This window comes from Hippopotamus amphibius, chromosome 2 (assembly GCF_030028045.1).
Source record: "Hippopotamus amphibius kiboko isolate mHipAmp2 chromosome 2, mHipAmp2.hap2, whole genome shotgun sequence".
Classification (NCBI taxonomy): domain Eukaryota; kingdom Metazoa; phylum Chordata; class Mammalia; order Artiodactyla; family Hippopotamidae; genus Hippopotamus; species Hippopotamus amphibius.
The window spans coordinates 195,796,001-196,039,793 of NC_080187.1; the positions used below are offsets into that span (position 1 = coordinate 195,796,001).

At 35.8% G+C, this 243,793-nt stretch overlaps 1 protein-coding gene across 1 annotated transcript; it reads right to left on the bottom strand.

Annotated features, from left to right (window-relative positions):
• Positions 1-39,534: 39,534 nt before the first annotated feature.
• On the bottom strand, positions 39,535-242,587 carry WDR72 (WD repeat domain 72). Its single transcript, XM_057719816.1, has 19 exons — positions 242,435-242,587; positions 236,799-236,905; positions 229,418-229,496; positions 228,156-228,330; positions 227,416-227,492; positions 226,245-226,364; positions 225,091-225,236; positions 224,614-224,710; positions 219,980-220,121; positions 219,051-219,296; positions 216,590-216,810; positions 213,838-214,033; positions 171,610-171,812; positions 132,746-133,563; positions 130,112-130,203; positions 126,076-126,155; positions 120,197-120,392; positions 45,061-45,165; positions 39,535-39,590 (listed from the first exon to the last, which is right to left on the bottom strand). Exons 1-19 carry the CDS (start codon positions 242,585-242,587, stop codon positions 39,535-39,537), a joined length of 3,309 nt encoding a protein of 1,102 aa, XP_057575799.1.
• Positions 242,588-243,793: the final 1,206 nt, after the last annotated feature.

Consider the following 243,793-nt stretch of genomic DNA (forward strand, 5'->3'; position numbering starts at 1 on the left):
AACTCACACAGTCCTGTGGTGTAAATAACTAAATAAGTTTTGCAATTGAGGACGCGAAGTTATAATGTGTATGCATAACATTATAAATATATATTTGGTGGAAGAAAACATAATAGGATCATTTATTCGTTCTTCTGGGAGGAGGAAGAGTATATTTGGTTAGAAAAAAGCTTAACTTGAGCTGGATTAGTAGGAGTAGATCTATCTCTCTCAACTTCCTAGATGCAGGGAAGCCTCAGACTTAAAGGCACTGGTTCCTGAGATAGACTGTCTGTATTTAAATAAATTACTTTATGGCCTGTGTAACCTCTGAAAATTATTTAACAACTCTGCATCTCAGCTTACTCAACTGTTAAATGGGATACTATAGTACATACCCCATAGTATTGCCATGAGGATCAAATGAGTTTGTGCATATGAACATGAAAATGTCCTTCCAGGCAGAGAAAGCAGGGTGTGTTTGGAGAGGGATATTGGAAGGAAGATTGGAAACACATTTTGTGACTCAGATTCTGAAGAACTTTGTGAGTCATGCTAAGAAATTTGGATCCCATACTATAGGTAATGAGGAACTACCAATGGTTTCAAACAGCAGAGGGGTGTGATCAGGTCTGTGTTTTAGAAAGATTCTCTGGCAAGAGTAGAAAGGTTGGACTAGAAGGGGAAGGAAAGTGGGAGGCAGAGAGTCCAAGTAGGTGGTTATAGCAGTAACCCCCCAGAGATGATTCAAACCTGGAATAGATGGCAGCAATAGGAAATGCTAATGTGCTAAATGTAGGCTTTCCCAAATATTTTGACCATAGAACCCTCTTTCCTTACATAATATTTCAATAATTCATCAGGACTCAGTTTGGGGAATGCTGGCTCAACATCTGCTCATTTTTTGGATGTTTTTATTTTGTCTCTTTATATCCATCTGCATCTCAGGTTTTCCTTTCCTATAACCCAGCAGGGAATCATGACCACAGACAGAGGTACTTGTAAATTATCTGACGTGGATAGTTTAGCAAATCAATAAATAAGCAAGTGTTCATGGAAACCAAGTTTATGCTGAACTCTCTGGATCTTCACAGTAGCCAGCCCTCCACCTCAACATTCTCTTCCCTTTGCTGCTGGAGAAGCTTTGTGAGGAGAGCAGTGTGATACAAGCTGTATTTGAGGAATATTAATCTATTGCTCACATACTTTTTAGTTTAAAAGGAGGGGAAATGATGCTCTGGAGACTTAGAATTTCCTTTCCAATGCATTTGGTGCAGTTCTCTCTGAAGATAAAAATAAAAAATCCTTAGACTATTGGGACTTCCCTGGTGGCTCAGTGGTTAAGAATCCACCTGCCAATGCAGGGGACACAGGTTCGGGAAGATCCCACATGCCGCAAAGCAACTAAGATGGTGCACCACAACTACTGAGCCTGCGCTGTAGAGCCCACGAGCCACAACTGCTGAGCCCACATGCTGCAACTACTGAAGCCTGCGCACCTAGAGCCTGTGCTCTGAAACAAGAGAAGCTACTGCAATGAGAAGCCCGTGCACTGCAACGAAGAGTAGCCCCCACTTGCCACAACTAGAAGACACAGCAATGAAGACCCAATGCAGCCAAATAAATTAACTTAAAAAAAAGTTTAAAAAATAACTGTTGGACTATGGAGGTATTACTGTAAGTGTTATACACATACACAAACAACACACACACACACAGGTATTTAATCTACACAATAAGCCTATAATGCAGGCATTGTTATTATCGCTATTTTATGGATAAACAAACTGGGTCACAGAGAAGGCCAAAGTCACACAGTTAGTAACAAATAAAACTGTGGGAGTCAGTGGCAACAGTTGGTGTTTAATGAATGTGTGAGCGAATGAGTGAGGGAGTGAACAGAATGAATGAACAAGAAATTGGTGGTAAGCACTGGAAAAGTAAAAAGAAATGATGCATTTAGGTTAAGGACAACACTAGGAACTAAAACAAGAGTCTGGGCAATATTCCAAAGAAATTACATTCTAAATGAGAGAGTTTGAAGTAGAGAGAGTGAAGAAAAAAAAAAAGAGTGAAATTTACTTACAATTACAGTAAATACAGCACATTGGGAAAGTTCACACATTTCTCTGCTGTCAAGATCAAGCTCTTGTATTATTATTGGTTCTGATAAGTGGCATTTGAAACAAATTCCATTTCAACTGCCGGGAGTTTACTGATTGAGGCCCAAGAAATGTTTTCAATTTGCTGCATTCTGTGATCTCGAGAATAGAAATGGCATCTGTGTATCTAGAAAGTGGTGCAGAATGTGTCCTGTGGAAGGCTTGCTAAGACAGTTCTAAACAAGACATCAATCCCTACCTGCACCTGTCCATAAGCTCTTACATAGCTTCTAGGTACCTAGCCCTGTGCTAGGTGTTTTCAGAGAACTTTTGCCCTCTGAGCATAAATATCTTCAATCAATAAATATTCCCAGAGCATACACTAGTGCTAATTACTAGGGTATCTCAAATATGCCTAATCTCAAAGGACTCCTTATCAATTGGGAGGAGAATGATACAAATAGAACTCTTCATTCAGATGACAGATTTATGAAAACTGCTGTTCTAATAAAACATACCCAGTAAGGTACAGTATGAAAATATAGTGCATGAACGATACAATATAGAACAAAGGTACAAAATAAATTTGAGTAAGAATGGCTTGATAAGGATTTAGGACTGGAGAAGAAATTTTAGGTGGGTCTTGATTATTAAGAAATGGTTGATGATAAGAAAATTTCAAGAAGGAGGGTATCTAATGCTGATAAAAGTAGTATCTAATGCTGATAAAAGATCAGGGACACAAATTGTTTTTTTAAAAAAGGGCTTTGGGCTTCCCCATTGGAAAAAGATTTTACTTTCTCCAATGAATAATGAAATTAATTACCCAGAGTGAAATTAATTACCCAGTGCTAACTATAAACTATTATTTCCTCTGAAAGCAGAGTCCTCTAAAATTATCATGATTTTACTCTCCCAGTCTTTCTGCTTTGGGGTTCTTTGGTCTTCAGAGCCCTAGAAATCTTCTTTTACATTTCCAATTCTTTCGTTTCCAAGTTGGCATCAATCAGTGTCTGAGTCATTTGTTAAGACAACATAGAAACTCTGCCTTCTTACTAGTTTACAATTCTGTGCTTCTCTGACCCGTCCTTGACCCAGAAGAGGCACAGCTGAGCACCTATCCAATTAGACTCATTCTTATGCTAAAGAGGTAGGACTGGGCCGTCTTGTTCTTTGGCTATACTTTATAGGAGTGAGCATGCAGCTCATGTGTCACAGCAGGCAACCTGGCGCTGACATACAGTAAACCCTGATTTCCATCAATCTGCTCCCAGAACCATCTACCCAACCATCACAAGATATCACTTTGGGGCTGACATCTTTGGGGTCTGGTCCCAGCTAGGAGATGTGAGTCACCCAGGGATGACAGTCTGATCAAAATGCATGATGGATAGGGCCTAACCATCATCCCATCACTCATGAGCAAGGAGGCAAAAATTGTCAAGGTAGGAGTGTCAGGTGTGCAGAAGGTAATTTCTGACAGGTGATTAATGCCAAGGAGCCAGCAATCATCCAAGTACTGCCAAGAGAAATGGGCAGTTATATATATTTTTTCTATGACATGCCTCCCTTCCCCCACTCTTGACCTCTGGCTTTACAGTATGCTGCAGAAAAGTCTCACAGATGATTTTTTCCCCAAATTCTAAATATTTATGCCCCTAAAAATCTAGAGCTTATATACACCTCATACATCCATACACTAAACATAATCCTAGCCCCATCATCTTTTGAAAAACTACTGAAATGTTCCCCAGTTAATGTTACTCTAATGGTCATTAAGGAAGCAATAAGTAGGTCAGCCTGGGGTCAAATCTTGGTTTTATTCATGACCTGGAGCAAATCATTGTACCTGTCTGTGTCTCAGCTTCCTCATCTATAAAATAAGATTGTTTTGAGGATTAAAAGAGGATCTCTCACTTTTGAGGTTTATGATAAATGCTTAATAAATGCTAGGTAATATCATTAGTGTCCCTCTGCAATGCTTATTACATGAGAGAAAATTCTCAGAAACTGCAAAGATTTTGTGAAACATAGGGCACCTGAAAAAAGCAAGTTAAATTGGGCAAGGGCAGAGGGTACTTTGGGTACTTGAATTAAAACAAAATGGGCATGGGTCCTTTGAGATGGGAAGTGGAGCAAAATAGCAAAAGTCAGGGAATAAAAGCCACACTTAGAACTGATGAAAGCTGGTTCTTCCTTTCCTCTGAGGCCCATGTAGAGACACCATCAGCTTATTTAATACATGGAGGATTTGGGTACAGAACCTGAGAGACGATCCCGGGACTCATCTCTGCAGCCAACAGTGAGGAGAAATCTAGTTCAAGGTCACACCTGGTACAGGTGTGGATATGCTGAGGGTGGGCACACTGCAGTTTCACTCGGGCTCCAGGCAAGAGGCAGAAACCACACTAGCTATTTTAACAGAGAGAATTTGATATAACGACTTGTTAATTAAGTTTTGAAGAACTGAAAAGGCAAAAGGGAACCCTGAGGTATTAGGAGGTAGCAACTTCAGCTTCAAGCCTTGGGTTGAGGGAACCAAGGGGAGAGGTTACAACTGTTCTAATTTGGAAGCCTGGTGGAAGGGGCCCTTGGAGCTGAAAGTCAGGCCTCTGAGGACAGGACACTGCTGGGCTGGTGCTGGAGTTTTTGAAGGGTGTTGTGTATCCGATACTTCAAGTTTGGGATAAACTGACTGCCGACAGGATTCAACTGCTGCTAACAGAACATGCAGACATCTCCTGGGGTGAAGAAACGAGGCTGGGGTGCCACTAAAGAGAACCGGAAATGCACAGGAAGGAAGGAGCAAGTCCCTTCTCCCCACAGGAGACTTGCAGTTTCCCTGTGGTGCCCCCTATTGTATACGCCTAACAAGGAGCCTCTGGCGGAGCAGAAATAGGTAGTTTGCATCCTTTTGCTCCAGGTGGAGGCAAAGCAGAGTAGAGGAGGGTGGGTGTGGAGCCGAGAGACAGTAGCTTAATCGGTAGCATATTGTCTATTCCACCCATCCACCCACCCAATAAACAATGAGTACCTACCATGTGCCAAACATTGGCAGCTAAGTTGCACTATTTGCCCTCCAAGATGGCAGGCAGGGGGAAGCAGAGAAAACAAACAAAACAAAACAAACAAAACAGAATGGGATATAGTAGGTGACTGAGCAATATAGTCCAGTATAGAGAAGAGGAGGGATGGGAGAGAAACTGTCCAGAGCCAAATGCTAAAAATGAGTAGGGATGTGCTAAACAAAGAAAAAGAAAGTAGGTAGGCACTGATCCATGGAAGAACAAATCAGGAAGAGTCTTATATGCCATTTGTGCAATCGGGATTTTTCTTTTAAAGGCAATGAGAAAAATACAAATAGTTTTAATCTGACATAAACAGGTTTATGTTCTGATTTTAAAAAAAATTGAAAGTGGTTAGAATGGCAGCAGAGTGGCCAGATTTTTAAAAATCAAAATTGTCTAGAAATGAATTTTTAAAGTTTTTGAATAATTAATACATTTAAAATATTAAAAAATGATATAAAAAGGTAAACACTAAGAAACCTCATTCTTTCCTACCTCCTATAGATAACCATTTTTATTTTGTTCAAGGTTTTAGTATTCCTTAATTTAAACACAAGTAAATATGAACGTTTATTTTTTATTTTCTACCTTTTCTTATTCAATATTTTCTTATTTCAAACACTGCTGGAATAAAAGTCTCCAAAGTCAGATTTCTGGGCCTAGGGGTAAATGCTTCTGTAAATTTGGTAGAGGTTGCCACATTTGGTGAATATTTTTCTTTCCTAGATGTTGTACCATTTTGTCCTCCCACTAGCATTACAAGAGAACACATCTTTACTTATAGTCTGGCTAAGAAATTGTGTTGTGAAAGTTTTTGGACTTTTTGCCATATGATGGTTGAGAGATAGAATGTCAATATAGCCTCTCTGTGTGAAGTCTTGCTTTTTTTTCATGTTTAAAGGCCATTTGTATTACTTTTTCTATGGTCTCTATTCATATCTTTTAATCATTGTTCTGTTGGGTTTTTATTCACTTTTTTCCCAATTTCTATTAGTTGCAAATATTTTTTGAAGTTTGTCACTTCTTTTTGAATTTTGCCTTTGGCTTTTGTTTTGTTTGTCATACAAGTTATAGTTTCCTACTCTCAGTTTATGAAAAAAATTCACACATGCTTTCTATAAATACATTTATGGTTTCATTTTTACATTTAAAACTTTGGTACATTTGGAGTTTATACTGGTAAGCAATATGAGGAATAGATAGAACATTATCCTTTCCAAGTGGCTACCAGTGGTCCTAAAACACTTTAATAAAATGTCCATCTTCACCTCACTGATTTGAGGCATCATCATTACCATGTTTTAAATGTCCCTAAATACCTGGGTTTCCTTTTGGAAATTTATTCTATTCCATTGATCTCTTCACCTATTCCTGAGCCAACACCACACTATTTTAATTATTGGTGCTTTATAATATATTTTATTTTCAGATATCAGGTATACTTATTGTTCTTTTTTAAAATTTCACATACGACTTGTTCTTAATGAGCCAACTTCTTATCTAGGCTTTAGACTGGAAAAGTAAAAATGTCTCCCCACTTAAATACTTTTTTTTAACATTTTTAAGAGGAATTTTAAGTTTACAGCAAAATTGAGAAGGTATAGAGATTTTCCATATATGTCCTGCCATCACGCATCCATAGCCCCCTCATAATCAATAACTCTGCCAGAGTGGTACATTCATTACAATTGATAACCCTACATTGACACGTCATTATCACCCAAAGTCCATAGTCTATATTAGGGTTCACTCTTGCTGTACATTCTGTGGGTTTAGATAAGTGTATAATGACATCTATCCATGATTGTAATATCATGCAAGGTATTTTCACTGCCCTAAAATTTTTCTGTACTCTACCTATTCATCTCTGCTCCACCCCCACTCCATCCCCACTGGCAACCCCTAATCTTTTTATTATGTCTGTATTTTTGCTTTTTCAAGAATGTTATATAGTTGAACTCATATCATATATAGTCTTTTCTGATTGGCTTCTTTCACTTAGCAATATGCACTTAAGATTCCTCCAGGTCTTTTTATTGCTTTAAAGGTTATTTCTTTTTAACTCTAAATAATATTCCATTGTCTGGATGTACTACAGTTTACTTATCTATTCACCTAATCAAGGACTTCCTGATTGCTTCCAAGTCTTGGCAATTATGAAGAAATCTGCTATAAATTTCTCTGTGTAGGTTTTTGTGTGGACATAAGATTTCAACTCCTTTGGATAAATACCAAGGAGCATGACTGCTAGATAGTAAGGTAAGAATATGTTTAGTTTTGTAAAAAGCCACCAAACTTTCTTCCAAAGTGTCTGTACTATTTTTACATTACCTCCAGTAATGAAGAGAGTTCCTGTTACTCTGTATCCTAATTGGCATTTGGTGTTATTGATGCTCCAGATTTGGGCCATTCTAATAAGTGTGAAGTAATATCTCATTGTTACTTTAATTTGCATTTCCCTGATGACATATGATGTGGGGCATCTTTTCACATGCTTATTTGCCTCCTTTATATCTTCTTTAATGAGGTGTCTGTTAAAGTCTTTGACCCATTTTTAATCTGGTTGTTTGTTTTCTTATTGCTGCTTTTTAAGAGTTCTTTGTATATTCTGGAAAATTATCCTTTATCAAATGTGTAATTTTAAGATATTTTCTCCTAGTCTATGGCTTGTCTTTCTCATTCTCTTGACATTGTCTTCCATAGAGCAGATGTTTTTAATTTTAATGAGCCCATATTTTTATTTTTTTCACAAATCATGTCTTTGATATTGTATCTCAAATGACATCTGAATATCCAAGGTCATTTAGGTTTTTTCCTATGTTACCTTCTAGGAGTTTTATAAGTTTGCATTTTACATTTAGGTCTATAATCCATTTTGAGCTAGTCTTTGTGACAGGTATAATGTCTGTGTCTAGATTTATTTCTTTTTGCTTGTGGATGTTCAGTTATTCTGGTACCATTTGTTGAAAAGACTGTCTACTCAATTGTATTGCCTTTGCTCCTTTGTCAAAAATCAGTTGACTATATTTTAGGAGGTCTATTTCTGGACTCTTTGTTCTGTCCATTGACCTATTTGTCTGTTCTTTTGCCAATACCACACTGTCATGATTATTGTAGCTTTATAGTAAGTCCTGTAGTTATATAGTGTCAGTCCTTCAACTTTGTTCTTCTCCTTCAATATTGTGTTGGCTATTTTGGGTCTTTTGCTTATCCATATAAGCTTTAGAATGAGTTTGGTGATATCCATAAAATAACTTGCTGGGATTTTTATTGAGATTGCATTTAATCTATAGATCAGATCAGGAAGAATTGACATCTTAACAATATTGACTCTTCTTATCCTTGAATATAGAATATTTCTCCATTTATTTAGTTCTTTTTTGACTTTGTCCATCAGAGTTCTGTAATTTTCCTTTTATAGATTTTATACATATTTTGTTAGGTATGTACATAAATTTTCATATTTTGGGCTGCTAATGTAAATAATATTGTGTTTCTAATTTCAAATTCCACTTATTCAAAAAAAAAAAAAAATTCCACTTATTCGTTGTTGGTATATAAGAGAGCAATTCACTTGTATATGAACCTTGTATCCTGCAGCCTTGCTATAATTGCTTACCAGTTCCAGGAAGTGGTTTTTTGGTTTGTTTGTTTGCTTGTTTGTTGTTTTTTTTAAATTCTTTCAGATTTTCTATCTAGACAATCATGTCATCTCCAAACAAAAACAGTTTTATGTCCCTCTTTTCAATCTGTACACCTTTTATTTCCTTTCCTTGCCTTATTGCATTAGCAAGAACTTCCAGAATGATGTTGAAAAGGAGTGGTGAGAGGGGATCCTTACTTTGTTCCTGATCATAGTGGAAAGGCTTCAAGTTTTTCACATGATGCTAACTGAATTTTTTGGTAGATGTTATTTATCAACTTGAAAAAATTTTTCCTACATTCCTAGTTTACTGAGAGTTTTTATCATGAATGCAAAAGTATTTTGCAAATGTTTTTTTCTGCATCTATTGATATGATCATATGATTTTTCTTTTTTAGTCTATTGATGTGATGAATAATGTTACTTGATTTTAAAATGTTGAACCAGCCTTACGTACTTGGAATAAATACAATTTAGCTGAGGTGTATAATTACTTTTATACTTCCTTGGATTTGATTTGCTAATATTTTGTTCAAGACTTTTGCATCTTTTTTTAATCTTTGTTCCTCTATAAGTAACGTGTTTTTTGTTGTTGTCGTTGTTGTTGTTGTTTTTTTATCGTTTCTTTCAAAATTTTTTCTTTATCTTTGATTTTCTGTAATTTGAAAATAATATGCCTATATATAGTTAGTTTTTTGTTTCTGTTTTGTTTTGTTTTGCCATTCTTCCTTCTTGATGTTCTCTGAGCTTCCTGGATCTGTTGTTTGGTATCTGACAATTCTCAGATGTTATTGTTTGGAGAAGTTCTCAATTGTTATTGTTTCATACATTTCTTCTGCATCTTTCAATCTTTCTTCTCCTTCTGGTATTTTCATTATGCATGTGTTTTACCTTTTGCAACTATCCCATAGTCCTTGGATATTCTGTTTGTTTGTTTTTGTTTTTTTCAGTATTTGTTTCCTTTCCTTTTTTGTTTTCAAGGATTCTATTGATATATTCCATAGCTCAGATATTCTTTTTTGGTCATGTCCAGTCTACTAATAAGCATATCAAAGGCATTCTTCAGTCTGTTACAGTGGTTTTAATTTTTTAGCTCTAACATTTGTTCCTTTGGTTCTTTCTTAGAATTTTCATCTCTCTGCTTACATTGCCCATCTGTTCTTGCATGCTATCTACTTTACCCTTTGGAGTCCTTAGCATATTAATCACAGTTGTTTTAAATTCCTAGTCTGATAATTCCAATATCTCTATCATGTCTGGTTCTGATGCTTGCTCTGTCTCTTCAATTGTGCTTTTTGCCTTTTGGTACGACTGGTAATTTTTTTTTCTTGATAGCTGAACATGATGTACCAAGTCAATGGAACCCCTGTAACTAGGTCTTTATTAATGTGATGGTGAGTTGTGGGGGTAGGAGAATCATTCTCTAGTCTTATGATTAGGTTTGAGTCTCTTGAGCCTGTGTCTGTGGACTGTGAAGTTAACAAGTGGTACTCAGTTCGGTTTTTTTTTTCCCACCTTAAATGGAATAGGATGGCTAGAGTGGGCTGGAGTTGTGTATTTCTTTTCCCCAGGTCAGTTAGGCTCTTATAATATCCCAGCAGTTAGGCTCTGGTGAACTTTTTCCTAGAGGCAGGCCTTGTTAAAGAGAACAGAGTACTCTGGTGTATTTAAATATGGTTCCTTTTTCCCTCCCCCTGCCAGAGCCATGAGGGAATTTTTCTCTGATATTTTATTGTGGGAATCTGGTCAAATTCCTAGAGGTAAATCGGACAATATTGTGGGGGATGCCCTATGACTAAGTCCCCTGGAGATTTTAACTCTCATAGTTGTCCATACTGAGCCTCCAGCAATTTGTCAATTACAATTCAGGTTTTTGTACCTGGTACAGGTTCACCCGGAAATTTCCACTCCTGAGTTTCTGTTCTGGTCAGCTGTGACTCTCTGTATTTGCCTGTCTGTCTCTATAGTCTCAGAGGTTTTCCCTGTTTTCTTCCCTCTCTTACGGATCCAAAAAGAGTTGTTGATTTTTCAGTCTGTTCAGCTTTTTACTTGTTGTTAGGATGGACTGGCAACTTCCAAGCTCCTACAAGTGGAACTGGAAAACACAAGTCTCTTTTACGTAAATATCTAAAATATATTACACATTACCTTAGCTTTTAAATAGAAATTATTGCCTAATATTTAAGCCTTTCACTATGACTCAAAGTCTTTACTTACAAGCATTAGCTAATTGACAATTTATAAAATAGAATAACATTTTTAAGCATAAAAGTTTTATTTGTCTCTATATTAAGTGGCCTCAGATTGCAAATGTTGCAGATGCTTTGTATTGATTATCTATCTCTTCCCCTGTTCCTGGTTGCTACTAACTGGCCTGCCAATAGCTTCTCTGCCTTCTTCTAACTAAGAACTAAGTGGAGAGCTACAGGTCTCTCTGATGAAGAAAGTTCATGAGTGCCCATTCATACGCATTTCTGTAGTAACTCCTTGGCCTGAAATTTTCTTCTCTTAATGTAGATTCAGTCAGGATAATTTCTAGATTTGTCCAGACTTGGATACTTTTATCTTATACTAACAATGTTTCTCTTTTCTGAATTCTTTTCTCTAGGTCCCAGATTGTGAATTCAGGCTCCATTCATGTTGTACTTACTAACTTGTTTAAAGTGCTAAGACTAAGCTGTAATCAAAAATAGGTTTGCTTTAGAATGTCTTCATCATATAGGAGGATACAAGTTTAGTTCAAATGTCACCTCCTTTATAATACTTTTCACAGTTCCTCCAGTGGAATTTAATTTTTCTTTCTTTTCTAGATTCAGAACATCATATATGTATCTAAAATATTTATTTTATTTACTTGAAGTTTAATAGGTTACTTATGCCTGTTTCCCTATGTCCTACTCTATGCTACCACCAACATTGTACCCCATTCTACTAGACCCTGACTCTAATCTTAAATACTGTGACCTGTATTTGAGGTCATAGCAGAGGCTCATAGCAGAGGCTCATATTGGCTGTATTTGAAATTCTTATGAAATGTGAATATGAAAGCTAATTATAATCAAACATACCAAGTTTTATTAATAACTCTTACAAAAGCACAGTGAGTGGGTAAAAAAGTCTCTGAGCTAGAATATTTCAAAGTGTCTCTGTCCTGCTGTCTCAGACAGTTGGCATGATCCTTCCTTTTCTCCTTATTCTAACTGCACTTAGGAATTTTCTCTATATTTACTCAATATCCATATATGATATTACTAGAGCTCTGGGCCCTGGCTACAAATCCTTCTAAGATAGATTACTTCCCCTTTGCCCAACGCTCCTTACCCTAGTCCAGATTCCTTTTCTCTTCTGCAACTTTCTTCACTGAAGTTACATAAAACACAATCCAGGGATCCTGCCCTTCCCTGCCATTCACTCCTTTCCAAGTTAGACTCTGCTGCATTCCTTTTGGTTGCTGGCTACTTCCCTGGGGCTTCCTGCCCTCCCAAGACCAGACATTTGGCTACCAGTTGTCTCAATCTCTCTACCTACCATCTGCCCCATGGGAGACTGTTTGTATTGTTACATCCTTCTCTTTCTCACTCTCTATATCATAAAAGAGTTATTTACTTGAATAGAAGGCCCATTCCCCCAGGAGACAGACCAGAAATTCTTTCTAAGGTACTTCAGATTTTCTCATTTTTCCCTTTAGTAAAGCAGCAGGCTCCTGAGGCTGGGCTTAAAACATGTCACTCTGCATAAGAGTTTCATTGGCCTTAGTAGCCTCTGTTTTGACTGCTTTTTCTTTTCCTTTTCCCTCTGTTCTCCCTTCATTGACAGAGTAGCAAGCATCACTAATATTGTTATACTTTCCAACAGCAATACCATTGTATTGTTTACTGTTTTAATAATAATGGACTTCAGTATTTGATCACCAGCAGTACCAATATTTTTTTGGATTGTATGTTCTGTTCTTATCCTCTAGGATTCACACCTACTCTGAACTTCACTGTAGAAATGTAGTTTTTTGTTTGTTTGCTTGTTTTTAAATTCTCACTCAACCTAACAGCAACTAAATTAGTTTATTTGATCAAAACCAATTTTGGTTGGTAGATGGATGAACGGATACACAGATAGATAGTAGATAGGTAGATAGATAGATAGATAGATAACTTTTCTCTAAATCAGGGTTTCTGAACCTTGGGGCTATTGACATTTGGGGCTGGATAATTCTTTGTTGTGGGGGGCTGTCCTGTTTAGAGCAGGATGTTTATCAGCATCCCTTACCTCTCTCTACCCACTGGGTAGTGGTCCTTCCCCACTCCATCCCCCTCAAGTTTGACAACCAAAGTATCTTCAGATATCACTAAATGTTCCTGGAGGGCAAAATCACTCCCAACTGAGAGTCACTGCTCTAAATTCATCATACCCCCAATTGTTAGTAAATAATAATGACAAAATTTTTTAACATTTTGAAAGTTAATACATATTGAATACCACAGGCCAGGCCCTTTGGAAAGTACTTTCTCACATAAACTTATTGCATGCTTAAAATATCTCTATGAATTAAATTTGAGGAAACAGAGAATTTAGAGAAAATCATATAGCTAGTAAATAGTGCAGTTGTTTTTTAGACAGCCAATTCCAAAGCTCATGCTTTTTACAATTATGTCATACCTTTTACATCTTGTCTTTTATGACAGCTATGGGTACCTTTCTTGGAGGATGAAGTTTTTTTCATCTTTCTAGCTCATTAATACTGAAACTAAGTATGGCACTTTGCCCATTGTGGGTATCAAGGAATTGTAGTTGATCTGAATATCTTTTTGTTTGCTCTGAGGATGAAATGTTGCCATGCTTTGAAGAATGGGTTCTTAATAAATATTTGCTGAATGAATATCTTATATAGTCTAGAAAAACCAGACGGCTTACCCTCTATTAGTTTTCTATATTCCTCTGATCTTTTATAATGAAGGGTTGGAGAGTGGTAGGGGTATTGTAAGATAGCATTTGTACTCCTTTTCATCTGCTTAGTATAAATTCTATGAATATTTTTCTTACATTCATTAATTTCTTTCTACTTTGCTTTTGGTCAACAATCATAACCAGAGTAATACTGCATTACCTTTACACAGCACCATTTTCTGAGGAAGCAGAGCTGTATTACAAACATTATTCAATTTATCCTAAGTCTACTTAGGGAGAGTAGGGACTACTATTTTTTCTTTTTAGAAGATAGGGTTAATTGGAGACATCAAGTAACTGACACACCCAAAGATTATTAAATCAAATTCATGACTCCATTACTAAAGTTAACTTCTCTATTAAGAAATAATAGAACCCTCGCTCTCTAACCTTCCCACCTTGATTTAATCAACCAACATGGACTGTTTCCTAAAGACATATATTGTGGAAATGAATAGAAACACATTCATTTTGTGCCTACACTATCTTAACTACTCTAATAGTCACTGTAAATATATAAGAACATTTTGGACTATGTATAAAATTAGCATCTCCATTTTAAAAAATGAAGCTGAGAAAAATTAAGAAACCTGCCCCAAATCTACAGATAGAAGGTAGCAGAAGTACATATCAAAAATGGTTCAGCATAGGCAAAACATTCTTTGATATAAATCATAGCAATGTTTTCTTAGGCCAGTCTCCCAAGGCAAAAGAAATAAAAGCAAAAATGAACAAATGGAACCTAATCAAACTTATAAGCTTTTGCACAGCAAAGGAAACCATAAACAAAATGAAAAGACAACCTATGGAGTGGGAGAAAATATTTGCAAATGAGGCGACTAACAGGGGATTAATTTCCAAAATGTTCAAACAACTCATACAGCACAATATGAAAAACAAACAATCCAATCAAAATATAGGCAGAATACCTAAATAGACATTTCTCCAAAGAAGACATACAGGTGGCCAACAGGCACATGAAAAGATGCTCAATATTGCTAATTAATAGAGAAATGCAACTCAAAACCACAATGAGGTATCACCTCACAGCAGTCTGAATGGCCATCATCAAAAAGTCTACAAACAAGAAATGCTGGAGAGGATGTGGAGAAAAGGGAACCCTCCTATGCTGTTGGTAGGAATGTAAATTGGTACAGCCGCTATGGAGAACAGCATGGAGAGTCTTTAAAAAACTAAAACTAGTGCTACCATATGATCCAGCAATCCTACTCCTGGGCACATATCTGGAAAAGCAGAAAAATCTAATTTGGAAAGATACATGCAACCTGATGTTGATAGCAGAGCTATTAACAATAGCCAAGACATGGAAGCAACCCAAGTGTCCATCAATAGATGAGTGGATAAAAAAGATGTGGTACATATATACAGTGGAATATTACTCAGCCATAAAAAAGAATGAAATAATGCCATTTTCAGCAACATAGACAGACCTAGAAATGATCATACTAAGTAAAGTAAGTCAGACAGAGAAAGACAAGTATATCACATATGTGGAATCTAAAAAAAGTAATACAAATGAACTTACTTACAAAATAGAAACTGACTCACAGACATAGAAAACAAATTTATGGTTACCAAAGTGGATAGCAGGGGGAGGGATAAATTAGGAATTTGGGATTAACAAATACACATTACTATATATAAAATAAACAACAAGGACCTCCTATATAGCACAAGGAACTATATTCAGTATCTTATAATAGCCAAAATGGAAAAGAATCTGAAAAAGAATGTATATAGATGTATGATGAATCACTTTGCTGTAAATCAGAGACTAACACAATATTGTAAATCAACTGTACTTCAATTTTAAAAAGTGGTTCAAGTTTCAAAGGCATTTCTACTAATGTTGGGTTTTAATTAATTTCCAGATACTCTTTTAGAAATAAGTGCAGTCAGAACAGATCAGTGCTTAGATAAGATTTGAACAACCCATAGTTTTTCAAGAATCAGCCTTCCAGCGGAAGCAGAAAAGCATGAAATAGAAGAGTTTACCTTCTGGGGCCACGGGTTGTACATATGAAATTAGAGGGATAGGTTCTGGGGGGCTAGAAGAGTGAAATGTATTTACTTTTGCCCTCTCCCCAAGAATAGCAGTACCATGGAATATTACATGTATGGAAGAGTTGCCACTTTGTACTCCAGAGATTGTTGTATTTCCTTAGTAGATGAAGTGATCCCAGGGTACTCCACATGGCACTTTGGGATTCTTACAGATGAAAAGTGCTATCTACATGTCAGATATTATTATATAGCATTTATAAAAACTGTTTCCACTTATTGGTGTGGACTTATTGTTGAAAAGCTTAGAAATAATAGTAATTGCTGATAATAGCAGTCAGAATAGCAGTGTAAATGGCCTTTTTTGGCTATACTTTGCTCCATATTTTACTGTTTTTGCTTTGTAATCCAGAGTGGCCTAGAAGAAGAGAGGAAGATATTTTGCTGACAGAACTTAAAAATAGAAAGATGACTGTTTTTCTTATTATGGTCAAGGTCAACAACAAGGAAAGAGTTTCCGTGAGGGAATCATAAACAAAGTTAGACCACAAGAAGTTAAAAAAATTTCTAGAGTGTAATGTTTTGCTTTTAAACCACATAACATAAATGCTATTATCTTCTGACAGTGCAACCATTATCATTGGAAATGTACACATTTTACTGGTAGAAAATGCGATATAAAGCAATGACTTTATGTTTTCATTTTAATTTTGAAATCTCCTCTCAGGACAATCATCTAGACCCTGAATTACTTGGCTTGGCCAATTGTGCTACCCACCTGTGTTCATTAGCTTCCTATCCTTCAAGCTTCTGTAAGAAGTCACTAGAGAGATGTGCCCATCACTTTACCCTGGTATCACTGAGCTTTTCTCCATCAGCTATTGTTCAGCCAAGCAAATAGTGGTACCCTATGGAATTTTCACTGTTAGCATAAGGACAAAACTAGCCCCTTCACCCTCAGTGTCTCAGGGCCTCACTCTTGGCAGGGGGATAAGTGATGATTTTTGGATTGATAGCCCCATTCTCAAGCCAAATAATTGAGAAACTGAACTAAACTTGGCAGTTCTTTCTATTGTTCTTCTCTTCTGTCCTTTTTGCTCTGAGTGCTCAAGTCTTAGAATTAGTGGTATCTCTTCTCATTTTGCCTATTTTTAACATTTAATTTTCAATCAGTCCTAGTCAGTCTGGTTATGATGACTCTCCACAGAAGCTTTATTGGCATAATTTTTTCTCCTTTATCTTTTTATAGATTTTGACACTATGGATCACCTCTTACTCCTTAAGTCCTGCCAAGACTAAGATTTCTAAACATTCACTCACTTTCTCTATCACTATCAAAAAGTTGGCTGACTTTGTGCATATCATGTGCTATGAATAACAATTCAGGTCTACTGATGTATAGAATTCAATAAAACTCCATCTTTACACCTGTGCTAGTTAGGGTTCTTTAGAGCAACAGAACCAATAGGATAGATAGAGAAGGAGATAGAGAGATTTAAGAAATTGGCTCATGAAATTGTGGGGACTGGTTCCGGCAAGTCTGAAGTCTGCATGGCAGGGAAGCAGGCTGGAAACTCAGGCAGGGTTTCTGTGTTGCAGTCTTGAAGAGAATTTCTTATACTTTGGGAAACCTGAGACTTTGCTCATAAAGCCTTCAACTGATTAGATGGCACTCACCCACGTTCATCAGCTTTACTCAAAGCCTACCAGAATTAATCATATCTAAAAAATACCTTTACAGTAAGCCCCAGACTGGTATTTGAGCAAGTAACTGGTCACCGTTGCCTCGCCAAGTTGACGTATAAAATTAACCATGGCAGTTCCTATAGTCTTTTCTTCTACTCTAGAATTCATTTGCCTTTAGTATATGAAAAAAATTGAATATGCTTTTATACCTATCAAGGATTTGGGTTATATTGCTTTTTGGAGTTTCCAACACCGTTTGCTTTTCACTCTTATTTTCAGCAGCATATATTGTCTTAGGAGAAAGATGACAAGACATATGAGCAAAGAAAACACCTTTAAGTTTCAATAGGATTTTGCATTTCAAATTCTTTAGCCCTGTAATACTAGGGTGAAATGTTTATGTCACAAACAACAAATCTAAGAAAATAGATAACAAGTCAGGCTATCTCACTGTGAAAGAGGTAAAGCTAACACAAAGTGTGCAAAAGAAGACGACAAATAACTTAGCTGCAGGTAGATTCCAAAAAGCAATCCTATGTCTCATGCATAGTCTGTTTCCTAGTTAGGGGTGGGGTGGGGAATAGAAACCTGAGAGAATTTAGCGTTCAAGAATGGTGAAGGGTGGAGAGCTGTTTTCTGGGTGGAGCTCAGGAGGATTGCATGTTCATAAAATGTTGCAGCATGTGGCATGACACAGACATGGTTGCATAGAAATGCCTGAGATACTCACAATCATGTTCCAGTGAAGAGTGATAGATTTAAATCTTTTCTGTCCACCTCAGCAGGGCTTAGAGGGGACCTGAAAGTGAGCCAGACCAGAGATGCCTATTTCTAGAGAGCAAAAGCAACTGAGATATGAATGGACAGATGACTAAAGGCCAGATAGGACGAGGCAGAACATTTTTTCCCCCTCTAGACACTGTGTATCTGTATACAATTTTATCTATACATCTAGTGTGGACAGTGGTGACTGAATACTCTCCGGACATCCACACGCCTTTACTGATAGACTAACAATACATAAGTCAAAGGTGACCATATATCTCCATTTACCTGGAATATTCCTAATTTATACTGGTTGCCTCATGCATAATTATTAAATAGCAGTTCCTCTCACTCTGGAAAATGTCTTACTTTGCACTAAAAACTATGTGACCTGCTTCAACTCTCAAAACTTAGATACAACATATGAGAAAAGTTGGGAAAATAAAGGGGAAAATCTAAAACAGAAATTAGATTCATTTATAGAGAAAATATGTTGAGTTTTGGGCATACGTGAGAATGTGTACTGAAATTCACATCTTTCATAATATAAAAGGCACATAAACCTCAGGCGCTTACGTCTTCAAACCCATTACACTACACACAAACCGTTACTTGAATACAACAGGATATGTGTTTTATGTACTTAATTTCTGTCTCACTTCTTTTGCTGCCTTTATTCTAGCAGCAAATGTAATCCTCACTAATGTATTGTTATAAGACAGAAGAAAGCAAGGGCTACTTTATGAAGATCTTCAAAAGCCCAGCTAAGGGGGTTTGGAATAATTTCAAAGGAGTGAAAGAATGAAACTTGTGTTTTAGAGAGTTAGCGGGAGCAACAGTGTGGACAATGGCCTGGAGGCAGAAGGACTAATCAGGAGGCTCCTGTGGCAATTGGAATGGGAAATGCATGTGAACAGAAGAAGTCACCATGGGGATGCCAAAGGTCAGATTTGAGAGCCATTCAGGAAATCAAATAGAAAATATTTGGAGAACAATTTTATCCTGGGAGTGAAGAACAAAGAAGAGATTCGTAGAGGCAGAGAATGAGTTCAGTGTGGGACACTTTGTCTTGAGGCTTCTGTAGGATGTTTAGGAGGAGATGATGATTTTGCAGGTGAATTGGGGTGTTTGGTGCTTGATGTGTATGAGGGACGTGATTTGGAGGCATGGGCATATAAAATTTAGAGAAGTTAGTAAGCACTGAGTAAAAAGAAGAAAAATATAGTGATTACTTTCTCTTAGTCTCTCAGTAGATGTAAATTTAACCTGAGTAAACTTTATGTTGAAGTCAGGCTAGAAGGTATTATTCTGAAATGAATAAAACAACATAACACCTTATGAACTTTTGCTTGGAAATTTATGTAGGAATAATTTTACTTTAGGCCAGTGTTTCTTGACTGAGGGCAATTTTTCTCCTCCCTCCTATCCCCCCAACTCTGGAAACATTTAGCAATGTCTGGAGACATTTTTGGATATCCTAACTTTACCAGCATCTGGTGGTAGGGTCCAGAGATGCTATTATTGATAAATATCCGACAATTCACAGGACAGCCCCCACCAAGCAAAGAATTATCCAGCCCAAAATATCAATAGTGCTGAGGTTTAGAAACCTCTGCCTTAGACAATTGAGCTAACAATTTTGTTGAAAGAGCTGAAATCATCCTCAAATTGTTTTTTTGATCAAGAAACATCACTGAAGGACTTTGATGTAATTCATGAAAAAACCTTGATATTCTGGCCAGGAAGTCCATTCCAGTTAGCTTTTCTGACTTAAAAGGCCACTTATCTGGTCAAAAGCTCTTGTGTGCACAAAAGCTCTCTGGGCCTCTACCACACTGAAGACTCCAAGAAACTACAGCACTTTTACCCCCTGAACCCTATAACATGAGGTTAGCAGTTGATGCAAAGATAACAAGTTCTATAGCATGGGAGTAGGTGGAAATCCATACACTGCTAAAGACATCTAAAAATGGAAGGTTGAAAATGACCATTCAATTTGGCTCTCGCACTGTTAAATATGAGATCAAAAAATGGTGAAGGGGGTCAGCAATGTAAAATAATTGTTAAAAGCACGAGTTGCTAAGTCTAACTGTCTGAGCTTGCAAGACTCCTGGTCCTATGATTCATTAGTTGGGTAATCTTAAGCAAATTACTTATCCTCCCAAGTGCTGTACTTTTTTAATCTGTAAAATGGGGATAAAAATAATACCTGCTTCAAAGAGCTATGTATGGGAGTAAAATATCACACACAGAGCTGGCCAAGTGATTGGCACATGGTAGACTCTCAATAAATCCCACCTACATGAGCTTTGGGAGCCTAGCTAGTAAAATGTGTTATCAATAGAGCAAAAGAAGACCTAGCTCTAGCCCACTGCTTCCAAAGTGATTCTCTACTAAGGGCACAAAGATACAGTATTTATAGTATCAATGCTGGGACTTTGATAATACCTGTTGCTTCTTTTTTAATCAAATCACTTATTTGCTGATCAATATTTTTTAAATGTGGTGACATTCTTACTATTGATTTCTTTAGTTTCTGCCATAATGAATGGAAGTAGATAAAACAGATTCATGTTTTTTGAATTGTAGTTCTCATACCCCTAGTGAAAAACTGAGGACCACAGATAAGACATGAAGTTATAAAAGACTAAATCAGGGGTTTCCAACTCCCAGGCTGCGGACTGGTATTTGTCCACAGCCTGTGGGGAACAGGGCCACACAGCAGGAGGTGAGCAGCAGGCAAGCGAGCGGAGCTTCCTCTGCTGCTCCCCGTTGCTCGTATTACCCACCATCCGTGGAAAAACTGTTTCCACAAAACTGATCCCTGGTGCCAAAAGTGTTGGGGACCACTGCTCTAAATGATTACAGAGAATCTAAATACAGGGTCTGCATGCATACAAACTGCACCATAATGTTTAAACTCTTTTTTCACTTCTTACTAGCTGTGTGACCTTTGGAAAATTACTTAGCCTTTCTGTTTCTGTTTACTTATCTATAAAATAATGATAGAAACTCTCTCTTAAAGTGGCTGTTAAAAGTAAGAAACAGTTAATGGGTAAACTGGTTTATGTTTTGTTTTTAGTTTAAATAAATTGAATAAAATAAAAAAAATAAATTTCACAGAGAAGAATATAAACTCCAGCAATTAGTTTCAATCAATGGATTCAATTATCTTAGAGGTTCTGTCCAACTATAAAATTTCTTGTCTACAAAGTAATTAATGCTTTCTTTTTATTTCCTTTCCTATTGTATAGAATTGAAATATGCATTTACCTTTGATATCTACTGTGCAAAGAAAAGAAATTGTAAAGTACTAGGCACAGCACACCCCCAAAATGTTCAGTAAATGTTAGCTATTAAAATTTTATGAGGAGTCCAAAATGACAGCATAGGGACTCATTCTGAATTCATCTCCTCCCAGGAACACATCAAATCTATATCTATATATATAGATATTTTCCTCTGGAAAAAATCTGAAAACTAGATGAACTGCTCTCTACAACAAGGGGTAAAAGGACCACATCAAGACCCACCCCTGGTGCATCGACATACTATAGAGAGGGATCTCATCAGGCTGGTGCTTCTCCTGGAGAAGAGAGGGGTTGGTGGCCCATAACAGGCACCCCACCCCTACTGAAGAGACAAGCCCCCAAAATGTCTGGCTTAGAAAAGCAACAAGGCTGACATCAAGAGACCTAAGTGCTATAGGAAACTGAGATTCCCTTCTTCAAGGGCTTACATGAGGTCTAACCTGGCCTGAGACCCAGTGCAAAAACAGCTGTTTGAAAGAAGCCTAAAGCCTAAATCTCCTATATGGAAGGAGATTCATTTGCTAATCTAAAAGCATTGGCTGGAGAGGTGGGGCGGTAGTGAAAGTGCCCCCTGGTGACAGAGGAACTGGCAAATGCTATCACTGCATGCTAACCTGGGGGCATAGGCTGCAAACTTGGATGTGAAACCCTCCCCAGCCCCCCCTCCCCCTGCCTTTTTAAACTGGATGGAGGAAAGTCATCAGTTAGGGCACTGTCTGGATGCCATGCTGGAGCCAGATGGGGCAGGCAGTTGCAGCACTTCCCGGCTCTCTGGCAGGGGTGGGCAAACGGGAACAGTGGCAGAACTACATTGCTCCCTAGCTAAAGTCTGTGCATGAGGGCAGTTGTGACACTCCACGACACTCCCCCATGAAAAGACAACTTACTTAATGGGAGAAGATATTTGCAAATCACATATCTGATATGAGGTTAATATCCTGTATATAAGGAACTTATACAACTCAATAACAAAAAACAATCCAACTTTTTTCAGAGGATATTTTCGCTAAGGATATAAATACGCATTTTTCCAAAGAAGGTGTACTCATGGCCAACAGCTACAGGAAAAGATGCTCAACATCACTAACCATCAGGGAAATGCACATCAAAATCACAGTGAAGTATCACTTTACATCTGCCGGAATGGCTATTGTCAAAAAGATGAGAAATAAGTGTTGCTAAGAATGTGGAGCAAAGGAAATCCCTCAGCACTGTTGGTGGGAATGTAAATTGGTGCAGCCACTATGAAAAACAGTATGAAGTTTCCTCAAAACATTAAAAATAGAGCTACCGTATGATCCAGCAATTCCACTACTATCTATCTGAAGAAAAGGAAAACACTCATTTGAAAAGATATATGCACCCCATGTTCACTGCACATTATTTACATAGCCAAGACATAGAAACAACCCAAGTATCCATAAATAAACGATTGGATAAAGAAAATGTGATATATATATATATAATGGAATTATATATATAATGGAATACTACTCAGCCATAAAAAAGAATGAAAAATTTGCCATTTGTGACAACATGAATAGACCTTAAAGGTATTACACTAACTAAAAAAAAAATCAGGGAGAGAAAGGCAAATACCTCATCATTTCACTTATATGTGGAATCTAAAGAAAAGAAGACAACCAAACCAAACCCAACCCCAAACTCACAGATACAGAGAAGAGATTGGTGGTTGCCATAAGGAAGGGAGTTTGGCGGGAGGTGAAATGGATAAAGGGAATTAAGAAAGACAAATTTCTAGTTATAAAATAAACAAGTCATGGGAATATAATGTACAGCATGGAAAATATAGTCAATAATATTGTATTAAATTTGTAAGGTGACAGATGGTAGCTAGACTTAGTATGGTGATCATGTTACAATGTATACAAATGTTGAATCACCATTTGTACACCTGAAACTAATGTAATACTTTATGTCAATTGTACTTCAATAGAAATTAATTTAAATAAAAAATAAAATTTTACATATTAAGCAAACATAAATGTACATGCATGCAAAATTTAAATGAATTTTTAAAGATAAACTTCAAGATGCCAGAGAAATCTCACATTCATAGTATGCTACTTTGAGGCTATTTTGCGTAATATTTTTCTTTTCTTCTGAGAATACTTTGGTAAACTTTTGAGAAGCGTAGATATAGGTGGCCTTCTAGTCCATTATAAAGCTATGCAGGCATAGAATATTTTTGACCAATACTATTAGATGTTTTTCAGAGAACCTTATGAGTAACTACATTCTCAATATCATTTTCAGCTGTTTAGTTTCACTATCTCACACTCATTAATCACGCATTGCACTCATTAATCATGTTGCAAAGGAGGATCATTAACAACTGTGACCAGATGTGCAGGAAAATCCCCTGCCTGGAAGTCACGCCTGCTGGATTACTTGGCACTCTGGTTATGCCCGACTGTGGTAGGACAGCGTCAGATGAGTGACATCACTGTGGAGTTCAGAGGAGCTATACAACCTGGGTAATTTCTTGAGCTATGATGCTAAACAACCGGAGAGATACAAAGTTTTAGAACCACATACAGGGCAAGCAGAGATGAGACACTCAAAGATTCCAGATAACATTTTTTGTACGTAAATTCAATATACCAATACGTGCTTTAACAATATTTGTAAACTGGCAATTTACCCACTATTTCAGATTGTTTGTAGTTCTCACTTTTAGTGATTCCTTAGCAGTTAGCTTCCCTTTCCCCCATTCCGCACTCCCTTCACACAATCCCCTCATCCTCCTAATATTATCTTTTTTTGTTAGTGTAATGATTAATTTGTAATAATTATTACTTGTATTATTCAGTTGGACCACATAGTACAGTATGCTTACATTTCTTCTTTCTCTTTTCATTTGCTTAGTTTTTTTTGTCATATGTGATAACTGTCACTAATCCATTACCAAGCCCATTGATAGACTTGCAATCATTCTCAGTACAGTCAGTCCTATCAGCAATCTACCAGTTGTTGTTCTGGACATCTCTCTACTGGAATCCTCTACTTTCTGCTATAACTGGCTCAGTTGCTTTCTAGGCCTGCAGACAGCAGTAGGCATGCAATCTACCTTCATGGTCCCCTGGGGAATTTCCTTCTTTCCTATGCTGCATGTGCTGCTCTTTCTTTTTACTCCATCTTGAAGGTGGATCATATACCCTCTAGCAGTTTTATGAGGAAAGGTGCATGGAAGAGATAGATTGGCTAAATAAAGAATTCTAGGATGGAAATTGTTTTCATTGGGATATATAAGTCATTGCTTCATTTTTTATTTTCTAGCATCCAGAATTGTAATTGAGAAGTCTAATGCCATTCAGATTTCATAGTGTTCATAATAGGGCAAAAGTTCTCTTTTCTAAAGTTTTTAAGATCACCTCTATCTTTAGTGTTGTGAACTTTCACTAGAATGTGCCTTTGTGTGGGTCTTTTTCATAAATTTTGCAGAGCACACCGTGGATTCTTTTCATGTGGAAGTTGTTTTCTTCATTTCTGGAAAATTTGCTTGATTTTATTTTACACAATTTTCTTCTCTCTGATTTCCCTGTTTACTCTTCCTGGAACTCTCATCAATATTATTTTTAATATTGGACCTCCTTTAATTGAATTGATCTTTACATTTTCCTATTATCTCTCCTATTTTCTATTTGCTGGGAGGTTTCATCAGTTATGTCTTCCAAACCTTTTTGGGGGAAAAAACATCGATAACCTTTGAATGTATGTATGTGTGTTTTACTTACTGCTATATTCTCAATGGCTGTAACAGTGCCTTGCACATAGTAGAAATTTTTAAAAAAAAATGTTGAATAAGTTAATATTATCACTTATTGTTAATGTCCCAAATGGTTTTTTCTAGCCTCCTATTTTTGCTTCTTGAAGATAATTTCCTCTCATCTTTCTGATTATATTAATTATAGATGTTTGGGGATTCTTCTGAATACCCTACAGTGGCTGCCTTTTGCTGTCTTTATATATATATATTTGGTCTCTATCTTTCATATTCAAAGCTTTCTCCATATGTCTGGCAATCCTTAGCTTTCCAACTAGTGAGTCACACAATATTTTGTGTTCCTGGGCAGGCTAGAGTGCTGGGCTTCACCCTGGGGTTATCTGGCTCTTGATGTTTCATTGGAGCAGCCTGAATGGTCCACAACTGTAAATCTTTTTTCCTCAGGTTGTTTTTTTTTTTTTTTTTTTTTTTTTTTTTTTTTATTATTATTTTATTTTATTTTTTTGGGGGGTACACCAGGTTCAATCAACTGTTTTTATACACATATCCCCATATTCCCTCCCTTCCTTGACGCCCCCCCCTCGAGTCCCCCCCACCCTCCCTGCCCCAGTCCTCTAAGGCATCTTCCATCCTCGAGTTGGACTCCCTTTGTTATACAACAACTTCCCACTGACTCTTTTACAGTTGGTAGTATATATATGTCTGTACTACTCTCCCGCTTCTTCTCAGTTTCCCCTTCACCCCCCGCCCCCTCCCATACCTCGAGTTCTCCAGTCCATTCCCTGTATCTGCTTCCCTGTTCTTGTCACTGAGTTCATCAGTACCATTTTTAGATTCCGTATATGTGAGTTAGCATACAATATTTGTCTTTCTCTTTCTGACTTACTTCACTCTGTATGACAGATTGTAGTTCTATCCACCTCATTACATATAGCTCCATCTCATCCCTTTTTATAGCTGAGTAATATTCCATTGTATATATATGCCACATCTTCTGTATCCATTCATTTGTTGATGGGCATTTAGGTTGCTTCCATGTCCTGGCTATTGTAAAGAGTGTTGCAATAAACATTATGGTACAAGTTTCTTTTGGGATTATGGTTTTCTTTGGGTATATGCCCAGGAGTGGGATTACTGGATCATATGGTAGTTCTATTTGTAGTTTTTTAAGGAACCTCCAAATTGTTTTCCATAGTGGCTGTACCAACTTACAGTCCCACCAACAGTGCAGGAGAGTTCCCTTTTCTCCACACCCTCTCCAACATTTGTTGTTTCCAGACTTTGTGATGATGGCCATTCTGATTGGTGTGAGGTGATACCTCATTGTGGCTTTCACTTGCATTTCTCTGATGATGAGTGATGTTGAGCATCTTTTCATGTGTTTGTTGGCCATCTGTATGTCTTCTTTGGAGAAATGTCTATTTAGGTCTTCTGCCCATTTGTGGATTGGGTTATTTGCTTTTTTGGTATGAAGCTGCATGAGCTGCTTGTATATTTTGGAGGTTAATCCTTTGTCCGTTGTTTCATAGGCAATTATTTTTTCCCATTCTGAGGGTTGCCTTTTAGTCTTGTTTATGGTTTCTTTTGCTGTGCAAAAGCTTTTAAGTTTCATGAGGTCCCATTCGTTTATTCTTGATTTTATTTCCATGATTCTAGGAGGTGGGTCAAAAAGGATGTTGCTTTGATGTATGTCAAAGAGTGTTCTGCCTATGTTTTCCTCTAGGAGTTTGATAGTGTCTGGCCTTATATGTAGGTCTTTAATCCATTTGGAGTTTATTTTTGTGTATGGTGTTAGGAAGTGTTCTAATTTCATTCTTTTACATGTTGCTGTCCAATTTTCCCAGCACCACTTATTGAAGAGGCTGTCTTTTTTCCATTGTATACTCGTGCCTCCTTTGTCAAAGATAAGGTGCCCATATGTGTTTGGGCTTACTTCTGAGTTCTCTATTCTGTTCCATTGATCTTCCTTTCTATTTTTGTGCCAGTACCATACTGTCTTGATCACTATGGCCTTGTAGTATAGTTTGAAGTCAGGAAGCCTGATTCCACCAACTCCATTTTTCCTTCTCAAGATTGCTTTGGCTATTCGGGGTCTTTTGCGTTTCCATACAAATCGTAAGATTTCTTGCTCTAGTTCTGTGAAAAATGCCATTGGTAATCTGATCGGGATTGCATTAAATCTGTAAACTGCTTTGGGTAGTACAGTCATTTTCACGATGTTGATTCTTCCAATCCAGGAACATGGTATATCCCTCCATCTGTTTATGTCATCTTTGATTTCTTTCATCAATGTCTTAAAGTTTTCTGCATACAGATCTTTTGCCTCCTTAGGCAGGTTTATTCCTAGGTATTTGATTCTTTTGGTTGCAATGGTAAATGGGAGAGTTTCCTTAATTTCTCTTTCTGCTCTTCCGTTGTTAGTGTATAGGAATGCAAGAGATTTCTGTGCATTAATTTTGTATCCTGCTACTTGACTAAACTCATCAATGAGTGCTAGCAGTTTTCTGGTAGAGTCTTTAGGGTTTTCTATATATAGTATCATGTCATCTGCAAAGAGTGATAATTTTACTTCTTCTTTTCCAATTTGGATTCCTTTAATTTCTTTTTCTTCTCTGATTGCTGTGGCTAACACTTCCAAAACTATGTTGAATAACAGTGGTGAGAGTGGACACCCTTGTCTTGTTCCTGTTCTTAGAAGGAATTCTTCCAGTTTTTCTCCATTGAGAACAATGTTGGCTTTTGGTTTGTCATATATGGCTTTTATGATGTTGAGGTAATTTCCTTCTATGCCCATTTTCTGGAGAGCTTTTATCATAAATGGATGTTGAACTTTGTCAAAAGCTTTTTCTGCATCTATTGAAATGATCATATGGTTTTTATCCTTCAATTTGTTGATATGATGTATCACGTTGATTGATTTGCGTATATTGAAGAATCCTTGCATCCCAGGGATAAACCCCACTTGATCGTGGTGTATGATTTTTTTAATGTGCTGTTGCAGTCTGTTAGCTAGTATTTTGTTGAGGATTTTTGCATCTATATTCATCAGTGATATTGGTCTGTAGTTTTCTTTTTTTGTGACATCTTTGCCTGGTTTTGGTATCAGGGTGATGGTAGCCTCATAGAATGAGTTTGGGAGTGCTCCGCCTTCTGCAATATTTTGGAAGAGTTTGAGAAGGATAGGTGTTAACTCTTCTCGAAATGTTTGATAGAATTCGCCTGTGAATCCATCTGGTCCTGGGCTTTTGTGTGTTGGGAGATTTTTAATCACTGCCTCAATTTCTGTACTTGTGATTGGTCTGTTCATGGTTTCTATTTCTTCCTGGTTCAGTCTTGGAAGATTGTATTTTTCTAAGAGTGTATCCATTTCTTCCAGGTTATCCAATTGATTGGCATATAGTTGCTTGTAGTAGTCTCTCATGATGTTTTGTATTTCTGAGGTGTCCGTTGTGACTTCTCCTTTTTCATTTCTAATTCTGTTGATTTGCATCTTCTCCCTTTTTTTCTTGATGAGTCTGGCTAATGGTTTATCAATTTTGTTAATCTTCTCAAAGAACCAGCTTTTAGTTTTATTTATTTTTCTTATGGTTTCTTTCCTTTCTTTTTCATTTATTTCTGCTCTGATCTTTACGATTTCTTTCCTTCTGCTCACTTTGGGGTTTCTTTGTTCTTCTTTCTCTAGTTGTTTGAGGTGTAAGTTTAGGTTGTTTATTCGATCATTTTCTTGTTTCTTAAGGTAGGACTGTATTGCTATAAACTTCCCTCTTAGAACTGCTTTTGCTGGGTCCCATAGGTTTTGGGTTGTTGTGTTTTCGTTGTCATTTGTTTCTAGATACTTTTTGATTTCCTCTTTGATTTCTGTAGTGATTCCTTGGTTGTTTAATAGTGAATTGTTTAGCCTCCATGTGTTTGTATTTTTTGCAGTTTTTTTCCTGTAATTGATATCTAGTCTCATGGCGTTGTGGTCTGAGAAGATGCTTGATATGATTTCAATTTTCTTGAATTTGCTGAGGTTTGATTTGTGACCCAAGATGTGATCTATCCTGGAAAATGTTCCATGTGCACTTGAGAAGAAAGTGTAGTCTGTCGTTTTTGGATGGAATGTCCTATAAATATCAATGAAGTCGAGATGGTCTAATGTGTCATTTAAAGCTTGTGTGTCTTTATTTATTTTCTGTTTGGATGATCTGTCCATTGATGTAAGTGGGGTGTTCAAGTCTCCCACTATAATTGTGTTACTGTCGATGTCCCCTTTTATAGCTGTTAGCATTTGCCTTATGTATTGAGGTGCTCCTATATTGGGGGCATAGATATTTACCATTGTGATATGTTCTTCTTGGATGGATCCCTTGATCATTATGTAGTGCCCTTCCTTGTCTCTTTTAATAGTCTTTACTTTCAAGTCTAATTTGTCTGATATGAGTATTGCTACTCCAGCTTTCTTTTGACTTCCATTTGCATGGAATATCTTTTTCCATCCCTTCACTTTCAGTCTATATGTATCCCTTGGTCTGAAGTGGGTTTCTTGTAGGCAGCATATAGAAGGGTCTTGTTTTTGTATCCATTCAGCCAGTCTGTGTCTTTTGGTTGGAGCATTTAATCCATTGACATTTAAAGTGATTATTGACATGTGTGTTCCAATTACCATTTTCTTAATTGTTTTGGGTTTGTATTTGTAGGTGTTTTCCTTTTCTTGTGTTTCCTACTTAGAGAAGTTCCTTTAGCACTTGTTGTAAGGCTGGTTTGGTGGTGCTGAATTCTCTTAACTTTTGCTTGTCTGGAAAGCTTTTGATTTCTCCCTCAAATCTGAATGAGATTCTTGCTGGGTAAAGTATTCTTGGCTGTAGGTTTCTCTCTTTCAGGACTTTCAGTATATCCTGCCATTCCCTTCTGGCCTGCAGAGTTTCTGTAGAAAGGTCAGCTGTTATCCTGATGGGTTTTCCCTTATATGTTGTTTGTTGCTTTTCTCTTGCTGCTTTTAATATTTTTTCTTTGTGTTGAATTGTCGTTAGTTTGATTAATATGTGTCTTGGTGTATTTCTCCTTGGGTTTATTCTGTATGGGACTCTCTGTGCTTCTTGGACTTGGTTCATTATTTCCTTTCCCATGTTGGGGAAGTTTTCCACTAGAACCTCTTCAAATATTTTCACAGACCCTTTCTTGTTTTCTTCTTCTTCTGGGATGCCTATAATTCGAATGTTGGTACGTTTAAGGTTATCACTGAGGTCTCTGAGGCTGTCTTCTAGTCTTTTTATTTTTTTATCTTTTTCCTGCTCTGTGGCGTTTATTTCTTCCATTCTATCTTCCAACTCACTTATTCGTTCTTCTGCCTCAGTCATTCTGCTGGTTAGAGCATCTAGAGTATTTTTAATTTCAGTTATTTTGTTATCCATTGCTGTTTGTTTTTCTGAGTTCTTATGAACTGTTTCTTGTACTTTCTCTAATTTGTTATCGAGATTTTGTATCATTTTTACTATCATTACTCTAAATTCTTTTTCAGGCATTTTTCCTATTTCCTCCTCATTTATTTGGTCTTGTGGGTTTTTTCCTGCTCCTTTGCCTGCATGGTGTTTCTTTGTTTCCTCATGGTTGTCCAAGCTTTTGGGGTTGCTTGTCCTGGTGATAGAGGTGTTTATAGAAGACTGTCCAAGCCTCAGACTAATGTCCAAGTATTGGATTAGACGAATATTCAGTCGACTATGTCAGGTTCTCCGCAGCCCTTTCCGGTGTCCGAGGCCGTCTGCTGGTGTTCAGCTGGTTCTCTGTGGGAATGACTGTGTCCTTCCGTGCATTCCCATTGCATCTGTGGAGAGGGATGCACTCCACGTCTCTCTACTTCGCCGCCATCTTTTTTCCGTCCCTCAGGTTGTTTTAAATTTTTTAAATTGTGGTAAAACATACTTAACCTAAAATTTATAATGTTAATAATTTTTAATTATACAGCACAGTACAGATCAGTAGTGTTAGGTATATGCACATTGTTGTGCAACCAATTTCCAGAGCTTTTTCATCTTGCAAAACTGAAACTCTGTTCCAATTAAAAAACAGCTTCTCATTTTTCCCCTCCCTCCCCTCGTCCCCCTCCAGGTAACCATCATTCTACTTTCTGTCTGTATGAATTTGACTACTCGAGGTTCCTCATACAAGTGAAATCATATAGTATTTGTTATTTTGTGCCTGGCTTATTTCACTTAAAACGATGTCTTCAAGGTTCATCTATGTTGTAGCATGTGTCAGAAGTTTTAAAGCTGAATTATGCATCACTCAGATTTTGTTCATCCATTCTTCTGCTGATAGATGAAGGAACTTGGGTTCCTTCCACCCTTTGCTGTTGTGAATAATACTGCTATGAATATGGGGGTACAAAAAGCATCACTTTGAGATCCTGCTTTCAGATATTCTTTTGGATATATACCCAGAAGTGGAATTGTTGGATTATATGATAATTCTATTTTGCATTTTGTGACGCACCACTGACAGCAGCTGTACCATTTTACATTCCTACCAACAATGCACAGGAGTTCAATTTCTTGACATCCTCACCAACACTTGTCATTGCCTATTTTTTTTGATAGTAGCAATCCTAATGTGTGTGAGGTAGTATCTCATTGTGGTTTTGATTTGCATTTCCCTAATGATTACTGATGTTGAGTATTTTTTATGTGCTCATTAGCCTTAGGTTGGTTATTTTATCAGAAAAAAAAACACATCTGTTTCTTGTTCAGGGTTATCAGCATTTCGGTAACAGAGCAGAAAGGAGTTGGAGTTGGGGTGTAGCCACAAGTGTGCAGATTTTTATCCATCCCTCCTTTTCAAGAAGCTGTCCCTGCTCTCAGTTAGGGGTGGTGTCCTGAGTCTAGAATCCCTTTTGATCAAACTGTTCAGGGAGGGAACCTCCAGACATCAGCTGGGGAGAGAAGGAGGGGCTGGAAATCAAGGATACTAACTATTTTCTTCCGTTTTCCTGTTTCAGCCATATCCATACCTCCACTTTTAGAGGTGACAGTTAACTCTAATTTCTGAGCCTTTAAGAAACTCTGTAACATCAGCTAGCTCCCTTTTTGGCATCATCCCTGTGACATTTATTTACTTTTCAGTTTTTAAAGTTTTGCTTTCGTTACTCCTTTTCCCAGTCTCTTTTTCTTCTGGAGTTATGTCTTTTATCACATTATTTCAGTGGGGTTTCAGGAGAGGGTAGAGATAAATGTGTGTCTTTAATTTGCCATTTTAACTGAAACTCTGTCTAGTCATTTTGTTATTGTTGTTATTTTTATTGCTATTGTTAACTATTATTGTTATTAATCAATACTTTTTTTTTTTTCCACTTAGGGGAAAGAAAGAGACAGAAGCAGAGATCTGTCATGAGACATTCTGCTAAGCTTTATTAAAGGAAAAACAAGAATGAGCATCTCTCTCCAGGTACATTCTGTTGGTGTTTGATACCCCTGATGCCATGATCAGTTTTCCACTTTAACTCTTCCTTGACTCAGATTTTCTACTCAATTCATCTGTTTTCAGATTTTTGCCTAAAAAGGAAAACATTTCTACTACATACCATCCTCAGTAGGAAGTTAGAATTCGATATACACTGTTTTGCTTTACAAAGTCTTTCAGAAATTAACTGACTTTCTGAATTTTGGGATACTGCTTTAAAAGTACATAGGCGTTTTTGTTTGGTCCTATTCATCTCACTCATGTAAAGCTATAGAATCTTGCTTGTTAGTGTCATCTGATAACATGAAGACTGATAGAATTCAGGAGGGAAGCTACCTGTCATTTTGTATGGGCTTAGATAGATGGACCATGGCCTGTCCTATTCTGACATAAAACACTCCTAGAGGATAGTCTTTCAGGACCCAGAAGAAAAACTATTTACTATTTATTATTACGCACCAAACTGGGAAAAGCCTTGACCTTTAAATAAACTATTGAAAACTTCGAAACTAGTTCTTGGTCTTGGGAGTAATCAGTTAGCATGAAACATTTTAAAAGAAAAGACTTTTATTAAAACAAACTATTTAGCTTGTTTATGCCAAAGTGCCCCTCCTAATCTGAGCTAAAGCACTTATTCAAGTTCTGGAGTGCCATGATGTTTGGCTATAATTAAGATTCTAAAACCAGACATTTTTGGTATGTGTAGTAATTTCAGTTATTTGTATAATTATATTCAATAATACTGTACATGCCTACGGTAATTGAGAGATTGGAATTATTAGTCCCAATGTATAGATGAGAAAATTGAGATTCAAGGTATTATATGAAACTACTTTTGTAATGTCAAACAGCTATAAGAAAGTGAAGGAGTGAGAGGCAGTGTCACTACTGAAGAATCCATGTGCAGTGCCTGCTGCAAGGCAAAATACCTGCATTAAACTATATAGATATCTGAGGACAGAGATCAAAGATGTAAAGAACAAAAGAAGTGAAGAACAGTGAAAATCAGATTAAAAGATATCTATATCTAGAACCCTCTCCTCACCTTTTGCTTCACCTGTGCCTAGAATGGTGTATATCTGCTTGCTGTTTGGGACATGTTGACCAACCTGTACAAAAAGAACACTCTGAAAATTCCTTCACAAAAGCTGCCTATGCTTGCTATCACATGTCCTAGTTCTAGCAAAATGCCAGGAATTAAAGAAAATCTCACTGCTCATCAGTTTCCAATACTAAGGAAGGGCACACTCACTTACATAAAGGTGGGCATCCTCATTTCACTTCTGCCTGGGTGTAGGAGCCACCAGCTTTCTCAAGGCAGTGACCCCATCAGTGCAGTGGCTTAACACCTTCTGCTTGTTTTCTGGCCTCACTTTCAGGTGCCCTCGGCCTCTCTGCTCAGAAAGAGACTTCATTTGATTTGCACACAGAACTAACTTGAATGCAGTCACCTCTAGTTAGGACAATCAGAGAAAACAGCTTCATTTGGATGATTAAAGGAAAATCTCTCCACATTTACTAAATACCCTGGCTTCTTAGATGCTTACAAAGAATAAAGGGACAGACTTTCACCATTTCCCAGAAAAGCTTAGGTGGTAGTGGAGTAAAGCAGAGTTTTCTTCCTTTTACTTCAGAGAAAGGCTTTAGCGTGAGAGAAGGTAAAGAAGAAAGATCCTAGTAAATAAACAGAAACCTAATCTTACCAACATGTACCAGGGTAGAATATGACTTCTTTATTAAGAGAAACGATGAATATTTTCACATTATGGGAACAGCTTTAGCACAACCTTAAAATTGTACATTAGAGATACATGAGGACTTAGAGAAATTCGTCTCTACACTTTAAACCTTTTCTTTTCCACAAGGATTTTTAGTAAGTATATGCTTTGGACTAGAGCTCAGGGAACATGAAAGAAAATTTCTAGCCTTGAGTGTTGCTGCCACCTACATGGCAGGAAGACTACAAACAAAACCCAACCCCTCTCCAGAGAGGCGTCAGCTGCAGTATACTTTCTATGAAAACATATTTTGGAAATCCCCAAATTTGTTTATTTGCCTATCCTAATCAAACTGAAGTGATAGTATTTACTATTTTCACCTCACTTCTTATCTCAAATTCTTGCAGAAACTGGAGCAAACAGTTTTGTTTCGATTGGTGGGAATACACTGATTGTATGAAATAGGGGCTGATCCAAGGAAATCTTCCTTATTATCAAAACAATCCTTAGTGCAACTTGATCCCCGTGACTATGACTGTCTCAGGGAGAGGATGCAGTCTCTCAATCTTTGTGTCCTATAGTTTCCTCTCCCCAACCCTGCAGGCTCTAAAGTACAAGAGGAAGAAATAAATAAAATGTTTCCTCAGTTGATCATAACCATAAGTTGATGCAAATGGAGATAACATAAATGTAAGAATTCCTTTGATATAGATGAGAGGTTATTTCTGATAGGAAATGCAGCTGCCACTACAGAACTAACAGGAAATCTCTCTAAAAGTCTAGAGGAAACTTGTGATACGTCAAGAACATGTCATAGATCTTACTTTTATCTTGGATGGCATCATCTGAGGCCATGATGCTCAGTGACTGAGGCTATGTGAAAACATCTTCTCCCTTGAAAATACACATGCAAGATCGAAAAGCCAATTGATGACTCCACAGATAATTGCAATTAAAATAATTGCTAAGTGAATAAATGTTAGGTTCTGTAAACAAGTACCAAGCAATTATTGTTATTGCATCATGTTAGGAATATTGGAGTTTTGCTGGCATTTGGCACTTTCCAGATTTAGGCACAGCGTTGTGCTAAACATGTACTAATTATATTTGGTGTTAAAAACCTTGCATGCTTGAATTAAAAAATCTTTGCTACCCTTTCAATTAGTAACATATTGAAGACAGAAAGGATCCCTAAAAGTGATGGGAGAACATGGTCTGTGCAATGAGAAAAAAGGCATTTAGAGAAACAATGTCAAAAGGAAGCACCATACGTGCTCAACATTTCCCCTGTATAACGCTAGAAATAAGCCATTTAAAACATTTTCAATGGGCTATGGCTTCAGTTTTCACATGGTATTAAAACAACTGTTTCTTACCATTTGTACCATTATAATCATGCTCATAATGACGCAATTGTCACAGTCTGTTTAGCTGCAGCATGCTTTCTGGAATAAAAGTGAACTTATCCTAGACTTAATGAATAGAGCCTAAGACTAGATGGTGGCAAAAAATTCAGTAATCCAGATAAATATATTTTAACACAATATAAAAATCAAATTAATGCCAAAAAATCCGTTACATTGAAATTTTAAATAAAGATGGGATCTGATAAGGTCCCATGAGGGTGAGAGGAGTGAGGGGGTAGTGGTACCAGGGCAGACCTCACTCACCCCAGTCCCTGCCCTGCCAATGACATGAAGTGACACATGCTGTCTTCAGGGGTCACAGTTGGGTGGGAGTTTCCAGTGGCATGCTCTACTGGAAGATCTGTTAATTTCCGGTTTACATTTTTCTCGTACATGCTATGTGTAGGGTCCTTGATGAAATCACAATGCAAAGTGGTCTGGGGACAAGTGTACAGGGAACCATGTGACTTCATTAGAAAGATATCTACTCAAAGTTTTAACTTTGTGACGTTTTTGGTCACAGTTAATTTCGAAAATATTTTACATTGCTAACTATGTACATGTTTACAAAGCAATGACTTCCATATGAGATTAGACACAACCTTGGGCATTTTATATGTTTTGTGGAGAAACAAAGTATAGCACTACTTTTAAATAACTGTGTAATCAAAATGTATGCAATATAAAAATTTAAAAATTACATGAATGAGTCCATTCTGTGAAAATAAGACTTTGAAATCAATTGGAATTAATACATTCTGAGACTTCATTTTAAACACCTGGCAAGAAACTTAATTTTTAAAAATTCAGTTATTATAATGTGCCCTCTGAAAATAAACAGAAACAATATCTTTTCAAAAATGTTCATATGAATAATTATAAAAGGCTTTTAAATAAAGAACATTGGAGGGAAATGTATAAGGAAGGAAATAAAAAATACCCCAAATACTACCATCTTGAGATAGAATGTTAATACTTAGTAAAATATTTCCTATCATGTTTCTAATAATGACATGTTTAAAGTAGCCTTAACTTAGTTTCTAAAATAGCAACAGAATATTTCTGGCCTGAGGCCACCGTTCTGTGTTTATAATGCTATAAATTTTACCTTATATTTGAAGTGTTTTACAGTGTTCAGATTGCTTTCCATAAAACATCTCGTAGAGGGCCTCTGGACGAGCCCTGTGAGGGAGCTCTCTACATGGATGGGGAAGCAAGGCTCTTAGACGCACAGCAAGGACATGCTGCCTGGACACATGGCAGTGAAGTCTTGACTCTCACACCTAGATTCTTCCCTTATGCAACACTGCCAGTGTGTAACAATGAATAACAGAACCCGGGCTTGCAAATTTGAAAATATGATATTCCTTGGAGGAAAATATATAATCATAAACATCACCAAGATTATTACCAAAAAAGAAACCCAATGCAATTTTAAAATGATTTATTTATTACAATGACAAGGAAGACTCTGGATACAAACTCGTTTGTTTGTTAATACAATTCACTGTTACCTAAGGCTGGGCATACAAAAGGACAAATACCTAATTAAGAGGCAGTCAGTTTGAGTTTCTGTGTACCATATGAGTGATCCATTTAACTGTGTGGCAATTTACTATTTCAGCTTGTCCTCACAGCAGAAATTTCTGAAACATGTTGAACATAAGTCAGAATCACTGTTTTTAAACAAACTAGTGGATCTGTGTCATAAATACACTTGCACATGGATATTAGGGAACATTATTTAATGTCTACCTCTAAAACTCTTATTTTTAGGAATTAAAAGTTTTGATAATTAATGGTGTTGGTCTCCAGAATTCATATTGATAAAAGAAGATTTTAATTAGTCATTCGATAAGAAATTTTAAATTTTAGCAACTATAAAATGTGATACCAAAAAAAAAATCTTAAAAATTTCATTTAGTAATATCAGGGTTATGCTACTTCTAATTTCCTATATCTAGTCACATAATAAAACATTTATCAAGAATTCACTATTGGTTTCCTTGTATCTGAAAAAATGCTAAATATGGAAACTAAACTTATTTTTATTCTTCTTTTAAAAAAGAATAGGACATAGCTAAAACCAAAGGAGTTTATTTTTAATAAACATACCAGAACTTGAGCATCCAAATTAGTTTCAACTATTAAAATTGACCTTTTAAGAGGATATATCCTTATTGATATATGATATCCTTATCATATCCAATGTGATATTGCTACCATTAAAAAAACCTTCTTATAATGGCTTTCAGAGCCAGTAAGAAAATGTGTTCCATTGCCTAGCTTGCTACCTTCATTTATTTTGAAATTTGTTCCAAGTGGCTTTTTTCAGAGGGGTGAGGGAAGTACACACACACATATATATACACATATTTTTCAAAGGATGATAATTTTCCATTGTGATGCATATTAACAATATGTTATTGTAACTGACATAGAACTCAAAAGTAATTTCAAGTAATATCAACTTTTAGGAAAATAGAACACACATTTTTATCTATTTTAAAAGAATCACACTCACCTGATGTTTAATTCTGGTATATTCATTTAGGCCAATCATTAATTATAAGCTCTGTAAGGGTAGAAACCATTCTATTTCAGTTTTATAGTTCTATTCTCTAATCTCCCCCTCTTCCTTGCCCACTGCATCCTCCCTTGAGCAGAACCTGACACAGGTGCCCCCAAAAATGTTTGTTGAATTGAATTGACTAGAACTTGCCTATTAGATAGATATATAAAGATATATATCATATATTTAACACTTTATTTCCATTTTTCTATGGATTACTCAATATTTGTATTCATATGCACACTAATAACCTTGATGGTTTTCTATAAATTCAGGAATTATACAATATAAATCACAGCAAATAAGTCAGATCACTAAAGGCCTTAATAAATGAGCACTTTAGGTCTGTTCCTATTTATATTGCTTCGCATATTTTAGTTTAAGAATTCCTGCTAGTCAAGCTTCTTTCTGGGAATAGAACTATGAGAGTTTATACTTAATAAGGATCAATTGTGATGTGCTATCAGTAGATTCCCCTTCCCTAGTTCACATGTATATGGCCAACAAGATCAACCTTTAGCTAAAGACATTAGCCTCTATGCCATTAGAAGTCTAAATTAACTTGACTGCACAAGATTGGTCCCTGTTATACTGTGTATTACTTATTTGGGCTAATTGATGACTAAATGGAATTGGCTATTTGTTGACAACATTTCAGGATCAAGGATGAGATTTACCACAGGGTGATTGATGTGAATTAAAGCAACCACTAAGATGAAATGTCCTAACCTAACAAATCAAACAAATTTGGTAAAGTTTTAGATTAAATACATTTAAACAACATTAAATTTAAAAGCATTGTTTGCTACATTGTTTAAAAGCAATGGGGTTATATAATTCAAGAACTGAAAAACAGAAGAAAATCTAAAATGGTATTAAAGTTGTATCTGTGGGCTGGCATTCCTTTTTGGAAATAGTCAAACAAAAGTAAGAAGCATCAAATAATTTAGACAATGATTTTCTAAAATTAGATGAATTTGAATATTTTTCATCCAAAATGACTCTGCCAAAGTATCAGCAAATCTACTACAACTAATAACTAGATTAATAACAACACAGCTTATACACAATGATAAACAACTGGCATGTTTTGGGTTTCTTAATTTGTCCAAATCCAGTTCCTACAGATAAGATTCGATTTAGCACAGCTTGCAGGAGCACACCTTTGCTATCCATAAATGATGACTTCGTTCACCTGGAAAGAAAACAAATTATCTTGGTTTATATGGTGAAATAAAGAAAGAAGAGAGAAGAAAGGGAAGGAGGAAGAAGGGAGAGAGGAAAGGTGGAAGAAAGGGGCAAATGAAAGGAAGGAGAAAATGAGGAAAGAAATAAGGGAAGAAAGGTAAGAAGGAGGAAGAAAGGAATTATGTATAATTTCTACATTTCTTTTTCTATAGTGAAATGAAATATTAAAATAATAAAGAAATTCTTATAAACCAGGCCTCAGGTAAATATATTTTAATTGCACATCTTATTGATATAGGTTTTTTTAATCACCAAGAAAGATACAAAGTTGTCAACAAGATGAATTGAGTTTGAAATTAGTAAATTTCCATACATTTCAAGCAGCTGAATTGTTCTTAGAGAAACTTACAACTGCAGTTTTAGGACCAAATATTATAAATGTCAGCTGAAATATGGTTTGAGCTACATAATAAGAAAGAACAAAAACACATTTCTCTCAGACTACTTGGATGATTATTGAAGGCTAAAAAATCATGTGATTAAATTAATTTGGTTATGTGGAGCACTGTGCCTCAGTTAACTACTTCTAAACACATTTATATTAATGATGTGACCAATCACAGGAACTCCCACTCCTTGGCAAAAACTCAAAAAGCTGATTATTTACTTTAACTGAACCAATATTCAGTAGTGTATTGTATATGTATTACATATATATGCCTAGAATTTTACATCCTTTAAACGTTATTAGATCAATGCTTAAAATTTTCCCTTTGGGTAAATTACTTAAAATATTCATATTGTTAAACACAACTAGAAGACAGACCTTATGTGTTTTACTACTGAAACTGTCCTTACTTCTTCTAGAACAATTTTTTAGCACTAACCGTAAGAGGTGTGTTCTCAGTGGCTATGACTGATGGGCTGCTCACACATCCTGCATTTTTTCTGCTTCATGCGTCATCATCAGCCATCTCCAACACTCCACTCCTGAATCTGTCCTGCTTTCTGTCACCTGATTTTCGCTGGTGATTCATGAGCCAGTATAGTATAAAAAAAAACCCACTTTGGCTTTTCACAATGTAGTATCCCCTAGGAAACTGTAAGAAATCTAGTTCTGTTCATCAGATCCATGAAAATGCAATATTGATTAACAATGATGTATGTAGATCTACACACATAATGTACTATATAAAAACCACTAAAATGTTCTGTTAATAGCAGGTGCGTACTGATTATAAACTACTTCAGAATGACGTAAAAATGCTTATCTGGATACTTTTTTTGTACTTGCAAGCTCTCTCTTGTTACTACTATTTTCAGTTGAAGCTATATTTAAACGCACTATCCCTGGTGCACTAGGAAGTAAAATTCTTAATTTTCCAAGCCAATAAGGTGATAAAAGCTCAAGGTTTTCATTAACACTTGGATAAAATTTGTGAATGTCACACTAAATTTTTTATCATCATGAGAAAGAAGATGAGGGGCAAGGAACCCTTTTTTAATATTCTGGAGATTGGACACTGAGGTATAATCACTGTGCATGAAATAGTTAATAAGAAGTTAACCAACGAAAGACTAAACTGAACTATTTTTATGACAACATCTTTCAGATTCACAAGCAACCAGGCCTTAAAGAGCCAAAGAAAGAAAGCCTAATGGCCCTAAAAACTCAAAAAAGGGAGCTGCAAGTTCACATGTTGTCTCAGTGCTTCTATTACTAGACATCAAGTTATTCCCAAAGGTTCCGGGAATGAATAATGCTGGTGAAGAAGCCAGTAGACTTCACAGAGTCTAAGCCAGAAACTTCAATCTGGGATTCACCTGTGAGTCAAAACTCTTTGCTAATGAATTATTCCAAAGAAAAGACACTGCTGAGGGAGACCTTAACCTATCAGACAAGACCTCCAGGTTCACTAGCAGGGTCAGAGTAACAAGAATGCTGTGGTCTAAAGATGCTTTGCCAACCTTAATGGACTGCAGGCACTCACCTGGGTATACAGCTTGAACCAATAAAGAGATCACAATGGCATGATGAATAAGGTAGAGCGCTCTAGAGACCAGGTGAATGACCACTCCACCAGGCATCTAAATTGTGACCTATGTGCACGTTCCAGCCCATTTACAAATGGGTCATCCTAGTCAATTCAGTGCTGGAGAAGCAATGATGTCAATGAAAAAATAAACAACCTACCTGCTGAGTTCAAAATCCATTTTATTCAAAGATAATTTACGAAGTCAACCTTACCGTTTTATATAAATTACAAAAATTTGACTTTATTACTGATATTTTTAAATGCTCTATCAACATTTAAAAAATTTCAACTTCATTCTTTTAAAAACTGTTTTTCTGCACTTCAAGTTTTCTTACCCCCTGCAGATGCAAATTAGTTGATATAAGCAATATAAAGCTATCAGAGCAAAAGAAAATGATGTTTAGAGGATGTACCAAGAAAAGACTTTACTTGGAGAGAACAATATATGAGGCAATATTCTTGAACTGTGCTTGAATAGGAAAATGATTTTTTTTTTGTTTTCATTTTCTAGATGCTGTTTGAACAACGGGCTATTCATTAAAAATGATGTAATAAATGTATTAGTCATTTAGAATTGCATAGATAAAACCATGTAAGGTCAATATCCATTAAAGCCAAAAGACTGACCACATTCAACTTTGTAACTAGGGGTTTCTGCATGCACATGAAAATGTTAAAAAGAATTTTAAATGAGTGATAATATTCCAGGTGAAAATGGTAAGAATAATTCATTCAGATTTAAACACACTCCTTTCCACACAAGAAATAATGAATATACTAATGCAATTATAAGCTTAGCTACTGAAGCATCTCTGCTGGTTTGAGGACATCTTCTCAAAGCTTATCATTTAAAAATCCCAAATTTTGTTTTCTCTTCTAACAAAGGTGGTTAAACATGCTTTCCAGAGAAACACCACCTATACATGGTAAACAGAGGTAACTAAACCACCAAAGTAATGTTTATAGTTTTGGAGCCCCTCTATTTGAATGACTTGATATTTTGAAGTTAATTTTTGGATGCTGAGATGTGGACAGTCATATTTTCAACAGTTCAAGGAAATCCCGCCATGCCACCAATTTCACAAATCTTCCTTCATGTTCAGTTTTAAGAATTTTGCCTCTCAAATGCTCATACTTCAAGAAAATGCACTCTCTCATCAAAATCTTTCTTATTAAACAAGCACCTCTGTCAGAAGTGTCTTAATTTCTTATCACAGAATTTTATCCACACAAGGAGCAATAAATAATTCATGTCACTGCCTCTTTGTTGTGTGTCCCTGAACTGCACAGAGCTGGAAGGCTGACAGCTGTGTCAGGACAAGCACCAAAGATCTGACATGACAAGTGACTAACAAGTTTCTTTCAGTTCATAGAGAAGGAAGACAATGGCCCAAAGTGCAGAAAGAAATCTTGAAACAAAATAAAACTGCGTCTTTCTTTTTACCTAAGTGTTTGCTATGAGCTTATTTCCAGCCCACAAGCCGCGGTCATTTTATAGGACTGCCCAGCCCCCTTTACTCCTCACACTCGCTTGGCCATTTACGCCTGGCCACGGATCAATATGAGCAATTCTTGGAGAAATACGATGTCTCCATGACAACCAAGCCACAAATTCTCAGTGGAAGGCAGTGAGACCAGTAGTGAACTCTCCAGAGGTTTCTAGGCCTATAAGGCAAGATGTCTTAAAATGCAGGAATGGACAGAGGAAAAAGCCAGAGTAATTCATTCTTTATTACCAGTTTAATGATGTCCAATGTATAGAACAGTACTCACTTTTTTGAGTTAAGATTCTTTTTCAGCACCTATACTTTCTAATTGATCTTTTTTGATATATCCTTTTGTTTATATCAATCAGATAGACTATGCTATATTTGAATCTCACTATACTTCTATTCATACTGCAAGATGACCAAAATTTATTCTACTTTTGAAACAGTATAAAGCTGATATACTCTTGCCAAAAACAATGAACCCTTAGGTAAAAACTTGACCCATGGATTTAACTGCCTGATAAATGATTGATAAAAAAAAAAAAAATGTTGACTAAGACAGTTTAAAAACCTAGTCAAAATTAGATAAAATTTTAGTCAGAACTAAAAGTAATTTAAAAATAATTTTAATAGAAATCTAATGTTACCACTACCCTCTTCTTTTCCCCTGGGATACATCTACATTTGTCTTTTACATATTATGGCAGGAGGTGGGGCTCATGTGCTAATGAAAAATTTCTGTCATTGCTAAAGATGCCATCTCTCAGTTCCATGGATGCTGAAGCAGAAGTGTGGCTGAGAACAGACACACAGCAGCAGTTCATCTTTTGAGGAATCTTGGTGTAGTGGAGAGAACTGAAATACAAGCCATTGCCACTGGGCCTACTGGGGTTCCGAGATGACTTAGGGGACCTGACATAGATTGCAGGCTGCACCTTTCACTGAAAATTAAATCTCAGTAGCTCTCCTCGGGGAAGGATCAGGGGACTGTTTGCAGCTGCCCCCTGTCAGCGAAGGCTACAAGATTTGGAAATCTCTTAACTAAGCTGACAGGCTGCAGAGAGGATGAATCAAAAACCTGATACATGGATCAGCACACAAAGATGCGAGAGGGTAGAGGGTGCACAGCAGCCAGAGAAAGCAGGACAGAAAAACATGAGGTGGGGGAAGATAGTTCATTCTTTCGCTCATGGTAATAAGGCAACTTTAGCACCTTTGGCTTTGTATGTGAACCAGGAATTGTCATTCAACTCTTACAAGATTTTTTTTTCTCTTAATTAATTAGTTGTTCAGACGAGGCATGCTTCAAAACAAAACAAAAACAAAAATTCATGCTTAAGTGTTCCTGGACATATCCTTCCAGTACATGTCTGCCTAGTCTTCCTACAAAGAAAATACAAACATTAGTAACTAGGACATAGGATAAATTTTATTTAGTAAGGAAGGGTTACTATTTTGTTTTGTTCCAAACAGTTGACACTATCCGTTCGTTCATTACTGTTATGCTAAAATCCTCTCATCCAGGTTAGAGTTCTGCTTGTATGTAGAGAGGTAAATAGATAGTAATGATGATGATTTGTTTCTCTTTTCTCCCTAATTCTCCACTTCCGCTTGATCCCGTTATTTGAAATATTTAAAAGGTTGCCATTTTTCCAGTTTCCAATCTCTGCCCCTATTAACCAGTTTAGCCTAAAATTGATGATAATGAACTAATAGTGTCAGCTTCCCTTCTCAGTCATAAAGCCTTTGTACTTCCTCCAACTGAATTCTTGATGAAAGAGGAAAAGATAACAGCTCCACACTGTGACCCCTGGAGGTGACCATTAATTTGACAGTGCAGCTGCTAAGAGAAAACAGCATTACAATGTCCTCTCCCCCCACCCCCTTCCAAGGACCCCAAAGCTGTGTCAAATTTATCATTTATACTTGACTATTTTTAAATGGCTTTCACCTGGACTCTCAGACTCTTCCAAGACACATCTGTCAGGCATGTCCTCGGTGTCTTGGAAGTTTGCCGAATTTGAGTTGCTGTCATGCTTGACCGGACTGACTGGAGCTATTAAAAAAAGAGGGAGAGAGCAAAGAAAGAGAGCAATGAAAAAGTAGTAATAAACACCATTAAACATTTCCTTTCATTTCCACAGATATTTCCAGGGACACACTATGTAAACACAAATAATAAATTGAAATAAAATGTATCCTCTAAGTATGTATTGGCAGACATGTAATTAGTTGAAAAATCTATAGATGAGACTTTATCTTAGAAGAAAAATAAGTTCATGGCATCAGCTTAAAAGCTACAAAGTAACAAAGTGATCCCTTCGAAGTAGAAATCGTATTTTTAATGCATAAATCTAAAACAATATAGTCAATTAACAGCAACAGGACACAGAAGGAAGAACATCAGGCTGGTCAATTAGACCAGCTCTGTGCTGGTGCAATGGTTCCTTTTGTCACACAAATCACAGTGGATGAACACTTGTTATGTATTTTGGTTCTCTTTCATGAAATTAAAAACTGTGGTTCCAAACACAAATAAAAAGCCCTGTGAAATAAATTTTTAAAAGATAGGATGACTACGTTGCAGATGGTAATAAGGCGGGCTGGTGTTTGAATGGTAGGTCTTCACACAACTGTCATGAGATATTTTCAGAGTAGGAATTATGAACAGAAACAGAAGCCAGTGTAGGAATCTAAAATTTCCTATAAACACATTACAATTACTAGCTCTGTTAAAGAAACACAGACTTAAGTTTCCACATTATTCCACGAGTTGTACTACTTGGTCTAACCTATCTCACAAGTAACATATTTCCCTATTATATTTGTTCAAGGAATCATTTTTTAGGAAAGATAGACGTAGTCTTTATGAAGACACTCTGAATAATAAAACAAAGCAAGCCTTCAATAATATAAATTGTCATACCTACTTTTCTGAAGCCAAACAATGTGAAATTTTGTCTGTCACAAATTGCTTCAGTGAAAAGTACTACTGTCTTCTCAGGTCTTGATAACACACACAACATATTATGTATAAGCCATAAATGCAGTAGAGAAAATATATATTTATAAGTCATAATATGTTTATATATATTTAACAGAGATATTTATAAGAAATGTGTTTGTTGGCCCAGAGGAGTGGGGCTGGCCACTGTTCGTAAGCCTCCCTTAGGAGATGAGGGAGCAAATTCAGAGGCTAGAGCTTGTGCTACTTCACACATCTGATAAGTGATACAAAGGAGGGCCGCCTGAGGTCCAAAGCAGCCTTAGGAGAGCTCACACCTCCCAGACGCTTCATCTTGTTTTCATGGACTGTGCATAGCAGTGGTGACCAAAACCTGAGGCCCACATATACATGTAAAGGAGACTCGTAACAAGATTCTGGTCCAAATATTCTCTACAATTTCTTCCACACTCTCAGAACACAGATAGTGCTGCTCTCTTCTGTTGGAAGGGCAAGCATAGAGTCTGAATTCATTGCTTTTCTAAAACCTTTTTTTTGGGAACAAAATATGAGAAAAAACATACAAAATTCTGATTTTGAATAAATACACTAAATTTTTCATTTCATGCATTTGAGTTTTCTAAAAAAAAAAAACCAAAAAAACAAACAAAAATAAAACATGGAAGTAGGTACCATGTCTGTTTTATTCACCTCTGTCTGCCCTGGGCTACGGAAAATATTCTTGAAGGATCTGTGTAATGGGTGAATGGATGAGCAAATGAATGAAGCAGAAGTGCCATGCTGGATGTCCTCCTGATCCAAGAGGATATGTGCTTTGAGTTTTCAACTTGATCTGTTCAGTTTCTTGGTTAGGCTTACTTGAGATAAACGATGTATATTTACAAAATGGTGCTGTGGGTTAGTCTGTGACTTGGAAAGTGAGACCTAAGTAGTATGTATGGCCTAAGTAGTTATTTTGGTGTCACTGCCTTTAATTTAGTTTTCCTCAGTTTAGATCATCTTACAGATTATTTTTGAATCCATAGATTTTTGTGAAATGTTTAAGTGGAATAATTAAATGCATCACAGTTGCAGAATATGATTACATTGGTCAAAACTTTTTGGCCTGCTTTAATGATTTTTTATCTGTGTATACCTTACTTGTTAATTTTCTGAGATACTTACATTGGTATTTATAATAGGGAATTAACCACATAACTAAATCTATTACTAACAGTGAATGAAGTAACATCTGTGTTTACTTGGGCAAATGCATCACACTTGTGATCCCATACATTATTCTTTCATCTAAAACTTCCAGCTATTCATTTATCTATTCATTCCTCCAAAAGCTCCTCTAGACACAAGGGCCTCAAAGAGCTGAAGAGAGCATGGTATTAGAACAACAAAGTCAATGCCTGCAATCATTTTCAGAGGCAGTAAAGTGGTCCCAGGATAAACTGACATTCCAATTCTTTCAAGAAAACTGGAAAGTTAGATGTAGTTTTAGCTGCATGATCTTTATTAAACTCACACTATGCAGCTATTTTTGTCTCCACCTCTGATTTTCAAGGGTGTGGTTTGTGTGGGGGTAGGAGAGTAGAGAGGGTTCTTCTTCAGATATTTTGCTTAATTACATTAGCTTCCAAATTTGAGAAGGCACAAGATTTGCCATTTTTTAACTGGGTAGTTTATAGAGAATCCAATCAAATTCATGGTGGGAGAAATTCCTACAGTCTGTCAACTGGGAACAACAAATACTGGAGAGGTTAATTACTGCCATTCCAGTTTGTTGTGTTCTGTTCTGTTTTGTTTTGTTTTTTTCTTGATAGGCCAATCTTTGCAATTGTTCTTTTGGGTGTTTCTTGTGATGTTTTATCATTAAACGCTGACATGATGTGTGGCCTAGGCTTCTCTAATGAATCATTTCAAAAACGATGAAATCAACAAATATTGATCTAGTGATTATTATAGGTAGAGCTCTGTGCTAGACCATGTGAGGGATGAAAAAAACGAGGCACTTTTAATGTGCCCACATACAACTTGTGATCTAGTTGAGGTATAATAAAAAGTAACTAGTAGGAGCAGTAGAGATAATATTCCAAGAGTGACATGGTTTTTAGAAATGCAGAGGTAATTTCCCTGCAGTAGGGTTTGTTGGGAAGTGAAACTTGAATTAAATCTCCTTGAGAGGGACTATGGGTAGCCCAAAGGGAGCTCATTCAAAGCAAAAGAAAAAGATGCAAACCCAGGCCTGGCCAAAGAAATACATCAGCCTGGTGTCACAAATATATTTAACAGACTGCTACCTCCTACTTTTGTATGTATTTTTAATGAATTCTCCTCACATGTCTCTTTGAGCTTTTCCTGAATTGCTGTTGTGGCTAATTCTTCTCACCTGTAGAAGTTAGCTATAGACAGGTTTTTCCTTGCCATAGATAGTCAATAATTTGATCTTTACTGATGGTGGGCCCATTTATCACAGTAAGTTGTCCTTTCACTATACATATTGACTTTTATTTGTCAATACTAAAGTCCATTTGTAGCTCATCACGAAAGTTCTTGGATATTTTCAGTAGTTTTTGAAGATGCATTTTAGAGCTTGGCAGAGAGGCACTTTTGACATCAATATAGTGCAAATGGTTGCTAGGCTCATCCTTAACTTAAAATCAACTGTTTATTTCCTCTGTAATGCATTCTGAAATAGTCTGCATTTGGGGGGTGAGGGGTAAAAAAGACAAACACTCTTTGACAGTTCTGCCACTGAAAGATGTAAGGTTGCTCCACTTACTCATCACACACCTCAAAATATTGACAACTACAAGGCCAGTGTTCTAATTATCTTTGTAATATCTTTGGAAGCTAGATAGAGGGAGAAGATATTTTTGACTACGATGTGCTTAAACATTAGCATTAAAGAAATTCCTAAAGAAATAAATGGTTCAACTGTAGACAATACAGTATCAAAAGTTTTAAAATTACACTTAAGAACATATAATGATTACACGCAGTTTATTTTATGTCAATCATATCTCAATAAAAGTTCTTAAAAAAACATATAATGAGGAAGCACAGAAAATTGTATGACAAGGACTCTATAGAAGAATTTACTGAAAAAAAATATGGTGATAGGACCAGCAGTGGTTATGCTCCTTTACCTCTCTCTATTTTCTACTTTGGTTTTAGTTAATGTCTAAAAACTCTTTCCTGCCTCTTCTCATCATTTGCAGAAATGCAAATTTTCATTAAATTTTGAAGGTGGCTAGGCCAAGGCAACAAACATCTTCAAGAAACATCCCCCCACCCCCAGTGAGAGAACAACCACTGGGAAAAGTCTCCATTCGTCTCCACAAACAGCAGCTGACTCTTTCAGGCTAGGCCAGTACTATAGCATATAGAGAGCCTTTGTTAAAAATCCATATCATTCACAGTGTGAATAAAATTTGCTGTCCAAATAATGTTTCCATATGATGACTTATAAATGATTAAAAAATAGATACCATCCAGCATATGTATGGAGTTTTGGGAAGCACTGGAGATATTGATAGGAAAAATCATTCATAAAAAGATATAACAGTTTGAAATGCTAGTCAATTGAATAGAATAAACCACTGTTGTAGCAGATAAAACTCAGGCAAAAATCTTAATCCCATCTTATTCAAAGGAATAATAATAATGTGCATGTTACAGAGGTCAGGAAAGATTAAAAGTCTGCTCAGATTTGAGGAATTAGCAGTGAAAAAGAAGTCAAAGATCTGAGTTCAAATCTACCAGCTTAGTATGGTGGCCAAGAGTTGATCACTTCCTTGGCTTATAATTTAGGTCTCTTCTCAATCATAAGGCATCATTATGAACTAAATAAAAAAATATTTCTACAGGTTTAAAAGAAAGAAAGACTGCAATAAGTTCAAGTACAATAGAATTAAATACTAATGCAATCCTGACAGATCATGAAAAACTACAATATATTTTAAATTAGAGGAGGCATAATCAGTGGAAGGACTATAAGTGATAACACTAAGGTTGTAAACAAAGAGGATGTCATTTGAACAGACCACAAATTCAGTTTACAAAGTGGTTCTCTCTGGACAGATGTCTTATCAGAAAAACATATCCAGCTAAAGAGCTATGTACATATTACCCCTACTTAAAGAGTATCTACTGAGATAATCAAGTGATAGGACCTCCTGATTATATTTGAATAGCAATAGCTACATCCAGCATCAGACTTCAGGCTTACTTTGTGTTCAGTGTGGACTGCAAACTGGAAGAAAAATTCTATGCCTAGAATTAAATAAAATATCTCATGCTGTTTTATAACTAATAAATAACTTTTATGGACAAGTTGAGCAAGATGAGCTAAGACTAGACTTACGTGTTTCACTATCTTTCTGAAATTGAAATCTGACACAGATTATTTTCTGGGTGACATTTTCTAGTGTGAATTGCTTTAAGCATGAGACTTTTTTCAATTGGTAAAGAAATAAATTTTCCAAATGCTGTGAGGAGTATTATTTTGGAATCCTAACTAGATATATGGAATTGAAATTATTATTTTATTTAAATATTTCGGGATATATAATACACATACAGAGAGGATCAAATTATCTTCTATCTAAGGGAAAAAATTTGTCTATAGCTAACTTCTACAGTGAGACAAACAGCTAAATGTCTAATCTGGGGAAAGATAAATGTGAATGAGAAAGAAGTATTAAGTGCGTACTACATCTTTTTAAATAGTGTTTTATTCCTCTAAGATATAAAAATTTTCCTGCTATCCAGGATGTTTGAGCAATGGGCTGCTTTGGTAAGGCTGGTAAATAAGCAAGCACATCTGTAGCCTAATGCAAGACACAAGGCAGATACTCGGACTATTTATGAAATGACTGAGTAAAACTGCTAATAAGAATTTCTAAGAATTAAAAAAGCAATAATTAATTTCCTAGTAGTTTAAGGGAGAAATCTTAAGGTCATGCATAGGGTTTACAGCTTAAACATACCCAAACAAATTCACAATCTATTTTTTAATGGCAACAGGCAGACTACATAAAGAAGGAAGTTCTATCTGCCTTATTTTGGGGAAAATAAAATTCCATATTTTTTATTATCCAAATATATGTATTAATTGAAACAAAGTTGAATACCAACAACTTCATGACAGAGATGAACTTCTTAGTTCCCCAGTGGTGGGGGTGGGGGAGGCATGTTGTACTGGAAAAAAGCTCAATTAATAGGACCCAGAAGATGTTTTTTAATAACACTTCTGTTCCTAATAGTGTGACCTTGAGCATGTCATTTCACTTTCCTGGACTCTGGGTGCTTTTATTAATAAAATGAATGAATTGGATTGGACAACGTCCTTGACATCTTCCTGCTCTGAAAATATTCTACCAGTTAAGAATCCAAGACCAACCAAACACTGAGTATATCACTGAACAGGATACCAAGAGGGTAAGTGGCTACTACAGTAATCTTGGAAATAATGAAGGCTTTTGAGGCCCTTTCTGAATTAAGATTGATATCTTCCTACAAGTAGTAATGTCCATCTGACTGAGGGACAGAGGAAATCAGGGCAGCTTCAGAGAGATTCTTTGGTAGTTGCAATGCCAGGGTGAGGAAGCTCTATCAAAAGATGACCAAGAAATGACTGAGGCTGCAGTATGGTTACTCCTGAGAACAAACAAGGTGACTCCTTGGCATAGAAGCATCCATCAGATGCTTACCAATGGTGTAAAAAAACCTTTAAAACCAAATTAAAAACAAATGTTATATCTTACCCTTCTTAGAATCACATTTATACTATTACTTTCTTTAAACAATCCCTCTCTTCATTGATAAATTTGGCAAATATGAACTTCAGTACAAGATGAATTATCCTAACTAAATTAATTGAGTCCATGAAGTAACTGCAAGAAGCAAAACTGCAGTGAACAAGCCCTGGCCTAGAAGTTAGGTCTGGGCTGGGTTAGGCTGAATTGGCATTAAACTCCTCTGAAGACTGGCCCCGTCTTGGCTTCAGGACCCCAGGCATGAAGAGCCTCTCAATTATCGTTTGCTGACTGAATGGACAGGGTTATAGAGACGTGTGGTGCTCCTATGGAACAGCATTTTCCTCGTGTCAAATCTCTTACAGGGAGAATCAGTAGAACCTCAACTCTTTCTATTCCTTTTATATGTAAAACTGAAGCCCATGAAGCAATTTGTCTTAGTCAAGCCTGGCATGAAAACCAACTCGAATCAAATTATTTAAACTCTCAGATTGAAGAGACTGTAGAGACATATTGGGTGTAGGATAGGGAGAGTATGAAAAAAGAAATGTGTTAATTTGGGAAGTAGGAAAGAAAATAACAGGGAAAAATGCAACTTTCTCTCCTCTTTTTCTGCTGCATTTCTTACCCCCACTCCCCAAAGGAAATTCTCAGAGTTACTGATGAGAGGTTTGCCTGGATTTCTTTATGTGCTCCTTTAGAGTACCATTTCCTTGGCAAGCAGTATTCCAAGGAGAGAAGTGGTGAGTAGATGAGCAAGCATCTTTTCTTTTTTTTTTTTTACCTTTTTCTTTTTTATCATCAAATCAAAATAATTTCCACAGCTTTGGTCCCTGGTCAATATTGAGTAAATCCAGAGTGGAAATAATCCAGGGAAACATTACTCTTTATTATTTTTGTGTTTATCTATAAATTGATATAGAAGAGATTTTCTAGATGCAAGAAATAAGCTGGTCAGATCAGCAAGCTCAATTCCAGCTTTCTACATTTAGAGATAATTATTCAAGACAAAGGGACTCAAGAACATCTAATCTGAAAGGACCCCTTCATCACTGAAAGGAAGTATAGGTGATGAATGAGTTCTAAGAAAGTATAGAAATTAACTCTCATACTCTTCATGCAGTTTACATTTTGTAAAAGTCATTTGACTTTTCTCCTAAGGACCAAATCTATGGTAAACACAGAAATGCATTAATTTTACTGTTCAGAAGTTCAAGAAGTTGAAAGCAGGAATAGATTCCAAAGAAGAAAACAAATAGATTCCCACATATTGATAAATTGAAGAACAGTCAGTAAAGGGAGCATTCTAAGAGGAATTTGTAGTAAACTTCCCAGCTTGCATTTGAACATTTAGAAGAAGGTCAGGGAAACAAAAGAGACCCTTCAATCAAAAGAGCATCATGCTAGCATTTGAGACTAGAGATAAACATGATTTATATATGAACTTAAGATAAAGATTCACAGCATAGAGCAGTTTGAATCAGAGCAAAGTCTACAGTTATCCAGAAGGAAAAATACCAAAAACATTTTTCTCTAGAATCAGTGGGAGAAGAACCTGTCAAATGGCACTACCAGTGGGATCTGTAAGAGCAGCAACCTTTCCACAGGCCGAACCTAAAACAACACCATCACTGTGGGGAAAATGGTTGGCAGGCAGTCTCAAATTCCCAGCTGATAGCCGTCTCTGTCTCAGGGGAGAACGCTTGTCTCAGATGGTTAGTCAAGTGTCAGAGCTCTTTCATCTCCTAGGTAGGAAATGGAAAATAAGGAAATCAAATTATCTAGACTATGCCTTCATTTTCTAATTCTTTGCCAACATTAAGAAGGATGCAAGGAAGAAAAGGTCTACGTTACCATATTTTGTATCATTAAGCTTGGGTACTCTGAATGCGATTTATTTTTATTTGAATGACATCAAAATGGTATCTTAGTGTATGTACTTGAGAAATTATTGAAATTGAATGGAAGTCATGCTTCGATGATAATAATGTGCTTTACCACTGTATTTATAATGTAATCAGTAGCAAGCATCACTCTCTCACACACGCACTCACACCAGACATAGAAAGCATAGGTGATCTGTTGGCATTGATTGCCTCTTATGGTCATGCATATAAATTGTAGTCATTCATTTAAAAATATTAACTTTTCTGAGGGATAAATAATGGGAAGTTGCCTTTTCAAATCCTCAGGCTGTGTCACTGCATAACCCTCAGTATTTGTACTAGTACCTCTAAGAGATGGTTGCCCAAAATATAGAAATAACCTTGATAAGTAGTAGAGAGTCTTACTTTGATACTAGATAAGCCATTACCATTTATAAATAAAAGATAAAGGAAATACACCAAAAAAAGCAAAGCTTTAAAGAGCAAAGATGCAGTGGATAAAGGGAAACCAGCAACTATAACCTAATGAGACTTTCGGAAAACTAGGTTCGATACAATAGAGATGTTATCATAATTAGAGAACTAAGAACTAGGAAACCAAAGGTGAGAAACAAGCAAATATTTCTAGATAAGACAGTAGAAAACAGTGTCCTGGATTATTGTATAATACTTCTGTTAATAAATTATTTCAAATTATTTGGAAGAATACGTGGCAAAAATATCCAGGACTATAGATGAAACTAAGGGTTCCTGAATGTGAAATGTTAGGCTGATTAGATTAACTATAAAAACAACCGTAAGCCTGAATCAGTGGGAATACATGCTGTGTACACATTTTAGAATGGTAAATTCTGGGAAACATTTAAAGAAAACATGATACAAAGCATATGTAACAAGAACATGACTGAGATATCATTTGCTATGACTAACAACATTAGGCCAATATAAAAATGCAAGCAAATGGTTAACAAAAGCCTGGCATTTTAAGAAGGGGACGGACAATCAACACAATGAAACCAATGTGTAAAACCAGGAGGATTCTGCACCTAGCACCCTGCACATGTCTCCAGGGACTATAGCCAAGACAGGACACAATGGGATTTAAGAGGCCAACCAAAGGTCTGGGAGCAAGTTGGAGGGAGGAGAGTTTATATATACTATCAGACTATCTCAAGAAGAAATTAGGAAGACCAAGACTCCAGCACGGAAGTAAATCTGAAGAAGAAGTGACTGATATTTGTAAAACTTCCAAGAAGCTCTATATATCTACCACCACCATTTTCTCACCTCTAGTTCTTCCAACCCTTCAAGAAGATTATTCTGTCACCCTACTCTCCGTCACACCTCTATTTTTATAGCCTGATAAAAAGTATCTGTCTTCCTGCAGTAATTCTTTAAACTGAGAAGTCATAGCCCTAAAACCAACGTCTGATCATGTAGCTTCTGTCCAGAAAATTCTGCAGTCACCTCTATTCAGTCAGCAATGGGGGATTCTGGAGCCATGTGTTTCAAAGTCTTCCAGGTTACAGTCTCAACTTACATTTAGAAGCTTCTCACTGGATGCTGTGAGAGTCTTAGACTCTGATGCTGTACCCTACAGCTGGACAAGACTACTCATTGTCCCCGGGGTGTGCCATGTGTTCTCTACATTGGTGCCTTTGTGAAGATCTCCATCTTGAGATACCCTCTCTCACCCCAATCTCTAGTTCTCTGCTTGCCCAAAACTCCCCCTTATTAAAAACTCAGCTCAAATGCCATCTTTCTCATTTAGTCTTCAACAACCCACAGTGAACATGGATTCCCCGCTCCCCCCCCACCCCTGCCTTCTGTGTTTCCTAGCATTTTATTGGCATGTGTTATTCTCCTTATCCCATTCTGACGACCTCACTGGGCTACATTAATAAGGAAGCAAGCTATTTCAGACACATCTTGAAATTTTGAGGCTGATGTCATGAGGACAACTTTGCTTCTCCGCAATGGAATCTTTAGTGCTGCAATCAGAAGACTGGGCTAGAAGAACCATAAGATTGACCCAGTGTGCCCGTTTCTGTCATTCTTAGCTTATCTCAGACAGCTGGAAATTCATAGATAGTATGCGTGTTCCACAAACATGGTGAGTCGAATGCTCATGGGGTAGCTTACTTATGGACGGCCATGGCTAGAAAGTTCACTTTCTCAGCATCGATGAGGTTATATAGATATTGGTGGACCATGTTGAGCAAGAGCTCTAGGCCATAGCATCATTTACACAGCACTCACTTCCATTCCTTTCAAAGAACTTCATAAAATAAGTCATACATTGCAAATGTATGACTATACCTACCCTGACAACAGAAAATGCACTGATTTCCACTTCCTTTTCCTTACCCTCATAAATCATAAAGTTAAATTTCCCCTAGGGACTTCATTTCTCTGAACTCAATGTACAGGCATAAAACAAATTTTGTTCTCACAGGACATCCCATTTTTGTTTCATTAGTTCAAGGAAAGGGTCACTCAATTTTTAAAGCATTTGGTTTGATCTTTGCTATGATTCATGCCATCTAACATCCACAGACACACTCTATATACTGAAATGTTTCTTATATATAAAATGTGTCTCCACGGATTCCACAATAGTGGTACCTTCACATAAAATACGCAAAAGCTACCTTCCAGACACGTTAGTTCAGAAAAGGTGACCAGAAATAGAAAATAAACTTACTTTTTGAATACTGAAACAATTACTGTTTTGCCCAAGTTCCTATTCCAAGATAGATTTTTTCTTCTTATAAAAGGTAAAATGCTTCCCTCAAGGTGGGGGTGTAAATGCTTTTAGAAATTTCCTCCAAATATGAGGTCTAAAATTATTCTCATTCTATTTTACACATTTTTATTCCACATTTAACCATCTCATTGATATTTCATTCTACAGAGAAGAGGTGATAAAAGTTTTTTATTAATGTAATAAAGGGAAAAAGAAATAAAGATGATTTGTCATAATTTAACTAGATAAAATGAATTCTTGTGATCTTAATGTAAGAACAGGCTATGATCTCTAAAGGAATACGGAATTATGGAAACATGATTTTTACATAATAGAAGCATTTACACTTACCATTTAATCATATTAAATAATTCTAACTGCTCTATTGGTTCATGTGCTCTTTTGTCTCTAAATTCTTTCCAGGGAACATTTAAGTTATTTTAAAAGGTTTTCTCATTCTGTTGGCTATTGAGGCCCCCCCCCCCTCCTCTGATGGCCAAAATTTGATTTTCCATGCTGGGTGTCTACAGGGAACCACACTCATCAGACTTTGCATAGAATCTCCCTTTCTTCCTGAATTAAAGATCACACAGATTTATTCCTCAAAATACACATAGGGAGAGGAGATTTGTATTAAACTCATTTTGCCAAATGATGGTTATTACTTTGTTTTAAAATCGTAAAGATTTTAGGAAGCTCAGACCAACCATAGCACAGGTGGAGTTTGAAAAATGGCAATTCAAGCAGGGAGGAAGTAGTTCTTTCCAGGACATTTCTCTCATATCTCCTACAGGAAGGGAGTTGTCCAACTTAGAGACATTCACTACAGCCAGAGTAGGGAGGTAAACAAAAATACCAGTCCTTTTCATTGACAAATCTAAAACACAGATCAAATTGGCCTTCTTCCAAGAATAAGCAGGCCCCCCAAGTCCCCCCATCCTGTGGAACAGAGTCTCAGAGATTCCAGTCCACATATGGTGGAAGACACTGGCCTGCAGTCAGCCAGCTAGTTATCCATGGAAGTGGCTCAAGGCTGACACTCAGATTGACTGGTTCACACTAATTTACTTCACACAGATTCCATTTATCTCCTAGAAGATCCCCTGGCAGCAGCTTATAATGGCATATCCTAGGATGCCTGCCTGCATGCGTTTTTAAAGCAGCAGCGCTTGATGAATCTGAGTCCAGAAAACAGTTCACAGATTGAGGAGTAGGTGCAATCAGAAAACATCAAGAGGCACAGCTGGGACTTGGTAGTTTGCTTGACTGGTCTGAGCAGCTGAGCATTAACTGTGTCTGCTTTTCTGCTGGCTGCTTACTGCCACTGGGACAAATCAGAGAGCCACTCCCTCTTTCCTTTACCACTCACCCTCCAAAGGAAAAGAGAAAAGAAAGTGCATCACCACCTAAGCAGCATGTGTAGCTGTAGGGAAAGCTAATTTGACCATTAAACCTTTACTCTTTAAATACTGTGATAGTGCAGATCTAGGTAAGACTACAGCTGATAGTTCTGAGGTTAAGATGCTGGATATTTGGATGAGGCAAATGTAGCTAGGGAAAAAAAAAGTAAAAAAGACTCAAAATTATTTTAGTTACTTCCAACAATGAAGTCCAAAGACCTGGCTGAGAATGTTGTAGGGCTAGTTGGTTACCATCTTGATGTTTGCTCTCCCATATCTACTACAGAGCTTGGGGAAAGGCACGCGAGGGCTCAATATTTGTCAAATGAATAAATGACTGGATAAATGTATGAACAAGCAAGTCATTGTTGTCTATTATACATATGTGTGTGTGTATTTTTTTACAAGTAGAATGTAGAGTGGGTAGTTGTGTGGGTTATGGCATCAGAATTCAGACTCTGCCATTTTTCTTCTAATGAATCAAAACAGAGTTTTTTAAAGATATGTATAAAGATATTTATGTGTGTGTGTATAGTTGATATTTTGAATATGATTCAAAATGTGTATGCTTGTTTTACGTCAGCTGCATTTATATCAACTGCATACTGAGACTCCTAATAGTAACACTGTCAGTATCCAAAGGCAGAGGGAAAGGAGTAGGGAAGCTAACAACATTGAACAATAACAATCCAGTGGCAAATCTACCAAAGCAGTGACAAGGCATGTTTAGTACTTAGAAGGTTAAACATTGGGCTGCAGTCGCTTGGTTGATGGAAAAAAGTAGGATTAAGGCTTCTGCATGTGCCTTGACATGATCGTGTTGTCTGCCTGCTCCCTTAAGCTTTGAAAAACAGCTGGGATCATCTTCTTATAAGCTCCAACTCAAAGATGTTTAAGCAGTCCCCAATCCAATTAAAGAGAGGTAAATAGGAGGAAGAATTTTACAGAGCACCATCATCACATTTTTTTTCTTAATGAAAAACAGTGTAATTGCGGGTTACACAGCTCCTTAATCTCACATTAAATCTAATAGATTGCTGACTTACACGGAGCATGGCAGTCACAGCTTTCTATGTTGCTGTGCTTAATTTTAGGTTATTATCCTTTATTATGTGACTTGTAATCCTTAAAGCCCATGATTGTGTCTGGATATTTGGCAAGGATTGTACTTGGCAATATAGGGATTCTACTTCTAAGAGTGATGATTTAATTGAAAGATACAGTATGATTAGATGTTGAGAGAATTACATATATTGCTTTTCTTTTGTAATTGGCTAGTTTCTTATAAGTGTTTCCTTCAACATTGTTTAAGATCACTGTTTAGTTTTAAGACTCTGTTAAAAAAAATGCTTTCACAACTGAAAGACAAGTAGCTTATTATTACAGGGATTTATCCATAGGCTATTAAAATAGCCAATTCAAATAAAATCCTGGCTCATCCACAAACTGGGTAACTGTAGTCAAGTTATTTAATCTTTTTGTGTTTCATTTTCCTCATCTACAAACTAGTAATAATGGTAATAATTCTAGTAATAATTCTACCAAATGCATGGGATTGTTGTTACAATTAAGCAAGTCAAAAAAACATGCAAAGTGTAGACTGAAGACTAGTGGTTAGAAAGCAAAAGGTAAATAAATCCAATATTATTATTATTATGGTATATGTCTTTGCCTAGAAATGTGTATAAATGGCAATAAGTTGCTTAGCCTTTAGATAAACGTACCTTATTTTACTGTAAATATAGTAATATTTAAGATTTCTCAAACCTAATAAAAGAAATATTTTAAGTAGTTATATAATCTTGAATTTCACTTAAAATTGTAGAACTCTAGAAGATAATGTTAGTGGCCCATTTAAAAAAATAGTTTAAAGGGACATGTGGGTATGTATACATTTGATTATATCTATAACCAAATAAAGTCATCCAACACAAAATCATCTCCTTTTTCCTATCAAAAGTGTTGAATAAGGAAAGAAGTAAAACAGATTTCTCATAACACAGGGAAACCATTCACAGATCTTTCAGCATTACTTATGAGTAATCCTTGATTGCCAGTCTTTTTACCGCTTCCCATTCACATACTATATTTTAAGAATGTGCCAGAATTGAAAACTAAAAGTCTAATCCAGCTCAGTTCCATCTAAGACAAAAACATTACTGAAGGGTAGTCATTTGATGGAGTACAAAACTAAACATAGAAATGGTGGCTTACTTGCTACTGACCTTCCACTTCTCTCTCATTTCTAAGGTAGATAGCACCATAAAATACCATATCACATAATAACAATAAAACAACTCTTTCCCTTGAAAATTAGGTTAAACCATGAAAAAAAGCATGCATACATCCATCTTAATTAATCACGAAGCTGAAAAAAAGTATTTATTTCAGTTCATTATTAGGTTTCATAAACATAAATCATAAAGCTTTGTTTTTAAAGGCACGATAGGATAAGTTAAGATTATTTTATATTCAACTTTGGCCATAACTAAAAACATATTTAGTTTGAGCCAAATATTTTTACTGCTGCTCTCTCTGCCCCTGTACATACAGTAGATTATAAAGTTGATCAGGTCATGGCATGGTTGATTCCTCTGTAAAAGCAGTTGAAATAATTAGATCAGAGACTATGCGATCGGCAAGATCTTAGCAAGTACTTTTCGGCATTAACATGAACTTGGTGACATTAGCAATGTTACAAATTCAAACAAAGTTCAAAATAGAAATCGAATAAATGGGTCAAGTTACTTACAAGGGAAAGAAAATCAGACTGTGGTAAGATTTTCATGACTTTACCCCAGAAAACGTAAGAGTAACATGTTTTTAAAATTCAGGGAAAGAAAAATTTGAGCTAAGATTTTCTATCCAACAAAACTGATCTTTAACTATATAGGCTTCAAGCTGATATGAGCATGCAATAACTTAAGGAATATTATTCCAATTATTTTTCTAATAAACTTTTCCTAAGTCATCTTTAGGAGAAAGCTTTACAAAACTAGCATAACTGAAGAGACAGCTGCATGAGAACAGGAGGTAAGCACTACATGTACATTTTCATGTAGGACTGAGACTAAGTTATGGTTACAGAAATATGACTATATGCTCTGACAATGCATGGATAGAACTATAAAAAATAGCAGGGATTGGAAGGATATGGAGACTGCATAAAAAGCAAGATGAGTTCACTGATTACATTATAAGTATTATTTGGGATCAAAGAATATTATTTCAAATTAGACGGTAGGTGAGAGAAAGCTGAAATGTTACTAGCAAAGTTATTTTAACATTGCTTATAGCTGAGAACCAGTTGGCAATGGCAAAAAAAAAAAGTATTAAACAAAGGTATTAGCATAAAGGTAAGCATTAGAATAAAAAAATAAACATTCCCACATAGTCCCCAGTTCCTCCCCACCAAAAAAACGGCAGAGAGAGAAGGAAAGAGATTTTGAAGAAAATCAAACAAACCACATAGTGAAAGAATACATACAATTTCATATATTTGTGTGTATGCACAAATTTATGAACAGTATTTTTTTTTCAATCACTTCCCCCACAACCTACACAGAGGAGATGAACAGTATCAATAAATATTAATGGCCTTAACTTATTAGAAGAAAAGATAATCAGATTGGCTAACAAAGTCAAATCTAACATTGTGTCGTATAAGAGAGGTACACTGAGAACAGAGATTAAGAAGGATTCAAAATAAAAGGGTGGTGAGAATATAAATACATAAAAAGAAAGCAGCAGTCACAATAGTATTGAATATGGTCAAATGCAAACCAAACAGCATTAAATAAGAACACAAAGAAGAGTATTTTTATGATGTTAAAAGCTACAATTCACAATGAAGTTATTTCAACTACCAGTATATAGGCACATAATAACACAGCCATTTTAATAAAACAGAGACTACAGGAAGTGCAAAGAGAAACATAAACTAATAATAGATAACTTTAACACACTTCTTGCAATCTAAGATAGATGATGGAGACAAACTTACACAACTAAGTCAATAAGGTGGATCTAATAATCAAACTCTGAACGCCAATAATAGCACACCTTGTTTCTAAGTGCACATGAAACATTCATGAAAATTGCCCACATTTTAAACTCCAAAGTAAATCCTCCAATAGTCCAAGGAATAGAATTAGCACAGACCATGTTCTCTGATCACAGTACAATAAAACTAGAAATTAATAAGAATATCAAAAAAACAAAAAGATGTTTCCACCTGGAAATTTCAAAACATATTACTAAATAACTCTTGGCTCAAAAGGTAAATGCAGTACAAAATTGCAGAACTTTTTCAAAATTACAAATAATGAAAACATAACAGAATCCATGAAATGAATGCATAATTAATCCAGTTATGAAAGGACATTTTATAGCATTAAAAATCTAATTAATAAAAGTTAAAATGGACTAAATATTCAACTCAAAAGGTAGATAAAGAACAATAAACCAAAAGGAATTAAGAGGAAAGAATAAAGATAATGAGTGAGAAACCAGTAAAACAGGAGCAAGAAAGAAATCCAAAAGCTGTTTTTTTAAAAAACTAATCAATAAAACCAACAAACCACTAACACGTCTGATCAAGAAGGAAAAATTCATAAACATACAAAATCAAAATGTAAAAGGGGAAATAGCTATCAATAAACAGGAAATTTGTTAAATTCAAGAGACGATGGTGCTCAACTCTAAACAAATTAATTTGAAAATCTAGGTTAAATCAGTAATTTTATGGAAAAGTTGGGAGTGATCGAAGGGGAAATGGACAATTACCATAGCAGAATTAGGGAAAGAAAACTCATTTGACAAAATCTAACACCTGTTTATGTAAACACACTTAGTAAATTAAGGTTGTTGGATATTTCTTTAATACGATAAAATATGTACACCTCAGCCTCAAAGTCAGTATCCTACTTAGTATAGAAACACCAATGACTTTCTCATCAAAGCAAGGAAAACGATACTATTTTCAACTACTATATCTAACATTGTGTTGGAAGTATTCATCAATGCAATTAGCCAAAAGAAAACAATTACAGAGACATCAACTGTAAAGGAAGAAGTTAAATCTTTTTTTTAATTATAAAATACAATTACGTATTTGGAAAACTCAGTGAATCTATGGAAAATAAGTTCAAGCAAAAAGAGAATTTAGTAAAGTAGTATGGCACATATATCAGTCATCTTCAAAACTATAAACGAAACCAGTTAGATGATATAATGAAAAAGGCTTTATTTACAATAATTTAAAAAATAAGCAATATCCAAAATTTATATGAGGAAAACTCTAAGGCACTTTTAAAAGATACAAAGGTATATTTGGACAAATGGCAAGATGTAATTTATTCTTGTAAGGAAAAACTTTGAACAAGTAATTGAATTATTTAACTCTCTGAATCTAGTTCTATAACATAATGATATTAATAAAGAAGTTTAGGGATGTTAAGTCACAGAGATTCTTTTTTAGAGGGAGAACACTGTCTTAGATCTGAACTTACAAGTTGGTATTCAATATACCCTCAGTGTCCCAAGGATTATAATTATCATATGAGAAAATAGACAATTTAAAAATATATATATATACAGCTTTTAAAAATAAAATTGAAACAGAGTGGGTATTTTCGTTAAAATGTCTGCAAATGATTTCTGCTAGAACTGAGTTACATGAATAGTTCATGCTCTAATATTACAGAGTAATTGAAGCATTACTATTATACTAGCATTTGTTTCATGTAGAATAAGTGCTGATTGAGTGCCAACTCTTGTATGAGGTGCCGGGTACACAGTGGTGATCAGTTTCTGCATCTCAGTGGTAATCTCTGTATTTAGGTTTCAGTGGTTCTAAGCAGTAAACATTGATCATTTACTAGGATACTCACTCACTATAGTGAAAAAGGGCAGGCTGAAAACCCAAGACCCAGAGCAAATAGAAGAAAGAATGTCCAAACTTTGTTTGCAGCAAGAACTGCATTAGTCACTATTGAATGCCATGCCTGGAGTGAATGGATTTCCCCCACTTCTTCTGCCCTTGCCTCACTCAGCTCAAAGTTCTGAGCCTCAGAAGATTAACTGATTGGTTGAGTTAATGGCGCTTGCCCACCCTTTGGCCACTCTGTGGTAATGATAGAGGAACTGATCCAGTGGTAGGGGCTCCAGGCACACCTATGGCATCTGAAGTGGGAGGACAAATGAATTTACCGTCTTTGCAGAAATGCAGAAAAGAAAATGGGGTGCTTTCATGGCAGCAATGAATGTTGGGCAGCAAAAAAAGACAAATGTCACTGATTTCCCAAGGTTCATATGGTAAGCTGTATGACTTCTTTGTAATTGACTATTTGGATTTGTCTGCTGTATGAATCTATACTGAATCTGAAGCCACTGTATACAGTGAAAAATGACAAGTATAAAATTGATCATAGGGCATTCATCAATTCTGCTCACTCCCTATAGTAGTTTAGAACGATGTGCTGATTAACTCCTAGCTAAATAAAGTAGAATATGTTAGCATCGCCCCATATTCCTGATCTTCCTTCCAAACATACCTGTGGTGAGATATCTCTCATATGTTAGACTTCCCAAATAGAAGAGAAATGGCCAGTGCCACCTTCCTCCCATGGGATAAGCAGAAAAGATCTTATTTGAGGACTTGAGCTTTATGATGCAGCGTGCTTAGTTTCCATTACACACAGGGCTTGGAATACCTGATGTACATCTGGACCATGTGCAGAATTTTGGCTGACTTCAAAGCAAGTGATTTTGAGGAGAGAGAGTTAGTCACCAAAAAGAGAAAGCAAGGCATTAATCTTTGATAAGCTCCATTTACTAATTTATAAAAGCAATGGGAATTGGGGTGAGGTGAAAAAGTAAGCACTGAGGGAACCATCGGTAGTGAATGCTAATCGTTTCTGACCATATCATGAGCTGTGCTTTTTAGGGAAAAATGTATAGCTTGACTGTAAAACATTACATGTTGTTCAGTAGTTTATAGCTGATTATAAGATTCAAAAAAAGCCAGTTCTGGGTACTTAAAAAAGGGAAGAGCCATTTGCTGGAAGGGATTTGTAAGTCACAGGGAGTTACAGAAGACATCGTTAGAATTAAAAGTTAACATAGAGAGATTAGCATAGAGAGAGCAATGCAAATAGTTCTTACATTTGTGTGTTCATCTTCTTTTTTTTTTTTAATTATTTTTGGGGGGGTACACCAAGTTCAATCATTTGTTTTTATACACATATCCCCGTATTCCCTCCCTCCCTTGACTCCCCCCCACCTCGAGTCCCCCGCACCCTCCCCGTCCCAGTCCTCTAAGGCATCTTCTATCCTCGAGTTGAACTCCCTTTGTTATACAACAACTTCCCACTGGCTATCTATTTTACAGTTGGTAGTATATATATGTCTGTGCTACTCTCTCGCTTCGTCTCAGCTTTCCCTTCACCCCCCGGCCCCTCCCAAACCTCGAGTTCTCCAGTCCATTCTCTGCACCTGCGTCCTTGTTCTTGTCACTGAGTTCATCAGTACCATTTTTAGATTCCGTATATGTGAGTTAGCATACAATATTTGTCTTTCTCTTTCTGACTTACTTCACTATGTATGACAGACTCTAGGTCTATCCACCTCATGACATATAGCTCCATCTCATCCCTTTTTATAGCTGAGTAATATTCCATTGTATATATATGCCACATCTTCTTTATCCATTCGTTTCTTGATGGGCATTTCGGTTGCTTCCATGTCCTGGCTATTGTAAATAGTGCTGCAATAAACATGATGGTACATGTTTCTTTGGGGATTATGGTTTTCTTTGGGTATATGCCCAGGAGTGGGATTCCTGGATCATATGGTAGTTCTATTTGTAGTTTTTTAAGGAACCTCCAAATTGTTTTCCATAGTGGCTGTACCAACTTACGTTCCCACCAACAGTGCAAGAGAGTTCCCTTTTCTCCACACCCTTTCCAACATTTGTTGTTTCCAGATTTTGTGATGATGGCCATTCTGACTGGTGTGAGGTGATACCTCATTGTGGCTTTGACTTGCATTTCTCTGATGATTAGTGATGCTGAGCATCTTTTCATGTGTTTGTTGGCCATCTGGATGTCTTCTTTGGAGAAATGTCTATTTAGGTCTTCCGCCCATTTGTGGATTGGGTTATTTGCTTTTTTGGTATTAAGCTGCAGGAGCTGCTTGTATATTTTGGAGGTTAATCCTTTGTTGTTCATCTTCTTAATACCAACACAGAGAAGGCTGGGAATGACAGGCAAGAAGCTCTAGAAAGAATCTGGGGCAACTTAAGGAAGAAAGAGAACCAACAGCTGTGCCCTGAGCATAGAGAATACACACACATGTAGGTAAGAACAGTTAGCATGGAAGTTAGATATGGAAAACATTATTTATTCTTAGGGATTTTACTTCATTGAACATTTTATTTATTCAATATTTTATTCATTCAGCAGTTTACATATTTGGGGGACCTTGGTAAATCAGATACTATCCAAGGCTCTGGGAGGATAAAACAGTAAAAAAGATAGGCATGGTTGGCATTCTCACAGAACTTACAGTTTAACAGGGAAGAGACTGAACAAAGAATTACCATAAGCTATGATGAAGGTCATGCTGGGTGACTACAGAATGCTTTTGGAACATGTGGCAAGGGGAATGGCAAGATCACTTTGTTTCTTAAAAGAACTAGAATGCAGCAGATAGACTGTTTAAAAATTAGGAAGTCAAAAAAATTAAGTCAATTCTCAGAAGGTTTGGTTTTTACCATCTCTGTGTATATATATTCTTTATACACATCATATCCTTTAATCCTTAAATCAATCAACCCTGCTAAGTAGGTACATATTTCTCCATTTATCAAGAAGGAAACTTAAACTTCAGGTAGTTAAAGTAGCAGACTCTACTCACACACATCGTAATAGCTATATAAACATTAAAAAAGTATAAATACTAATTGCATGTGAAAGTAATTACTAATTACACATGAAAATAAGTGATCTCAAAGAAAATTGGAGGGTGCTATGAGAATGGATAATGAAGTAAATATAAGGAAGATTGGAGACCAGAGAAGGCCTGTTTAAGGAAGCAACCTGTAAAGTTAGACCCAAAGAAAAGGTAGAATTAGGTGAAGAATGGGTGATGGGAAAGATCACAGATTGCATGAATGCCTTGCAAAAGTTTTTGAAAGTCCTGAGGCAAGAAGCAACTTGGCCCAGTCTGGGGACTGGCAGAAGGCCAGCATGATTGAAACACAGAAAATGGGAAAACAACTAGCAAGGACTGAAGCTTGTGAGACAGAGGGATCAAACCATAGCCTAATAGAACTGATTAAGGATTTTGTGTCACATCCTAAATGCAATAAGAAGACATCAAAATAATTTATGCAGGGAGTGGCAGGATTAGATTTACGTTTTTAAAAGATCATCCTAAATGCTGTGTAAAAAATAGCTTAGAAGGGAGATCTGATCAAATCCACTCTCTACTGTCCTCTTTACAATACCTTCTCTGGGGAAAGTTAAGTGCCTTTAAGCAAATATGTACAGAGTACAGAGATGAGTACAGGGAGAAAGTCATATCTCCCTTCCCAGGGTATAAATGGACATTTTTTTTTTACCATAAATTTGTTTCCCTGTACAAACACGCAATCATAATGCCATATACAGATCAAACTGAAAAATCAGAATCCCATTTATGAATCATAGAGTTGCCATATAAAAACAATTACTTTAAGATTAAAACAGTAAATGTCTAGACAAAGAAAGGAAACCAGAGGTGGAAACTCCCTTGAAGAGGATTCTGCCAATGAAAGGCACCAATGAAGGGTGTGGTAAAAAATAGACGTAGGGTGATAATTCAGATATGGAAAAAGACTTAGTATAGACACACACACACACACACACACCCCACACACACAGTCTGGTGGGCAGGAAGCTTCTGACCTATCTGGCAGTTGCTCACCATGTAATATCACAGTCCTGTGGGGTCATAGTGGGGAAGGGAGGAAGTGAAGTGACCACTTGGCCATCTGCTGCTGAGCATACTGAGAGAAGGGACAGAGTGTGGTTGTTTGGAATGCCCCATAAGTATCACCTGACATTTTTAGACTATCCCCAAATGAATTGTTCTACATCTATCTCTGTGTTTGTATTTGTGTGTGTGTACGCTATTATGTATAAATATACAGAGACACAGAGTCAATAGCAGGTAATTTTGTAATGATGCCAAAGCTATGTATCCAAGGCTAGAGTTGTAACTTTATCTGTATGGTATATTAATGCCTCACTGGCCTCATGAATGCCACATATTCTCCACTATTTGTGTACTAGCTTGTCAGCGTTATTCATCATACACTGTGTTACAAAGCACATGGTCACATCTCATATATCTGCTCCAAGAGGAGCACGAATGTGACCTTTGACTTTTTGTTTTACAAAAGATAAAATCATTCCTTAGGAACATTGTCTATTTGCACAACTACACAATCTGCTATTAAAGGAGTCTCAATTTTCTGCAAAATTGCTTGTTAAATGTTTATAGCTAATTTTATAGTACAAGGCTAGATGTTCAAATATTTTCAAATCTATTTTCTATTTGAGTGGGTTTTAAACTGCTTTTCTTTCCTTACGCTTTATGAGATGAGATGTAGAAATTAATAACGTGGTTTAGAAAACTCTTTTTCTTGGGATGAAAAACCTATGTAATACAGAATGCTCCCAAACATCCTCTAAGTTGGAAGAGAAGCTATACATCTGTCTGTCACTTATTTTTCTTCCTGAAACAAATATTAACCAGTAAAAATCTAATGCCATTTGATTTTACTCTCTTTTGCTTAGAAATATATGCTATGATTACCCAAACTAAGGAAGAATCAGCACGGTGGGTACTAGTGTCTATGGAGCATAGAAGCCCCACAGGAATTGGTGGAATTCCAAATGTGGGCTGAGAGGTTCAAATCACAGACAAGAAAATGACTTCAACCACTGTCAACAGTCAATATCATTTAAATCTCTAGATATCTTATAAAAAAAGTAAAAATTGAAACTAATGGCTTCCTTTTGAGGACCTTTCCACAGCCAATGATTCAGAATATTACATTTTTAGATAGGTGAAGAGAGTATCACAGCCCAGTAGAAGGGAGAAGTAATTTTATTATCTGGCAGGATAGTGGCTTCATCATTAAAAAATTCAACCAACTAAAATACAACATCTTTTGACCTAGTAGATAAAAGGTCAGAAAGCAATTTTGAATAATAAATGAGACCTGTTGACCTCATGACCCAAATCTGGCAGGGTCAGTGTTTCCCCTTTCACCAGATGCTGATGGCAGACACACACAGAGACAGCTCAGCTAATGAGCTGCCTCAACCCAGGCTGTAGGTCCCGCAGTATTTTCATGTTATGTAGCATGAGAGAGAAAATAGGTTTTTCAAGCTGTTGTGTTATGTAAAGAGATATTTATAGAAATATTTCTATTGCTGCTTTTAAGAAGGCTCTTTTCCTGGCTTTTAAAGTTTCTATTTAGTTGTAAAATGTAGTAGAAACCTAAGCATTGGCCTATTTTTCCCTTCTAATTCTGATTTCTTTTATTATTTTAGCACTAGAAAAAATGGAAGTTCCCTTTGCTATATTTATTTTATTTATATTATCAGTAGGGTGATTTTAAAAGAATTTTCTGAATTTAGGAATGAGCCTACTTATCGCTAAAGATGTGACTTTCGTCCTTCATTTTATTGAAAATACTCCTTGTATTTAGATAAGGGATTGAGATGTACACAGTATTATGCTGATACAGTATTATGCTGATACAGTAATTAGTTAAAATGTTTAAGCTTATTTGAATGACATAGTGATCAAATCTAGAAATTTAAAAATTTCAACAAAAAAAAAACAGAAATATGGCTTTAAACTAAACTATCTGTCCTTATGACCTTAATGTTTAAAATTTTCAGCATTGCTTTTGGGAAAAATCAGTTCTTATAGTCAGCTTGGTAAAAGCTTGCAGTATTTTAATAAATATCCTTTAATATGTCTTGTTTTGAGATCTTTAAGAACATGCACAGTGCACTTAATTTGTGTTTACTTGATTTTCTTTTAAATAAAAAAAATGTCAGGAGTCTGGCCAAGTTCCAGTTTAGCTAATTACATCTATCTTGCTAGGTCCCCTTTCAGCTTCAACTGAAGTTTCAGTTTTCAACTGAAAACGATATTCTTCTTCACTCTTCACATTAAACTCTTGCCAACTTGTGACTTGGAGAAGGGCCACTTAGTAAAATAACATTATCTGCCCTCACAGTAATATAACACAGGTGAGTAGGAAGTGTTTTGGGCCATTTTGTTGTTGTTGTTATTTACTATAAATTGGAAAACAAAACTTAACAGTGGAGGATTTGGAGAAGTCCTCACCACAAATTCATCACAATTCCCCATATCTGCCAAAAATAGAAAAGCAAAATGGTAATCAAAGCTAGTTGTAATTCAATCGGTTTGAAGCTTATTCAACTTGATTCAACTGAATAAATACATATTGAACACTTTTGGTGTGCAGGGTCTTCACAAGCATCCTTGTGTTAGGTGAAAACAATTTCTCTTGTGCATATTGAACTTTTCTACAAAGTCTCAAATTTTCCAAAGTAAAAGCACACCACCCAGATTCATGGTGAAGACATATTCCAATTAACACTATAAAATACTACTGCCATATAGTCATATACAGGAAGGAAAGGAAATGAGTTAACAGGCTTGAGGAGAATAAAATGATACCTGGTGAGTATTGTGAAGTACTTCTTTGTCCCATTAAACCACTTCACATTTCTTTTCATTTAGCCTCACTACAACCTCATGTGAAATACTTGCAGTTGCGTGCTGATAAATATTTAACAATCTGCTCTAAGAAACAAACAAAGCCCTAATTTGTACCATTTGCTCATTTTCATGGTATGACTACTCCCAAAATAACCAATGTCAAGGTACCAAGTGATGCCACTAATCATGGAGCCGGGAAGAGAAGCACACAGTTGGCTCTCATGAGCTGCTGGTAGCTGGCTCCATCACACCAGTGGATATAGGGCAGATATTAGCATTTTCGTTTTGGAGTTTAGAAAATTGATGTGAAGATATTAAGGGATTGACTTGAGATGAAGAGGTAAAGAATAGCAGGGTTGACACCAGATGACTTTCATTACCAGGTTCTGAGTTTTTCTCCCTTTTCCATACTGTGAAGCCAGTTATGGCAAAAAAGAAGAAAAAGTGCCAGATGAGTAAGGAAACTGCATAGTGACACAGAGGCCTCATTGCAGACACAGACACAAAGGAAGGAAACCTGTCAGATAAAGACACAGACACAGAGGAGAGAGAATAGTAGAGAGAGCTGGGGAAGTATGGGAAAGGTGGGGGGAGAAACAGAGAAATAGTCATCTGAGGTTGTATACCAAATGAACCATTTGGGGTAGGGGTGCAGGGCAGGAAGGAAGCAAATGGTCCAATCTACTTACTCAAAAACAAAGCAAAATAAAACCAGTTTAACAAGATGATAATTAAGTTTATTTTCATCTGGCAGAACTGTAAAATAAATCTGGCCCAAAATGACTTCATTTAGTAGATTTTGAAAAACTAAACAGAGCTTTGTTTAGATTTTGAAGACCAATGAAAAGAATTACACATTAAATGTCAAGAGCAGGGGTGAGGAACCTCTGGCCATTGACTTAATTTTATCTAGGCAATAAGGCAGATTAAAGATAATATCCTGATTTATTCCTGTAATTAGTAAAAATCAAGGTATAGTTGAAAGTTTTCAACTATAATATATTAAAATATCACAAGCAAGGGCTATCATTCCATAACATTTTTAACTCTCTTTTTTTGGGTGTATATTAGTTTTTCCCTTTTGGCTCATTTGCCATTTTCCCACTTTTATTCTTCCTCTAATTCATAACTTTATCGAATACATTTCTCATTTGTGATATTCTCTGTAGTTTTCTAATCCATGTTAATATAACTACAAACCATCTATATTTAATATTCATCTCAACTTTCCCAGACTTCCACCCTATCATCCACAAAACAAGTAAACTAAAATGAGGTTTAGTTTATTTGTTTTACATTCAAACCACTTATTTGATTATTTTGCTGGATACAAAGCTTGCAATTTAAAAAAATGTTTTCCATCCTTTCGTGATGATGTTACTTTGCAAAGAAGACAAGAGGTTTTACATCTATTACCTAAAAGTCTTATAGTACTCCTTCAGAAAAAAAAAAAAGGCTATTTTTTTTATTTTACAAAATAATGGAAGACAAAAGAAATGAGGTAATTTTCTTCAACAAATAGCGAAATGAACTGAGGCTTGAATCTGTGTTTATTATTATTCTATGATATCTTTCACTATAATACAGTTTCAAAATCAAAACATACACTAAATATTTAAACATCTTTTCTTTAAAGATAAATGGGTCAGAATATATTCTATCATTTCTCCATGGAGAAAACAAATAATAATGCTCTCCTTTACTTGCTAATGTAAATGTTTAACAAAGGCATAATGAAGAGACCATGTATAAATGAGGCTCATACAATATCCATCTCTTGAAGAAAACATTTTACTAGTAGTTAAATAATAACAGTGAGTAAATTAACATTAGTGTGAAGATATGAGTTATGATGGTGAAAATATTTAAACTTTTTAGCATAGGAAAAAACTAAGATAACAGTACTATTTTTAGAATTAAGGGTTCAGGTTCCTATCTTCATTTTAGGTTTTGTTATTTATTATTTTTATTGCAAAGAAGTCACATTTTTTCCTAATCTGTTACTTCACAGACTTCACATAAGTATTTCTAGAGGCATTAGGGTCTGGAAATCAGCAAGGGTGACATTCAGCAGTGTTCCTGTACATGGATGGATGGAACTGACTTCTCAACTGTCACCTATATCACCCAAATCATCCATGTGAAGAAGGCTGACTTGGCACCTAGCTGGCAATTATCTGATGAACCCAACCCAGTAAAGTGCCTCAACTGATAAAAGTTCAAAGAATAAGTATAATTGCATTGAGAAATCATGGAGAATACGTTGTGATGATTCAAGATGCAATATCTTAACTGGATTCAATTCTCAATAGCAGGTGAAACAAGCCATCTAAAATAAGACAAAAAATACAGATTGCTATAATGGATAGTCTACAACATGGTTCAAAACATAGCATAAACCAGGTCTTTGGAAAAAAGTTAATTATTGGTATAAAATATGCTGAGCACATGTAGAAAAGTTACTGACTACTGTCATATAATATATATCACCCATACAACATAATAAAAATGTATACATATACTAAACACACACAATAACCTGAACAAAGACATTGAGGTTATTAGAGCAACAATGAAAAGGAGTTTCCCTCTCAATAGGTCAAAAAGAAAAGAGGAATGAAAGATTTTTTGACAGTAGAATTCTGACTTCAACAATTAAACAATGGATATTGCCAAGGCTGTATAGGCCAGAATAAGAAACTGCAGTTTAAAAGGTAATTTACTTTATTAACTTTTAGTATATCAAGCTATCCAGAGAGCTTAGTTGCCACAAGGGAATGTTGCAGCAGTCAGAGCAAAATGAACAATTACAGTGTCATTATACTTAGTTTTCTAATGTTAGGGAGTTCTTTCCTGTTTTCCATGGCTCCACGGAAGAAGCCACACTGTATTCAGCATTTGTTCAATTTCTCTGAACTGTCAGATAATCTTTGGAAAACAAGTTTACTGATGCCTTTAGTACAATATAAGAGCGTCTCAAGTAGGAAGCACTATATGTAAACTTATTTTGCATGAGATATTACAATGGCTAAGAGTTTCATCTCACACGCCACATCCAACAACATTACAGTGACAGCTGGAAGGATATGTCCAAAAGATTTCTAATGCTGTATCTGGACCCAGCAGGAAACAGTGCCTTGATCAATGAGCAACATCTGCCATAAACTAGGATTGAAGAAGAGGAAGCTCACGTGACACCTTTTGTGATCTGGTGTAATGAGATCTGGGCTGGGGTGAAGAGATACCCAACCCTGTGAACCTGGGAAAATGGCCATCAACCATCCTGAGGCCCAGTTTCCTTACCTTTAAATGAAGGGGGTGCTACTAGTCCTGGGATAATTTACTAGCGCCTAATATTTGTATAGCAATATAGCAATTCAAAAAAAGTTATATAAATATTAATCTCTTTTATCATTAGTATTAGTTTATAGATAAAGAAACTAAAGCTCAAGGAGCCTAATCAAGGTGACACATACAGTGGTACAGAGACTCAAACATTAGTTTCTGTCCAATTAACACGCTGCCTCATATATATACAAATATGCATTTCTATGGACATGACAACTATATTTCCTGCCTCACACCTGCCAGGTTGTCCAGTGCTAACTCCTGATTCCTCCCCCTGGGGGACCCCATCCCTTGCCCACAGTATGGAGCACTCATCTATCATGGCAACCTTTCTTGCTCAGCCCAGACACAGTGTGAGACTCTTCAACACATCACTGCTGGAGCCACTACCAGTTGATGGGTCTCTCACTTAAGGGGGACCAATCTCCTGGCCTTCTCCTAAAATGAGCCACAGCCAAACCTTGAAGCCCAGAAGAGAATGTGAAGCAGAAGATGCTTTCCTCTTTGAGAGCCTGTTGTCTGCTTTGTAGGTCATGAAAACAAATGAGCTGAACTATAATGCTGTCAATGAAAAACATTAGAGGAGGCAGTTTATCACCTTTGTTGAGACTGACTTGAACAAAATAGACATCCCTGGTATATAAACCTGAAGAAAGAAAATGCTTCCAGCATCTTCCCTATTGTATCTGGATTATATGAAATAGTGAGTAAAAATGATGTCTACCCTTGATGATGATGAAAAAGTAGCAATGGTGGAACTATGAAGAGGGGGGTAGAGCTCAGGTCAAGAGCCCAATCCATTGTCTTTCCACAGGCACTGAGTGACACAGCTCCACTTCTACCATAGATGTGTTCTGGAGTCTATCACTTAGTCTATATTAGAAATTTATTATAGACATCAATATTGATTTTAATGTTTTATCCAATGTTAACAGCAAACAATTATCCTATAATGTTATGTCCTTAATTATCCATATTTTGAACATTATCCTTGACATATATAATTCCAGATTACCTCTTCCTATTACCTAGCAGTTTTTTGCAATTGTTCCAGCAGATACCAAATATTCAAGCCAAACCAAATTAGAAGAATAGAATAAGGTAGCCCTGAATTTTAAAAAAAAAAAAGCAAAAAAAAATTCTGAAAAAAAATTCTGAAAAAAGAATGGCTATAAAGTAAATTCTATGTATCAAATTTCATTAGACAATTGAAACCTCATTAAATATTATTCCATAGATACTACTCTCTATCTTTGATCTTTAGGGAAATGACTTAGGAGTGGAGTGAAGGAAGAACAGGATTATTTGATTACCTCTCAAAATGATGATTTAGCAATTCAACATTCCATTAAAGTATGTTTAATGCAATGTTGAATTGATTTCCTAATTTATAAATTCAGAAAAGTTTGTCTACCCACTACATTGCTGTATGAGAAAGGACCTTGTAATACATTCCAAAACCTTATGTCGATGGTTTCTTGATTTTACGTGCAACTTCTCCCTCCAATTGAGCCAATAAGTAAAGGTAGCTTATTCTGATTCACAGCAGTAAATGGCACCTGCCATTTGATTTCATTTCTGTAATAGGATTTTTTTTTACTGTGAAATAAGAAAATGGTTTCAGAATAAATGTATCTTAATGAGACTTTTTTCTTGCCTTTCAAAAAATAGGACATTCTACTTTTTAACTTACTCTACTTGCATACTTAAAATATGTATGATTTTTATTAAATCCACTTTCTTGGAGAGTTAGAATCTCAGGCATGCAGATAAGCAGTTATCACTTCCGTTTGTCAAGGTCTGAATCAAACCCAGCATTTAGTTAACAGAAATATAAAGAAAAAGCAATAGCAACCTTAAATGGGTATTTACTTATAACTTGTTAGTGTATTTTTTCTTCTTGAATGTTAGCATGTTTTTTAGGATTGAAAGACATGGACTACTGTCATGATATTTCCTTTTTCTTTTAGCCAAGGGCTAGGAAAAAGAAATACTTTTCATTCCTAATACGAACAATCTTTAATGATGACAAATACATGTATTTTTTTAAAGTACAATGGAAGTTTAAGAAAAAGCATACAGGTTTTCCTTTGTTTTTAAAATATGTTTTTAAAGATTAGGTGAGGATCAACCTCCCCAATAGACTCTTATTTTTCCTTACAGTATCTGTAGGAAAAGCTCATTTGCAGACAGCTGCAATATGAGCTTCCTTTCCTTGCCCTGTCATTGACCTCCAACCTGATCTGAAAGAACTACCTTCTTTCAAAGTGAGAAGTTATTCATTTACCATAATAGCTCTATTCTGGGCCTCCTTAGCAGAAACTGGCAATTGTGTCCAAATAAGAAGGTTTTGTGATCCAGACTACTGTTCTTACACAAGAGGACAAAACCACTAGGAAAATTCTGTTCCGACAGCCACCGTAGGCGGCCATAAAGTTGGTGTTTAAAACTATGGCTGATGTGCAGCGATCACAAAAAGAGAAGAAAAATCATTAGGAGTTTGCTCTTGTTCTGGTTATATACTAGGGTTTGCCAATTATGTTCTCTTAACTTGACAGCTTATTCATTGAGCAAGAGATTCTACATTAGAAGTTAGCTGATAGTCGGCTGTGTGCAAATTTAAAATAAAACCACTTCAAGAAGAGAAGTGAGAAACATAAATGATAAGCCTATTGGATAATCATTACAAATAAATAAAAAGCCTTTGGTACAAGCAATTAGTCACAAGCATTACAAGTTGAAATGCAGTCCAGTGTTAAAGAGACAGTTTAGAAACACATGGCGCATTTATCACAGCTCCACAGACAAGTTATTGAGCTGTCTGTGAAAAAACAGAGCCAAACAGGAAAGCTTTCAGCAGCAAGCAGCGGTTGAGGTCCTTGATTGATAGAGCTAGATGATGCAAAGCTGTCCGATGGCTTTCTGCAAAATAAACTGAAGGAACTCAAGGTCTTTCATGGCGCTCTCTGACCACAGATGAACAGCTACTTTATTACGGCTCAGATTGAGGTTGCACCTTGCTCCATATTCTGCCACTTTCTGATGCACACGGTTGACTTGACCAACCAGCCATTGTGTTTAACATACAGTCTGCCATCTTCACTTTTTTTTTTTTTAAAGGTTTACTATAGAGTACAGAAGACTGCACTGGTTAAAAGCTCCGATTCTTTACTTGTCCTTACCAGCAACTTTTTTAACCACAGTGATATAAAGGAAGAACGTTAGGGTAGGCTTCCGATGCTGACCCACTGCTTTTTTCATGCACATGTTGTAACTCCGGAGAGTCGCAAGCAAGGAAGTTCAGTAACCGTGACCCCAATTTACAAGCTGATATTTTTCCCCAAGAATCAAGATGCTGCATTTATTCTTATTTTCACTTCGTGCTTTAAAATAGGGAATGGATTTTAAATAGGGCAAGGACACTCTTGGGAGTCTTGTTTAAGAAAAGGCCATCAACTTTGTAGTTGCTTTTAGTAGGTTTCAATGATTGACATTCATTTCACTAAGGCGTTTAACAGGAAATAGTAAAAGGCTCTGATCTTCATCTTTAGCTTAATTCTTGTCACCTAAACTTATTAATGTCAAAATAATCATTCTGCATTCTTTTAGAGTTATTCTTATTTATGTGTCCTCGAGAAGGAGAGAGAGACACTGAATGAGTCAGGAGAGACTTGGTCTAGAATCATTTAAAAAGGCTATAGTCTTCCACACTTTCTTTATACGTCATTCTCAAAGTTCACTCTCTAAAAATATTATTACCATATTCCTTTATGTGAGATTAGAACATTATGTCAAGTTCTGTTCCTTTATTGACATTTTAGAGTTGTGTTATTTGAGTTTGAGTATCATAAACAGCATTGTTTAGAACACTTGGACTACTATCTTTAATAAATGGACAAGTTGATATAGCACATTAAACAAAAAGGACTGCATCTGAAATTAGTTTGATAAGGATATATTCATTTCTAAAACTTAAGTGTGTAACCAAAACCTAATATTAGACCTCTTCCCCTCCAGATAATTAGGAATTTTGTAAAAACTGTAAAAAAAAACAAAACCCAAAACTTGTACCCTATCTTTAAATTGCATGAGAAAGAATACAAAGATATTGAAAGCTATTCATCTGTCCAGAACCACATTCATATACCAAATATAAAAATACAAAGCAAAGTAAGTACAAAACATAAAGTATAATCTAGTTTTACTTTGTGTAAAACTGTCAGCAAAGAGAGTATTCCTCCACATAAAACAAGTACATGCTTTGCTGCATTCTGGCTCTAGTATTTCTTCTTACAGCCAAAGGGGAAAAAACAGTTTGGTTTTCCCTAGGAATCTGCATATTTCCCAATACCTGAATGCCTTGTTAATCAGAGTACTGTCACTTGCTGAATTCTTAGACCGACCATCTCAGCCCTCACCCCCACAAAAGTAAGAGCTGTGCAGTAGTTTAACAAGCTCCCCAGGTGATCTGTATGCACAATCACGCTAAAAAGCCCTGATTTAATACAGCAGTTCTCAATCCTGTCTGCATTTTAGGTTCACCTGAGGATCTCTTTAAAAACAGAGATGGCAGAGTTCCACTACAGGCCAGTTAAATCAGCATTTCTGACAGGAGGGACTAAGCACTTCTCTTTTTTTAAAAGCTCCACCATTCCAGTCAAAAGCTAGACAGCCCGTTGTGTTTGTCTTTTTCAGCAGCTACGCGGAAGCTCTAGTAGTCACATGAATCTTCTTAGGTAGATTATAATATATTTTCTTTTAATTTCAGCCTTATTGAGGTATAATTAAAAAATTGAAAGATATTTGAAGTGTACATTCTGGTCATTTGATATTCCTATCCATTGTGAAAAGATTCCCACCATCTAGTTAATTAACTCATCCATCACCTCACATATTTATCTTTTTTCTTTTTGCTTTCTTTTCTTTTTCTTTTTGCTTTTGTTGAGAACATTTAAGTTCTACTCTCTTTGCAGATTTATACAATACAGTGTTATCAACTATAGTCACTATAGTCTACATTAGCTCTTTAGACCTTATTCATCTTATAACTGAAAGTTTATACCCTTTACCAACTTCTCCCTGTGCCCCTGCCCACACACCCCAGCCCCTAGCAACCACTTTTCTACTCTGTTGCTAAGAGTTTGACTTTCCTTTGAGATTCTACATAGAAGTGATATTAAGCAGTATTTGTCTTTCTCTGTCATTTCATTTGGCATAATACCCTCAAAGTCCATCCATGTTGTCACAAATGAGGTATATCATAGTATTTATTATCATTTTATAAGAGCAACAAACAGTTAAAAACTAATATACATATATCTTATGCTAGTCGCTGCACTAAGCTTTTTCTTATATAATTTTTTTTTCACTTAGCTCTCAAAGCAATGCTATTTTTCCCATTTTACATATAAGCAAACTGAGAGTAGGAGGGGTTGAATAGATTGGTCAAGGTCAGACAGATCCTTAGTAGCAGAACATCCAGGAATCAAAACATCTGTGTCTGACTACAGAACTTACACTCTTAAAGTTCTTTTGTATTTAATTCTTGCAGATTTTCTCAACCTATAAAATAGTTTTCTCTTAGCTGCCACCTGTCTTCCTGAGACACACACACATCCTATAAATTTTTGGTTCCTAGCTTTGGCTTAGACCCTGGAATGATGAGTGGGCTTCAAACTTCAGTGTGAGTTAGAATCATTTGGGGAGATTGCTGAAACACAGGATACTGATTCAGTAAGCTTTGGGTGGGGGCACCACAAATTTGTATTTCTAAGGAAGTTCCAGGTGATGCTGATGCTACTAGACCATGCTTTAAGAATCACTAGGCTGCATTAAGTGTACGGCTTCTTATTATGTTACCTGTCTTCATTATGAGCTTACTCAAATCATTTATGTAAATAGAAAAGGGTACTATACATAAATATAGGTAAGAAAGGACAGAGGGATGATGATATATAAACTATGTTAATTAAAATCGATAGTAAAATAAAACCTCTAGTAAGAAGTGATTTCTTAATCCCTGCTGCAAACCCTTCCCAAGAGATAAATGGACTTCAGCATTCTCTTCTCTACAAAGCTAAAATTAGACTTGGTGTGTGATGGCAGGCAATGCAAGTATTCTACAAGTCAAAGAAACTTACATTATGACACTGTTTACAAAGTAAATAAGCAATTATGAACAATTTTATGGTCTTCTATGCTTTGTGTTCTCTAAGTTACTTAAATCATATCAAGATACATTTAATTATTCCATGAGATGTTTTGTTTGAAGTTATAAATTATAGTGCCTGAAACAATAAAAAGCAAGGGAATATTGTTGTTTATCTCAGTGATTTATGCTCTTAGTGGAAAATTGACAATTTAAGATACACACTTGGTTTTTCTTCATCACTTTCAAAAAAATTTTCCCCACACAACAGAATAGTAGCTAGGAAGATACCCCTAATTATTTGTGTTGGATATTGGTCAGATGAGATTCAGAAAATTATATTTACATGGATTCATTTTCAGCAAAGACAAATCTTCAGAACTTTATGATTTAAAGTTAACAAGCAGACTAATTTATTAAATTGGAAATTAGGCATAGAAAATATTATTTTAACAGCTTCTTTTTTTCTGACCTGAGTAAAGTTTAAAGGAAACAAATTGACATCTTTCACTTACAACTTCAGTGACACGTATTTTATTTGAGCTCTTAAAGAAAAAGATCTGCCTGTTATAACAAAGTATTTTTAAAATATTCATTAACACCCAGGTGTGAGATAGAGCTGTTTGATCTAGTAATGGGATGTCAGCTGGAACACAATTCTTAAGATTTTTTTTTTAAGTGTGAAATACTGTTCCTGCAGAAAGTTGGTTGGATGACATAAACAGCACGGGCTTGCCTATCACACTGATTACTTGATGTAATAGTAAGCAAGCTTAAGTGAACTGTGTGTCTTCAATCTTTCCAATCACTTAGGGATGGGCATCAGAGCTAGCCATCCATCATCCCTGGCCTGAAACATACGGTGCATCAGCAATCTTGGGCTGACCTAAATGATAGTAAAAGCCGCTATGCTGTTCACAATAAGAAATTGTTGTCCACTGAATTACAGGTTTGTGATTAGATTGCTAACATGGCCAACTTGATGTATAAGTGAAGTGTCCAGGGAAGATATTCTTTAGGATCTTCTAAAGATTAATTTATACCCTTGAAATGTAGACCAATCACAAAGTCAAAAGATATGTCAAGGTATTTTTCTTGTAAGCAAGAAAGCCCAGCTGTTATAACAGTCATTAATTTATTTCTGGCACCTTTATCTGCAACAGAATTTCATAAACCAGGTGTCTAATGGCTATCATCTTGGCATGGCTAGAATTGCCTAATATGATCATTATTTTGGAGGGAGTAAAATTCACACAGGGGAGTAGTTATATACTATTATGAATATAAATCTGAAATGTCAACTTCATAATTTAAAATTTTACATTAAAAAATTAAAGTTGCACAAATGCATACAATTTCTAGCTGTATGCTATGCTCTCATATCTCAGAACTGTCTAAAGATATCATGCAAATGACCTGATAGACATGCTATATTATGTATTTCTTTTGCATTCTTTCCTAAGATTAAAAGAACTAGAATTTATTATTATTTTTTTTATTTTTTTTTATTTTTTTGGGGGTACACCAGGTTCAATCAACTGTTTTTATACACATATCCCCATATTCCCTCCCTTTCTTGACGCCCCCCCCTCGAGTCCCCCCCACCCTCCCTGCCCCAGTCCTCTAAGGCATCTTCCATCCTCGAGTTGGACTCCCTTTGTTATACAACAACTTCCCACTATTTTACAGTTGGTAGTATATATATGTCTGTGCTACTCTCTCGCTTCTTCTCAGTTTCCCCTTCACCCCCCGCCCCCTCCCATACCTCGAGTTCTCCAGTCCATTCTCTGTATCTGCTTCCTTGTTCTTGTCACTGAGTTCATCAGTACCATTTTTAGATTCCGTATATGTGAGTTAGCATACAATATTTGTCCTTCTCTTTCTGACTTACTTCACTATGTATGACAGATTGTAGTTCTATCCACCTCATTACATATAGCTCCATCTCATCCCTTTTTATAGCTGAGTAATATTCCATTGTATATATATGCCACATCTTCTGTATCCATTCATTTGTTGATGGGCATTTAGGTTGCTTCCATGTCCTGGCTATTGTAAAGAGTGCTGCAATAAACATTATGGTACAAGTTTCTTTTGGGATTATGGTTTTCTTTGGGTATATGCCCAGGAGTGGGATTACTGGATCATATGGAAGTTCTATTTGCAGTTTTTTAAGGAACCTCCAAATTGCTTTCCATAGTGGCTGTACCAACTTACAGTCCCACCAACAGTGCAGGAGAGTTCCCTTTTCCCCACACCCTCTCCAACATTTGTTGTTTCCAGACTTTGTGATGATGGCCATTCTGATTGGTATGAGGTGATACCTCATTGTGGCTTTGACTTGCATTTCTCTGATGATTAGTGATGTTGAGCATCTTTTCATGTGTTTGTTGGCCATCTGTATGTCTTCTTTGGAGAAATGTCTATTTAGGTCTTCTGCCCATTTGTGGATTGGGTTATTTGCTTTTTTGGTATGAAGCTGCATGAGCTGCTTGTATATTTTGGAGGTTAATCCTTTGTCCGTTGTTTCATAGGCAATTATTTTTTCCCATTCTGAGGGTTGCCTTTTAGTCTTGTTTATGGTTTCTTTTGCTGTGCAAAAGCTTTTAAGTTTCATGAGGTCCCATTCGTTTATTCTTGATTTTATTTCCATGATTCTAGGAGGTGGGTCAAAAAGGATGTTGCTTTGATGTATGTCAAAGAGTAAGAACTAGAATTTAAAATTTAACTTTTAAGAAATTATTCCCAGATCAACTACACATCCCAAAAGAAGTCTAGCAAAGGAAATAGGAGGCCTGGCTTTGACTTCAGGTTCTGTGCCTAAGTGTGCCTTAAATAAGCTGCTCTTACCATCAGTATCTATATTTGGTATTGTAAGGATGATATTTGCTGGTCTAGCCAAAGACCTATTCAGGAGGATAGCTTTCATTCCTTCAACATTTACTGAACACCCCTATTTTCCAACCCCTCTGCTAGGTGCATAAAATGATGAAGACACAAGTCCTGCTGACAGTCTAGTGGAAGGAGACAGACTAGAAAACAGGCAAGTACAATACAAAACTTGTACAGAAAACCAAGCAGGCACTTATGGAAAATGAAAATTCTGGGTCAGCAGATCTAATGCTGGGCTCAGGTACATACCTTTTTAACATGTACTCAGATAGTCAATGGTCTACAACAGAATTTTCCAAGTGCAAGGAGTAAGTGCAGGATACTTTGGGGTATATAGGAAAAACATTTGAGTCAATCTTAACAGCCCAGAAAAGGTATTGGGAAATGAGGTGGAGAAATGGAAACTTCACAGGCATAATCTAGGCACAGTGGAGGGAGGAGAGGGGAACATGTTCCCAACAAGGGAACTGCATGAGAAAGAGAGCACGTGGGGACCTTAGGCAGCTTTCTTTAGAAAATTCAAGAGGCCAAGACAAGAGATGCATTTGAAGAAGTTGAAAAGTGCCTATCATGAAGGACATGTTTAATAATTTATTTTTTGAACACATGTGCATGGGACAAAATGTGTAAAAAGGATATACAATGAAAAGTTTTCCTCCTATCTTTTCCCCAGCTACTCATTTCTCTTTCTGGAAAGAAAACTCCATTAACAGTTTCTTGTGTGTCTTTCCATAGATATTGAATACATACACAATATTGTATTAATATTCCTAACATCCTGTCCCAGTAAATTAAAGAATAAAATATACTATGCACAGTTCTGCACTCTGCACTCTGTTTTTGGCATAACATATTTTGGAGATTTCGTCACATCTTATTCATTGTAAATACTGCATATAGTATTCCATTATATACATACACCATGATTTATTTTACCATTCACCTGCTGATTAACAATTAGCTTGTTTCTAACCTTTTACTCTTATAAGCAATGCTATAAGGAATAAACTTGTACCTAAGCAATTTCAAATATATTTATCTATGCTGAATTCCAAGAAACAGAATTTTGGAGTCAGGGGGCATTTAATATGTTGGTAGGTTTTGCCAAATTGTTCTCCATGGGCTGTACTAATTTGCAATTCCATTTGCAAGGTAGGAGAGGACTGTCTTATCTTCAAAAAGAAGTTTGACCTTTATCTTAAGAACACTGTGAAGTAAATCAAGGGGCTTAAGAGGAGGAGTGACCTGATTCGGCTTAGATACGCCCCCCTACTACAATGTAGAAGATGAATGGATTGGAGTAGGTAAGACCAGAAGCAAGAAAGGTGGTTAGAAAGCTTTGCAGCAATTAGCCAAGAACAGATAACCCAGTATCTATCATGTGGAAAGACAAAGATGTTTGTTGAGCATATATTATATGCCAGACTCTGTGCTGAGCACGTAAACTGCATTATCTAATTTATTACTTACAACAACACTGATGGATAGCTCTTGTTATTTTGGGTTTCAGACACACACACACGAAATAAAACTAAGCTGAGGCTCATAAGTTGATTAGTTGTCTCTGTTTATGCAGGCAGTACCTAACAAAACTGGGATTCAAATCCAGGCAAGTATTAGTTCAAAGCAAGTGCTTTTAACACCTACAATATCCTGGATGGGAAAATTTGATGCATTTGGGATTTATCAAAGAGGTGGAATTGACAGAATTTGGCAACTGATTGTATGCAGATCATAAAGAAAAGGAACAGATCAGCACTTTCTGCAGACTGGGAACTCAAAACCCCTTAAAACTGGAAAGCAGCGGACAGGGGTAAGGGGTGAGTTTAATTTTCATCTTGAGGTGCCAGTGGGAGGTCAAGTCGAGGATGTCTCTACCATCTTAGAAGCAGGAGATGCATATGGAGCCACTGTGCTGGGAGGTCACCAGAAAGGATGAGCTCACCCAGGGAGCAACATTATGGAACAGGCCTAAGATGAGGAGGACTTGAAAGAGACTAAGAATGAACCAGGAGATAAGAAGAAAGGAAGGAAAGGAAAACCAGAAGAAAATGTTAGCCCCAAGCCAAATTAAATTTAAAAAAAGAAAACAAAAAACTAAATCAAAAATACTTGGAATTCTTTTACAAGTAAATTATTGATACTTCCCCCCTTATTTCTAACCTCTCTCATCTATTACGAAAGTAATGTTCATGAAATATTTCCCAAATACAGGGAAAAATAGGTTAGTAACACATCCCACCAGTACCATCTCGTGGAGGTGATAGTCCAGGGGAAAATTGCTTCCCCTAAGCTGGCTGAGTCCTGATACATTTCTTTAAAGCTCTAATAACCATGCAGAAAAGTGTCAAATTGAGGATTTAAAGCCAAAGGCTGTAGTCCTGGGAGAGTGTCTGGGAGTGATTCCTATGTACCTGACATAACTCAGAAGCAGGAGAGTCGCACTCAAAGGCTAGGAGAATTCTCCTGCACCACCTCATATAAATCTACTGAGGGCTACCCAAAGGTTTATGTGAGCTGTGTGTCCAACACGTGTTAGAAAATCAGTCTCGTTATATTTTCCCTGTAAATCCTTCCAGGAGTCCTCTAGGTTTAAGGGGGACCTTCACATTTGGAATCAAGAAATGAGTATAGATTTTCTGAGACTGCCTGGATTGTGTAATATGCAGTTCGTACGATATATTTGAGGGGAAGAATATGTAGGTGCTGTCAGTCAATTGATGGATTTAGTCTCAAGAAATTCCAACCTGCCCACTCTCCCCAACTGGCTCCTAAGAAAAAACAAAAAAAAAGGGTTCTTTTCAAAGAGGGTACATTCTCTGAAAGTGGCTGAACAACCTCTGGAGCATGTCTAGTGTGTGGCATGACCTGGAGAGATGGAACTAGTTTTCTTGTTAACAGTTTATAAAACCCATTTTGTAAATTACAAACACTACTTCCTATGTTAGCAAATCACATTCCACTTCTGAATACACCAAAGCTGAAAATTTATGATTGGACTGAAATATAGAATCTAAACATATTTTTAGGTGTTTAAGCTGATCTTTACAGGAACAGGAGCCCTGAAAATTATGTAAATAAAATTTTAATATTATTCAAATATTCTGAAAAAACAAATGTCTAATATGTACTATTACTATTTAAGTCAAACTAATACCTAAATTTTTAAAAAATATTTTTAGTTATTAGGCCAGATTTTATACTTTATTAATAGAAAAAACTGAAATAATTATTTATAAGCTTTTTTGGAAAACTTTTAAATTCAATATTCCTCCATTCTGTCAAGTTTTATCTTCAACATCAATTGCTCATTATCCTGAACATAACAAGCACAGTCACCTTAAATAAAAAAAGAAAAATTATTGGTTAGTTAGGATGTTTGAAATCAAGCTTTGATTTTAGGCATTTTTTTCTCCTGTTTATTTTACTTAAATCAACTACTTAATTTCTAAATATTAATCAACAGATATCTAATTTTTAATAAGTAGACAGGGTTACTTATATCAAATGCAAAATAATTCTTTACCATTTAATATGTCAGTCATTCATATGTGTATGTGTGTAGAAGCAGTAGCTTCTTTATTTATTTATTTATTCATTCATTTTGGTGCTGAAACCCTGGAACAGACAGCAGCACCTTTAAAGAGCAGTTCCTCTTAAGCATGTAGCTTTTGTTTTTACAGATCTTTAAGATGTTCAGAATAGTGAAATCAATTTCTACAGAATGGAAAATAGAAATTTTCCAACCAATCTAATACCCAAAACAGTGACTATGACTTTTCGATCACCACTATTTGAACAACAAGAGGGAGCTCACTACCTGATGAGGTAGGCTGTTCCATCATTCAACAGATTTAAGAATTTGAATATTTTTCCTTAAATACTGCACACAAATCTCTCTCTACATGTAGCAATAGTCTTTGCTCTGCCTTCTGGAACAATCCCAACAGTCCTCCCCCTTTTCACTAGGGTGGTCACCAATCATAGCTCCCAGGCTAAGATTTTATTTTTTGAGGCAAAAAAATGTCTCTAGTCACTCTTTCACTTTCATGTTTTTTAAAGCCCCTCATCAATTCCTGTTCTAAAAGCACTACTGATTGCCTCTAGCAGGGCCTATACACCATCTCACTCAGACATCACAAAATTCCATGTGAGGGTTATTATTTCCCAGGAGTTGGGCACCTAGCTTCTATCAATGCAGCCTATACTATAAGCATATATAACTCAAAACATACTGTTGGTACATGCAAATTTCCATTGTCTTTTAGAGTTTTGCACAAAGAGTAGGGGAAACTTTTAGTTGTGATAGACTTAAATTGTAAAATAATATTTAACTTAATTTGTCTTAGGGTAATTAAGAAAATTGGAAAAATTCAGAGTATTTAAGCAAAGTAGGAGTTTATTGAAACATACAAGTCCAAGGTTTTCTTTCCTCTTTGGTCCTTTCTGCACATGTGATCATCCTTCTTTGTCTCTCTCTGCAGATGGGCTTTCTATGCTTTGGGTTACTGTAGCCAGCCCATCTCTGTCTTTATGTGGTCCTTCTGATCTACATCAAACAGAAGCTGCTTTGGGCCTCTGCATTTCCAGTTTCTGGGATAGAAATCTCATTTTGTCCCAGGTCTCTACCCACTACTTGTCCAATTAGAGATGACCAGGGTCAGAGAGTTACATGCATCTGCATTATATGTACAGGTTCTCTGAAAGGTCATGAGTGAGGCTGTGAGAGAAGGAAGCATCAACCAGACAGGAACCCTGAGAGCTGTCTACTGTAATACTATTAAAGCATGTGTCTGTTGGCTAAAACACATATTAACTATAGAGCCAGACTGATATCATCATAGAATAGTCTAATAACCACCCATTCAAGTCATGAGAATTCCGTATATCAGGAATTCCATCTAATATCTGTGCATCAGCTTATGGAACATTTATTTACATCCACAAGACCAAATGTAGAATGCAAATTCCGCAAGACATGAACCACGTGGACATCTTTAAATAGGTATAGTTGCTATAGCTTTAATTAAGCTTCTTCTCTCACAGTATTCAGGTTTGCTCTCACAAGAGTAATGACCTCATTCATCATGTCCCCCTAGGATGTCATTATGTGAGTGAGGGAATATAATTTGCATTGTTTCATATGTTTTTTACTTTTTGTTTCTGTTTATCTTTGCATTAATGGTGAATTATGAACAAATGAACTATAAAAATAATTAACATTTAAAGTAGATGTCTTTGTGGTCTTCAGTGAAAGACATGTAAAGGGAATTCACACTTAACAACTCGGTAGAAGTGAGCTGGTCGTTCACCAAGGACAATATGCTTTTGTAGGTACATACCCTCTCTCGTTTTGTCTTTCTTTTTATGATCTCTTCCTCTCACACTGAAAGTTTAAATGAAAAAAAAGTATTAATTTAAAAAATAGAAAATTTTCAGGATCTAGAGTTGTGCAAAGAATGATTAGACTTGACTCCAAAAGCACAATCCATAAAAGAAAAAAAATTGATAAATTTGACTTCATCAAAATTATATACATATATATATATATATATATATATTTTTTTTTTTTTTTTTTTCCTCTGAGAGAGAATGGAGGCACTGCTTCAAGAAAGTCCTGACCTTTCTCTGGGAACTCCCCTCAGCAAACAAAAGTCAGCTTGACTAGAGATGCCTGAGAAGTTGCAGACCTCACTAGGGTGGGCTGCAGACAATGAGGGACTGATACTGGGATGAAAAAACAAACCCAGGTCTTTTGTCAGTATCCAAGCTGTGCTCCAGGTATTGCTATTCTGGAAAAACTCCTGACCCTCAACAGCATCAGCAGCAATTACGGCTCTCCTTTTCAGAAAACAATATTTTCTATCCTTTCACCACCACAAATACAAATATTCCACAGTGATTGGGTTTTTCATTAATTGGAAATCAAACTAAAGGAAAGTACTTTATGTTGCTATATTGAATACCATGCTTTTAGAGTTGGGGCTGGGAACAGGTGGAGGTGGCACTTTTTCTCTCACATTGGAGAGAGTCTCTCTGATAGTCACAGATTCCAACAGTGCCAACCAACTCTGAGAGCAAATGTTGTGTTAAGAAAGTATCCTTTTCCTGTGACATTCAAATATCAACTGAGTTAACTTTGTTCCTCTTTTGCAAAGTACCTCATTTGGTCCAAACTACACCCCCCAAAATGTGTGTGTGTGTGTGTGTGTGTGTGTGTGTGTGTGTGTATTTCCTTCATTCCAAGACACCATCATTTCTACATGTATCAACTTTATGTCTTTAGGCCAAAGGAAATTCCACATTAATTGTCCACATTTTGCATCAATTCACAATTGTATACTGTACACTTATTCATATAATGTATGTCCCTTTCTTTTCCAATATCCTAATGATGCTGGAGTCTACTTGGAGGTTAGGATTTTTCTGATTCACTGTGGCCGTTGCCTTTCATTTGATGAACTACTTTTCATGATTCTTTCTTGTAATTTTAACTCCTTTATCAACTGTTTCATTTGTATTTTCTATTTGTTAATATCTTAGTTTCATATTTGTTTTTATTTCTTTAATTGAATGACACATCCCAGGATATTTAGCAGATCTCCTTGAACATCAGCTAGAAACCTCTTAGTCCTTTACGGTCCATGTGTCAGTTGCAAGGGTATCCCCAGATTGAAGATTTGATGATCTCTTATGAAAGATTACCCATTTCCACTATCTTTAATCATATATTCATATATCTCTTGATGTGAAGGCAGTCTTCTGCATACAAGGCAGTATTTGTCTCAGTTCTGTATCACAGTGTAATACTTCTGAAGATATTTTAAGTCACAATTAAAGATGCAAACAATATTTAGCTGCAAGCAATGCTACTACTGCAAATAATTCAACAAAGGTGAAAACTGAATGAAGAGATGCCTTCTACACATGGCTAAGTTCATGCACAGGCAATGACACTCATTACTTGTGTGACTGACAAATGTCTTTCGTTTAGACTCATGCATTCATTCAGCAAATATTTATTTACAGTCTAATACTGGCAAGCATTGATTTGGGTACTAAGGAAATAGGGTGAATAATACATATAAAATCCTTACTCTCATTAACCTTATGTTCTTCAATTATTAGAGGCACCATATTTCAGAAATGATAATGCAGAGAAATACATAAAATATGTATCTCAGAATAGAGGAAAAAATGATGTACCTTTAAGGTCTTTCAGATATTCTAATCTGACTGTTTTTAGTGCATTTAGTTTTATTATAACTTCTCCCAAAGAGACTGCTTTAGTATTCACATATTTTCCTTGAAAAAGTGTTTCTTTCATTATAATTTCTAATGCAAAATATTGCAGTTTCATGTAACAAGTTATATAAAATACAGAGTTTCTCTTCTTCCTCTTTTTTCTTCTCTAAAATAAATAAACAAAGAATTTCCACATGATGCATTCCATTTATTTTCTCTGTACTCAGACGTGGAAAATTATATATGGGGAGGGGGGAAGAGTATATAGGTATTCATGATGGTGGAGCTGGGTAGAATTAAAACAATTCACACATCAAGCCCTCACTTCAAAGCCAGGAAAACTTTTAACAGACACAATACATATATATATATATATATATATATATATATATATATTTAAAATTTATATGTGCATATGTATGTGCATATATAATTTATATATGTTATCCTTTGATACATAGATATTTCAAAAAGCAATATAGGGAAATCAGTAGTGGATTTTTTCAAGTGAGTACTAACATATCATATGTTCCAAATTCAACAGGAGAATCACTACTAATTGTATTTGAAAACTGCCAAGAGAGCATGTACTTTTATGTGTAAATGTGGACATAATCTTTGATGTTCATGGGAAGTGATTCATGGCCAGTTTCTACAATATGCCAAGGAGATGCTTTATATCTGGGTACTGACACTTTATGTATTAGTCTATAATCAATACTATTTGCTGCATGCTCTGTCACTGAAATAAAACCATGATTGTTCTGCAAATAAAGTCTTAATTACTAACACAAACATCCTCATTTTGAAATGTAGTAACCCTGTATATCCCCTAATACAACTTTATTACCAGGTATAAAAATCAACCTAGGATTTAAAAAAGTCTTAAAACATTGATATTTGAAAGGAATAATCTGGGCCCATGCATTTTTTTTTAATGCAAACAGGTCATATATCTTAGGAGGGAGTCCTAACTCAGTTTTCTCTTTGGTAAAATGGAGATAATAGGCCTAGCTCACAAAATTGTTACCAAAATTAAATTAGATGTGTGTGTAAATCACATAGAATTTTTGGGCTGCTACTAAAATTGTGGAATGATAAAAATTTGAATTTGAATATTAGTGCCCATAAGTGGATTGGTGTTAACATGTACATTTCAATAACTGCCATCAACACCCATAGCACACAGATGTTTATTTGCTGATGTTAAGCCTATGTAATCATTTAGCTCATTCAGCTATCTCAGAGGGAAGAACTGACAGCCAACAACTTCTGCAAGATTGTAAGATGACAGCTTTGGAGCCCATTGAGACAACTGGTCTCCCTACTTTAGCCCCTTCAATCTTTGATCCATCTACCATAGTGAGAAATCTCTAAATTATAAACCTGACCTCCAAGCACCTACAGTATGTCACACAAAACAGTTCACAAACTGGCCTAGCCCCAACTTTGAACCTGTTCCATTGACCCATAGGATTATACTCTAATCACACTCCTAAAATAGCCCTTATGACACTGCTATTGCCTTATTGATGTTATTAGTTCACCAGGGGTCTAACCCTCTCTAGATTGTGTACCAAGGGCTGTACCTCAAAGAACAAGATTTTGGTTGGGGGCAAATCAACCAGTGCATGCCTCTCCACATTTCCCAAAATAATCATACTTGAAAAAATTCCCATTGTTAGCAGATTTTTTTTCTTTCACAGGTTCCTTGAGATATTAGTAAGATGAACATTTTGAAATTAAATTTTAAGACTGTTCAGAAAAGAGAAGTAAATTTTAGTGCCTCCAGTTCTTCAGCTTCTCCTAGCTCTTCACAAGCAGGTAGGTTCAGGGCAGCCACTACCATGGCCCTAAGCAAAGGACACACCTTAAGGTACTTCTTGTGTCTTATTCCTTTTTGTATATATGGTAACATGTACAGTGCTTATTACTTACTAGGTAAATTTTTGATGCCTGTTAAATGATAATTCCTGTCCTCTTCCCTTCCTCCCTCAAGCCTACAAAAAACCTTAGCACCTGTAAGAACCTAGTGAAAATTGAATAAAGCAGATTTGGTGAACACTGCAATGACCTGGAGAGCACATACTCACTCTAAAAAGGCAGTCTGACATAACCACCTGCTACACAGCACCAGCCTACTGTTGTTGCACTAAAATGACAACTCAGTGCGTTGTCATTCTGAGAAAAATCTCTTATTATTTTTCATGAGAAGCCAGAAATCCAGAATATTAGTCTCCTCATTTATAAATGTTAGCAATTAAGTTTTTTCCCATGAAGTACTGTGTGAATCAAACAGAAAACATACACAGGGGACCAGTGTGCACCTGTGCCGTGGAGCTCTAAGACTTGGCCATCTCTAGACACACAACGCATCTGAGCTTGAAAATATCCCTTGCTCCTTCAAATAAACTAAGGTGCTACTTGTAAGCAGCCAGGCTGTTCATGGCTGGGTTCCAGTGTGCTGTCTCTCCTTATGTAAGAAGTTTGGTCAGTACCTGACTCAAAATTATGACTATCATTTTAATCAGCAAGGAAGAATTTCTGCACTGTAAAATCTTATGAAGGGAATTTGATTGCAAATTGAATGTGGTCCAGCACCTTCCCAAAGCTCGTTTAAGATATTTGATATTTGAGAGAAAAAGCCTAAATGGGTATGATAACTATCCATTTACCTATACTATGCCAAATTCTATCCCTGCACTCTCAGACCATCAGAAAATAATGGTCTTAGACCACATTATCTAAGTCAATCAAAGACATGACTTCTGAGATACGGCTCAGTATCATGGTCTTTGATTTTATAGATGGCTGATATAAAAAAGTGTCACATTTAAGAGCATTTTTTTGTATCTTTTGGAACACTGGTTGGAGGTCTATTCTACTGTGTGACTTAATATTGCTTTATATTGGAACTCATGTGATAAATTCCAGGAAAAATGGTTCCAGGAAAGGATGTGTATCCTCACAGATGCATCTATATATGATATCTTAGTGGGAAACAATTTCTTTTCTTTAGTTGCCAGGCCAAACTTCAAAAACTACATTAAGTGAGAATAAGAATCCTAGATTTGTTTCTGAGTTTCTGAAGCCCTTACTGACTCTTCCTCCACCCCCATTTATTTGTCCACTAATGTTAGCATTGGTTTTAGGTTTTAGGTAACTGGGAATAATCCAGTTATAACAATTTGTTTTTATTCAAGTGATTTGATTCTGGGTCATCAATATTTTTAAATCCATTTACTCCATTTTAATAATTTTATTGCTCTGCTCTTTTATTTATAAATACAATTAAAAAAATAAACAGAATTCCATTTATATCATAGATTCTGGTGGTTGTCTGCTCCCAAATATCTTCTTCATTACCTATAACAGGGCCTGAAAGTTTAACTTTGCAAGTACATTATTTGTGATTTTCTAGAATTCCTGGAATTCCTAGAATTGTCACTTATCTCTTTGCTTATCAAATGTTTATCAAGAATCCTCAGGGTGGCTGGCACTGACCTAAGCATTGAAGATATAATAGTGAGCAAGCCAGACATATTCCTTTCCCATCATGGAGCTCACCATCTCACTGGGGAGTAGACAAGAAACCAAGCAATGACAATACAGGTGGTCAGTACTGTGACAGAAGGAGTGTAGAGTAGTACACCTAACCTATTTGGGGAGCACAGAGAGGGCATCCTAGGGGATGTAACATTCAGTTTGGGACATGAAAGTCTCAGGCAATGGTGGGAGAGGGGAAAGGTTTTCAGGCAGGTGCTGTAGACTCCGCAAGGCTGTCCTTTTCATTGTTGTATCCTCAGGGCTTTGCTCACTGCTTGGCTCACTGAAGGTACTCAAAATTCTTACATAAGTAAATGGGTGATGTAATAGCATGTGTGAAGGTTGAGAGCCAAGTCGGGATAGGTCCTTTGGAGTAACTGAAAGAGTTTGGTTTGCCTGAATTATAGAGTTCAAGGTGGGTAGGAGGGGGCAAGATGAAACTAGAGAGGCATCCAGCAGCCAGTTGAAAATGTTTCTTGTGAATCATTCAAATAATATGTACTTTATCCTAAGAGGAAACAGAAGTCACATGTGCTTAAAGAAAACAAGCAAGCAAAAATAAACAAAAAAACTTTTTGCCTTTTCTCCATAAGAACTTGATCTTTGGCTAACTCTAGTTGGATTCTCTTGGTAGCTTAATAAAGGTAGAATGTCAACTACATCTCAAGGTGACATTACTGATAGTAAAAAGGACCTCTCATTGGTAAATTGTATCTGGATTAGGAAGAACTGTAAATGAACCATAAAGGTCCATTATCATAACTCTGGGTGTCCTTGAGAGTGGACCTGGCAAGCCAATGCCTATGGAATTGCTGCAGGAGATACACAGCTGTTAAGCAGGGTAACTTCCAGAGCTGAGCTACTGGACTGCCGCAAGGACTCCCAATGAGGAAGGCCTGCGGCTGTCTAACAGGCGAGCTATGGTTCCTGATCTCTGTCCTTCTGAGTAGACAGGTGCCAGGTGTGGTGCATGGTCACCTTGTGAGTCTAATTGTTCAGTTGATCTTAAAGAAAAACTGTGGGAGAGCATTTCACCAATGAAAGGTCTGAATAGGAGAGTTGATTTGAATAAATGTGTTTTTATGAATCACTTTAACTATGAAAGGCAATTGCCTCTAGGACAGATTACTCTAATAATATATTAAACTGAGTTAGTTAATAGTCTTGCTGGAACAGATGGAAGCCTACCAGGGGGAAAAGGGAGAAAAATACCCAGCTTTTAAGTTTCACCTAGACCTAGAGGCTCTAACCCCATCAAGTGGGACTTACAGGCATGCAAACTTGTTTTTGTATCTTTTTATACATGGTTCCTCTGCCACTTACAGGACAAAACATTGTTTACTGGCAAATAAGAACAAACAGAGAAAAAGGGAGAAATACTAACTGGGGACCACCAGGCCATTTTTAAAAAATCAGCAAATATTGGAAATGGTTAGGTTTGAATACTGTCTCCCTCCTTAACTAGCTATATCTGGGCCTCTCTGAGCTTCAGGTTCTTAGGCAGGAAAACAAAGGGCTTAGACTCAATGACCTCCAAATGATCTTGACTCAAAGGTCCTATGAGTCCCATTATCTGAGTACCACTCATATGCCAAGTACTACATTAACCTCTAACATCCCTCTCTTCACCCACCATAAGGATATTCAAAATCAAGTAAACAGGAGGAGAAAAAGATGGCGGCGAAGTAGAGAGACGTGGAGTGCATCCCTCTCCACAGATGCATTGGGAATGCACGGAAGGACACAGTCATTCCCACAGAGAACCAGCTGAACACCAGCAGACGGCCTCGGACACTGGAAAGGGCTGCGGAGAACCTGACATAGCCGGTAGGGAGGCATCTACGAGGGCTCAAAGAGGGTGAAGCGGCGGAGCTGTGGCAGACGGGAGGGAGTGAGAAACATACGGAGGGTCCGCAGCGCAGCTCAGCGTTCCCGGACCAAGACATCGATCCGCGGCTGAACGGAGGGTCCAGGAGCGGGAGCGTGGGAACCGGAGAGCTGGTTCAGGTTGAGAAACATTGTTGCCGGTAGGGTGACGGACCGAGAGGACAGGAGGGAGGAGGTCCGCGGAGAGGAGTGCCGATCCCTGAGAGCTGCCCGGCCATGATGGCGGCTGGAGGCTGCAGGCTCCCGGGCGGGGGGGAGGAGCCGCACGCATAGCCTCTCTCTCTCTTTCTGCGCCTCTGCAACAGGCAGCGCAGAGACGCCCTGCGGGGCCACATAAGGCGCTCAGGGATAACAAGCACCCTCAGGCGCTCGGGCGGGGCTAGATTAAAACTCCTTGCAACACCAGCAGCAGGGAGGCTGCCGAGAGAAAAAAAAAAAAAAAACCAGCATCAAAAAGAAAAAACCCCGAGAGAGGCCCAACTCTAAGACTTTCTGTGTACGCCTGAGCCACCAGCGCCCTCTGCAACAGGCACCTCCAAGCCTGACTGAAGCAACAGTGCGCCACTGCTCACTCCCTCCCAGGAGAAGGAGCCACTATTGCACCCTCTCCCTCCCCACACACCGAGGCTTACAGACGAACAATAAAGGAACCTCTGCTGGTCACAGAATAATGCAAAAAAAAAAAAACCCAAGGCAAGGAAAAGGACACTTACAGCTGAGACGCTAAGGAAACAGAAATAGTAGTATCAATACCTATTGAACTGGTCCATTCGGGGATCAGTTCTGGATTTTTTTTTTTTCTTTTTTTTTTTTTTTTTTCCTTTCTCTTTTTTTTTTTTTTTTTTTTTTGATTTATTAAATACGATCTTAGCCCTAAGGGATCTACAAGTTTTACAACATAATTTTATAAGGATATTTTTTACTCTTTTTTTTTTTTTTTTTTTTTTTTTTTTGCCTTTTAAAATACTTCTATATCTAGCTAAGTTTTTGGTAGTACGGACAAAATATCTTTCATACTTTCCTTTCATCCCTTTCTTTTATACACTTCTATTCCTTTCTTTTTCTTTGCATATTTCCAACCACATTATGCTCTTCTGTTCCCCTTTCTTCCAGCCATTTTAAGTGTATTTTATCTTAACATACTTATAAGCAACACTATCGGTCTGCTCAGACTCCTTGCTCTATTCTCCAGATGATGCACTGCCTTGGTATTAATATTAGGGTTTTGTCTTTATCTTAGTTCTTAGTACAGTTGTCTAATTACATTCTGAGAATCTCCATTCTCTCTGGTGGTACTCCAGCTCATTTCTATATTTGATCCTAGCTTACAAAATCTCCCTGGATTGATGTTTGTATGTGTAGGGTGTTATTTGTTGTTTGTTTGCTTTTGCTTTTGTCTCTGATTTGTTCTGTTTCAGTTGTCAATTTCTGCTGGGTTTCTCTCTGAATATCTGATAGCACACTGGGGTTCTGTCAGGTCTTTCTAGAGCCTTATGTCCTAACGGATTCAATAATTGTGTGTCTTATACATGTATGTGTTTCCTAGACTGAATATTCGTCTAATCCAATACTTGGACATTAGTCTGAGGCTTGGACAGTCTTCTATAAACACCTCTATCACCAGGACAAGCAACCCCAAAAGCTTGGACAACCATGAGGAAACAAAGAAACACCATGCAGGCAAAGGAGCAGGAAAAAAACCCACAAGACCAAATAAATGAGGAGGAAATAGGAAAAATGCCTGAAAAAGAATTTAGAGTAATGATAGTAAAAATGATACAAAATCTCGATAACAAATTAGAGAAAGTACAAGAAACAGTTCATAAGAACTCAGAAAAACAAACAGCAATGGATAACAAAATAACTGAAATTAAAAATACTCTAGATGCTCTAACCAGCAGAATGACTGAGGCAGAAGAACGAATAAGTGAGTTGGAAGATAGAATGGAAGAAATAAACGCCACAGAGCAGGAAAAAGATAAAAAAATAAAAAGACTAGAAGACAGCCTCAGAGACCTCAGTGATAACCTTAAACGTACCAACATTCGAATTATAGGCATCCCAGAAGAAGAAGAAAACAAGAAAGGGTCTGTGAAAATATTTGAAGAGGTTCTAGTGGAAAACTTCCCCAACATGGGAAAGGAAATAATGAACCAAGTCCAAGAAGCACAGAGAGTCCCATACAGAATAAACCCAAGGAGAAATACACCAAGACACATATTAATCAAACTAACGACAATTCAACACAAAGAAAAAATATTAAAAGCAGCAAGAGAAAAGCAACAAATAACATATAAGGGAAAACCCATCAGGATAACAGCTGACCTTTCTACAGAAACTCTGCAGGCCAGAAGGGAATGGCAGGATATACTGAAAGTCCTGAAAGAGAGAAACCTACAGCCAAGAATACTTTACCCAGCAAGAATCTCATTCAGATTTGAGGGAGAAATCAAAAGCTTTCCAGACAAGCAAAAGTTAAGAGAATTCAGCACCACCAAACCAGCCTTACAACAAGTGCTAAAGGAACTTCTCTAAGTAGGAAACACAAGAAAAGGAAAACACCTACAAATACAAACCCAAAACAATTAAGAAAATGGTAATTGGAACACACATGTCAATAATCACTTTAAATGTAAATGGATTAAATGCTCCAACCAAAAGACACAGACTGGCTGAATGGATACAAAAACAAGACCCTTCTATATGCTGCCTACAAGAAACCCACTTCAGACCAAGGGATACATATAGACTGAAAGTCAAGGGATGGAAAAAGATATTCCATGCAAATGGAAGTCAAAAGAAAGCTGGAGTAGCAATACTCATATCAGACAAATTAGACTTGAAAGTAAAGACTATTAAAAGAGACAAGGAAGGGCACTACATAATGATCAAGGGATCCATCCAAGAAGAACATATCACAATGGTAAATATCTATGCCCCAAATATAGGAGCACCTCAATACATAAGGCAAATGCTAACAGCTATAAAAGGGGACATCGACAGTAACACAATTATAGTGGGAGACTTGAACACCCCACTTACATCAATGGACAGATCATCCAAACAGAAAATAAATAAAGACACACAAGCTTTAAATGACACATTAGACCATCTCGACTTAATTGATATTTATAGGACATTCCATCCAAAAACGACAGACTACACGTTCTTCTCAAGTGCACACGGAACATTTTCCAGGATAGATCACATCTTGGGTCACAAAACAAACCTCAGCAAATTCAAGAAAATTGAAATCATATCAAGCATCTTCTCAGACCACAACGCCATGAGACTAGATATCAATTACAGGAAAAAAACTGCAAAAAATACAAACACATGGAGGCTAAACAATTCACTATTAAACAACCAAGGAATCACTACAGAAATCAAAGAGGAAATCAAAAAGTATCTAGAAACAAATGACAATGAAAACACAACAACCCAAAACCTATGGGACGCAGCAAAAGCAGTTCTAAGAGGGAAGTTTATAGCAATACAGTCCTACCTTAAGAAACAAGAAAATGATCGAATAAACAACCTAACCTTACACCTCAAACAACTAGAGAAAGAAGAACAAAGAAACCCCAAAGTGAGCAGAAGGAAAGAAATCGTAAAGATCAGAGCAGAAATAAATGAAAAAGAAAGGAAAGAAACCATAAGAAAAATAAATAAAACTAAAAGCTGGTTCTTTGAGAAGATTAACAAAATTGATAAACCATTAGCCAGACTCATCAAGAAAAAAAGGGAGAAGATGCAAATCAACAGAATTAGAAATGAAAAAGGAGAAGTCACAACGGACACCTCAGAAATACAAAACATCATGAGAGACTACTACAAGCAACTATATGCCAATCAATTGGATAACCTGGAAGAAATGGATACACTCTTAGAAAAATACAATCTTCCAAGACTGAACCAGGAAGAAATAGAAACCATGAACAGACCAATCACAAGTACAGAAATTGAGGCAGTGATTAAAAATCTCCCAACACACAAAAGCCCAGGACCAGATGGATTCACAGGCGAATTCTATCAAACATTTCGAGAAGAGTTAACACCTATCCTTCTCAAACTCTTCCAAAATATTGCAGAAGGCGGAGCACTCCCAAACTCATTCTATGAGGCTACCATCACCCTGATACCAAAACCAGGCAAAGATGTCACAAAAAAAGAAAACTACAGACCAATATCACTGATGAATATAGATGCAAAAATCCTCAACAAAATACTAGCTAACAGACTGCAACAGCACATTAAAAAAATCATACACCACGATCAAGTGGGGTTTATCCCTGGGATGCAAGGATTCTTCAATATACGCAAATCAATCAACGTGATACATCATATCAACAAATTGAAGGATAAAAACCATATGATCATTTCAATAGATGCAGAAAAAGCTTTTGACAAAGTTCAACATCCATTTATGATAAAAGCTCTCCAGAAAATGGGCATAGAAGGAAATTACCTCAACATCATAAAAGCCATATATGCAAAACCAAAAGCCAACATTGTTCTCAATGGAGAAAAACTGGAAGAATTCCCTCTAAGAACAGGAACAAGACAAGGGTGTCCACTCTCACCACTGTTATTCAACATAGTTTTGGAAGTGTTAGCCACAGCAATCAGAGAAGAAAAAGAAATTAAAGGAATCCAAATTGGAAAAGAAGAAGTAAAATTATCACTCTTTGCAGATGACATGATACTATATATAGAAAACCCTAAAGACTCTACCAGAAAACTGCTAGCACTCATTGATGAGTTTAGTAAAGTAGCAGGATACAAAATTAATGCACAGAAATCTCTTGCATTCCTATACACTAACAACGGAAGAGCAGAAAGAGAAATTAAGGAAACTCTCCCATTCACCATTGCAACAAAAAGAATCAAATACCTAGGAATAAACCTGCCTAAGGAGGCAAAAGATCTCTATGCAGAAAACTTTAAGACATTGATGAAAGAAATCAAAGATGACACAAACAGATGGAGGGACATACCATGTTCCTGGATTGGAAGAATCAACATCGTGAAAATGACTGTACTACCCAAAGCAATTTACAGATTCAATGCAATCCCAATCAGATTACCAATGGCATTTTTCACAGAACTAGAGCAAGAAATCTTACGATTTGTATGGAAACGCAAAAGACCCCGAATAGCCAAAGCAATCTTGAGAAGGAAAAATGGAGTTGGTGGAATCAGGCTTCCTGACTTCAAACTATACTACAAGGCCATAGTGATCAAGACAGTATGGTACTGGCACAAAAATAGAAAGGAAGATCAATGGAACAGAATAGAGAACTCAGAAGTAAGCCCAAACACATAAGTGGGCACCTTATCTTTGACAAAGGAGGCACGAGTATACAATGGAAAAAAGACAGCCTCTTCAATAAGTGGTGCTGGGAAAATTGGACAGCAACATGTAAAAGAATGAAATTAGAACACTTCCTAACACCATACACAAAAATAAACTCCAAATGGATTAAAGACCTACATATAAGGCCAGACACTATCAAACTCCTAGAGGAAAACATAGGCAGAACACTCTTTGACATACATCAAAGCAACATCCTTTTTGACCCACCTCCTAGAATCATGGAAATAAAATCAAGAATAAACGAATGGGACCTCATGAAACTTAAAAGCTTTTGCACAGCAAAAGAAACCATAAACAAGACTAAAAGGCAACCCTCAGAATGGGAAAAAATAATTGCCTATGAAACAACGGACAAAGGATTAACCTCCAAAATATACAAGCAGCTCATGCAGCTTCATACCAAAAAAGCAAATAACCCAATCCACAAATGGGCAGAAGACCTAAATAGACATTTCTCCAAAGAAGACATACAGATGGCCAACAAACACATGAAAAGATGCTCAACATCACTCATCATCAGAGAAATGCAAGTCAAAGCCACAATGAGGTATCACCTCACGCCAATCAGAATGGCCATCATCACAAAGTCTGGAAACAACAAATGTTGGAGAGGGTGTGGAGAAAAGGGAACTCTCCTGCACTGTTGGTGGGACTGTAAGTTGGTACAGCCACTATGGAAAACAATTTGGAGGTTCCTTAAAAAACTACAAATAGAACTACCATATGATCCAGGAATCCCACTCCTGGGCATATACCCAAAGAAAACCATAATCCCAAAAGAAACTTGTATCATAATGTTTATTGCAGCACTCTTTACAATAGCCAGGACATGGAAGCAACCTAAATGCCCATCAACAAATGAATGGATACAGAAGATGTGGCATATATATACAATGGAATATTACTCAGCTATAAAAAGGGATGAGATGGAGCTATATGTAATGAGGTGGATAGAACTACAATCTGTCATACAGAGTGAAGTAAGTCAGAAAGAGAAAGACAAATATTGTATGCTAACTCACATATACGGAATCTAAAAATGGTACTGATGAACTCAGTGACAAGAACAGGGAAGCAGATACAGGGAATGGACTGGAGAACTCGAGGTATGGGAGGGGGCGGGGGGTGAAGGGGAAACTGAGAAGAAGCGGGAGAGTAGTACAGACATATATATACTACCAACTGTAAAATAGTCAGTGGGAAGTTGTTGTATAACAAAGGGAGTCCAACTCGAGGATGGAAGATGCCTTAGAGGACTGGGGCAGGGAGGGTGGGGGGGAATCGAGGGGGGGGCGTCAAGGAAGGGAGGGAATATGGGGATATGTGTATAAAAACAGTTGATTGAACCTGGTGTACCCCCCAAAAAAAATAAAATAAAATAATAAAAAAAAAAAAAAAAAAAAAAAAACAGAATCTGGGTAATAAAGTCTAACCTTTTTTTTTTTTTTTCCTTCTCTTTCCTCTGTAAAAAAAAAAAAAAAAAAAAAAAAATCAAGTAAACACCAAATGCCTGTAATAGGAAGATCAAGGAATGGGAGCCAATAGCTGGAGTTAGTCCTTATCCAAGGCAGACCTGAGGACTCTATTATTTCTCCTCATCCAGATTTTACCCTGTGGACACGGTGATCACATCTATCCCTGAAGAACTTTATTATGTGCTATAGATTCTTCAAGTGGCAAGTGCTATGGTAGGCTCCGATAGGTCAGTCTAACCTGAGATCACTCAAGACAGCTGCCCACATGTCTAGAGCACTTACTGCAACATTTGCCCACCATAAACTTTCAGTGACTGTTGATGATTGACAGAATTAATAGAGATCTTTAATAATTCAGTACTTCTGTGCTCTTCGACCATCTTGAAAAAAGACATAAAAATCCAATATGATTTAAGCTAAATATCTAAAACAAAATGATGTGAAGTGAAAATAATAATTTAATTTTAAAAAGTCTGTCTCTAAGAGATCTAACCACTTTCATACCTTAAAGGGACACTCAAATGTACTGACATATGATTATGTGACATTAAGAATTCAGGAGAAAATCTCTGTTTTTACAAAAAGTTTTGAATCAGGAAATTTCAGTGAAAAGCATTGCGTGTACTTCTAGGAAATCTCATCATGATCTCAGTGTAATAGCCATTTGTAAAAGAGCTCTGAACTGAGTCTATGCCAGGGAGCATTATTGGAAAATGGCCTGCTCCGACGACTTCCTGGAATTCCTCTCTGTGCAAGTCAGCAGCTTGCTTGGCACCAGCTGGCACTAAACTGAGGCACTGGGAAATGTAAGGTGCATTCCTAGGTGACATGGTTTGCAATTTTATAACTTGAGTCTTAAAAGGAGGCGGCCAGTCACCAGCTCACGTTATTCAAATTATGCTTTTTAAAAATAAAGCATACAACTAAAAGGGTCCCTGGAAAAAATGAAATTGAGGTAATTAGGCAGGCATTTGTTGCACTGCTGCAGTTTTGTACTAGGCTCAGGGGTGGACAGAAGAAATGATACAGCTTCTCTCCTCATGACCCTGTCCAGTGGTTTCTAACTTGTGTTCATGGAATTTCAGCATTTCTCAGAGGGAATTCATAACTGTCTGATCCAAATTTCTCTTTAATATATATATCATAGCTATTGTTAAAGAACTGTGATTTTAAAAGGCAAATTTTTGTACTAACTTTAATAAACTTGGGAACAATAAACACATTGATTTATGCTGCCAAACAGCTGTTTCTATGCAGATCTAAGATTAATCTCTGGTTTGTATTTAAATTTATAATGTATCATTGATTAAAGAGGTTGCATGTGTGTGTTTTACTGTTAGTAGTAGGCAGTTTCACTCGTATAATTATACAAGCAAGTGCTATTGAAGTGCTATTCTGCTTACTAGGATGAATCATAATTTTTTCACTACAGTGTATCCAAAGCAATATACTAAAGTGAATTGGATATTGATACCGAAAGTTTATATGACCGTCATCCATCTGTCTTAATTTCATATCTCATAATTCATAGAATTTGATAGATTATTTCAGGTTTACAAAAGATTCAGTTACTTATGAAAGTTTTAAAACACCAAGTTAGATCATTTCTTAAATAACAAAAAAGAGGCTAGTCAGTGGTAAAAATCTTTAGAAATGTTTATGCTTTACACACGAGATGGAAGTTATTGGTGAAGCTTGGCTTTATTTTTCTAACATTTTGCAACTTCTCAGTTATGGCTGTGTAGAAAATCCAATACGGAGGTGAAGACAACCTAGCTCACTTCATAGTGTAGAAATTATTTTGTAGTAACTTTCTGGTATTTCAGCAACTATGTATATAGTGGCAGATCATAGATCTCTCTTCTAAGAATCGGAAATGGAAAATTTTAGAATTTGTGTTCTAAAAAAGCCTATGAAGGTTTACTTGACCTTTTCCATTGCTGATCTGATAAAAGGAATTAATAATTTTAGATTACTATTACACATTAAAAGAATAGATTAAGAATATTAAAATTTATAACTATGGCTTGTGAATTTCAGAAATTGAGGGTTGGGCAAGGAGAAGACAGGGAAAGTGAGACTATATTCAATACAACTAGGAAGGGAAACCTGCCAATTGTAATAAATAAAATGACTTATGATGCCTTCACCCTCTTCATATAGTTGTTATAACTGGAGCATCTAAGTGCTTTATACCATTAGTCACTACTATATTGTAGTTTCATTCTTACATTTTTTTCAGTACCTTTTATACGTACGATTTATGCCTGCAGAACAACTAGAAACAGCATATATGCCTTACATACAGATTCCAGAAAAAGACAGAACTTAGCTAAGCAAACTTATTTTTTAAATCCAGTTCTGTAATGGTGTTTGTTATAAGACACGTGGTTTTTCCGGTAAAACATACTCTCCTGTAGCTTCACTTTCCATGTATGGACTTCTTCCAGGGCCGTACTTGTTTCTTAAGCTATATCATGGTGGAATCTTATCCTTTATAATGTTTTGGAGAAAGCTGAGGATGGCGCCTGCACAATTTGATTTGGTGTAAAAATACACACCAAATCTGATTTCTGTTACATTAAGGCGTTCTCTGACAAAATATACAGAACAAGAAACGAAGTGAATTGTGTTTTAGAAATATCTTGCAAGCTTGTTTTCCCGAATACCTGACCACTAATTTTAAAAAATGGATCAAAACCCACTTTAATTGAATATTTAATAGATGATTTAATGTTCAAGTTAAGATACATTTTAAATGCTAAATATAAAAATGATTTGTGTTTGCTTACTGGAAATATTTGTAATACAAGTGAATATATATAATAAACCAATATGTAAAGCAAATTTACTATGGAAGAAATGAAATCACTATCTTCAATTTATAAACATACTACATTCATCAAACTATTTTTTGACTGAGTTGGTTTTTATGATATGAATATCATAACAGTGGATTGCCATTAACAGTAAAAATGGTTTAACTCATTTTTTAAACATGTGTAACATATTTTCCTTTAAAATGAGCCATTGGAAACATAAAAATGGCAATATCCTCCTAGGGATTTAGCTGGAGAGAAACACATGAATTTGCATAAATAAATGAGCTTACTCTTTTATAAAGTCCATTCTGTACATGATGCCCCATGAGTGTGATTTACAGAAAAAAATCTGAGATTAGCAAATAAGAGCATGCAATTTAGTCTAAGACCATTTTCCAACAAGTCATATCAATATAGCAAAAGTCCTTAAGCCTTTCATGCCCTGGTTTTCCTTTCACTGAAATGGGCAAAGACTCACTTTATTTGAAAAGACCCACTTGATTTTTTTTTTTTTTTAGTTTCTGAAAATAATGGTCAAATAGATATTTTGGCAGTCCTAAAATGAACATTTCTGCACAGTACATTATGAATAGACTTTAGCTAATTTGGAGAGCTTGAAATAGGAGAGCCCTAAGAAAATTCTAAAAACTCCTTTGCATTCCTCAACATTAAACACAGACACATTATGTTATCTGAGCACTACTATTACCTAGAAATTCCCCTGACTTATTTGCTACAAAAAACGACTGATTAAAACCTTTCATTTTCTTTCAGTATTATGAGAACCCCAGACAAGTGTTAATGGACACCTTACTGATTCACACAGGTGAGTAGGCAATTCTATACTGCATTACAGGTATTTGTGCCATTACGTTCTGAAACTCGGTTTCATAGTGCAGAGTATGTCATATAAAAAATAAATGATACTGCCCAATCTCAGCAGTTTGAAAGAAACGTAAATCATTGGCATAAAGCAAATGATGTAATGACTCTAGACTTAAGTAGATGGTTTGAAGAGATGGATCATGAAGTTTAACCTTTGAAATTATTCATTGGACATTAATATAAACACATGGAAAAGCACATTTCAAAGTTACCTTGCTTTGCTAAAATTCTATTCATTAAATCAAGTATTTTTTTTTAAGTGGTAAAGAGAAATAATATATCCCATTCCTGGAAAATGTCTAATAGCAAACACTTCATAAGCCTGGTCTTACTTAATGTTTCAGTTAAGGATGTTGGTAGAAAAGGTGGTCAATAATGTCTACATAAATCCATACACAGAAAAAAGGAAAAGAAATGAATGGTGAAACCCAAACTTGTTGATATGTGGTAAATGATCCAAATGCATCCAAAGGAGATGAGAAATCAGACCAAGTATTGTACAAATACAAGCTGGGAAACTTTTAAAAACTGACTCAAAAAGAGTGGGAGGTTAAGGTAGTGAACAAATATAAAGGAAGAGAAATAAATTCAAATTAGCCCCAAGAACCACAGCAACTCTGAAGGTATTACTAACATGACCTGGACTCTGATGATCCTGAAAGACATTCAGTGTCATTTGGTCTAAAAGCAGGGAGACAAAATTTCTCTCCTCTATATAATGTGAACATACTTTCTTTCTCTATGTGAGACATAAAGCATTAATGTTCTGTCTAAATAACTTAATTTCATGAAGAGGTGATAAAAAATTTAAGGAAAAGAAATATTGCTTTACAAATAAATACTAAACAGAGAGATACTCTGACAAAATTTGAACATAAGGATTCTTTGCATCTCCTGCTCTCTTCACTGTCTACTTTGCATTGGAAACGTCTCACTTCTCCTCTTAAAATAATATGTAATAGCTCCCTTTATCTTTCAAGAAAAAGCCCATTGACAGATCCTTTACATTCTAGGTATCTCACCTTCTAGATCCAGACTGGAGCATCCTCACTTCCTGTACCTTGACCACACTAAATTTATCCCTGTTTCCGGACTGGACCACATTGTATACCTCTGTGTCTGTCCTCATGTTATTCTTTTTGCCTGAAATACCCTTCTTGCACCAAGCTCTTTTCTACCAGTGTCAGTTGGGTCCTCCCAGAAGCAAATGTTAAGATGGAGTTAGAAATGCAAAAGACTTACTAGGGGGTAACACCTGAGAAAGAATAAGGGCAAAAACAGAATTGGGAAAGGAACTCTCTGTTCACTACGCAGATCTGATAGAGTCTCCATCAGCCCAAGGAAACTCCAGAACAAAATCAGCCATTAGAGGAGGTCTGTTTGAACGGGAAATAGGTAGGCCCTTGTACCACCACCTTGCTCAGCCATTGTCCCAGGAAGAGTATGACCTTTGCTGCAATTCATGGATGAATCTTGGAAGTACCATCAGTTGTCAGCTGGCCACACTCCTCACCTTTGGGCAAATCGTCCTCTCTTGTAGAGTGATCTAAGCAGTGTGTCTTTCCATGTCTGTCATGCCATTATTCTCCAAAGCACACACGAATGTTTACTCCTGTGTGAAGCCTCTAAAAATCATCCCCAGGCAATTGGTGGTTCTCCATGCTTCCACAGCAGTGTGAACTTTAGTATCTTGTACCACATTGTGGCCTCATCATGTTTATAGGACTCTGCTTTTTGGGAAATAGAAAGCACATCATATTTTTCTCAGATTCCTGGTAGATAGCTTGGGAAACAGAGCACCTAACACATAACATAACATATTCAAAGAGGTAGAGTAAACAGATGGATGGATGGATGGATGGATGGATGGATGGACTGACCAGCTGGATGATTGATCAGACTGGTTATTCCCTACCCTGGTAGAGATACCAAGGGATATACTTTGTCTATGTCAAAGGGTGTTATAAACTTCTCAAAAAATAATCTTAATATGCTTTAAGTACCAATGGGATATTGGATTTTAAAGATAAGACATATCAAAAATTAATATGTTCTAAGCCAAGATTTTGGAATTATGTTCCTAACATTTAAATGAACCTACCTGTGTATCACTTTCATCCATTATTCTCATTTCCAGTTTTGCTCAACTGAAATATTAGAAGATAGGTCATCTAATTTTTAAATTTTAAGATGTGCTGTGTTTATTCTGTGTTGTAAAATAATAATTTAATGTCAATAATAAATTTTCAACTTTTTAAAAATGACTTCCTTGGAGAATGCTCAGTAGTCAGTAACATGCCCCCCTCATTTAATCAGCCAGCAATATTGACTCTCTGCCAGGCCCAGAGCCAGGCTTCGAGGACACAAAGATGAAAATGATAGGATAGGACTACACATCTTTGGAAGTACTATGACCAACGTAGAAACAACATGGAGTACAAAGGAAGGAGCAACAAGGGGAAGTTAAGGAAGAAACTTCTTGAGTTAGTTGGGGTTTCCTAATTCCGTCAACTCCCTATGCATTTTCAGAGGGGAGAGGGACAGAAACAAAGAAAGTCATCAGAATATATAGAATCCCTTTCCGAAGGTTTTTGTTGTCAACAGGGTTGGTACTGCCCCCTAGAGGTAGGCTTTTGGAAACTGCTGCAGCAAGGGACCTTCGGTTTCCCCAGTGATTATGGAGACACTTACTGGCATTTAGTGGGCAGGGACCAGAAATGTCAGATGTCCTGCAGTGCTTAGGAGAGTCTTTCGCAATGAAAAAATTGTTCTGATATTTCACACGATTTCCAAATTTTCCACTGGACGTTTGTGGAAGGGAAAGCCCTGCTTATAATTTCTTGAGTCCAGAACCTAACTTTATTTTACACACAGGGATCTTTCAAGGTTTTGAATATACCCTCAATTTTCTTTCGTTTTTTTTCTTTAAGAACTTTTATTGAGATACAATTGACATACAATAAGCTGCATATATTTAAAGTATACAATTTGCTATTTTTTTCTTATTAGTAATGTATATATGGCAAGCCCAATCGCCCAATTCATCCCCCCGCTCCCGCTTACCCTCCATTTCCTAGAAAGGACACTAACCCTGTATATCAAAGAATGACCATATTTCACTGCTTTTGTTGTCCAGAACTTCACCAAGAAAAATCCATCTGGACACTGATGTCACTGACAGCACCATCATGAGTGTGCAGGGTCTGCATTGGCAGCTGTCATATTCTCAACAATGAAATGTTTCCTGGTCAGCATTTTATTCTATCTTTTAGTAGAGTGATGCCTAAGGTTTTACCTACCAATATATTTTTCTTATAAATGTCTTACTCTTTTTTTTTATCCTTTAAATTGTATATAAATTATTTGTGTAGGTAGGTTATATTACTTAAGAACTTCATTTTAGAATTAGAAAGGGAACATTACAAAATATTAGCAATATTTCAGTCCATTCTAGGACAGAAAGAGTTGAGAAATATCACACTTAAATTTTCTAAAATTTCAAGACCAACTTCATTCTGATGAGAAGAAACCTTAGCGGCTGGAAGATTGTTCACAGTTACCACGTTCTTATGTATATTCAGCTACTAAGGGGTGCTTCTACATTGCCTCAGATTAGTAGGACTGCCTGGCTGGAGGACAGGTGTTCCTGCATAGATATGAATAAGGAGCCCATGTTCATCTGCAGCAAGTAAAAGAAAAAGTAGCAACTCTTCTTTGAACTAGCTGTCTTCATCTCTTGTAGCTTATTCTCCGGGGTTGCCTTGTTTTTTGCCTTCAAACATTCGTTGGCATTAATTTGTCCTGGTAGCTCTCTAGACAGATAAATTGCCCCAGAACTAAATATATAAATTTGAAGAAATGCCTCTGGATTAACATTTTAGAAGAAAACCATCATCCCTATAACGATCTTTTCCATTCTCTTTCTACCTACAAACAATTAACATATTATTTAGTATTTCTTCCATTCTGCCTTAGAGCAGAGTTCTTTGATACCTGTCTATCAATGTCATTTATCACTCACGCAGGCAACAAACGTTTAATGAGCACCCATCACGAGCCGTGTAATGCTTTAGGTGCTAGGAGCACAAGACTGATAAGTTCCAACTTTTGCCCTCAAGGAGTTCAGAGAGGTGGAAAAGAAAAGCAAATAAACAAACAATTAGAGTGCTAGATGATATAGACTATTTAGAAGGATATATGAGAAATGTATAAAGATGTAATAAAAAATTTCAGAACCTTACACTGAACTTTAGACATAGTAAGTGCTTAGTAACAGATGTTTTGAAGTTATTCAAATTGTTCCAAGGGTGAAAATTGGGCAGATATATTGGCAAGTTAAAATGGAAAAATAATGGTCCCACCAGCAAGGTGAATAACATTCTGATGGAATGGGGTATTCCAACGGCATGAGAACATATGGATTGTTTTTCCCCTCAACCACCATTTCTCTAGCAATTGCCTTCCCACGTGCCAGACACTGTACTATCTGCTGAGAATTTAAAGCTGACTAAATCCCCGCTTTTTCTCTCAAGGAATTTAGTTGTATCAGAATCTTTTCCAGAATTAGGAATGCATATCCATATTGGCTATGGAATTGCACTTGATGGAGGAACTAATATCACACAAAGTGCCAGGCTCAGAAGTAGGAATGGATCCCATAGGGAGGAGGCTGACTCAAGGGAGCCAGGTTGTAAGCAGAGCTCCACCTTAGCAATGTTAAGGGCTGTTGGCTACAAGAGGTCACGAATAAGCCAGCAATCCAAAGAGAGGCAGATGAGTCAGAACCCAGGATGTGAAACCAAATACTGAGGAAACAGTGTTTGACACAGCAGCTCCTTAACTACTTCCCCAGAGAAGCTGTAGCTGAATGAAGAATAAGAAGATGAGTTTCAGGCAAGTCTCCTGGCTCTCTAAAAACATCAGATTGAAACCAGATCATGACAAAATGAGTAGTGAAGAGCCAAATAATCAATCATCAGGAAAGAAACTTTCTGGATGGTTACAAGCCAGACTCATTCATGTGTCTATTTTTAATTTTTTTTTTTTGGGAGCCTGCTGTGTGCACACACATCATCCTGGGATGGTGATGCTTAGAAAACACAATTTTTGTGTATACATTCAAGACTGTACCTGGCTGCCAAAGAAAAGCAATTGTCTAATTAAGAGTTGGCTGGATCTCTAGTACAAGCTACCGCATAGTCCATCCATTCATCCATCCACTCAATAATCACTTATTACCAGCTACTAGGTGAAGGACCATCCCAGGTGATGGGAGGGAAAAAGATAAATAGACCCGACCCCGTCCTTGAGAGGTCAGTGTTGGGAGGCCAGTCTCAGTTTGGAGAACAATAGTGCAAAACACATTGATATCAGCGAGAGAATCTAGATCACTTTTCCTTTGTCAATAAATTTAAATGGGTATGCAGACAATAATCCATAAAGTGGTGCCTGCACAGCTGTTACCGAGGAAACATTTAACTCAATTCCTTGATGCTACTGTCTCTGCCCAGCTGGGCCAGGTTGGCATTCTGATTGCCCATGAGGAAAAAAGACAATGCAATACTCTAGCTCTTCATATGCCAAGATGAAAATCATCAATCTCAATCTCTGTGAAAGATGAAACTGCTTGGTAAAAAGAGCAGTGAACTCTATCAGTCTTTCTAAGGCAAGGCAATCTTTAAGATGATACAGAGAGGGCAGACGCAGTGGAGAAGTTCAGAAGAATTTATATGGGGAAAAGGGAAATGATAAAATTTCTCCATCTATTTTGCAAGAAGATAAAAATAAGACAGAACATATACTAAACCCAAATGGCAACACTGTTTTTTGAAAGGTATGTAATGTACCCTAGGTGCTAAATTATTGGCTTATCATATGTAAAATTGTCATCTAACATGAATATCTTGATTTTTAAGTAAGATTAAGTCTATTACATGACTCAAATTAATCTATAAAAATGAAACTTTAAATATTTACTTCTCTTTCTCCCATACTGCTAACCCTTACCCTTTTTGACTAATATGTATATGCCAAATCTTTTTCATTTCTAGTGTTTACCAGTTGGCATTTCCAGTTCCCAGGCATAAAACCTTCTAATTTTTAACCACTAAAACTTATATTTATATAAATTTATATTCCAAACAAAAGTCTGTAGTATTAAGCACAGCTTTAGTGAAACAGCTTATAGTGTCTCATCCAAAGGTTAATAGAAATTAGGTATTTGATATTTGCTGATTAACTGATTCAAAAAAGTATTTCCTCTGTTGTTATGCAAAATACCCAGGGTTTTGCTGCCTTGTGACATGGGTTACACCTAGCTCTGTAACTGTCATATAGGAGGTACTTGGCAAACATTTGCTGAATTAAGAAACAGTGAAGGAAAATAGTGGTTAATTGGAAGGAAATGCCAGATAGTAATGAAGAACCCAGATTTTGATGTCAGACTGCCTGGGTTTGACTCTCAGTTCTGTTGCTGTTGGTAATAAGACCTTGGGAAAGTTACTTAACTTCTTTGTATCTATTTTCTGATCAATAAAATGGGTACAACAATACTACCTATCCCCCCAGAATTGTTGCCTGGATCAAATAATTTCAGGTATGTGAGGCACTTAGAACATACCAAGCCACGGCTGTGTTAACTGTTACTATCATGATCATCATGATCACGATCGTTGTTATTCTGGAAGGCTGAGGATTAGGAGAGGAAGGCGTTGTTGGCACGATGAGATTCAAAGACGACACAGATGTTCCCCAGAGAAGAAATTAAGGACATATAGGTTTCTGTCTAATGTTCAGTTTCCTCATTTATGCGTGTATGGATCAGATAATTCTTGGGAGGAAAAAAAGGACATAGGTGGCTTTAGTGGTCTTAGCAAACAGATGTCTTCTCCTACTCCAACTTCTTTTGCTTGGCTAAATGATGTTCATCTTTCAAGTCTTGCACTAAGCATCTCTTCTTCTAAGAAGACTTCTGACCTCAAAGTCTGGGTTAGGTACCAACTGGATGTGCTCCTGCAGACTCTTCTGTGGCATCTGACACACTTATTGTTACCTTTCTGCTAGTTTATGGTCTTTGGGGATTTCCAATTAGTTCTCTGTGTACCACCAACTCTTGGATCAGTACATAGAGGCATAGAGGAGTGATGCATAAAGATGTATTCAAAGCTTTGGAGATAGCACAGTGTACAATATAGAATATCAAGTTACCAACCCTGTGTAACCAAAAGCTAATCATATCTGCCTTCTGAGTCCACCCAAAGGCTGTGGTTGGTATTCTTTCTTGCAGAAAATAGCAAGGAAAAACTCTGATGCACGCATCACCAATATATGTATATTTGTTTATAAGCAATATACATGTTATTAGTATATCAACATTAAGTCCATTCTAAAATGTACACAAAAATAAAGGTTTCAAAGGAGGACATTAACACAGACACACACACACACACACACACACACACACACACACACAGAGACACACACACACAGAGACACACACAGAGACACACACACACACACACACACACACACACACACACACACGACAATGCCATTTACATCTTATTTGCTTAAGATTGCATTATTAGACCATCAGTCCCTCCCATCAGGAAGCATGCATGAGAGTCCTAGATAGCTTCCTCCACAAGAGGGCAGACAGCAGTATCAAGCAGTATCAGTAGTATTTCGTCTTGTGGAACTGAAAACCACAGCCACAGAAAGATAGAGAAAATGAAAAAGCAGAGGACTTTGTACCACATGAAGGGACAGGATAAAACCCCAGAAAAACAACTAAATGAAGAGGAGATAGGCACACTTACAGAAAAAGAATTCAGAATAATGATGGTGAAGATGATCCAGGACTTTGAAAAAAGACTGGATGCAAAGATCGAAAAGTTTACCAAAGACCTAGAAGAATTAAAGAGCAAACAAGCAGAGATATGCAACACAATAACTGAAATGAACAATACACTAGAAGGAACCAATAGCAGATTAACTGAGGCAGAAAGGCGAATAAGTGACCTGGAAGACAGAATAATGATAATCACTGATGCAGAAATGAATAAAGAAAAATGAATGAAAAGAACTGAAGACAGCCTAAGAGGCCTCTGGGACAACGTTAAACGCACCAACATTCACATTACAGGGGTCCCAGAAGGAGAATAGGGAGAGAAAGAACCCGAGAAAATATTGCAAGAGATTATAGTTGAAAACTTCCCTAACATGGGAAAGGAAACAGCTATCCAAGTCCAGGAAGCGCAGAGAATCCCAGGCAAGATTTATCTTACCCAAGGAGAAACACGCCAAGACATATAGTAGTCAAACTGACAAAAATTAAAGACAGAGAAAAGTTATTAAAAGCAACAAGGGAAAAATGACAAATAATATACAAGGGAACTCCCATAAGGGTAACAGCTGATTTCTCAGCAGAAACTCTGCAAGCCAGAAGGGAGTGGCATGATATATTTCAAGTGATGAAAGGGAAGAACCTACAACCAAGAATACTCTACCCAGCAAGGATCTCATTCAGATTCGACGGATAAATCAAAAGTTTTACAGACAAGCAACAGCTAAGAGAATTCAGCACCACCAAACCAGCCCTACAACAAATGCTAAAGGAACTTCTCTAAGCGGGAAAACATAAGAGAAGAAAAGGACCTACAAAAACACAAACAAAACAATTAAGAAAATGGTAATAGGAACATACATATCGATAATTACCTTGAATGTAAATGTACTAAATGTACCAACCAAAAGACAGACTGGCTGAATGGATACAAAAACAAGACCCATATATATGCTGTCTACAAGAGACCCACTTCAGACCTAAGGACACATACAGACTGAAAGGGGATGGAAAAAGATATTCCACGCAAATGAAAATCAAAAGAAAGCTGGAGTAGCGATACTCATATCAGATAAAATAGACTTTAAAATAAAAAATGTTACAAGAGACGAGAAAGGACATTACATAAAGATCAAGGGATCCATCCAAGAAGAAGAGATAACAATTATAAATATATATGCACCCCATATAGGAGCACCTCAATACATAAGGCAAATGCTAACAACTATGAAAAAGGAAATACAAGGCAGAAATAGAGACACAGATGTAGAGAACAAACATATGGACACCAAGTGGGGAAAGCAGGGAGGGTTGGGGGTAATGAACTGGGAGATTGGGATACCAAATTGTACACTCTAAATATATGCTGTTTATTGTCTGTTAACTGTATCTCAATAAAGGTTCTTAAAAAAGAAGAGATTGCATTATTAGAATTATCTTCAATCTGTAGTTTCTTGGCAAGAGACATGCTCATTTTCTGAGAGTTAGTTTAGTTAATACTAGAAAATAAAATCTGTAGGTCATCTAACCCGGGACACTTGAAACTGAACATAGCAGAGGCAGCCTTCTGTGAAGTGAGTCTTCCACTCTCCTTCAGCATACCTGGAATGTCCTGTGCGACACTACACTATCCCACATAGGAATGAAATCAGGATGCTGGGGTCAATCTATGCATCAAGGATATTTTTGTTAGAAAAAATGCAAATGTAGATTTTCATTATCACACTCCCCCATATCCAATTCATCAGGAAATATTGTCAGCAATACCTTCAAATACAGTCAAAATCTGATCAGTTTTCACCTTCTCCATCCATGCCACCATATTTGTTCCAAGCCACTACCATTTGTATTAGCATTACATGGCCGCTTAACTTGTCTCCCAGCTTCTGTCCAGGGCCTGGAATTCAGGCAATGAGATCCCATTAAAATATATACCCTTTGTCTGCTCAAATGTTTTCCCATTTCACTTAGAGAGAAAACCTCAGCCCTCACTCTGATGCACAAGATATTCTGTGACGATCCCCCCATTACTTCTCTGCTCCTTGCTTATTTGTCTTACACAGACATTTCCTAAATGACTTCTGTGGCTATAAAGAAGAATGCATTGGCCTTCTCACTTAGCCTTAAGACTTCAAAGGAGGAAGAAGATGCATTTACCATAACTAAAGATGGTCAAGAAAGAGTTTCCCTGTAAGGTATTCAGACACTATGTTTCAAAGCCTTTCTACAAGTAGACAGATTTCCTTCTGAGAAATTCAGCAGGCAGACAAAGACTGTCCCAAGCCAGTCCTTCTACTGATGGCCACCAGGACCACAAAACTTTTCTGTTGAGTATATGTTTACTGCAAAATAATGGTTTTACTTAAAGAACACATTTTCATTGTTTAATCTTGCAGATAAGACTTTGAAAATGATGCACATTATAAAGATTATTTGCGATACCCATGTCTGATGCATCATCTTCACAATCACACAGCTAACGTGAGCTTAAATACAGCCAGTAACTCTACAGTGACAGTTTTATCTACAAAGCCTCCATTTCTATTTCAACCAATTTATTTAATGGAACAATTTAGAGTACTTGTTTAAATTGATCCAAATAATATTTTTTTAAAAAAGTAAAAGGAAATAACTTTCAAATGCATTTTAATAATAGAAACCATTGCTGTTTTTTATAGCAATGAATCTTAGCCTCAAATGTGAGTGTTAATTATATAATTTCTTATTAAAGAGGATAGCAATATAATCATTATAAAAATGTAAACTCAGATAAAATCCATGACCCTTCCATAAAATACTAATTCACAAATATTAAGACCTCAAATAAAATACATGCTGTGAAATGTAACAAGTGAAAACACTGAAAAATAAGATACCAAATTATAAAGTTCAAACATACATCATGCTTCAATTCTCACTTTACTGATTTCCATCTCATTTACAAACAGTTCAAGAAACCTTGTGATTTTCTTTATTATAAGGGCTGAGATGGCAATGACTGAATATTCTGCATTTTCTTTGTTAATAGAAAGTATGATTTATGAGAGAGGAATAAAAATCTAAGAAAATCACTTGATAAATTATTCAATTTTCAGATCAAGGCTGATTTAGAGCAAATTTCCTTCATGCTGCCAGTATGGAAAATGCAGCTTATTGGATAAGAACACAGTGTTAAAGAGAATATCTGGGCTTGTGTCCTTGTTTTTAGTAATTCTATGACTGTAGACAAGGCATATACCTCCTTTAAGTCAATTTATTCATTTAAAAAATGGAATAACAATAGGAAGCGTGTCTCAAAGTACAAGATATACAACACCAGTGGCATTCAGGATAGCTAGTACGGTGATGAACTTTTTTTCAAATACTGTTTATTTTTATGTGTATAAGAAACATACATAATTAGTATGTCAACCTAAACATTTCCAGAGGCTTATGTCAGGAAAAGCCTAGGTTGTATCATGGGAATCCAGAGAGTTCTTTTCAGCTGTACTTTGTGACTTCATTTCCATGAACATTGACATTTAAAAAAACACTGTAAAATTGTTTACACAGACAACTCAAATGTTGGAACCAACAGAGCCTTAGGGTTCATGTGGATTATGTGAAAATAAAAGGAAAAAGTGAGCTAGCATACCGAAAGTATTTAGCCTAGTGTTACAGCATATTAAGAATACAATAACTTTTGTTGTTGTTAATATTATTTTTTCCTTATGATCTATTATTGTCATATTACCATAATGCTAATAAACCAAATATACTTTGCCCTGGCATAAAAGAAGTTTATGAGTATCTGTACAAAAAAATCATCTGTTACTTTCCAAAGGATTTACAAATAAGATGCATCAAGAAATCAAGGAACCAAGAAAGAATAAAAGAAATTAGAAAAAAAAAAGAAAAAAATGAGGGAATGGGGAGCTCACAGAGGAAAAGTGAGCAAGGACCTGATAAATTCAAACAACATAAACAATTTATCATAAGAATATTTGATAAAATGATATGTGTTGCAGTGACACTGTGGCTAAGTAAATCTGCCTATAAAATTTGAAGAATAATCATATCTGATGAAAAGCATGTACACCACCTTCTTAACCTTTAAACCAGGACATTTTAAATAAATAAAATAGCTTTTTACTTATTTATTTTTAAAAATTCCATCAAGTAATGCAGTATATACCACTAATAAAGGTCTAAAACTTTTCCAGTAATTTTACTTAGTTCCTCTGAATAATTTAAAAAATAGCTTTTTTCAAAAGAGGAAAAAATGGCAATGTTAATATCCAATATAATATTGCTTGGAAATTTTCCTCTTCAGTGCTTGTTTATCTGCTTCCTATTTAATTGCAATTGTAGTTAATATTTTCCTACATGGAATATTTCCCAGGAAAATATATGCTTATTATTTTGTGACTATGTTATATTTATTTTAAATGAAATATTCTAAATTTCATCCATCAGCATATAAAGTAGCTTTAATATTTTTGTGTTCCAATTCTTATCACAAGCTAACCGTAAATTTTCTTTTAATTACCAGTGGCAAAGGATCACTCAATAATGATCAAAAGATAGATATCTATTAAGATCCAGATTTTTTAGTCACAGTAAGACTCAGTTCCATAGAATTAATAATTCTTATATCTGAGAATTAACTGAGGACAGAACAGGGCCCAATCTGGTGAAACTTCAAATAATGGGTAAGCCGTGTGATAACAAAACTCATTTAAAAAGTTTCACCTCGATAGCCTGCCATGAATTTCTCACCCAGAAATGAGGGCCATGGGCCAATGGAAGTTAGACGCTAAATTTAGGGATAAGGCACAGAAATACCACCTAATGAGAGTTAACACATGAGAAATGACACCAGTTGTCTTTGGAGAGTTGGAGGAAACCTATGAAATGACACTACAGGTGCCTCTCCAAGTGAATCGAGAACACAAATGTAGTTATTGAAAATCAATTTAAAAAGGAATTTTTCTACTTGTTGCTTGAAAAAGTGTAATGCGACTACAATTATGTGATATGATCAAAAAGGAGCACCTTAAAGTGAGTGAATTTGCCAGACAATTAAAGCTAATTTCTTGACAACAAGCAAACAAATGACTTGAAATTGCCATTGAGTTTTAACAAATTACTTATTGAATTTACTAGCTTCAGTGACTGTGTTGGCATTAGGAAATTTTCTATCTATTTTGATCTTTGGCATTCACTGAAAAAGCCTTTTCCTGATACATATCTCCTCTCAATGCATAATGCTCTCTAATCAGTAATCTTATAAAAATAATAAGTAAATATAATGCATTTTTAAGAATGACACCTGTTTTAAGATTTAACTTTTTAAATATAGCAACATTTCTCGGAGTCCCAAATAAAATCTCTTTCAACCTGAAACATGTAAATTTGTAACATATTTTCCTGACAAATATATATATTTAATTATATTATAAATGTATTTGTTCATCAAACATTTACTAATGAATTTGAAAATCAAATTTTTGCTTAATTTTTTTATTGTTTTTTAATTTTTAGTTTTAAGTCACAACAGGCTGAAAAATCAGATGACATTTTAGAGTAGAAATTTAGATTCACTTGCTAGTCAAAACCATAAACACTATGATAAAATTTGTTATAGAAAGAATCAAGTGGTCCAACTGTAAAACAGTTCAATTTTAGTTTGTACTATATCTCTTATTCCCCAAAAAGAAAAAATAATTGGCACATGGCTATTGTCATGGTATCAAATGAAAACAAATTTAGGACCCATTATTATCAGGGTATCCTTATAATGTATGTCCCATTAAGTTATTACTGTTAGTTCTGTTTTCATTTTTACTGACTTAACTAAAAGATTTTAATAAATAACAAATTTTGTTCTGTAAAATATTTATTAATCATAATAGAATTTAGAATTAGAAATGACAATTATGAGGAAATTGATAGCAGAATAGGTCAGAAACAGGGCACTTGGCTTGGTTTTTGCAGAAATGATATACTGTGAACTCATTCTCAACATGTTCTGAGCAGTAGAAAAAGTTCTGATGAAAGAGCATGCCAATAAATTTTGCACTTACTTTGCAGAGGCAAAGTGTCTGTAATACACTGTAACTCTGGCTCCTTGGTCCATTCCATCTTTGGCAGGATCTGCATCATCTCATAGTCACCATTCTCTGCCACAAACACTGATTCACTGTTGACTGGTGTCTTTCTTAAGGTCTTCATGTGCTCTTGAACTTCCGCCAGAAGAACAGCTTGTATTGCTTCAGTTACCTGTAAAGTTTTTTTTTTTTGATGAATTATTTTTAGTATTATCACAAATGCTTGGGATCTTATACAAAACTCAAAGCCTGGAATTTTCACTTAAGTAAGTCTCACATAAATTGTAATGCTCCATTCCACTAAAATTACCATCTAAAACAACTGAAATGCAGTTACTGAAAACTGGCACCAAAATCATTATACTGTTCTTTTAAAAAATCTGGAGATTATAAAAGGAAAGTTTAAAGGAGTTCTCAATTCTTTCTCATAAAATATTTTCATTTACACCAGAAGATAAAGAAAATTTGAATATATCACATTGTTCTGAAAGACAAGTTTAGCTCCTTAATGTCTAGCTCTGAAACACAATTTAGCTAAAAACACTTGATTTAAACTACATTTAATACAGAAAGTTAAAGACAAGACTTTAATAATAAATCTCACTAAACTATGTGTATGTATATATGGTTTTACATGGCTTAAAACACTGCAAAGTCTGTCTTTCGATTATGTACATACCCAGTCAAGGACCTGTGGTTGAGGGGTGGGGAAGGGGGGTATTTACCACAGCGCATCTAATCCAATATGTTCATTTTTAAAATGAAGAACCTGGGATGTGACATCCCAAGTTCCACACAGACATGGTGGACAGGCCTTCTAACCCCTGATTCTACATCCTGAGTAGTATATGTCTTCCCAAAGATCTATACCCTTACATCTCAGTAAAAAGCCAGTGACATTACCTTAGCCTCTTCCTGGTAAGAGGTGAGGCAAGGTCCAAGAGTTAGGTAGAGTTCAAGGAAAGCCAAGACCTGAATCAGTGAGAGAAAAGGAAGGGCACTGCTGATCTAGATGAACTTGGGACACATTTCCATTATCCTTCTCTGGCTGACAATTAAACCTTTAACATAGCCACGTCCCAATGCCTACTCTTTTCCCTTCAAAAGCCTGTCCTCTTGTCAAGATGACTCGTGTTCCATAATTGCCATCATCTCCTCTGCCTGATCCCCAGTCTGCCCATAGGATGCCTAGAGATAGGGCTTTGGGACACCACCATCTAGAGATGCTAGTGCCAAAAACAGAGTAGGTGTTCATTTAAATATTTATTTAGTCTCTTTTACGTGTCCTGGTAGCATGTGAGACCTTTAGGCTCCAGGGACACTCAGAGAGTTTATGCTAATGGCAGATGCTCAGTGAATTACCAAAGCAGAAGGAACTGGTTTCTAAACTCTATTCTAGAGTTTTAAATATAGGGAGCTTCCTGAAAGTATCAGAGTAGCTTCCTGATCACTGATTATCCCCTTATTCTTTTCCGCTCAAATGCTTTGTTGGGTTGTGAGAAAAGGCTAATGAAAAATATGATATTACTATTGCAAACCAAATCTACTAACACTATGGCGTGGCCAGTCACAATGCAGGCACGCGATGCTTACTCATGCATATTATGTGATGAGATACTCAACACTGTGAAAGCTGTTTCATAACATGAATCCAACATATAATTCTATGCATCATGATACTGATGAGTCGTGCTTATTAATATCCATACGCTGAGATATATTGTATATTAACTACTAGCTATGATATCTATTAACATATACTATTCTATATCACAATAAGTGAGTCATGCTTATCATGTAAATATTATGATGGGACCACCTACATGAATTATTCATGGTCAATTTTACAGCACTGAATTTATGTCATTTTAATTTTGTCACACATTTTATTTGATAGCACTGCTTTCCAGATATGAATGGTGTGGTATACGGAGCCCTCAATCTAAAATGAGAAGGTCCAAGTTTCTGATCTGACTGTGACAGTCACTACAAATGCAACTTTTGACATACTTCTCTGAAGTCACATACTTCTCTGGGACTTCGTGTCCACACTTATAAAACAGTCTGTGATGCTAAGAGAGGCTAGGATGAGAGTTTTCAATAACAGAAAGCTATATGAAACTTGCTTCTCTTCATACCTATAAAAATCAGGAAGATATTGGAGGATATCCTCAGATTTGTAGTATATCCAGACAATCGTCTGTCCCTCAGAATGGGCAGTTTTGGCCATATGCTCCCATGGGGTTATGGATGCCCTCTCACAACTGTGATTTAGAAGGTCCTCTCTCCACTAGATATAATATTCCATAACAACTTGGATCAATATTCTTTCTTAAAAATATACAGGGATTTATGCAACTTCAATTAACATTTCTAATTATTAGATTTGCATATCAAGACCATTGTTTTTAACTGTTAAATTTTGGAACTTTTTGACATATTTGCCGCTACAAATGCATGTTGCAGGAATAATTAATATGAGTATCATTAAAAAACAAGATGAGGGCTTCCTAGGTGGCGCAGTGGTTAAGAATCCGCCTGCCAATGCAGAGGTCACGGGTTCGATCCCAGCTCCAGGAAGATCCCACATGCCGCGGAGCAACTAAGCCCGTGTGCCACAAAAAAATAAAAATAAATAAAAAAAAAAAAAAAGCAATTAAAAAAAAAAAAAAAAAAACAAGATGAAGCAGAAACAGCAGAATAAAACATATTAACCACAATGAGCAGGATACTCAGAGCCACAAAAGTTAAAAATGAATACAGAATGGCACATACCTAACTAGAAACAAACTCAAAATATATGCCTTGTGCTCAGTGTGAAATCAATACTCAGAGAAAAGGTACAGCTTATATAAGCATATAACAGTGTTATAGTATCTGGTATACAGTGGGTACTAAAACCATGCTAATGGAATTGAAATAGATTTTGTATACTTTAAAATCATACACCATGGAAAGTAAAATTTAACGATGGTTTCTGTCTGTCAATACTTAAGTGTCTCTAGCATATAAATATAGCAGATAAAATTTTTGATAGGTAGTAGGCATAGAATTTTTCCCAACAAAATATAAAATCTGTAGACCTTATTTTATATAACTTTGTGATGTTAAGAATGAGCTAGAATTGAAAGCACTATGGCTATAAAGCTGTCTTCCAAATGAATATACAGTTTGCCTGACAAGACAGATATGCAAAGTATTACACTCTCATGAAGGAATGTGCAGATTTAAAATAAGGTTTAAAAATTCATTGGCTGGGGAAAGACAGCCACCTCTGTGTCATATACTTGTTACTAGAAGTATTACTATGCCATAGCAAGCTAAAAACGTTAATGGTTTTCCACCAACACCTTGAAACAGCAAAGTATTGTAGAATAGTACAGAGCATTTATAAAGACTCTTAAGAGCCCCCGTGGCCTGCTGGTGGTTTCAATGACCAGATTTTTCTGGTATAAAAGCATGTTCCCAACACTCAGGCTCACACTAGCCTTTCATGTCTTTGCATCATCTCCTTCGGAAAAGCAATACTTCTCTCAGGAGGCCTGGATGTCATGGTTTCACCCACTCGTGTTAGATTATAAAATCCAAAGAACTTCAGTGCTGCTTCAGAAACATGCAAGTTAGCAACCCCAAAACTTGCTGTTTCTTTTCCGATATTTATTTCTACATTGGGTATATTTCATATGTGAGAAACAAAAAAGACAATCTCCAGACAAACTCATTCATCTGCAAAATTAATTTATCCTTACCCATTCCCTTAAAGGTACTCCCCCTTCAATTTCTGAAGCAGGATTTTGCTCTGTTTTACAAAATCATTCCATTACCACCTAGTGTTCCTAAAATACATTAAAAAGCAGATTCAAGTTAACATGATTTGACTAACTGCTTAAATGAACAGCTTTATAAGGAATTTGAGGATTGGTTAATAAAGCGTTTATATGCATACTTCCGAGAGCCTCTGTTTTCCCTGAAGGGCCCAGGAATTCTCATTCCCACTTTATGCATGAGGAAAATAAGCAATCAACCAGTTAAACCTATCTTCCAGAGTCAGGTTAGTGGCAGAAACGGGAGAACTTCGAAGCTTAAACGTCATACAGAGTAATAAATGCTCTGGTAATATTTGTCCTGATGCCAGCATTTTACACAAGGTCATAGAATCATAGAAACTTAAGGTCCATTAGTCCAAACATATCCAAACCACATTAAAATTTATTTGAAGGTCAAACGAACAACCACAAAAGATCTTTAATTAGAGTAATTCAGGAGAAATATTCTATTGAATTCTTTTTTCCTTAAGAATTTTTTTTTCCCTGTTGAGAAATTCTTTGGCTACTGGTGGAAGAAAAAAATCCCACCTTTAATAGAGACTCTTTTGGGACTTCCCTGGTGGAGCAGTGGTTAAGACTCCAAGCTCCCAGCGTGGGGGGCCTGAGTTCCCTCTCTGGTCAGAGAACTAGATCCCACATGCATGCCGCAACTAAGAGTTCACATGCCACAACTAAGGAACCGGAGAGCCGCAACTAAGAAGCCCTTGAGCCATAACTAAGACCCAGCACAACCAAATAAATAAATAAATATTAAAAATAAAAATATAGACTCTTTTAGGGTGATTGTAAATATGCTGGGAAAGTCAGCATATACTAATGTTTATCTGATTACCACAGAGGTTTTTGCATAACTATTCAGTCATTATTAAATATTTATTGACTGGCTACTGTCACTGATGCTTCTCTGGGGCATTGGTGAAAGGGGTGAGTGAGACAGAAAAAGTCCCTGCTCTCAGCCAGCTTCTGCAACAGTGAGAAGACAGCAGATAAGCAAGCACAAAAAGCAAATGGTATAATCTCCATTAAAAGCAAACACAGCAAAGGAAATAAAACTGAATAATTTGATGGTGACTGAAGCATCGGGGGAGAGAAGGTATGGTGACAATATTAGATGGAGCAATCAGGGAAGACTTTGCTGAGGAGTTGGCTTTTGAGCAAAGACCCAAATGATGAATAGAGAAAATGAGGATTCCAGCCTGAGAGAACAGTGAGGTCCTAAGGTGGAAATGAGCTTTGCATATTCTGGAAATAATAAGCAGATCACTGTGGCCAGTGAGAATGAGGGAGAGGGACGAGGGAAGAGGTTTGGCGAGGGGTGAATCATGTAGGCCGTGGCTTCAGTAACTATCCCAGCTGTGTTTACTCAGTTTTATGGTATCAACCCCCTTAATTTGTTCTGAGTTGACTTTATTTTCCTGTAACCAAATATAACCATTTGTAATTGGAGTTGTTGCTATTCTTGTCTTACAAATTTGACATTTATCAAGCCCAGGAAGAATAAAGTTCCAATAAATATCATCTAATCAATGCCCAGATATTTATTGTACAATGTACACAGCTGTCCACAAAAAAATCCTTGAAAGAAGAAGAAAGACTTAAATTGGACATTGAGGAAACTAGCTCTTTAAATCAGCTCACAGGTGAAAAGGATAGAAAAATGATTTCTAATTATACCTACCAAATTCTCCATCCTAGGGACCTTTATATCAAATTTTGAAATCGAATAATAGACATTTCTGCCACCACCTGAAACCTCAGTGGGCAATAAGTTACCTGTAACAACATAAACATCCCTTCCTCAGCCCCCTCTATTCATGCCCCCTAACTTGGTGCATACTTGCATGTTGTTTTCCACTTTTCCCTCATTATTAGTCTCTGCATTAGTCCTATTAAATGAAATACCCTGGAAGAGAACATGCAAGGACAAGAGTACCTACTTACTTGTACTCTCAGGTAAAGGGGAGTATGAATGAACCACAGCAACAAGGAACTCTTCCAATAACTTCAAGAACATGAACCGTATCATACCTGGACAGACTGGTCTCTCCAACAGGAAATTAGCTTCAAAAGTGAAACGTCAGCTTCAGGTTGATGGGATTCACTCTTACCTAGAAATATATAGAACACATTAAACATGGATGCAGCCCAATGATCTTCAACCCTACCTGCACATTAGAATCACCAAGGGAGCCTTTTTTTCCCCCCTCAAACACCAATATCCAGGTTCAATCTTCCAGTGATTCTTATTTAATAGGTCCCAGGGTGAGGGTGGGACAGGCATTAATAATTTTTTAAAGTACCTCAGATGATTTTCATATATAGCCAGAGTCAAGAAATATTAATTATCTTATATATGTGTGTGTGTGTGTGTGTGTATTTCTAACAATTATACTAATACCCATTCACATAAAATCAAATTTATCTTTATACCTTAAACCCATTTTTGTACCTTTTTGCCAACAAAATGCAATGACTAACATTCCTCCCTAAAAAAGATAACTGAATTTTACAACTCCTTCCTTATACAAATAATTCCTGAAGCTCCACCTTGCCATGAATCAGTATCTATCACACAGAAAATCCTATAAAAGACTTCCTTTGATTTGTCCTTACCCAGCTATACTACTCTGATCAATAGGTATAGCACTTATGTTTTAATTTGACTCATTTTGTTATGTATTGTTTCTTTTAAGTTTGCCCTTTTGAATGTCCTTTCTATCTATTTGCCCTAATGTTCAGTGTGAAATTTTAAGAGCTATGGCTTGGTTTATTTAAATTGATCCATAGAGTGTCCGACAGTCCCCTACACAAAAAAGCACTTAATAAGTGCCTTTTCATTAATTGAAAATGAACATATTATCATCCAAATGAAAAAAAATCAATGAGTTAAGGCTTTCTGATGGCTAAAGTATATTATCTAGGTGCCAAATCCAGGAGTGAGATAAGGAAGAGTGATGCAGGCTTGCATTGGATTAAAATTGCTACAATTGTCTATTTAAATTAATGTATTAATGTATGTTTGAAATCCCAGATCAACTATTTAAATTAGTATCCGTCCAAGATGCTTTTCACTGAATTACCATTTTATATATTAATAGGTATGTGTGTGTGTGTGTATCTCACAATAGTGGTCAAGGGAAATGTAACAGAAGGTATTGATATAATGTAAACTGAGAACATGAAAGAAATATATATGAAACTTCTGACATTATTAATATCATTATTTTTTCCTGACAAAACCTAAGATGTGAATTCCAAATGGCCAAGAACAGTACATAAAACATATGAGTGTGATAGAATGCTATGAGTTTGAAGTCATATTTTCCATTTCTTCATGAGCACAGCAGGTAACAGAGCATTTTCTTTTGATCTTTCCCTTCTCCCTCTCTCATTTTGTTGACCTTGTGATTCCACCATCAAAGCTAAGTATCGGTCTCAACCGTAACTACTTACTGGCATCACAGGGTTCTTCACAGCGCACTTTAATGTGATGTTAAAATTTTAATATGAGATGGAAATGAGAGCCAAATTCTTGGCAATGTCAGTGAGTTAAAGAATTAATTATAACTTCAGGGGGAAAGATAAAAAGAAAACATCCCAGGCTTACCAATATTACTTAGCCATCATTTCTGATGATGGAAGTGGTTTTGGTTCCTGTCAAACCCTCAGAATGAGCACCTCAGAGTATTATTTTATTCCTCCGGCTTGGACTTTATAGAATTAATATCATGACGTGAATCCCTCCTTTCCCTTCATCTCCCACCTGCAGATTATTAAAACATAAAACCGTGTTTCCTTAGTAGCTAACTGAATTTCAAATGCTATAAATGCCACCTTTTAACATCAGGGAGATTGTTCAGTAATAACACTAGTTGCTAAGGCTGCTTTGGTTGGGACAGTCATAGGAAAAGTTGGGGCCTCCTTGGCTCTGGTTAACAAATCCCTAAGTCTCTGCAGAAACCACTTATATTACACCTTAAATTCTAGTCTCTTTCTCAGTATTATAAAAAATGAAAATTTGAGCAAATAACCCTAATAAGAGCTACTACCTAAGGAGAAGGCCAGCAATCCAGACTGGGTCATACAGAGGAAACATGACTTGTAATCATAAACATGAGAAGTGGCCTGACATAGTGAAAAGAGCAAAGGGTATGGAATCAGATGCAGTTGGACTGGAATCCTAGCCCATCAGCTTGTCAGCTGGTTGACTATGAGTCATCTAACTTCTCTGAGCCCCAGTTTTCCTGAGGGTAAAACAGATAGATCCTCCTACTGCACAGTGTGGTTTATATATTAGTTGAGGCAATATATGTAAGGTCATTGGCATAATTCTTTGGACATACTAGGGGCTTAATAATTGGAAGCTATTAATAAGCTTTCACTTTAAGATCTCCCAAATGAATATTCTTTTCAATAGCCCACTGTGTACTGCTGTTCAGGTCATCCCAATGTATTGATCATATACTGCACAACTTTAGAAGCAAAATGCACATCAAGTCTGGAATCTTATTCCCATTTTACAAATGCAGTAAATACAGCTTTTAAGGGAATAAAACGTACACCCAAAGTTACACAAGTAGTAAGTGGCAGAACTGGATCTTGAACCTCAGTGGTTTATCCAGAACCATTGTTCTATTTTCTATTCATCAATTAATCCAAACGTATTTGCTTAATTCCTTGCAGGCATTGTTCTAGGAACTGGGGACACAGCAGTGAATAAAACTTTCATAAAAAATAATAACCTCCCTGGAGCTTACATTTGAGTAGCAGGAAGTAGGTGGAAAATGAAAAATAGATATATATAGCATGTCAGATAGTGAAAAGGATTATGATAAAACAGGGAAAGGGGGAGGGTGTGCTGGGGAGAAGGGAGGGCACATTCATTGATAAGATGGCATTTGAACAGGAATTGAAGGATGGAGGATGGAGGTGGGGAGCAGCAGACTGACTTATGAGGAATCTGGAGAAAGGGCATTCCAGGCAGAGGGAACAATCAGTGCAAAGACCCTAAATCCTGCCTGTTATGTTTGGGTAAGAGTTAAAAGGCCAGAGAAGCTGGAAGGAGTGAGGCAGGGGATGAGTACAAAGAGATGAGTGTCAGATGGGTGTGTGTGTGTGTGTGTGTGTGTGTGATGACATAGGTAAAGCAGCCAGGTTATACAGGGCCTCATGAGCTATCCTAGGGACTGTAGCTTTTATTCAGAGTGAAACAGAAGCCACTGAAAGGTTTTAAGCAGTAGCATGAGTTCTGACAGTGTCAAATAGATGACTCTGGATGTTTGGTTGGAAATAGAGTGTAGGAACCAAGAACAGGAGGACAGGGTGGTTAGGAGGCTTATGTATCCAGGCAAGAGGGGATGAAGGCTCACACCAGGGGGTTGGCTGTGTAGGTGAAGAGAAGCAGTCAGAATCTGGGGTATATTCTGGAGGTAGAACCAACATGATTACTAAAAGATTGGATGTGGGGTGCAAGAAAAAAGGGGAAAGTCAAAATAACATTAAAGTTCTTGGCCTGAATAACTGGAAAGATTGGATTGCCTTTTACTGAGATGTCAAAAATTTGGAGAAGCAGGTTTTGGAGATAAATTAGCCATTTGGCATCAGAAGAAAATCTAAACACCAAGACTGTTACCCAGAAGAATTCAAGGACCATTATATCTTCTGAAATAGCTATAAAACTCCTTAATATAATAATCACTTATTTGGTAATAAAGATATTGATACAGTAAACTTTCCCATAAATCACATATGACCTAATTTAATATTCAAATGTTTCCTTTGCTGAAAAGTTTCAGACTTTTAGGTATCTCAGAGATCATTTGATGAAATTCATCACATTACACATCTTATAAGATTTATTTTAATAATAAAATTTCACGTATATTTCAAATATACAGAACATAAAACTATAACCATGTGAAATGCAGTCTGAATCAAACAATAAACATGCACACTTCTTATCCTAAACTGTAGGGTGCTATCCAGTCATAGCACTTTTATTTCATAGAAGAAAAAAATTATAAGAAGAAAAAAATTATAAGACTATTCTCTGTAACTCCTTTACCATTTCGTAAATAACCGTAGAAGCTTGAAATATTTAAAATATCACTCCCAGGGCTTTTCATCTTGTTATGCACAGACTCCATTTTGAAAGAACTGTTGAAAAAAGATTTAAAGGATATTATTAAAGATGTATAAAAAATATTTTGAGAAATAAATTAAAGATATGACTGCATGACCACTTTAACAAATTTGGGAATTGAACACATTAATTGAATAATGTCTTTGACATTATTCTCTTCAGTGAATTTTATTTCCCCACTTTGCCTTACCTAAAACCCTAATCCCAATTGAATTGTGCATCTTACTTTCACTGGAGGGGCCTTGCTACTTTAGGTCATGCAATTTGTGGCTAATGTAATAAATTTTTGAATCCTAATATGTTCATAGCTGCCAAAGAATTATCCCCAGGTACCACCAGGACTTGATGAAGACAGGCTTTACCCTAGTCCAGTGATTCAATGAGAGGAAATTCCAGATACTATCCAGAAATATTCTCATAGGCAGATAGCTCTTTCCTTACAATTCAGTTACATCACACACTCAGTTGTTAAGCACACAGTCTCCAACAGCAGATCAAATCTGAAGTGGCTTTATTTAGGGAAGCAGTCTTTAATCCTGACACCTCCGTTCAATAATTTGTTTTAATGGAGAATTTTGTAAAGAATTAACTAATGTGTGGCACTGATTTTAAGTTCATTTAATGGAAAGCATGCTGAAAGCCCTTAAAGGGCACCACATACATCCTCTACATCCTGTATTCAGTATCTGGAACAAATTCAGAATGAAAACCTCTGGCGACAATAACGAAGTCCCTCATCTGCTTTGTGGGATCATGATTAGGTTAACAAATAAAATTTGTTTTTAAGAATTTGAAAAATATTGATGATCACCTATTCCATTCACCTCATTTTGTAAATAAGGAAAGCAAGGCCCAGAGGGGCTAAGTGACTAGTCCAAAGCCATACGACTAGTTTAACAACAAAACCAGGATCCATGCTCAGATTTTCAGGCTTGGCCGAGTATAATTTTTTTATCATACTTTAAGTGTTATTCAATTTCCTTAGTAATAGAAAGAAAAGTGCAAGAAGCCTAACTGAAACTAAAATACATATATAATATATATAAATTATAAGTATGAAATTATATATTATATAAGTATATATATATATTTTTAAATGAACAGCAGAAAAGAAAATAGAGGAAAATTAAGTATATGAATCATGGGAATTCAGCAGTCTCTGTTTTCTCATTATTAGGGCCACCAAAGAGAAAATGGAAAACCCTATAGCACAGAAGCACTATAATGGAAGAAAGCTTATACTGAAGCTACATGATCCATATATATTTGCTATCAGACTATAGGTTCACTGAAGGCAGGAACTCTGTTATCTAGTACCCAGCACAGATATTTGTTGAACTGAGCTCTTACCAAAGACTAGAAACATCAAGGACTGTTTACCACTACCATGCAGTAAGCAATTCAAACAGTACATCTTGTATAAAGTCTTTCTGATGGTTTCCTCTCACACTAATTATTCTCTTAACTCTGACCACCTATAATACTTACAATATATACTACAAATATACTACAAATGTTTCTCCTTGTTCTTCCAGTGTTTTCTACTTATTTCATGTGCATTATCTTTATCATTGAATGAATTCCTACCCAAATGATAAATTTATTTATATTTTACTTATATTTATTATTTCTGTTTCCTCTATGAGCTAGTGCTAAAGACATATTCAGTAAGTACTTGGTGAATTGAATCCAGTCTTCTAACATCAGATTACAAAAAACTGTATTAAATTTTAGCAATAGGAGAAAGTAAACACAGTGTCAAGTTTAGCAGTCAGGCTCTGGAATTAGATGGATGTCCAGCCTTGAAAGGCTTGTAAGGCTCTGAATTAATCTGGACGTTAATACTTTCTCTCCATAAGCCTCAATATCCTCATCTATACAATAAGCAAAATAATCGTACCCATACCCCAGCTTTGCTGTGCACATGAAATCGTGTATGTAAAGGGCTTACATGGTGATTAGCAGATATTGAACACTCAAAAAATGATACCTATTATTACTAAACTGTACTTCCTATAAACGAATTAATGATAACCTCTTCTATTTTAATATGCCAAAGTATAAATTAAACAGTGGGGTCTGAGGTATAAAATTTTCAAATTTTTCCTTCCTACTGATATATGAAGTATATCATCATAGGCATTTACTTAAATGTTTTTTGTTCATACTTAATTCACAGCAAGTATAATGGATTTCAAGGTGTATGTGAATCTATCTACCTATCTACCTATCTATTGAATCATTCATCCAGTACTGTGAATTTCCTGGCGTATTATGAGAGCAATAGATATCTGTTGGATGAATAAAATATAAAACATACAGATTTATTGCCCAAATTATTCTCTAATCTCAAAGAGTTAAAAGGAAGATTTTCTTAAAATTGTTTTGAGCTGAGGGAGATGTTGCATATTTACTCTTCATCTAAAGGAAGGAAGGCAGGGAGGAAGGGAGGGGAAAGGGAGGAAGGAGGGAGCCTAGAGAGACAAATATAACAAATAATGATAATTTTTTTAATGTCCTAAATAAGAATAGTCAAAATCTCTAAGCATGTCTTACCTGTCAATTCCACACACCAGTTCTAAAGGCATGTTAACTAACTTATTAACTAAAAATAGTTTGCTCAATAAGTAAGCTATAGTGTTTGGCTCTTGCAAAGTATCAGAATTATTTTCCAGTTCTCTTGGCCTCCCAGCCTGATTTGGAAGGGTGGAAGTGTATTTATTTGACAAGTCCAAAACTCTTTGGGAAAATAAATTTACTTTTGAATAGTCTTTTTTCATTTCAGCATTGCATAAATCCCAACCTGGCAGCATCAATGAGAAGTGATCTTCATTTGAAGCAAGTCCTAAAGAAACAGGACCCTGAAGCTTTAAAATATTGAGATGCTTAATGCAGAGATTGTCTAATTCTTTATCAACTCCCCATGGCAAAAGGCAAGATAGGAGCAATTTAGCTGTGTCTATCGTGAGGTTGACATTTACTTTTCTTGATTGCTTAGGATGCATCTTTTTGGAGCTCTTTATTTTCTTCTGCCTTTTAATGCTGTCATTTTCTTCTGATAATTTGATGGTATTTTCTCCTTGGCCTGGGCTTTCACTAACAGGCTTGGCTTGTGCCTCTACTGAGAGAGGACCACAGGCAGTTTTATTCCTTTTCAGTGTCAGTGTTTTCTTCTCTACTGTGCTTTTGGCTCTTCTCAGGATCTCACTGCCATAGAATGAATTGGAAGGGTCAACGTCACAGATCGGAGTCGGCAGCAAAAGTTCCACAAGGTTTTCCAGATCAAATAGAAGGATATGAAAGCCAATGTTACTCCATTTTGTCTTCACAGGCAAGACATTAAAAGGTCCTGAGAAAGGTTTGGCATCAGCAACCTAAGGGAGATTTTAAAAATTTATGTGTCAAAGTTCTTATTTTTTAAGTGATTTTATTAAGGTTCCATGATATTAAAATGACATAAAAAGAAATTATTAAGTAACAGTACAACCCAAGGCATTTTAATTTTTTGTCTTAGCTATAAAAATTCCCCTCTAAATCAAACATTCTATATTCTAATTTTCTTGAAAACTTTTTTCCTTCCTAAGAGTTTCATTTTTTCCTCTAAAAAGTATGAATTAGGCCTCTAGAGTAAGACGGCATCAGATTAACTTCATTTCAGATACACTTTCATATCTTCTTATTAATATAGCTATGAAAACATACAACAGGGGAAAAGTGGGTGTGAAAATTAAGGAGAAGAATAGTGAGAATACTTGTTTTTTAGGAATTTTGTCTTTTAACAAAATGGTCTCTCCAAATTTGTTTAAAATTTTTAATAATTGGAAGTAACCTAAATGTGAACCAGTATCAAATTGCTTTTTTATTTTAAATGCTCACCTTGTGGACTTGCATTTGTTCTTTCTCTAAGATGATTTTCCCCTAAATACTGGCATGGTGGGCTCCCATAATTCAGTTATGTTCCTTCTCATTTAGGAGGCTTTCCTTGAGGACCCTACACCCTCATGCTAACCTATTACTCTCTATCCTCTTCCTTGCTTTTTTCATAGTACTAAGTATTACCTTATATGAAATTTTATTTGTTTACTGTATATTTTCCCCAATATCATTCAAATTCCACCCCTGCAGTTTTGTGCATCCCTTTGTTCCCAATGCCTATAAAATAATGCTACTACTCAGTATTATTAGTACTATACAGTGTTATAAATATTTGTTGAATGAGCAATTAGGATATATATATATACATTGGAATATCATTCAAATATGTTTTAATGATGGTGTACAACTATATTTGTTGGGAAAAAATGTGTTCTATTAGGCAGAAAAAATATCCTTTTTGTAAAACTATATGTGTATGGATATATAGATATTTTTAAAGACTGATATAATACATACATATGTACATATATCAACACATTCATATATCAATATATAACATAATATGCATTATATATATTCCCTATAATAGTAATATAAATGTATATATGTGTATTTAGTCACAAGGGACAGTTAGCAAAAAGTTAACAACAGTTAATTGGGAAGAGGAGATTAAACTTTTTTTTATTTAGTTTTTTGAAAATTTTCAGTGATGATATACTTAAAAATATAAAAAAAGAAAATTTTAAAAACCATTAAATTTTTTTAAGTAAAAAAACAAAATGGGGACAACCTTATAAAGCACATTTTTTTTCACCAATAAGATAAGGGATAGTATAATTATTTGCAAATCAAAAAAGTACTATATAGATTGAAAAATGGACAAATAGCATCAATAGCCATTCACAAATAACAACATTCAAAGTAAAATATAAAGCATGTTTACCACCAGTGGTAATTAAAAAAATTAAAGATAATTAAAATTAAAATCAAGATAATACCATTCACTACCTATTAATTTAGCAAAGAGAGTTTCTTGTATTATTTTATTTTGTAATGTTTAATACATACAAGTAATATATAAACCATACATTTAGTCTTTTTAGGATTATCCATGTTGTAGACTAAGAAACATGGACAAAACTATATAGCATCATTATCCACAATTAACCCAAACTAGAAACAACCTATATGTCCATCAACAGTGGAATGGATATAGAGACACTGTGATGTATTCATGCCATGGAAAAATATACAATGAAAATGAGAGAACTATATACATTTAACAACATGTATAATATGTATGAATCTACCTGCATAATGTTGACCAAAGATACCAGACACAAAATAAACTGCTAAATTTAAAAAGAACAAATGAAAAATAAAACAAAAAACAAAAAAACAGAAGCAAAGAAAACAATAGGGTTTAAGGAAGCATTCATAGATGATAAATCTGTAAGGATAGTGATTACATTTGAAGAGCAGGGAGGACATAATTTCTGGGGAGCTGAATATTTTATTACTGTATGTAGTGATCACACAGGTGCACACTTGGTGACAATTTATTGAGCTGTACATTTTTGTTCTGTGTTCTGTTTATTTTCTCTATATGTTACACATTTTATTGTAAACAAAGAATGTAACATAAATGTTAAAGAAATACTAACAATGCATCCCCCATCGTGGTTAAAAAAATAGAACCTGCTCTGATTCTATACCCCTGCCTACTGTCAGAGGTTAAATAGTATGCTGAATTTCATGTTTATGACTTCTTTGCCTTCACTTAGTGTCCCAATCTTAAATATCTATTCCTCATTAACCTATTTGATTCTGCGTGTTCTTAATTTTCATAAAAATATGATTATGCTGTTTATAATTTTCCCTGATTTGCTTCATTTATGCTGAATTTTATAATTTTGAGGTTGAGATCTGTTGATGATTACAACTATAGTTCTTTAATTTTTACTGCTATCAAGTATTATACTATATGATAACTACAGTTTATTCATTTAAGTGGATATTTAAATTATCTTCAAGATTTACTATTACAAAAAGAAAAAAAGGCACAGTGAATATTCTTCTGGTGAAGACTTTCTTCTGCACATTTGCATAAGTTTCTAGAGTGACACTGATAATTCGTCGGATATGCACATCTTCAACTCAGATTTTCCCAAGTTATTTTCCCAAATAATTGTATCAATTTACAAGTCTCAGTAGCTCCACATAAAGAATTTCCATGTTCCACATCCTTATTAACACAGGATCTCATTTTTGTCAATATGGGGATATAAACTGGTATCCCTTGTAGTTTTAATTTTCATTTTTAAAATTATTACCATTAATTGAGTATCACTGCAATATTTCATTGGCCCTTCACATTTGTTCTATAAAGTGTCTACCTATGGTTTCCATAAACTTTCTTTTGTCTTTTTCTGACTGATTTTTAGGGTTATATATTCATTCTGGAAGTAATCTTTTGTTGGTTATGTGGTCCAAATACTTGTCTCTATTTGTGGCCTGTTGTTTCACTAATTTTAATAGTGTTTTATGATGAACACTGAATTCCTATTTTAATGCTATCAAATTTACAAAATATTTACTTTAAAAAATTATACTTTGGGGTCTTCTTTAGAAAGAAAAATGAAAACTTTCCCTATCCAGAAGATATAAAATTATCTACCTGATTTTCCCCCCAAATTTAAAGTTCCACACAACTTTTTAATTCTTTAATACTTTTTCATATGTGTATTTGGTTTGCAGTTGGGAATAATTTTCATGTTTTTCAATATTTTGACATCCAATTATTCCAATGTTATTTGTGAATTTGTGCTTTTCTCACTGATCTCTGTTCCCTGGGACATTAATCAATTTATCTATTACTGCATAATAATCCATTGTATAATAGCTTTACAAAAAGACTTTAAGAGCTGGTTGGGTAGTTTCTCCTGTCCTGTTCTTCCTATGGTCTTTTACACTTTTATATAAATTTGAGGATGTTATCAAATTCCAGATTATACCTCCCACTTCTTTAGACAGCACTTAATTTCTTTTGATAGTTCTATAATTGTTCAAAATGATGTTTATATTATTTGCCTATAATTTTTAAACTTTCTGTAACTCCTATAACTATGGGTCTTTTTTTCATTTCTGATATTATTTTTGTTGCTTTTGTTTCTTTCTGACTAGAAGTGTGTCAATTTTTATTTTCTTTTCAAAGAATCAACTTTGACTTTGCTGATCCTCTCAATGGAATAATGTTTTTCTTAGGAGATAGTTTCGCTGAGTATACTATTTTAACTTATTCTCTCGCAGCATTTTTAAGGCATTATTCTGCAGTCTTCTGGTTTCCTTTGATGTGGTTGAGATGTCACACAGACATCTGATAGTCTGTCACTCCATCTGGCCCTTCTCTCTGCTGATTTTTAGATCTTGTTGTTTTTAATATTCTGTGTAGAATCACAGTGATTCTAGGTGTGAATGTTTCCCCCCAATCTTACATCGTATCTGAGTATTCCTATCCTTCATTAATTTTGTAAAATTCTCAGACTTTTGTTTTTGAATATTTTCTCTCTCTATCCTATTATCCCTTATGGAACTCTGATTAGATATTTGTCACTCTATCCCCTTTCATGTTTTTCATCCCTTTGTCTCTTTGTGCCACATGCTGGGCAATCACTTCAGAATTTCTATTCTGATTTGCCAGTTTTCTTCTCACCTGCCTCTACTGTGTCATTTAACTTATCCATGGATTTTCTAATTTTGATTTTTACATTTTTCATTTCTAGAAGTTTTGACTATAAAAAATGACCAATTTGTCAAATGAAACTCTTATTTTTTAAGCATACTTATTTTGCATGCTGTATCTATAATTCCAGTTTTTGAAATCCTTGTGAATATGACTCTTTTTTATTTTGCTGATGCTTTCCTCTTTCCTTATATGTTTTATAAGTGTGTGTGTGTATGTGTGAAACATTATCAGTGAGAATCCTTTGAGACATGGGTTAAAGATGCATTCTTCAAGAGAGGAATTGTGTTTTTGACTGTCAGGCACTCAGGGTACTACCAACAGGTCCCTACTTAAATAAAAATTTCAGCTTAAGTGTTTTTCATTCCTTGCAAATAATGTGAATCCTAACCCTCAGTCTGTGTGAAGTTTGGGTTAGGGTTATCAGTTCTCAGGCAAAACTACTTTCCCCCATCCATCTTGGGCTAAAACCAACAAATAAATATCTCTATTATCTCCATTTGTGGAATATATCCCTCACCTTGGTTCCTTTTTCATTGCATATACAACTCTTAGAGAATAAAGATTTGTGCAAAGGTCTCCAACCCAACTTCCCACCAATACACTGAACCTGGACATTCCCTCTAATGACCTGTGTAGCGATGAAAACCCAAGCTGAGAGAACCCAGAGATTAGCAAGTGGTCTTTCAGCTTTCTCTCTACCTATCTGGATTTGTGCTCTCATTTTGCTTTCTACCTCTAAGCGCTTCCTTAAATTTCATTTTAACTAACATATGTATTATTTTTAAGGATTAATTTTAAAATACTTTATTCACTATTTTTATAGAATTAATCAGTACTGATGGCCAGACTATTAGCCCACAAATAGATAGAATTTGGGTTTGTAAAGAACACTAAAAATTAAAATACTCAGTTTTGATAACAGAGTGAGAAAATGGGCAGTCTCACACACTGCATGATGGGTGTAAGCTGGTATCTCTTTCATGGAAGGCAATTAGCAAAATGTATCAATAACCTTAAACTATGATTATTATATACCCTTGGATGCAGATATTCTTTTAAAAATAATTTATCCAGGGGTAAAATTACAAAGATGCACAAAATTATATGAAAAAGAATGTTCATTGTAGAATCTTCTGTATCGATAAGCTGAAAATAACTCAATGTCCCATAATAGAGATTTGGCTAAAATATTATGGGATAAATTAAAATATTAAATATATATTAAAAAGAATTCTTTATAAAATATATAATGTCACAGCAAGAAATTCACATATATTGTTGACTGAAAATATCTAGATTTGAAACGAAAAATTTGAGTTTTTACAAAAGTGCAGAGATTTCTTATGTCTCCTTTTGATTATATCTATTTTAAAAACTCCTATGAAAATTTATATTTTACCATACTAAACAAAAGCCCCTTTAAAAAAGTAATACAAATTGACAAAGAAAATGTTAATAATATATATGGCTATCTAAATGTTTTTAACATGTACCTCCAAAAAAAAGTGCATTAATCAGATTAAACTTAAAAGTGTAAGAAAAACAATTACAGCATAAATGATCAAAGCCTAATATTTTAGATATTTAAAGAACTCACAAAATTAATTAGCCATATACTCATCTCAAGAGAAAAAAATGAGAAATGGAGATTAAAAAAATATCACAGAGGGGAGTAGTTTTTAAACCATCTGTCCCTATAAAAAGGAAACAAGTATAAAATTTTATGTACCATACTGGTTTTGATCCCTTAAATTAGCTAAAATTTTCACAAATTTGTAACAAACAAAAAGTAGAGTATCCCAAAGCATTCAGTGCTTATTTCAAACTGAACTCTGATATGATCTAGATGTCCTTAACCTTTTTCAAAAATATGATGGTAATATATATCAAGAGTCTTAAAAATATTGAGTATCATCTTCCCTAATTGAGATGCTACTTCATGTTCTTGAAGGGTACCACTCCTAGTTCCATCCTGTAGGTTTATCCCTGGTTTTCTTTCATTCAGCATTCAAGAGGTCCTTGCTGAGTATTTACTAAGTAGAACATGGTGTAAGGAGCTATCCACCCAATGCGGAACAAGATCCAGCACCTGCAAGGATGCAGCTCACACTCTTTACACTCAGAGGGCAGAGAGACATGTGCCAAGCAATAACCACATGGTTTTGATGAGGGCAGGATAAGGAAAAATACAGGAAACTCTGAAGAAGACACCTCGGCCTGAAGGATACAAGTAGGAGTCTAAGCGGAAGTGACACCAAACTGAGATCTGAAAGATGAAGGAGAAATAAACTGAAGAAAAGTGGGAAGCCAAGTATTCCAGGCAAAGGGAAGAGAATGGGAAGCCCCCTAGAGTAATGGCTGGAAGAGGAGTGAGAAGATATGCAGGGAGCATGCACTGTGAAGATTTTAGTTTGTCTACAGGGTAGAATACAGGAATGGATCATAGAATGAGACAGACAGGACAGGAGCCAGATGACACTGAAGCCCTGCAAACTGTCGAGTTTCAAAGTTACTCAATGAGCAGTTATGACCCTTGAAGGAGTATTCAGCAAGGAAATCACCTATTCACAAATTATAGCCATGGTTTCTTCTGAATTAGAGCTTAATGAAGCAGGCTGAAGACGGGGTTTCGCCCTCCCATGCACTTCCACTTCCCCAAACTATCATATTCTCTGGACACAACATCTAGACCTCCTCAATTACTGGGCCAGTCAAAAATCATAGCAATGATTCTAGCAATATACACATTCCCTGGTCTGGTCTCATCTTCTTATTTTGAGCTCCATACTACCACAATAGGCCCATTGCACTGATGTAAACTAAAATCCCAAATTTCTGTCCCTAAATATGATCACCTTAAGCCTCAGGAACAACTGGATGCTTTATAATATTTTCAAATCATAAATGTTATTCCAAATTTATTTAACATACAGCAAAGTTGGTTTTCATTTGGAAACAAGTCCGTTGGATGATATGTATAAACCATTGTTATATTTGATTGTACTAAAATGATTAAATATTATAATCCTAGCCTGACATCATTGTTGGAGCATTTTAAAATCTTTCAAGAAATAGTGAGTATATTTTTGTCACCAAAGGACTTGAAAAACAATATTTACCATTGTTTTGGACATAAGTAACACAGAATGAGAATAAATACCTATAATAGTAATTCCTGGGTTTTAACATATCATAACTTGGGCAATACATAATTTTTAATAATGTGTAGCAAAGGTTATTGTAATTCTTAAACTTATTTATATTTATATGTTACCTATATACAATATATTACTCAGACAAGAATTCTATTAACAGTGACCTGCTAAACCATGACTGAATGATGTGTAAAAATATAAATGTAATTATATTACTTTTAGAATGATAAAGTACAGGTAATCATTATTATATCAGGAATGTTTTAGAAACATTTACCAGTCTGGTTACAATAAAAACACGCCTAGAATAAGTAATTAAATACAAAGGTATTTCATTCAGTCTATGTCAATGCAAAAATGTGAGGGCTAAATATAAATTTTAAGTTATTAGTTCACGAGTTGTTCATAGAATGCTCTCTAACTGCTTGGCAGATATGTCCCCAAAATGTACTGTCCAGGTTTTGCTTATATCGGAGGGTGCTGCTATTTTCTCCAACATCACATCATGTTTAGTCTTACTCTCTGAAGTTCAGGTTGAGGCAAGGGAGGAGGTGTGGCTTACAATCAGGACAGCAAGAAGGACAAGGCACTAAAGGACAATGGCCCATTCCAACCTCTGAACTTTGTGAGGCTGGGGAGTAAAATGGTACTGATGTATCAATATGTGAATGCTCTAAACAGCAGGTGGGGAGTAGAAAGAGGCACACAGAGCTGAGCTCTTTGTCTGAAGTACACAGATTTGGGGAAAAGCTACTGAGTCAGAAAGTCTGCAGGTAGAATCCCAGAGGGCCAGCGGGCAGAAATTATTCTTCTATTACTGCCAAGAACCCAGAATAAATGACAAGTAAAACTAAAGTCAACAACACGAAATTCAAACTCTCGACAACCCAGTATACATATAAAAAAAAAACCAAAAAGACCCAAGCATTTGGAGGAAAAAATGTAAGAGGTGTGAAAGTATAAGTCTAACATCTTTATAAAAATAAAAGTCTATTCATTTATTTTTTTCTTCATCCTACTGTATTCAGCCTGTGCCTCTTTCTTTTCTCTCTGATTCAGAAAGACAAAATGGTTAAACAAGACTGTTTTTACCTCCTGTCTTTGAAGGTGGAAATGCACTGTCTAACAACATGTTCTGATAAAACTTCTTCCTGAAAACATATTGGATCCCCCACTGAGTCTGTTTTAAAAGAATCTGACCTGCCCAACCTACCATAAATACAAAATGTATTTGGTAAAACTGATGCTTAAAATTACCCTCTTCTGCTCACTCTTGTGATTCTGCCCAATAATACCTAATACAAACATTTAAATCCTAAGTGAGAAAACACATAGATGATAACTGACAAATATTTTAGATATTTAGTTTTCTTAGAGCAAGAAGAATTTAGAAGTGATTCAATCTGATCCCTTCCCCTTACACAGGAAAAATGAGGGACAGGGGAGTAATGTGGCTTGTTCAAAGTTACCCATCTGGTAAATAGCCAAATCAGGATTCTAAAGTCTGGTTTTTCTGTCTATTCTTCAGATGATACTATCAACTTAAATTTTTCAAAGAATGGAATAATGTTTTTTATTTATTATTTCTAAGATATACAAAGGGTCCTTATTAGCTAAAGCATTCCTTTTACAAAACGCCATATTCACTGAGATGTATAAGGAAGAAAAAGACATCATTATATGAAAATATTTACTAATGAGCTGATCACTTATAAAATTAGAATGAAAACACTCCTCCCTTGCTAACATCCATTAGTCAGGCTTTGACTGATTATCAAATAATGCAATCCAATTGCAAAGTAAATAGCAAATACTGTTAAAAATGCAGGATTATGCTTAATCCAGATAGGGAGGTCAGAACGATCTGTCAGACCCAATTTCATTGACTAATAAGAATCCAGCAGAGAAGACCAGTTAACAACTGAAGAAGGGAAAATTAATTCAGATGTTTCAAATTGCAAATCTTATAACATAAAGTGTATAAAAGAGGCCTGAAAACAATTGTCTTTTAAATGCTTTTCTAAAATAACTTTTTATTATTCAATGTGAAATTCAAAGTAAAAGGTAATATATTATGTACCATACAATTTAATTAAAAAATACACAAAACACATTAAGAATTAGTATATAATTGCAATCATAATCTCAATTTTAATATAATATAAATCATATTTTAATAATTTTCATTTTATTTTTAAGCTTAAAATAAAATTCTTTTTTCGACCTTTGTAACAGCTAACTCAGCAGATTAGCCCATGCTCTACAATCCTGACTGATGGTAAGCTACGTTCTACTTTCTGCATCCTAATCACAGGAACTATGATATTTGCTCATCAGTAATTTCACCTTTTTGTTCTCAACCTTCTTTCCCAGGCTTACAACTTTAATTACATAATTTAATGTTATATAAAAATTGGGGAACTGTGCATGTAAAATATAGCTCCTAAGAAAACAAAGCTTAGTAATCTGTATAGAGGTTCAGAATGAACCTCCCCAAAAGGTATCACTTTTGCATGAGGATGATTTTTCTTTTTTTTTTTTTATTGTTTAAACAAATCTTTTTTTTTTTTTTTTAAGCTCTTTAGTGGAATATAATTGCTTTACACTCTTGTGCCAGTTTTTGAAGTATACCAAAGTGAATCAGCTGTATTTATACACATATCCCCATATCCCCTCCCTCCTGCGACTCCTCTCCCCACCCTCCCCATCCTGGCCCTCTAAGGCATCACCTATCATCAAGTTGATCTCCCTTTGTTATACAGCAACTTCCCACTAGCTATCTATTTTACAGTTGGTAGTGTAAACATGTCTATGCCACTCTATCACTTCGTCCCAGCTTCCCCTTCGCCCCCCTGCCCCTCAACCCCAAGTCCTCAAACCCATTCGCTTGAGGATTATTTTGAAGTAAAGGTAATGCAGACCCTGAGGGTTCAAGAGAAACTATTGCCCCTCCCTTAACTATCTAGAAGAATTTAAGTTGGGGATTTTTCCCAGAAATGAGTTATAACCAGAGATAGATTTTATCTAAGTGGTCCCATCTATATGGCTAGGCATCTAATTACCATACATGTGCTCTTCTGCTTATTATTTTGGGAATGACCCTCCTGTCCTTGGAAGCCTCAGACTCCTACCCCCTTCCTTAGCTCAGGATGTGTCATATATACCTCATTTTACCTTTCTGTCTCTAACCCTCCCATGTGTGTGGGATTCCCATAAGTACAAAATTAAATTTGATTTTCTCCTATTAATGTCTTATGTCAATTTAATTCTTAGACCAGCCAGAAGAATCTAGAAGTGTACGGGAAAGTTTGTCTTCCTCCCTGACATCTGAATGACCCTACAATGATGAGTCACTCTAACAACTCTTGGCTAACTAGGTATGGATGAAGCCATGTAGCAGATCAGAAAATAATCATAAAAATTAACAAAGATTCAGCACTCTGGTTACTCTAAATTCTTCCTATTCTTTAAATAAACAAACACTGGCAGTCACAGTTGTTGCATTACAAGTGTAGTTCAAGCCAGAAAAAAAGATTAGGAATTCTAGAAGATGTATCTATAATCAAGGGAAAGTATCTACATCAAAATATTTGTGACAATGGGAGTTTTTCAAGAAAGGATGGCACAGATGACGGAGGGGAAACTGTGGCATCTGTGTACTGAACACTATCACTGAGAAATTATATGATGATGTACTAACATGGTAAATGTGCAGAAAAGGTAACATAATTTCTTGAAGTAGAAAATTTTCTGAGAAACAAGTCTATGATGTAAATGAATTTATGACCTAATATATTATATAAAAAGTTACCTTTATAACTCATGCCACAAAAAGCAGAGAATATGTATATGAATACAAAAGGAAATTACAGTAGGTGCCTGCATCTTTGCTACTAAAAACTTCAGATAGCTACTTTTTTGAAAATTAATTTTTGTTGGCATAAAGTTGCTTTAGAATGTTAGTTTCTTACTATACAGCAAAGTGAATCAGTCATACTATACATATATCCACTCTTTTTTAGATTTCCTTCCCATTTAGATTACCACAGAGCACTGAGTAGAGCTCTCTGTGCTATACAGTAGGTTCTCATTAGTTATCTATTTTATACATAGTAGTGTATGTATGCCAGTCTCAGTCTCCCAACTCAACCCTCCCCCACCCCCCGGTAACCATAAGTTTGTTCTCTACATGCAAGTAAGTTCATGTCTACGATTTTTCTAGATTCCACATATATGTTTTAATATACTATAGTTGTTTTTCTCTTTCTGACTTACTTCACTCCATATGACAGGCTCTAGGTCTATCCACATATCTGCAAATGTCATTATTTTTTTATGCTGAGTAATATTCCATTGTATATATGTACCAACATCTTCTTTATCCATTCATCTGTTGATGGACTTTTAGGTTACTTCCATGTCTTGGCTATTGCAAATAGTATTGCAATGAACACCAGGGTGCATGTATTCTTTCACATTCTGGTTTTCTCCAGATATATGCCTAGGAGTAGGATTGCTTGGTCATATGGCAGCTCTATTTTTAGTTTTTTTTAAGGAACCTCCATACTGTTCTCCACAGTGGCTGTACAAATTTACATTCCCTTTTCTCCATATCCTCTCCAGCATTTATTGTTTGTAGAATTTTTGATGATAGCCATTTTGACCAGTGTGAGGTGATACCTCATTGTAATTTTGATTTGAATTTCTCTGAATAATGAGTGATGTTGAGCATCTTTTCATGTGTTTGTGGGCCATCTGTATGTCTTCTTTGGAGAAATGTCTATTTATGTCTTCTGCCCATTTTTTGATTGGGTTGTTTGTTTGTTTGTTTTTATATCGAGCTGCATGAGCTGTTTGTATATTTTGGAGATTAATCCCTTGTCAGTTGCTTTGTTTGCAAATATTTTCTCCCATTCTGAGGGTTGTCTTTTCATTTTTTTATACTTTGCTGTGCAAAAGCTTTTAAATTTAATTAACTACTTTTGTTTTATGACTAACAAATCCTAGAGGTTTGGAAAATATAAGCTGGTTTCTAGTTAAGATGACAAAGTTTAGACTTTGGAGCAAATTATTTCTTCCAAATGGATACCAATGATGGATGAAATATTTTTTAAAGAAATTTTAAAAGGTTTAGACAAGCTCAAAAACAAAATAAACATCATTGAGGACCAAAATGGGACAGAAACACAAAGTGTTGAGTGTGAAAGTGAAGTTACAAGCCTTTTTAGCAATAGATCTATAAGTAGATGCCAGGATTTAGAGTTCAGCCTCTGAGGTTAACATCACTGTGGAGAGTGTAGTTAACAATTTCAACTTGTAACTAAATCAACCCACAAGCTTGTTCCCTAATTAGACAGAAATATACTTAGTATCAGTACAGTCCAAGCCTAATTCTGGACTGAGGACCTTCAAAAGGTAGACAGAGGCAACAATAAAACCAACAAGGAATATCAGCTGAGTATAGAGGGAAAGAAAGGAAAATAAAATACACCAAAGTGAAAAAAACAAAAGAAAATTTCTCTAGAAATGAGTCTATAAACCAAAATTCCAAAACATTGAAAATCTAATGGAAAGAGAGCCAAAAAAATAAAAGCTGAGACATACATTTACTCCAGATGAAGTCAATGCTTTAGAATAGAAGGGAAAAAAAATCATCAAAGAGAAATTGAAGGAATAATATTCACAAAAACAAACGAAGAGATATGAAAGAAAAAAAGTAAAAATAAAATGAATAAATGAGAAAGACTTTATTAGAAATATTAGGAAAATACAATCATTGTATTTAAAATGCAGTGGAGGCATATTAGAAAATTACTATGAATAAGCATATGGCCACATTAGTGGCCTGGCTTTAAGTTACACTTTATTATTACTTATTCTCTATAAAACTTTCATTAAAGTCTTGAGTGAAGTGGCATGTCATTCAATTTTTATTCATACTTTTTGTCAATAAAGGTGAAATTTTTCTGTCAACATTCCAGTTAAAGCTATTTCACTGTCAACATGGAGTTATAGAAATTAAGTTGAAAATGTTTGTAAAATTTAATCATAACCTGATCTACCATACCAAAACACAATTATAACATGTGACTATAACAGCAAATACAAGATAATCTTTTAAATTAAGCAAATGTATATTTAAATTGAATATCTAAACTAACTACATTGAAACTTTTAAAATATTAAATTAAATTAAATCTGGAGGAACAGACTGTTCTAAATGGATCTGTACTGCAGTACTAGCCTCCTCACTAAGATCGTCTGCTCCATCTCCTGACATTCCTGGCAGCAACATTCTCCCAGTGAACCAGGCTTAAATCTAGATATCATCTTTTCCTTCCCTGAAGTCTTCTCTTCAATGCTTCTCATACCATGTTCCCTCCTTCATTTTTCATTAATGATTCATTCGTTCATCTGTCTATCAGATGTTTACTAAGCATCTACTATGTGCCAGGCATGGTACCATATGTGGAAGGCTCAGTGGTGAGCAGGACCAACAGTCCTTGAAACGTGCACCTTGAAGTCTATCTCATTTCACTCAAGTTCTTTCCCAACCTCCTCTCCTATCTGCAGTCTGTGCTTGGCACTGCTGCCTGATTCTTCTGCTGTTAGTAGGTAGTCTTGGCCTTTTAGCATTTTTAATTTCTCTGCCTCTGTGTCTCTTCTCATGCTGAGATTGCCCTAATCTACAGAAATTCTACCCCTAACAAAAGCTCATTTCCCCAAGAGATTTCCCTATACAAACCTTTTCTAATACCCTCTTCCAGCTGTAATCTTGCCTTCCTAGGATTTCTTTAACATTTACCTTTAGTCATCATTATATGTATAGGTATCAATACCATTATTTTCAACCACTCCAATCTCTGAAAAGCTGAGCGTGTCTCAACCTCAGTGCATTACACCAACAGAAATTTGTTCTGTTAAGAGTTCATAAAACATGAGATCTTTTACAGAAGACTTCATTGAGCCTAAAAGTGCCAGGTCAGCCAAGTCACGTAACCACCGAGGGCAAGCATTATTATTTCAAGGCATTCTCCCTCTAGTAACTATTCAATACTGAAACATAATGGTTAAGTTGTTATTCCAGGTCTTTTGAAAAATAATAAATAAAAGCCAGCACATTTTAAAAAATAATTATTAAGTATGGCTTTGTTTCTGGTAACTTGGGATTCAGCCTTCAGGTGTTAGTCCTGCACATTTCCATAAGCCCATCTCTAACCTCTTTGTGACCAGAGGAATTCATTTAAGAAACTGTCGCCTAAGTGAAAAATAAGTGCCTCACAACACTAGCCCATTTAAGCACCTAATTACAGGGTCAGTCAAGAGTCAATCTGCTTCCTAACAGATTGCCTCCAGTCAGTGGGTTCCTGTCTACCCAGAACTTCAGTTAGGTGCCCCCACTCTTGGGTACTGGCATACTTGGATGTCATTGCCCTGACTTTGAACTATGACTCCTCAAAATTTTATTGATGCAGAATTTGGGGTTGTTTGGAAAAGGACAAAGTGTTCCCTAAGTAAACCATTTTGCCATAGATTATAAATGAAAACCACTGTTTTCTATGCCTTCTGTGAACATAGCTATGCCTAAAATCATAGAACACTTTTCAGGCTCTTTAAAAAGTTCTTTGAAATGGAATTTCAGGGTGAAAAAACATGTGCCTTTAAAATGTTGGTTAAATCATTAGACTGTGCTCCAGCAGGGTTGTTTCAAAACACACTTCAACCAAAAATGAATATGTATAAATTATTTTGTTGTGTCATTAAAGAGTTCATCACTTTTTAGAGAAATAACTAATCTGATTATAAAAATATGAATTGATTTTTTTAGTGAGAAAACCTTAATGCCTATTTGTATATCTTTCTGTGATTTAAGTGTTAATATTTGTCCCATTTCCTACTTTACTATTTATCTTTTCCTTATCAATTGGTAAGAGCCCTTAGTATGTAAAGATATTAATCCTCGTTGAATATATTACAAATATTTTTCAAGTATTAGTAGATTTTAAATTTATAGATCTTTGGGGTTTTTGCAATATGATTTTTAAAGTTTAAACAGTAAAACTATAATTTTTTCACATATCTTTAAGGAATTTTCCCACTCTTAGGCCCTTCACAATTACTAAAAATACTATTATGTATTTTCTTCTAGTAATCTATCTTTCCATGTTTAAAACTTTTATTTATCTGAAGTTTATTTTTGTTTAAGGTAGAGAGTAGGATATAATTTTATATTTTTCCCCAAAATTACTCTCAATTATACAAAAGCCACTTATTAAATTTCCTCTATGATTTTAAGTGCCATCTTTTCCAAAGAGCAAATTATGATTTATATACATCTTCATTCCTGAACCCTTTTTTTCATTTCCATTTATCTATTTGTCTGTTCTTGAACCACTAATGAACTCTACTGCAGATAGATGGATAGATAGATGATAACGTTTGACATCTGAGAAAAAAGCCCCATGCCCATTCTTCTTAATTTTTTCTTAACTTTCCTTAGCTCATTTTATACATTTATTTTTCTAGATGAATTCTGTAATCAACCACCAGGTTCCCAAAAACCCACCAGGGAGATTTTGGAAGTTATTGTTATTAAATGTATAGATTTGTGAAGTAGAGAAATCTTTAAAATACTGTGCTTTCCACCTGGGATTACATTATGTTACTAAATCATGATAGTTTTCATGTCTTTTAGTCATTTTTAGAATATGTTTTCACATGGATCATGAATATTTATTATTAAATCTATCCCTATTAATTTTATATATTCATTGAATGGAATTTTTTATATTCAGTGTATTTTCTAAATACTGGTTTTTGTGTTAGTATATGAGTTTTGTTTTTGGCACTACTATGCTTAACATTATTTTTTGTTTTATTAGGTTTTCTGTTCTTTTCATTGTTTTCAAATGTAGAGTATCCACTATTACTATATTTGAATAAAAGTAATTTGTTCTATTTTTATCCTTTTTATTTCATTTTCTTATGATTTGTCATTTCCTAAAACTGCTAGAAAAAAAAGAGTTAGATAATAGTGGGATGGTAGATTATTGTAAATTAAATTGGCATTATTATTGCTTTTTTTACTTAAAAAATCATTTGATTCATACATTTTCTTAATATTGGATAAGTTGGGATGGTTTCCCTAAGTCCATTTATGTGAATAAACACCCCTATTTAATCCATGTCATTTACATTGGATTTATGCAGTAATTTCAAGTAAACAAAGTAACATTGGGTTCATTTTAACAACATAAACTAGCAACAATTGCATATTAACATATAGTCCCAAACAGCTTCCCCCATCAAAGATTTTCTGAAAGAGAAAACTAAAATAATATTTATTGGAGGCTTGGTTAAAAATCTAACCAGGGTGAATGTGTATATACTGATACAGAAGAATGTCCACCAAATATTTTTGACTTAAAACAACTTGTAGAACAGAATCTATAATAAATCCCATTTCTATGTGAAAAAGAAACTTATACACGTTCACACAGACCTACACACATGTTTTTATTTTATGGTCTAGAAAGGAACACATCAAAGGTATCATAATAACAGAGGATAACACAGGATTGTGGTTTGAAGACAGAGAGGTTTCTTTACTATTCATAAATGTCGGGGTCCTCCCTATACTGTCAAGCTCCCATTTCCTAAAATTCACCCTTGATCCATTAGTGATACATGAAAACCAATACTGCTACATTGTATTTTGAAAAGTCTTGAATTACAACATAAACCATACCTGGAAAGTCAAGTTAACTGTATATATTACTGACATGATATCCAGGAAAAGAAAATGCTTTTATATTTTCCCCCTCAAATACATCAAGACATGCCATCTACTGATTTAATACACATAACCACATAAAAATTTCATGGAAAGTACAACTTAAATGCTATTCTACCTATCTACCTTCTTGTCTCTGAAGGCTGTTTACCATTGAGATTCAGCTCATTCTGGGAACTGCGCTACCTTTCTTAAACTACACGTTTCCATTAGCTGATGCAGAGTCCCATGTTGGTTTACCCTCTTTCCTGAGACATTAGTCATTTTCCTAACAAGACACACACTCCTAATGAATGAGCTCCTCCTCTGCCTGCCACCTTGCCCTTTGGATGTTTCTGAGGTAGAGAATACAGTGAGAAAGAAAAGTGAAAGAATTGTTAATAAATGTAACAGTAAATTAACATTAATTCAGTGCTGAAAAGCTTTCACACAATTTTCATTTTAGAATTATTTGGTTTAAAAAATAGACTAAGAGCTAAGCCAGATATTGACTTACAGATTCTTTGGCTTATGAATATTTATGACATGGGGTATAATGAGTTGCCTGGTCTCTATACCAGACACAAATTAATTAATTAACCAATTAATTAATTGTAATAATAACTCAAATTTATTGAGTAGAAGACTTTTATTCTGCAAGTCAAACAATCCCTCACAGTGCAGAAATGGATTATTAGGAACATTTTTTTCTTTCTGAAATGCCTTTCTCTATTTGTCCTTGAAAAGATAATAAACTCCATAGTTGTTTTGAAGCACAAAGCACTGTGGTTTCTAAAATAGGTGGGAGCTGGCTTGAGACATGCTTCCCAACAAACTGCCTTTGCAGTAATCAAATACAGTGCTGAAACCCTGGTCAAAACAAAAGCTCTGGTAGAGTAGAGGCTGAATCTGGTCTGGAGCTTTCTAGCTCCTCATATATCTAGTTTTAGTCCAGAATAATCCCAGATAATGATTGTTAAATTAAAAGCTGAAACATGTGTCCTTGTGTGTAGAAAGAGAAAATTATACCCTTTTCAACAATTTACCAATTTTTATAACCGAAAGTAAAATGTTTAGATTTTTATTTAAAAAATACTTCCATGTAGAATTATAATAACGTCATTTAATTTTACATATAAAACTAAATGTATGAAGGACTACTTTATCCATAAAAATGTACACAATAACAAACTTTTAATACACTACCAAGATCCTTAGTTATAAAAACAAATCAGGTTTATGTTTTGTGTTTAATTGTAAATGCTAAGTTAACATTGCTTTCTGTATAATTATTTCAGGAATAAATTTCTGTTATGATTTGAGGAAAATGGGGAATCTATCAGTTATAAAATGAAGCTAACCTTTAAGTAACTCAAGTATTTCAGGAAAGTAAGAGAATCCATATACTTACTGATTTTTACTCATTCTATAAAAGTTGTGCTATTTTAAAGTAGGCATAAACACAAATCAAAAACACAAACTGCACCTCCCATATACAATTAGAAATGTGAAATAAAATTTACTTTACCCTCTCTGTGCTTGCAATTAGCAAAATCTCTTCTTTAATGTATCCTTAGTGCTATATTGTTGATCTTAAGATATTTTTTATGGATAAAAACCCTGATGTTCAAAAGAACTCATTTATACTTCTCCATGGGAATTTTTCCTTCATTGACAGAAACCAGTAACTATTTTTAAAAGGATTTTTTTATTGATTGACTAAATGAAAAAGACCTACAAAGGGCTTTGCTCATATTGCACCAAATACATTTCAACATTTATAACAAATGACTTAATTTCATAGAAAACTATAAATAGGTAGGGATATACTAGTTACAAAAAATATATATCTTACAAAGACATGAAAAACCATTGGTGGAACGATAGGAATGAACAAATAGCCCAACAACGCATAAATCAAACATGGTGTAAACGAAAGTGCCAGCCATTCATTTTTAGATCTGTTGAGCTCTAGGTGGCTGGAGGTAGTTGATGGTAGTAAAAACTGCCTCCCTCCAAAGGGTCGGTGGAGAGCAGCGTGATTGGCAACACAAATATCGAAGACAAAGGAGAAAGCTTCAATCTGCAGCTGATGCACAGGAAGAACATGGGGAGCTGAGTTTACAATAGAGATGACATTACCAAGCTAATGGCATGGGCAATCATGGGGCCACCACGCATCCCGGGTATCAGCAGGGCATCCATTTTCAGCTAAGTGTACCTTTTTGCTTTTTCTCACCACTGCAGGGGTAAAACAACCTAGTGCAGGAAACCCACTGACTGGTAATAAATTACTATATTGGATACTTTTTGTTTTCTTTCAGCAATGACTTTACTGCGTATTCTTGCTATCATTACCAATTAAAGTAGAGTCTACTTTAACAAACTGTATCTAACAGTATATCAGTCCCCATGCTCCAATTGCTTTGGCAAGTATCACAGGGTCAAGAGGCTCCTTTGACCTTTATCATCTAAGTCTTTCTGACCATTCACTATTTGAAGCAATCTCAGCTGAACAGATGGACAGTTTCTGTGACACTATAAAGCTTAGAATATAGAGATAAATGAAATTGTGTTTCAGGCTTCAAACTGGTTTATGAGTGTAAAATATTGTTAGCGTATCCAACAAAATAACCAGTTTTAAAGAGTAATCGAACTCTTGCTAATGGATGTTGATTACTATAACAATAAGCCATTTAAAAATGCAGGGTGCCTTAGAGGACTAGGACAGGGTGGGGGGGGACTCGAGGGAGGGTGGGGGGGGAGTTGAGGGAGGGAGGGAATATGGGGATATGTGTATAAAAACAGATGATTGAACTTGGTGTACCCCCCAAAAAATAATAAATAAATAAATAATTAATTTAAAAAAATACTGCAAGTACAGGGAACTATATTCAACATCTTGCAATAAACTATAATGGAAAAGAAAAAAAATAAAAATAAAAATGCAGGGTTTACTTTTCATTACCATGCAATGATACTATTGCATTTTTTAAAAATTAATGATGCATCAAGAAAGTTATAACATATACTGAAAAACAAGACTGTAAGTGTTGGATGAAGTAAAAATAAATTTTTTAACTGCCCTTAGACTTAAATTTTTCTCTTAAACTATGTCATTCACCTATTAGAAGGGGAGTATAGTGTTTTTTACATATCTGGATATGAAAGGAAAATGATTAAGCATCAGTTTTATATTTTATTAATCTGTTTGTGTTAGTATAGCATCATGGTTATTCTAATATTTTGAAATTTTTAACCTAAAGTTGGAGATGTATATATTTTTCATCACTTGAACTAAAGGCGTCTCCTTTAAGTAAAGGGAGCATATAATTTATTGTTCAAATCAGGCAACTTTTGAGAGTGAAATAGTGCACTATAAATAATTACACTGCAACAATAGGCATATACGAGGACTATCCCAGTGATGTTGGTTGTATGGTCACATGATCTTAAAGGACTGTGGCAACAAGTATGCTTAATTTTTTAAAGAAAATCTATATTTCTATATTACTCTTGAAATGTGACTATTGTTCTATAAATTGCAATTATAACCCTATCAGTCTATTTTTTTAAGTGACTAAGAAAAAAGATAGTTTTCTTTAACTTTCAGGTTCAACTTATTTAGTTCCAATTCTTGAACACTTCTGTTTTGTAGCAAACAAAACAAAAAATAACCAAAGTCTCAATTATAAGAATACTACTAAGTTTTTCAAAACGTTTTATTTCTATATTTTGTGCTTATAAAGTCCATACAACTAGAATCCTATTATGGTATATCCAAAATAATCTCTCAGCAATCAACTACATTTCCATGAGGCAAACAAGAGACATAACTGATTTAGAATTAAACAAACCACTCATCACTTTTGGAGAACTAACTAGCAAGAGAGGGAGAGATAGAGAAAGGGAAAGAAGAAGGTAAACAAAATTACTAAGGGTTAGAAGAAATATTTCAGGGCATCCTGGATTGGGAATTGACTAACATACTAGAGATAAAGGTTAGGGGCAAATGCGTCCTACCCAACAAAAAAGAACCACGACCACAAGTGTGTCCTTAATTTCTGAAAAGGGACAAAAATCAATACCAGCTTTAACGTTTTAGGGTTTTATAAGTAATTCTGAGAACAAATGCACAATACAATCTTCTTTCTAGGCAATGAAATACCATGTGACAGAGATCGACTTCAGGGAAAGGCTTTGAGAGAGTTAAGGAAAAAACAATGGCAAGTTGAGGTATGGCCAAATAGACACTGTGGAAAATAATCACATAACCAAAGGCGATGGACTGAATGTTTGTGTGTTGGGACCACCCCGCCACCCCCACCCCCATTTATAGGTTGAAATTGTAATATCCGCATGACGGTATTTGGAGATGAGGACTTTAGGAGGTGACAAGGTTATGAGGGTGGGATTCGTGCCCTTATAAGAAGAGTCCAGAGAGCTAGCTCACTTTCTTTCCACCATATGATGGTAGAATGAAAAGACAGCTATATGCAACCAGGAAGAGGGCCTTCACCAAACACCAACCCAGCCATACCTTAGTCTTCCCAGCCTCCAGAACAGTGAGAAAAATGTCTGATGTTTATAAGCCACACCATCTATGATATTTTGCTGTAACAGTCCAAGCTATGATATTTTTTAAATATCTAGGAATAATTAAATAATTGCTCATAAACTTATCTAACTTTCTACTGAAGCTGAAACATCTCTCTAAAATGTAGGGTATCACCAGTATTAGAGAAAATACTCTTAATACTGGTGATAGTCTAATACTTGGTATTAGAAAAGATTATCTTACTACAAAGCTATGGTAAGGATGCTATCAGAATGCTGGACAAATCTGGCTAGATCTCAGGAAGAGAAATGTTTTACTATTGTAAAAATCATAATAACACAGAACATGAAATGTTAACTCAGACACCAAATTCTGAATTACAGAAGAGACTAAATATATTGATATACATTTTGAAATTTTTTTAAAAATTAGTAAGAAAAACAAGAGACATTTGAAATTCATTCTTAACTCTACAGAAATAGATTTTGGTATATTGTTTTGCCTTTAATATGTGGTCTACTCAGCTTCGTATAGAAAATTCAATTAAACTAATAGAAAAAAAGTAGTCATACCAAGTTCAAAAGCCATTTCATTTAAAAGCTAAATTATACATAGTATGGACGGTAAAGTCCCACATGCTCTCTTTAAATAGCAACTGTTTCCTTCAATTTTTGTATCTCTCTTTGTATATAATTATCAATTAAGATAACAAGTATATGTAGCTAAATTACTCTGCAGTCACACCCTCAAGAGATGAAAACTAATTAAAAGAGATATGCTGTAGATATACTATTTGGCTTACTCCAAACACCTCTGCTTCCCAGCTATGACTTTCAAGTCAGTGGTATCATGCTGATGTTTTCCAAACATCATACTAATAAGCTTATAATTGGCCAAAAGGTTAGAAAGGATGTCGTCTGAAGGAAAATAACTTAGTCAGAATTGGTTTACCTCTAAGTAGATCAAAAGACCAAAAAAAAAAAAAGTGCTTCTTTTTTTTTTTTAATGCTTATGTGTATTTATATAAAGAAAAACCAGCCAAACTCTTACTTTGCATATATGTCTCTGTGTGGCCACCAAATATTTTAGTCAATTCAATTTAACACATACCTGTTAAATTGCAACCAATATCTAGAGAATACTCTCACATAAGAAAAGTGTATAATATAAACTAAAATTAAAAGTGAGGACATGCATTCTTTCAAATGACTACACACAATAAATTATCGCATAGCTAGTAACTGACAAGATCAAGTTTATAGACTACCTTCAGGAAGAAGTGGGAGAAGAAATAAGACAAAAAATGTCCAAAACGCCAAAATAGATTTCACAAGCCAGGGCTCCAAAATTGAGTGCAAACAAATATAAATTTTAGCAAAGAGGGAGCATTACAAGATTATCTGTTAATGACAATCAAAAACAGTACTTTCCAGTAGAAAGCTTCCACTTCTTGTGGCCTATTACACTCAATTATAACAGAATCTAATCACAATATTGAATACTTCAGGGGTTAGAAAACCACGGTCAGCAGACCAAATATGGCCTACCACCTCTTTTTTGTGAATAAAATATCCCTGAAACACAAAAATGCTCATTTGTTTATATATAGTCAATGGGTGTTTTTGGCATTACAAAAGCAGAGTTGAGTAGTTGCAACTGTATGGCCCACAAAGCAAAAATATTTACTATCTGACCCTTGACAGAAAAAGTCTGACAATCCCTGGCCTATTTTAAAAGAACAGGAATTTTAAATGTACACAAAAAAAATTTTTTTACACAAAACCACAATGTAAATATAAAGCAGGCAATTTAAGGTGCTAAATACCCTTGATTCAGGTAAGTTTTAGTCTAAAAAAGAATTCTATCTTAAGGTTGTATTGGATGTTTTTTGCCACCTATGTGCTTTTCCACTACAAATATAAGTTGCTCTCAGAAGTCCAAGGCCAAGTCCAAAGCCTTCTTTATATTTTCCAGCAGGACAATAAGACAGTCAACTTCCACTGTTCCTACTATATATTCAATCTCCAGGCATATAACTTCCCATCAATCCCCTCTTCACCACTCATCTTTGTATTCTGGGCTTTTGGACCTGCTGTTCCCCACAGCAAAATCTTATTCATGCATCAAGATTTAGACCCAGCATGACTTCCTGCACTCTGTGAACAGCAGGGGTCTCACCATCTACAGAGTTCTAGTAGTACTTTGGGATATACGTCTGTTAGAGCACATGTATTGTATCATGGCTTTTACCAATTTGATATTAAAAAACTCAGCACCAACTAATAATCTCTTTTTCTTGCTGCAACTATGCAATAGCTTCCTCTTCCTGACACCCCCTTGCCTTTAATCCAATTCCTAATTAGGTCTTTTGCAGTAGCTGTTTGCTTTGCCTGGAAAACTCTCCCCTCTGCTAGCCGCATGGCTGGGCCCAACTTGCCATTCAGGTAGTATAAATGCTACCTCCTCTTCTGACCTTCTCTAACCACTCTGCCTAAGGCAAATCACCAGACAATCTCTATCACATTGTCTGATGTTAATTATCTGCAAAGCCTTCATCAATATCTGACATTCTTTTTCTTTTTTTTAAATGAATTTTTATTGGAGTATAGTTGCTTTACAATGTTGTGTTAGCTTCCACTGCACAGCAAAATGCATCAGCCATACATATACATATATCCCCTCCCTTTTGGATTTCCCTCCCATTTAGGTCACCACAGTGCATTAAGTAGAGTTCCCTGTGCTATACAATAGGTTCTCATCAGTTGTCTATTTTATACACAATATCAATAGTGCAAATGTGTCAATCCAAATCTCTCAGTTCCTCCCACCCCACCTCTTTCCCCCTCAGTACCTGTACATTTATTCTCTACATCCGTGTCTCTATTTCTGCTTTGCAAATAAGGTTATCTGTACCATTTTTCTAGATTCCACATATATGCATTTTTGTTTTTCTCTTTCTGACTTACTTCACTCTGTATAACACTCTCTAGGTCCATCCACGTCTCTACAAATGACCCAGTTCAGTTCATTTTTATGGCTGAGTAATATTCCATTGTATATATGTGCCACATCTTCTTTATCCATTCCTCTGTTGATAGACATTTAGATTGCTTCCATGTCCTGGCTATTGTAAATAATGCTGCTATGAAGATTGGGATGCATGTGTCTTTTTGAATTATGGTTTTCTCTGGGTATAATGGTAGAAGTAGTGAGATTGCTGGGTCACATGGTAGCCTTATTTTTAGTTTTTTAAGGAACCTCCATACTGTTCTCCATAGTGGCTGTGTCAATTTACATTCCCACCAACAGTGCAGGAGAGTTCCATTTTTCTCCACACTGTCTCCAGCATTTATTGTTTGTAGAATTTTTGATGATGGCTATTCTGACCAGTGTAAGGTGATAGATACTTCATTGTAGTTTTGATTTGAATTTCTCTAATAATTAGTGATGTTAAGCATCTTTTCATGTGTTTGTTGACCATCTGTATGTCTTCTTTGGAGAAATGTCTATTTAGGTGTTCCACCTATTTTTTTTACTGGGTTGTTTGTTTGTTTGTTTGTTTTGATATTGAGCTGCATGTGCTGTTTGCATATTTTGGAGATTAACCCTTTGTCAGTTGCTTCATTTGCAAATATTTTCTCCCTTCTGAGGGTTGTCTCTTCATCTTGTTTACAGTTTCCTTTGCTGTGCAAAACCTTTAAAGTTTAACCTTCTTTTACAAAAGTATAGCCTACCTTCTCTTACTAGAAATGTAAGTGTCATGAGTGCCAGGAATGTGTTGACATTCTTAGTATCAAGAAGAATGTCTGGCACATAGCAGGTGTTCAATGAATATTTGCTGAATGAATAAAAGATTCTGTTCTGCATTCCACACTGCAAACCTTACATAACATATAGACATAGCAATTCTTTCAAGTAGCTTAAGGTCTAATTGAGAGATAAGACATATACATAATCATAAAATAACTAGGCAATCCATAGTTAACTCGCAAGAGTTTAACTAGCCAGTGCATGTTAAATAGCATGCAGATATTGTAGTATGGGTAGGATTTGACTAGGTAGAGAGAAAAGCATCTCCTGTACATGAGATTAGGCAAGAAGAGATGTGTGCAGAGTGGAATCGGCAGGGCAGCCGTGTGGAGGGGCACTGACCTGCCCGCCATTACCAAGACACCTTCTCTCAGGAAGAGAAGCAAGTCTTACAAGGAAGAGTGAATCCAATTAGACTTCATGTCTCCTGGGGCTGCCAACACAGCACACTATGCTATGCTCCCACAAGGAGGAGTTACCTAAAGCATTTACTGTCATACACATCATGGAGTAGAATGAGCCCCCTCTTCACCAACCTCTGACAAGAGGTTCAGCAATTTTCAAATGATGTATGAAAGTAGGAAGTGAGGTTTGCCACTTGAGGGATGGAAGATTGTGCCAGAGACTTTGCATCTGGGAAATAAAACATAAATCAGGCCTCTTCATATTTATTACACTTACATTTCTAAAAGTTATTACAAACCTGTTGATGAGACTGTTACCGGCTTCAGGGGTTTTGTGTCAAGGGGAGGGCTTAGTAAAGTAATTATTTGAGGAGAGCAGAGGGCTCATGATATACAGTACAATCCTCAGGCTATTTTTGAGTGCTTATTTTAGATAAATTTGTTACTTGAAAAAGGAGTCTGAAATTTAAGGCAAGTGAATAGAGCAATAACAGAAACATTGCTGGTGTAAGAAACCATTTAACCACACTGCCTTTTAATCTTCCTTTCTGAGTCTACGTCAGCTCACCATTATGCCTATCTTACCTGTAGTGAATCATTCCTCCCTAATGTGCTAAATATCCTAAATTTCATTACTAGTTTTAATAATTTTTTTTTATAAACTTTTCTTTCATTTCTTATAAACTTTTGGTTTGGACTAGTCTAAATATCAATATGTCCTTCAAACTTTTGAATTGATTGAAACGTGTCTAAATATTGGTGGGGTAGCATTTGTGTTTCAACAACGTCTGTGCTATTATTGACTATTTTTTTTGCTAGGTCACTCCCCTCTATAAGATCAAATTACACATAAAAACCCAATTTGGACTTAAAGCAATTGACTGACAAAGTAAATACCCATGGTTGGGGAGGGGGACATTCATTTTCATTATTTCTGTTACAATTCAAAAAAGGACATATATTTCACTTTCTTACCATGTATTTTTCATGTTTCAACTTTAGCAATTTTTAGTCCATGTATTTTATTCAACAATTATTTTCTGAAAATCTGCCTTGTGTCTGACATGTGCAGGTGATGAGGATACCGTGATAAACTGACAGAGCAGATCACTGCCCCCTTTGAGATTAAACTGTTGTGGAAGGTGGGGAAGATAAAAAAATGAAATAAAAAGGATGTTGAGACAGAGAATAAGGGGAGGTGGGCTGCTACATACTTTATGTGACAATGAAGCTTAAACTTCAAGATGAAGACCGAGAGGGGAAATATTCCGGCGGCAGACAAGCAGTAGGGGAGTTACTTTAATGAGGCCAAGTAGCTGGAGATTAAATATCTAGGTTATGGTCCCAAATCTACAGTTAATGTTTTTCAATATCTTTTTCTTCATAATTTTGGATTTTATTCTGAAGATGACTACAACTCAGATGAATAATAATTGAATGTCCATTTCTGAGGCTCTTTTCTCTCCATCCAGGTCATGCTGGTGGAAATTGAAAGACTAATTCATAAACTGTACTGTGTGTTCAAAAAGTGGAAAGTCATACAGCTAAAGACTATGTTCAATCTCCATCCCAAGATAAGCATCAAAATCAAATTTAAAACTCAGAAGGTATGCTAAGAGTAGATACTGTCCCCAGCTTAGGAGCCACAATAAAAATTACATAATAATAATACTGATTAGCAATTTGAATTTTATTAACATCCTGAAATACTAGAGAAGATATTTTCTAGGTTTTGATTACACTACCTGGTGTCCAGCGTATGGAACTTCCTGAAGGAACAGACAGGGTGAAGCGGTCCCAAAGAGAAACAAGAGTTTGATTCAAATTTCAGAAATGATTAGTACCAGGGCAGCTAATGAGGGCACTTAAGCAGATGTTAAATGTTTCAGAACCAGAAGAAGAGAGTAATAATCCTAAGACAGCAATCACCCATAAATAGAATGATTCCCATCTATAAGCAAAATTATAAGATTGTCCCCAATATTCTCAGACCCTGGAAAAGTGTATCTTCTTCCAGTTATCCAAACAAACAGTAATCTCGGTACTGCCATGAAGGGATTGTGCTGATGTAATTAAGATTCCAAATCAGTTGACTTTAAGATAGGATATTATCTGAGTTGTCCTAACTTAATCACATTGAGTTTTTTTAAAGAAGAGAGTTTTTTATGGCTGGCGGCTGAGGGGGATGTCAGAGATTCAGAGGGACTCCATACGTAAGAAGTTCCCCACTGCTGGCTTGAAGATGAAAAGGACTATATGGCAAGGAATGCGTGGCCCTCCTGGTCAACAGCCAGCAAGAAAACAGGGACTCCAGTCCTACAACCAGAAGGAACTGAATTCTGCCATAATCTGGATAAGCTTAGAAGAGGACCCCAGCCTCAGATGACATAGCAACTGCAGCCCACACCTGGATTTCACTCATGTGAGACCCTGAACAAAGAACCCAAAGTCATGCCAGATTCCTGGCACAGGAGAAATGGTGATATAATAAATGTACATTGTTCTAAGCCACTACAGTTATGGAAATCTGTTACATAGCAATAGAAAACTAAAACAACATCATCTCGAAGGTTCAGGTAGAAGCAACCAGAGTGGTCATCAGTGAGACCACTGGTTCCTTAAGAGGCAACCTGGAAGGAAGATGTATACTAAGCAGGGTGATCAGACAGAGAAAAGAAAAAAACTGAGCTCCAAGGAAAAGCTAAATCCTATCAACTAATCACAGCAAAGCCAGGGAATTCTGAAATTCTGGGACTATAAAAACATCCAAAACCAACTCTTAGTACACCCAAGCTCAGTTGGCAAAGAATGTTTAAAAAGATGGGGTGGGCAGTGAAGAGAGGACAACACAGGAAGCCAAGCTGTGAGGGGAATCTGGCTGGTCAAAGTCTGGCTACAGGATCCACCCATCAGTGGATTCAGCTATACTGGGACTGAGAGAGCAGAGACAGGAACTGGAAAGTGTCAGTTCTGGCTCTAAACCCAATTTACTGTGTGATTCAATCAAGACTGGGCTCCAAAATCCTCCTAAGAAAGGAGAAAACAGATGATTTGACCACTTCTGGTTCTAACAGGCTACAATGCTAAAACTAGGAATAAAGGGTCTGATGAACCTGTCTCCCTCCATTGCTACTTTTATGCATCCAGATTATTACTTTGGTTTAAGGAGCAAAAAAGGAAGTAACACATTTGCTACCAGAGAGTAAATGGAGAAGGCCAAGTTTTGTATCACGAGACCTCTAGTGGGAGCTGGGAAGAAAGTAATAAAAGTGTGTACAGCTTTGCATTTTGTAAGCTTTCATAACAGCTTTCTAAAAACCAGCAGGTCTCAGACAACATGTGAAGACAACACCAACAACAAAAACACCTAAAATTTTCAGTTATATTTGGATGTGCATGAAGTTAAACACGTGTATAAGAAAGGCCCTGCTGCTCACAGCAGCCTCTTAGGACCATTTTTAAAATATCTGGTAGGAATAATCATACATGGACTGAAAACTTAGGCAGGATATTTCAATTTAGGATAAAACAGCTGTTTCCAGACTAATATGAGCTTCATAGTATACAGAAAATTACAAATAATGTAATTTATGTCATTATTTGTATTTAAGGTCATGAATGCCATTTGGGGATGCAGAGACCTGGTTGGGCCTTCAAGATGTCACTATTAAAACCTGATTTAGAAAAATCTATGAGAATATTAGATGGATATATTTTTCAGTAAGTTCATGCCCTTAGTTCCAATGAATAAAGCTAAAGTCTTAATACATTTTGTTTTTACCAACATAGGGGAAACACTCCATGAGATGGATGCTTTCTTTTCTGAGAATTGTTTCCTGTTACATTTTTGCATTTGCTGCTCTCTTAGGGCCAGTTTCAACATAAGTCATTGGTAGAGAAGTAGTGCTCCTGTTGGGATTCCTTTAAATGGGTCCAGATGGTACTCTCAGTCAATAAGTGATATTACCAGCTTTCAAAAAGAAAGATTTTATTCTCCTTCTTTTCTTTCCTGTTATAAGCCACTAACCCTTTTAGTAACTCATCTGAATTTCCACAAACTTCATTTTTTTACTCCTCAAAATATCACCCATTGTGGTAATCATCAATAATAAGGTATAAACAGAAAATATTCCTGATGTCAGATGACTTGGTTACCAAGGAAACTCCAAGTTTCTATAAGGAGTAACATTTACCATCATCTTTTAATTAGAAGCAGCAATTTGCTTAATAATAGAACAGCTAAATCCACTGGAGTGAATTTGTATCCCAGAAGATTTAGATCTCTTTCAGTAAGTTGAATAGGTCCATCTTTACGTCCTGCAAGAAGCTGGCCTTAACAAATTTGGAAAGTCACAGGGCTTTTTGTTTTTGTTTTTGTTTTAATTATAACTGAGAAAAAAATATAGGAAAGAAAAGAAATGACGGAGAAACCAAAGTCTCTAAATGGTTATGAGTGGGTAATATGCTATGTACATTATTACACAATTCATATTTTCTAAAATATCTCTATAAAGTTATTTATGCAAATGGAGGCAAATTTAAAGAATGCTTTAATAAATTATGCTACTCCATCCCTAGATTGATCTAAATATAAAATAAAAATGCCTGATATGTTTAACTTTTATTCATTTTTCTAAGCTAGAATCCTCATCCACAAGTCAATTGATGACTATAATTGGAATATTTAATTCAAGAAGAAACTTATAATCCTAGATTTCCATGTTTCTTACAGGATTGATTAGTACTGCAGGGGTGGTGAGAGCTACTGAGATAAATCTAGGCTAAATCTAGTACTAAAGAATAACATAAACATTTATTCAGTGAAAAGCTTTACTTTAGAATTAACAGAAGAGATAACATTTTTTGAAACCAACTGAAATCAAAGCAGAACAAACCCTTCTTCTTGAAGAAATGAGAACTGCCTATCAGCAATTATAAAAACAATAACACTGACCTTGAATCAACCTTAAAGGTCTTTGTATACAATTATATTATCAGCTTTATGAATTTTCAGTTGCTATCTCAGCCACAAATTCAATAAATGCAGAGTTGGTCAGTAATAGGAAGATGGCTTCTTTAACAGCTTTCACTGAAAGAGGCATTTGAGAAAGTACACATTACACTAGATTTTTCCATGTTAAAAATGACAGCATTTTCAAATACTGCTTAGCACACCTTAGATGAAGACTGAAAGCCATCTCAGGTAAATAATAAAAATTCAAAATCAAGTTCAGTCAAAACTAGAAATGATTTAAATAAATTATATCTGCAATTTAAATAGACTATATCTGCATCAGTCAATTGAAAGGTTTTTATACCAGGAAATTTTTAAAATTAAATATTGGGATTCAAAGTAAATTCTTGAAATTTTTTTCTCATCTTCAGTATATAATTTCACTTCCTCTTTTGTATCTTAAATATAACAGCTAGCAACAGCAGAGAAACCCAATGAAAAAAGTCCTTGTGTGTGGTTACTGTAATTAACAGATTCAATATCTATTACCGCCAGTCAGGTATCATAGCAACCCTGTATTGCTGAAAACTGCTAGAAAAATCTTCAAAACCAGCAAGACTCTGCTTTAGGGAAATCTTCAACAACACAGGGGACATTACAGACTGTCAACATATGTGGGTGTTGCTATGGGCACAGCCACAAAGAACCCTGCCATCTATACAAAAAGGTACACACACAGAGAAGATGGGAGGACACAGAAGATAAATTGATAAGAGAATCAAAAAGAAGAAATAATTGCACTGGCAATATACAATAGGCACACAATTTTGAGTCCATGTTTTACACTAATTCTTTTCTATTGTAGCTGGAGAATACAAATTCAACTTAACTGTAATTGTGACTAAACATGAACCGGGGGTGGAAATAATATCTTAAAACTCTGCACTTGCACCATTTTATCACGTCTTAATTTGAAACTCAAAGTGAATTACATTTAAAATAATATTTAAACTTCCACTTATAAACCCTTGATAGTCGTTTATAAATCTACAGAAGAGAAAAGAACAGGTTACCATGAACAAGAACCCAATATTGATTTTTCGGCGGTGCAGTAAGGCATCTCCATTCTATTTGGCTGCTGTCAAAGCCACTCTTTAACAGCTGGAGTCAAATTGCACTATTTACAGCAAGAGCCCTTGTCAAGTGGACCATAAGTAGCCTAACAATACACTATTCAAATGGCACTTTGCCACACAAATTGCTGACTTGATGAATAACCTATGTCAATGACTAAGGCTAATATAAAAGTTTCATTTTTATGAGAGGTTTTACATTCACACATTAAGTAAGCTTTCTTTGAAGAACTATCAGGCTATATATTTCAGGCCTTTGGACGCTGAAAATAATTAAAATCTGTTTAAATATATCAAGGGAACTTGACAACATTAACATGGATCTGGTGTTAACTACATTTGTCACACGAGTCAGAACAGTGCCCTTCTGTTCCTGGCAGTCCCCACCGGCATGTGCGGTGCAATGCCAGACTCAGACCAGCCGTGCACCATGAAATAGAAGCATTCTCCTTTTGTGCCTCTGATTTACATGGCCAACAAATATTTAGATACAAGCAAGACTTTGAAGTCCTGTGAGGAAATTCAGGGTTGCTTCTGTGTGCGAGGCGGACAGCTGGAGTCATTTAATGGTACAGTTCCTACTTTTCATAGTGACTCTGAGACCTCCCGAACTAGTTTTAGAACAAAGCTGTGACATGCTTTTCAGAGTTTTCCTCAACACTGAGGGAACTTTGTATCAAAAGTGCTTAAACTCATGCCACAAAGTAAGAAAGGGGATATCCTTCATAAAGAAGCTACAAAAAATCACTTATTACAGAAATTTTTTAACAGTACTTAAAATTACTGTATAAAATGCTTACAAGAAATGGTTATACTTTGTCAAAAACTTGCATGTGTTCAAAAAGCAAATTGCCTTCTACATTTGTCTGCTATTGTATATTTCTCTGTATTTCTAGGACAGGTGATATCATTTAGGCACTACGTTTTAAGTTGGGATTCACTAAATCAAAATATTAAAAAAAAATCTTAATTCAGTGTTTACAGAGAGAAATTCCTATATTTTCATGATGGGCTTGGATGTCTAATAATAAAAATCTATTTTCTTTTAAAATTACATAAAATCGATGCAAAATATTGTCTACATTAGAAAAAAATAGGCATATGCTGTTTGTTACATTAAAAACAATACCAAAAATTAACTACTAATCAAAAATGTGAAAATTATCATTCTATATTGATGATTTATCCCTATATAACACAAGTGTTTTCAAATAAATATTATTTGTTTTTTAATAATAATTCAATTTTGATAATAAAATAGATAGTTTAATGAAAACTGAGTTATCTGCAACATGCAATATTGCCACAATGAATTATTATTTCATATTGATACACATAAATTTGCAGGTGAAATTTTCAAATTCCACAATTAAGAAACTACTCTAGTTCGATTTCGGTTATGTTTTTGTTTCACAAAATGTAAAAGAACTAATGTTCCATTCTAATAAAGTAATATGTAGTAGTGGGGTCCAGTTTTCTATTGGTGGCCTACCAGTACACCAGCTGTGTTTTACAAGAGGTAGCAGGATAAAGCTCTAATAAGATTTTTCAGCAAATGGCACCAAATAGGCATCACTCTAAGGTCAACTAAAGGTTAAAAAAATGCAAACATATTTCTAGAAAGCTCAACTGGAGTGTAAATAAATGTAAATGCATTATTTACAATCAATTTTATATATTTAGATAATGATGCATGTATAAGTGCATTATTTAAAGAAAATTTCATTTTAAAAAATCTCCCTTGGATTAGGAAGTATAATATGCATATTTGTTTTCTACAAAGGGCAGATTTTCAAACATATGAATTTCATGAATGCCTTCAGGGAACAGACTTGCTACAAGGTCTCTTGGATTACATTCCTCATAATGCAGAAGAAGCTGGGATAAGTTGCTTTATTAAAAATTTAGATATCTAGGGAGAGGGTAGGTATTGGCTATTTTGCCAATTCCTCCAAGTACCTCATGATTTCCAAATCTAGAGAGGACTGACTAGATCAGATATTGACAAATAATGACCAGCAAGTGTCAAATGTGGTCCACTGCCTGTTTTTGTAAATAAAGTTTTATCAAAACACAACCACACTCATTTGTTTAAGAATTGTCTATGGTGGCTGCTGTGTTCCAACAGCAGAGTTGAATAGTTACAACAGAAAATATATGGCCTGCAAAGCCTAAAATATTTACCATCAGGTCCTTTACAAAAAACTTTGCTTATCCCTGGTCTAATTCAACATTTGTCCGAAATAAATAAAATGCAAACCACATGTGTAATCTTCAACTGTCTAGTAGCCATATTGAAAAACATAAAAAGAAACAGGTGAATTGATTTTAATGATATATTTTACTTAAGCCTATATATCCAAAATATCATTTTAACATGTGGTGCTAGCCAAATTTCAAGTGCTCAATATCCACGTATAGTTAATAGCTGCCATATTAAACCATGCAACTCTAAATAAGCAACCAGGGGGAGCTGTTGAGGACCCGTTCTACAGAAAATCAGCTTGTTTTTCTAAAAGGCATTTCCAGGACATTACAATGGGTCTAAATTTTGGCAGTTAAAATAATCCTGTTTATTTTTTTATTCATTTTACAGACAAGAAAAAGTGCAGAAAAAGAATTTAAAACCAACCAACACAGACAAATAGACAAAAAAGACCTTCTCTTGTTCAAATCTGATGAGGTAAAGAGTTCTGCCATGTACAGATGATTTTGGTAAGTTTGTTTATTTTCTACTTTGAAGCTAAATTCCTCCCACAGCAATTTAAACAGTTTCTATCTTGTTTTATTCTCAGTAGAATCTGAGAAAAGCAGTTCCCCATCACTAATATGATATTGTATTCCTTTAAATCCTTTAAGACTCTGGCCGTCTCCTACCCCAAAGATTTTTCTTTGTTTAGCTGCACAAATTCAACTCCTCTAGCCTTTCAAATTGGACCCATTTTTAAAATGTTTTATTGTATTTGTTGTTCTCTTTAAAACCTTTTCCTAAATCTATATGCACTCTTCAAATGCAAGAAGGAAAAGTGAATATAGCATCCTATAAAATGCCAAATATTGCCAAATACAAAGAGCTCACCACACAGATATTACAAGCTATTCTTCGTTTACAAAGTTCATGCTACCATTTGAAAATATTTCACTTGTGTCTCACTGAAGTCCATACCAAAAAATTCTGAAACACAGAGTAACCCCACATAATTCTAAATTTCACAGGCTTATTGGCCTTCATTTTTCCCAGCTCTGAAATGAGTGTGATTCAATTCCTCTTCTTTAAATCTGACTTTTTTTTATATGAAAACTAATGAAGCATTGTACTATATTAACAAAAAGGAGAATGGAGAATTTATAAGCATTTGTGAAATTTTATGCTTATCAAATTTGTAAATAAAAGATTAAGATAAAATTATCTGAATGGCTTAAATCTAAGAGGATGAGATGAAGATATGCAGTACCTAACTGGAGAAGATATAAATTAGGAGAAGCACAAATAAAAATAGCTCTACTTTACAGTAAGGTCAATAATAAGAGAAGTATAGTATATAGAACAAAGGAAGTGATAGTCCTGTCTAACTCAATTCTCCAGCTCTGTAGAGAGTAAAAATTGGAAACTGTAGTCATTTAAGGTAAAGGGCAGCAGCTAGGAAATAAAGCTGGAATCAGCCTAAGAGTAGGAAAACTAGAGCCTGGCATTTTATTGCTTCCTAGAGTCAAGAAAGAAACAAAATTATATAAGGAAGATGAAATCTATATATAGTATTATCACTACCTAAAGGGTAGCTCTGAGGTCCTCCAACAAACTGAAAGAAATAGCAATCAGCTTACCTTCTGGGAATTAAACTAGTAAAACAGGCACTTGATGAAGGAGATTTGCTCCTGCAGACCACAGGCATAAGACATGCATGAGTCAAGAGACATATCCAAGTTCTCATCTACTATTTTAGCATACAATTTCCACTGTAAGATACACATTCTATTGTGAAAGAAAAGCAACGAAACCACATTGAGATGGGAATGCTTGGCAGTCAGCTGGACTCACTCACTGGGCTTTATTTTCCTCAACCTTAAAATACGTCATAGAAGTGTGATTCAGTCTTTAGGAGACTGAGACCCTATCACTTTCAACTTCAGTTGTGAATGTTCAGAATTTCCTCATATTCATATAATTGTCCTTATAAAACATGACTTCTTGAGAATTCCCTGGCAGTCCAGGGGTTAGGACTCTGAGCTTCCACTGCAGGGGGCACAGATTGGGATCGAAGGTCCCACATGTCACATGGCCTGGCCAAAAAAAATAACCCATGACTTCTTTCAAGTTAAGAACATGAAAAACAGATTTGGAAAAAATCTAAAAACAATTAGACTAAATGAGAAAAGGAAAGGGAAAAAAAAAGCTGTAGCATAATCACTGGTTTTAACATCTGCAAGAGAAAGCATTGAACAAAAGTAGGTGGCCTAAATGGAGTTCTAAAGAGAGAAATCCAAAATTTAGAAATTTTTCAACATATATCAGCCTTGACCAAGGGAGACAGTACTCTGATAGGCTGAAAGCAAGGACTGTATTAGCCTCTCAGAGCTCAATGAATGAACACCCTGGGGCTCTGACTCCATGCTCATCAAGGAACCTGTTAAAATTCCACCTCCCCATTCTCCCCTCTGCCCTGTAGCTTTGCTACTGTGAGACTGTGCTGAACAATGAACTGCAATCATGTTTATCACTGTGAATTACAGAAGTGTCATTCTAGTTTACATATTCATTTCTTGGGTGTTTGGTTAGCGTGGCTCAGTTCTCAAAAGATTGACACACTCTGGGCTCAAGGATAAAATCTAAATCTAGTCTTTAAACCTAAAAAGCTGAGGCTCATATGCTGGATTCCCCCTCCTCCACCCTTGCAGCTTTGAGGCACAGCTTAGCAGCCAATCAGCCTTTCTTAAAAATGACACATCCTTTTGCCTCTAACTACATACATACACATGAGATAAAATAAAGTCTTATTTAAAGTCCTTATTAATGTTATTTTAAGTCTTCATAATATCATTAAAATAATGGAAAATGTTAACAACATAGAAATAAAAATCACCTAAATTTGACTTAGAAACCCCACCTCTGGAAACATATCCTATTAAATAATACTAAATACTAAAAAAACTTTAGGTTCATAGATGTGTTAGTCCTAACCTAAAGCATAAAAAACAATTCATGTAGTAAACCATAGGAAAATAAGTTATATCAGTATAGCATGTACATAGCATACAGCATGATGCAGCCGCTAAAAAGAAATAGATACTATTATGAAAATACGTTTACATTAAAAAATACTACATGATATATATGCATATAAATGCCAGAGTTGCAACATGAGGAGGGGATAACTTGGAGGTGTAGATGACAAAAAGATGGAAGAATCCCTTAGAGAAATCAGATGAAATTGCTATGTTATGTTTAAAGCTGAAAAATAATCAAACTCATGCAAATTTCTGTGATGCTGGGTAACGTGGTTTATGAAAATGAATGCAAACTCCCTCACTTTGTATTAACTGAGGCTTGGAATCCTAAAGAACTAGTGATTCTAGAGATGCTGAGTATACCAAAAGAACTGTCCAAACAATGATTCAGTTTTTCTGATGCTTTTTGGTTTATTTGTAATATGCATTTTAAAAAGAAGTCAAATACCCAAGCGAAAAAAAAAAAGGATCCAGGCCACAGAATATAATTCCGCACCCCCCCCCCCGCCTTTTCATTGAAAACCATCTAGAATTCAAGAATTAATATAAAACTGGCTCAATTTTTATAAGGCAGGACCCATCTTATCAAAAAAGAATGCTATACTCATTCAAAAATAATAATCACTCAAAAAGTTATCCTGATTCACTTGGTAGGTACGTCTGATAGACGTGATCATCTCTGAGTTCTTATCTTTGTGCTGATATTTAATGGCCATATATTTATGAAAGTATATTACTTCTTACTCAGGGTTGATAATGTTCTTTGTGAGCAGCAGCTTGAACTTACCTTACATGAAGACTCCACCTGCAGACCAGGGCAAGGTATTGGCCCGAATTGGTTGGAGCTGAAGGACCTCTGTTCTACAATTTTGTGCTTATGTGTCTCTGAGGCAACTGGAAATACAGATTCAGGCTTTAGAAGCTGTGAATCATCACAACAATTAAGAATAATCCTTGCTCTTTCTCCCGTTTCATGTCTTTCCAAAGTGCCTGGAAAAAAAGATTAGAAGTAAAAATTTGTGCAAAATATTTACCCCCAAAGAATGAAAAGAAGAAACCGTTTTTAAAACAAAACCACAATTCTTTAAGTTATCAATGCTTACTATCTCCTTGCAACCAAAAAACAGCCTGGAGCTTTCTCTAAATTATTCAAATCATCGTTTTACAAAGGCTGAAATTATAGACTTGAAAATCTCATCTTCCCCTTTGTGCTTTTTCATCCACTGAAATCAACAGGGCATTCAATAGTCGTTAACAGTAAAATCTCTTACTTATTATACAGTATGCAAGTGATCAATAACAAACAACTATGGAATATTTTAGTGCTGTCCCCTAGTGTTCCAACTCACAAACAACAGAGAATCCACAGCTTGGGTTCCCAACCTTAAAATGTTTCTATTGGTAATGTAGCCTTTAAGTGAATAGGGGAAATAAGAACAGAGATGCCCAAATGCCCTCAGCTTCAGGAATGCAGGTTGCTCTAGGGTTTTGTTGCAGGTGGTAGTATTGCTGATATTGTCGCTGTTATATATTTTGGCTTTTATTTCTTATGTTATTAGAAGAGAAAAAAATTATTTTACCCTCTTCTTTGCCACTCTTGCAGTTTCAGAATTTCAAGGTACTGACAAGTTCAATTTTAAGTTAAAAGGAACAAGTATAAAATGGAGCAAAAGTATCAGAAAACAATTTACAGAGAGTGAATTTTTATAAAATACGTCATAACACTCAATGAAATATCAATAAATATCAATTAAACATGACCACTGTCTCATATCAGTTATGAGTTCATTTGTATTATTCATGCTGAATTAAATACTCTATATCCTACTAAGTAAAGCAGCTAAGGAAAATTAACCTGACATAGAATCTAAACACAGAATTTTATTTCTTATTATTCCTTTCCTGCCAATGAAAAATGTAGTTGTACTATTTGCTAAGAAGGAAAAAGATTATTCTCACTGATAGTATTAATAAAAAATCAATTTAAAGTAATTACAAGGAAAAAAAGATGGCTGCAAAGTAGAGGGACGTGGAATGCATCCTTCTCCACAGATGCATTGGTAATGCACTGAAGGACACAATAATTCCCATAGAGAACCAGCTGAACACCAGCAGATGACCTCGGACACCAGAAAGGACCGCAAGGAGCCCGACATAACCGGTAGGGAGGCATCTACGATGGCTCAAAGAGGGTGAAACTGCGGAGCTGTGGCAGACGGGAGGGAGTGAGAAACATATGGAGGGTTCGCACTGCAGCTCAGCGTTCCCGGACTGAGACGTCGTTTAACAGCTGAACAGAGGGTTTGGGAGTGGGAGCATGGGAACCGGAGAGCTGGTTCAGGGTGAGGAAAATTGTTGGCAGTAAGGTGACGGACCGAGAGGACAGGAGAGAAGAGGTCCGCGGAGAGGAGTGCCTGCCCCTGAGAGCTGCCCGGCCATGATGGCGGCTGGAGGCTGCAGGCTCATGGGCGGGGGGGAGGAGCCGCGGCCATAGCCTCTCTCTCTCCTTCAGCGCCTCTGCAACAGGCAGTGGAGAGATGCCCTGTGGGCCACCTAAGGCGCTCAGGGATAACAAGTACCCTCAGGCACTCGGGCGGGGCTAGATTAAAACCCCTTGGAACACCAGCAGCAGGGAGGCTGCTGAGAAGAAGAAAAAAAAAAAAAAAAAACCCCGAGAGAGGCCCAACTCTGAGACTTTGTGTTTACACCTGAGCCACCAGTGTCCCTCTGCAACAGGCACCTCCAAGCCCGACTGAAACAACAGTGTGCCACTGCTCACTCACTCGCAGGGAAAGGATCCACTATTGTACCCTCTCCCTCCCCACACACCAACGCTTACAGACGAACAATAAAGGAAGCACTGCTGGTCACAGAATAATGCAAAAAAACCCAAGGAGAGCAGAAGGACACTTACAGCTGAGATTCTAAGGAAACAGAAATATTAGTATCAATCCTATTGAACGGGTCCATTCTGGGAGCAGTTCAGGATTTTTTTTTTCTTTTTCCTTTATTAATTACAATCTTAGTACTAAGGGATCTACAAGTTTTATAACAATTTTTTTAATGCTATTTTTTATTCTATTTTTATTTTTTTGCCTTTTTATATACTTCTACTTCTAGCTAAGTTTTTGGTAGCACGGACAATATATTTCTCATACTTTCCTTTCATCCCTATCTTTTATACATTTCTATTCTTTTCTTTTTACTTGCATATTTCCAATCACACTATGCTCTTCTGTTCCCCTTTCTTCCATCCATTCTTAGTCTATTTTATCTTAACATACTTATAAGCAACACTATCGATCTGCTCAGGCTCCTTGCTTTATTCTCCAGATGACGCACCACCTTGGTATTTAATATTAGGTTTTTGTCTTTATCTTAGTTCTTAGTACAATTGTGTAATTTCATACTGAGAATTTCCATTCTGTTGGGTGGTACTCTAGCTCTTTTCTATATTTGATTCTAGCTTACAAAATCTCCCTGGATTAGTGTTTGTATGTGTAAGGTGTTATTTGTTTGTTAGTTTGCTTTTGCTTTTGTCTCTGATTTGTTCTGTTTCAGTTGTCAATTTCTGTTGGGTTTCTCTTTGAATATCTGATAGCATACTGGAGTTCTGTCAGGTCTTTCCAGAGCCTTATGTCCTAATGGATTCAGTAATTGTGTGTCTTATACATGTATGTGTTTCCTAGATTTAGTATTTGTTTAACCCAACACTTGGACATTAGTCTGAGGCTTGGACAGTCTTCTATAAACACCTCTATCGCCAGGACAAGCAACCCCAAAAGTTTGGACAACCATAAGGAAACAAAGAAACACCATGCAGGCAAAGGAGCAGGAAAAAAACCCACAAGACCAAATAAATGAGGAGGAAATAGGAAAAATGCCTGAAAAAGAATTCAGAGTAATGATAGTAAAAATGATACAAAATCTCGATAACAAAATAAAGTACAAGAAACAGTTCATAAGAACTCAGAAAAACAAACAGCAATGGATAACAAAATAACTGCAATTAAAAATACTCTAGATGCTTATAACCAGCAGAATGACTGAGGCAGAAGAACGAATAAGTGAGTTGGAAGATAGAATGGGGGAAATAAATGCCACAGAGCAGGAAAAAGAAAAAAGAATAAAAAGAATAGAAGACAGTCTCAGAGACCTCAGTGATAACCTTAAGTGTACCAACATTCGAATTATAGGCATCCCAGAAGAAGAAGAAAACAAGAAACGGTCTGAGAAAATCTTTGAAGAGGTTATAGTGGAAAACTTCCCCAACATGGGAAAAGAAATAATTAACCAAGTCCAAGAAGCACAGAGAGTCCCATACAGAATAAACCCAAGGAGAAATACACCGAGGCACATATTAATCAAACTAACGACAATTAAACACAAAGAAAAAATATTACAAGCAGCAAGAGAAAAGCAACAAATAACATAGAAGGGAAAACGCATAAGGATAACAGCTGACCTTTCTACAGAAACTCTGCAGGCCAGAAGGGAATGACAGGATATACTGAAAGTCCTGAAAGAGAGAAACCTACAGCCAAGGATACTTTACCCAGCAAGAATCTCATTCAGATTTGACAGAGAAATCAAAAGCTTTCCAGACAAGCAAAAGTTAAGAGAATTCAGCACCACCAAACCAGCCTTACAACAAGTGCTAAAGGAACTTCTCTAAGTAAGACACACAAAAAAAGGAAAACACCTACAAATACAAACCCAAAACAATTAAGAAAATAGTAATAGGAAGACACATGTCAGTAATCACCTTAAATGTAAATGGATTAAATGCTCCAACCAAAAGACACAGACTGGCTGAATGGATACAAAAACAAGACCCTTCTATATGCTGCCTACAAGAAACCCACTTCAGACCAAGGGATACATATAGACCGAAAGTAAAGGGATGAAAAAGCTAATCCATGCAAATGGAAGTCAAAAGAAAGCTGGAGTGGCAACACTCATATCAGACAAATTAGACTTGAAAGTAAAGACTATTAAAAGAGACAAGGAAGGACACTACATAATGATCAAGGGATCCATTCAAGAAGAACATATCACAATGGTAAATATCTATGCCCCCAACATAGGAGCACCTCAATACATTAGGGAAATGCTAACAGCTATAAAAGGGGACATCGACAGTAACACAATAAGAGTGGGAGACTTGAACACCCCACTTACATCAATGGACAGATTATCCAAACAGAAAACAAATAAAGACACACAAGCTTTAAATGACACATTAGACCATCTCGACTTAATTGATATTTATAGGACATTCCATCCAAAAATGACAGAATACACCTTCTTCTCAAGTGCACACGGAACATTTTCCAGGATAGATCACATCTTCGGTCACAAATCAAACCTCGGCAAATTCAAGAAAATTGAAATCATATCAAGCATCTTCTCAGACCACAACACCATGAGACTAGATATCAATTACAGGAAAAAAACTGCAAAAAATACAAACACATGGAGTCTAAACAATACGCTATTAAACAACCAAGAAATCACTAAAGAAATCAAAGAGGAAATCAAAAAATATCTAGAAACAAATGACAACGAAAACACAATAACCCAAAACCTATGGGATGCAGCAAAAGCAGTTCTAAGAGGGAAGTTTATAGCAATACAGTCCTACCTTAAGAAACAAGAAAATTATCGAATAAACAACCTAAACTTACACATAAAACAATTAGAGAAAGAAGAACAAAGAAACCCCAAAGTGAGCAGAAGGAAAGAAATCATAAAGATCAGATCAGAAATAAATGAAAAAGAAAGGAAGGAAGCAATAGCAGAAATTAATAAAACTAAAAGCTGGTTCTTTGAGAAGATTAACAAAATTGATAAACCATTAGCCAGACTCAACAAGAAAAAAAGAGAGAAGATGCAAATCAACAGAATTAGAAATGAAAAAGGAGAAGTAACAATGGACACCTCAGAAATACAAAAGAACCTGAGAAACTACTACAAGCAACTATATGCCAATAAATTGGATAACCTGGAAGAAATGGATACATTCTTAGAAAAATACAATCTTCCAAGACTGAACCAGGAAGAAATAGAGACCATGAACAGACCAATCACAAGTATGGAAATTGAGGCAGTGATTAAAAATCTCCCAACACACAAAAGCCCAGGGCAAGATGGATTCACAGGCGAATTCTATCAAACATTTTGAGAAGAGCTAACACCTATCCTTCTCAAACTCTTCCAAAATATTGCAGAAGGCGGAACACTCCCAAACTCATTCTACGAAGCCACCATCACCCTGATACCAAAACCAGGCAAAGGTGTTACAAAAAAAGAAAATTACAGACCAATATCACTGATGAATATAGATGCAAAAATCCTCAACAAAATACTAGCTAACAGAATCCAACAGCACATTAAAAAAATCATACACCATGACCAAGTGGGGTTTATCCCTGGGATGCAAGGATTCTTCAATATGTGCAAATCAATCATTGTGATACATCATATCAACAAATTGAAGGATAAAAACCATATGATCATCTTAATAGATGCAGAAAAAGCTTTTGACAAAATTCAACATCCATTTATTATAAAAGCTCTGCAGAAAATGGGCATAGAAGGAAATTACCTCAACATAATAAAAGCCATATATGAGAAACCAAAAGCCAACATCATTCTAAATGGTGAAAAGCTGAAAGAATTCCCTCTAAGAACAGGAACAAGACAAAGGTGTCCACTCTCACCATGATTATTCAACATAGTTTTGGAAGTTTTAGCCACAGCAATCAGAAGAGGAAAAGAAATAAAAGGAATCCAAATTGGAATAGAAGAAGTAAAATTGTCACTCTTTGCTGATGACATGATATTATATATAGAAAACCCTAAAGACTCTACCAGAAAACTGCTAGCACTCATTGATGAGTTTAGTAAAGTAGCAGGATACAAAATTAATGCACAGAAATCTCTTGCATTCCTATACACTAACAATGGAAGAGCAGAAAGAGAAATTAAGGAAACTCTCCCATTCACCATTGCAACCAAAAGAATAAAATACCTAGGAATAAACCTGCCTAAGGAAGCAAAATATTCGTATGCAGGAAACTTCAAGACATTGATGAAAGAAATCAAAGACGACACAAACAGATGGAGGGACATACCATGTTCCTGGATTGGAAGAATCAACATTGTGAAAATGACTGTCCTACCCAAAGCAATTTGTAGGTTCAATGCAATCCCTATCAAATTACCAACAGCTTTTTTCACAGAACTAGAGCAAGAAATCTTAAGATTTGTATGGAAACGCAAAAGACCTTGAATAGCCAAAGCAATCTTGAGAAGGAAAAATGGAGTTGGTGGAATCAGTCTTCCTGACTTCAAACTATACTACAAGGCCATAGTGATCAAGACAGTATGGTACTGGCACAAAAATAGAAAGGAAGATCAATGGAATAGAATAGAGAACTCAGAAGTAAGCCCAAACACATATGGGCACCTTATCTTTGACAAAGGAGGCACGAATATACAATGGAAAAAAGACAGCCTCTTCAATAAGTGGTGCTGGGGAAATTGGACAGCAACATGTAAAAGAATGAAATTAGAACACTTCCTAACACCATACACAAAAATAAATTCAAAATGGATGAAAGACCTACATGTAAGGCCAGACACTATAAAACTCCTAGAGGGAAACATAGGCAGAACACTCTATGACAGACATGAAAGCAAGATCCTTTTTGACCCACCTCCTAGAATAATGGAAATAAAATCAAGAATAAACAAATGAGACCTCATGAAACTTAAAAGCTTTTGCACAGCAAAAGAAACCATAAACAAAACTAGAAGGCAACCCTCAGAATGGGAAAATATAAGTGTCTATGAAACAACAGACAAAGGATTAACCTCCAAAATGTACAAGCAGCTCATGCAGCTTAATACCAAAAAAGCAAATAGCCCAATCCACAAATGGGCAGAAGACCTAAATAGACATTTCTCCAAAGAAGACATCCAGATGGCCAACAAACACATGAAAAGATGCTCAATATCACTCATCATCAGAGAAATGCAAGTCAAAGCCACAATGAGGTATCACCTCACACCAATCAGAATGGCCATCATCCCAAAATCTGGAAACAACAAATGTTGGAGAGGGTGTGGAGAAAAGGGAACTCTCCTGCACTGTTGGTGGGAATGTAAGTTGGTACAGCCACTATGGAAAGCAATTTGGAGGTTCCTTAAAAAACTGCAAATAGAACTTCCATATGATCCAGTAATCCCACTCCTGGGCATATACCCAAAGAAAACCATAATCCCAAAAGAAACATGTACCATAATGTTTATTGCAGCACTATTTACAATAGCCAGGACATGGAAGCAACCTCAATGCCCATCAACAAATGAATGGAAGAAGAAGATGTGGCATATATATACAATGGAATATTACTCAGCCATAAAAAGGGATGAGATGGAGCTATATGTCATGAGGTGGATAGACCTAGAGTCTGTCATACAGAGTGAAGTAAGTCAGAAAGAGAAAGACAAATATTGTATGCTAACTCACATATACGGACTCTAAAAATGGTACTGATGAACTCAGTGACAAGAATAAGGACGCAGATGCAGAGAACGGACTGGAGAACTCGAGGTTTGGGAGGGGGCGGGGGGTGAAGGGGAAGATGAGATGAAGCGAGAGAGCAGCACAGACATATATATACTACCAACTGTAAAATAGATAGCCAGTGGGAAGTTGTTGTATAACAAAGGGAGTTCAACTCGAGGATGGAAGAATTCTTAGAGGACTGGGACGGGGAGGATGAGGGGGACTCAAGGGAGGGTGGGGGGGTAGTCGAGGGAGGGAGGGAATACGGGGATATGTGTATAAAAACAAATGATTGAACTTGGTGTACCCCCCCAAAAATAATAAATACATTAAAAAAATTTAAGAAAATAAAGTAATTACAAGAAGGAAATAGAAATAATGCTTCTTTAGCCCTATGTCTTAGATAGATTTGAAGATTATGACTATTCAGTCCTTACTCATTTCCCCTTCTCTCCTCCGTATCTTTCCTTTTCAGCAATAACCTACCTTTAGTTGGTGCTTTGGAGTCTGAATCACTAATAGCTACTATGCTAAAATATAGGGCAGAAATTTAGTTCCTGGTCTCTTAACAGTGATATCTTTTCAGTATAACATTTCTACGTTCATAAATTAACATCTTTAACATATAAATCTTATAAATGTTACTTCTTTAAGCTTTCCTTTTCCATCAAGGTTGATACTTCAACAAGTAAAGCAGGCAGCAACATCAAGAAAATTCTTTCTCTTAAGGATGACAATAGGAGTTTCTCGAACCAAAGGTAACAGTTATTACTACAGTTATTTCCACTTCCTGAAAATAACTGTATTCCAGAACTTGTAGCTGGGACATCTAAAATTCACTGTCTTCGCGAGGAGTCTCTTTGAACATGGCGTCACCATGGATATTTTCTTCTTATAGGTTTTCTGTGGCTACTCAAACTGAATAACACAGAGTAAACAAGAATGACTCAAGTTTAATCCCCCTGGAGCTACTTAAAAGCTAATGGTAGCACAGAGATGCAAGAAACATCTGAAAACTAATTTGTTATAATAGTTAAAGTAACACACAAGTTTTTCCCACTCCAAACTAAAAACCTCCCATTCTCACAAATATTGAACATTTGTTTTTGTAAGCAATAATTTCTATCTTGACTAATAAATACTGGAAATAATTAGATTATTTTGTTTCAAAGAACTAGTTGAAGCCCAAATGTGATAAGGGGAGTGGTTACAGTGAATCAATGTCTTTAAAAGTTACGATAGACAAATAAGTAAATTGCATTTTTTCTCCAAATGGCTGCAAAAATTCATTTGCTTAATTATAACGACATTCTTCAAGGCATATCTACTCTGTTTTTTTGTTTTTTATTGAAGTATGTTGATGTACAATATTATATGTTACAGGTATACAATACAGTGATTCACAATTTTTAAAGATTATACTTGATTTACAGTTATTAAAAAATATTGACTATAATCCCAGGGTTGTACAATATATACTTTTAGTTTATTTTATACCTAATAGTTTGTATCTCTTAATCCCCTACTCCTATATTGCCTTTTCCTCCTTACCTCTCCCCACTGGTAACCACTAGTTCACACTCTATATCTATGAGTTTGCTTCTTTTTTGCTATATTCACTAGTTCGCTGTATTTTTTAGATTCCACACATGAGATATCATACAGTATTTGTATTTCTCTGTCTGACTTATTTCACTTAGCATAATACCCTCCAGCTTCATCTATATTGTTGCAAGTGGCAAAATTTCATTCTTTTTTTATGGCTGAATAGTATTCCATTGTATGTATATACCACGTCTTTATCCATTCATCTGTTGATGGACACTTAGGTTGCTTCCATGCATCGGCAGTTGTAAATAATGCTGCTATAGACACTAAGGAGCATGTGTCTTTTCAAATTAGTGTTTTTGTTTTTCTCAGATATACACCCAGGAGTGGAATTGTTGGGTCATATGGTAGTTCTATTTTTTATTTTTTGAGAAACCTCCATACAGTTTTCTACAGTGGCTGAACCAATTTACATTCCCACCAACAGTGTATGAGGGTTCCCTTTCCTCCACATTCTCGCCAACATTTGTTATTTGTGTTCTTTCTGATGATAGGCATTCTGACAGGTATGAGGTGATATCTCACTATGGTTTTGATTTGCATTTCCCTGATGATTAGTGATGTTGAACATCTTTTCATGTGCATGGCCATCTGTATGTCCTCTTTGGAAAAATGTCTATTCAGCTCTTCTGCCCATTTTTTAATCCAGTTTTTTCTTTTTTATGTTGAGTTGTATGAGCTGTTTATATATGTTGGATGTTAACCCCTTTTCAGTCATGTTATTTGGAAATATTTTCTCCTATTCAATAGGTTGTCTTTTTGTTGTGTTGATGGTTTCCTTTGCTGTAAAAACTTTTAAGTTTAATTAGGTTGTATTTGTTTATTTTTTATTTTATTTCCCTTGCTTTAGGAGACAGATCCAAAAAATATATTGCTATGATTTATGTCAAAGAGTCCTAGCCACAGCAATCAGAGAAGAAAAAGAAATGAAAGGAATCCTAATGGGAAAGGAAGAAGTAAAACTGTCACTATTTACAGATGACATGATACTATATATACAAAATCCTAAAGATGCCACCAGAAAACTACTAAAGCTCATCAATGAATTTGGTAAAGTTGTAGGATACAAAATTAATATACAGAAATTTTTCATTTTTATACACTAACAGTGAACTATCAGAAAGAGAAATTAAGGAAACAATCACATTTATCATCACGTCAAATAGACTAAGATACCTAGGAATAAACCTACATAAAGCGGTAAAAGACCTGTACTCAGAAAACTATAAGACACTGATGAAAGAAACTGAAGATGACACGAACAGATGAAAAGATATACCTTATTCTTGGATTGGAGGAATATTGTTAAAATGACCATACTCCCCAAGGCAATCTATAGATTCAATGCAATCCCTATCAAAATACCAATGGCATTTTTCACAGACCTAGAACAAATAATTTTAAAATTTGTATAGAAACACAAAAGACCCAAAAATGCCAAAAAAATCTTGAGAAAGAACAGAGCTGGGGGAAACATGCCACCCAACTTCAGACTATACTACAAAGCTACAGTCATCAAAAGAGTATGGTACTGGCATAAAAACAGACACCTAGATCAATGGAACAGAACAGAGAACCCAGAAATATACCCAGGCATTTATAGTCAATTAATCTATGACAAAGGAGGCAAGAATATACAATGGAGAAAAAACAGTCTCTTAAATAAGGAGTGCTGGGAGAACTGGACGGCTACCTATAAAAGAATGAAATTGGAACATTCTCTAACACCATATACAAAAAAGTACTTAAAATGGATTAAAGACCTAAATGTAACCCCAGAAACCATAAATTTCATTTTGAAAATAATAAGCTGATTTTCTAATAAGTTCAGGACAACAGCTTTTGTCAAAACCCTGACAGTAGATAGATAGGGATTCCCGTGTATGCCAGTTATCAATTTATTGTCTCTTAATTCCAAATTCATCCTTTACCGCCTGCTCTGAAAATGGATATGGGCTTTTTAAATATTTTTCCTTTAACAGCTGGTGCAATGTTAACCTTTGTGAATAAAAGGTGCCAGAAGGATCTAGTAGAAGAAAGGGTCTTTCTTCTCTGATCTGGTGTGCTATATAGCAGCAATGTGGGTGGCTTCTTCCCCAGCACCAGGCTTCTGCAGTGCAAGTCAGCTAGGAGCACTGAGCAGACAGCAGTTTCCCTTGGCACACTCTCTGGATGGTTTTGTTACAGAGTGCTTCCAGAGTGCCTCCAGTAAGGCATCTCCCTGTGAACTGCTTTCCCTAGTCCCCTAGAGGGCATATTTCTGTCAAGTTACACCACATCACAGAGGCTCCACTACCATCCAGTGACCACAGCTGTAACCTCTCCAGCAAGATCAGGATCTTTGCCCTGGGGGTGGGGAGGGCTCTTCCTTGGGCAGCTATATCAACTCTAGGGTAATGGCTGCTCCTTAAATCTACTACTCCTATATTGTTTAGAGTTTTCTTTAGATCTTATTAAAGATTTTATTAAAGATCTGTCCCTCCCACTGAAATTCTTTATGGTGGTTTCTAATTTTTTATGTTAAATGATCTCTGTTCAAACTACTATGTCATTTCTCTCTCCTGATTAGATCCAGATTAATATATTTTTAAGCTCTTTACTGAGATATAATTGCTTTACACTATTGTACCAGCTTTTGAGGTATACCAAAGTGAACCAGATGTATTTATACATATATCCCCATATACCCACCCTCCCGCGACTCCCTCCCACCCTCCCTGTCCTGGCCCTCTAAGGCATCACCCACCATGGAGTTGATCTCCATTTGTTATACAGCAACTTCCCACTAGCAATCTATTTTACAGGTGGTACTGTATATATGTCTATGCTACTCTCTCACTTTGTCCCAGCTTCCCCTTTGCCCCCCGCCCCCTCAACCCCATGTCCTCCAGTCCATTCTCTGCATCTGCATCCTTATTCTTGCCCTGTCACTGGGCTCATCAGTACCATTTTTTTTTTTTTTTTTTTAGATTCTGTATATATATGAGTTAGCATACAGTATTTGTTTTTCTCTTTCTGGCTTACTTCACTCTGTATGACAGACTCTAGGTCTATCCACCTCATTACATATAGCTCCGTTTCATTCCTTTTTATGGCTGAGTAATATTCCATTGTGTGTATGTATATGTGTGCATATATATATATATATATATATATATATATATATATATATATGCCACATCTTCTTTATCCATTCATCTGTTGATGGGCATTTAGGTTGCTTCCATGTCCTGGCTATTGTAAATAGTGCTGCAATAAACATATGGTACATGTTTCTTTTGGGATTATGGTTTTCTTTGGGTATATGCCCAGGAGTGGGATTACTGGATCATATGGTAGTTCTATTTGCAGTTTTTTAAGGAACCTCCAAACTGTTTTCCACACTGGCTGTACCAACTTACATTCCCACCAACAGTGCAGGAGAGTTCCCTTTTCTCCACACCCTCTCCAACATTTATTGATTCTAGATTTTTTGATGATGGCCATTCTGACCGGTGTGAAGTGATACCTCACTGTGGCTTTGACCTGCATTTCTCTAATAATTAGTGATGTTGAGCATCTTTTCATGTGTTTGTTGGCCATCTGGATGTCTTCTTTGGAGAAATGTCTATTTAGGTCTTCCGCCCATTTGTGGATTGGGTTATTTGCTTTTTTGATATTAAGCTGCATAAGCTGCTTGTATATTTTGGAGATTAATCCTTTGTCCATTGCTTCGTTGGCAAATATTTTCTCCCATTCTGAGAGTTGTCTTCTAGTCTCGTTTATGGTTTCTTTCACTGTGCAAAAGCTTATAAGTTTCATTAGGTCCCATTTGTTTATTCTTGGTTTTATTTCCTTTATTCTAGGAGATGGGTCAAAAAGGATCCTGCTTTGATGTATGTCATAGAGTGTTCTAGTTATGTTTTCCTCTAGGAGTTTTATAGTGTCTGGCCTTACATGTAGGTCTTTCATCCATTTTGAGTTTATTTTTGAGTATAGGGTTAGGAAGTGTTCTAATTTCATTCTTTTACATGTTGCTGTCCAATTTTCCCAGCACCACTTACTGAAGAGGCTGTCTTTTTTCCATTGTATATTCTTGCCTCCTTTGTCAAAGATAAGGTGCCCATGTGTGCTTGGCTTACCTCTGAGTTCTCTATTCTATTCCATTGATCTTCCTTTCTATTTTTGTGCCAATACGATACTGTCTTGATCACTGTGGCCTTGCAGTATAGTTTGAAGTCAGGAAGCCTAATTCCACCAACTCCATCTTTCCTTCTCAAGATTGCTTTGGCTATTCGGGGTCTTTTGTGTTTCCATACAAATCGTAAGATTTCTTGTTCTAGTTCTGTGAAAAATGCTGTTGGTAATTTGATAGGGATTGCATTGAATCTGTAAATTGCTTTGGGTAGGACACTCATTTTCACAATGTTGGTTCCTCCAATCCAAGAACATGGTATGTCTCTCCATCTGTTTGTATCATCTTTGATTTCTTTCATCAGTGTATTCTAGCTTTCTGCATACAGGTCTTTTGCCTCCTTAGGCAGGTTTATTCCTAGGTATTTTATTCTTTTGGTTGCAATGGTGAATGGGAGAGTTTCCTTAATTTCTCCTGCTTTTTCATTGTTAATGTATAGGAATGCAAGAGATTTCTGTGCGTTAATTTTGTATCCTGCTACTTTACTGAATTCATCGATTAGTGCTAGCAGTTTTCGGGTAGAGTCTTTAGGGTTTTCTATGTATAATATCATGTCATCTGCAACAAGTGACAATTTTACTTCTTTTCCAATTTGGATTCCTTTTATTTCATTCTCTTCTCTGATTGCTGTGGCTAAAACTTCCAAAACTATGTTGAATAATCATGGTGAGAGTGGACACCTTTGTCTTGTTCCTGTTCTTAGAGGGAATTCTTTCAGCTTTTCACCATTTAGAATGATGTTGGCTTTTGGTTTCTCATATATGGCTTTTATTATGTTGAGGTAATTTCCTTCTATGCCCATTTTCTGCAGAGCTTTTATAATAAATGGATGTTGAATTTTGTCAAAAGCTTTTTCTGCATCTATTAAGATGATCATATGGTTTTTATCCTTCAATTTGTTGATATGATGTATCACAATGATTGATTTGCACATATTGAAGAATCCTTGCATCCCAGGGATAAACCCCACTTGGTCATGGTGTATGATTTTTTTAATGTGCTGTTGGATTCTGTTAGCTAGTATTTTGTTGAGGATTTTTGCATCTATATTCATCAGTGATATTGGTCTGTAATTTTCTTTTTTTGTAACACCTTTGCCTGGTTTTGGTATCAGGGTGATGGTGGCTTCGTAGAATGAGTTTGGGAGTGTTCCGCCTTCTGCAATATTTTGGAAGAGTTTGAGAAGGATAGGTGTTAGCTCTTCTCAAAATGTTTGATAGAATTCGCCTGTGAATCCATCTTGCCCTGGGCTTTTGTGTGTTGGGAGATTTTTAATCACTGCCTCAATTTCCATACTTGTGATTGGTCTGTTCATGGTCTCTATTTCTTCCTGGTTCAGTCTTGGAAGATTGTATTTTTCTAAGAATGTATCCATTTCTTCCAGGTTATCCAATTTATTGGCATATAGTTGCTTGTAGTAGTTTCTCAGGTTCTTTTGTATTTCTGAGGTGTCCATTGTTACTTCTCCTTTTTCATTTCTAATTCTGTTGATTTGCATCTTCTCCCTTTTTTTCTTGTTGAGTCTGGCTAATGGTTTATCAATTTTGTTAATCTTCTCAAAGAACCAGCTTTTAGTTTTATTAATTTCTGCTATTGCTTCCTTCCTTTCTTTTTCATTTATTTCTGATCTGATCTTTATGATTTCTTTCCTTCTGCTCACTTTGGGGTTTCTTTGTTCTTCTTTCTCTGATTGTTTTAGGTGTAAGGTTAGATTGTTTATTTGAGATTTTTCTTGTTTCTTGAGGTAGGACTGTATTGCTATAAACTTCCCTCTTAGAACTGCTTTTGCTGTGTCCCATAGGTTTTGGGTTGTTGTGTTTTCATTGTCATTTGTTTCTAGATATTTTTTGATTTCCTCTTTGATTTCTTTAGTGATTTCTTGGTTGTTTAATAGCGTATTGCTTAGCCTCCATGTGTTTGTATTTTTTATAGTTTTTTTCCTATAATGATATCTAGTCTGATGGTGTTGTGGTCAAAGAAGATGCTTGATATGGTTGCAATTTTCTTGAATTTACTGAGGCTTGATTTGTGACCCAAGATGTGATCTATCCTGGAATATGTTCCGTGTGCACTTGAGAAGAAAGTGTATTCTGTCGTTTTTGGATGGAATGTCCTATAAATATCAATTAAGTAGAGATGGTCTAATGTGTCATTTAAAGCTTGTGTGTCCTTATTTATTTTCTGTTTGGATGATCTGTCCATTGATGTAGGTGGGGTGTTAAAGTCTCCTATTATTGTGTTACTGTTGATGTCCCCTTTTATAGCTGTTAGCATTTGCCTTATGTATTGAGGTGCTCCTATGCTGGGTGCATAGATATTTACAATTGTTATATGTTCTTCTTGAATGGATCCCTTGATCATTATGTAGTGTCCTTCCTTGTCTCTTGTAATAGTCTTTACTTTAAAGTCTAATTTGTCTGATATGAGTGTTGCCACTCCAGCTTTCTTTTGACTTCCATTTGCATGGAATAACTTTTTCATCCCTTTACTTTCAGTCTATATGTATCCCTTGGTCTGAAGTGGGTTTCTTGTAGACAGCATATACATGGTTCTTGTTTTTATATCCATTCAGCCAGTCTGTGTCTTTTGGTTGGAGCATTTAATCCATTTATATTTAAGGTGATTATTGACATGTGTGTTCCTATTACCATTTTCTTAATTGTTTTGGGTTTGTTTTTGTAGATGTTTTCCTTCTCTTGTGTTTCCTGCTTAGAAAAGTTCTTTTAGCACTTGTTGTAAGGCTGGTTTGGTGGTGCTGAATTCTCTTAACTTTTGCTTGTTTGTAAAGCTTGATTTCTCCATCGAATCTGAATGAGATTCTTGCTGGGTAGAGTATTCTTGGCTGTAGGTTTTTCTCTTTCAGGACTTTCAGTATATCCTACCATTCCTTTCTGGCCTGCAGAGTTTCTGCAGAAAGATCAGCTGTTATCCTTATAGGTTTTCCCTTTTATGTTATTTGTTGCTTTTTTCTTGCTGCTTTTAATATTTTTTCTTTGTTTAATTTTCATTATTTGGATTAATATGTGCCTCAGTGTATTTCTCCTAGGGTTTATTCTGTATGGGACTCTCTGTGCTTCTTGGACTTGGTTAATTATTTCTTTTCCCATGTTGGGGAAGTTTTCCACTATAACCTCTTCAAATATTTTCTCAGACCCTTTCTTTTTTTCTTCTTCTGGGATGCCTATGATGCGAATGTTGGTGCGCTTAATGTTGTCACCAAGGTCTCTGAGACTGTCTTCCATTCTTTTTATTCTTTTTTCTCTTTCCTGCTCTGTGGCAGTTATTTCCCCCATTCTATCTTCCAACTCACTTATTTGTTCTTCTGCCTCAGTTATTCTGTTGTTTATACCATCTAGAGTATTTTTACTTTCGGTTATTTTGTTGTCCATTTCTGTTTCTTTGCTCTTTAGTTCTTCTGAGTCCTTATTAACTGTTTCTTGTATTTTCTGTATTTTGTTATTGAGATTTTGTATCATCTTTACTATCATTACTCTGAATTCTTTTTCAGGCATTTTTCCTATTTCCTCTTCATTTATTTGGTCTTGTGGATTTTTTTCCTGCTCCTTTGCCTGCCTGGTGTTTCTTTGTTTTCTCATTTTGTCTAATTTATAGGATTTGCTGTCTCCTTTTCCTATGCTGCCTAGTAGTAATTCCTCTTTTTTCTGCCCTCTGCCCCCTGTGGTGGGGTTTTTCAAGTGTCTTGAGTAGGCTTTCTGGTGGGGGGGTCTGGTGTCTGCTTTCCGGTGTGTCGCTCTGTGTCTTTTCTCTGTGACGAGCAGGGCCGTTTCAGGAGGTGTGTTTTAGCGTATCTGTGAGGTTAACATGGCTTTAGGTAGTCTGCATGCTGATAGGTAGGTTTGTGTTCCTGTCTTGTTTGTAGTTTGGTGTGAGGTGTCCAGCACTGGCAGTTGTAGACAGTGAGACGAAGCCAAGTCTTAGACTCTGAAACAGGGCTCTGTGAGAGTTCTCTGCAGTTAATCTTCCCTGTGTCTGAGGACTCCCTAGTAGTCTAGCATCCTCGATTCAGTGCTCCCGCTCCAGAGCCTCCTACTTGACTTCTGATGGAGTAGTCCAGATTAATATTATCACAATAAATCATTTATGACATTTAAATATATTCCTGAAATTATGGAATTTACATAAATTTGTGGATATACTTAAATTATTAGAGAGAGTCAATGTCAAGAACTGTTGTCCTAATGTAAATAGTAACCTAGGAGGGAAGGCATGACCCCAAGGAGGTCCAACATGGGATGCCTTTTTCAACTCTAATAAGCTGCCTTTGGCAAGAGATAGAATAGCCACTACTGCCTGATATTAAAGAAATATCAGAAACTGAAGTCTTAATAAACTGCTTAATTCAACTTCCAATTTCAGGGGATCTTTTCTTTTCCAAAGTGAACTCAATCATAATTAGGTTTTTTTTTTCTTTTGCACTGTACTACATCAAGAATATGATTTAACTCACACCTACTCTTCATTTGGCTCAATCTGAACATGATAAGGAAAGATATAAAGACATATGTGAGTTGAATATTATTGAAAGTGACAATACCATTTCCTCCCACATAGTAGATATTGTGCAAAAAATACCACACAATCTACCCCAAGTAAAATATTCATTGTATAAAATACCTGTCATAGATATCCTGCATTTCTTCTATTGCTTATTTTTATATGAGTTTTTATACAATTTGTTTTAATCCTAACTATACAGTAGTACATTAGAGAATGGAAACAACCATAAGCCAGCTTAAAACAATTAACACGCTAACAGAAAATAAAGGAAAGATGGCACCGGCAAGTATTCCAAGCAGTTGTCATGGATCCAAAGTTACATATTTCTCAAAAAGCCAGTGCATAGAAACATAAGAAGCAGCCAAGATCCTCTTTGCAGAGCCAAGAGCCACACTGACAACATTTCCACTTATATATCCTGCTTTCATCACTAATTCAAGCACCCCAAAGCATCCCTAATCACATTGTCTTTTTTACACCAGAACTTTCTCTATGGCCCTCTTTGGAACCATGTGTGTCGCTGTTGTCCTCTCTACCTGCCAAGGCTGACAGCCCTGAGACTTCACTGCATCACTCAGCACCAGCCTGTGCTGCACTTGAATCTTGGTTTTACCCTTACATGTTGTGTGGTCTTGGGCAAGTCATTTTACATTTCTGTGCCTTAGTTTCCTCATCTGCGCAATGGTGACAGTGATCATTCTTACCTCACAGGGTTATTTTGAAAATGAGATTGAATAGATACGTAAAACAGAATAGGTTCTGGCACACAGTCAGTGTTGTGCTATATGACAGTCCTCCTCTGATGTCAGCGGGTTCTCACTCAGCCCCTTGTGAGCAGTTTAACAAACCTCCTCAGCTCTGTGGCTCTGGAATCTGCTTGACACGAGGCCTAAGCTCACTGGGCATAAGATCAGTGTAGTCCCCCTGCCTCCTACCTGAGACTCGAAACTCCTTGCTTCTCGGGGTAGGTTATAATCAAAATCAGAGTAGGGTTATACATTTGCCTTACTTTTTAATCCTCCTCAGTAAACCAGGCTGGATTCTGGCCTAAATTAAAGGCTAGATAAATACTTCTTAATGGATTATATGACATCAGCAACCTGGCTAATGATTTTTCACAGTGGCTACACTTGGGATTAAATCCAAACTCTTTGACCCACAAGTCATATTCTCACTCCTGCTTCCTCCCATGTCATCCTCCCCTTGCTCACAAATTAGATCTTTTTTCTTTTCAAAACAAATTATTTCCTGCCAGCTCCATCGTTCTCCTTAAGTATTAGCTTAAAACCTCACCTCCTCAGAGAGGTTTTTCTAAAGTAAATTCTCCTCTGATGCATTGTTTTCTATCTCAGCTTTTTTATTTTGCAGAACTTAACACATTTGTAATTGGTATATTTTATTTGCTTGCTTAAATGCAGGACTGTCTCCTTACTAGATGCTAAATTCTTTTCAGCAAGTATGTATTCTAAGAGTTTGGTACAAAGCAGAGCTCAATATGTGCTCACTGAATGAATAAACCAAATTTTACTCTTTCTTTGTAGCAGTGGAAGTAAGTGGTTATAAAAGCATCAGAGCATGCCAAGGTCTCAGACGAAAACACCAAATTATATCCATTATAAACTTCAACCCTAGAGCCCAGGAGAAGCCAATACTGGCAAAAGCATCATTCACATGCCTGACGCCTGTCCCAGATCTCAGCAATGTGGCCAGGTCCTTCCTGATGTCCCAAGAATCTGGAACTGGAAACACAAGTAGGTCTCTGAATGACATGTTTTAATTTGACCTGTGGAGTAGCCGCTTGCTAGCTACCTAAACAGTCCTAATTAAGAGGGCACAGAAGAAATGTTTCTGTTTCCATCCAAACAGACATGCAAAGTTAACCACCACAGTTCCCGATACCGATCGGAGTAGAGAGACAAAGTCTTAAAAGCATTATCAGCAGATGAGTGAGGATTAAATCCCAATGAAAACATGTCATCTTCAGGAGAGTGTGGAGGCAGCTTTGTTAAGCGACCAGCATAAAACCTTTAGCAGTTTCTGCACACAGAGAGGAAAGGAAAGAAGGAAAATTCAGAAACTGTTGTAAATCAGTATGGTGCTAAAATACAGTCATATTTTAAGTGCATTGGGATTGTCAATATTTATAGCTCATCTATAGTTTTGTTTTGTTTTTAAATAGGGTAAATAATCACTTTGTAATGTGCCTGTTATGAAATCTGATTTTGAAGTATCAAGATATTTTAAAGCAAGACATGTACCAGGAAGGAATCTGCCTTCAATTGAGATAAAAGAACAGGCAGAGGGTAGAGGGAATGCATTTAGATGATAAAATATCCCTGATATGTCATAGACTTGAATATCTATACGTAAAGAAAAGGAAGGAGTAGTAGTATTCTATACTTTGATTCCCTTTCAAATAATCAGAAGTTACTCCCTTGATTTTATTTCTCTTATAAACTTCCCATATTTTAAATATTTGCTATCTTCTATCTAAACATTTTTTCAACTCCCACTAATATGTGCTTTCCAAAAACAAAATTATCATAGCCTGCTACCAATTATTGAATAGATTTAAATTACATATTTTAAATCCCCAGCCAGATAAACTTGTTCTACAACTTAACAACTAGGACTAAATCTGTAGGAAAAGCAGTAGCTATAATCTCAAAATGGACAGAAATAGTTAAAAAAGAAAATATAGTCACTCTATGAATACATCTGCAAATAATGGGTAAATTAAGATTCAAAAACAATATGCAGATGGGTTAACTTTTTATCACATTGTACAGAAAGATTTTATTTACTTAAAAATTTATGTAAATAAATTTGAGGCAATAATTGATTTATTATAACTCATGGTGTTATTACTACAGAAACATAAAATCCTCCCAACACACTAAAATCACATATATCGTAAACCAACAAATTTTAAACCATTTGTTTAACCAACCTTTTTTTTAAATTACATATTGTGCTTATAATGAGATTGTGAAAAAAATCAGAATTTGGTAAATAATTCCTATTATGTGATTAGTAATTCATATAAATTGCAGTTATATGACTAAAGCTTAACAGTGAGGACATGTGAGTGAACACATTATAAAGTTAGTCTTTTTTTTTCCATATCAGGTAGGCATTTTCTAACTGAATCCACCACAATATTGGGCAGTAATTAAGAGGACAGTTATATTTCAAAGTGACTCTCTCTAAGAGAGAATAGGCCAAAATAATGGCCTCACTACCAAATTTAGTAGTCGAATTAATAAAATCAGTTTCAACAAAATAGCTTACTGACAGCTGTAATCAAATTCCATGTATCAAAGAATTTGACCACTGGGTCTTTGTAAGATTTACCATTTATCTTCAGTTACACATGAAGTTCATTGCCTTGCTCACAGAATTGTATGGAGATCGACCTGCTGCCCCCTTCCTAACAAAATCATTTCACAATTACTACATCATACTCCAAAAAATGTATAACTGATGGGGGTTCTGACCAGGACAGGGGACCCTGGAGGTATGAAACTTAGCTAACTAGAAAATAAGGGAAGGGTAGGGATAGGAAACAGATTTGAAAACATTAAATTAGGCATAAAGACATGTACCTTCACTCCTAAATGTGTTTGAATATAATAAATTCAGCTGTAAAATAGATTGCCAAGGATGTGGCTCATTTTGTTCTATATAAAAGTCCTAATATGATAAACTCATGATAGGCTTCACGTCAACCTTCTATACCTTAAGGGTATATACAATACATTTTCACAAAGTCTCTGACCACCACGACCTTAACCCTAGCTCTGTCACTGCCTCCAGCGCATTCAGAGCAACACTGGGATTTATCAGCTGGCCACCTCGACCTCCAGAAAAACAGAATAAAAGAGTAGGGGGTGGAGGTGGGGTGAAAGAAAAAAAAGGATCAAAATACATCAAGGGTTAAAGTTGCTGAGATGTATAAGGGTTACAAATAATACATTAATTTTAAACAAATTTGAAAGTAGAGTTTTTTGGATAAGGTATTTACTTATGAAATATTCCTTCTTTTTAAACACGTGCTAACACCATAGAAGCTACTGTGAATTAATTCTAATTTTTAACCTCATTCTAAGACTTCATATAATTTTAAAACCAATTTAAGAAGTCAATGTTTATGGAAAAGTATTTGTATATTATGTTACAAAGAATATGTTTAATTGAGTTTATAGTTACCTATTACATACAACACATTAAAATTGCACTGCTTCTAAATATTGTAAAATGACATTCACTCTGTATTTTTGATTCTTTTACACCAGGCATACTTGTTTTTACTTTTAAAATATTTCAAAAATAGACTTTTTCCCCTTATTTTTCTTGGTTGAAGGTTAAGTTACTTAGGTGAAAAAATATTCCTAGAGATTTGACTCCATCATTTATTCACTTCTGTTGTCAATTAATTTAATTAAGTAAATATCTTGCAGAGATGATCTGGAACTTTTTTCCTGGAAAAAGCAAGAGTATTGGATAAGGAAAAATCAGGAAGCAGTCTCCTGAATAAGGTGCTGACTGGGTGAGAGGTGAAGTCATATGGAAAGTCACTTTTTTGCTGGAGGGATACAGTGGCCATAGGAGGACAACACCTTTTAATTGTAATCAATTTCCCCTTGGTACATGGCAGTGGTTTCTTTTAGGCAAAGAATGGGTGACCAAAGCTCCAGCAGGCACATCAGCACCAGTCTCAGTGTACATTCTCTATAGTCCTGGTAGCTCAGTGCCACTTGCACAATTTCATACCATGTTTCTGTACCCAGTTACCCAAAAAAGCTTTCCTCTCTCTCCATTCTTCCATCCCATGGGTTCAATTACCCATGGGAACCTCCAGACATCATCTTACCTGAACACCAATATGATAGGTAGAATTCTACAAATAATCCCCAATAACTCTCATCCTTATGTGATTCCTTCCCCTGTGAATATGATGGTAGTGCTTCAGTGATTATGCTGTTACATGGCAAAAAGCAACACTGCAGATATAACTAAGGTTTCTAATTTGCTGACCTTAAAATAGGGAGATAATTCAGGTGGGTCAGGCCTAATTAGCAAGAGTTTTCTCCAGCTGGTGGAAAAGGGGGACATTAGAGAAATTAAAAGCATAAGAAGGATGCAAAGTGCCACTGCTGGCTTTGAAGACAGAGGAAGCCACAAAGATAAATCAGGGAGTGGCCTGCAGGAGCTGAGAGTGACTGCACTAACAGCCAGCAAGGACCTCAGACCTACAACTGTAAAGAACTAAATTCTGCCAAGGACTGAATGAGCTTGAAATTGACTTCTTCCTCAAAGCCTCCAGTTCAGAGCCCAGCTGGCTGAACACTGAATTTGCCCTTGTGAGACCCTAAGCAGAGAACCTAGTTGAGCTCACCTGGACTTACTTACAGGATTGTAAATTGATAAATGGGTGTTGTTTTAAATTGCTCAATTTGTGGTGACCTGTTAACACAGCAAGAGGAAACTAATGCACCTAGGCCTTGAGACAGTAGTTTTACTTTGGACCACAGATTTAGACCTCAAGTTTTGTTGTTGTTGTTTGCATTAGTTTACATGTGAAAGTCCTGCTCTTAAGCAAAATAAATACATAAATGCATAAAGTCATAAAAACAAATAAACATGAAGGCTAGCTAGACATTAAACACTTTTTAATAACCCCCTTCTCCTACCCTCATACTCTGAGTATTAGAAACCATGAAGAGATTCACTAAATAGCTGGGATTGAGCGATAATATACCATGTCAAAAACTGCCTTTTAAAGCTCTCAATTATTTCAGGGGGATTATATGTAAGATATATTTTTCTCCTCCTTTTAAGCATCATCATCAAAATTCCCATTAGCTACCATTAATTGAGTACATTTTAAGCTTTGCTTAGCACTTAATACACATTTTATTTAATTCTTAATGCAGGAAGGTACAAAAAAACTGAGGTTCAGAAAGGGTAAGTTTCAGGGTGTTTGTGTGTCCTGTGGTTGAGGAAGTGGTTAGGGAAGGTATTTTGACTAAAAGCTAGGAAAAGGCAAGAAGAATGTCGTGCAGTGGGGTTACATTTTCACCACAGACCGCGAGGACTGGCATCTTCAGGGCTCAGTTTAAAGTAAATAACGTTTGGCTGGCGATAAGAAAAAAGCTGAAGAATGTGTTTGACTGGTAAGGTGGTTAGGAAAATTTTCAACAGGTCATGTAAAAGATGATAAAAGATTCCAATCCGTCTGGCCCTAAAGTATTTTATTTTTAAATGTTTTTTGTACTTCTCAAGTATACTATATATTTCCATGTTTTACTAGAGGCTTACAAAATAAACGTAGAATGTAGCTTATCTTTCAAGTGATCCAGGTTCATCACTAGACACTGTTGACTATATTGAGGTTAAGAAACATCAGTGCCCTCTGGAATTACAGATCAGAACTTTCATGGAATGGTTATTTAGTTTCTTTATATAGCCAGAGGTCTTTGGTGGGTTCTTAACTCTATAGAATCATTTCCTTTCTCTTATTCCTTAACCAGAGAATTTTTATCCTATTCTTCTCACCACCATCACTGTTTCTGTAGTTTATAATCCACTACCACTTCCTCTAGGTGATTTGCATGCAGCCGCATATGGTGTCCACAATTGTCCTACTCAGTTCTGAATTAGAAAACATTAATGAAGCATTATTCAGCCCTAAAAAAGAGAGGATGTCGACACCTGCTACAACACAGTGACACTGTGCTAAGTGAGATAAGCCAGTCACAAAAGGACAAACACTGTACTGATTCCACTTATATGAGGTATCTAGAGTAGTCAAATTCAAATTCATAGGGACAGAAGGTAGAATGGTGTTTGCGCAGGGCTGAGGGGAGGGAGGAATGAAGACATTTTTTAATAGGTATAGAGTTTCATTTTGGGAAGATGACAATGTTCCCAAGATGGTGATGATGGCTGCACAACAATGTAAATGTATTTAATTCCCCAGAACTATGGACTTAAAAATAGTAAAATTTATGTTATATATATATATATCTTACCATACACACAAAAAAGCATCTGCGTTATTAAAATAGCCCAAGGAAAATACAAACAAAAGGAGAAGGACACTGAGAACAGACCCAGGAAATACTGGAGAAAGAGAATACAGAAGTAGGACAACCTGAGGAAGAGGGGCTATTGGCCACCAAGAGAAGGCAGTAGCATGTGAGGCTGAGGGTGGAGAGAGAGAAGAGAAGGACACTGATGACAGACTGCAGACAAATCAAGTACCTGACACCTAGAGAATGACAACTGGACTTGGCAGTGAGGTGACCTCAAGAACAGTTCCATTAGAACAGTGGAGGCAGAAGCCAGATTAAATTGTGTTAAATAAATGGGAGGCAAGAAAAGAAAGACACAGAGTACACACGGCATTTTGTAGAAAAATATCAATTACTTTTGGGAGAATGACAGGGGAAGATAACAGAAGTCCACAATTCCTTATTCAAAACATTTAGGACCATAGTGTTTTGGAATTCAGGATTTTTCAGATTTGGCAGAAAGAGGATAATGTACAAGTGTACGTTGTATAACAGCAATAGCAGAGTCTGGAAGAGCAAACAGTAATCAAACATGTCATATATCTACAGAAAGAAAAAAGAATACTCACACTTCGTGGAATAAATAACCTTATGTGAATTAAGGTTTGGTTTTGCTGCCTTATCTCAAACTAATCAAAAAAAAACTTTTGTTTTCAGGGCTTTTAAATTATAAATTGTAGCTAGAAGAATGGCACCTGTATTCAAAATAATTGATAGCCAGGAGGCCAGAACTAACTAAAAAGATATTTTCTGAGATAAGTTGGTAGGGTGCTCAGTTTTCTATAGTATAGGATATCAGATCATGCATTTGACCTCTCCTTACACCTATTCAGATAAGCTAACTAATATAATTCCAAACTCCCAGTTTTGCTGATTGTTTTATTTATATATTATTAAATTATACAGTATTAACAATTCTTTTAAATCTAGTATTTAAAGAAAGCACAACTTGCTTTATAAAAATCATTGATGAGGGATAGTTTTATTAACAGACCAAACTTGGGAAGACAATCATGGGGATGAAAAATGAAGATAAGAATATGTTTTAAAAATAATAGACATAAAATAAGAAACATGTAAAATGTCATAATCCTAACTAGAGTTAAAATTGATGCCTCTGAAGTACGAAAAATGTGATGATCAAAGAAAGTTAACCTCCACTGCAAATCATGGATTAAAAGTAAATGGTCTTATTAAATCTTATTTCAGTTCTTTTTCCAGGTCTCAATTTTGATCTATCAGCATAAAGTACAATTCATTTAACTAAAGTTACAAAAACAACTTGCTATTCCCTCAAACAATGAACAAACTATAAGATGACATCCTGTGTCCCTCAGTGGAGCTTCTGTTACTCTGACCCTTCCAAGTGGCTGAAACAAGTCCTTTGTCTTCTTTGGCCTAGAGTGGATGGAATTCACCTGCACTTGAAATGTGAAAGGGAAAAATATTGGCCCAGGACTTTTGACAAGGCTGAGATTAGCAATCAACATTTTTTGTATCACGCAAGATAAAATCTGACAACATTCCCATAGTCAAATTCCCTACTCACCACCTAAGCCAAGGACTTGACCTCTGGGTTTGTTTCCACCTGATTTCAACCCTGGAAACACAAAAGACCTTTCCCATCAAATCCTAACAAGTAAGTTAATGGTAGAAGTTGGATATTATTGATACCCTCAGATGAATCAAGTATGTTCAATATCCTTTATCTCTCAGGCAAATCACAGAACCCACTTTCCCGGAGAATAACAATCATTACAGTCCACTGAGTCTTGCTTTTCCAATCGTTTCTGTGGCAGCTGGCTACTGCGAAGTTGTTAGGGAATTGAAAGGAGGCAGCATGGGGAGGGGCAGATGGCTCCTTTGGGTTTATTTCACCAAACATGGCAGCTGTGAAACCCACTAATGTTCCAAGTGTTCATGTAAAATGCTTGCAAAAGGGGCCAAGTTAAGGAAGAGCCACGGGGCAGCCTTCCTGATGTGTTCCTCTTTCTGTTGCTACAGAACAAGCCCCTGGGAACATTAAATGCAGCTTTGTAACTAACCTATCCAGCCAGCATTTGATCCAAAATGTAATCAGACTGCAGGAAAAAGCTAAAACTGATTATTGTAAGTATTTTCTTTAATAAAACAAAACCCAGGAAGGTAGCAACTGACAAGGGATATAATAAAGGCAGTGAAGCATGGCACTTAATTGGTGAAAGTAATTTTAAGAGCAAAAAATATTTACTTTTATGATTAGAACGAGACTGTATTGATGTTCATATTTGTTTCTGACCATACAAAATGCTCCAAAGACAACCTACAAATACCACAATAATATAATTAATACATTTTAAGATTCTAGATTAAAAAAAGGTAGAGTTAAATAATCTGTTAATTAAAATGTATACACACACATATTCCTGGGTATGTGTGTTATCAAATAAAAATTAATCATATACTGTAGAATGTAAAAAATCCATCTGGGGTAACTAAAAACAACATGGAGCCATATTCACATAAAGCACAGTTTTTCAATAAAACGTAGATAATTGTTCAAATGTTTATAACTACTAAGGATTGAGAAAGAAGCCAATCCAAATCTGGGAATAGAAAATTACTTGGGCTTCTTTTGTTAATAGCTTTCCAATATGATATCTGGATTTTAAAGAGCACAGCAGAAACTACCCAATGAAGATTATTTTTTTCTTGAATTTTTCTACATTTTTGGAATTACTTTGAAAGTTTGTAAAATTATAAAATCAAATAAAGATTTATATAATTTCATCAAAGTAGAGTTCACGTTCACTACATGGAATTACAGAAGATTCCTGTGGTGGGGGCAGAGGGGGCAATACATTCAGATGCATGTAAAAGGAGTTACCAAGGCTTTTCATGGAAGTAAAAGAAAATATACGGTGAGACTCATATGCCTCTCTTCAGTGATGCACTGTTAATTGTTGGATTTAATTTGGTTGAAAATAAGATTAAATTCTTTATTATTATTGTATTTTTGCTCTGATATTTTTTAAGAAGGCAGATATTGATTTATACTCCCCAACTGTACTGCTACCATTGAGTAATTCTGATGCCTCCCACATTAGAAATCATTTAGACCAACAGGGAGTTCTTAACCATTTCTGTGCCATGAACCCCTTCAGCAGTGGGAAAGCCAATGAACACTTTCTCACAATTAATATTTTAAAATGCTGGAGATAAAATACACAGGGTAATAAAGGATATAAATTATACTGAAATATAGTCATAAAAATAACTTTTAAAAACATATATGTTTCTTTATTAATGTATTAAGTAGCAAGAACTAGTAGCGGGCCTGGAAGTTTATGACACTGATAAACATAAATGATACTTTGAGAATTTGGCAACAATTGTAATGTGATATGAAAATTATCTGTGATGTCTATTGTTGAGAAAGTCACAGGTATTGCTAAGGCTGCTGTGAAGTGTTCCCTACATTCAAAATGCAAAAAAATACTTGATTTCATTTAGGATTAAAAAAAAAAAACCAAGAAAAAACCTCTAAAGCAGTAGTCCCTAACCTTTTTGGCACCGGGGACCAATTTCGTGGAAGACAATTTTTCCATGGACTGGGGCAGGGGGTGGGCGATGGTTTCAGGATTATTCAAGTGCATTACATTTATGGTGCACTTTATTTCTATTATTATTACATCAGCTCCACCTCAGGTCATCAGGCATTAGATCCCAGGAGTTGGAGACCCCTGCTCTAAAGTCCCCCATTATACCTCTCAGGTTGTTATATCAATAATAAAAATAATGAACTAATAATTATATAATAGCTTATGAAAGACTTTCACAAACCAAAATAAATATAAGCGTATCTCTGTATGGATTAATATGTAAAAGGAAAAATCATTAAAATTATAATATGCCAACCATTAATGATTATCAACAAATGTTAGGATTCTAATTGCTTTTAAAAATTTTTCCTTCATACTTTCCATATTTCTGTGTTCTCTTCTTTTTATTGAGGTGAAATTGACATAACATAAAATGAACCATTTCAAAGTGTACACTTCAGTGGCATTTAGTGTGTTTACAATGTTGTGCAATCACCAACTCTCTCTAGTTTCAAAGTTTTTTCATCACCCCTAAAGAACAACCCCATACCCACTAAGCAATCATTCCCCATCTTCTAATAACCACTAATCTACTTTCTATCTCTATGGATTTGCTTATTCTGGATATACCATATAAAAAGAATCACAAAATATGAGATCTTTTGTGACTGGCTTCTTTCACGTAGCATAATGTTTTTGAGGTGCATCCAAGTTGTAGCCGGTATCAGTTCCTCATTTGTTCTTAGGGTGGAGTGATAATTTCACTGTATACATCACACTTTGTTTATCCCTTCATCCACTGATGAACAATTTAGGTTGTTTTTGCCTTTGGGCTATTATAAATAATGCTGCTACAAACATTCACGTATAAGTTTCTGTATGGATATATGTTCTTATTTCTCTGGGTCTATACCTAGAAGTGAAATTGTCGGTTCGTATGGTATTTCTGCTTATATTTTGAGGAAGGGCCAAACTGTTTTCTGCAGTGGCTGCACCATTTTATATTTCCACTGGCAATCTATAAGGGTTCCTATATCTCTGCATCCTTGGCAAAGTTATTTTCCATGTTTTGATTATAAATGTGAATGTGATGTGGTATTTCATTGTGATTTTGATTTCCATTTCCCCAACGGCTAACATGTTGATAATCTTTTCATGTGCTTGTTGGCCATTTGCATATATTATCTGAAGGAATATCTACTCAAGTCTTTGTCCTTTTAAAAACTGGGTTGTCTTTTTGTTTTAAGAGTTCTTTGTGCATTCTGGATAGTAAACATTTATGAGATATATAATTTGCAAATAAGTTTTTCCATTCTGTAGGCTGTCTTCACATTCTTCACAATGTCCTTTGACAGGGAAAAGTTTTTAATTTTTATGAAGTCCCATTTATTTTTATTTTATTGCTCTGGTTTCTTTTTTATTAGCGTAACATTTTTATTAGTATATGAATATAGATATGTATGTGGATAGACATATATATAGATATGTATGTATATAGATATATGTATGTGTAATACACACATACATATGTGGTTAATTAATAATAAAGCCAGTATTCTCACATATAGTAACTTCTCACATCTCTTCTGCAGCATTGTATTAAGTACCATCATCATCACCATGAGGAAACTAAGGCCTTGATTAATTTAATGATTTGCCAAAAAGTGCGCAAATTAATAGTGGCAGAATTTTCTTTCTCTAAATATTGGGCAATAAAATTAGTTTGATGCATTAGGAGTGAATAATGTTATATGGAATGATTTATGCTTACAGAAGCTAAATATTTTAAAATTTTTTCCCAGAAGAGTTTTTATCTGTCTTATCCAAACTTTTTCCAAATTCTTTTTTACTGGCCGTAGATTAACTTATTTTGCACTTTTATTGAAGTATAGTTGATGTACAATATTATATGTTACAGGTGTACAGTATAGTGACTCACAATTTTTAAAGGTTATACTTCATTTATAGTTATAAAATATTTATAGTTATAAAATATTGGCTATAGTCTCTGTGTTGAACAATAAATCATTTAGCTTATTTTATATATAATGGTTTGTACCTCATAATCCTCAAACCCTATATTGCCCCTCCCCTCTTCTCTCTCCCCACTGCTAATCAGTAGTTTGTTTATTATATCTGTGAGTCTGTTTCTTTGTTATATTCACTAGTTTGTTGTTTTTGTTTTTTAGATTATACATATAAGTGCTATCATGCAATATCTCTCTTTAACTTATTACACTCAGTATAATACCCTCTAAGTCTATCCATGTTGTTGCAAATGGCAAAATTTCATTCTTTTTTATGGCTGGGTAGTATTCCATTTTGTATATATTGATATATACCACATCTTCTTTATCCATTCATCTGCTGATGGACACTTAGGTTGCCTGGCAACTGTAAATAATGCTACTATGAACGTTGGGGTGCATGAATTTTTTCAAATTAGTGTTTTTGTTTTTTTAGATATATACCCAGCATTGGAGTGGCTGGGTCACATAGTAGTTATAGTTTTAGATTGTGGAGAAACCTCCACACTGTTTTCCACAGTGGCTATGCCAATTTACATTCCCAACAGTGGACGAGGGTTCCCTTTTCTCTACATCCTTACCAACACTTGCTATTTGTGTCCTTTTTGATGATAACCATTCTGACAGGTGTGAGGTGATACCTCATTGTGGTTTTGATTTGCATTTTCCTTGAGGAATAGTGATGTTGAGCATCTTTTCATGTGCCTATTGGCCATCTGCATGTCCTCTTTGAAAAAAATGTTTATTTTTTAATGTTTTTTTTTTTTTTTTTGATGTTGAGTTGTATGAGCTGTTTGTATATGTTGGACATTAACCCACTTTTCAGTCATATCATTTGCAAATATTTTCTCCCATTCAGTAGTCTGTCTTTTTTGTTTTATCAATGGTTTCCTTTGCTGTAGAAGCTTTTATGTTTAATTAGGTTCCAATTGTTTATTTTTGCTTTTATTTCCTTTGTTTTAGGAGACAGATCCAAAAAAATATTCCTATGAATTATGTCAAAGAGAGTTCTGCTTACGTTTTCTTCTAGGATTTTATGGTTTCCAGTCTTACATTTAGGCCTTTAACCCATTTTGAGTTTATTTTTGTATATGATGTTAGAGAATTTTCTAATTTCATTCTTTTACATGTAGCTATCCAGCTTCCCCAGCACTGCTTATTGAAGAGACTCTTTTCCCCACTGTATATTCTTGCCTCCTCTGTCATAGCTTAATTAACCATAAATGTGTGGGTTTATTTCTGGGCTTTGTATTCTGTTCCATTGATCTACGTGTCTGTTTTCATGCCAGTACCATACTGTTTTGATTACTGTAGCTTTGTAGTATAGTCTGAAGTCAGGAAGCATGATTCATCCAGTTCTGTTCTTCATTCTCAAGATTGTTGTGGCTACTTAGAGTCTTTTGTGTTTCCATACAAAATTTAAAATTATTTGTTCTAGTTCTGTCAAAAATGCCATTGGTGTTTTGATAGGGGTTGCATTGAATCTGTAAATCATCTTGGGTAGTATGACCATTTTAACAATATTAATTCTTCCAATCCAAGAATAAGGTAATTCTTCCCATCTGTTTGTGTCATCTTCAGTTTCTTTCATCAGTGTCTTATCATTTTCCAAGTACAGGTCTTTTACCTCCATAGGTAGGTTTATACCTAGGCATCTTATTCATTTTGATGTGATGGTAAATGGGATTGTTTCCTTAATTTCTCTCCCTGGCAGTTCATTATTAGTGTATAGAAATGCAACAGATTTCTGTATGTTAATTTTGTATCCTGCAACTTTACCAAATTCATTGATGAGCTCTAATTGTATTCTGGTGGCATCTTTAGGATTTTATATGTATACTATCATGTCATCTGCAAATGACATGATACTATACATATAAAACAAGGTTACAACTTCCTTTCCAAATAGGATTCCTTTTATTTCTTTTTCTTCTCTGATTGCTGTGGTTAGGATTTCCAATACTATGTTGAATAAAAGTGGCAAAAGTGGATATCCTTGTGTTCTTCCTGATCTTAGAGGGAATGCTTTCAGTTTTTCACTGGTGAGTATGAGGTTAGCTCTGGGTTTGTCATATGTGGCCTTTATTATGTTGAGGTATGTTCCCTCTATGCCAACTTTCTGGAGAGTTTTTGTCATAATTGGATGTTGAATTTTGTTAAAACCTTTTTCTGCATCTATTAAGATGATCATATGGTTTTTAGTCTTCAATTTGTTAATGCGGTGTATCACATTGACTGATTTGCAGATATTGAAAAATCTTTGCATCCCTGGGATAAATCCCACTTGATCATGGTGTATGATCCTTTTATGTATTGTTGGATTTGATTTGCTAATATTTTGTTGAGGATTTTTGAATCTATGTTTATCAGTGGTATGTAATTTTCCTTGTATGTGATATCTTTGTCTGGTTTTGTTATCAGGGTGATGCTGGCCTCATAGAATATGTTTGGGGGTTTTCCTCCCTCTGCAATTTTTTGGAATATTTTCAGAAGGATAGGTGTTAACTCTTCTCTAAATGTTTGGTAGAATTCACCTATGAGGCTGGTCCTGGACTTTTGTTTCTTGGTAATTTCTAAATTACTGATTAAATTTCATTACTGGCAATTTGTCTGTTCAAATTTTCTATTTGTTCCTGGTTCAGTCCTGGGAGATTGTACCTTTCTAAGGATTTGTCCATTTCTTCTAGGTTGTCCACTTTACTGGCATACAGTTTTTCTTAGTAGTCTCTTATGATCTTTTGTATTTCTGTGGTGTTGGTCATAACTTCTCATTTTTCATTTATGATTTTATTGATTTGAGTCCTTTCCCTTTTTTTCTTAATGATTCTGGCTAAAGGTTTATCAATTTTGTTTATCTTTGCAAAGAACCAGCTTTTAGTTTCATTTATCTTTTCTATTTTTTTGTATCTATTTTATTTAATTCTACTGAGATCTTTATAATTTCTTTCCTTTTACTAACTTTGAGTTTTGTTATTCTTCTTTCTCTACTTCATTTAGTTGTAAGTTTAGGTTGTTTATTTGAGATTTTTCTTGTTTCCTGAGGTAAGTTTTATGGCTACAGTTCTCTCTTACAACTGCTTTTGCTGACTCCCATAGGTTTTGGATCATGATGTTTTCATTTTCATTTGTCTCTAGATATTTTTTATTTCCTCTCTGATTTCTTCAGTGATCTATTGGTTGTTTATTAGCATATTGTTTACAGAAGCTAAATATTTTTTAAATTTTTAATTAAATTCAATAAATATTTGTTAATTTCTTCTCATGTCAGGTCCTATACTAGCTTCTGGGAATAGAACAGTGAACATGACAGACACAGTTCTTGCCCTTATGGTATTTTAGGCTAGTGAAGAGGGCATATATTAACCCTGAAATTTTAAGTATGGAATTATAAGTACAGTGTGCTATGGGAACAAGTAACAAAATTCTCCCCTACACTAACTTGCCCTCACCCTTGCCTTCAGCGAAGAGCTTAGAATACTTAGTACATTTGGGCACTTCAGCATAATTCATATACCATGTTCTTGTATGTTGTCCTATACTTTTTTCAAATTGTTTCCATGAATAAACTTTCCATGATTTTACCAGAAGGCCATATGTGATTATTCTAGTATACCTCAGAGTGGTATGCCTCTCATCAGAATAAGAAATAACTGTTGAGCTCAACTAGAGTGGGAATAGGGAGGTAAAGAGGGAGAAACAGTGAAACTTTCAGTACAAACTAGTATAGTAATAAATGAAGGACTTAATAATAATAGTTAATGTTTATTCAGTGCTAACTGCTATTAAGAGATGGTGAGTCTTTGAGGAGTTAAAAGTTGACTGAGGATAACAGAGATTAGAAACAGTAGAACAAGACTCAGACCTAGCAGTACGAATCTCAGGGCTCATGGTCATAACCTCTCTGAATGCTAATTTCTACTCAAGACTTTAAACTTTGACAATTGTGCAACTATTCAGTAGCTACACTGCAAAGCTCATATGCACAAGTGTGTACGTAAGAAATTGCATGCACATGAACACAATACTACATGAACCAAAATCTCAAATTATAGTGTAGCTGTGATAACTAGGACCAAGGAGGAAGAAATAAAGACTCGAAAAACAGGCAGTAAACTAAAAACACCTGTTGAGTAATAACATCAGTAATTATTATAATAAAGAAGAAAAGGGCTTGGAAAAGGTGATATAGGAAAAAGGCCCACCCCACGCTTTAATGTATCCTACTTTTCTTTTCTAAAAACAATCATCCCAAGAGGGTTCCATCTGTAATCTACCACAACAAAATAACGTGGCTTTGAGAAAATGACATACTGGAGAGACTACTGCGTGCCGGATGCTGCATACCCAAAACCTACCTTTAAAACGCATATAATGAAAGTCATTCTCTGGTTGTGCTGACAAAGCAGTTGATACAACATAATTTTACCCCTATATCTACAAAGGGGTGACCTTGATGAGAAAACAAAGCAAAACTGTTCCTCAGAATGGCATAGTTGGTAACTAGCGAAATTTAAAATTTTTATTTTATACACTATATTCCAAATATACTATTGGGTTGGCCAAAATGTTCATTCAGGTTTTTCCATTACATCTTACGGAAAAATCCAAACTAACTTTGTGGCCAACCCAATATATACTACAAAAGAAAAAAAAAAAACAACTAAAACTTGTGGACTGGATAATTACCTCTCCAAGTAGAGACCTTGTGTCATATTTTAGTGTGGCAAAGTAGGAATTTAGACACATGATTCTATTCTGTTAGGGAAACTATGACTACATATATCTGGGAAACTGTGTCTTGCATATATTCACCCTAAACAATCAAAGCGAACTCAGATCTGCAGTAGATTAAACACTGGATGCTTTCTAAAAATACAGCCTATTAGCTATTACTTGACAAACCTCATCTCATCTTTCTTAAAGTTTTAGTTTTTAAATTCTTTTTTTCTTGTACTTTGAAACCACAGAACGAATGCTTCATTTATATGCCATCATAGTAGACTGAATAATTTTATAGCTAACTGCTACTAATTTCACTAAGAAAAAGAAATTAAGAGAGAGGAAATTTAACACCTGTGGTGAAAATAACTCCAAAATGTATTATCTTCTTCTTTACTTCCTTAATTTCATATTCATGGGCTTTGTTCCAATGGTCTGTTTATAAGACTGTTGTTTTAAAACTCAGAATGTGTTTTCCCACAGAAACCATGTCATAACCAAAGGCTGGATCCTCAGGCCATGCTGCAGGAGTAAAGCTTCCTGCTCAAGGTCACACAGCTCACATTACCTGAGCAGACACAAGAAATGAACAAAAATAGGTTCACATGGACCCTCAGTTCTATCTGCTCACTGGCCTTGAACTCCAGGCCCCAAGCCACTTCTGAGATTTCCTTAGGTCTAGAATCCACCTTGGATGTCATACCTTTAAATATTTTTCCTGAAGCCAGTGCCTCGGAAGGAGAAAGCCCAGCTCTGCAGCAGGAGTCACAGGAAGGTGACTGGCAGCTGCCCATAACCTGCGCAGGCATATCTGAGAGCTTCCTGAACACGGGAAACAATTTTGGCTTTTTTTTTTTTTGGTGACCACCTTCCCCTGAGTGCAGGAAAGAGTCTCCTGAGCAGTGACATAGTTTTGCTTCTGCTCCCTTCCTGTCAGCTGTCGCTTCTGTTATCAGAGTGCCTGCCACTGACAGTCTCCCCACTTGCAATTTGCTGTTTCTAATCTGTCATCTGAGAAATCAGATGACCGGGGCTGTTACAACCATGTGTAAATTGAGAGCCAGGCATTGAGAGATAGCCAGAGACCCTCTCCTTCAGGAGAACAATGGCAGGTTTCCTGGTAGCCATTTCTTCTCAGAGCTTTTCTTATCTAATTCCCTGCTTGTCAAGTCTCAGAAAGCTGACCTCCATCTGCAGAAGGTGCTCCTGTTGTACTGTATAGTGACGAACACACCAGAATGGAAAAGAGACACACATTCCAGTGCAAGTGTCCAACACTCAGCCTGGGGAGCTTCAGACTCAAAAAATCTCTATGTTCCATTTCCTTATTAGCAAAATAGGTACAACCAAACAGAGTCAGTGAAGTATAATGAATTAAAATTACAAACTCCTTTAGAACGAGGTGTGAAAATATTGATCTTTCAAAAGAACTACCATCTTTCTTAGGGGTCTATAAACTACCGTTGCAAGGCAAATCCAGCCTGTTGTCTGCTTTCGTAAATAAAGTTTTATTGCAACACAGCCTCATCCACTCCTTTATATGTTGTCAATGGCTTCTGTGCTACATACAAGGGCAGAGTTCAGTAGCTGCAGTAGGTATCATATGGACCACAAAACTGAAAACATTTACTCTCCAACCCTTTACAGAAAAAGTTTTTTTGTCCTATCTTATCAATAAATGTTTTATTTTCAAGCAAATAAGACTTCATTTTTCCCACAGAAAAATTCAGTTGTTTAATATAGCATATTTCACAACACGGGCCATAAGCTTAACAGAAGACCTTCAATAATAATAACATTTATATTTAATAACACACAAGAAATTCATTACACAAGTTTTCTGCTATGTAAATCCATTGCTGTGAACAGAAAAGTCCTCAGAATTAATTTAAATTCAATTCTTAAAAGAAAAATGAACTCAGAGCTGAGATTTATTTCTGGTATGTATTTTAGGGGAAAAAAATCAGTATTACATTATCCCTATTGTGTCTCATAGCAATGAGGGTGACAAAACTGCCCAGAGTTGTCAGTGCCAAATACACTGTGGGAGCTCAAATATTAATCAAAATGACATCTCCAATTTTTTCCCTTCCTAATCAGGCCTAAACATCATGGGACATCCAGCAAATCAATAAGCAAAACTAGATGCCCTCATCACTCCCAATCTGGCAGTGCTGTACTTTTAGCCAGAAGACGAGGGCCCCCACTGCTGTATAAATACCTCTCTGCTTTGTCTGCTATTTCCGTGAGACAAGCATGACCACCTAGGATCCCAAACTTTACCGTGGTACGTATCTGGCCATGCCACCTGTCACTGAAAAGATATACCTCTGACGATTTCAAGGTAAGTTAGGCATGGGGGTACGTGGCTCTAGAATATGCTTGAGCATTCTACCAAAGAGAATAAACAAATGAATAAATATATCTCATGAGTAAAGTGAGAATAGGCTGTGATAAAGTGTGCGTGAAAAACTAGTCTCATATCCCATCCTGCACACCTGGAGGAAGATGGCACAAAGAAGGACTTATATGCCACCCCCCCCACCCCCAACCTTCCACCAAGGTGGGCTTTTGGTGCAGTTGAGAATTAATTACCTTTGGCTTTAATCCCCTTCCCCTGCCTTTTATTTCTAGGCTTCTTTCCCCCAAATCCTTATCCCACCGACACCTGTTTTTTCTCTCTAGGAGCTCTGGAGTTGCGCGAGTGCTGAAAGATTTGATAAATGCCTGAGTGTCAATTCATTCCTCCTCTGTGTATTTAGAGGAGGCAGGAGTGCTGGAGAAATGGAGCAGAGAATAGGTCTGTTCACACATGGAACTACGTTGGAACCTTCTAGCAAAACTAAAAGGAAAAAAGAAAAAAGAAAAATTGGCTGGAGTAGAAAATACACAGACTTCTACACAAGGAAGTGAGGTATGTGCCTGTGAATTCCAGAAACCTTACGGGAGACTTAGAAGAGAAAACTAAAGATCCGTCTACAGTTGGGCAGCATGATCTAAGAGCCACCACAATCAGCCAATGGTAAGATAAACTCATTTGTACTCAATCTACTGAAGTCCAAGAAAACCTGGGTTGGTTCATTCATTCATGTGCCAGGCATGTCAGTAAATAAGCATATTCTATTCCCTCATAGACCTCTTTTCAGCCTAATTGTTTTGCTCTTAGCTGGTACTTTTTCTCCTAACTTTATGAAACTATAAATGGAAACTCTTCCTCATCCTGGATTTTTCTACCTTTACAGAAAAAGGATAAAATAGATGTCAAGTACAGTAAACATAATGGAAGTATCTTAGCCAGATGAAAACAGCTTGAGAAAGAAAAAGTAGTTCATTAAATTTTAAACAAAATTGGAATTGCTGATGTTAAAAGCAACTCAAAACAAAGCCAATATCAGACATGGACTAAAAAGAACAACATAGACTTAATCAAAAGGAATGAGTGTGGTAAGGAGTTCAGTTGTCAGCCATCTCCAGAGTGTTGTGGGGCTCAAGTGAGATTATCAGGGGGAGGATGCTTTGGAAAAGTGAAGGGGCACATCACAAATGTGAAGACAATGATAGAATTATTGGTAACATTTTCACTAATTATAAGCTTAGGATGAGTTATGGTTGTTTATAAACTATTACTGCAGATCACCAAGAGATAAACAGCCTCATAGCTTCATTTGGAATAAATATCCTATAAATTAACCGGGCACCAAACATGTGCGTGTCATCTTATACAGCCATTTTAAAATAAGCTTTTTTATAGGAAACAATATAAAAAACCAACTATAGGAGATTCTTGATGTGTGTGTCCACTGTGGTGTGTCCATAATGGCCACTATGTCAAGTACTGTCCCTTTGACAACCCGCTCCATCCTTCTGATACCCTTCTGTGTCCTGCTCTGTCCCCCTGGCTGATGCCTAGAACTAAATGTCCTTCTGACTTCCAGTTGACTGCAAGAGGGAAGAGAGGAGAATTTCTTCCAACTGTCTCTTTGTCTCAGTACTGCATTTCTGGTGGGAGCTGTTTCTCTTCCATGATCTCAGGGAGTAACCACTGAGTTCCAGTACCACTATTTTCTCATCTTTCCCTTCAGCACTAGAGGTGGTAACAGCTTCCTGATACTGCTAGTGTCTGAGTGATGGCCTCACTATCCATTCCTTGTCTGTTAACCTAATCCCTATCCACACCCCTATAAAGAGTCCTTTCATTAAAGTCTCTTCATTTAACCCACCTGGGTTGACTTCAATTTCTGACCAGGACCATGACTGAAATACAATCTGGACAACTATTTATTGACATAGAAAGTTGTCTGATAGAAAGTAGATCAAATATAAATAGCAGCTATCTTTAGGCAGTGGGATAGGATTATTTGTTGTTTTTTTTTTTTTATGTTTCTCTGTATTTTTCAACTGTTCTACATTTGATTATATATTTTGGGAGCATACAAAGAAATAATAAAATTAAAATACAGTGTAGGAATAAATATGGTTTCAAAAAGTACTAGTGGTTTGGCTTCCCTTCCTTACTGCCTGCTCCATCAAAAATAGATAAATAAAAAGTAGCACAACCTAAAAGGTATCTTGGTAGGGCAATGGAACCATAAGCATTTATGAGTACCCAGATTTTTTTATTCTTGTAGACTCTATTTTCTAGGCAAAAATATGTTTTATTAGCAAGTATTTACAATTTCATAATTAAAAACAATGCAGTTGGATTATATGTAAAATGGATATCCAACAGGGACTTATTGTATAGCACAGGGAACTCTGCTCAATATTCTGCAACAATGTAATTAGAAAAGGAATTTGAAAAAGAATAGATACATGTATATGTATAACAATCACTTTGTTCTACACCTGAAACTAACACAACATTGTTAATTATGCTCCAATATAGGCGCCTCCCTGGTGACGCCATGGTTAAGAATCCGCCTGCTAATGCAGGGGACACAGGTTCCATCCCTGCTCTGGGAAGATCTCACATGCTGCAGAGCAACTAAGCCCATGTGTCACAACTGCAGGCTCTAGAGCCTGCGAGCCACAACTACTGAGCCCACAGTGCCGCAACTACTGAAGCCCGTGCACCTAGAGCCCATGCTCTGCAACAAGAGAAGCCACTGCAACGAGAAACCAGTGCACCACATCGAAGAGAAGCCCCTGCTCATCACAACTGGAGAAAACCTGTGCACAGCAATGAAGACCCAATGCAGCCAAAAATAAAATAAATAAATAAATAAATAATAAAATAAATCTTAAACAAAATTATACTCCAATATAAAATAAAAGTTTAAATAAATAAATAAATGCTACCATAACCATTAAAAAAAACAATGCAGTTGCACACACTTATAAGTATATGTGTTTTACAGATTCAGAGTTCACAAGCACAAATTAAGATTTAGTCACAGTTTTTATAATATTAATAATAGTTAACTCTTACTAAAAACTTGGCACCTACAAGCACTGTTTACAAGCATTGTAGGTATTTATTAATTTAATCCTAACAGGAAGACAAGCATTATTATTCCTATTTCATAGGTGAGGAAATTGACATGCAGTGAAGCCAAGTTATTTGTCCAAGGTCACACAGTTCTTCATTAGCAGGTCCTAGAGGCAAGTCCAGGCATTAGAACCTATTTTATCCATTATATTCAACCATCACTCAGGTTGATAGATTACCTAAGAATTCTAAACCTCTCTTAATTTTGTGAATATGCGCAAAGAACAATGAGGGGGATTACAGGCTCATATTGGTTCACCACTTACTAGTGTGTAACCTAGCACATCAGAGCAACAAATTCCTCATCGATGCAATGGGGTATAACACCCCTTCTACCTACCCTAGAAGTTGTGATAATCTAATGGGAAATGAGAGTGAAAGCCCATCAAAGCTGTAAAGCAGGGCACAAATGTAAGGTGGTATTATGTTGCATCCTCCATGTACCATCATCATTAATACGTGAAAATCAAATGTAAAGAAAATAGCAATTATTTTGGTGAAGTATGGCTCTGAACTATAATATTATAAACTATCCAGTCTGTTAATAACACCCAACATAAAACTACCACTGATTAATCAATACAAATCATGCAATGGTTTCAGTGAAATGTACTCCCCAGTGTACTCCCTTGACTCACATTCATTAATTACCTCGCCTTGTTTGATTTGTTCCCAGCGTTGGCCTGAAATGTGTGACTCTTAATCTTAAATTACAGAGTAAAACTTTTTTAAAAACTTAAAAGTTCAAACTATACATTCTCAGTGCTCCGACATCAAAAGTTCAATTGAACCACTTGGTTTTCAGTTTCCCTGACTCAACCTTTTGGAGTTTTGTAATTAATTATATTCCATTATTACTGACCATCAATTAGCTCAAAATGTTGCTGAGAACATAAGTATGCTGAAGAAGGCAGAATTCAATGATAATTTGAGACTAGTAGCAGGACACTAAATTTCTCTCTTGTTAATAATTAAAGTAGATAACTTATGTTTTTATTTATAGCTTCCAGAAATATCCGGCTCATTCCTGTGCACTGCGCTGTCAGCTAATCATCAGTAGGTTAGGACCTGACTTGGGCCATTGGGTTTATTTTCCATACACACCTTCGAAGGAAGCCATTAAATGCAGCCCAACCAAAGATAAAAGCAAGTGAGGGCAACACTGTGTCTTTTCTGGAGCTCTCCACCCAGCCAAATGCTTTGAGGCATAAATATACAAAGGATGAAAAGTGGTAAAATTTCAATTTACCTGTTTCAATTTCCCAGATATAAACAGAGTCATCTGCACATCCAACAATTAAAAAGTTCTCAATGGGATGCCATTTAATCATCCTCACAGGGAAAAGGTGCTTCCGGGCACTCAGGAGGCACCTCCTCCCCTCAAGGTGAAGGAGAGCCACAGAATGGTCACTGCACACACAGCAAATTTCCTGATGACTGCGTAGCTATGAAAAAAGCAAAACGAAACAGCATTCTTTGTAAGTAAATAGTCAAATGCTTTCTTTAAAATTAAATAAGATTTTTTCCCCCAGCAACATAAATTTTTGTTAAAATCCCATTTACAAAATGACAGTTCTGCTTTCTATAGCGCCTCTCCACATAAGACTGCACAGGGGAGCTTTATACACCACGCAGATTTTAAATTCAAAGATCTATTAGCAAGGTCAAAAGACGCAAATAAAGAGGAGAATTCCAGGCCAGATCTACTTATAAGATAAATGAAGGACTTGACCATCACTCAGCAGATTCAGGCAGTGAGGCAGACATCGGAAATAATGCAGAATGAAATAAACCCCAGAACTAATTTGTTGCCACAAAAAGAAGCTATTTGTAGACACAAGCTTAGGCCCAAGGGTATCATGAGCTGATATTTTCCACTTAGAGCCTCAAAATTTGATTTGATGCTATTCCCAGAACTATACAGATTCTAATCCAAACAGGAAACTTAGTGTATACACAATCTAAAAGAGGTAAGCATTAGATAGTTCCAACTGCCTGTACAGATTCAAAGACATGAGGACCAAAAATAGTCTCACAGTACAAAAATTCTTAAGATACTTTTAAGAACATCAGCATGTGGTTACCTTGAGCCTAGTTTAGGACAAAGACCATTCCTGCTGGGTGCAGCTCAGGCTCACCTGGGAGAGGTTTACAGGGCAGCTCTGTGCCTCACCACGAGGGCCATGCACTGATCAGCCCATCAATAGAAATGGTTGGGGTGTGGTGAGGAGGGGAAGTGGGTAGTTCCGTTGCTCTCTCTTTTATTCTTCTCTAACCATTTTGCGATGTGGATGCTCCTACTCTCACTAAGGCACTTAGCCAGACTTTCAGCTGCTATGTTAAAAGCGTCAGCTAGGGTTCTTTGAGAATCTCCCAGTGCCCATCACTGACCTCTCTCTGTGGGGCGCTGGGGAACATGTTAGTTTTCCTAATACTTTTAAAGGAGACTACAGAAATTTGGAGGGTGGGAAATCACAAAATATCAGGTGTGACATACGGGAAGCCTGGAGTAGTAGAATGGGGCACAGATGGCTGTGCCCCCCAACTATGAGCTCCTGGAGAACCTGCCCAACCCACAACTTCTAGAATGGATAGCCAAGTGTACTTCAGGAAACTCATACACACACACATACAACACAAGAACACACACATAACATGTGAACACAGATCCTATGGCGGGGAGTAGACAAATACTAGAGACCCGTGCTGGGCCAATCAGATTCTAGACGTTTGAAATTTGAAAATGTCTAGGTTTTCTGGACATTTGAAACTGTCCAGAAACTAAAATAAGTGATAAGAAGAGGCAAGAGAAAGGAGTAATCACAGAAAAGCAGGCCATTTTGAGACAGTGGATTCAAAAAGTAACCTTGGTTTTCGAATTCAAGTTCAAGTTCCACTGCAGGTCTTTGCTGTAGTGCTTTGTCTTGGATGCCTTGTGCCCTTTCAATAAACTCCCTTTTAATCTGACTTTCAATGTGTCCTGATCCTTGGAGTTAAATCATCTATGACTGAGGCAGAAGTAAAAGAGGTCAGGAGTGGAACTGACTTGGACTACGGTCTTGGGGCTGAGGAAAAAAATTTTTTTGATAAAGGGGGAACTTCAGGAATAAAAGATATATCAAGGTATCCCAAATTACCACATAGGCGTTTTTTTGGGGTGGGAGGGGTGACTTAACTTTGTTTTACTGTTTTATTTACTAATCATTTCTGTTCCTGATATACTGCTCTCATTTTTTCTTACTACAAAAATACAGTGCAAGTTTTCTCTGATTTTACTTTGGAACTGATTTTTCATAATATTACTATGGAGAAATAATTTTTACAAGTCAATCAACTAACTTATAAACTCAGAAAACTCAAAACTTGGTTATTTATATTTTCAAAGATATCTGCTTTATGAAAACTAATTTAAGCTGACATTGCATGAGAAGATTACACCTGAAAGTATTTCCTTTGCTCGGCACAAGGTAGATGCTCTTAAATTTGTTAAAGCTTGTTGTTTGCTAAATAAACGAATGAGCAAACAAAAACCTATTTAAGAAAAAGAAAGTGTATCATTATTCATAATAATATCATTATTATTATTAAATTGTTGAAGGCAAAAGTTAATTTTAATTTATAATTCCTATATATTTGTTTTTCCATTGAGTGTCCATTATTTTTTTAAAAAAAGAAAATATTTCATTAAAACTTAAGATGTAGAACTAGGGAAAAAAAAGAAAAAAAGTATAAGTACTTAAAGAGAAGTAACTAAGTTTCGTAGAACCAAGAATTAAAGAGACCTTTGCTTTAGAACCAAATTATCTGTATAAGCTGTAAAAATAATAAAATGCATAAAACATAGGAAGAGAATTCGTAAAAATCATCCAGTTGTATTATGGGTATTCTTTTCTTTTCTATGGAAACGTGGGTTATTTTTCCTTACAGTTTTTGAACATTCTGAGATGTTATACATATAACTTAAATTGATGTGTCATGTTTCACTCTTTCTCTTAACTTACTTTGAAATTCTCTGGTGACATCAAAAGACTTGTTACTAGACCAGCTTGCAAAAAGAATTTATGCAAAATTTCTTCAGTAAAGATATCCCACAAAATGACCCATGAGTCCTGGTCCCCAGATACCAGCCAACTTTGGTCTAATTTTGAAGAGAGACCATGTGGATAAAGCAAGGAAGTGACACTGTGGTGATGGCCTTTGAGAACTTTCTGAGGAAGGGAACCTGGAGAACAACCAAACACGAAAAAATAAAAAAGTTATTTTTGTGCAAGAAATAGTCCTGAGATTTCCTTTTATAAATTTTTAATGTAAGGAAACCACATATAATTAAAGGTAAGCAGTTGACTAAGAAAATTAACGAACAATTCTTGGCTTCTCTCAAAAGGCAAGTGCCTCATCATAAGCTAGGTCATACTTTTGTTGGAGGACTGAAGCTGGTTGTTCAAAGTCTACTAATTCTTTAAGGATGTTAGCACATTACCAGTTCTAGTGCCATGAAATAGCAAACTCTGTTCTAAAAGAGTGAACAATTCATGCATTCTGTCTCTACAAACATCATCTCAGAACATTACCGCTATCCTTTAAAACAGCATGACCAGGTCTAGTATAAAAGAAAAGCAAAGTTTCACAGAGTATTTTTGCTTTAAAAGATATTACAGATTACCTAGTTCCACTGCTTCATTTTATAGATAAAGCATTCTGAGGCTCAGAGAGGTTAAGTGGCTTGAATCCAAGTGTGCAGAAACACAGCATAATATTTAAGGGCACAACTTTGCTGTTAAACAAATCGGCTTTGTTTTTCTGGGTCTATCACTTACTAGATATGTCACCATGGACAACTTGCTTTTTCCCTCTAAACCACAGGTACTGCATCTGAAAAACTGGGATAATAATAGCACTTCCTTCATGCAAGACTATTGTGTGGAATAAATAATGTAATGTCCATAATTTCTTAGTACTGGCACTTGGTAGGAACCTAAGTTTCTCATACCATAGCTGTACTAGAACACAGGCTTACTGATACCCAGTTTCCACACTGCTTTTTCCATCATTATCAGCTAAACCTAAAAAAATTACAGAGGCCCACAGACCACAAACTCTCTTAATTCACGTTGAAAATGAGTCCTAAAGAATCATTATTACTTCTATTCCATCAGGCACCTCCTCGCTTTATATCCACTGAAAAATCAAGAGAAATATTAATTCAGATGCTACAGGTCAAATGTAGGTTTCTGCTTATTTTCTGGATAAGATAAATCAGCCTAGATAAAATATGCTAAGGTCTTAAGGTTTTTCACTAACTTTTAACAGCTGCCATTGAGATGTACAGTGGTATATTACCACTCCTCAGTTCACTGCTACCCACACCTGGAATCACTGAATCACTGAAAAGTTAGAACATTTAGTAAGTAGCGAAAGTAAGCTGAGAACAACAGTAGGCAATGTAACAAGTTTTTTTTTTTTTAATTGATATTTGGCCTGTCAGGACCTTGTAGTCTAGTAGGATCCATACAATGAAAAGTGGTATACAAATTTATGCAACCCCAAATCTCAATCACCTCCTGTATTTCCTTTCTTTACAATAAGCCAACTTACTGTGTAATGGTCTTTAATAGATTTTCCCTGTTGCAATGCACAAAGATAGAGAAGAACACATTTACATTTCATGAACAAAAAATAAATTAAAATTAAAACAGGAAGATACCACATTTTCCTGATTGGCAAATATTAAAAAACTGAATAGCACAGAAAGTTGGCTAAGGTTGAGGAGAAAAGGCATTCTCATACATGTGTGCTAGTGGACACACATGTATACTGATGTACTTTGGAGAACATTTTAAGATATATTTTCAAAATGAAAAATACACATAAATGTTGATCTAGCGATTCTATTCCTGGAAATTAATACTATACATATACTAACATATATGTGGAAAGATAGTTAATTCTGCAAGTATTTGTAGTAGCCAAAGACTAGAAAAAACTTAAACACCCATCATAGGAGATTTTTTAAATTAAAATTCAACCATTATTAATCATTTAAAATGAAGTCATAAAGAATGTGCTCCAAAATATTTTATTAAGATTTAAGGACATTTTAGTAAAGTGTGTAAAATGTAGTTCTACTTTTATAATATAATTAAAAGAAATGTATACTGCTATTTTGTTATATGCATACATATCCATAGGAAATTTCAAAAAGGGTCCAAAGAAACTTATTAGCACTTGCCTTTGGTGATTTTCCTGGAAGATCAAAGAAGGAGAGAAATGTATTTCTCATTGTATAACCTTCTGTTAGACTTTTTAAAAAACCTATATGTGTGTTTTACTTTAACATTAAATCATGCAGAAATATATTAGCAAATGCCTGCAATTTTCTTAAGCTTCAGCAATCTTAGTATAGCTTATTAAAGTTTAAGCTTAGGTAAATTAAATAAATAGGGTCAAATAAAATTCAATGACCTTTTAGTAAAGAACCGCCTTCTAGAAGTCCTGCTTTGGCAGCATTCAAAGCCTGTGTAATGAAAATTGTCCCATCTTCACAGCCACATATTAGTTTATCAAGACTTGGAACATACTCTGATGAAGTGACAACTGCAGTTCCATTCTCATCTCTAAACCCAGAGAAGTAGTCAATAATACTTTGTGACATGGTATGATGCTTATCAAAATTATCTTGAAGGGTCCAGGTGGTAGTTATTGGTATCTCTAAAAAGAAGACACATAAAAAGGGAAAATCTGGTTTATAAATTCATCATAGATACAGAAAATATTGTCAAGTCACCATACCTTGGAGCACATAGAGACTCTTTTCCCATCAACAGTGTGCTATAGGCAAAAAAGTTCTCCTGCCATCCACTGTTTTCACTCCAAATGCTATTTTATTGGTTCTCTCTCCCTCAAGGAGCCTCAGAAGAATAGATGTGTTTTGGTGCATTCATTTTATACTTAAGTCAACTGAAAAGAACTGAGAAACTCTTTAGAAGAGAGAAATTGGTTGAAAAGGGGTACAGGATATGGACATGACAAATTAAAAAATACAACAATGGTCCATCAGTTTATCCTGTATTCATATTTCCAACATTCATTTCAATTCAATAAAACATCATTCATGTTAAGTTGATGTTAATTTGAATTATACCAGTTGCATATATAAGATCTATAAGATATAAGCATCACATTTATAAATGCATAGTGGTACATGAGAACTTTTTCTTGCTTGTAGCCTCATATAAGATCTGTAAGCATCACATTTATAAATACATAGTGGTACATGAGAAATTTTTCTTCTTTGTAGCCTCATATTACTCAACTTAAAAAACAAACAAACACTGAGTTAATCATAACGTAGTTCGCAGAAGACATGTGATTAGAAATAGAAATTGTCTTACCTTTAGGAGAACCATCAAACTTGGGTACAGGAACATCAGGGATATGCCACAAAGTAATTCTTCCTGATACTTCTCCAGAGAAAAGTACTTTATAAAATGGCTCTTTCCTTTCATTCATGTAGCCCATAACAAAGGGAAGGCTCTGGTCCAAATAAAAAGGTTAGCATTTATGTAGAAAAAATATTTAAAAAAAAAATCTGTCAGCTACTGTTTTTAAATGAAGCAACAAGACTTCATAGATGAACTTAATTATTTCTATTTATTTCCCACTGTTTCAAAAATTTCAAGTAAATTAAGTGAAATAGTCTCTTACTCAAAACAAAAAAAGTTTTTATGAAATAAGAAACAAAGTCATGAGCTAGATTTCAGAGAGTTAATAAGAATAGCTAACATTTATTGCACATGTTCTATGTATATATTACATGTACTGTTAGGGGCTTTGCATATATTCAGTTAAACAGTCCTCACAATAATCCTGTGAAGTTGATACTATCATTACCTTCATTTTCAGATGAATAATCTGAGAGGGAAGAGGTTAATTTACCTAAGGTGATATAGACGGCAGTGGGCTTTTGAGTCCTGTTTCTGACTCAAGAGCCCATGTCTTGATAACAGTGCTCTACTGTCCACTGTCTGATTTCCTTATGATCCCTCCAGTTCCAACTGTCAGTTAAAATAGGAACAACTAATATTTGTATGGTAAGTTTGTGGTATTAATATTCTTTCTACTTTCTGTTGACCATTTTTCAGGTTTAACATACGTGATTTCAGATTTCCCAAATGGCCACAAAGAAAAATGACTCCATAACATATACACACATATATATAAAATATACATTATATATACTAGTATAAATAAATGTATGTTATAATTTACATAAATTACACATTATTTATATACATAAATGTTATATATTTGTTATGTTATAAAAATGTTATATATTTATGTATATAAATAAACATTATATAACTATATTATATATAAGTATATAATTTTGTTAAGATACAGTATGAATATTGGGTACCAGAGCTCTGAAAGATATGCTTTCACTAGCAAATGGGTCCAGAATCTCCCTAGTACCTCAGTGCCATGTAGATGTTCTTTGGGCAGACCTGTATATAGAGATTATGCACAAAGGATCAAAATGATTAAGTGATTAGCGAAACAAAAACAAAACCCTTTTTTGATGTGCAAATAAAAGGCACCCTGAAAAGAAAGCCAACTGCTGGTGCCAGAATTAAAGAAGTCGAAGAAAGTAATAGTTTCTAATCAGAAAACACATGTTTGAAGGTCCAAACAGTTATTTTAGTGAAAAAATCTATAATGTATCTCTAAAGAATATTAAGGGCCAAAATATTGCCATGTTTAATCTTTACAACAAAGTTACATAGTAAATAAACATTATTACTAATTCTGTTATAGAGATAAGAAACTCAGACAGGAAGAGAGTAAGAAACTAATTCAAAACCAAGATATGTAATCCTCTATAGTCTCAAGAAATGAGAGCATTGAAGAAAAACAGTTTCAATGAAGGAAGTTCTCTGAATTTTTTTTTTTTTTTAATTCAGAAGGCACTTTGGGGTCTTATACTTCTCAAGGCTACCATTTTGGCAGGTGTTAGAAATGGTGTCGATAAAATTTGGTTAGACTGGCTTCTCAAACTCTCCCAACCTTTGGGAACCTTAAAATTGACCACTCAGCTCTCTCATGATTTTGATATGAGAATGAAACTCCAGAGAGGCTGGATGTTACTCCAGTTAGTGGAAGCACATCTTGTCCCTCCCGGAAAAATGTGCTGCTCCTACAGCCCATGCTCTGCAGACCGCTGCTACCCCGCTACACTCACTTCTGTAGACCATTCCTCACTTGCTTACACCCACTCCTTAATGCCTCAATCCTCTTCCTTTCCAGTAGTTAGTTGCCTCTCTAGTTCCCCTGAAAACTCCCTCACAGTCCCTTACCCTGTGATTCTGATTTTTCGTCACAGTACCCAGTATCCATCACAAGAAGCACCCATCCTCCAAGAGGTAATAAAATAGTTATTAACAGTGAATTCTCTTGGGCTAACCATCTGGATGCAAATCCTGGTTTTAGTACATACTAACTCTATTAAAAAAGCCAATCACTTGATTTAGGCAATTTACTTAACCTCTCCATATCTCATTTGCCCTAACTGTGAAAGAAGGCTAATAAATAAAAGCACCTACTATATGGGATTACTGTCAGGATTAATGAGTTGACAAAGGTAGGGTGCTTAGAATGGTGCCAGGCATTCGGTACATACTCAATAAATAGAAACCATTCTTATTATCCATTCTCAGAACAAATGAGAAATTCGCTCCAAAGTCCATTCCCAGACTCTGGGGCCAAACTGCCTAGGTTCAAATCCTGGGAATTAACCTCTCTGAGCATCAATTTCAAAATGGAGTCATTGTGAAAACTCATGTAAATCAGGCAGTGTGTATGTTTAACAATAATAAGGACTCAAAAAAAGTTCCCTATCATCATCATCATTGTCATTATTCTTAGTTCATGCACCCAAATTCCTTATCTGCAATCCTCATGCTATCTCTATTCCATCTACTCCCACCTCAACACTGCAGTCTTACTCCACAGATAAGACCCTGGGAAGCCCAATTCCTCGTCTCAGCAGCCAGGACCCCTGCCACAGGCTTCAGTGATCATCAGCTATGGTTTGAAGCTAGACTCTCATAAAACTGTTGGAATGAAAGGGGAGTCTCCATTCTTGCTACTACAACTCCATCAGCAGGTAAGTTCCTGGCATCACATGAGAACATGCTACCGTCAAACAATGGGATTTAATTCTATGGCAAATCTCCAAAAAACATGTTTACAGAGCATAATTCTCTAAGTTCACTGTATCCATCAAACTCATCTCCCTACACCACAAAAATGCCTTCACTACCTTGTAACTGCAGGAGACACTAAGAAGTCTTATATTTAGTGAATATTGGTGATGTTTTGAGTAGGGAGAACAATGTCTGAATTTCATTTCTTGGCCAGATAAAGGGCAAGCAAGGGTCTAAGGATGACTAGACCAGCTTCTTTCAGTTTCAGATTATTCTGTTCATTTTCACTGGCTTCCAAGTACTTCCCATTTTTAAGATACAGAAAAAACTGTGGTTGTCTAAACAAGAATTAAATATTGATAGAAGACTCATAAATCTATGTCTTCACCTTTTGAGACACAAAGCAAGGTGGTCCTGTAAGATTAGTATTATTTTAAGTTAATTTGTAATCACTGTTCATTTTCCTCATAATTTTCTGCAGAATTGATATTTGTAGTAGACTAGAAGCCCCTAAAGGACATTTCTTATATCTAGCTTTTAGGGCAAACTGTGCTTTGTAAAAATGCATTCAGGAGCTCAAAAGAAAAAAAGGGAAAGTCCTTTTAAAAATAACTTAAAATGCCTTTCTGAGTAAGCCACACTACTGCTTTTGTGATCAACAGCAAAACAGGTTCTACTGCAACCCACAAATGACTTTAGAAATCATGCTCCACATCATAACGCTGCAGTTTGCCTATGCCCCAGTGGCACTTGGCGTTCTTATTTTTGGCTGACAGCTTCTTAATCTAGTTTTGCAGCAAAACCTCACAGATATGTTAAAGAGACAATATTGAACTATAGGATCTGCAACGTCTCTGCTGCCTAATTAAGCAAACAATCACTGTAAAAAAGTAACATGCTTCCCCAGTTGACACATCAATAATTCAAAACTTCTCCATTCTCTACGAAATATCTTTTTGGATAATTAACTGATGACTAAATCCAATAGGTTAAAAAAAAACACTTTCATTGACACTACTAAAATAAAAAAAAAAACTGCTTAAGTTTTCAGGCTTCATAGAGTGTCAAAGATATAATTCAGTCAAGTAAAAGCTCACAATTACATCCTCAACTCTCTGCCAGGAATCGTAATTATATTTGTTTTAACAAGAAAATTTATTCAGAAGAATAGATAAATGCATGTGAAAATGATCTCAATATATAGTTAAGTAAAAAAAACAAAGCAAGATATAAGCCATTTGATAAAGTCTAAAAATTGAAGTAGATACATCAAAATGTGAATAACTTTGTATCAAACTATCTATCAAATGCGTCAGTGGAAAAATGTGTGAGTATGTGTGTGTGTATATATGTATATATATATGTAGAGAGGGAGAGAGAAAGAGAGAATGAGAGGAAATAAACATAGCAAATGTTGACAATTGGTGAATCTAGGTAAAGGATATTTGACTGATCTCTGTATTATTCTTACAAACTTTCAAATATTTGAACATTTTCCAATTAAAATAAGTAAATATGTAAAATAAAAATATTCATAGTGAATATGGTGGTAAAATTTGAAATTTTAATTCTTCCTTTTTATCACATAATTATTCTATAATAAATATGTATTGTTTAGTAAATCAGACTGAAAAAATAGATTTTTCAAAGGTAAAATTTTCTCTTCAATAGCCATTAAGAATTAGATTTAATTTTCTCATTAACAACTTCATGTGATTCTTCAATTCAGTTTTGTCAAGCCAGACTCTGTTACAGACAAAGCAACACTTATCTGAGAAACAGAGTGAAACAGCTTTGAGGCAGTCACTCTTTTCTTGCATTACCTTATTCTCCTGCACAGAAGTAGAGCACAGTAAATGTGGATAAATGGTCTCTTTAAGAACTCCTCCATCAGCAGGGTATATGCTTTTTGAAAGCCCACTGCATAGTGAAAAATAAAAAGCAAAGTTTAGAACTTTAGGGTTCTTTATTCGTTTTTTCCCCTCCCACTTTCAAAAGCCGGATGGTACCATTCAAGTTTCTAAACTCTAGTTAGAAATTGTTGGGTTAATAATTGCAAGTGACTTTTTGAAAACCCAGCACCAGCTGTACAAGTTATACATGGTTAATCTCATTCCTTCATCCCCTGCTGTTTCATACAAAGGCTGAAGCCTACCAAGCTCAGAGTAAATCTTCTAGTGCCAAAGTTGTTTTGTTCTGGTTTTTGATCATGGGCAGCATGCAGGGATTTCTCCATAATAAACCTCCCAAAGTTCATTTTCTACCTGAATGTTTTGAATGCCGCTCCCATCTGAGCCCACCTGTTCAGCAGCTGATAGATATAACTGTGACCATCTTCTGTCCAGATGATGATTCTGTGAGCAGCAAGCACCTCTCCACCAGCAAAGAATTGTCCGCTCCCACTAACTTCAGTCCAAAGAAGGGAAAAATCACAATAATCGTAAACCTAAAGTACAGAATGAATGATGCCCATTAATAAAAGCTTTCAATCTAATCTACCAAGGAGAAAGATAAATTATGCTTATCAAGACTATTTAGATAACAGTGTTAATGCAACAACATATTAAGTATTAATAAAAGGCCACACTGCACTCATGTACGAAGATAATATTTCACTAGTACTTATTTTTTCACATTTATCCTAGGTAGGTTTCAGTGGATAAACTATCTGAAGTATCATTCCAGAATGTGCCCATCAAGCACAGAGACCAAAAATCCCAAATTTTCTTTACAATTTTATTCTTTCCCTATGGATAGTCAAACTTGAATATTTGAAAAATTTCTTACACACACAAAAAGTAAATACAGTAGAAATCCTAAAGTACATGTTAGACCACGTACTTTACATTTTAGTTCAAAAATATATTATAAGCCTTCAACTAAGCCAATATAGTTTTGTTAACTAAGCCAATATAGTTTTGTTAACTAAACCAAGTATATGAAACAGAGAAAAAAAGAAAGCTATCAAGTGATAGTAACGTAGCTTTCCTTTCTTCTTGGAGATGTCAGTGAATATATTCACAAGAAAAGAATGTATATGGTCCCTGAAAACACATGTAGTGACAAAGTAGAAAAAGGAAAAAAAAAATCTAAAAATAAGACCAATGTATGTAGGTGAAAAGTATTAGTTTTCTTTTTAATTATAAAGTGCAAGCATCAACTCTTTAAAATAATCTGAGCATAATAAATGCTCATTATTATAATAGTTTGTTATTAATAAAATTAGGATATACTTCGTATACACAATATCCTGGGAAGCAAAACTACCCAATGCAGGGAGAGGAAAACTGATAAAAGTCAGTCACAAAAGACAAGTAATTCCCTACTGTGTTAATAATATTATAAAAAGTTTGTATCATGTTTAAAACATATTCTTATAATTGTTGCACTGAACAAGATAAAAATCAAATTACATTTGTATATCACTGGTACTTATTATGTTATTTTATAATACCTTCCAACATTTAGAAAATACCACCAGTAGAAGTCTCTCTGTATATGTGCAAAATCGTATTGTCCAGCAGTTCAGGGAATTAAGAAATTTGGATTCCTTTTCATAAATGTATTTCTTTTCCTTCAAAAGGAATAAAAACGTTAGTACTAGTTCTAGTCAATTTATATAAAACTGTATAAGAAGACTCCTCCCCTGTACACCTGAAGTAGATTAGACTGTTAATATTTTTTAAAAAGCACCCAATTTTCCTTTTGACTGTTCTAAGCTAAGAAAGTTACTTTGCAAAAGAAACCATGAAGAGGAAACCCACTTGAATTCAAGAATTCATTACATACAATCATTCAACAAACATTCTGTCAGGAAATATGCTGCAGAATACTGAGAATGTAAAAATATGAATAAGTTATTGACTGTCAGATATGGCAGAAAGATAAAATTTTAAAAAGTAAAATAATTTTTTAAAAACCCTTGCAGCATCTTAATTGCTAAAATAGAAAAACAAACAAAATGTTTTGAAACGACAAAAGTGTAGCCAGCACAGAACACCTAGAATGCTACGTTCTCAGTAAGTTTCTGATAATGCCGGGTGTGTTTCTTGGGCTCAGTATGCCAACACAATTCCCAGGCTTTCCCCACCACGAGATTCTGAAGGACAGTCAAGAGTATGGGGTAGTTGAAACAATTTTGTCAGCAGCACAAATACTATGACTGTTCTTTGTCCATCACCTTGACTTGTAGCCTGATGCCAGGGAGCAGGCAAATACACTGGACTCCCAGTGCGTGTTACCCTCAGCTGTTCATAGTAATCACCCTGCCACTGCCACAGCTCACACACAGGCAGAAGAAATGGGGTCTTCTGCTGTAAGGGACAGAGAAATATTCTTCCAAGAAGGATTTTTAAAATTAAAATATAATCAATGTTTGTGTGTATGCGTGTGTGCGCATGTGCGAGTAGACAAAAACATTTGTATACATACAGAGAAAAGGTTGGAAAGATACCATCCAGTTGTTACTAATGCCCACAACTTGGAAGAGAGGGAAGAGCACATGGAAATAAAATTTATATACTTCTACATTATTTTAACAATGAGAATGTAACTCTCCTATAATTTAAAAAATTTCAATACATATGCTTGAAATCAGAGAATAAAGGATAGTATCACAAGCCAACCTGAATGCTGTTGATAGATGAAGAGAGATCCCATACTTTGAGCTCACCAGCTACTGACACTACCAAGAGAGAGTCTTCTGTGAAAACAACAAAGGTCACGTATAAGCTGACCACTGTTATAACTGATTGCTCTAAAGACTATTTCATAGTCATTTAAGGATTATTCAGGGCAATGTAGGTAGAAAATACTCAGCTGTTTTTTTTTTAATTCAAAAAAATAAAAATTTAGGTCACATTCTAAATTTGTTTTAAAATTTCAAAGTGACTCCCACGTAAAAGGAGAGCACCACTAAAAGCAGAACCACATTGCAAACCATCACACTGGCAATGCTAATTACACCTTCCTATTTCAGAAATAAGTAAGGAGCCAGCTTTCCTTCATTATAGGAACTGAATTCTCTTCATTACAACACCCAGAAGATACAGCAAGGCAAATCCAAGAGTCCTGTTGATCCACAACAAACACCAGCTTGTCACTCTTAAAATCTATCAAAGCAGAACTGGGTCATGAAAACAGTGTCTCCTCTTTCCACTTCATCATGACCTCTTGCTGACTTTCCAATGATTTGAACCACTGGGATGGGTATTCTTGGTTTTTCTTGATCTGGCTTAGAGAGCTATCCCCACCAGTAGGTAAACATAAAAAAGCATTCCAAACTTCTGCCCAATAATTTAAAAAATAATTCAAAGGTGATATTTTTATATGCTATCTCTAGTGTCGGATAATACCTAACTCTTACCTTGAATTCTAATGGAGTGAACAATGCACATGCAGTTGACCCAATCAGGAGACTGAGATGATACCAAAGTGTGAACAATAACCAAACTTTCAGCATCAATTATAAGAACATCTTGATATTCTCCACAACACAGAAGCCAGCCTTCTCCTGTCATCCGGAATGAGCAGTGGTAATACTATGCAAATGGAATTCAAAGCAAAAGTTTAATTATCACTAGTGATTAACATAATTTTGGCTGCAGTGAAGACCCCTGGATTTTAATTTTATCATCTATTCAATTAAGGTATTAGGCTGAATAAAAACTAAAATTTCTTTTAGTTCGATTATTCCACACTTCTGAAGTGTTAATTGTGCACTTTATCTGACTTATATTTTGTCATTTCTCTGGAGAAGGGGGGTCTTTTGGGTAGAAAAATCTTATTCCAAATCCTGGAAATCTCATAATTGTATTAATTCTGGTATGCTATGCAGAACTAAACAACAACAAAAACCAGGTTTCTTGTCCTAGCAACACTGCTACATGTTAAGAAGAAATAAAAATGTTTAAAGAACTTTTGAGGAATTCTTGTGTCAAATAAATTTTCAGAATGGCTTTTATTAAAGTTTGAGTAATATAATCTACCCTTGACAAGCTCTCTCACTATGCAGGTTTTGCTCCCAGAAAGGAGTTCATGAATGTTTCAATGAAAGCCATCAATGCTAAAAGCAATACCTACAATATAAAAAAGCGTCAGTATCATTGCTTTGGGGTCCATCTACCAAAGGCCAAAATCTTTTTTAAATACTGGGAAGTGATTATAAATATTAAAGATATGCCTCTTGCTCTGTTTTCATAAATAAGAAATTCAGAAATTCATAATCTACTCACCCCAAAAAAAGGCTTAAATTGGAAACAAGAAAAAAAATTTCTTGCTTTATAAAACTGCCTGTCAATAAAATGGAATCGTGTTGTGCATGTGTCATTGGGTGTGTGTTTTGTGAGTGTAACTAAGGAAAAATAAGGAAATTGTCTTTCAAATTTGTCTATGTTAGAAAGATACAGAAATAAAAGAAAGAGTAAGAGAAAAACTGGTCGAATAGTTACTTTGGGGAAGAAAAATGCCAAAATAACAGATGATAAATGATGCTATTCTATTCTAATGACAAAATAAAAATTCAAGAAAAGCATCCTGCTAAAGACATGTCTTTAAATGTATGCTTAGCAAATGCTCTGAAGGAGCTGTAGAATCTGGAGATGTTCTGAAGGAAGTGAACATACTTACACAGATTGCAGTGTGCCTGTAAGGAAGTATGGCCTTCTCCACGCACTGTCCGTTGGTGACATTCCAAACACACATCTCCCTAGCAGAGATAACTTTGTATTATTCTCCGTCATTTCCACTCAATTGGCTGGAATAATTTTTGTGCCACCAAGTTTTTCTTTAGTGCTGCACTTAAATGCAGCCTGATCATTTATGTGGCTTTTTGTTACAGATTACTGGGCAAGAAAATGTTGTGGTCATTAGCAGGGATGACATACTGTATCTGTGTCTTTTTGTTTGGGTAATTACACCCTGCCACCAGCCTACAAACCTTACTTGAGTGCCAACCTGATCTACAACAAATTGTGGGGGGATGCAGCTATCACAGCCTACGAGAGTGACAGTACAACAATCTTTCTATGGAAACTGCATCGTCTTGAAAATGGTTTATTTTATTGAACTTAAACTACATATTCTGAAAAGCATAATACATCAAGTGTTGCATCTACTGGAGCGCAGGTATCATTTTTGTAAAAATAAACAGTGCCACCAAGAGGCCACATTTGGTCTATCATTGATACACTTTATTTCTTTGCTTCTGAAATTTTGAAATCATCCCTGCCACTAAATAGTTAGAAAATTCTCCTTGTTTAGAAAACTTTGGCTTGGTTGCATATATGTTACAAAGATATAGATACAGTTATGAAATATAGTTACATATATATCCAGTGTAGGTCAGTTTAAATCTGTATAATTTTAGTTCACAAAAACTAGAATAGCTGTTTCAGAGTTGTTTGGTAATATTCTTCAGTTTCAACACAAAAGCAAAATTTTCCATGGAAGAAAAATGAAAGCTTTATTGGCTTTAAGGGAGAACTGCTATTAAGAAGCAAAAGATATGGACCAATAACGGTAAAGGCTATATGCATTTGGTGTTTGCAGGGTTTGGAGTTTTTTTTTTTAGTCAAACACTGGAAATCAATCTATAAATCAATGGTTCTCAACCTAGGCTGATTTTGCCCCATAAAGGACATTCGACAATGTTTAGAGACATTTTTGATTGTCACAGCTAGGAACACGATACTGGCATCTAGTGGGGAAAGGTCAGGGATGCTGCTAAACATCCTCCAATGCACAGGATAGTCCCCACAACAGAGGATTCTTCGGTGGTCCAAAATGTCATCAGTGCTGAGGCTGAAAAACCATATCCTAGATATAGAACTAAATATGCATAGTGGTTTTATTTCCCTCTGTTTATTTCCAGCTGTATGCCAAAATAGGATTTGGGGTAATCTGAAAAGGCAAGCAACTCAATAGAACAGGGGAAAAATGCATGGGGTGTGTGTGTGTGTGTGTGTGTGTGTGTGTGTGTGTGTGTGAAAAATAAGACTGGGAAAAAAGTAGAAATTGAAATAATATGTCTCAAAGGAGATATATATATCAAAAGAAACGGAACCTTAAGCAGCCACCAATATAAAATTTTAGCTCTACAAAAAATTTGAGTTTCTCAGTGTGATTCTCAACTCTAGCTGTGCATCAAGAATTACCTGTAAATATTTAAAAAATTTGCATCAGAAATTCTAATTTCAAGGCTCTGGGTTGGGGTCCTGGGCACGTGGGGTTTTGCAAAGCTCCTGGTCAGTTAACCTATTTCTAGATAACTTTATCTCTAAACCAGTGATTCTAAACTCTGGCTCTACATTAGACTTATGAGGGAGCTTTTTAAAAATACTGATGTCTGGGACCCAACCCAGACATCAAGCCAGACTAATTAAATCACACTTTCCAAGGTTGGAGCCTGGGCATCAATAAAAGCTCTCTCAGTGATACTAATGTTTCTAAACTCTCTTGGATTCTAATGCTTTCCCTGTTTGCTTCTCATCCTATTTTCCACCTTAAATTGGAAAAAAATACAAAAGTATCACATAGTAAAAACTGACTCTTTGCCAATAAATTCTATTAAAGAAAGAAAAGCAAATTTGTTGTATACCGAAAGTAGCATTGGCATTTTAGCTGGAACTGCTCAGTTATGTAATTAACAAGAAGACATGAAAATTAACTATTAAAATGAACATTCTTCTTTTTCTTTTAAAATACTGTTCCCAAACTTTATACATAGATAGATTAAATCACCTTCAATTCTAAAAAATTAATTTAACTTTCCAAAATTTTTTAAATTCTTAATTTTTAAATTTCAATGAAAAGAAAAACACACAGGAAAACATCTATAACATATAAAGTTAGAATATTTTATATTCCCACTAAAAATTCCTTGAGAAAGAGCCTTTTTTCATATTCAACTCTACATCTTCACCTGAGCATTTCAATAAAAATTCATTCAGTGGATACATAAATCAGTCACTACTCTTTCATCTACTTTCTATCTCTCAAAAATACACTGTTTTCTCTTGGCCCTATTCTTAGTCTCATATTTGTGTGCTTATAACACTGTTATCGCTTTGCTCAAATTTTAATGAAGCATCTAAAGGGAAAAGAGATAAATATGAATGCTTGGTTTGCCATCTTGAATTACAAGTCCATTATATTCTTTAAACTCACTTTTGTCTTCAATTATACTTTTGGGTTTTCTTTGGCATTCTCAGGCTCCCATCTTCTTATGTCTACTTCTCTTCTTCTTTTTTTTTTTTTTTTTTGTATTTTTTTTTGACATACAGTAAACTGAATATATTTAAAGTGTACAATTTGATTTTTTTCTTATTAGTAATGTATATATGGCAATCCCAACCTCCCAATTCATTCCACCCCAACCCCCTCCCCACTTTCCCCTCTTGGTGTCCAATGTTTGTTCTCTACATCTGAGTCTCTATTTCTGCCTTGCAAACCAGTTGATGTGTACCATTTTTCTAGATTCTGCATATATGCGTTAATATATTTGTTTTTCTCTTTCTAACTTACTTCACTGTGTATGACAGTCTCTAGGTCCATCCATGTCTCTACAAATGTCCCAACTTCGTTCCTTTTTATGGCTGAGTAACATTCCATTGTATATATGTCCCACATCTTCTTTATCCATTCCTCTGTTGATGGACATTTAGGTTGCTTCCCTGACCTGGCTATTGTAAATAGTGCTGCAATGAACATTGGGGTGCATGTGCCTTTTTTAATTATGGTCTTTTCTGGGCATATGCCCAGTAGTGGGATTGCTGGGTCATATGGTAGCTGTATTTTTAGTTTTTTAAGGAACCTCCATACTGTTCTCCATAGTGGCTGTATCAATTTACATTCCCACCAACAGTGCAAGAGGGTTCCCTTTTCTCCATACCTTCTTCAGCATTTACCATTTGTAGATTTTCTGATGATGCCCATTCTAACCGATGTGAGGTGATACCTCATTGTAGTTTTGATTTGAATTTCTCTAATAATTAGCGATGTTGAGCAGTTTTTCAGGTGCCTCTTGGCCATCTGTATGTTTTCCTTAGAGAAATGCCTATTTAGGTCTTCTGCCCATTTTTTGATTGTTTTTTTTTTTTTTTTTATTGAGCTGCATGAACTGTTTATATATTTTGGAGATTAATCCTTTGTCTATTGATTCGTTTGCAAATATTTTCTCCCATTCTGAGGGTTGTCTTTTCATCTTGTTTATAGTTTCCTTTGCTGTGCAAAAGCTTTTAAGTTTCATTAGGTCCCACTTATTTATTTTTGTTTTTATTTCCATTACTCTAGGATGTGGGGGAAAAAAGATCTTGCTGTGATTATGTCAAAGAGTGTTCTTCCTATGTTTTCCTCTAGGAGTTTTATAGTATCTGGCCTTACATTTAGGTCTTTAGTCCATTTTGAGTTTATTTTTGTATATGGTATTAGGGAATGTTCTAATTTCATTCTTTTACATGGAGCTGTCCAGTTTTCCCAGCACCACTTATTGAAGAGGCTGTCTTTTCTCCATTGTATATCCTTGCCTCCTTTGTCATAGATTAGTTGACCATAGTTTATCTCTGGGCTTTCTATCCTGTTCCACTGATCTATATTTCTGTTTTTGTGCCAGTACTATATTGTCTTGATTACCATAGCTTTGTAGCATATAGTCTGAAGTCAGGGAGTCTGATTCCTCCAGCTCTGTTTTGTTTTCCCTTAAGATTGCTTTGGCTATTGGGGGTCTTTTATGTCTCCATACAAATTTTTATGCCTACTTCTTAAATGTTGATTTTCCTTAGATTTGTTTCTTAGGCTTTCTTACATTCTCATATTTCACACTCTTTCTTGATGAGTTATTTACTCCCATGACTTCAGGTACCATCTATATGATGTTGGAAGCCCAGTCCTATTCACTGGGCTCTAGATTTCCACATGAAACTAGCAATTAGTTGTTTCCCCCTGACTTGCAGAACTTCACACTCCTCATATTTAAAATGAGGCATAACACCTTCCCTCCTTTGTTCTCATTCTCAATGAATGGTATCATCGCCAATGAGTTTTCCAAGTCATTCTTGACATCACACTTTCTCTCACTGCCCCAAATGTGTGGTACCCACTATTCCAAATATATTCTTCTGAACCAGCAGCATTAGCACTGTCCAGGAACACATTAGAAATGCAGGTTCTTGAACCTCACCCAAACCTACTGAACCAGTATCTTCAGGAATGGGGCTGAGAAATCTGTATTTAAACAAGCTCTGAAAGTGGTCCTGATGCTGGCTCAGGTTTGATGAACACTATCCTAGAAGACTCTATGCCTGGGTGCCTGCCTGCCTATCTCTCTACTATCATCTCTTGCTAGTGGCTGGAAGTTTTATTAATAAGTAATAACTCTATCAGCATCAAGCTTTTTTTGCCTTAAGATTTTATTAACTATATATATTTACTAATATAATACACTAATATAGCTATATTAACATTAATTTCATTAGTATTTGCCCGATAAATCTTTTCTCATCCATTTACTTTTAACTTTCATATATCCTTATGCTGTTTTTGTTTTTCAAGTTGTCTGACAATCTTTGTAATTTAACTGATGGGCTTAGTCCCTTTACTTAATTGAGATTACTGGTTTATCAGATTTATTTCAATTATCTTATTTTGTGCTACTTTTCTCATTTATTGTTGTATCCTTTAGATTAAACAACACTTTTTTCTTTTTTCAATTGGAAGTTATATATTCTATTTCTTTCATTTTTATTTATTTTGTCTGTTCTTTTAGCGGCTATCTTGGAAATGTCAGCATGTATATCTAGCTTAAAGTCTAAGGTTAATTGGCATCTTTACCCACCTCTAGAACACCAGAATACATGGAGTCTGGTCACTGCACTTATTATATGCAGTTGATTAGGATTTTGTGTATGTGTTGGGCAGGTAGATGGGAGGTACATATAAACATTATTATAATACAATCTGTGTTTAAGTTTTCTAAAACGTTGCTGGGTTTTGTTCAACATTCCTTTTTCCATCAGATCTTCCTTCTGAAATCATTGTTCTTACTGAAAAATAGAATTTAGAATTTCATTACTTATAAAGGGTCTGTTGGCAGTGAACACTCTCAGTATTTGTCTTAAATGTTACTATTTTGCCCTAATTTTTTGAAGATGTTTTTGCTAGAGATATAATTCTAAGTTGATAGATATTTTCTCTCAACTTTTTAAAGATATTTCATTGTTATCTAGTTCTCATTTCACTGTTAAGAAATCAGCTTTCAGCTTAATTAACTTTCCTTTATAAGTAATCTGCTTTTCCTCATCACCTACTTTCAGGCTCTTCTCTTTTTCTTCAGCATTCCATCATTTCAACATCAGGTTCCAGGTGTTTATTTCTTTCATTTATTCTGGAATTCACTGGGATTCCTGAATCTTAGGATTTATGCCTACAGATGAAGTAATACTAAGTGAAAAAAATGAAAAATAAAGTGAGGAACAGGTCATGATCAGCATGAATCTGATCATCTTGGAGACAGAAACATTAAGCCCATAGTTACTTCCTGGGGCTCTTAAAAGCTTTAAAAAAAATCATTGTTATTTGGGGAATAATAGGTCAAGCCTAGTAATTTTAACAAGTTACAGGAGATTGAATTAGTATTTGCTCGGTATGCAGTGGCTAAACGTGTAGGTACTGCCTAAGAAGAATCTCATATTGTAGATGCAGGGTATCAGACTCCAAAGAAATAGAGTTCTAGAAAATTCAAGTCATCTTGGAAAAGGAAGACTATCCAGACTCCTTGGCTCTTTAACAATCATATTTACAGGACTAATACAGCTGAATTCATCTATCATCAAGAATGTGTCCATTAACCCCTAGTTTCTTTTTAGGAGCTAAACCACTATGGACAAAAACTTCTATATGGAACTCAGTTATACTTTTCAGATCTATTCCTCACTCAGCTATTAATTTTATCAACTCTGCAAGTAGTCTCAGAAAAATTCACCATCCCCCAAATTCTCTAGGTTGGGAATAAATACCTCGGCCTGTGTAGCAGGCTTTGTGGCAGCCCTAGTGTACGGAAGCTAGGCAATTGTTTGAAAAGAATGTACTAGGACATTTCATTTTAGCCTCATCCAAAGTTCAGTCTCTCTAAGAGTAGCAGTTATGGCTTTGCTATCAGCTATGAGAATAGGTAGCTCTTTGATGTCTGTACCACTAGCCTTTTTGTTAAACTTTTCCATTTCTAAAAGTTGGACACCTGATTTCTCATTATTCTTTTGGGTCTCAGAATTCAAAGCCATATAGTTGCTCCTTGGGTTAAAAACAAACAAGGAGGGGATTCTCTTGTTTCAACCAGCAACCCAATCCCTCATTCACGAACACATGCTGAATGGATTCCGCATTCCTGAGTATACTTTGGCAAATATCTCATCAGCAGAGGAGTTCATAGCAGCTCTTCCATCAGTGGGGTTTACTTCCTATGGCTAAGTCCTGTTTCATTGGAACAAACCTCCTTCCACGAAACTGCACTGAAATCACTATGTTCCTTCTCCTTCTCGCTCCCACATCCCACTTACAAGTGAGTCCTCTCCTCTGTTTGTTTTAAAATGATATCAGACAAGTGTACAACATAAAGATCATATTTGCTGAATTGTTTCACAAAACTATGAAGGCTTGCATGGGTTTGCTTAATAGTTCAGAGTGAGTTACTACATGAAAAAACACAAGCGTCCGGACTTTTCCATTTTCAATTCTATAATAGGTGGCATTTGCCAACATCCTTTACACAATGAGGCTGCCACAGGGCCTGATACACATGTTGGGATGTTTAAAGATTGAGAGTCATAGTACTGATTACTTTCCTTGGCACTGTCACACAAGTCATTCAACCATTCAAGATCTAACTTTTCCTATATGTAAAAGGAACATGTTAATCACTAAAGTTTCCTTCAGCCCCAGAATTCTGTTTCCCATCAGAGTTTTTAAAAAGGGAGAAGGAACAGAGATGGGTACACAGTTCCACAGTCTTACCTACCCATTTTCAGCAGCACTAACTATGAAGGGCTGTTTAGAGAAGTCTCTCGCTCTCGCCAAACACGTCACCGAAGCTGAGTGACCAAAAAGAAGTTCTTTGGCTGAAATCTGAAAATGATGAGGGTAAGCTTTTAAATAGCTGTAAACTTTTTAGTTGAAGACTATAACATGACATTATATAATTATTCATAATTCTGATTAGGAAATTCTGTAATGTTTTTGCTGTACATAAGTTTCAGGAAAACTGATACAAGGCATATCCAAATCCCCAGAATAATAAAGTTCTAGAAAAAGGAACTGTGTTTTCTGTTTGTTTTCGGTTTTGTATCCATCATGAAACCTAGATGATTGCCAGACCTGTTTTACAACATCTAGGTTTTGAATACAAATAAATCAGTGTTGATGTTTCTTATGCACAAAATATGCCTCAAACGATAGAAGCATATTTATGTACAGATATCAGAATTCAGAAATGAGTTTACAAAATAATTCAGAGAAAATATTACCCTTTCTGTAACCATTATAATGCCTTATTTGAATTCCTGCCTCAGAAATAGTAAAAAATAATTTTTCAACATTAGGAATAAAATTTTAACTAAGCTATTATTTTAAATGCCAACTTTTTCTCCTATATGTGAATTATAAAAATGACACCAAGGACTAATTTTCCATTATCTCGTGTGTGAAAGGAGTCTATTCCTCATAATCCAATCACATCTATAAGAACAAATTATTTCATAACATAATTATTCGCTGCCTTCATCTTATGTCTATACTAATCAGAAATATTTCTTTAAAAGATCTGTTATCAGAATAAATTTCTAGTGCTACAAAGAGCATTTTTCAGTTGCTTATAGTCACTTACAATGCAAATTCTCTACCTTCTTCCTGGGAAATACAGGAAACAACAGAAAACAACATACTATCTTTCCCCATCATCACACTTGGGAATGTATATCTCTATGAATTTAACCTCTGTCCTATACATTACAGGCCAAATTAAGCAATGAATCAGGGCAAATCAAGCATACTCCTCCTGCAGAGAAAATCCACTATGGACAAAATGTCAGAAAAGAACACCATTGCCTTTCATATGAAGTCCTCATTCTGCTACTAAATCTTCACATGGAGTTGAATGAGCTGTGACAATTCACTATAATCTCCTCATTTTATCACACATTCTGCTGTGAAGAATAACAAAAAAAATTCTACAATCACACCTAGTCGTTGCCATGATGAAATCCAGGAAACCTTTACTTCTATTTGTGGGCTCCACTTTTATGAAGCGCTGGTCCCCCTCACTCCCACCTCAGGTACTCCTACTAGCACAAATAGAAAAGGGAAAAGAACACACACCTTGATGAGCATGTACTACATTCCAGGTACTCGTGCAACCATGAACAGGGTTTAATTCTCATCTCACAGTTGAGGAAATTAGGGCTCAAAGAATAGAAGTCATTTGTCCAATACTACAGAATTGGTAAATAACGGACCTAGATTTTGACCAGGACCTTTATGCCTTTTTTCTACTTAGCATTGCTATTCTTCATTTTGCCACTGTTGTGTTTCCTTCTGAGTATTAAACAGGAAGAAAAATAGAACATACCAATACTAACAGAACATATCTGAGAAGATGTTCAGATCTCACCTTCTTCTATGCTCAAAGGGATGATGAATGCCAGCAATCAAGACCAGAAGCCCCAAGTGAGGAAGTTTCTAGCATGGGACTTGGAGAAGCTCCCCATTGGTAGATCTCACAAAGTTCTGGAGAAACCAGAGGGCTTTTTGGGAGTCAGACCCTGAGCCTAGAAGCAGAATGCATAACCTAGACATGTGATGAGCAGCCCAGGACAGGGAGACATTTATTCTCCAGCTCCCCTGCACCCTGCCATCCCACCACCCATGGACAGGGAAAGGCTGAGATGTGTACCCAATCTCCGAATGAATGCTTGGATAGTCCAAGATGTATAGACCTTAAATCACCTTCTTTCCCTCCCTATTCCTATTCTATAATGCTCTCTAATCCTTATACAGAAACATGATACTCTCATTCCACCAGTTCTACTCATCAGCCAAACCCCAAGTCTGGAAGGCATCTTTGGCTGTTCCTGCTCCTTTACCTCACATCCAACTGGTTTCTCAGTTCTGTCCACTCTCTTCTCTTAACATCATTCCCACTGCCACTGATTTGGTTCACAGTCAAGAACCTTCCTGACTATATTACTGTAGAAGCCTCCTGCTCAAAGTCCCTGTCCCTTATCTCATCTCCTTCTCCCTTCAATATGCCCTGAATACCAAGTGATATTCTAAATCACAAATATAATAAAATAGTATTATGTCATCTCCTCACATAAGACATCCTCAAAATCCCTTAATATTACCACTGCTTTTAATTAGCACTTGGTGTTACTAGCTATTGCTAGTTAAAAAAAAAAAAAAATCTAAACCCCTCAGCATGTCAGATTCCACACTGAGTCTGCTCTGTCCTTTCCAGACGTGCCCGTCACCTCTAATTTACTCTTTATGTTCCAGGTTTGCTCAACCACTTTCACCAGTTCCCTGAAGGCAAAATAGTCTTGCCTTCCACACACACACATATCATTCTGTCTGTAATCTCCTCCCACCTGCTTTTCCTGTTCAAGTCTGATGTATCCTTTAGAGCTTAGCTCAGGCATTTCCTTTAGAGCTTAGCTCAGGCATTTCGCTTCAAAAGCACACCCCTCACTGATTAGGATGGCTATTAGAAAAACAACAGCAATAGAAAATAACAAGTGTTGATAAAGATGTTGAAAAGTGGGAACACTTGCACATGCTAGTGGGAATATAAAATGGTGCAGCCACTACAGAAAACAGCTAAGCAGTTCCTCAAAAAATTTAAAATAGAACTAATATAATCCATCAGTTCTACTTCTGGGTACAGCCCAAAGGAGTAAAAGCAGGGACTCAAAAACATAGGTTTGTACACCCACGTTCATGGCAGCATCTTCCACAATGGTCAAAAGGTGGAAGCAATCCACGTGTCCATTGAGGAATGGATAAATGAAATGTGGTATATACATACAATGGAATGTTACTGAGCCTTAAAAGGGAAGGACATTCTGACATATCTTGCAACATGTATGAAGACATTGTATTTAGTAAAATAAGCCAGTTGCAAAAGGATAAATACTGTATGATTCTACTTATATAAGATACATAGAGTGATTAAATTCACAGAGACATTGTGTATCCCACTGCTTTACAACTTCCTAATTACATGTCTATTTCCCACCCTAGACTCTGAGAAACCTGAAGGAGGAATCTGTGCCTACAACAAAAAGCATCTGTGTAGTTCATCTAATGACTGCATAAGTAAGTGTCCTTAGGCTTGTTTTTGCACTTTATTTGGTGGTGAGTGAGTGTTTTAAGACCACAGAACATGATTATTCTCTTACCTAAACCCATTTGAAGAAGAGAAGAAGCTTTCCAAATTTAGTACAAGGAAAAAATAAATAACTCCCAGTTCATTTTACACCCCACCTCCCTGAAGTGTCCTTCTTCCCTTCCTGCTGTCTTCCCCTGCTATACCCATTGGCCTCAAGCTGCCCTACAGCCACTCAATCAACCACATGGTCATAACCGCTCTTAAAATCTCCCTTGTCTTCAAGGCGTCCCTTCTTCTTCCTCTAGCTGAATTATTCCTTTATATATATATATATATTTAAAACAAACATCAAATTAAACCACTAAGCATTAAAATATCAGTGATGCAACACTCACTTGACTGTCTTACAGATACCAAGAGGATTTGTTGAGAACTCAAAAATGCCCAGATTTTTGAAAAACCTAGACTCTTCCCTGCTAATAGTTGACCCACTGTCATGTAGGGGCAAGATTCAAAGGAAAAATAAGAGCAGATGCTATTCTTTCTGGTCCTATGATTAGCTATAGAAAATCTTAAAGAAAACTCTCACATGGAAAATCTCACATTCACACTAATCAATATCTTATTCGTGTTACTAACTTTTTCACAATGTCCTCACAGTGAATTCCCAAAACATAAAGCTGATCCAATCTCCTTAAGTGTCCTCAATGATTCTCCTTGCTTCTTCCAACCCTGCCAATCTCATTCCCATTCCCACCCCATATTTCTAACTGTGGATTTCTCCATATCAGCAACTATTAGCATTTTGGGTGGAATAATTTTTTTGTTGTAAGGGGCTGTCATGTGCACTACAGAATGTTTACAGTATCCCTGGCCTCTGCCCACTAGATGCCAATGGCATCTCCCTTCCTATTGCTCTAATCCCAAGCAGAAGACTTGCTCCTAAGAAAAGCATGAAATAACTATTCCCACTGAAGATGAAGTACAGACTGATCGCCACAAAGAGCACCCTGTATTGTAACATAACTGCACTGGCAGTTACTAGCCTATGTCCTTCCTCTATGACACTGCAACTTGCTGGGCAGCCAGTGCCAGGTCTTCTCATTCATGTTTGAAGTCAGGTACCTACCATACTCCCTAACTTATAATAATGCATAATTACCAGGAACATATGTAAAATGATACAGGGGCAAGGATTCCAAATTTCTTAAGCTCATAGCAACCTACATATTACAAGACAGCTATTTCATCCTGGAAACACTACACTTCAACATTAAATAGAATAGCAATAGTTTAAGCCATTTAGGATTCTGAGATTAAACTGTAAGAGATAATAAATGCAAGGGCCAATTTCAAAGCTCAGTTGTTGCAATAATACCCAGTCCTTCTTTCAGTAATGTTCATAAACATTGAGCTGAGCTGGTCTGCTTGCAGTTCTTGGCAGTCCTGTAGTGAAACTACTTAGTGATGGGAGATGTTAATTAATTACACTATAAAATAGAATTACAATTAATTGTTAATTTAGGTTTTAAAGTGACAAACTTTAAAGGCTAAAAATAGTCTTTGATCTTTAAAAGGCTTCTTAATGAGGGCAGTATACTTTAAGTACATCATTAGTTTTAAGTGTTCAAATTGGGTCTAGAGGCTACTAGAGCTAAGCAAATATCTATTCCAATATGTTAAACGTTTATGAGTTGGGACAGGGACAATTAATTGCTAATCAATGGGCCAAATCCTAGGTGAGGTCAGGTTCTGAAATAGGAGGACAACAATAGTAAATTGGATTTAGAGCTTTTCGATGTGACCTGTAAAAATCACAGGCAAGCAGAGACTAAAAGAATAGCAAGAAGGCCAAACTGACAGAAACACCCAGATAATTAAGATATTACTCATTTAGTTAACAGTGCTTTTCAAGGGTGCCCTTTGTTTAGATTAACGAGCCATAATTTTTAGAATTATACTTACATGTCTGTAGTTCAGTTACTTAAACATATAATTCAGGATATAAAATAGTAAAACAGCATAGCTTAAAGGATAATAACAATTAACTGGTAGTTAAAATTAGCAATATTCATAATATAATTTTCAAATATGATCTTGATCCATCATATAATACTTCATATTTCTAAATTCACAAGGAAAACCCATTTATTACTTTGGTAAGCACCTTTTTAACAATCATGCAAAACTTCCACAGTCATTGCAGGTAGAAGCATCGAGCTGTGTTTATTTTATGAGTGCTATCTGCCTCAATAGAAACAGTTTTCACTAACCTTTAGCTCAGATGAGAGATTCCAGAGACAGAGCTGACCCTCTTGACTTCCTGTCACAATCATTTGCTGATCATCAGTGATCATGATGGCGGTGATGCTGTGTGGAGGGGCCTTCTTTCCCCAGAGTGCCACTGCCTGCAAGGAGGACCTCATGGTGAAAGAATCCTGGAAACACAGAGATGCGAAGAAGTGTACACAGTTATCATTCATAAATTTTGGAAACTTGTTAGTTTGTCAAAAAAGAATAATTTTTTATTCCAATTCTTGATGATTGATGCTAACCAAGAGAATGATAGGAATAGTCGACCCACCCCACATCCAGCTCTGACCGTGGGTGACCTTACCCACACCAAAGTCCAGCTAGGCTTCTCAAAAAGAATAGAGTTGTCTACACACTATAATTTGAAGACAACTTTGCAAGCTCTCTTTCCCCGGAAATGTCACCTCATCAAAATAACAAATGCCTGAACTTTGCTATTAAAAAGTAAATACCTTCTGTAAGAATAATGTTTCCTAGTCTTCGAAGACCCATGTATGGCTGTCATGATTCCGGTCATATTCATGTTCCACCTGTACAACTTTTAATAATAATTTTTATTTGACCCATTTCTGCATTTGGTATATTCCTAAACAATAATTTTCATGAAATCACTATCTCTACGTGTTAGTTACAGGGTTAAAATGAATATGTAATTATATAAAAAAATGCTTTCCAAACACAACTTTACAAACCTATGGAACACAGAAAAAGCAGTTCTAAGAGGGAAGTTTATAGCAATACAAGCTTACCTCAGGAAACAAGAAAAATCTCACATAAACAACCTAATCTTACATCTCAAGGAACTAGAAAAAGAAGAACAAACAAAATCCAAAGTCAGTGAAGGAAAGAAATCATAAAGATCAGAGCAGAAACAAATGAAACAGAGACTAAAAACCATAGGAAAGATCAATGAAACTAAGAGCTGATTCTTTGAAAAGATAAAGTTGCTAAACCTACAGTCAGATTCAACAAGAAAAAAAAAAGAGGGCTCAAATAAATAAAATCAGAAATGAAAAAGAATTAATGTCCCTTAAGATTATCTGTTCTGTACTGATGTCTCCCTAGGGAAGTGATACAATTCCCCCAAAGATCGAGACTAGGCTTTGCTAAGTGTAATGCCTGGCTCATAGTGGGTTCTTGATAAATATTTTTTAAGCAAACTCATCTTGATGCTTCTTCCTTCTACGTTCTTTGTGAAAGAGGAGTCATTTCTTAATCATTATGACAATCCCTACAATGCCTGAAGCATAGAGTCTTGATTATAGGAAAACAATAAAGACTGGTTGAATAAATTATTTTCTTTATTATTTATAAACTCT

What these genes read in the sequence shown, in the direction of transcription:
- WDR72 (XM_057719816.1), bottom strand. Translation starts at nt 242,587, where the DNA reads ATGAGGTCCTCCTTGCAGGCAGTGGCACTCTGGGGAAAGAAGGCCCCT. An exon ending in TATCTGGGAAATTGAAACAG is followed by an intron (nt 171,813 to 213,837) that starts GTAAATTGAAAT and finishes CTTTTTTTCCAG; the next exon opens with GCACTTTGGAAAGACATGAA. An exon ending in GGAGAGACCAGTCTGTCCAG is followed by an intron (nt 120,393 to 126,075) that starts GTATGATACGGT and finishes AAAACTTTACAG; the next exon opens with GTAACTGAAGCAATACAAGC.